This window comes from Oncorhynchus nerka, linkage group LG23, assembly GCF_034236695.1.
Source record: "Oncorhynchus nerka isolate Pitt River linkage group LG23, Oner_Uvic_2.0, whole genome shotgun sequence".
In the NCBI taxonomy this organism is placed as follows: domain Eukaryota; kingdom Metazoa; phylum Chordata; class Actinopteri; order Salmoniformes; family Salmonidae; genus Oncorhynchus; species Oncorhynchus nerka.
The window spans coordinates 28,187,147-28,445,965 of NC_088418.1; the positions used below are offsets into that span (position 1 = coordinate 28,187,147).

At 43.5% G+C, this 258,819-nt stretch overlaps 4 protein-coding genes, 1 long non-coding RNA gene and 1 pseudogene across 9 annotated transcripts; 4 read left to right on the forward strand and 2 right to left on the reverse strand.

Moving 5' to 3' along the window:
* The first annotated feature begins 1,433 nt into the window (after positions 1-1,433).
* LOC115106650 (zinc finger protein 385B-like) lies at positions 1,434-149,370 on the forward strand. Its single transcript, XM_029629587.2, has 11 exons — positions 1,434-1,571; positions 67,236-67,384; positions 72,729-72,852; positions 129,088-129,230; positions 132,843-132,950; positions 135,112-135,298; positions 140,657-141,025; positions 141,186-141,388; positions 141,637-141,735; positions 141,869-141,961; positions 145,280-149,370. Exons 1-11 carry the CDS (start codon positions 1,523-1,525, stop codon positions 145,514-145,516), a joined length of 1,761 nt encoding a protein of 586 aa, XP_029485447.1. The 5' UTR covers positions 1,434-1,522; the 3' UTR covers positions 145,517-149,370.
* A 3,094-nt stretch (positions 149,371-152,464) lies between these two features.
* LOC115106652 (uncharacterized) lies at positions 152,465-156,655 on the forward strand. The gene is made up of 2 exons (XR_003860064.2): positions 152,465-153,342; positions 153,603-156,655. It is a non-coding gene; the product is annotated as an uncharacterized LOC115106652 (long non-coding RNA).
* A 369-nt stretch (positions 156,656-157,024) lies between these two features.
* On the reverse strand, positions 157,025-179,104 carry cavin1b (caveolae associated protein 1b). Its single transcript, XM_029629589.2, has 2 exons — positions 178,082-179,104; positions 157,025-158,656 (listed from the first exon to the last, which is right to left on the reverse strand). The coding sequence occupies exons 1-2, from the start codon at positions 178,604-178,606 to the stop codon at positions 157,658-157,660; spliced, it is 1,524 nt and encodes a 507-aa protein (XP_029485449.1). The 5' UTR covers positions 178,607-179,104; the 3' UTR covers positions 157,025-157,657.
* Positions 179,105-191,684: 12,580 nt separating this feature from the next.
* atp6v0a1b (ATPase H+ transporting V0 subunit a1b) lies at positions 191,685-234,098 on the forward strand. 5 transcript variants are annotated; one of them, XM_029629591.2, is made up of 22 exons: positions 191,685-191,772; positions 193,022-193,161; positions 193,316-193,394; positions 197,669-197,766; positions 198,440-198,568; positions 200,109-200,191; positions 208,203-208,329; positions 208,714-208,796; positions 209,081-209,174; positions 213,320-213,532; positions 214,318-214,468; positions 214,765-214,904; positions 215,467-215,630; positions 217,218-217,308; positions 217,459-217,577; positions 217,736-217,952; positions 218,056-218,163; positions 218,734-218,931; positions 220,156-220,173; positions 221,625-221,742; positions 222,112-222,283; positions 232,596-234,098. In XM_029629591.2, exons 2-22 carry the CDS (start codon positions 193,045-193,047, stop codon positions 232,687-232,689), a joined length of 2,613 nt encoding a protein of 870 aa, XP_029485451.1. In that variant the 5' UTR covers positions 191,685-191,772; positions 193,022-193,044; the 3' UTR covers positions 232,690-234,098. The 5 variants fall into 5 exon arrangements, with proteins under 5 accessions (XP_029485451.1, XP_029485450.1, XP_029485452.1 ...); XM_029629590.2 differs by having other exon boundaries at positions 191,687-191,772; positions 192,996-193,161; XM_029629592.2 differs by having other exon boundaries at positions 191,687-191,772; positions 192,996-193,161; positions 218,824-218,931.
* A 1,328-nt stretch (positions 234,099-235,426) lies between these two features.
* LOC115106205 (serum amyloid P-component-like) lies at positions 235,427-238,506 on the forward strand (annotated as a pseudogene).
* Positions 238,507-242,161: 3,655 nt separating this feature from the next.
* LOC115106206 (C-reactive protein-like) lies at positions 242,162-243,584 on the reverse strand. Its single transcript, XM_029628772.2, has 3 exons — positions 243,476-243,584; positions 243,237-243,307; positions 242,162-242,980 (listed from the first exon to the last, which is right to left on the reverse strand). Exons 1-3 carry the CDS (start codon positions 243,481-243,483, stop codon positions 242,364-242,366), a joined length of 696 nt encoding a protein of 231 aa, XP_029484632.1. The 5' UTR covers positions 243,484-243,584; the 3' UTR covers positions 242,162-242,363.
* Between the last annotated feature and the right edge of the window lie 15,235 nt (positions 243,585-258,819).

The window sequence follows — 258,819 nt, forward strand, 5'->3', positions numbered from 1 at the left end:
CACATAGTGCCCCCTCAGATGTCTCCTATTAAAAAAAATATATATATATATATATATAAAAAAAAAGATATGTTCATTTTTGTTGTTGTTTCTCTGAAATATTACTAACTAGCTAGCAATTTTCTGAAATTGGCTTTAGCTAGGTTCCCAATCTCCCAACCCCATACCTAGCTATCAAGAAGCCATTTCAGTTTATCAGAGTAGCTTGCTTGTGTATGTTAGCTGGTATGCCTGCTGGCAAGGTTGGTACACTTTAGAAAAGCAAGCAATTACTAAATGTACTGAATAAGACTCACATTTAAAAAAAATAAACCACCAGTCAGGAGGAAACAGACAACTCAAGATGTATGCTTATAAATGCAGAAAAATAAACATATTTTTGACATAGATGTAAGCATAATGATTATGGCTCTAGATTGCAGGAAAAAGCTGTTCCAGGTGTTTCAAAAATGCCTAGCCCCCCTCCAGACCACCCCCAGCCATCCTCTTGTACTCTTTGCCCCCTCATATTTTTGGGGTGCATGACACCCCTGTGTGTGTGTGTGTGTGTGTGTGTGTGTGTGTGTGTGTGTGTGTGTGTGTTTGTGAGCTCTACACTCAGCTTTTATTTTTAGGGAGCCTTGTCGTTGGTCAAGCAGGGTGCCAAAGGACTTCCAGGGGAAGGACATAGCTAAGACTCCAAGTATGTTTCCACAGCACATCAATCACTGTCCGGCTGACAGCTGTCTCACACACACATGCCACAGCACACTGGGCAGAGCTCACACAAGCATATATCTGTGGCAAAGTCACCCACAGGCATCCGCTTTTGAACGTGGCCCAACAATTTGAATGAGGCCTACAAGGCAGAGGAGTGTTGGAGTGATACAACATGGTCAACATTTTCCCTTGACCCGCCAGCACATATATCTTCACAAAGTGACTGTTATTGGTGAGGGGTTAATAGTTGAAGTAAATATTGACAGACAGTGTTAGCTATGCCTGTAATTATTTAACTCATTTTTCCTTCAATTGGCCGCCTTACTTTTGTGTCGGATGAAAATGACCACAGATAAACAGAGTTTTTCCTTTGACCGAACTGAGATGGAGACTCAGATGTTTATTTAATGTCATAATGTGTTTTGAAGTTGAGTATTGAAATTGAAACATTGCTATTTCTAGATCTTGTAGATCTTGAAATAATGAGCCTCCAAATAGATATAGAGCACCTGTCCTATATAAGCTGTCCACAAATACATGTTACTAATTTTAAGAGTAGGCTAACAGAGTTGTAATATACATTTTTAAATGATCAACAACATACACATGCCATGTGTGACCTACATGGGCTCTGAGCAAAATTTTGTAGCCCCCCCCTATAGTTGAATAGATGGAATTGTATCGTGCGTGCACCGGTTCAGCCTTGTTATGTCTCGTCTATGAGACCAGGCTAACCCGTGCCGCAGCGCGGGCCCATTAGCGTGGCTTTCTTGGCGCTCTCGTGAGACACAGCGGCGCACTTCAACCCGCAACCGGTAGAGCAATGTTCGGTACAAACGGACACGGAGCTATTTTGAAACAGTCCAGAGCAGGTAGGCGAACAATATATGACATACTTTTGCTAACGTATTGCCTATTGTTTTTGTGCATGAAGATAAAGCGCATCCGTTAGTACATCGACGAGTAGACTAGCCTACCTGTGGTAGATTAGCCGCCTATATGAATCTAAGTCGACTTTTACATTCATGAGGGTTATGATATCGTGTAAAACTAGTTTACCCTTCTCTCTGGGAAAAAAAAAGTTTGTTAAACTGAATAGTCAGAACGGATACAATAGTGAGTCGTGGTTGGTGCGTTATTAATTCTGTCAACTTCAAGTAACGTTATGGTGCAACGTGGTAGGTAGCACTCTGGAAATGCCGTTGTTGACACAATCATTTACTTCATTTCTAAAAGATGATTAATGTTATTTCATTACATAAGGAAACGTTTTTATGAAGTAAAAGACATTATTTTGGTGAAAGCCTATGTGTCTATAATGCCTGTGTTTTAACATGGTAGTTACACAGGCAGGTTCAGTGGTGGACAAAGTACCTGTCATACTTGGGTAAAAGTAACGATTCCTTGTAGAACATGACTCAAGTGAGTCACCCAGTAAAATACTACTTGAGTAAAAGTCTAAAAGTATTTGGTTTTAAATATACTTACATTTAAAAAGTCAATGTAATTGCTTTAGTATCAAAAGTAAATGTACAAGTTTAAATCATTTAAAATTCCTTATATTAAACAAACCAGACTGCACAATTTGCTTGTATTTTTAATTGACTTCACATCATTTACAAAAAAAAAACACATTTGTGCTTAGTGAGTCCGCCAGGTCAGAGGCAGTAGGGATGACCAGGGATGTTTTCTTGATGTGCATGAATTGGAAAATGTTCCTGTCCTGCTAAGCATTCAACATGTAATGAGTACTTTTGGGTGTCAGGGGAAAATGTATGGAGTAAAAAGTACATTATTTTTTTTAGGAATGTAAATTAAGTAAAAGTCAAATTTGCCCAAAATATAAATAGTAAAGTACAGATACCCCAACAAACTACTTAAGTAGTACTTGAAAGTATTTTCACACCACAGAGCAGGTTATAGGTTAGATGAGGAATGCTCCACTCTATTCTCAAGGCAAAGTTGAGTTTTGAGAACTGATATTTTCTAGTAACAACATTACATTTACATTTTAGCCATTTAGCAGATGCTCAAGAGCGACTTACAGCAGTGAGTGGATACATTTTTGTATTGGCTCCCCATGGGAATTGATCCCACAACCTTAGCGATGCAAGCGCCATGCTCTAACAACTGAGCCACAAGTCACCATCAGTTGATTCTTGTAATGTCAATTCTGAAAATGCTTCCCTGTACCTACAGTTGAAGTCGGAGGTTTACATACACCTTAGCCAAATACATTTAAACTCAGTTTTTCACAATTCCTGACATTTAAGTATAGTAAAAATTCCCTGTCTTAAGTTAGTTAGGATCACCACTTAATTTTAAGAATGTGAAATGTCAGAATAATAGTAGAGAGAATGATTTATTTCAGCTTTTATTTCTTTCATCACATTCCCAGTGGGAATGTTTACATACACTCAATTATTATTTGGTAGCATTGCCTTTAAATTGTTTAAGTTGGGTCAAACGTTTTGGGTATCCTTCCACAAGCTTCCCACAATAAGTTGGGAGAATTTTGGCCCATTCCTCCTGACAGAGCTGGTGTAATTGAGTCAGGTTTGTAGGCCTCCTTGCTCGCACACGCTTTTTCAGTTCTGCCCACAAATTGACCCATTTGCGACCAAGCTTTAACTTCCTGACTGATGTCTTGAGATGTTGCTTCAATATATTTTTTTGTACCTGTTTCCTCCAGCATCTTCACAAGGTCCTATTGATTTGCACTTTTCGCCCCAAAGTATGTTCATCTCTAGGAGACAGAACGCGTCTCCATCCTGAGCGGTAATGACGGCTGCGTGGTCCCATGGTGTTTATACTTGCGTACTATTGTTTGTACAGATGAACGTGGTACCTTCAGGCTTTTGGAAATTGCTCCCAAGGATGAACCAGACTTGTGGAGATCTACAATTATTTTTCTGAGTTATTGGCTAATTTCTTTTGATTTTCCCCTGATGTCAAGCAAAGAGGCACTGATTTTGAAGGTAGGCCTTGAAATACATCCACAGGTACACCTCCAATTGACTCAAATTATGTCAATTTACCTATCAGAAGGTTCTAAAGCCATGACATCATTTTCTGGAATTTTCCAAGCTGTTTAAAGGCACAGTCAACTTAGTGTATGCAATTTTCTGATCCACTGGAATTGTGATACAGTGAATTATAAGTCAAATTAACAATTGTTGGAAAAATGACTTGTGTCATGCACAAAGTAGATGTTCTAACCGACTTGACAAAACTATAGTTTGTTAACAAGAAATTGGTGAAGTGGTTGAAAAACAAGTTTTAATGACTCCAACGTAGGTGTATGTAAACATCCGACTTCAACTATATGTTTGTTGTTTACAACTGTGTTCCTTCCTCAGGGTGCTGAAATTCAGACTTTTAATTTAAAAAAAAGATTGAATACAACCACCGACTTTTCCCTCATTTGGTTTGCTCAACTCAGCACGAATATACATGTGCCAATTGAATCTCAGTTTACATAGATTACATAGTAACACACATTAGGTAAAATTCTGTGGTTGTAATTCAATAAAAGTTTTTATTAAAAGTTAGAATTTCCACACCCCGCGGAAGTACCACAGTTGTACAGGAAAAACATAGGTACAGGTTAGCATTTTCAGAATTTACATTTTTACAAGAATCGAATGGTGACTCAATGTCCCACAACCAGTTACCAAAACTCAACTATGTATCGATATAAGAGAATGGAGTTGAGTGTTTCTCCTCTATTTATAGGTGTGTATACAGTAGGATTACACATTGTTTCATAATAGCTGTAATACCTGGTTTTCCCCTGTTCAATTTCAAGGATTTGCATATAAATCCATATGAGGTGCCAACAGACCACCTCACATAACCTTTTGAGCTGTTTTCACAGAGGCTGCTAGTGGAGAAGACACACAGTCTACAGTGCTACAGAAACACTGCTGAATATTTCATTGAGCTTCCATTTGACAAGAAGCTCACATGAGGCCTATCAGGCCATTCCTCTTGCTTTTCCTTCGCAGAGAGGAGAGCTGAGCTAGGGCCACTAGATTCCCCCTCTCCCTGATACCTCAGATAATGGGCAAGAAAAAACATCTCAGGAAAACAATTAAGACTTTTCAGAGAGAAAGGTTTGAGACTGCCCAACGAGCCACTATCACATCGGGAACCCCCCCCCTTCCTTTATTTCCTTGTACTTAGTATTTGTTTCAGTGCAAGTGTGTAGTCTACCTATTAATTTTTTAAGGAAATAAAATATAGGCTAACGGGCGAATGATTAGAAAGATATACAGCAGTGACATAGTGAATAAAGACATTTATTTAAAGATTCTTATAGATAATCCCTGAAACTGAAACAGGGACTAGCTGGTTTCCTCTTTCCATCTGTGGTTTATTTATTAGAACCTTTTATTTCTTATCCACTTCTTAAGAGCAAGGAAAGTAAAGGATAGGGTTGACTGTGGAACTCAAAAGTCAGACGGTAAGATTAGGGCTAGGCATCATCTCAGCTCCCATCCATTCACTTGCCCTCACTTATTTTACACCCTTCTGACTAAGGAGTTGTTGCATGAAAGTCTAATTGCGGGAACTGGCCCTTTAGTGTCATTGAATGCCGTCACTAGCAGTCACATTCCAGTATTTTATCTACATTGATATTTTAGGAGATGCAAACCATTGTTCAGGAGCGGGACACTAGTCCGGACACTTATATGAAATCCTGCTATGCCCTTAAACCAGGACTGCCCAACCCTCTTCCTGGAGATCTACTGTCCTGTAGGTTTTCAGTTTTCAGGAAAACCAGCCGCGAGCTGCTCAGCTCAGCCTACCAGAAGGGCTAAATGCCTTTTATTCTTGCTTCGAGGCAAGCAACACTGAAGCATGCATGAGAGCACCAGATGCGCCAAGTCTAGGTCCAAAAGCCTCCTTAACCTCTCTAGGGTAGGTGAGACGCCAACATCCGGTGAAACTTCAGAGCGCTAACATTCTAAATACACCATTCGTTATATTAAACATTCTTGTAAATACATGTATCTTACATCATTTAAAAGATGAATGTCATATTAATCCAGCCGCCGTGTCAGATTTAAAAAACGCTTTACTGTGAAAGCAAACCATGTGATTTTCTGAGGACAGTGCCCCGCACACAAAAGTATTACTAGCATTTTCCAACCAAGCATTAGCTTGGTCGAAAGTCAGAAAAAGCAATCAAATAAATCGCTTACCTTTGAAGATCTTCCTCTGGTGGCAATGCCAAGTGTCCTAACTACACAGTGAATGTTTGTTTTGTTTGAGAACATCCATTTTTATAGCCTAACACAAAACATTTGTAACCCGCTGCGTCATGATTTCCGTCTCATTCAACTTTGGACGAAGCATTCGTGGTAATTACACACACTAAACAAACGTTTATCCAGTCATGGTTTCATTGCAATCCTCTGGTTGTTACTAACACAACCATACTTGATGGTTCTTTTCCCGGGACGTATTGACCGAAACAAACCGATTTGAAGACACCAATCAATGACCTCATTGCGCACCAATGGTAGGACTGGTCTATCGTTGATTGACTGTATTTTGTCCCAGTGACCACTGATCATCTTGAAATCTAGCTTGGAAGATAGCCAATGAGTTGAGGTAAACAGCAATATATAATGGTTATACGTTCGAAGACCAGCCTTTGTCGTAAACTCTGGTGTGAAAGAGGTTCATTCGCCATTGCAAATCCTACTTGACGGATCCACAAATGTTACGCATTGCAGTACATAGTCGATAGCATTTTCAGCAAGTTTATATATTTAAATTATGGCGAGTAAATCAGGAAAAGCTAAAACAAAGTCTAAGTATACAGATTTAACCCAAATTATAGAGGAAATTGATAGAGAAAGCGAGACTGAGTTGCTTCAGGAAGGTGAATCTTTCAGTTTTGCTACCGGTAATGGTTCTGTTATGGAGTTATTGGATTTTCAACTGCTGGGGAAGGGCTACAAACGGTTTGTGGACAACTTCTACACAAGCCCTAAATAGCATTTATGTATTTTGTATGTTGTTCTTTCCTTCAAAATGTATCACTGTACCAATTTGGCCACTTGGGTACATTTGGGTACATTTGTGTGGGACACTCGGAGGACTTCATGCTCAATGTCATGTAGCTCGCACATTTTTGAAGTTATCTGTCTAAAACTTTGCTCAGCTATTCTTGCCATCTTATGTTCTTCATTCAAATCATCCCCAGCATCCTATCTGTATGTTTGGCTGTTCTTGTTCATTTGAAAGATGATGCAGCAACAATAAAACACAGAAAACGTATGTTTATTTCCTTGTATTTTCTTCTACCAGATCTATTGTGTTATATTATCCTACATTCAATTCACATTTCCACAAAAGTTAGAGTGTTTCCTTTCAAATGATACCAAGAATATGCATATCCTTGCTTCTCGGCCTGAGCTACAGGCAGTTAGATTAGGGTATGTTTTTAGGCGGAAATTGAGAAGAAGGAGAAGAAGAAAGAAGAAGTTCCCAAAGAAGTTAACAGCTTCTACCCCCAAGCCATAAGACTGCTGAACAATTAGTCGAATGGCCAGCCGGACAATGTCATTGAACCTCCCCGTTTTAGTTTTTACACTGCTGCTACTCGCTGTTTATTACCTATGTATTGTCACTTTACCCCTACCTACATTACCTACTCATTCAATGGTTTTTCTTTATTGTTACTATTTTCTACATTGTAGAATAGTAGTGAAGACATCAAAACTATGAAATAACACATGGAATCGTGTAGTAACCAAACCAGTGTTAAACAAATCCAAATGTATTTTATATTTGAGGTTTTTCAATGTAGCCACCCATTGCCTTGATGACAGCTTTGCACACGCTTGTCATTCTCTCATCCAGCTTCATGAGGTAGTAACCTGGAATGCGTTTCAACTTCAGGTGTGCCTTCTTAAAAGTTCATTTGTGGAATTTCTTTCCTTCTTAATGTGTTTGAGCCAATCAGTTGTGTTGTGACAAGGTAGGGGGGTATACAGAAGATAGCCCAATTTGGTAAAAGACCAAGTCCATATTATGGCAAGAACAGCTCAAATAGGCAAAGAGAAACGACAGTCCATCATTTCTTTAAGACACGAAGGTCAGTCAATACAGAACATTTCAAGAACTTTGAAAGTGCTGTCGCAAAAACCATGAAGTGGTATGATGAATCTGGCTCTCATGAAGACCGCCACAGGAAAGGAAGACGGAGTCTTACCTCTGCTGCAGAGGATAAGTTCATTAGAGTTACCAGTCTCAGAAATTGCAGACCAAATAAATGCTTTGCGTTTCCCAGTCAAAGTTCTAGAGGGCATGATGTCGCTGTGGAATGAGGTGACGTGGGGGTGGTGGACTTGGGCACAGATGGGGGCACCACCTGTCCTGTGGCAGGGCCTAAATCCTACATTTGTCAGGGCTACTCACCACGACCGGCGCCCCATGGTGAGTGCCCCTTCAGGCGGATCTCATGTCAGACAGTTACACTGCCCATCTTTAGCTCAGTGGGAACTGGAAATCCAGCGGATAAAAGCCCCAAAAGCCTGTTGTGCACTTGTGCCCTTTTGCATAAAATCATGAAACTTGGTACACTCATGCTATATTTAGGAACATTTTAATGTTTTCTCATGTACCATTAGCTGTCAAGTAGTGGGGAAAATGCTTAAACAGTCACTAGCCTAATACTGGGAAGTATGGTATGGTCCTTCTGGTCAACAGTTCTAAATTGTGTGCCAGTGAATCATATCAATCAGGATGGTATTTGTGTGACTAAACTGATGACATAAGCCTGAAGATTTAGCCTAACAACGGTAGTGTTTTTGTCTTAACTTTCATGACTCTGACTCTGTCCCTCGCCAGCTTGTTTTGGAAGGCTCTCACGAAATAATGCTTTTCTACAACTTTCCCTCATACGCAGTCTCTCTTTTGACCGACACTTTCAGATTCAGGCTTAAATCACCCATCAGAGAGTGCGAGGGGTTGAGTGAAATGAATGTCTTTGGCGGTGATTAAAAGTCAGCAGACAGCCAATCTGTCCCAGTTCCTGTGTAATTCTTCCTTTCAATTGATAACCATGACCTCTCCATGACTGCTCTGGAGTGAAGAGAGAGCCGGGCAAAGCTTCCCCCCCACCCCAACCACACAGTTCTCTGTAAATCTCCAACAAACTGTAATATCTCAAGCTGAAGAAAGAAAGACACGTATTTAAGGCTCTGTTGAGATGTGACAATTGCCAGGGAAAGATCAATAGATGGGTGAAATGACAAATTGGCCAATGCTGGGCTGTGATTTAGCCTACTCCGCAGAGAAACTATAGTTCATTGGTCCTAAGCTGGGTTTACAGTCTACATGTTGGCTAGTTGATTAAAACGGGTTCCTTTATCTCTCTTATTCACCTCTGATATACTGAACATCTCTGTAAATGAGTTTCCTTTAAAAGGTCAGAGTGATTTTCTGGTTAGTGAAACCCGTGGAATAACTAGACTTGCCCTCAAGAAAATACCATCTCCGTGTTAGGCCATATAAAATGTTTTAATATGTGTAGTTTGGCAATATGTTTGATTTTTTAGTTATTGCTTAGTATTGACCAAGTTATTTCAAACAAAAAGAACGCTAACCCCGATAACACTGACTGAAGACGGTTTCATTCGAAGATGATTCGCTATCTTTCCATGTGATGACTGATATTGTGCCTATTAACATGACATTCACAACAATACTGTATAGCCTACACACACACTATATACAAAAGTATGTGGACATCCCTTCAAATGAGTGGGTTCAGCTATATCAGACACGCTCGTTGCTGACAGGTGTATAAAATCGAGTACACATCCATGCAATCTCCATAGACAAACCTTGGCAGTGGAATGGCCTTATTGAAGAGCTCAGTGACTTTCAACGTAGCACCGTCATAGGATGCCACATTTACATTTACATTTAAGTCATTTAGCAGACGCTCTTATCCAGAGCGACTTACAAATTGGTGCATTCACCTTATGACATCCAGTGGAACAGTAGTGCATCTAAATCTTTTAAGGGGGTGAGAGGGATTACTTTATCCTATCCTAGGTATTCCTGAAAGAGGTGGGGTTTCAGGTGTCTCCGGAAGGTGGTGATTGACTCCGCTGTCCTGGCGTCGTGAGGGAGTTTGTTCCACCATTGGGGGGCCAGAGCAGCGAACAGTTTTGACTGGGCTGAGTGGGAACTGTACTTCCTCAGTGGTAGGGAGGCGAGCAGGCCAGAGGTGGATGAACGCAGTGCCCTTGTTTGGGTGTAGGGCCTGATCAGAGCCTGGAGGTACTGAGGTACCGTTCCCCTCACAGCTCCGTAGGCAAGCACCATGGTCTTGTAGCGGATGCGAGCTTCAACTGGAAGCCAGTGGAGAGAGCGGAGGAGCGGGGTGACGTGAGAGAACTTGGGAAGGTTGAACACCAGACGGGCTGCGGCGTTCTGGATGAGTTGTAGGGGTTTAATGGCACAGGCAGGGAGCCCAGCCAACAGCGAGTTGCAGTAATCCAGACGGGAGATGACAAGTGCCTGGATTAGGACCTGCGCCGCTTCCTGTGTGAGGCAGGGTCGTACTCTGCGGATGTTGTAGAGCATGAACCTACAGGAACGGGCCACCGCCTTGATGTTAGTTGAGAACGACAGGGTGTTGTCCAGGATCACGCCAAGGTTCTTAGCGCTCTGGGAGGAGGACACAATGGAGTTGTCAACCGTGATGGCGAGATCATGGAACGGGCAGTCCTTCCCGGGAGGAAGAGCAGCTCCGTCTTGCCGAGGTTCAGCTTGAGGTGGTGATCCGTCATCCACACTGATATGTCTGCCAGACATGCAGAGATGCGATTTGCCACCTGGTCATCAGAAGGGGGAAAGGAGAAGATTAATTGTGTGTCGTCTGCATAGCAATGATAGGAGAGACCATGTGAGGTTATGACAGAGCCAAGTGACTTGGTGTATAGCGAGAATAGGAGAGGGCCTAGAACAGAGCCCTGGGGACACCAGTGGTGAGAGCACGTGGTGTGGAGACGGATTCTCGCCACGCCACCTGGTAGGAGCGACCTGTCAGGTAGGACGCAATCCAAGCGTGGGCCGTGCCGGAGATGCCCAACTCGGAGAGGGTGGAGAGGAGGATCTGATGGTTCACAGTATCGAAGGCAGCCGATAGGTCTAGAAGGATGAGAGCAGAGGAGAGAGAGTTAGCTTTAGCAGTGCGGAGCGCCTCCGTGATACAGAGAAGAGCAGTCTCAGTTGAATGACTAGTCTTGAAACCTGACTGATTTGGATCAAGAAGGTCATTCTGAGAGAGATAGCGGGAGAGCTGGCCAAGGACGGCACGTTCAAGAGTTTTGGAGAGAAAAGAAAGAAGGGATACTGGTCTGTAGTTGTTGACATCGGAGGGATCGAGTGTAGGTTTTTTCAGAAGGGGTGCAACTCTCGCTCTCTTGAAGACGGAAGGGACGTAGCCAGCGGTCAGGGATGAGTTGATGAGCGAGGTGAGGTAAGGGAGAAGGTCTCCGGAAATGGTCTGGAGAAGAGAGGAGGGGATAGGGTCAAGCGGGCAGGTTGTTGGGCGGCCGGCCGTCACAAGACGCGAGATTTCATCTGGAGAGAGAGGGAGAAAGAGGTCAGAGCACAGGGTAGGGCAGTGTGAGCAGAACCAGCGGTGTCATTTGACTTAGCAAACGAGGATCGGATGTCGTCGACCTTTTCAAAATGGTTGACGAAGTCATCTGCAGAGAGGGAGGAGGGGGAGGGGGAGGAGGATTCAGGAGGGAGGAGAAGGTGGCAAAGAGCTTCCTAGGGTTAGAGGCAGATGCTTGGAATTTAGAGTGGTAGAAAGTGGCTTTAGCAGCAGAGAGAGAAGCGGAAAATGTAGAGAGGAGGGAGTGAAAGGATGCCAGGTCCGCAGGGAGGCGAGTTTTCCTCCATTTCCGCTCGGCTGCCCGAGCCCTGTTCTGTGAGCTCGCAATGAGTCGTCGAGCCACGGAGCGGGAGGGGGAGGACCGAGCCGGCCTGGAGGATAGGGGACATAGAGAGTCAAAGGATGCAGAAAAGGAGGAGAGGAGGGTTGAGGAGGCAGAATCAGGAGATAGGTTGGAGAAGGTTTGAGCAGAGGGAAGAGATGATAGGATGGAAGAGGAGAGAGTAGCGGGGAGAGAGAGCGAAGGTTGGGACGGCGCGATACCATCCGAGTAGGGGCAGTGTGGGAAGTGTTGGATGAGAGCGAGAGGGAAAAGGATACAAGGTAGTGGTCGGAGACTTGGAGGGGAGTTGCAATGAGGTTAGTGGAAGAACAGCATCTAGTAAAGATGAGGTCGAGCGTATTTCCTGCCTTGTGAGTAGGGGGGGAAGGTGAGAGGGTGAGGTCAAAAGAGGAGAGGAGTGGAAAGAAGGAGGCAGAGAGGAATGAGTCAAAGGTAGACGTGGGGAGGTTAAAGTCGCCCAGAACTGTGAGAGGTGAGCCGTCCTCAGGAAAGGAGCTTATCAAGGCATCAAGCTCATTGATGAACTCTCCGAGGGAACCTGGAGGGCGATAAATGATAAGGATGTTAAGCTTGAAAGGGCTGGTAACTGACAGCATGGAATTCAAAGGAGGCGATAGACAGATGGGTAAGGCGAGAAAGAGAGAATGACCACTTGGGAGAGATGAGGATCCCGGTGCCACCACCCCACTGACCAGAAGCTCTCGGGGTGTGCGAGAACACGTGGGCAGACGAAGAGAGAGCAGTAGGAGTAGCAGTGTTGTCTGTGGTGATCCATGTTTCCGTCAGTGCCAAGAAGTCGAGGGACTGGAGGGAGGCATAGGCTGAGATGAACTCTGCCTTGTTGGCCGCAGATCGGCAGTTCCAGAGGCTACCGGAGACCTGGAACTCCACGTGGGTCGTGCGCGCTGGGACCACCAGATTAGGTGGCGCGGCCACGCGGTGTGGAGCGTTTGTATGGTCTGTGCAGAGAGGAGAGAACAGGGATAGACAGACACATAGTTGACAGGCTAGAGAAGAGGCTACGCTAATGCAGAGGAGATTGGAATGACAAGTGGACTACACGTCTCGAGTGTTCAGAAAGTTAAGCTTACGTAGCAAGAATCTTATTGACTAAAATGATTAAAATGATACAGTACTGCTGAAGTAGGCTAGCTGGCAGAGGCTGCGTTGTTGACTATGTAGGCTAGCTGTCAGTGGCTGCGTTGTTGACACTACACTAATCAAGTCGTTCCGTTGAGTGTAATAGTTTCTACTGTGCTGCTATTCGGGGCTAGCTGGCTAGCTAGCAGTGTTGATTACGTTACGTTGTGTTAAAAGAACGACAATAGCTGGCTAGCTAACCTAGGAAATCGCTCTAGACTACACAATTATCTTTGATACAAAGACGGCTATGTAGCTAGCTATGTAGCTAGCTACGATCAAACAAATCAAGCCGTTGTACTGTAATGAAATGAAATGAAAAATGTGATACTACCTGTGGAGCGAGCGAAATGCACCCATTGTTGAGTGCGGAAGTTCTGTTCGGTAGACGTTGGCTAGCTGTTGGCTAGCTAGCAGTGTCTCCTACGTTAAGGACGACAAATAGCTGGCTAGCTAACCTCGGTAAATTAAGATAATCACTCTAAAACTACACACTCTAAACTACACAATTATCTTGGATACGAAGACAGCAAAGACAACTATGTAGCTAGCTAACACTACACTAATCAAGTCGTTCAGTTGAGTGTAATAGTTGTGCTGCTAATCGGTAGACGGTGGACGTTAGCTAGCTGGCTAGCTGCAGGGCAGATAGCAGTGTAGACTGCGTTAGGACGACGAAATACGATAATTACGCAATTATCTATGATACAAAGACGGCTATGTAGCTAGCTAAGAAGAAATTGCTAAGATTAGACAAATCAAACCGTTGTACTATAATGAAATGTAATGAAATGTAATACTACCTGCGGACCGAGTGCAGATGCGACCGCTCGCTCCAACTAGGCGATAGCGTCTAATGAGTTAGCTAGCTAACAAGTAAGCATAAAGTGACAAACTAAAGCTAGCTTCTGTGACGAAGGCAACTGGCTAAAGAAGGCCTTACATCAAGCTACTGCTGTAGCGAGCTAATTTAGCTCAATCTCGTCCTCTCCGTGCTAGCGGTTCTATGGGCGGCACCTGCTGTCAAGTTGTATGGGAAAGGCATCAGCTAGCTACCTATAAAAACCTCTACCTGTACGAAGAGGACAATACTTATAATCAAGGTGTGGTAAATACTTCGTGACAGTGAAAACGTGAGTCGCTTCAACCGTGGAAAATGTATCAAATCGTTTCAGACTTGCAAACTAGCTACTAGTATCGCAGCTGAGCTGCTGCTAGCACTGCAGGTCATTTGGGAAGTTTTGCCAACTTTCCAACAAGTCAGTTTGTCAAATTTCTGCACTGCTAGAGCTGCCCTGGTCAACTGTAAGTGCTGTTATTGTGAAGTGGAAACGTCTAGGAGCAATAACGGCTCAGCCGCGAAGTGATAGGCCACACAAGCTCACAGAATGGAACCGTAGAGTGCTGAAGCCCGTAGCGCGTAAATATCGTCTGTCCACCATTGGATTCTGGACCAGTGGATATGCGTTTTCTGGAGTGATGAACCACTCTTCACCATCTGGCAGTCTGAAGAATCTGGGTTTGGCAGATGACAGGAGAATGCTGGGTTTGGCGGTCCTGTCATCCGCCAAACCCAGATTCTTCAGACTGCCAGATGGTGAAGAGTGGTTCATCACTCCAGAAAACGCATATCCACTGGTCCAGAATCCAATGGTGGACAGACGATATTTACGCGCTACGGGCTTCAGCACTCTACGGTTCCATTCTGTGAGCTTGTGTGGCCTATCACTTCGCGGCTGAGCCGTTATTGCTCCTAGACGTTTCCACTTCACAATAGTGCCAACTGTATTCGAGCAGGTGCAACATAGTGCCAAAAGTTTGGTGGAGGAGGAATAATGAGACCCATCAGTACCATAGCTGTTATTGCTAAGCAGAGCCTCCGTATGTAATAGCAGAGCCCAGGCCCCAGAAGTCCACATTATTTTCCCACTGTGTACACATAGTACAGAGACGCATATCCACTGGTCCAGAATCCAATGGTGGACAGACGATATTTACGCGCTACGGGCTTCAGCACTCTACGGTTCCATTCTGTGAGCTTGTGTGGCCTATCACTTCGCGGCTGAGCCGTTATTGCTCCTAGACGTTTCCACTTCACAATAGTGCCAACTGTATTCGAGCAGGTGCAACATAGTGCCAAAAGTTTGGTGGAGGAGGAATAATGAGACCCATCAGTACCATAGCTGTTATTGCTAAGCAGAGCCTCCGTATGTAATAGCAGAGCCCAGGCCCCAGAAGTCCACATTATTTTCCCACTGTGTACACATAGTACAGAGAGCCTCTGTGTTTGAGTCTTCTGGAAACACCTATTTTAACCACACCCTATTTACATTACATTTAAGTCATTTAGCAGACGCTCTTATCCAGAGCGACTTACAAATGAGGTCCCGTCTCAAATAGGCAAAGGGTAATAGGTATAGCTGTAGTTTGACTGGCTTGACTGCTAAGCCCCGACCCCTACAGTAGTAACAGATAAAACTACAGATTGTTTAAATTGCATGTTGGTGGGATACAGAACATATCCCCTCGGGTGGATGGTGGGCGCAGGTTCAGCACAGCAGGCAGATTGATGGGTATTAAAGCGGGGTGGGACTTTACCTACCCTCAGGAGGACTGCTAGCCTGACAACCCATCCAATTCCTTCCAGCTAAACGCCATGCCCACTAGCGTTTCTTCTCCATGATGAGTCTGGATTTGCTTTCCTCCCTGACTCCTGTAGAATGCAAACACATTCTGACCATTCTGATTGGTTCCAGAAGCCGATGGGTTGGGCCAGAGCCGGACTACATGACGACATTATCAATATTTGATACTCTGATTGGTTAGAGACGATCCAATCACTGATGAATTAGTTTTGTACAACGGGATCTGTATCTTTCATAATTATTTGACCAACATTTTCACCAAATTCTCATTACCCTAACATAGTTGGAAATCTCAAAAGTGTATAAACAAATCAATATTTCTATATTTTTTTGACATTGCTCCCCTAATGAAAAGGCCTGAGTTAAACATAACACTTTCAAGTTAAATTATATAATTATTATAAAATGGGGTAAATGGGGTGTTTGAGAATAAAAACCTAATTCTGAAGGCATATAAGCAAATAAATGTACTTAAACTTATGCTCATCTAAGGACTACTCCTCTAGATGATGCATCATGGGTTAATTAATACAAATGTATTTAAAATAGTGATGCATCGATATTACATTTTTGGCCGATACCGATATCTGATATTTTCCTTGCCAAAAAACCTGATACCGATAACCCGATATTTAAAATTTTATTTTAGCATTCTAGTACAGTTAAATATTAACACACACAGACACAGCGGTCTAAGGCACTGCATCTCAGTGCAAGAGGCACTGTCACCAAAGTCCCGGTTTCGAATCCAGGCTGTATCACATCCAGCCATGATTGGGAGTCCCATAGGGCGGCGCACAATTGGCCCAGCGTCGTCCGGATTTGGCCGGGGGTAGGTCGTCATTGTAAATAAGAATTTACTCTTAACTGACTGATAAGCTTATTTCTCGAGTCAGTTGTTCGAATGGAGCTAGCTAGTGTGTTCATGTTTCCAAGTTTCAAACATGGTCTCTAATGCCATTGAAATGGCAGCAGCGGTATGACAACCAGCATATTCATGAGCATGCAATGCGACTTTCCTCACTATGAAATCCTCGACGACCCACTGTGCTTGTTAGACTCAGCATGCTCATGGGGCTGATATCGCTGGTCCAAATGTCAGTCGTGAAGCTAATAACTCCGGTAGGGGAATATCTGAAAAATAGCGCACTTAGTAGTGTGTACCGGTGCTCGACCAGTCGGTGAAAGCCAACATCACCCACGATAGAGAACAGTTGATTGTCAAGGGCAATGAATTCCATTATCTTGGCGTTAATCGATTTCGCCTTTGAGTTGTCTCGCTGAAATGTTCTTACTCTTTCAAATGACTGCTCGACTTGTTGACTGCTCGATACACACAGCAGACACTAGGTTAGGAATGCTGAGTTCCACGTGTAGCGCAAAATTCTACGTGGCGTCATTACGTCATGTACCTACGTTATATAGGTATGCACATCATCTTTGACATCGGTTTTGCACGTCGCCGTTATTAACCTCTTGCTCCTACCTGACACGCAGGCGTCCCATCTAGACATCTGGAAATGCAAATGCGCTACGCTAAATGCTAATAGTACTCGTTAAAACTCAAACGTTCATTAAAATACACATGCAGGGTACTGAATTAAAGCTACACTCGTTGTGAATCCAGGCAACAAGTCAGATTTTTAAAATGCTTTTCGGCGAAAGCATGAGAAGCTATTATCTGATAGCATGTAACACCCCAAAAGACCCGCAGGGGACGTAAACAAAATAATTAGCATAGTCGGCGCTACACAAAACGCACAAATAAAACATTCATTACCTTTGACCATCTTCTTTGTTGGCACTCCTAGATGTCCCATAAACATCACTATTGGGTCTTTTTTTCGATTAAATCGGTCCATATATAGCCTAGATATCGATCTATGAAGACTGTGTGATCAAGGAAAAAAATAGCGTTTTATAACGTAACGTCATTTTTTTAAATTAAAAAAGTCGACGATAAACTTTCACAAAACACTTCGAAATACTTTTGTAATGCAACTTTAGGTATTAGTAAACGTTAATAAGCGATCAAATTGATCACGAGGCGATGTATATTCTATAGCTGTACGTCTGGAAATAATGTCCGGGTAAATCTCAACCAAAATATCCGGTCAGAGACCGGAAGAAAGGCACTGCCTTGCATCCGTTTGACCAAGAAACAAATCGTAGGCAAATGACAAGACTGTTGACATCGTGTGGAAGCTGTAGGTATTGCAACCTCAGCCCCATTAAATGTGGTTCACCTTTATCAATGGGTTCAAGTCGCGCATGGATATATTTTTCCATTTTCAGTGATCAGATTTTCCTGCACTTTTCGATGAAACGCACGTTCTGTTATAGTCACAGCCGTGATTTAACCAGTTTTATAAACGTCTGAGTGTTTTCTATCCACACATACTAATCATATGCATATACTATATTCCTGGCATGAGTAGCAGGGCGCTGAAATGTTGCGCGATTTTTAACAGAATGTTCGAAAAAGTAGAGGGTCGACTAAAGAGGTTAAACTAGACACCGGGCCGATACTGATGTTGGCATTTTTAGCTAATATCGTCCGATTCCGATATGGTCACCGATGTATCGTGCATCCCTAATTTAAAATAAGAAACTTTCCCAAAAACTAGATATCTTAGTCCTCCAAATGATAGTTGAGGGTTCGCAGCACAAGGTGCTTGAGGTGCTCAAAGTACTTGAATTTGGAAACCTTGAAAATCTGAAATTTTCTCTCAAGCTGGTACTTTAAAAGTACTTGAATTAAAATGGGAGGAGAAACGAAAGTCATCAAATATGTTAATATGAAAATATTTGAAAAATGTATTGGTCTTGCGAATTAATTTCTAGGCAGACTACCAAGTTTTATTTCCTCACGTGTTTCTCGTTCTGGTTGCCAGGCGAGCTCGCTCATTCCACCCACACTGCCACTCAGCCAGGCAGGTACAGAACTGACTGAATAGGCGCCACCAAACGTTACATCTATAGCTAAATCACCGGGTTTTGCCAGACCCAGCCAGGGATGTAGTGTAGGGTAAACGCAGCCTTTTATTTGTGAAATAGCGTTTACTCAACCTTTTTATTTTGTTAATGATCATTTACTCACTTATTATTGCGTTGATCAATGCTCAGAAGGCTTTTTGATCTGAGTTCTAATCCCGAATGAGTAGAATCATGAATGATTCATGTATATTCGCTATGTTCGCCTGTTCGCCTGTTCCCCCCCAGATTTGCAGTGTTATTAGCGCATTCAGTCACCACTTTGTCCGATGGGAAACAAACTACCTCAGCCCAGTCCTACAGTGGGAAGTAGCAGAGAGACGCACGCCACTGACAGTTGCAGTGTCAACAGACATCCCCCAAACAAACTCCCTCTGACTCTTGGAGAATGAGTGTACAATTGGTAAATAGTAGCTGATATTTCAGCCGGATGTCCATCTAGCAAGGTAGCTCAATGGCTCTGGCTATTAGCTAGGTAGCTAGTTATAACTAGCTGGCTAGAAGGATGAAGTTAGAAGCTAACGTTGAACGGAGCCTGACTTCAGCAGGAGCAATTGACTGAAATTAAGCAAACTATAATCAAAATATGGGCTACTATAAGTTCTCATAACAAAATACCTTTTCTTTATAGAGAGTAGTGAGACAGACAGTGGTGAGTCAGGCTGCAATGAAGGAGGCAAAAGAGATACACAGAGAGGAAGCATTGAAGCAAGCAGGGAGAGAGGTTAGTAGTAAAGTGGTTCCCAAACTTGGGGTCCTGGACCCATGTGGGGTCCCCTAATATTTAAATAGGGACCCCTGATAGGGGTTTTAATCTTTTCAAACACATTAATCAATTGTTTCTCTTCAAATGGGTATAGAATACACCCTTTAAGAGTCAACGAAGGGCCTTTTACACTGTCAGAATTCACGTTCATGTCATTATGTGTTGGAACAGCCCGTGGGACCCAAAATTGAGTGAAATACAGTATAAAGACAATTTAAATATAAAGACAACTTACTATTATGTACACTGAACAAAAATAGACAGTTGAAGTTGGAAGCTTACGTACACCTTAGCCAAATACATTTAAACTCAGTTTTTATGACATTTAATCCTAGTAAAAATTCCCTTTTAGGTTAGTTAGGATCACCACTTTATTTTAAGAATGTGAAATGTCAGAATAATAGTAGAGAGAATGATTTATTTCAGCTTTTATTTCTTTCATCACATTCCCAGTGGGTCAGAAGTTTACATACACTCAATTAGTATTTGATAGCATTGCCTTTAAATTGTTTAACCTCTTACCTCTACCTGGGACGCTTGCGTCCCAACTAGAGCTCTGGAAATGCAAATGCGCTACGCTAAATGCTAATAGTATTAGTTAAAACTCAAAAGTTCATTAAAATACACATGCAGGGTATCAAATTAAAGCTACACTCGTTGTGAATCCAGGCAACAAGTCAGATTTTTAAAATGCTTTTCGGCGACAGCATGAGAAGCTATTATCTGATAGCATGCACCAATACACTACAACAGAAAAGCACAGCAGGGGACGTAAACAAAATAATTAGCATTTCGGCGTTACACAAACCGCACAATAAAATAGAAAACAGTCATTACCTTTCACCATCTTCTTTGTTGGCACTCCTAGATGTCCCATAAACACTATTGGGTCTTTATTTCGATTAAATCGGGCCATATAAAGCCAAGATATCGTTATATGTAGACTGTGTGATAAACGAAAAAAACAGCGATTTCACAACGTAACGTCATTTTTTTTAATTCAAAAAGTAGACGATAAACTTTCACAAAACACTTCGAAATACGTTTGTAATGCTACTTTAGGTATTAGTAAACGTTAATAAGCGATAAAAATCATCCGTAGGCGATGTACATATCATTAGCTGTCGTCTTGGAAAAAATTTCAGGAGAGAGCTCTTCCGGAATGATCTGGGCGGAGACTGGAGGTACGTCGTGCCCCTCTTTCGGTTCAACCAAGAATCAAAGAGGATCAAATTCACAAGATACTCGACTGCATGGGGATGCTGTGGGAGTTGAATGCTCGGTCTTATCTAATTCGGCTCACTGTTAACAATTGCTGGAAGTGGCGCAAGGATATTTATTTCCATTTTCTGTGATCAGGTTTTCCTGCGCTTTCCGATGTAACGCACGTTATGTAATAGCCACAGTCGTGATTTAACCAGTTTTAAAAACGTCCGAGGGTTTCCTATACACGCATTCTAACCATATGAACGTACTATATTCCTGGCATGAGTAGCAGGGCGCTGAAATGTTGCGCGATTTTTAACAAAATGTTCAAAAAAGTAGAGGGTAGGAGCAACTAGTTAACTTGGGTCAAACATTTTGGGTAGCCTTCCACAAGCTTCCCACAATAAGTTGGGTGAATTTTGGCCCATTCCTCCTTACAGAGCTGGTGTAACTGAGTCACGTTTGTAGGCCTTGCTCTCACACACTTTTTCAGTTCTGCACACAAATTTTCTATAGGACTGAGTTCAGGATTTTGTGATGGCCACTCCAATAGCTTGACTTTGTTGTCCTTAACCTCTCTGGTACAAGTGGGACGCTACCTCGACAACAGCCAGTGAAATTGCAGGGCGCCAAATTCAAAACAACAGAAATCCCATAATTAAAATTCAAACATACAAGTATTATTCAAAAGGCTTTACTGCGAAAGCACACCATGCGATTATGTTAGGTCAGCGCCTAGTCACAGAAAACGATACAGCCATTTTCCAGCCAAGGAGAGGGCTCACAATAGTCAGAAATAGCGATTCAATTAATCACTAACATTTGATGATCTTCATCAGATGGCACTGTAAATGTGTGTTTTGTTCGATAGAGTTCATCTTTATGTCCAAAAACCTCATTTGAAATTGGCGCGTTATGTTCAGAAATGCATTGTCTCAAACAAACATCCGGTGAAAGTGCAGAAATCCACATCAAATTACAGAAATATTCATCATAAACATTGATCTAAGATACAAGTGTTTAACATACGATTAAAGATAAACTTTTTCTTAATGCAACTGCTGTGTCAGATTTCAAAAAGGCTTTCCGGCAAAAGCACACCTTGCGATTATGTTAGGTCAGCGCCTAGCCAAAGAAAACCATACAGCCATTTTCCAACCAAGGAGAGGTGTCACCAATTTCAGAAATAGCGTTAAAATTAATCACTTACCTTTGATGATCTTCATCTGATGGCACTCCCAGGTCTCCATGTTAGACAACAAATGTTCGTTTTGTTTGATAAAGTTCATCTTTATGTCCAAATACCTCCGTTTTGTTGGTACGTTTAGTTCAGAAATCCAAAGTCACAATGCACGCTCTCAACATCAAGACGAAAAGTGAAAAAAGTACAATAAAAGTTAGTAGAAACATGTCAAACGATGTTTAAAATCAATCCTCAGGTTGTTTTTGTCATAAATAATCAATCATATTTCAACATGACAAAAGCTTTGTCAATAGAAAAGGAGAAACAAGAAAGGCGCGCTCCTGATCACATGCTTGGCTCATGTCTGGAAATTTCCACTGTCCACTCATTGAATGTGCTGTATCTCCCTAATTCTTCAGTGTAAAAGCCTGAAACAATGCCTAAAGACTGGTCACACGTAGAGGAAGCCATAGAGATTGTGAACTGGGTCCTAAGTCTTTATATGGTGGATAGGCTTTCAATGTAAAAACAGCCTTTCAAAATAATAATACTTACTGGTTGGATTTTCCTCTGGTTTTCGCCTGCCACATCAGTTCTGTTATACTCACAGACATTATTTTAATAGTTTTGGAAACTTTAGATTGTTTTCTATCCAAATCATTTAATTATATGCATATCCTAGCTTATAGATCTGAGTAGCAGGCAGTTTAATTTGGGCACGCTTTTCATCCGGAGGTGAAAATACTGCCCCCTACCCAAGAGAGGTTAAGCCATTTTGCCTCAACTTTGGAAGTATGCTTGGGGTCATTGTCCATTCGGAAGACCCATTTGCGACCAAGCTTTAACTTCCTGACTGATGTCTTGAGATGTTGCTTCAATATATCCACATTATTTTCCTCCCTCATGATGCCATCTATTTTGTGAAGTACACTAGTACCCTCCTGTAGCAAAGCACCCCCACAACATGATGCTGCCAACCCCATGCTTCAGGGTTGGGATGGTGTTCTTCGGCTTGCAAGCCTCCACCTTTTTCCTACAAACATAATGCTGGCCTAACAGTTCTATTTGTGTTTCATCAGACCAGAGTACATTTCTCCAAAAATGCAATCTTTGTCCCCATGTGCTGTTGCAAACCGTAGTCTGGCTTTTTTATGGCAGTTTTGGAGCCGTGGCTTCTTCCTTGCGGAGCGGCTTTTCAGGTTATGTCGATATAGGACTTGTTTTACTGTGGATGTAGATGATTTTGTACCTCCAGTATCTTCACAAGGTCCTTTGCTGTTGTTGATTTGCACTTCTCGCACCAAAGTACATTCATCTCTAGGAGACAGAACGCGTCTCCTTCCTGAGCGGTATGACGACTGCGTGGTCCCATGGTGTTTATACTTGCATACTATTGTTTGTACAGATGAACGTGGTACCTTCAGGCGTTTGGAAATTGCTCCCAAGGATGAACCAGACTTGTGGAGGTCTACAATATTTTTATGAAGTCTTGGCTGATTGCTTTTGATTTTCCCATGATGTCAAGCAAAGAGGCACAGAGTTTGAAGTTAGGCCTTGAAATATATCCAGAGGTACACCTCCAATTGACTCAAATGATGTCAATTAGCCTATCAGAAGCTTCTAAAGCCCTGACATTGTTTTCTGGAATTTTCCAAGCTGTTTGAAGGCACAGTCAATGTAGTGTATGTACAATTCTGACCCACTGGAATTGTGATGCAGTGAATTATAAGTGAAATAATCTGTCTGTAAACAATTGTTGGAAAAATGACTTGTGTCATGCACAAAGTAGATGTCCTAACCGACTTGCCAAAACTATAGTTTGTTAACAAGAAATTGGTGGAGTGGTTGAAAAACAAGTTTTAATGACTCCAACGTAAGTGTATGTAAACTTCCGACTTCAAATGTAAATGCAACATTCAACAATTTCAAAGATTTTAGTTACTGTTCATATAAGAAAATCAGTCAACATCATCTCAGTCCTGACCACTCATGTATGTAGTAGTAAATGAGTAGTGAAACACGTATTATTGAGTAGGTAATGATGAACAGTAAGTTTGTCATTTTTTTCACGAGGTTGTGGTGATATACTGTCATCTGTTGGCGACTAGAAACAATTGCATAGTAGGAACTATTACAAATTGATGGGCCTTGAAAATACATTTTAGTGCTTGGAAAAGTACTTGAAAGTCCTTGAATTTGACCTGCCAATGTCTGTACAAACCCTGTGGTTTATTTTTGCAGATGCATCATGGTTTTGTAACTAAATTTGCTACAGACCTTTTAAAACTGGTTTCATGAGAATCCCCTGTTGTCCTTCACAGAAATGTGAATGAGGTGGCTTTAGAAGGAACATGTGGTTGGTGCAAGCCACTAACCCACTTGGGCCATTTAAGATTAGGCCTACAGGTATTTTTGACAGCTGATTTTATTGTATTTTTTAAAAGAGAAGGAAACTAATAACATCATTTCAGAAGGTGTTTAGGCCTGGGACACAGGGGTGGCATGACACACATGTATGTCCCCATCCTTTCCACCCCACTGTTTTTTATCAGTCCCTATACGACTTGAACATCCTACGCCAGTGTTTGTGAATGAGTGTGTGTGTGTATGTGTGTGTTTTTGCATGGAAGAATCAGGACAGAAGGGGGTGGTTTAAAAGACTGTGTCCTCCCAGGTCCAGAGAAGATGTTTTTTTCCCTCCCTCTGCAGATCTCTCGCCTACTCGACTGCTGTGTTTGTGTAGTTTTGTCCTGAGGGAAGGATGTGATGTTTTAATCCCTAGTTGAGTCAACCGTCATTTAGATTTAAAAATGAAATGGAGGTATTCCTGCAGTGTCGAGGTGAGCCTGCTAGGGTTAAAGCAGGGATGATCAGTATAGAGACAAAGTAGAGTCGCAATTCAACGGCTCAAACACGAGATGTATGTGGCAGGGTCTACAGTCAATCACAGATTACAAAAAGAAAACCAGCCCTATCACAGACATTGACATCTTGCTCCCATACAAATGAAACAACTTCTTTGCTCGCTTTGAGGACAATACAATGCCACTGACATGGCCCGCTACCAAAGCCTGTGGGCTCTTCTTCTCCGTGGCCAACTTGAGTAAAACATTTAAACGTGTTAACCCTCGCAAGGCTGCCGGCCCAGACGGCATCCCTAGCCACATCCTCAGAGCATGCGCAGACCAGCTGGCTGGTGTGTTTACGGACATATTCAATCTCTCCCTATCCCAGTTTGCTGTCCCCACATGCTTCAAGATGGGCACCAATGTTCCTGTACCCAAGAAGGCAAAGGTAACTGAACTAAATGACTATCGCCCCGTAGCACTCACTTCCGTCATCATGAAGTGCTTTGAGAGGTTAGTCAAGGATCATATCACCTCCATCTTACCTGTCACCCTAGACCCACTTCAATTTGCTTACCGCCTCCATAGGTCTACAGAAGATGCAATCGCCATCACACTGCACACTGCCCTATCCCATCTAGACAAGAGGAATAACTATGTAAGAATGCTGTTCATAGACTACAGCTCAGCATTTAACACCACAGTACCCTCCAAACTCGTCATTAAGCTCGAGAACCTGATTACCAACAACGTTTAGACGGAGGTGAGGGCCCTCGGAGTGTGGTGTCAGGAAAATAACCTCTCACTCAACATCAACAAAACATAGGAGATAATCGTGGACTTCAGGAAACAGCAAAGGGAGCACCCCCCCATCCACATCAAAAGCACAGTAGTGGAGAAGGTGGAACGTTTTAAGTTCCTCGCCGTACACATTACGGACAAACTAAAATGGTCCAACCACACAGACAGCATGGTAAAGAAGGCGCAACAGCACCTCTTCAACCTCAGTAGGCTGAAGAAATGTGGCTTGTTATCTAAAACACTCACAAACTTTTACAGATGCACAATCGAGAGCATCCTGTCGGACTGTATCACCGCCGGTACGGCAATTACACCGCCCTCAACCACAAGGCTCTCCAGAGGGTAGAGAGGTCTGCACAACGCATCACTACCTGCCCTCCAGGACATCTACATCACCCGATGTCACAGGAAGGCCATTAAGATCATCAAGGACAACAACCACCTGAGCCACTGCCTGTTCATCCTGCTATCATCCAGAATGCTAGGTCAGTACAGGTGCATCAAAGCTGGGACAGAGAGACTGAAAAACAGCTTCTATCTTAAGGCCATCAGACTGTTCAACAGCCATCACTAACATTGAGAGGCTGCTGCCAACATACAGACTCAAATATCTGGCCACAATAAATTGACTTATTAAAGGTATCACTAGTCACTTTAAACAGCGTTACTTTAATAATGTTTACATATCCTACATTACTCATCTCATATGAGTGGGGCAAAAAAGTATTTAGTCAGCCACCAATTGTGTCAGTTCTCCCACTTAAAAAGATGAGAGAGGCCTGTAATTTTCATCATAGGTACACTTCAACTATGACAGACAAAATGAGAAAAAAATCCAGAAAATCACATTGTAGGATTTTTAATGAATTTATTTGCAAATTATGATGGAAAATAAGTATTTGGTCACCTACAAACAAGCATGATTTCTGGCTCTCACAGACCTGTAACTTCTTCTTTAAGAGGCTCCTCTGTCCTCCACTCGTTACCTGTATTAATGGCACCTGTTTGAACTTGTTATCAGTATAAAAGACACCGGTCCACAACCTCAAACAGTCACACTCCAAACTCCACTTTGGCCAAGACCAAAGAGCTGTCAAAGGACACCAGAAACAAAATTGTAGACCTGCACCAGGGTGGGAAGACTGAATCTGCAATAGGTAAGCAGCTTGGTTTGAAGAAATCAACTGTGGGAGCAATTATTAGGAAATGGAAGACATACAAGACCACTGATAATCTCCCTCGATCTAGGGCTCAACGCAAGATCTCACCCCGTGGGGTCAAAATGATCACAAGAACGGTGAGCAAAAATCCCAGAACCACACAGGGGGACCTAGTGAATGACCTGCAGAGAGCTGGGACCAAAGTAACAAAGCCTACCATCAGTAACACACTACGCCGCCAGGGACTCCATTTTTTTTGGATGATCCAGAAGAAGATTGGGAGAATGTCATATGGTCAGATGAAACCAAAATATAACTTTTTGGTAAAAACTCAACTCGTCGTGTTTGGAGGACAAAGAATGCTGAGTTGCATCCAAAGAACACCATACCTACTGTGAAGCATAGGGGTGGAAACATCATGCTTTGGGGCTGTTTTTCTGCAAAGGGACCAGGACGACTGATCCGTGTAAAGGAAAGAATGAATGGGGCCATGTATCGTGAGATTTTGAGATGAAAACCTCCCTCCATCAGCAAGGGCATTGAAGATGAAACGTGGCTGGGTCTTTCAGCATGACAAAGATCCCAAACACACCGCCCGGGCAACGAAGGAGGGGCTTCGTAAGAAGCATTTCAAGGTCCTGGAGTGGCCTAGCCAGTCTCCAGATCTCAACCCCATAGAAAATCTTTGGAGGGAGTTGAAAGTCTGTGTTGCCCAGCAACAGCCCCAAAACATCACTGCTCTAGAGGAGATCTGCATGGAGGAATGGGCCAAAATACCAGCAACAGTGTGTGAAAACCTTGTGAAGACTTACAGAAAACGTTTGACCTCTGTCATTGCCAACAAAGGGTATATAACAAAGTATTGAGATAAACTTTTGTTATTGACCAAATACTTATTTTCCACCATAATTTGCAAATAAATTCATTAAAAATCCTACAATGTGATTTTCTGGATTTTTTTTCTAATTTTGTCTGTCATAGTTGAAGTGTACCTATGATGAAAATTACAGGTCTCTCTCATCTTTTTAAGTGGGAGAACTTGCACAATTGGTGGCTGACTAAATATTTTTTTGCCCCACTGTATATACTGTATTCTACACCATCTACTGCGTCTTGCCTATGCCGCACGGCCATCGCGCATCCATTTATATGTATATATTCTTATTAATCCCTTTACATTTGTTTGTATTTGTGTGTATAAGTTAGTTGTTGTGAATTTGTTAGATTACTTTATAGATATTACTGCATGCCCAAAACTAGAAGCACAAGCATTTCGCTACACTCGCATTAACATCTGTAAACAATGTGTATGTGACCAATAAATTGTTATTTGATTTGATTGAAGAGAACTCTATACTACACTGTTTTTTTTTATAGGAAGGTCAGGATGGTCTTGGTCTTGTTTGTATTACGTGTAACTCCAGTGACTCAAAACCATGACTTCTTTACCTCTTTTCTCTTTAATTTAGCATGGGAAAATAACAGTGCACTCATCATTACTAGGTTCATAGCAACCAATAGATACATACTTAATATGTAGTCTAGTAGTATGTTAGAGTCGTTTTCACATTTTCAATGGTAGTAGTAAATTCTGTCCTGTTGAGACATGTCAGAAGCACTTCAGTAACACATTTTAATCAGTGCAGCTGCAGCTTGAGGACCTCAGGTTTTTCAATGTTCAATTTAGCACAGGGACAAAGGGACATGTCTATTTTGAAGTTAATTGGCCTCAGGGTGTTTCTTCTCCTCTGATGACTTTGCTTAGTTAGCACCTGAACTTATGTTTTGTCTTTCTCATTTAGTCTAACAAACATTTTGTTCTGAAAATACTAGGCCTACTTCCATTCCTTTTTATTAGACTTTTGTAGTTGATCCTTTTAGTTCTCTCAGTACCCATATGGGAAAAAAATACATTTCAAAATATTTAAGCTCATGTAAAACGTATTTCAAATACATGTAGATACATTTGCATCTTTGCTCAAATGCATGTAATGCCTGACAATATTCCAAAGTGGTTCCTAATTCGGTTTCTTAAATTACACTTTACGTATTGATCAATATAAATAATTTTTGGGGCCACTAAGCCAACACTTTGGCAGTGATATCATGTTAATTGTGATGGTGCAAGGCAGTTAAAAAGAAAATGATTTGAGTTTGAATGATCAGTTTAAACAAAAACTATACGTCATACAACGCTCCACAATATGCCAAAGTGTAGGTCTAGGAGTGTAGGTCTAAACCTTGCGCTTCAAATGAGTGGTATTATACAGCTCTACAGTGGATGGTTAGCGGTGTTATGGTGCATTTGTAACCAAGTGGGAAGTGGGAATTGACCACATCTGGGAAAAATCCCTGATTGGCCCTCCAACTGGTAATTACTAGTTAGTTAAATCAGCCTTGAATCCCCTTGTGACAGGGGGAATGAAACCTTGTTGTGTGCAACAGAGAGGGGCAATTAAATGCATGTTTCACAAAAATTGTTGAAGGCCCAAAAACTAGATTTCCCTGTTTTATAAGTATATCCACACTGTGAGGCTGCAATAATACTGTGCAATTGTGAAAATGATAAAATTATGATAATGCCCCTTTAGTTTAAAGGTCCCAAACAGATAATGATTCCGATGTAAAATAGTCTGTATAGGGTGACTAAAATATCACCCATAATATTTATGGGTATAGTAATGCTCAAAATTTGATGGCTAACTACCAGGAAGTTTGAAAAAAAACCCAGCCTGAGTGGATCGGGAGGTTATATTCATGAGCTCACCTTGACTGACACCTCTTTGAAAAGCCTATGTCAAGAAACTTGGATACAGTGAGCTGTGTTGCAGTAAAATCATCTCAAGCTAATTTGGTGATACACAAAGCAACTCAAACCACATTGAAATTGCATCAATGATATAAAACAAATTTATACAGCTCCCGTTTGGCATGTCTCTTGTGATGAGGTTCACAGCAGCACTGATGGAGGTGTTGACATGACAACTCCGTCACAATTTTGAATGACTCTTCACCCCTTTTGTTCCATGCTGGCTGAAGCTAGTAACTAGCTAACACCAGACACAAATGAAAGGGGAGACGTAAAAATACATGCATCTTTGCCATAGATGAATAGTGTAAACGTTTCATTATATTTGCTGACGCCTACAGTCAAATTTTGACACCAGTAGAGTAGATATCTAGCTATATAAACCAAGCCCCTGTGCAAACTGGCCTTCTCGGATGTTGGTTACAAGGCGGTACTTATTTAAATTAGGTAAGAGTATATCATGTTACCATTAGTGTATTCAAATGAGAGGTAGGGTGTTAGGTAGGGTGTCACCATATCCCCTTAATAATCTCGCCTCTTGAATCCAAGTCTTTGACATGGGGGAGGGGACCAGTAACTTTATCATCAATCTTGATCAACGTACAAGCAACAGTAATTTTTCATACTTTGGTCCTCATACTTTGATTTGGGTTCATCCAAATATCTTCGACTGTTCATGACCTTTAAGAGCTGTTTGAGAGACTACCTGAGACCCCCGGATTGTAATGCCAGTTAATGTGTTATCTTGTGTTCTTTGATTAAATGTTAAGCTTCTACACGGACTGTTCTGTAGTCTTATTGAGACTGTTCTTGTGATACCAAAGAGCCTACTAAAGTGTCATTGTTAAGAATAGTCATCATTTTGTGAAAATATGATTTGCCCAAATACATTTTAAAATGTATTTACCACATATATTGAAAATACATATGTCCTTAAATACATTCTTTCATGTATTTCAGAATGTATTTTGAAGTACATTAAATACATTTTCTGATGCATTTAACATATATTGTGATATACATTTTACATACATTTATATATGCTGTACATCTGCTATTGCAGACCATTGATTTTCTACATGACAAAATAATAGGACACTGACGATGTGGCGGAGTAGCTTCTGAACATTCTGTATATTGTATAGTGACCCACTCAGGGAGTGTGTGTCGGTGAGAGAGAGAGAGTGAGAGCGTTGTTGTCTTGCTGTGAGGTTTACATTTCACTCCAAACCTTCACACTATGAATTGTGTCCCCCTTGAGCATTCTGTAGCTATATTTGGAAAACACATTCACCTTTGTAATTTTTGTGTTTGGCCCAATGGGGCGGGCAGCAAAGTCAAAGTTGTGCTGAAGAATAGCATCAACAATGCCAAAAATAGATCTTGCTTTCACCTCGCCCCGTTTCTCTGGGTCTTTCCTAAAAATGGCATTTTAGATATGGAACATTGAATGTGTGTGTGGATGAAATTGGATCTTTCAAAGGGGGTCAAATATCCACATTTCCCCCTGTATTAGGCTTACCCTTCGATTAGTCACCCAGTTAAGCTGTCACTGTAAAATAATATGTAATGTGAGAGTTGTGCTGACTCCCTTCGTATCATTTCTGGCTGCCATAGAGGACAAATCAATTCAGCAAGCTCAGGGATTATTATTATCTATATTTTTTTATTAAATACATTTGAAATTACAGATGTGAGAAAACAATGGTGGTTTTGGTTTGCAATATAGTCCTCTCTGTTTAAATGCCAGTGTTATATATAGTACATTCAGAAAGTATTCATACCCCTTGACTTATTCCACATTTTGTTGTGTTACCTGCCTGAAATCAAAATGGATTAAATATACATTTTTTTACCCATCGATATGTTTTTAGAAATGTTTGCACATTTATTGAAAATGAAATACAGGAATATTTTATTTACATATAGTACCAGTCATAAGTGTGGACACACCTACTCATTCCAGGGTTTTTCTTTATTTTTTACTATTTTCTACATTGTAGAATAGTAGTGAAGACATCAGAACTATGAAATAACATATGAAATCATGTAGTAACCAAAAAAGTGTTAAACAAATCAAAATGTATTTTATATTTGAGATTCTTCAAAGTAGCCACCCTTTACCTTGATGACATCTTAATGCTGAAGTCACCTGGAATGCATTTCAATTAACAGGTGTGCCTTCTTAAAAGTGAATTTGTGGAATTTCTTTCCTTAATGTGTTTGAGCCAATCAGTTGTGTTGTGACAAGGTAGGGGTTTGGTATACAGAAGATAGCCTTATTTGGTAAAACGCCAAATCCATATTATGGCTAGAAAAGCTCAAATAAGCAAAGAGAAATGACAGTCCATCATTACTTTAAGACATGCAGGTCAGTCAAATTTCAAGAACTTAAAATAAAAAATTCAAATGCAGTTGCAAAAATCATAAAGCACTATGATGAAACTGGCTTTCATGATGATTTCAACAGGAAAGGAAGACCCAGAGTTACCTCTGCTGCAGAGGATAAGTTCATTAGAGTTACCAGCCTCAGAAATGGGCAATTAACTGAACCTTTGAGTAACAGACACATCTCAACATCAACTGTTCAGAAGAAACTGCATGAATCAAGCCTTCATGGTCAAATTTCTACAAAGAAACCACTACTAAAGGACACCGATAAGAAGAGACTTGCTTGGGCCAAGAAACATGAGCATTGGACATTAGACCGGTGGAAATCTGTCCTTTAGTCTGATGAGTCCAAATTTTAGATTTTGGTTCCAACCGCTGTGTCTGACGCAGAATAGGTAAACAGATGATTTCCGCATGTGTGGTTTCCACCGTGAAGCATGGAGGAGGTGGTGTGATAGTGTGGGTGTGCTTTGCTGGTGACGCTGTCAGTGATTTATTTAGAATTCAAGGCACACTTAAACAGCATGGCTACCACAGCATTCTGCAGTGATATGCCATCCCATCTGGTTTGTGCTTAGTGGGACTATCATTTGTTTTTCGACAGGACAGGGACCCAAAACACACCTCCAGGGTGTGTGAGGGCTATTTGACCAAGAAGGAGAGTGATGCAGTGCTGCATCAGATGACCTGGCCTCCACAATCACCTGACCTCAACCCAATTGAGATGGTTTGGAATGGAGCCAAATACAGGCAAATCCTTGATGAGAACCTGCTTAAGAGTGCAAACAACTTTAGACTGGGGGGCGAAGACTTATGTTCCAAAAGGACAATGACCCCAAGCATTCAACCAAAGCAACACTGGAATGGCTTCAGTTAGATGGGCTTTGGCTGGGCCATTCAAATCATTGAGTGGCCCAGCCAAAGTCCATCTAATTTAGCAGAGCTTGAGAAAATCTGCAAGGAAGAATGGGAGAAATCCCCAAATCCAGATGTGCAAAGCTGGTACAGACATACCAAAAACCGTAATTGCCACCAAAGGTGCTTCTACAAAGTATTGACTTAGATGTGTGAATATTCATGCAAATGAGATACTCCTGTATTTAATTTTCAATACATTCACTAACGTTTCTTAAAACATGTTTTATGGGGTATTGTATGTATACTGTGTGCACAATTATTAGGCAAATTGTATTCCTCATGATTAATTTTATTGTTGAACAAACACAATGCTCCCAGTCAATACAAAATATTATTGAACCTCAAACCTGAATGTTTAACAAAGGAAAAGTAAGTTTTGTCTTTCTCAGGGGAATATATAAGTGTGCAGAATTATTAGGCAACTATTAGTGTGCAGAATTATTAGGCAACTAAATTACAAAAATATTTTTTTCCCAACTCACTTGTTTATTCTAAATTTTTAGAGTAAGTGTAACAAATAACTAACACAAAAAGACAATTAAATAAAAATGTTAGCCTTTCAAAAATATTCAGTGACCAATATAGCCACCCTTCTTTTCAATAACTGACATGAGCCTTCCATCCATGGAGTCTGTCAGTTTCTTGATCTGTTCACAATCAACTTTTGCTGAAGCAGCAACCACAGCCTCCCAGATGCTGTTCAAAGAGGTGTATTATCTTCCTGCACTGTAAATCTCACGTTTGAGAAGGGCCCACAAGTTCTCAATAGGATTTAAGTCAGGTGAGGAAGGGGGCCAGGCCATTATTCGGGCATCTTTGAGGCCCTTGCTGTCTAGTACTTGGATTCATGTAATGGAGCATTGTCCTGCATAAAGATCATGGCCTTCTTGAATGCTGAGGAATTCTACATGTACCACTGCTTGAAGAAAGAATCTTCCAGAAACTGGCAGTAGGTTTGGAAGTTGAGTTTCAGTTCATCTTCAACCCGAAAAGGTCCAACTACCTCATCCTACATTTAATCCATTTTCAATTCAGGCTGTAACACAACAAAATGTAGAATATGTCAAGGGGTATGAATACTTTCTGAAGGCACTGTATATGGACATTCCCATAACTTGTTTCAGTTTGGCACAGTGAAAGACCTCATCCAGGTCATGGTGGTTATGAAAAGCAGCTTGAATGAATACATGATGACCAGATTTGTTATGAATTTGGATATTGACACAATTAGGCTACATTACGCAAATAAAGAAAAATAAATGTACCTTGCGAGGCAACACTTTAGTGCTTTACAGATGAGTTTAGCCATCATCTCCTATCTTACTCAATCAAATGTACTTAGAAATCCCTTTTTACATCAACAGTTGCTTGTTCCGTTCCTCAAAGGCACTCTCAGTCACACACACTCCGATATAGCCTGTCAATGGAAAGCTGTCTCTAGACCCCTGTCGAAAGCCCCCCCCCATTACCTAGAATCCCAGGCTAGCTCTTTCTCCTCGTTAGTGGTTACTGAGAATCCCTGGCAAGAGCCGGGCTCCTGGGCTCAGTCCAGACTGAAAGGCCACTGGGCTGCTGAGCAGGTGTGTCCCCTCCACTGACTGTCACTGGCATGTTAATCAGCTAGGATTAGATCTAGCAGTGTGTACAAATGGGATGGAAAACCATCTAAACGACACCTCGTAGTCATCCTCTTAGTCATCCTGCACTCCCAGGCGCGTTAATGTTAATGTCTGACCCCTAATGCAAGCAGAATACGCTTCCCCTCGAAACGGAGGGAAACAAGTGCATTGTTGGCCTGTGCTGCTTGTTTGATGCCCTATGCTAATGGTAAAATGGGAAGGCATAGGTAAGGGGTGTGTGGAGAATGGGGGGACATATTGTGGTATGGCACTTTGATTGGGATGTCGTCAGGGCATCTGTCGTCTGATGCTCTCTTTGGCTTTAGACCACTTAATCAGTATTATCCAAGGGCAATTACTGTCTGTGCTCTTTAGCAGAATCAAAATACACAATGGCCTCTTATAATCCTGGGTCTGAAGTTAGGTATGATAACTGAAAAAATGCTTTTTGGGTTCACCTTGTAGTGTTTTTTTAATGCTCACTGCTTTGCTATCTCGCATCCTAACAGTGGATTCACATTGCTCACTACATTCAGCTACCTTTTTGCTGAAATATACCCTTGTGGGTGTCTACTTCTCCCATGGAAAATTGTCGTTTTTGTAGCTCGTAGTCGTGAGCTACACCCACTTGTTTTTCATGTCTTAAGTATGATCTATTACCAAAGTGTCCAGACAGAGAGTGTGTCTGGGAAGGCTTTGCCTTGATCAGGGGTATCAAACAAATTTTCCCCAGGGGGCCGCATTCGTTCGTCAATGAGGTCCGGAGGGCCGCATTGAAAATTGGTTTTATTTCCTCGCCATAAAAAAATGGCATCTATTTTTATCTATTCTTTATTTCGGTGATTATTAGCGAGCTGGACACAGTCAAGAAGCTGTATGAATGTAGGTCCATTATCATTACGACAGTTTACGACAGTATATTGAGTTCATTCCCCTGGTCTAGATCCTTCTAAAGCTTTCAGTTAATCGGAGGGCTTTACGCACAAGCACCGTTTAGTTTCCTATACACGCTCTCTCATACTAAATATTACATCTCAAATTCACATCTGAAAATGACATTCATCTGTTTATATAGGGTATCATTTGATAAAGCTTTTGCAATGACAGTGATTAATAAAACATTTACATTTAAGTCATTTAGCAGACGCTCTTATCCAGAGCGACTTACAAATTGGTGCGTTCACCTTATGACATCCAGTGGAACAGTAGTGCATCTAAATCTTTTAAGGGGGGGTGAGAAGGATTACTTTATCCTATCCTAGGTATTCCTTAAAGAGGTGGGGTTTCAGGTGTCTCCGGAAGGTGGTGATTGACTCCGCTGTCCTGGCGTCGTGAGGGGAGTTTGTTCCACCATTGGGGGCCAGAGCAGCGAACAGTTTTGACTGGGCTGAGCGGGAACTGTACTTCCTCAGTGGTAGGGAGGCGAGCAGGCCAGAGGTGGATGAACGCAGTGCCCTTGTTTGGGTGTAGGGCCTGATCAGAGCCTGGAGGTACTGAGGTGCCGTTCCCCTCACAGCTCCGTAGGCAAGCACCATGGTCTTGTAGCGGATGCGAGCTTCAACTGGAAGCCAGTGGAGGGAGCGGAGGAGCGGGGTGACGTGAGAGAACTTGGGAAGGTTGAACACCAGACGGGCTGCGGCGTTCTGGATGAGTTGTAGGGGTTTAATGGCACAGGCAGGGAGCCCAGCCAACAGCGAGTTGCAGTAATCCAGACGGGAGATGACAAGTGCCTGGATTAGGACCTGCGCCGCTTCCTGTGTGAGGCAGGGTCGTACTCTGCGGATGTTGTAGAGCATGAACCTACAGGAACGGGCCACCGCCTTGATGTTAGTTGAGAACGACAGGGTGTTGTCCAGGATCACGCCAAGGTTCTTAGCGCTCTGGGAGGAGGACACAATGGAGTTGTCAACCGTGATGGCGAGATCATGGAACGGGCAGTCCTTCCCGGGAGGAAGAGCAGCTCCGTCTTGCCGAGGTTCAGCTTGAGGTGGTGATCCGTCATCCACACTGATATGTCTGCCAGACATGCAGAGATGCGATTCGCCACCTGGTCATCAGAAGGGGGAAAGGAGAAGATTAATTGTGTGTCGTCTGCATAGCAATGATAGGAGAGACCATGTGAGGTTATGACAGAGCCAAGTGACTTGGTGTATAGCGAGAATAGGAGAGGGCCTAGAACAGAGCCCTGGGGGACGCCAGCGGTGAGAGCGCGTGGTGAGGAGACAGATTCTCGCCACGCCACCTGGTAGGAGCGACCTGTCAGGTAGGACGCAATCCAAGCGTGGGCCGCGCCGGAGATGCCCAACTCGGAGAGGGTGGAGAGGAGGATCTGATGGTTCACAGTATCGAAGGCAGCCGATAGGTCTAGAAGGATGAGAGCAGAGGAGAGAGAGTTAGCTTTAGCAGTGCGGAGCGCCTCCGTGATACAGAGAAGAGCAGTCTCAGTTGAATGACTAGTCTTGAAACCTGACTGATTTGGATCAAGAAGGTCATTCTGAGAGAGATAGAGGGAGAGCTGGCCAAGGACGGCACGTTCAAGAGTTTTGGAGAGAAAAGAAAGAAGGGATACTGGTTTGTAGTTGTTGACATCGGAGGGATCGAGTGTAGGTTTTTTCAGAAGGGGTGCAACTCTCGCTCTCTTGAAGACGGAAGGGACGTAGCCAGCGGTCAGGGATGAGTTGATGAGCGAGGTGAGGTAAGGGAGAAGGTCTCCGGAAATGGTCTGGAGAAGAGAGGAGGGGATTGAGGGTCAAGCGGGCAGGTTGTTCTGGAGCGGCCGGCCGTCACAAGACGCGAGATTTCATCTGGAGAGAGAGAGGGAGAAAGAGGTCAGAGCACAGGGTAGGGCAGTGTGAGCAGAACCAGCGGTGTCGTTTGACTTAGCAAACGAGGATCGGATGTCGTCGACCTTCTTTTCAAAATGGTTGACGAAGTCATCTGCAGAGAGGGAGGAGGGGGGAGGGGGAGGAGGATTCAGGAGGGAGGAGAAGGTGGCAAAGAGCTTCCTAGGGTTAGAGGCAGATGCTTGGAATTTAGAGTGGTAGAAAGTGGCTTTAGCAGCAGAGACAGAAGAGGAAAATGTAGAGAGGAGGGAGTGAAAGGATGCCAGGTCCGCAGGGAGGCGAGTTTTCCTCCATTTCCGCTCGGCTGCCCGGAGCCCTGTTCTGTGAGCTCGCAATGAGTCGTCGAGCCACGGAGCGGGAGGGGAGGACCGAGCCGGCCTGGAGGATAGGGGACATAGAGAGTCAAAGGATGCAGAAAGGGAGGAGAGGAGGGTTGAGGAGGCAGAATCAGGAGATAGGTTGGAGAAGGTTTGAGCAGAGGGAAGAGATGATAGGATGGAAGAGGAGAGAGTAGCGGGGAGAGAGAGCGAAGGTTGGGACGGCGCGATACCATCCGAGTAGGGGCAGTGTGGGAAGTGTTGGATGAGAGCGAGAGGGAAAAGGATACAAGGTAGTGGTCGGAGACTTGGAGGGGAGTTGCAATGAGGTTAGTGGAAGAACAGCATCTAGTAAAGATGAGGTCGAGCGTATTGCCTGCCTTGTGAGTAGGGGGGGAAGGTGAGAGGGTGAGGTCAAAAGAGGAGAGGAGTGGAAAGAAGGAGGCAGAGAGGAATGAGTTAAAGGTAGACGTGGGGAGGTTAAAGTCGCCCAGAACTGTGAGAGGTGAGCCGTCCTCAGGAAAGGAGCTTATCAAGGCATCAAGCTCATTGATGAACTCTCCGAGGGAACCTGGAGGGCGATAAATGATAAGGATGTTAAGCTTGAAAGGGCTGGTAACTGTGACAGCATGGAATTCAAAGGAGGCGATAGACAGATGGGTAAGGGGAGAAAGAGAGAATGACCACTTGGGAGAGATGAGGATCCCGGTGCCACCACCCCGCTGACCAGAAGCTCTCGGGGTGTGCGAGAACACGTGGGCGGACGAAGACGAAAACATATGCCACTTGAGGGTTGCAATACACATGGCAAGTGGATATGCATGGATGCGCGTCACAATCGTGAACATGTGATCACAACTGGGGTGACCTTGTCATTTTTGGAGTTAGCTGGCAAATTAGTGTAAGGGGGGCTTGCTAACTAGGCTAAGCCAAAACAACTTCTGCTAGCTAGCTAACCATCTTGGCTAACTGTGGGTCGAAACGCTTCCCTTATTTACGGTTAGCTTTGCACTGCTCTTTGCTAGCAAATATAAAGCTGTCTCCAAAACTAGTGTATCCAGTTTCGTTCACACATCGCAGTTTGTGATGTCTCCACGTTCCCAGTGTATTGTAACGACTTGTGATGAATTTAGACCTACAGTATTGAGGCTGAAAGGGGATAAAGGTTCTTGTACCCCCCCTGTGGAGGAGGAAGAGGAGGAGAAAGATTAAATTGGTGTGACTCTTCGTCACATCAGTGAGGTGGAATCCCATCCAGAGCTAGCCAACCTCTTACTGGCAGCCAGAGCCCACAGCAATTCTAATCTTCCCATTCAAACGCAGCATCACCTCACTCTCCCACTCCTTTTATATCATTCCCCATATTACCATCACACACATGACCTACATTTTGGTTGAGTTACCGGATTAGGCTGGTGGCGGGTTTTATAGGAATGAGTTTATGCAACTAAGCCATTGAAGGGTGCCAAACATACGTAGCAGTTGTTTTCAATGAACTGTGAAGACTCCAGGCTATTTGGGGATGGTTGAACTAGTCAAAGTGAAACAAGGTTTCAGAGAGTGTTAGTGGGTTATATGTCACCATGCTTAAGATTTCTCAAGGTTGTGAAACCTAAGATTACTTTCGTAACCCCTGTTCTCTGACAGTGGTGAAAAAAGTACCCAACTGTGAAGATACCTTAATAGAAAATGACTCAAGTAAAAGTAAAAGTCACCCAGTAAAATTCTACTTGAGTAAAATATACTGAAATATCAAAAAAGTATCCAAAAATAATTTTAAATTCCTTATATTAAGCAAACTCGATGGCACCATTTTTTTATTTACGGAAAGCCATGGGCACGCTCCAGCGTTCAGACATCATTTACAAACGAAGCATGTGTTTAGTATGTCCGCCAGATCAGAGGCAGTAGGGATTATCAGGGAAGTTCGCTGGATAAGTGCGTCAATTGGACTATTTTCCTGTCCTGCTAAGCATTCAAAATGTAACAAGTACTTTTGGGTGTCAAGGAAAATGTATTGAGTAAAAAGTCCAATATTTTCTTAAGGAATGTAGTGAAGTAAAAGTAGTCAAAACTATAAATAGTAAAGTACAGATACCCCAAAAAACTACTTAAGCAGTACTTTAAAGTATTTTTACTTAAGTACTTTATACCACTGTTCTCTGATAATAGAGTAAGGTGTCTCACATTAGGATATGGCCAACTCCCGTATCGCAAACATGCTCTCCAAAGCATAGTAGTCCCAACAGTATCATCCCTCAGAGGCTTTGAGACAAAACAAAGTTCCTTTATCCCGACCGGAAAATCAAGGAAATCGGCCTTTTCTCTCCCCCAACACAGCAAGGTTCATGGTGAGCCCACATCCTTGAATGACGCCTCTGGAGGCCCAGCGGTTGAGAGCCGCAATGATGCCATTGATCCTCCTCTAACTCTACCAGTACCTGACCTGACCACATCCCCTCCCTGTTCTTCCTCCTCTCTTCCTCTGTTGTCTCCTCTCCAGTCCCTGTATCATTTTGTTTGTCCCTATTTTCACTATTTTCCACTCCCTGTCTTAATCCCACTTAGTCCATTCCTTACTATTTCCTCCTCTCTTTATCCCCCTCCTTGTCCCTCTTTCCTCCTCTCTCCTATAATCACCAAAATATTCCTACAATTGGCACTAGCATGCCTGTCCTTGGCGTGGTCCATGTCCTTTCCTATACGATCGTCATAGTGGCTGGATGCTTACCAAGTACTTTGGCCACAATAGGTTGCTTGCTAGCATCCTTTATTTCCTGTTGCTATTTTTTTTTACACCCACACCAATCACAGGCTCGCCTTTTTTGTCATTAGTACCTTGGACACACCTTTCCAAAAGGGTTATTCAGCTATCCTCCATTCAGCTATCCTCCACCCTTTTTGGTTCCATGTAGAACCCTCTGTGGAAAGGCATGAACACAAAAAGGTTCTACCTGGATCCAACTCACCTGGTGTCGTTACAGGTCTTAATTAGTCTACCAGATTAGATGGAGAAGATGAAAACCAGAAGCATTTTGGCATTCCAGGATCGCAATTGAACAGCCATGAAGTACAGTATAGAGCTGTTTAAAAAAAAAAAAATGTTTGGGGCCACCCAGAGATTTTGTAAAATGTTCAGGGAAACTTCAGAGCTGTCTTCTTCAGGTCCTTTGTGCTCTGTCAGGAAATTAAAACTTGGGAAAAACGGTATATTTTGTCATTCTGTGTGAATGTCAGCAGCAAATGCCACCAGATAACAAACAGCTACCTGTGTGAGTTTACTGCCATCCTTATGAGAGGGAACAGAACCTGTGTGTCTGCATGGCTACGCTGCCAATTGAAATAACGAGGGGATCCGTGTAGGAGAGGAGATTGTGTTTCTTCTTACATCTCACATTTGTTTTATGGAGCAGTAAAAACAACCTTTTGCATGAAAACCCTCTCAAAGCCTTACTCTTAGGAGTTACAGGACAAAGTTTTCAGGGTCCCAGAAAATGTCACCCCAGTTGCTGAAAGACTAAATTGCATCAGATAATTTGGCTATATTCTGGCGAGTGGTTTGGCGAGTGGTGACAATCAATGTATTGTTTTCCTTTGCCTTTACAAGAGCTGTTATAAGGAGCCAAGCTGACATGAGTGGTTTTCTACCATGTCTTACAAGGGTATCCAGCATTGGGTGATGGAAGCGACCATTCATAATGCTCTACACACAGGAGGTTGTGACATAGACTGCATTAGACTCCACTTTCCACCTGATCTGTCTTTACTGTGCAACACTTACACAAATAACAGCAGCTTAACACGGAGGTGCAGCGTCTCCTGACATCAGTAGATACCGATAGCCAAGGTCGTAGGTCAACCGGAGGAGCGCACCTGCTCTGTCTCAAAGTGCCTTTGTAAAGCCTCAAACCCGGGCTGGGTCGCTGATGAATGGAGTGGCTGCATGAGTTACAGGGGGCTGAGGTGTGGAGGAACGCAGTGCAACATAGCAACTGCTGCCCACACATCATTAATCACCATGGAGAACTATGGAGGCCCATAGAGCTGGGGATAGACAATCAAGGGCCTCGGTTTATAATGGGTCTGGCCTTGTCAGAGCAAAGGTCCCTAAGAGGTTGCTTTTACTTGAGTGTGTTTGGGGGGATGCTTGAGTATGTTTTTGTGTTCGTGCATGAGCGTGTGTGTGTGCCTACAGTAGGGCAAAGGTCTGCACTTTGTCTAAGTATAGTCTGATGTACCCAGAGAAGAGGCATGGAACAGATTGCCTGCTTATATCACATCTATCTCAGCCAGCTTGTCATGTCGGCCACTGGAGTGACAAAGGGCTGCGGGTGCGCGGCAGTGAGTGGGTCGCACTCCAGTAGAGTGTATGTGTGTCCAAGGCTAAAGTCTGTGTGTGTGTGTGTTTGTCAAAGGCTAGTGTGTGTATGTTGTTAAAAGCTAGCTAGAGTGTCTACGTGTGTGTGTGTGTGTGTGTGTTATCAGCTCTGAGTGCCACAGACACAAGTGCCATAATTAAAGAGCTGGTATGTTTCTGACCCTGTGCAGCCTCTGCTCTGCTGTTAAATGCTGCTCCATAATCTGTGTGTGTGTGTGTGATTGTGTGTCTGTCAGCACAATCCATAACAGACCACTGCAGATGTTTCAGTACTCGAGTCAAGGTTTGTATTAGATAACTAATCATTTTGTGTATCAGAACAACCAGTAGGTAAAACAACCAATAGCATTCCCCCCCCCAAAATTATTTAAACCCGTTTCGCGCTAACATGTGAGTACAAAATGATTTCCTTGAGAGTACACAAATGCAGACATTCTTTCAGACACCCATCTCTAATTTAAGAGTTTGCACTTATCTGAACTAGGTTTGTCTTCAGGAGTTGAGTGCCCACACTCTCTTATAGGTACTTGGGATATGCACGCTTAATCGATTAATCGAATATCCGAACGAACAATAGTGTTTGATTACTTGAGTGAGCTTTAAATGTATTAGTATTATTATTACATGTTTTTAACAATGAAAAAGCTTTGTCTACATGTCAAGTAAATTATCCTTGTGACATTGTTTCCTACATGGATATACCATGACACTTGAAATTCTTAATTGAACAAACTTTTGAGTGCAACTGTCAGATCTCCCCAAGGAGATGTGAGTGTGGAGTCAGGCGCAGGAGAAACAAGTCCCAAAGAAAAGGGTGTTTTATTTAACTACCTCAAAAACCAACAGAACACCGGACTACAGTAATAGCCACGAAAACCCCCACTCAGACACAGTCCAGGGAAAAACCACCTGTAAAACATGAGCTAATAAAACAAAACCCAAACTCACTGACAGTTCAAACGAAAACAATCTCGCACAAACACCCAAAGGAAATGTCGAATTAAATACCCCTAATATAAATATATATAAATACCCCTAATTACCCCTAATTAACCAAAATGAAACCAGGTGAAACACAAAACAGACATAACCAAAAGAAAAGGTAAAAAGATCGGTGGCAGCTAGTAGACCGGTGACGACGACTGCCGAGCGCCGCCTGAACAAGGAGAAGAGCGGCGCTCATGACAGTACCTCCCCCCCCGACGCACAGGCTCCCACAGCGTGCCGACGCCGGCCTCAAGGACAACCTGGAGGGCGAGGCGCAATCAGGATGGAGGCGCTGGAACGCACCCAGCAGTGAGAGACCTCCCGCACCTCAACGTCCTGTAGTGGACCAGCTACCACCGGCCTGAGGAGAGACGCATGAAACGAGGGGTTAATACGATAGTAAGAGGGGAGCTGTAACCTACAAGACACCTCGTTTATTCTCCTCAGGACTTTAAATGGCCCCACAATCCGCGGACCCAGCTTCTGGCAGGGCAAGCGAAGAGGCAGGTTTCGGGTCGAGAGCCAGACCCTGTCCCCCGGTGCAAACACGGTGGCAGTCAGCGCTCACCTTCTGTCGCCCACCGGCCCGTTTAAGGGATTCCTGGACGGCTCTCCAGGTCTCCTTTGAGCGCTGTCCTACACCACAGGAGCCTCGGTCTGACTCTGATGCCACGGGACCAGGACCGGCTGATAGCCCAACACGCAGCACTGAAACGGCGACAAGTCCGTGGAGGAGTGGCAAAGTGAATTCTGGGCCATCTGGGATGAACCTCGCCCACTCTCCAGGCCGTTCCTGGCAATACGACAGCAGAAACCTGCCCACATCCTGGTTCACTCTCTCCACCTGCCCATTACTCTCTGGGTGAAAACCAGAGGTCAGGCTGATTGAGACCCCCAGACGCTCCATGAACGCTTTCCAAACCCGGGAAGTGAACTGGGGACCCCGATCAGACACTATATCCTCAGGCACTCCATAGTGCCGGAAGATGTGTGTAAACAGGGCCTCCGCAGTCTGTAGGGCCGTAGGGAGCCCGGGCAAAGGGAGGAGGCGGCAGGACTTAGAGAACCGATCCACAACGACCAGGATCGTAGTGTTCCCCTGTGACGGAGGAAGATCGGTAAGAAAGTCTACAGACAGGTGTGGCCAAGACCGCTGTGGAACGGGGAGGGGCTGTAACATCCCTTTAGGCAGGTGTCTAGGAGCCTTACACTGAGCGCACACCGAACAGGAGGAAACATAAACCCTCACATCCTTAGCCAACGTGGGCCACCAGTACTTCCCCCTAAGAGCCCGCACTGTCCTCTCAATCCCCGCCGGATGACCAGAGGAGGGTAGCGTGTGGGCCCACCTGATCAATCTATCACGAACACCAAGCGGGACATACCTCCGACCCGCTGGACACTGAGGAGGAGGAGGTTCTAACCGAGACGCCCGCTCGATGTCCGTGTCCACCTCCCATAACACCGGTGCCACCAGACAAGAGGCCGGAAGTATGGGGGTGGGATCGATGGGCCGCTCCTCGGTATCATAGAGATGGGACAGTGCCTTGGCCTTCGCGTTACGGGAACCTGGTCTGTAAGAGATAGTGAAGAGAAATCTGGTATAAAAAAACATCGCCCACCTTGCCTGACGAGGATTCAGTCTCCTCGCCGCCCTGATGTACTCCAGATTACGGTGGTCAGTCCAGATAAGAAAAGAGTGTTTCGCCCCCTCAAGCCAATGTCTCCACACCTTCAGAGCTTTTACCACAGCCAGCAACTCCCAATCCCCCACATCATAGTTTTGCCCCGCCGGACTGAGCTTCCTCGAAAAGAAAGCACAGAGGTGAAGCTTGGGGGGCATGCCCGAGCGCTGTGATGGCACGGCTCCAACACCAGCCTCGGACGCGTCCACCTCCACTATGAATGGCAAAGAGGGGTCCGGATGCGCAAATACGGGAGCGTCAGTAAACAATGCCTTCAGACGACTAAAAGCTCTGTCCGTATCCGCCAACCACCGCAACCGCACCGGCCCCCCTTCAGCATTGAGGTAATGGGAGCAGCCACCTGCCCAAAACCCCGGATAAACCTCCGGTAGTGATTGGCAAACCCTAAAAACTGCTGCACCTCTTTTACCGTGGTCGGAGTCGGCCAATTACGCACGGCAGCAATGCAGTCATACTCCATCACCACCCCAGATGTGGAAATGCGATACCCCAGGAAAGAGACGGCTTGTTTGGAGAACATGCATTTCTCGGCCTTGACGTACAGGTCATGCTCCAACAGTCGCCCAAGAATCTTGCGCACCAGAGACACATGCACAGCGCGTGTGGCGGAATAGATCAGTATGTCACCGATGTAAACCACTACACCCTGCCCGTGCAGGTCTCTGAGAATCTCGTCAACAAAGGATTGGAAAACGGCTGGAGCATTTTTTAACCCATATGGCATGACGAGGTACTCATAAACGCGGTTTTCCACTCATCTCCATCCCGGATTCGCACCAAGTTATATGCGCTCCTAAGATCCAGTTTTGTGAAGAACCGTGCTCCGTGGAATGACTCCACTGCCGTGGCGATGAGAGGGAGCGGGTAACTGAACCCCACTGTTATGGAATTTAGACCTCTATAGTCAATGCACGGACGCAGACCTCCCTCCTTCTTCTTCACAAAAAAGAAACTTGAGGAGACAGATAATGTGGAGGGCTGAATGTACCCCTGTCCCAGAGATTCGGTAACATATGTTTCCATAGCCACCGTCTCCTCCTGTGACAGGGGATACACGTGAGTCCTGGGAAGTGCTGCGTTTACCTGGAGGTTTATCGCACAATCCCCTCGTCGATGTGGTGGTAATAGGGTCGCTCTCTTTTTACCGAAGGCGATTGCCAGGGTCTGAAACTCCAGTGCGAAATCCTGTGCACTCTTTGTCTCCTGCCTTAGGTGAAACAGCCGTCCACCCGCCGCTCTGCCTTCTGGTGGTGATCACACACTGCACGGAAGCGGCGGGTGAACTCTGGGTAATGGTCCCTTGCCGAGTCCGGGCCCTCCCAGACCACGTTGGCCCACTCCAGGGCTTTAACCTCAAGACGGGGAGACGACGACGTTGACACTCTCCTCTCCCGAGGGAGTCGGGTGAACGGTCGCCAGGTAAAACTCCAGCTGGAGCAGGAACCCCTTACACCCGGCAGCTGTCCCATCGTAGTCCCTCGGGAGAGCGAGCCGAATCCCGCTGGGGCCGGACGCCGCCGGAGAAGGTGGTGGTGCAGGCTGGAGAGTGGCTGAAGACAAGGTAATCTCTCCATTCTCGCCAACACCTGATCCATCGCTGTCCCCAAACGGTGTAATACCGCAGTGTGCTATTGAACACGCTCCTCCATGGACGGGGTGGGCGCGTCCGCTCCTGCTGACTCCATGCTATTTGGTGCGGGATTCTGTCAGATCTCCCCAAGGAATGTGGGTGTGGAGTCAGGCGCAGCAGAAACATGTTCCAAATAAAAGGGCGTTTTATTTAACTAGGACACCGGACTACAGTAATAGCCACGAAAACCCCTACTCAGACACAGTCCAGGGAAAAAACACATGTAAAACATGAGCTAATAAAACAAAACCCAAACTCACTGACAGTTCAAACGAAAACAATCCCGCACAAACACCCAAAGGAAATGTCAAATTAAATACCCCCCCCCTAATTAACCAAAATGAAACCAGGTGAAACACAAAACAGACATAACCAAAAGAAAAGGTAAAAGGATCGGTGGCAGCTAGTAGACCGGCGACGACGACCGCCGAGCTCTGCCCGAACAGGGAGAGGAGCCACCTCCGGTGGAAGTCGTGACAGCAACCTAATTTTTTATAACGGTGCATTGACCTACTGCTGTGCATTTAGCCCTCCAGTCTGCCCTGAATCGGTATGCTATTTCCCCACTTTAAATAGCAATTACAGGCGCACACTTAACAGATTTTACAGATTAGAAAATGACGCCGACAGATAGGGAAGCCATCCTTCTAGCTCCTAAGCAATTTTGCAGTATTTTTTTTAATGTGTTATCTCTTACATTATTAGCCCAGAATTTTTTTGCTGTTATTACATACAACCGGAAATAACTTTTAGATATCAGAACTCACCAGCATTACCAGTATTACGACCAGGAATACGACTTTCCCGAAATGGATCCTTTATTCGTACCCCCCAGGGCAATTGAACTGATTCCAGAGGCTGATCCAAAATACTGCTGGCGGAGAAGAGGTATTCGGAGTGGATTCCTAGTCTGACTCAGGAGGCGCGCACATCAACCACCGCTTCCGAGTATATTACTTGCTAGTGTTCAGTCTCTGGATAATAAAGTTGATGAGCTCAGGGCTAGGATCTCCTTCCAGAGAGACATCAGGAATTGTAACCTACTCTGTTTCACGGAAACATATCTCTCGGGATACACTGTTTTAAGTCCGTACAGCCAGTTGGGTTCTATAGTTCATTGCGCAGACAGGAATAAAGATCTCTCTGGGAAGAAGGGCGGGGGTGTATGTTTCATGATTAACTACTCATGGTGTGATTGTGATAACATATAGAAACTCAAGTCCCTTTGTTCACCCACCCTAGAATACCTCACAATCAAATGCCGACCGTATTACTTCCCAAGAGAATTCTCTTCGGTTATAGTCACAGTCATATTCCCTCTCAAGCTAATAACATGACGGCCCTCAAAATACTACACTGGACTCTATGCAAACTGGAAACATCATATCCTGAGGCCGCATTTATTGTAGCCGGGGATTTTAACAAAGCTAATCTGAGGAAAACGCTACCGAAGTTCTACCAACACATTGGCTGTAGCAATCGCTCTGAGAAAACATTGGACCACTGCTACTCAACTTTTCAAAATGCGTACAAGGCCCTCCCCCTCCCTGATCACGATTCCATTTTGGTCCTCCCTTTCTATAGTAGTAACTCAAATAGGAAGTACCCGACTATTCAACGCTGGTCTGACCAATCGCAATCCATGCTTCAAGATGGTTTTGATCACGCGGACTGGGATATGTAGCCTCTGAAAATAATATCGCCAAATACATGGATACGGTGACTGAGTTTATCAGGAATTGTATTAAAACCTACCCAAACCAGAAACCGTGGATAGATGGCAGCATTCGCACAAAACTGAAAGCGTGACCAACCGCATTTTACCATGGCAATGTGACTGGGAATATTGCAGAATACGAAGAGTGTAGTTATTCCCTCTGTAAGGCAATCAAACAGTCAAATCCACTGTGTCAGTTCAGACACAGTGGATTTGCAATTCAACAGCTCAGACACGAGATGTATGTGACAAGGTCTACAGACAATCACAGACTACAAAGGGAAAACCAGCCACACTGATGTCTTGCTTCCAGATAAGCTGAACACCTTTTTCGCCGGCTTTGAGGATCGCACAGTTTAAAAATATATATATTTCACCTTTATTTAAGCAGGTAGGCCAGTTGAGAGCAAGTTCTCATTTACAACTGCGACCTGGCCAAGATAAAGCAAAGCAGTGCGACCAAAACAACACAGAGTTACACATAAACAAACGTACAGTCAATAACACTATAGACAAATCTATGTACAGTGTGTGCAAATGTAGACGATTAGGGAGTTAAGGCAATAAATAGGCCATAGAGGTGAAATAATTGCAATTTAGCATTAACACAGGAGTGATAGATGTGCAGATGATAATGTGCAAGTAGAGATACTGGGGTGCAAAAGAGCAAAAAGATAAATAAGAATATGGGGATGAGGTAGTTGGGTGTGCTATTTACAGATTGGCTGTGTATAGGTACAGTGATCAGTAAGATGCTCTGACAGCTGATGCTTAAAGTTAGAGAGGGAGATATAAGTCTCCAGCTTTAGTGATTTTTGCAATTAGTTCCAGTCATTGGCAGCAGAGAACTGGAAGGAAATGCGGCCAAAACAGGTGTTGGCTTTGGGGATGACCAGTGAAATATATCTGCTGGAGCGCATGCTACGGGTGGGTGTTGCTATGGTGACCAGGGAGCTGAGATAAGGTGGGGCCTTACCTAGCATAGACTTATAGATGACCTGGATCCAGTGGGTTTGGCGACGAATATGAAGTGAGGGCCAGCCAACGAGAGCATACAGGTTGCAGTGGTGGGTAGTACATGGGGCTTTGGTGACAAAACAGATGGAATTGTGATAGACTACATCCAGTTTGCTGAGTAGAGTGTTGGAGGCTATTTTGTAAATAACATCGCCGAAGTCAAGGATCGGTAGGATAGTCAGTTTTACGAGGGTATGTTTGGCAGCATGAGTGAAGGAGGCTTTGTTGCGAAATAGGAAGCTGAGTCTAGATTTGATTTTGGATTGGAGATGCTACATGTGAGTCTGGAAGGAGATTTTACAGTCTAAACCAGACACCTAGGTATTTGTAGTTGTCCACGTATTCAGAACCGTCCAGAGTAGTGATGCTAGTTGGGCGGGCGGGTGCGGGGAGCAATCTTAAAAGCAGTTGGAGGCCACGGAATGAGTTTTGTATGCATTGAAGCTCATTTGAACATTTGTTAACTTCTCTAGGGTAGGGGCTGCATTTGGAATATTGGATGAAAAGCATGCCCAAATGAAACTACCTTCTACTCAGGCCCAGAAGATTGGATATGCATATAATTAGTAGATTGGGATAGAAAACACTCTAAAGTTTCCTAAACTGTTCAAATAATGTCTGTGAGTATAACAGAACTGATTTGGCATGCGAAACCCTGAGAAAAATCCATTCAGTAAGTAGGATTTTTTGTTGTTGTTGTAGTTTTCTGTTCATTGCCATTACAGTATCCATTGCCTTAGGACTCCAATTTAAATATTGTCGATTACTTAGGCTAAAAACAACCTTGAATATAAACATCGTTTGACATGTTTCTATGAACTTTAAGGATACAATTAGATTTTTTGTCTGCCTGTTGTGACTGCGTTTGAGCCTGTGGATTACTGAAGAAAACGCGCAAACAAAACTGAGGTTTTCGGATATAAAGAGAGACTTTATTGACCAAAAGGAACATTTATGGAATAAATGAATGTCTTCTGAGTGCAAACATATGAAGATCATCAAAGGTAAGTGATGAATTTTATCTCTATTTCTTACTTGTGTAACTCTTCTACTTGGCTGGTTACTGTTTGTCTGCTGGGCTATGTTCTCAAATAATTGTAAGGTATGCTTTCGCCGTAAAGCATTTTTTAAATCTGACACCGTGGTTGAATTCACAAGAAGTTCATCTTTAAACCTATGTAAAATAGTTGTATATTTTCTGATATTTTTCTGTATTTTCTGTATTTGAATTTGGCTGTATTTCAATCTCACTGGATGTTGGCCAGGTGGGACTCTAGCGTCCCACATACCCTAGAGAGGTTAACTCAGTGTCCACAGAAGGGCCAGATGTATACAGAATGGTGTCATCTGCGTGGAGGTGGATCAGAGAATCCCCAGTAGCAAGAGCGACATCATTAACATATACAGAGAAGAGAGTCGGCCCGAGAATTGAGCCCTGTGACATCCCCATAGAGACTGCCAGAGGTCCGGACAACAGGCCCTCCAATTTGACACACTGAACTCTATCTGAGAAGTAGTTGGTGAACCAGGCGAGGCAGTCATTTGAGAAACCAAGGCTGTTGAGTCTGCCGTTAAGAATGCAGTGATTGACAGTCGAAAGCCTTGACCAGGTCGATGAAGACGGCTGCACAGTAGTCTTTTATTGATGGCGGTTATGATATCGTTTAGGACCTTGAGTGTGGCTGAGGTGCATCCATGACCAGTTCGGAAACCAGATTGCATAGCGGAGAAGGTGCGGTGGGATTCGAACTGGTCGGTTATCTGTTTGTTAACTTGGCTTTCGAAGATCTTAGAAAGGCAGGGAAGGATGGATATAGACCTATAACAGTTTGGGTATTGAGTGTCTGTCTCCCCCTTTGAAGAGGCAGCTTTCAAATCTTTGGGGATCTCAGACAATACGAAAGAGAGGTTGAACAGGCTAGTAATATGGGTTGCAACAATTTCAGCTGATAATTTTAGAAAGAGATGGTCCAGATTGTCTAGCCCAGCTGATTTGTAGGGATCCAGATTTTGCAGTTCTCTCAGAACATCAGCTGGATTTGGGTGAAGGAGAAGCATGCGGGGCTTGGGCAAGTTGCTGCAGAGGGTGCAGAGCTGTTGGCCGGGGTAGGGGTAGCCAGGTGGAAAGCATGGCCAGCCATAGAAAAATGCTTTTTGAATTGATCAATTATCGTAGATTTATCGGTGGTGACAGTATTTCCTAGCCTCAGTGCAGTGGGCAGCTGGGAGGAAGTGCTCTTTTTCTCCATGGACTTTACAGTGTCCCAAAATGCGGGGGCTATTCTATGCTAATGCAGAACGCCATAGGATGTTTTTGTGCTGGTCAAGGGCAGTCAAGTCTGGGGTGAACCAAGGGCTATATCTGTTCTTAGTTCTATATTTTTTGAATGGGGCATGCTTATTTAAGAGGGTGAGGAAAGCACTTTTAAAGAGAAACCAGGCATCCTCTACTAACGGGATGAGTTCAATGTCCTTCCAGGATACCCGGGCCAGGTTGATTAGAAAGGCATGCTCGCTGAAGTATTTTAGGGAGCGTTTGACAGTAATGAGGGGTGATCTTTTGACAGCGGACCCATTACGGACACAGGCAATGAGGCAGTGATCGCTGAGATCTTGGTTGAAGACAGCAGAGTTGTATTTAGAGGGCAAGTTGGTCAAGATGATATCTAAGAGGGTGCCCATAGTTACGGATTTAGGGTTGTGCCTGGTAGGTTCCTTCATAATTTGTGTAAGATTGAGGGCATCTAGTTTAGATTGAAGGACGGCCGGGGTGTTAAACATTTCCCAGTTTAGGTCACCTAACAGTACGAACTCTGAATATAGATGGGGCGCAGTCAATTCATATATGGTGTCCAGGGCACAGCTGGGGGCTGAGGGGGGTCTAGAACAAGCGGCAATGGTGAGAGACTTGTTTCTGGAAAGGTGGATTTTTAGAAGTAGAAACTCTGCAGGCTATCTCTGCAGTAGATTGCAACTCCACCCCCTTTGGCAGTTCTATCTTGTTGGAAAATGTTGTAGTTGGGGATGGATATTTCAGGATTCTTTTGTGGCCTTCCTAAGCCAGGATTCAGACACAGCTAGGACATCAGGGTGTGCTAAAGCAGTGAATAAAACAAACTTATGGAGTAGGCTTCGGATGTTAACATGCATGAAACCAAGGCTTTTATGGTTACAGAAGTCAACAAATGAGAGGGCCTGGGGAATAGGAGTGGTGCTGGTGGCTGCAGGGCCTGGATTAACCTCTAAATCACCAGAGGAACAGAGGAGGTGTAGGATAAGGGTACGGCTAAAAGCTATAAGAACTGGTCGCCTAGTACGTTCGGAACAGAGCGTAAAATTAGCAGATTTCTGGGCGTGGGAGAATAGATTCAAGATATAATGTACAGACAAGGGTATGGTAGGATGTGAGTACAGTAGACGTAATCCTAGGCATTGAGTGACGATGAGAGAGGTTTTGTCTCTAGAGGCACCAGTATTCCAGGTGAGGTCACCGCCTGTGTGGGGGGTGGGACAAATCTAAGGCATATTGGGCAGGCTGGGGGCTCTACAGTGAAGTAAGACAATAATAACTAACCAAAACATCAATAGACAAGGCATATTGACATTTGGGAGAGGCATGTGTAGCCGAGTGATCATAGGGCCCAATGAGTAGCGATAGGTGAGTCAGGGAGCCGTTCAGTAGTCACTACTATGCTAGGCTAGCTGTAGACACCGTGATTCAGACAGCTAGCGGGCCGGGGTTAGCAGATGGGCCTTCGGCGACATCGCAACGGAAGAGCCTGTTGAAACAACCTCGGACGATTACGTCGGCACACCAGTCGTGATGGATCGGCGGTGCTCCGTGTCGGCAGTAAAGGGTCCAGGCCAATTGGCAAAATAGGTATTATAGCCCAAGAATTAGCTGGTGGACCTCTTCGCCTCTTGGAGATGTAGAGAAAAAGCAGTCTGATATGCTCTGGATTAATATCGCGCTGTGCAGACTGGCAGGTATTAACCGAGCTGAGGCTGGCTGGTGTAGCGAGTTAATGGTGAAGACCGCTAGCAGTGACTAACTGACTACTAGCATTTCGCTACACCCGCAATAACATCTGCTAAACATGTGCATGTGACCAATATCATTTTATTTTATTTTATTTGAAGACCTGACACAGATCAATGCAAAACACTCACCAGTAAACCTTTTGGTATTAGAATCTGTTCTGTCTTGGCGAAAATCAGACTTCTCCTTCACTGTTGCTGTTAGTGTTAGTCAAAAATACCAGCGAAAAGTAGTCTGTTTGTCTCTCTGTTTACCTCTGCCAAGGCACACTTCATACAGCACCCCCACTGGCATAGAGTAGAAATCAGTGTATTAAGTGTATCAGTGAATGGCGCCTCGGTGGATGACCTTGTTATCTATAACCTTGATTAATAAAGCAGCCATTGTGTGTGCGTGTGCATGTGTGTGTCAAGTACTGTATATAGCCGCCTCTCTGTCCTGACTCATCTGTCTCTTTGGGACTAGCCCTTTGTCTATCAATCTGTTTGGTCTAGCTGTCCGTCTGTCCTTCCACTTATCTGAGCTACTTGTTGTGCTTCTGAGTGGCGCAGTGGTCTAAGGCACTGCAACTCAGTGCTAACGGTGTCACTTAGACACCCTGGTTCAAATCCAGGCTGTATCACAACCGGCTGTGATTGGGAGTCCATTGGGTGGCACGCAATTGACACAGCATCATCCGGGTTTAGCCGGTGTAGGCCATCATTGTAAATCAGAATTTGTTCTTAACTGACTAGCCTAGTTAAATAAAATTAAATAATGAATAATTAAAAACCCCTCCTGGATAAAAACATATTTACGCTGTTTAAGACCTTGTGTCAGCTTCCTGTTAACAGCCATATTCCAAAATATTTCAGAGGAGATGTGGGAAGTCTGAGCCCCTCCACACCCAAGGAGGATTTGATGTTTTAATTACCCCGATGATCACAGATCATTTACCTCTGGCTGTCTTTCTCCCGTTTTCATTTTGTCTCTCTCTTTCGTGCTTTTCTCTATCTGTCCCCTCTTCACATCTCCCTTGTTCTTTTCTCTCTCTTTCACTCTCTCACTTGTTCTCATTTTGTCTCTCTTATTATTTTGTCTCTCTCGTTCTTTCACTAGGTCTCCCTTTTCTCCTCCCAATTTCTCCCTCAATCTCTCTCTCTCTCTTTTCAACACAAATCAATGTTCTGTGATCAGAGAGGGAAGCACCAGCGGCAACACAATATTTATATTTGTAATTACAGGAAGCACATTGGATGGTGCCTTCGCGTGGTTCATCAGTGTCCTGTCCTGTACTGTCTTGTCCTGTCTTGTCTGTATCTAAGTTGGGGCTGCTGCTAACATGCTGCTAACACATGGCCTCCCTATCCGTCTTTGTAGTACTATGGGTTAACTTTTCACTGCAGTGGGCTAAATCAGGGTCACACGTAGTGTTTCTTGGTAGTCTTAAACAAATCTACTTTGAAACAAAAGCATATACCTCACACAGATGGTTATGGGCTTAAAAAAAAGAAGACACCTGTACCATGTCATATATAGAGTTTGCATCTCAGTATTACATGTTATATACATTACTGAAAACTGAAATATATCAAAACCGTTTGAAACACCAGATTTTCAGTTTTTATTATGAAATGTTGAAAAATATTAAGAACATTCCATCTATGAGGCCACTAGGTAATTTGACTGCAGGAAAGGGCTACGGTGTTGACAATGGAGTAGTCAGTTGCTGCTTTCTGTGTAGCAAAGCCCATGTTTAACACCTGCTTCCTTCTTCAATCATACCTGTAGGTCTATTCTTGGGCGCTTGACTTTGTATAAAAGTGGGGGTGAATTTCTAAACCCATTTTAATGCAACTCTGTATTGTTTCTCAATAGGGAATTCATGTTTACATGACAGAATAAACTAGTCTATTGAAATAATAGACTAGATTTTGTTTTTGCCACAATGAATTAAATAGAAAGAGTAGACTAGACTCGTTTTCTGACTAGATTACTAATCTACCACCATCCCTCAAAGTCCCACTAGGGCTACATGATATGGGCCCCAAAAAATGCAATCATTTAAACATTTTTATTTTATTTTATTTTTTACAAATATTGCAGTTGCGATTTTTTTGTGCAATTGATATAAAAACTTGGGTGAACTGTTAGAATCATAGAAATAGAATGATTATTCAAATTCTATGGTTGATGTTGTTTAGCATGAAAACGAATGAAAAAGCCAGGTACTGTAGGAGAAAAGACAGTACTGTATGATGATAGGCAAAAACTGCTTCTCCAATAGAAATCCCCAATCACACTTGCAGGCGATGTCATGGCGATGTTGGCTAGCTAAACTCATGCATAGAAACACGTCATCGGGTTTAACGGTCGTTTCACGCCAAACAGCACATGAGCAGGCCATCAAAGGCACTCATTCGATATAAAGTTGTTTTTGACAAAAATGAAAACGTGTCACTTTGTCACTTTCACAAGGTTAGAGTAATAACATGTTCAACTACTTAAAACCTTGGCTCGAGACTAGATTGTGCTTTTTGATTTTGAGAAAATTAACAACAAAGGAATAATTTTTCACTTCACTCATTGACTTCTCAACCCCCCCCGGCCTTGTCTGTTTCAGAAGCGTTCCCGGAAGTCTCGCGATGTTGCGTTTCTGGATTTATAAACTCTGTGGTAGGAGTTTTTGTGACCAGTTAGGATCCAAATTGTTGGTTAGTGTTATGTGTATTAAAGTTGTCAAAAGTTTAATATATTGTCCCATATTCATAGCAAGAAATTATTACATTAAGCTTGTGACTCTACACACTTGTTGAATACATTTGCTGTTTGTTTTGGTTGTGTTTCTGGTTGTGTTTCTTCCAATTGGAATGAATAGTAAATAATGTATTGTGTGATTTTGAAGTCACTTTTATTGTAAATAAGGAAATTATATTTTTCTAAACACTTCTACATTGATGTGGATGCTACCATGATTACTGAATGAATCGTGAATAATGATGAGTGAGTAAGTTATAGATGCACAAATACTGTATCATACCTAAGACTTACTAACCAACTAATCTGTAACTTTCTAAACTATCGAATCCAGCTACCCAGCAAAGGGCTACCAGTCATCAGCATCTGGCTCCTCAGAGAAGAGGCCATACCCCAAACTATATAATAAAATACGATATTGCATTCCGTCTCAGCTGTTCATTCAGTTTAACATTTACTCGATTGAAATTACAGTACAACAGAACAGATGAACAGGGATTACATTTACTCGCAAGGGTGGCCTAAAAAGAGCCTCATGTATGTGCGTGAGGCTCTCAGGTGTTCCGTGTCTGGCTGCTCTATTCATAGAATGTTCCCCTGGACTCTATGAGTCCCTTGAGAGACATAAATAATAACAATGCCTTTGTAGGGCGTTTCATTTGACCGCTCATGTACAGTAGGTACATGTCTAGGTCAGCCAGTTAAGTCGATCTTTCCCAAGTTGGTTAATCCTATTGGAGCAGTGGTTAGCGAGTTTGCCTACAGGCTTGGAAACCCAGGTTCAAGATTTCGGTTCGAGACCCTCAAGGGGCATTGCTGTCGTTTAAGTTATGCCTAAATGACTGGTAGGTTACAAAACACACAAACATGTGAAAAGGGTTACATAGTGCAAGTTTCAACCCTTTATGGAACTGCTGTCAGTCCCTTGTTCTGTCAGTGGGTTGTTCCAATTACCAATTATATGATGCACAGCCCTCATTTATCAAATCCCATTGATAAACGAGGCACCCTGCCTGGTGTGGAAAGGATACAGTCAGCTCATCAAACAGATGGAGAGAGCAGGTGGAGAGAGAAAGAGAAGGGGAGAGAGAGAGAGAGGGGAAGAGAGGGACGGGGAGGGAGGCAGGGAAACTACGAGAGTGAGAGAGAGAGGGAGGGAGGGGAGGGAGCAAGAGAGAGAGAGAGACAGGCAGAGACAGAGAGAGACACTGCAAGAGAGAGAAAGAGCAAACAGGGAGAGAGAAAGAGAGAGTGAGGGTCTGTAAATGTCCCCTGGCACTGTGTAGAACAAGGAGCCAGTTTAAAAACTTCCCATCAGCTCTCTCTCTCGCTCTCCTGTAATTTGGCCCTGCTGGGGTCGCTCATTCATGGGCCACCACCGCACGCTGCTAATCGCTTTCCCAGAAGGCCTGTGTGAACGGCTGAGGGGCTGCACGAGGTGCTGACTGTTCCATTGCATGCAGCTGTTGATGACTGTAAAAGATGACTGTATTCTGATATAGTCGTCAGGGCAGAGGAAATGGGTAGAGTGTGTGTGTATGTGTGTGTGTGTCTCATCATGGATTATACTAGCAGTTGACAGACAGGCCCTTTAACTGTTTTGGTACATTGTTCCCTCAACAACTGGTGGAGTGTCAGATGTGTTGATCATAATCCTAGATCATTTATTAAGGCCCTCAGTTGTCTCCATGTATGTGCTCATGTATTGCAAAGCCTACTAACTAGCCAATGCAACTTGTGAATCAGCCCCTGGCAGACAGGCCCTTAAAGACCCAGTGTAGTAAACAAAATTGATTTTTTTTAAATAAAACAAATCCAAATATGAGGTTGGAAGAATAATGTGCAATTGTGATAATCCCGTTTTAGTGTAAGAACGGTTTGAGAAGACATTTAAGATATTTCAGCCTGTTTTCGTGGGGTGGAGTTTTGGCCGTCCATGGTGACATCACCATGCTCTAAATTAGTTAATAGACCAATAAGAAATAGAGTTCCAAACCTCTCCGCCAATAACAGCTAATTTTCAGTTTCCCCCTCCCCACTCCCAGACAGTCCAAGCAAAATTCTTGCTTAAGAAAATTATTTGATATTGAGATAAAAACAGCTGCATTGGACCGTTAACAGCTGATCTAGGGACAGATATTGTTTGGCTCATACTGGTACGAATATGGGCTAGGTTAGGGAAATAGCATTATTCCGTTGACCAATGTGTGGTCTATGCACATGTCTAAATTAGAGGGAGGACATTTCAATCCAAAATAAAAGTTTGTCAGATGTTTTCATACTTTAAAAGTAGTGATCTGATAAGACAAATCCACTTTTGTAGAGCCATCCATATGCCAAAGTATATAGTTATCCCTGTCTCTGACCCCACTCTCTGAGGGTTTCTCATGGGTAGTGGGATATGCAAAAAACACATTTCCTAATAGGACAAATGTAAGCACCAACCTAATTATCTTATTTTATATTATAGCTACTGTAGTAGGTAGGGTTGCACATTTTGGAGAATATTCAGAGGTGGAAACTTTACTTGGGAATTAACGGGAATATACGGGAATTAATGGGAATATATGGGAATTTACGGAAATATATGCAAATTAATATTAATACCATTTAAATGTGAATGTTTTTTTGCATTGGATATACAGTTGGTCGGAAGTTTACATACACTGAGGTTGGAGTCATTAAAACTCGTTTTTCAACCACTCCATAAATTTCTTGTTAACAAACTATAGTTTTGGCAAGTCGGTTAGGACATCTACTTTGTGCATGACACAAGTAATTTTTCCAACAATTGTTCACAGACAGATTATTTCACTTATAATTCACTGTATCACAATTCCAGTGGGTCAGAAGTTTACATACACTAAGTTGACTGTGCCTTTAAACAGCTTGGAAAATTCCAGAAAATTATGTCATGGCTTTAGAACCTTCTGATAGGCTAATTGACATTATTTGAGCCAATTGGAGGTGTATCTGTGGATGTATTTCAAGGCCTACCTTCAAACTCAGTGCCTCTTTGCCTGGTATCATGGGAAAATCCAAAGAAATCAGCCAAGACCTCAGAAATACAATGGTAGACCTCCACAAGTCTGATTCATCCTTGGGAGCAATTTCCAAATGCCTGAAAGTACCACGTTCATCTGTACAAACAATAGTACACAAGTTTAAACACCATGGGAACACGCTGCTGTCATACCGCTCAGGAAGGAGATGCGTTCTGTCTCCTAGAGATGTACGTACTTTTTTGCAAAAAGTGAAACTCAATCCCAGAACAACAGCAAAGGACCTTGTGAAGATGCTGGAGGAAACGGGTACAAAATCATCTATATCCACAGTTAAACAAGTCCTATATCGACATAACCTGAAAGGCCGTTCAGCAAGAAAGAAACCACTGCTCCAAACCCACCATAAAGAAGCCAGACTACGGTTTGCAACTGCACATAGGGACAAAGATCATACTTTTTGGAGAAATGTCCTCTGGTCTGATGAAATAAAAATAGAACTGTTTGGCCATAATGACCATCATTATGTTTAGAGGAAAAAGGTAGGTTGCAAGCCGAAGAACACCATCCCAACCGTGAAGCACGGGTGTGGCAGCATCATGTTGTGGGGGTGCTTTGCTGCAGAAGGGACTGGTGCACTTCACAAAATAGATGGCGTCATGAGGACGGAAAATTATGTGGATATATTGAAGCAACATCTGAAGACATCAGTCAGGAAGTTAAAGCTTGGTCGCAAATGGGTCTTCCAAGCGGACAATGACCCCAAGCATACTTCCAAAGTTGTGGCAAAATGGCTTAAGGACAACAAAGTCAAGATATTGGAGTGGCCAACACAAAGCCCTGACCTCAATCCTATTGAAAATTTGTGGGCAGAACTGAAAAAGCGTGTGTGAGCAAGGAGGCCTACAAACCCTACTCAGTTACACCAGCTCTGTCAGGAGGAATGGGCCGAAATTCACCCAACTTATTGTGGAAAACTTGTGGAAGGCTACCTGAAACGTTTGACCCAAGTTAAACAATTTAAAGGCAATGCTACCAAATACTAATTGAGTGTATGTAAACTTCTGACCCACTGGGAATGTGATGAAAGAAATAAAAACTGAAATAAGTAATTCTCTCTACAATTATTCTGACATTTCACATTCTTTAAACAAAGTGGTGATCCTAACTGACCTAAGACATCATTTTTTTACTAGGATTAAATGTCAGGAATTGTGAAAAACTGAGTTTAAATGTATTTGACTAAGGTGTATGTAAACTTCCGACTTCAACTGTACACATAGAGAAGACGCGCTCAGAGTAGACACACACAATACGCACACACACACACTCAACCCTGCTTCTCTAGTTTCCCAGCTGCCAGCTGATCTGGGAACAGCATTCTGTCACCATCTTTATGAGGGGCAGCGAGAGAGAGGGAGGGAGGGAGAGAGAGAGAGAGAGAGAGGGAGGAAGGAAGGAAGGGAGAGAGAAAGAGAGAAAGAACATGTGGGGCATAAACCATCCTTTACGGCCTGCTTTTATGTGCCTGTCTGAGACACATCATGGTTTTATTCTCTTTCCCCACTCGGGACAGACTGATGAGTGCTAGTATTTACAGGGGTAGAGATATGCTGGGCCATCATCTGGGGGTCGTCTACTGTATATAGTGATGGGCACATAGCCTCATACTGTGTGTGTGGTGCTGGGTACATAGCCTGTTTTAAAGCTAATTTCCCATTTTGCCATGGAGCAGAAAAAACATTTTATAGTTTGTATGTGTATAATTGCAGGAAATTAGTTTTTAAACAGACATATTACACTTTTTGCAATTTTAATTTAAATTTAATTTACCTTTATTTAACTTAAAGAATTCTTATTTTCAATGACGGCCTAGCAACAGTGGGTTAACTGCCTGTTCAGGGGCAGAACGACAGATTTGTACCGTGTCAGCTCAGGGGTTTGAACTTTCAACCTTCCGGTTACTAGTCGAATGCTCTAACCACTAGGCTACCCTGCCGCCCGCAATGGGGCTGAAAGAAAATTATACTTTTTAAAACGAATTTCCTGCAATGAAACACATTTTGCCAAGGCATGGGCCAAGTTCTTATGCGATCTGAGTGACTCAAACATGACAAAATCAAAGGGGGACACATGCCAGCAGTGGTGTGCCGTTGCTAAATGCATTTAGGGGAAACACTGCATAGCCTTGTGTGTGGTGCTGGAAACCTAGCCTCATGTGTATGGTGCTGGGTACATAGCTTTGTGTGTGTGTCATACTGGCTGGCTGTACCAGACAAACTGTTAGTGTGTTTCTACTCAGCCACTGTTGGCAGTTTGAGTCACACTCTGTCACCAGGAGATCAGCCAATGATTGGCAACCTCTAATGGACTGGCTCGAGGGAAATCCCAAAATGTTACCTGTAACTTTCAAAATGATCGAAAAGTTTCAAGGACTTTAGGTCATTTTCATAACATGCCAAATATTAAATAATAATATACATTTTTTAATTATGAAAAATAGAATGACAACGGCAGCAAAACATTATTCTAAATATAGCCTAACCCATCAACTTAGTGAATACCGTTGGTGTTTAATTTGAGGGTTTCAGCATGGAACATCCTTTATATTTTTACACGCTTTTATTTATTTTACTATGTCAATATGTCTTTGTTGTAAATGTTTTGATGCCGAACTGGTGGCAGTTGTGAAAAAAGTACATCTTTGGAGTTAATTGCAAATTCTGTCATTGTTGATAAAAAAAAAAATGTTTTTCTTCATTAATTACCCTTACAAAATATCACAGAAAAAAAAATCACATTCAAGCAACATAGCACCCTGCATCCCACTGCTGATTTGCATCTGAAGCTAAGTGAGGACGGTCCTAGTTGGTCCCTGGATGGGAGCCCAGATGTAGCTGTAAGTGGTAAGAAATAAACGTGTGAGAAAAAAAAGTAATGTATGGGAATGGGAAAAATGAACGTCTAATCAAATAAATAATAATAAGCTTACATTTTGTTATTTAAGTCAAAGACACTCTTATCCAGGTGCCACCTTAAGACATCCAGTGGAACAGCCACTTTACAATAGTGCATCTAAATCTTTTAAGGGGGGGGTGAGAAGGATTACTTTATCCTATCCTAGGTATTCCTGAAAGAGGTGGGGTTTCAGGTGTCTCCGGAAGGTGGTGATTGACTCCGCTGTCCTGGCGTGGAGGGGAGTTTGTTCCACCATTGGGGGCCAGAGCAGCGAACAGTTTTGACTGGGCTGCGCGAACTGGCGCTTCCTCAGTGGTAGGGAGGCGAGCAGGCCAGAGGTGGATGAACCAGTGCCCTAAGCTTCAAGTGAAGTTTTTCACTCGTGTCCAAAAACAAATGACATTAATTTTTCCCTTGTGAATTATTATACATTTTTACTCACATGTTTATTTTCCACCACTTCCAGCTACATCTGGAAGTCCAGGGTCCTATCCTGCTTAGCTTCAGAGGCAGACCAGCAGTGGGATGCAGAGTGCTATTTTGCTGGAATGAATGTGCCAAAACTTACAAAAACTATTTTTTTGCATGCATTTAAAATGTATTTGTTCTCGCATTTAAAAATGATTTCCTTGCACTATTTTGTTTTGTTATCAATACTTTTGGGTTAATGTTCTGCTTTCAATATCATTCTTTTTGTTTGAAATGCTAAGAATTCTGTTCTTGACTTCAGAAGTTTTACTTGATAAATTGCACAAAAGTAACTCACTCACTAGAGGATTGCATCATATCATAACACTATGACTCTATTTAAGGTGTTTAAAGCGGCAGTTTCTTATTGAAACATTAACAAAGAGGACTCCCCGCCACAGCTTTTGTAAAAAGCTGAGGGATGGGCTGGAGAAATATAATCACTCTCAAATCCATAGACTACGCAATGGACGCAAAGACTGACCATCCATGATACAAAAAATATAGTTTCAACCATATTTTAACAGTGGTTATTTACATTTACTTTGTTTACAAACATTGGAGTTAAAAAAGCTTGTGAGTTCTGATGGGGTATAACAGTTGAACTAAGCTCATGAGGCATTTATACGTTATGTTCTTCAAGAATCAATGGGTACATATCATGAATTTCAAAATGATGTAGCAACTAAGGATCGCCCCTTTAACAGGCAGTGACCATCAAACAGCAAAACGATGTCGCTATTTGAACGTGATCCATTATCCTGCTCCAGAAAATGTATTCTGTCCACTGTTCCGCAAATGTCCCGCAAAATGTTTTCCTTGTCCCACATTTTGGCTTTTTAGATGTGGTCACCTTAATTCCACCGGTAGAAACATTGTTACTGCAACATGTTAACACCATCTTTTCACATGTGAGGAGAATAGTATTATTTCACCTCACATGCGAGGTGAGTCTCAGCACACTCAGGATCGATGCACAATTCAATTGATTTAGGCTGAGCTTTCGGTCGTCAGACCTCCTCAAATGAAACTGCAAACTTGCAAACTTTACCCTTTTGTAAGAATAGGCTATTTTCTCTTGAACCCTACAGTACTATAGGTCTGTCTATAAATTAGATAGACTCATGGACAACATGGACACAGATATATATATATATACCGCAAAGTTAACATAATTATCTGTAAATTTGGTAATTAACAGATTTTTAAAAATATATATTATATATGTATATATATGTATTTATGTATTTTTTGGTAATTTTTCAATTTTAAAATATATTTAATTAAATATATATATATATGCATTGATGTATTTTTTTTAACATTTTAAAATATATTTTATATTAATACTTAACAAAAAAAAAGTTATTCAAGAATAAATTACCAAGATTTTCATAGATTTACAAAAATCTGTTAATTACCAAATTTACAGAAAATTATGGTAACTTTGCGGTAGTTTTGCAACCCTAATTTCCCTACAGAAACGGGCGGTAGCTGGCTCTTATGTACGCTTCTGTGTGTGCATGTACTTGCTTGTGAATGATTGTGTGTGTGTGGGTGATTGTATGAGTACACATGTGTGTTTTTGGTAGACACCGCAGTCAATAGAACATGCTCTGGGTGGCACAGCTGGCCCTCTCCTGTGCCAATCACTGATCCCTCTTTAGAGCCACCCATTGCTCAACGTTCACTCACTACAGGGCAGGCACTACCCAACTACCCACACAGGTGCCAGGCAAAGAGAGTGGACAACCATTGCCAGGGGAAACTCTGCCAAACCTTAACCAAACTGGCCGAAAACCACTTTGTTAAGTGGTTTGTGGTGTTCAGATGGGTTGGTCCTCATTCTAAAAGCCTCCTGTGTATTATTATATGCAGGTTTTCATTCGAACTGATCCCATAATGATAACTTACTATCTGAGCTGCTGAGTTAATGGTTATGTGGATGGGACTGCCATATTTGTGTCCACATATTCAAGGCTATGTAACGGTCCAGTTATTTCCCCGAAAGCTACAAAGTAGCAAGGAATCATCGAGCTCTCTCTTTGTGGGTGTTGTCACGTTGCCTTTTAAGCTTTTAATGTTGTCAAAGCTAGCTAGTAACACCCTCCCTCCGCCGATTTGCATAAAAGTGGGATTTTCTGATCTCTGGTCGCCGAGCTCATACTCTCCAACTGTTAAGTCGCTTAATGTATCCTTGTGTCTCCTCCCCCCATTGAAAATGAATGGTTTCCAGTTGTGAGTTTGCTAGAGGTAATGCTTTCTGGTTTTAAATGGGACACTTTTTAATACAATATAATATATGGCATTAAGCAGACGCTTCTATCCAAAGTGACTTAGAGTCATGCGTGCATACATGATTATGTATGGGTGGCTGAGTGGGAATTGAACCCACATCCCTTGCAAGCTCCATGCGCTACCAACTGAACCACATGTTCTACCAACTGAACCACACAAGACTACTTCTTAGAATGAATGATTCATGCAGGGCTAAAATACAATGCAGTGTTTACCCTGCCGTTGTATAGGGCTCTGTTCCCTCTGCCTAAAATGGATTGGCTTCAATTGGTTTCGATTGAACATTTTGGTTAAAGTCCTAGATGCTGATTTGGGGGCCTTTGTGCCCCGTCCTGGAAAAGAATCTAACACTTGCATAAGGCTATTCAGCTTACTCATACAGTAAGTGTTTATTCAGTGCCAGCACGGCAACCTAATAAAAACATCTAGGCTACCCTAGTTGTCACACAGCCTTGAAAAGCCTCTCTTTATCATTCATTTTCATTCCATGACTTAGCTTCTTTCATAATATTCCTTCACTCATTTCATGAGTACAGTGAATTTTAGCTGAGCTTCAAGTACAACCTCCACAACTGTAACGAGTGCGCTGAGAGTCGGGAAGCAAGTTCAGGGAGTGAGTGCTTTAATAAATAAAAGAAACAATGAACACGAAACACAAACAATGCACCGACATGAAAAGAGAGTCAATAACACCCGAGGAAAGAACCAAGGGGAGTGACAGATATAGGGAAGATAATCAAGGAGGTGATGGAGTCCAGGTGAGCGTCATGAGGCGCAGGTGCGCGAGACGATGGTGACAGGTGTGCGGGAGAGGGAGTATACGTGACAACAACTAAATCATTATCATGTTAGTTATGGCGCTATTATCGTTTGAAAAGCACAAAGCAAAATATTAGTATTTGTATTTATTATGGAACCCCGTTAGTTCCTGCCAAGGCATCAGCTACTCTTCCTGTGATTTTTAAAACAGAGTTGAATATCATCCATCCCACCTCTTTTTAGTTCCACAATAATTAGTGCTGTAGTACATTAAGTACATTAAGGCTATGTGAATTAACAGAGTTCTTTTTGACCAAATTAAATGTTCAAACTAGCTTACAAGCCCCTTCAAAATCTTTAATCGCACATGTACTATCTCTGATCAACTTATCTTAAACCAACATTGCAGCATTACAGTACCGACTACCGAGTCGAGACACTGCAAGATAATAATCATCTTTCGGCTTATTTCTAATAGATCAGATACTAAAGATTATTCCTCAGACGAACAAACCAGGAATAGCTTTCCGTTGATAGCACGCACGTTAAGTAACACCTGTTATAGCCCCCTGATTACACAAGATTGACAGACAGCAAAGATGTGGAGCGTATGTTATGAAATTAAATCAAGCTTGGTACAAATGTCGCAGAGTCATCTGCGTATACTCTGATCACCATATCTCAAACCAACATCGCACCAACTGTCATGGTCAAAACATATTGATGCAACAGTAGCTAAGATGGGGAGTCTGTCCAGAATAAAGCGCTGCTCTGCCTTCTTAACAACGCTATCATCAAGGCAGGTCCTTCAGGCCCTGGAATTGTCGCACCAGGACTACTGTCCAGTCGTGTGGTCAGGTGCCACAAAGAGGGATTACAATTGGCCCAGAACAGGGCGGCACAGCTGGCCCTTAAATGTACACGGATAGCTAATATTCATAATATGCATGTCAATTTCTCCTGGCTCAATGTAGAGGGAGAGATTGATTTCATCACTACTTGTATTTGTGAGAGGTATTGACAGGTTGAACTACTAGCACACAGGTCAGACATCCATGCATACCCCGCAAGACATGCCACCAGAGGTCTCTTCACAGTCCCCAAGTCCAGAACAGATTATGAGAGGCGCACAGTACTACATAGAGCCATGACTACAAGAAACTCTATTCCACATCAAGTAACTCACGCAAGCAGTAAAATCTGATTTAAAAAACAGCTAAAAATACACCTTATGGACAGCGGGGACTTTGAAGAGACACACACACGGGGGACAGACACATGCATACACACACACACGATAACATACTTACTATACACACACGTACACATGGATTTTGTGTTGTAGATATGTGGTAGGATAGTAGCGGCCTAAGGGCACACACTTTATCTGTTATGAAATCTGTTGTGAAATGAATTGTAATGTTTTTTAAATTGTGCTGGGATGGAACACAAGACTGCACATCCAGGTGCTCTCCAGGGCTGGAGATGGAGATTGTTGAGAAGTAATGGAGAGGTTGTGAGATTTCCTCTTCAACTTCCCGCCATAAAGATGAACTGTGCGCTTCTGCCCCCTTGTGGTTGTTCTGGAAATATTCACAGTAAGGCTTCAGAAGCATTGTGTGGCCCTCCTTTGAGTTCTATTACCATCGTGCACCCTACTCTCCCCCACCACTTCAATCTATATAAAACTCCATCGAATGTAAACGCATTTTAAGAGCCATTTAGTTGTTGCACATATGCGTTATTATTCCTTGCATGGGGCAGTATAGCATTTTGTAAGAATGTTGTGTATATGCATATAAGGCACATATACTTTTCTTTATTTTATCAACAAAATATTAAACAAGTACCTGATATTGTAAGAATGTATACATTTGTGCATTATTAAATTGAGATTTGAAAATAAATCATCCCTGAATTCTCTCCAAAATGCCTGAACTCCATTCATTATGTTGTCCATGCCAGGGCAATGTTTTATGCGCTATAATTCAGTCAATATCTGATGGATTTGAACAAATGTAAACGTTTGAAGTGTCTTTATCCATTGTCCAACTGTAACACTTATCAGTATTGTATTTGAACCTTTTAACAATTTTGCCGACCATTGCTGCAATAAAGGAATCTTAATCTGGTTGATGCTAAAATCGATGTTGTGTTTCAGCCTTAACTGATCATAATTTATTTACCTTTGGTTGGACTCTCCCAGGGATGAAGAGGCCCAGGAGCCCCGGGCTACTGGAGAATGTCCTCCTGTCGAAGGCCGAGGAAGAGGAGGAGGATGAAGAAGAGGAGCGAGCCGCCCCTGGGCGGAGGCTTAAGCGGGAGAGGAGACAGAGCAGTGTGACTCTGTGTGAGGTGTGTGATATCCATAGGAAAAATAAGTACATGTCCGGCTCTGTGTGTGTGTCTGCGTGCGCACCTTTGTGTGTGTGCGCGCCTGTGTGCGGGTGTGTGTGCGCCTGTGTGTGTCTGTATGTGTTAGGGATACATGGGCTCCAATACGATACAGGAATGGTACTTTTAGTTTAAAACGATTCGGTGCGATTTTGTATGATTAGTGGAACGATTCAATACGATTCTATTTGATGTGCTAACATTTTTTGCAGGAACATATTCATTTTCCATTTTAAATTAAAATCTGATACTGATTGAGCTCAGGAGCTGGGCCTTCAGAAAGTATTCATACTCCTTGACTTAATTCACATTTGGCTGTGTTACAGCCTGACTTCAAAATGGATTAAATAAATATAAATTCTCACCCATCTACACACGATACATATATATTTCATTTATCCTAAAAACTCCTTAGTCCATGCCGATGACAAGCATACCCATAACATGATGCAGCCACCACACCACAATTGTTACGGTTTTCTTCCGTCGAAAGAGAGTCGGACCAAAATGCAGCGTGGTTAATACGATACATGTTTAATGATGATGAAAACGAACAATACAAAAACAACAAACGGAACGTGAAAACCTATACAGCCATCTGGTGACAACTAACACAGAGACAGGAACAATCACCCACGAAACACTCAAAGAATATGGCTGCCTAAATATGGTTCCCAATCAGAGACAACGATAATCACCTGCCTCTGATTAAGAACCGCCTCAGGCAACCATAGACTTTCCTAGACAACCCTACTCAGCCACAATCCCAATACCTACTAAAACCCCAATACAAAAACACACCACACAATAAACCCATGTCACACCCTGGCCTGACCAAATAAAGAAAGAAAACACAAAATACTAAGACCAAGGCGTGACAACAATGCTTGAAAATATGAAGAGTGGTACTCAGTGATGTGTTGTGTTGGATTTGCCCCAAACATAACGCTTAGTATTCAAGACTAAGTTAATTTCTTTGCCACATTTTTGCAGTTTTACTTTTGTGACTAGTTGCAAACAGGATGCATGTTGTTGAATATTTTTATTCTGTACAGGCTTCCTTCTTTTCACTCTGTCATTTAGATTAATATTGTAGAGTAACTACAACGTTGTTGATCCATTCTCAATTTTCTCCTATCACAGCCATTAAACTCTGTAACTGTTTTAAAGTCACCATTGGCCTCATGGTGAAATTCCTGAGCGGTTTCCTTCCTCGCTGGCAACTGAGTTAGGAAGGACACCTGTATCTTTGTAGTGACAACTGGGTTTATTGATACATCATCCAAAGTGTAATTAATAACTTCACCATGCTCAAAGGGATATTCAGTGTCTGCTTTTTTTTTTACCCATCTACCAATATGTGCTCTTCTTTGCGAAGCATTGGAGAATCTCCCTGGTAGTTGGGGTTGAATCTGTATTTGATATTCACTGTTCAACTGTGGGACCTTACAGATAATTGTATTTGTGGGGTACAGAGATGATGTAGTCATTCAAAAATAATGTAAAACACCATTATTGCACACAGAATCCATGCAACTTATTATGTGACTTGTTAAGCAAATGTTTACTCCTGAGCTTATTTAGGCTTGCCATAACAAAGTGGTTGAATACTTATTGACTCAAGACATTTGAGCTTTTCATTTTTTATTCATTTGTTAAACTTTCTAAACACATAATTCCACTTTGACATGATGGGTATTGTGTGTAGGCCAGTGACACAACATCTTAATTTTATTTCAGTATAAATTGAGGCTGTAACACAACAAATGTGGAAAAGGGGTGTGAATACTTTCTGAAGGCACTGTATACAGGTGGCTACACACACACACACCTGTATGGTGTGTGTAGCCACCTGAACTAAGCCATAGGGCAGACAGCATCTACCACTATCAGATTAGAGGGGGCAATTTATGCATTTTGTCCCCCCCCACTTTTTATCTGAAATTCCAATCACCCACTGATTAACCTGTCATTTTAGCAGATAAAAAGTGTTTTGAGCTAGTAATGTATCAATATTTATCTTTAGAAATTAGCAATGGCATAACCAGTTAATATAACGGCGTTTGGGATTTCACCACCGTCTCAAAAGTAAATGATTTTGACCGTTTGGAGCTGCTCTTCTCCTGCTCCAACCGTAGGCTTACAGTGCGGCGGGCAAAAATGATTATGAAATGACAACTTCAACCTGTTCATGGGAAACTTTTTCATACCCAGGCAATCCCTGGGTGAAAAACTTGAAATTCACTACTTTAATTGATCTACTCGCTCTGCCCTCATATTTAGCCTCACATTGAAGTAGTTTACCATTTTCTTTTCAGGACAACCAGGGCTACATGTAGAACACAAAACTATTTGACGTAAACAGTTGCATTCATGAGATTTATTGACAACAAAAATAATAAGGACTGCCAAGCAAAAACTTTATTAAAAATTAATTCATAAGAATGCTGTAAACACAGAAATTGTTTTCTCAGTGGGAAATGAATATCCAACTAGTCAGTTATAATTGTGTGGAGTTTGGTGTTTTTGACAGCAACTATGTGAGTTTATTACAGTATTATGTGCAATTATTGTCTCTGATATTCTATGTAGAACCCTTACCTTTTAACAACTCTTGTGTGGTCTGTGAGCTTCATAGAACAAAACAGATGTGCATGTTCATGAGAGTCTCAGCTTTTCATGGTATGGTCATTATAGTTTGACAAACCGTTCAGACTTAACAGACATTTGTGAGAAGAAACTTTTTCAGGATCTGCCCTTGTCTCACAAACACAGTTGTAGTTCAGCCCTCATCAATCACACAGGCTAATGGTTGGTATTGGTAGATGCAGAATAAATATACAAAATTCAATGCAAAAAATATGTCTCTAATAGAGGTCGACCGATTATGATCTTTCAACGCCGATACCGATTATTGAAGGACCAAAAAAAGACGATTCCGATTAATCGGACGATTTTTAAAATGTATTTGTAATAATGACAATTACAACAGTACTGAATGAACACTTATTTTAACTTAATATAATACATCAATAAAATCAATTTAGCCTCAAATAAATAATAATAATAATGTTCAATTTGGTTAAAATAATGCAAAAACAAAGTGTTGGAGAAGAAAGTAAAAGTGCAATATGTGCCATGTAAGAAAGCTAACGTTTACGTTCCTTGCTCAGAACATGAGAACATATGAAAGCTGGTGGTTCCTTTTAACATGAGTCTTCAATATTCCAAGGTAAGAGGTTTTAGGTTGTAGTTATTATAGGAATTATAGGACTATTTCTCTCTATACCATTTGTATTTCATATATATTTGACTATTGGATGTTCTTATAGGCACTTTAGTATTGCCAGTGTAAAAGTATAGCTTCTGTCCCTCTCCTCGCCCCTACCTGGGCTCGACAACAGCCACCCTCGAAGCAGCGTTACCCATCGCTCCACAAAAGCCGCGGCCCTTGCAGAGCAAGGGGAATAACTACTCCAAGTCTCAGAGCAAGTGACGTTTGAAACGCTATTAGCAAGCACCCCGCTAACTAGCTAGCCATTTCACATCGGTTACACCAGCCTAATCACGGGAGTTGATAGGCTTGAAGTCAGAAACAGCAGAGCTTCTGGCAAAACGCACGAAAGTGCTGTTTGAATGAATGCTTACGAGCCTGCGGCTGCCTTCCACCGCTCAGTCAGACTGCTCTATCAAATCATAGACTTAGTTATAACATAATAACACACAGAAATACAGGACTTAGGTCATTAATATGGTCGAATCCGGAAACTATCATCTCGAAAACAAGACGTTTATTCTTTCAGTGAAATACGGAACCGTTCCGTATTTTATCTAACGGGTGACATCTATAAATCTAAATATTCCTGTTTCATTGCACAACCTTCAATGTTATGTCATAATTGCGTAAAATTCTGGCAAATTAGGCGGCCCAAACTGTTGCATATACACTGACTCTGCGTGCAATGAACGCAAGAGAAGTGACACAATTTCACCTGGTTAATATTGCCTGCTAACCTGGATTTCTTTTAGCTAAATATGCAGGTTTAAAAATATATACTTCTGTGTATTGATTTTAAGATAGGCATTTTCTTGTTTTTTCGCGAATACACACCACATCGATTATATGCAACGCAGGACACGCTAGATAAACTAGTAATATCGTCAACCATGTGTAGTTAACTAGTGATTATGATTGATTGTTTTTTATAAGATAAGTTTAATGCTAGCTAGCAACTTACCTTGGCTTACTGCATTCGCGTAACAGGCAGGCTCCTCGTGGAGTGCAATGAGAGGCAGGTGGTTAGAGCGTTGGACTAGTTAACTGTAAGGTTGCAAGATTGAATCACCTGAGCTGACAAGGTAAAAATCTGTCGTTCTGCCCCTGAACAAGGCAGTTAACCCACCGTTCCTAGGCCGTCATTGTGTGTTCTTAACTGTGTTCTTAACTGACTTGCCTAGTTAAATAAGGATTAAATAAAGGTGTAAAAAAATAAAAAATAATCGGCCAAATCGGTGTCCAAAAACACCGATTTCCGATTGTTATGAAAACTTGAAATCGGCCCTAATGATGTTCGAATATTAGGTCAGGGAAAGGCTCTTTTTGGCGCGAGCAGCTGCGTCCTGTAAGCACAGTTGTTATCTGCCTTGGACATCAATGACTGTCATATGCATTTACACATTTGCGTGCTTAGTTCGATAGCTACTGAAGGAGAGGACGCATCAATTCAGTCACAAAAACATAAAATTCTATGAGAAAAAACATTAGCGACCGGCGGTTCGAAGCGCTTGAATCGATTTTCTGATTGATTCATGCTACATTTGGTTCGGTTTGGGCTGGGGACATTTTGTTAGTCCCCACAAGGTCAAATGCTATTTCTAGGGGTTTAGGGTTAAGATTAGAATTTGTGTTAAGGGTTAGAATTACGTTTAGGGTTAGTTTTAGGGTTAGGGTTAAGGTTAGGTTTTTGGGTTAGGGTAAGAGTACAGGTTAGGGTTAGGGTTAGAGGTTAGGGAAAATAGGATTTTGAATGGGACTGAATTGTGTGTGCCCACATGGTTAGCTGAACAAGACTGTGTGTGTGTGTGCGTGTGACAGCGAGGAGCCATGCAGTAGCCCACCTGCTGGGAGCACCATAGTGAACGGACTTGACCTACATTCTTTTGTAATGTTGTTTTTTTGTCCAGTCTCTGTGTCAAGGTGGATAAAAAAATACAGAATTAAATATCACATATCATTCTAATAGTATTAAAAGTACAGTGTACATATAATGTATGTCTATGTGTAAAACCATCTTTCTTTTCCAAGGTGTGTAACATCCAGCTTAATTCATTGGCCCAGGCCCAGATCCACTACAACGGCAAGACTCACCAAAGAAGGCTTCGCCAGTTCAATCTCGCCAAGGCCTCCAATGCCACGCACACACACACAGGTACTGGACACACACACATACATTTCAGTGGTCTGACTTGCATCTATGTTGGTGCTCCTCAAATATGTGTGTGACTGTGTATATGCATAAGTGTGTGTGTGCGTGTGAGTGTGTGTGTGTGTGCATACCATGACCGTGCTTCTTTGGGGAAGAGCACTTGAGTCTCGGTCACTTTAAATTAGACCAAAGACAACTGCACCCTAGAAACACTAGGTAAAAAAAACAATATATAACTTATCTTTGAGATAGATAAATATGCAAATAAACGTGTAGGTTGGCTCACTGCAAGTAAAAATCCTAAAAAGAACAAGTATTTGAAGTAAAATAAAAGGCCATTTATACTTCAAATTGCTGACTCACCGACAGCAAAAAGAGGTGTTTTCGCGGTAGCTTATTTCTTATTTACGTCATATCCCAAATTCTGTTTCTGTGACAAGCCATTAATGAACTGAAATCATCTCCCTGTGTCGCTCAGTCAGCCATACTGGGTACATTCACATGCACACAGTAATGCAATTATTGTGAATAGTCAGATTAATATAATAGTTTACATGCTTTGCAAGAAGAACGATTTCCCTAAATAAACCTGTTTACATGGACACGTGAAATCATGCTACCGATGGGACTTTGATAAATGCAGAAAATCGTCAATCAAAATAAACGTTCTACCACAGCGACCATGTTATTTTTGGGAAGCCTATTGGATTCTGAGTCCGGATGTAATGAATTTCCTCCTCCTCCTCCGAAGAGGAGAGGCGAAACGGATCTGAGGACCAATATGCGTCGTGGTAAGTGTCCATGGTTCTCTTTAATACGTTAAGGTACACATGAACAACTGACTACAAAAAACAAGAAATGTGAAAACTCAAAACAGTCCTATCTGGTGCAAACACAGAGACAGGAACAATCACCCACAAACACACAGTGAAACCCAGGCTACCTAAGTATGATTCTCAATCAGAGACAACTAATGACACCTGCCTCTGATTGAGAACCATACTAGGCCGAAACATAGAAATACTCAAATCATAGAAAAACAAACAGACTGCCCACCCAACTCACGCCCTGACCATACTAACTAATTACAAAACACAGGAAATAAAGGTCAGAACGTGACACCGGACATATAAAGTTTGTATGTGAAAACAATTAGCATACTTTCAGTTTTTACGAACTCACTTCACTTGCGGATAAGATTGAGGCTTGCCCTGCTGGTGTTGGCACATGTGCAGATCAAATACACTGCTGGAACTCACACTAAGGCATTAATGTGTCCTAATAATTTTAAAGATTGCTCAGAAAACCAGGTGTTTTAATCGGCGTATGCTTACTTAGATTATGACCGATTAAGATAAGCACAGTAAGGTGTTTACATGATTAATACCATACTCGGCCTACTGCCATAATCAGTTTAATATGTATCTATTAGTGTGCATGTGAACATACATTACCGGTCAAAACCTTTGAACACCTACTCATTCAAGGGTTTTTATTTATTTTTTACTATTTTCTACATTGTAGAATAATAGTGAAGACCTCAACACTATGAAATAACCCATATGGAGTCATGTAGTATCCAAAAAATGTGTTAAACAAATCTAAATCTATTTTATATTTGATATTCTTCAAATAGCCAGCCTTAGCCTTGATGACAGCTTTGCACACTATTAGTATTCTCTCAACCAGCTTCACCTGGAATGCTTTTCCAACTGTCTTGAAGGAGTTCCCACATATGCTGAACACTTCTTGGCGGCTTTTCCTTCACTCTGCAGTTCGTCTCATCTCAAACCATCTCAATTTGGTTGAGGTCTGGGGATTGTGGAGGCCAGGTCATCTGATGCAGCACTCCATCACTCTCCTTCTTGGTCAAATAGCCCTTACACAGCCTGGAGGTGTGTGTTGGGTCATTGTACTGTTGAACAACAAATGATAGTCCCACTAAGCTCAAACCAGATGGGATGGCGTATCGGTACAGAATGCTGTGGTAGCCATGCTGGTTAAGTGTGCCTTGAGTTCTAAATAAATCACAGACAGTGTCACTACCAAAGCACCCCCACACCATAACAGCACCTCCTCCATGCTTTACAGTGGGAAATATACATGCAGAGATCATCCGTTCATCCACACTGTGTCTCACAAAGACACGGCGGTTGGAACCAAAAATCTCCAATTTGGACTCCAGATCAAAGGTCTAGTAGTGTTTTTGTCTTCCAGCAATTCGACCATGAAGGCCTGATTCACACAGTTCCCTATAAACAGTTGATGTTGAGATGTGGAGAAACTTTCAAAGTTCTTGAAATTTCCCATATTTACTGACCTTCGTGTCTTAAAGTAATGATGGACTGTCGTTTCTCTTCACTTATTTGAGCTGTCCTTGTCATAATATGGACTTGGTCTTTTACCAAATAGGCTATCTTCTGTATACCACCCCTATCTAGTCACAACACAACTGGTTGGCTCATACACATTAAGAAGGAAAGAAATTCCACAAATAAACTTTTAAGAAGGCACACCTGTTAATTAAAATGCATTCTAGGTGAATAACCCATGAAGCTGATTGAGAGAATGCCAAGAGTGTGCAAAGCTGTCATCAAGGCAAAGGCTGGCTATTTGAATATTTTCAAATATAAAATATTGGTTTAACACTTTTTTGGTTACTACATGATTCCATATGTGTTATTTCATAGTTTTGATGTATTCACTATAATTCTACAATGTAGAAAATAGTAAACATAAAGAAAAACTCTTGAGTGTGTAGGTGTTCTAAAACTTTCGGCCGGTAGTGTACTCACTGACCATCTCTGTAACGGTTTTCTAATGGTGATGAAGGAGAGTCGGACCAAAATGCAGCGTGTATATTACGATCCATGTTTTAATAAACAAACGTAACACGAATCTAAATACAATTACTACAAAAAAACAATAAACGTAAAGAAAACCGAAACAGCCTATACTGGTGTAACCTAACCTAACCTAGACAGGACAGGACAGGACAGGACAGGACAGGACAGGACAGGACAGGACAGGACAGGACAGGACAGGACAGGACAGGACAGGACAGGACAGGACAGGACAGGACAGGACAGGACAGGACAGGACAGGACAGGACAGGACAGGACAGGACCAAGGACACTAAGGACAATCACCCACAATACAACCAAAGAATATGGCTGCCTAAATATGGTTCCCAATCAGAGACAACGATAACCACCTGCCTCTGATTGAGAACCACTCCAGACAGCCATAGACTCTCCTAGAACACCCTACTAAGCTACAATACCACTAACATACACACCAAAACCCCCAGACAAAACACACCACAATACAAAAACTCCATGCCACACCCTGGCCTGACCCAATACATAAAGATAAACACAAAATACTTAGACCAGGGCGTGACAATCTCAACCAATCAGCAAGCAGAGAACATGTTCACTGCCTAGTGAGGCAATTGACAAACAATGATGTCTAGTACAGGGGTGTATTCACTAGGACCCAAACGGAAGCAAACGGGGTGAAATGGAGAGGGACCTACCGGAACGAGAAACTCTAGTTTTAGTTGCAAAATGATTTCTGTTGCAAAATGTTTTGTTACGGTTTGCTACGGTGTGCACTAATCAATAGGTTTTGATGTGCCTATTGGACTGTTTATGAAGCTATAAATGATAAACTCTCACAATGCATTGCGTCACATGACCCTTTGCAGTAATGATTACGATAATGATTGTGGTAAGCCACCCCTGCCTTCTTGGATCATCATCAGTAGAGTTTTATGTAACTGTAGCAAATTGCATTGGATATTTTTAGACACCGGTTTAATGTCTTGGCTCCATTGCCAAAGGCATTGCACAGGTAATATCTTTCACAATGTAAATCTGTGTGTGTGTGCGTGCGTATGCGGGTGTGTGTTGGCTAAGTGTGTTATAGTATGGAGATTCTTGTAGCAGTTAAAGACCTCCACATATTTTGAAAACACTGAATCTCTCCTTGTGAAGTCAGACGGTTTGTGATAGTCGTGCATCTCACTTCCAGAATGGCTCTTTACCCTCCAGGTAAAAGTTAACCTTCCACACAGACCTAGGATCAGCTCACCTGCCCAAAACCTTACCTTAACCATTAGGCGTGAAAATGTTGAACTGCTCTTCTTATCATTATCTGTGGCAACTTTGTCCAGGAGTCAATAGGAGACATAGGATGAAGAAGCCTATATAGATGCTAATCTGATCAGCTTTGCATTACCCCCTAATGGTTAGGGTTGATATAAGGATAGAGCTGATCCTAGACGTATTCCTAAGGAATGAGATGGATCCCAGGGAAGGGGCTCCATCCAGTAGGTTCCTCAGTCCTGGGGAAGAGCAGCAGATATACTCATTCATTCCCAGGCTCCTGCCTTCCTCTGGCGCCTGACTCTTGTTCCGCTTCCCACACCTGAGCCTGCCCTTCCGCCGTAAGCTTCTCACTTGACTGGACAGTGGACATCTCTCCCCTCGTTCCCAAGACTCACATGAGCTTATTCTCAGTGGCAGCTGGTTTGTCTGTGTGTCTGTGAGAGTGAATGTGTGTGTGCTCTTTAAGCATTTTACTGCAGTGGGCTAAATCAGGCTTAGACAAGAGTGTTTCTTGGTAGTCTTAAACAAATCTACTTTGAGACAAAAATATACACCTCACACACATGGTTATGGGCTTAAAGAAAGAAGACACCTGTACCATGTCAGGTAGAATTGAAATGTATTCAAGTTTACGTCCAAATATTACACTTAATATACATCACATAAGATTTTGACATAGAAACACCGGATTTTCAGTGTGTTTTTGAAATAATGTTTATTAATTATGAAAAATATTAATAACTTTCCACCCATGAGGCCACTAGAGGGCCATTTGGTCATTTGACTGCAGGGTACTAATCATTTCCTCCAGACTGCTCTGCGAGTTTGCTTAGATTTGTGCAGACACACACCTTCAGGTGACCTGAAAAAGCCCATAATCATCTTTGCTCTGGGGCTACTGTATATGTATCAAGCTTCTCAGAGTAGGAGTGCTAGGATCAGTTCCCCCTATCCATCTAGTTGTATTAATTGTGATCTAAAAGGCTACATTGATCCTAGACCAGCATTCCTACTCTGAAACGCTTGATTAGAACAGCCCCTGGTCTTTGCTCATTGGGTGAGTATTTTTGTTGGTGAGAAATGGATACTTATCACAGGGATCATCAACTAGATTCAGTAGCGAGACAATATTTTCTTGAGCGGATGGTCAAGGGACCGGAACATAATTACAAATAATTTGTAGACTGCAAATTGACTGCAAGAAGCCCAAACAGATATAATGTTTGACTAAAACACAATCATTTCAAACCTTGCTTGCATTTGGATACGATCACATGGCTCTCTATTATGAGTGGGAATACTTGGGAACAGATTTCTTCAATTAAAATCACTTGGATCTGATTTCCTGGTTTCCTGATTTCCTTACAGCCTTTTCTGTCCAACAATGAAAATCCTTTTTTTTTTTTTTGCTCAGAAAACTTGGTGCACCAAATAAAATCACCTAGTTGGGGAACCCTGCCCTATCACGTGAGAGTGAGACTCATGTGTCCGTAAAATTAGGTAACGTTGTTTCCTGGATGGACTACCCCAGTGACAAATCTAAGGACAAAGTGGTCTTGGCAGCCCTGTCAGCAAGCTGGGGCAAAATAGATTCAAAAGACCACACATATACTTGTAATAGCATGCTCTCCCGCTGCAAATCCTCTCTTTAAAACACACACAGGCACACATGCACTCACACTTTCTGATGTCAACAGCCTTTGAAAATGAGGGTGTGCCACGTGTATTAACCCCCTAGAGTCCATTGACATTTACATTTTAGCAGATGCTCTTATCCAGAGCGACTTAGAGGAGCAATTAGGGTTAAGTGCCTTGCTCACGGGCACATCGGCAGATTTTTCACCTAGTCAACTCAGGGATTCAAACCAGCAACCTTTCGGTTACTGGCTCAGCACTGGCCCAACACTCTTAACCGCTAGCCTACCTTATGCCCATGAACTATTGCTTTCTCGAGTGCTTACCCTCAATAGCTCAGGGAACCTGGGCACCTGGAACAGGCAAATACCAACGTCAACACTTGCTACAGTGGTCCCTAACAGTAAGGCCTGAAATGCCACCCCTATATTATTATATTATATTATATTATGACAACATAATAAAAAAACTCCCCTTCCAAATCTGTCTGTTGAAGCTATAGGTATCCGTGTTTTGTTTGCATTGGCTTCGTCTCAATCATCTGCGTTGAAAAGTGGCAGAGTGCATTTGATGCATTTTGCATCAAAAATGATACTGTGGCAAGTGACACTGCTTCTTGAAAGTCCAATATCTTAAAAACATGACTGCTGAACTGTATTAACAGTGGACAAATAAAAAATATAGTTTTTTTGCTCTCTCTCTCTCTCTCTCTCTCTCTCTCAGTGTGATAACTGTCATAGGATTTTTTCCGTTGTACTGAATTATTGCATAACATTCATTACCTCCGGTGCATATTTGAACCGTTTCAAGAACCATAAACTGTATGTGCATTTTCAGATCATTACTGATTTTATATTTTATAAGTTCATTGTAATGCCCAGAGTTGTCAACTGACATGGAAATGTATTGTACCTGTTGTCTTTTTATAGTCTGCATGTAATACTGTATCAAGACTTCGCATGATTCATATCCACTAATTCAAATCAAAGTTTATTGGTCGCGTACAAAGTTTAGCAGATGGTATAGCGTATGCAAATACCACCCCCCACCCCACCCAAACAATATAGAATTATAATCAAATTAAGAAATGTCAGAACTGATCCAATTAGCAACCAAATAGCACTGTAACAGTAATCCATATGCAATCTATATAAAACAGATTAGTTTACAGTGAATATACTAAGAATGATATGCACAGCAGTATATATATTAGGGTGAAGCTATGTCAAGAATCCAGTGTATAAAGAAATATGTGGTGTGTATAAACAGTGTAACTACTATAAAAAGTAGTAGTAGAGTAGTAGTAGAGTAGTAGAAATATTACAAGGAGCTATGTCAAGAATACAGTATTTAAATATACAGTGTGAAACAGGAAGTGTCCAGTGGTTTAATGTCTCTATAACATGAGACAGCAGCATTGGCTCTGTGAGTGTGTGTGTGTGTGTGTGTGTGTGTGTGTGTGTGTGTGTGTGTGTGAGTCCGGCTCTGGCCCACCTTTACTGTCTCTGTCTACCAGACGGTAGCCGAGTTAACAGTCCATAGCACGGGTGACTGAGGTCCTTAAATGATTTTCTTGGCCTTTCTTTGTCCTGGAGGGTAAGCAGTGTGTCACCAGTGATGCGTCGGGCTGACCACACCACCCTTTGGAGGGCCATATGTGACCCACCACCTGGATTCGGTCCTATGTAACAACATTTGAAATGGTGTTTTTACATTGGATAAAAGTAGAGGCTCAGAGCTAGAAAATGGTAAATATACTGCATTTGAGGAACAATCGGAAAGGAAGTCTGCTTTGAAAGTTGATAAACGTGTAACACCACTTTTGAGAAAATGGCCCGTGAATGTTTTGGAACACCTACTGGAGAGCTCTTCTTTGTCTACACCCATTCAGCATCATTCACACCCTCTTAAGCCTCAGCCCCACCCATCTCTTTAAGAATTCACGTTAGGGCATGTGCTAAACAGAGTGAATAAGGTAGAGTAGTAAACGACCAATGAGTTCAAGACTAAAAGTGGTGAAAGTAGTAGGAAAAAGTACTAATAAAAATACACTTTATCTAGTCCTTGGCCTATATCTTAATCTGATTTTAGTGCAGGTCATGTTGTTCTTCATATTACTGTCTCTGGTAAATATAAAATCAATGTTTCTTTGTCACATGCACAGGATACAGAAGGTGTAAACGGTACAGTGAAATGGTTACTTGCGTAATGGAGTCTTTTGTGTAGACATGTAGCTAGCTAAACAATGAACCATAATCCCAACTCTAATGCCGCGTTCAAAACAACTGGGAACTCAGAAAAAAACAAACCCCATCCAACAACTTCCCAGTCAGGAACTCAGGCTTCTTTCTAGAACTCAGACTTTCCAACCTGAAGATCACTGACATCATGATTTGACCTTGTATTTTTCCGAGTTCCCAGTTGTTTTGAAAGCGGCAATACTACCATGCTTGAATCTGCAGGTACAGTAGCTAAAGCTAACCAACTAGGTTAAATTTTAGCTAGCTAGCTAATATTAGGCTAAATTAGCAATGCAAATTGATTTTTGAGATAGTAATAATATTACTACACAGATCATACAAGTAACGTTAGCTAGCGAGCCAGCCAGCTAACATTACTTAGCTAGTTAACAGTAAGATATAACTTGCAATAAAATTAACTTTCTGACAAAATCGTTAACTTATAATATCTGAAAATGTAGCTACTCTTACATGTATGAACGCTTCTCCCTCTCTGTCATGGATGCCATGGTTGCCCTTAGTTTGAAGATGTGGAGACAAGTGTTTTATAAGTGTTTTATAAAACAGCCTTCTGTGTTCTCTTTTTGACTCTCCATCAACTCTCTGCTTCCACCGGGCATTAAACTAATTTCAAAACTCGGTCAACTTCTTCTGTGAAAACAACTCTTTCTTCCCAATCACTGTCATCAGAAGACTCTATACGTGCAAGTGCTTAGGAGGATTATTTAAGAAACTGTTTGAAGAGGTAGGGTTTCATATGTTTTCGTACGATGGGCAAGGACTCTGCTCTCCTAGCTTCAGGGGCAAGCTGGTTCCACCATTGGGGTGGCAGGACAGAGAAGAGCTCTAACCTCCTCCCTGTAGGCTTTCTCGTCATTGTTGATAATCAGGCCTACCACTGTTGTGTCATCAGCAAACTTGATGACTGAGTTAGAGTCTTGCATGGCCACACGGTCATGGGTGAACAGGGAGTATAGGAGAGGGCTGAGAACACATTCTTGAGGGGCCCACATGTTGAGGGTCAGCGAAGGTGGAGGTGTTGTTGCCTACCCTCACCACCTGGGGTCGGCCCGTCTGGAAATCTAGGACTCAAGGCCCTGAGCTTAGTGATGAACTTAGAGGCCACTATGGCGTTGAAAGCTGAGCTGTAGTCGATGAACACAATTCTCACATATGCATTCCTCTTGTCCAGGTTTCTTGTCCACTATACAACTAGAAATATACCATATCACCAACATTTTCCAAACTGAGAAATAGGGTTCTTCGGTTGAAGTGTTCATTTAACATACGCACACACACACACACACACACACACACACACACACACACTGAAGGGTGTGTCTGTGAATGGAGCGGTGCTGGCAGCTGGCGTGGGGGGGCACAGCTGCCCTTGCGGTCTCCCTCGCAGGGCTGCGAATGGTTCACTGACCCTGGCACCGTGATGCCAAATGACAGCAAGGAGCCGAAGCCCGCGAGGATGGAGAGAAGGAGCTGTAAGGCCAGGAAAGAGATAGCAGAAGGGGTGGCAAGAGAGTGGGTGGAGTGGAGAAGGGTTGGGGACAGATGCATGTACAGTTGAAGTTTACATACACCTTAGCCAAATACATTTAAACTCAGTTTTTCACAATTCATGACATTTTATCCTAGTAAAAATGTCCTGTCTTTGGTCAGTTAGGATCACCACTTTGTTTTAAGAATAATAGTAGAGAGAATAATTTATTTCAGCTTTTATTTATTTCATCAATGGGTCAGACATTAACATACATTTACATTTACATTTAAGTCATTTAGCAGACGCTCTTATCCAGACATACACTCAATTAGTATTTGGTAGCATTGCCTTTAAATTGTTTAACTTGGGTCAAATGTTTTGGGTAGCCTTCCACAAGTTTCCCACAATAAGTTGGGTGAATTTTGACCCATTCCTCCTGACAGATCTCGTAACTGAGTCAAGTTTGTAGGCCTCCTTGCTCGCACACGCTTTTTCAGTTCTGCCCACAAATGATCTATAGGTCTGAGGTCAGGGCTTTGTGATGGCCACTCCAATATCTTGACTTTGTTGTCCTTAAGCCATTTTGCCACAACTTTGGAAGTATGCTTGGGGTCATTGTCCATTTAGAAGACCCATTTGCGACTAAGCTTTAACTTACTGACTGATGTCTTGAGATGTTGCTTCAATATATCCACGTAATTTTCCGTCCTCATGATGCCCTCTGTTTTGTGAAGTGCACCAGTCCCTCCTGCAGCAAAGCACCCCCACAATATGTTGCTGCCACCACCGTGCTTCACGGTTGGGATGGTGTTCTTCGGCTTGCAAGCCTCCCCCTTTTTCCTCCAAACATAACGATGGTCATTATGGCCATTTTATTTCATCAGACCAGAGGACATTTCTCCAAAAAGTAATATCTTTGTCCCCATGTGCAGTTGCAAACCGTAGTCTGGCTTTTTTATGGCGGTTTTGGAGCAGTGGCTTCTTCCTTGCAGAGTGGCCTTTCAGGTTATGTTGATATAGGATTAGTTTTACTGTGGATATAGATCCCTTTGTACCTGTTTCCTCCAGCATCTTCACAGGGTCCTTTGCTGTTGTTCTGGGATTAATTTGCACTTTTCGCACCAAAGTATGTTCATCTCTAGGGGACAGAACGCGTCTCCTTCCTGAGCGGTATGATGTCAGCGTGTTCCCATGGTGTTTATACTTGTGTACTATTGTTTGTACAGATGAACGTGGTACCTTCAGGCTTTTGGAAATTGCTCCCAAAGATGAACCAGACTTGTGGAGGTCTACAATTTTTTTTCTGAGGTATTGGCTGATTTATTTTGATTTTCCCCTGATGTCAAGCCAAGAGGCACTGAGTTTGAAGGTAGGCCTTGAAAAACATCCACAGGTACACCTCCAATCGACTCAAATGATGTCAATTAGCCTTTCAGAAGATAACAAAGCCATGACATCATTTTCTGGAATGCTCCAAGCTGTTTAAAGGCACGGTCAACTTAGTGCATGTAAAATTCTGACCCACTGGAATTATGATACAGTGAATTATAGGTGAAATAATCTGTCTGTAAACAGTTGTTGGAAAAATGACTTGTGTCATGCACAAAATACAACTTGCAGAAACTACAGTTTGTTAACAAGAAATTTGTGGAGTGGTTGATAAACGAGTGTTAATGACTCCAACCTAAGTATGTAAACTTCTGACTTCCACTGTATTGTTTTCTCATTCTGAAAGGAAATACTGAAAAGTGGATGAAAGAGAATAATCATCACTTTTTCACTTATTCTTCACTGCTTTAGGGTCAATGCACCACAGGTAAAAACAGGGTGGACAACAAAATGTGTCTAGCGTTTTTTTTTTCTCGAAAAGCCGTCGGAATTCCAGTTGCTAGATAGATCAAATAATCCAATAGAAAGTCAAATGTTTCCAAACGATGGCTTGATTAATGAAACGTAAAACATTTTATTTGTAGAATCCAAAATGATATGACGCAAGGTAAACAAAGGTTCCAGTATTTCAGGTAAACAAAAAAATCAGTGTAAAACCTGTGGTTCAGAAAATGTACCCCTTCCCGGTATCCCAAACATTTGCCATAACTTGTAGCCTTTACTTCCTATCTCTATTTACCCAATAGACAGGTTGGCTGACAATGTCACGAAAATTATGTGCGAGCTTCGATGGGGCCTGAAGCTATCCATTGTTGTTATTCTGAACTGTCAGATAGCTATCAACAATGACAAGAAACTGCCGTGTGGGAAATCGTAGTTGGCTTGTTTCAGCTAGTTTTAGCTTGTCCTTGATACCATGTGTTGTTTTGAGATGTTTTGACTGATTTCATGACAATGCAAGTATGGCAACTCTAACAATCTATTTGAGAGACAAGAAGTGCTCATTGTGCACAAGTATTTGTATTTTCAATAAACATTGGAGAGGAAATATAGTTTACATGTTGTCAACAATCTAAGCCAACCCCATTTGTTTTGCCCCATAATTGCACACTCGTCGGTTTTGTTGCTAAACAACCAACCCGTCTACAGTATATGTGGCTATCTTGGCAGGCCCACCCGTACTTCAAACTAATTGATTCTAGAGGGCGTAATTGACCTATTTCAAATCAAATCATAGGACCATAATAAGAGACTACGTAAGCAAATGAATGATTAAACCACATTTATATGACTGCGGTGTGAGGTGGTGCAGAAGCTCGCCTTGTAGGGAGATTGTGGTGGTCTTACTGGCACTTTTACAATCGCCGAAGCATCACCCAGCTAGGTGGGTGCTACATGTCAGTAGTGGACGATCCAGCCTGACCTACGGAGGAGGAGCGTTGACAACGAGGTGCCCGATGAAGAGCTCCGGGCCCTGTCTGTCAGATGTCCCTACGTCTCTGCCTGGCCGTACCATCAATGCTCCCTCGGCTCAAGATACTACCTTTCTGAATGATCTATCACCTGAATCTGTGGAAGACCATCACCCAATAACTTCCAGATCCTCCTACATTTGTTAAAATAAATTGTTTTTGGTTTGTTTTGTTTTTAAGGTGACTTTGTGATTCAACGTGTAATGAAAAGCGCCAAATTAAATAAATATATTATTATTCTATATAGATATGAAACGATTCTTGATAAGCAATAAGATTTAATAAGCAAATATTTGCATAACCTCTCTGGGAAAGGTGGGACGCTGGCCAACATCTGGTGAAATTGCAGAGCGCCAAATTCAAATGACAGAAATAGTAATAATAAACATTCATGAAAATACAATTGTTATACATCGGTTCAAAGATAAACATCTTGTTAATCCAGCCGCTTTGTCAGATTTCAAAAAGGCTTTACGGCGAAAGCATAACATGCGATTATCTGAGGACAGCATCCCGCACACAAAACCTATACAAACATTTTCCAACCAAGCAGAGGAGTCACGAAAGTCAGAATTAGCGATAAAATGAATCACTTACTTTTGAAGATCTTCATCTGGTTGCAATCACAAGGTCCCAGGAACACAATAAATGGTTGTTTTGTTCGATAAAGTCCCTCTTTATATCCCAAAAACTCTGTTCTGTTGGCGCGTTTTTGTTCAGTAATCCACTGCCTCAAAGGCAGTCAAAACACGCAGACGAATACATCCTAATAGTACCGGTAAAGTTTGTCGAAACATGTCAAACGATGTTTATAATTAATCCTCAGGGTGTCAATTATCTAAATAATCGATAATATTTCAACCGGACAATAGCGTATTCAATAGAAAGGAAAAACAACGAAGAGCGCGCACACAGTCACATGCGCAATCCAGTACTGCATGCTTCTCCAGTCCCCTGACCAAAAGGTTTCATTCTTCTTAATTTTTTAGAATACAAGCCTGAAACCATGTCTCAAGACTGTTGACATCTAGTGGAAGCCATAGGAACTGCAATCTGGGCCCTAACCCATTACATAGTCAATAGGCATTCAATGGAAAACCCACTCACATTAAAAAATTCCCACTCCCTGGATGGATTTTCCTTGGGTTTTTGTCTGCCATATCAGTTCTGTTATACACACAGACATTATTTTAACAGTTTTAGAAACTTCAGAGTGCTTTCTATCCAAATCTACCAATTATATGCATATCCTAGCTTCTGGGCCTGAGTAACAGGCAGTTTACTTTGGGCACGCTTGTCATCCAGACGTCAAAATACTGCCCCCTAGCCCAAAGAGGATAACCAAGAAAATAGGAAAACCGTTTCCAACAATGTTTATCATTCTTCTTTGGTGTATGGTAGATTGTTAGAAAGCTAAATGTCCTTCAAATCCCTGTCAAGAATTATGAGATCCAGTTAAACCAAAAAGAGGAAGGCAAAAAAGTGGTGGGTGTTACTTTGATTCTTTGTGGACATGGGTATTGCTGACAATTCAGCCATAGCTTTTCTTGAGACAAGATGCAAGGTCATGAAATTACATTATTATCCTTGAGAGTTGAACCGATAGTTCAAGACAGTAGGAGAAACCTCACCTATTGACGAACCAATAAGAACAAGCTTTCTTCCCTTTTCTTGGTTGAACTGTTCTTGGCACCCATTCTCTCTCCTGTACACCCCTTCTTTTTAATTTCATCCCCAACTGGGGGGTCTTGAAGTTGGATGCAAAATCAGACAACAAGAATCATTATAGAAATTATGGGGATGATTTTTGCCTTTGCCTCAATTTCCTGGAAGGTATTTACTTTCTAAAGGGGAAAATACAAATAGAAATTGGGGAGAAGCTTAAGAGGGAGAAACAATGTGTAATTCTCCTTTAGAAATAGAAATGGAGATATGGATTTTCTCCTCAACAGTTCCTAAAAAAAAGGGCTGCATGGTTGAGCAACAAAGTAAGGATGTAAAGCTTGCCTTATTTTCTCCAGATTGTGCCACTGCAATACAGACACATACGCTTATGCATACACTTACACACATGCACACACACATACACGCGCACACACACACACTATATGAGTTGTGTGGCATGGAAATTAGGCTGGGCTGTGAAATAGGACATCTATCAGCTGGAGTTGAGGTGGTCTGGCCTCATTTCACGGTGGAGACTGGAGAGTGGTGGAAATTTTGAGGAGCTCCTTTGGGGTGCTGTCATAAGAAGCCATTCTCCACGGTTGAAGGCCTGGGGCGTAGAGAGTGATGGGAAGGTTCACGTTGTGTATGGAGGTTGCAATTTGGGTTCCAGCAGGTCATTTGTAGGTCAGAATATCAGTGTGCGTGTGTGTGACTAACTTTATATTTCTATGTACATATGGCGATGTTAGGCAAGCAGCAGGAGTACTCTTTTCTCTCTCTCTCTCTCTCTCTCTCTCTCTCTCTCTCTCTCTCTCTCTCTCGCTTTCCCATCTCTCCATTCTCATTCCATCTGGCCTTTTATCTTGGTTATTTACATAGGAGATGTCCTTGTCCATATGGCTTCCCCAGTCCACCTCAACCGCTCCTGAAATACATGGATTTCCATACATCAGCAATTTACATTTTGAACACCCATACGACGCATGCATGGATACACGCACACATACACACACGCTGGTTTACATAATCGGTTGGAGATGTGTACCCATCCGCTGTGCGGTCCAGTCCTCAAGTGATGGCACGTGCGGAGTAAGGTTTCGGCTCTGGGGCAATTTTGCAGATTTATTTGAATCCAGTAGCTTCAAATCAAGTGTATAACTGTCAGTGCGTGTCAGTGTCGGCCTCCCCAGCCGCCGTTATTCGGGTCGACAGGGAGCCAGAGCGAAAACACACAGGCTGAATCCACACACATATGCAGGCGCGCACACACACAACCAAAAACACACACTGACTAAGTCCACCCCGGCGCTCACTGACATTTATGTTTGTGTTCCCAGGTCAATGAGGCTCAGGGAGAGCAGGGGAATTATTCAGCTTTATTAAAATTATGATAATGTGTTAAATTATTATGTGACTCAATGAAACACTAGCCTTGTCTGGAATCATTCTAATAGCCTTAAACAACTCTATTGCGAGTACAATACAGTAGCTGACCAACTATGGACTGAATCTGCCTGCGTACATGCCATGATAGTCATGCCATGATAGTCAATGTTTCTTTAAGGTAATTGATTAGCTATAAAGTACACACCTAGTTGTCCAGGTCTGAATCAGACTCACATTTAGGAAAGAACAACAACCGTGCCAGCATGGATTTTTCTGAATTCATCTGTCTTCGATTCCTTGCATCCCACCTCCTCTAGCTTTTTGGAGGCCATGAGATTTAGTTGCTGCCCCCCCTCCACATACACACACACACTTCTCGACCCCTTGCTAAAAGTTTTTTTTAAATTGACCCAAAACATGACTCGAAACCAGGGCCAGACTAACCAAATGTGCCGACCGCCCTGATTCGGTTTTATGTAGCAAAATTTGAAATTGTGTTTTTTACATTAGATAAAAATAGCGACTCAGAGCTAGAAAATGGTATATCATACACTGCAGTTGAGGTACAATGGGAAAGTAATTCTGCTTTGAAAGTTAATGAACTTGTAACCCCACTTTTGAGAAAATGACCCTGGAATGTTTTGGTACACCTACTAGAGAGCCCTTCTCTGTCTACAGCCATTCAGCATCGTTCACACCCTGTTAAGCCATAGTCCCACCCATCTCTCTAAGAATTCACATGTGAGGTCATGTGGTAAACACACACTATATCAAATAAAATCCAAGTTTATTTGTCACATGCACAGGATACAGAAGGTGTAAACGGTACAGTGGTTACTCGCATAGTAGCAATATCAAAAACAGAAAGTGTCCATATTTTATACATATTTTATCATTATTAGATGACCCTTACCCGACACACTTGTCTAAATTGATGGGTCATGTGAAGGAAATGCTAGAACCGCATCTAGCTAAGTGGATGGGTCACGATTGTCTAGACATGTACGCATGTTCAAGAAATACAATAGATCGCTGTAATCCCCCCCAGACACACCTAGCTAATTTGATGGGTCATGTAATAACCCGGCCGAACTGGAGTCTTTTGTTTAGACATGTAGCTAGCTAGATAGCTAGCTAAACAATGAACCGGCATAATCCCAGCTCATACTACAACCAATAAAAACATTGTCATAGCTGTAGTATGAATCTGCAGGTTGCTTAAGCTAACAAACTAGGTTCAATGTTAGCTAACTAACATTAGGCTATAACTAGCAAATCAAATGGATTTCAAATCAAATCAAATGTATTTGTCACATACACATGGTTAGCAGATGTTAATGCGAGTGTAGCGAAATGCTTGTGCTTCTAGTTCCGACAATGCAGTGATAACCAACAAGTAATCTAACTAACAATTCTAAAACTACTGTCTTATACACAGTGTAAGGGGATAAAGAATATGTACATAAGGATATATGAATGAGTGATGGTACAGAGCAGCATACAGTAGATGGTATCGAGTACAGTATATACATATGAGATGAGTATGTAGACAAAGTAAACAAAGTGGCATAGTTAAAGTGGCTAGTGATACATGTATTACATAAGGATGCAGTCGATGATGTAGAGTACAGTATATACGTATGCATATGAGATTAATAATGTAGGGTAAGTAGCATTATATAAGGTAGCATTGTTTAAAGTGGCTAGTGATATATTTACATCATTTCCCATCAATTCCCATTATTAAAGTGGCTGGAGTTGGGTCAGTGTCAATGACAGTGTGTTGGCAGCAGCAGTGGTTCGGGTGGTTGATGTCCTTGATGATCTTTATGGCCTTCCTGTAACATCGGGTGGTGTAGGTGTCCTGGAGGGCAGGTAGTTTGCCCCCGGTGATGCGTTGTGCAGACCTCACTACCCTCTGGAGAGCCTTACGGTGGAGGGCGGAGCAGTTTAAAAAAAAAATTTATTTCACCGTACCAGGCGGTGATACAGCCCGCCAGGATGCTCTCGATTGTGCATCTGTAGAAGTTTGTGAGTGCTTTTGGTGACAAGCCGAATTTCTTCAGCCTCCTGAGTGGACCAATTCAGTTTGTCTGTGATGTGTATGCCGAGGAACTTGCTACCCTCTCCACTACTGTTCCATCGATGTGGATAGGGGGGTGTTCCCTCTGCTGTTTCCTGAAGTCCACAATCATCTCCTTAGTTTTGTTGACGTTGAGTGTGAGGTTATTTTCCTGACACCACACTCCGAGGGCCCTCACCTCCTCCCTGTAGGCCGTCTCGTCGTTGTTGGTAATCAAGCCTACCACTGTTGTGTCGTCCGCAAACTTGATGATTGAGTTGGAGGCGTGCGTGGCCACGCAGTCGTGGGTGAACAGGGAGTACAGGAGAGGGCTCAGAACGCACCCTTGTGGGGCCCCGTGTTGAGGATCAGCGGGGAGGAGATGTTGTTGCCTACCCTCACCACCTGGGGCGGCCCGTCAGGAAGTCCAGTACCCAGTTGCACAGGGCGGGGTCGAGACCCAGGGTCTCGAGCTTGATGACGAGCTTGGAGGGTACTATGGTGTTGAATGCCGAGCTGTAGTCGATGAACAGCATTCTCACATAGGTATTCCTCTTGTCCAGGTGGGTTAGGGCAGTGTGCAGTGTGGTTGAGATTGCATCGTCTGTGGACCTATTTGGGCGGTAAGCAAATTGGAGTGGGTCTAGGGTGTCAGGTAGGGTGGAGGTGATATGGTCCTTGACTAGTCTCTCAAAGCACTTCATGATGACGGAAGTGAGTGCTACGGGGCGGTAGTCGTTTAGCTCAGTTACCTTAGCTTTCTTGGGAACAGGAACAATGGTGGCCCTCTTGAAGCATGTGGGAACAGCAGACTGGTATAGGGATTGATTGAATATGTCCGTAAACACACCAGCCAGCTGGTCTGCGCATGCTCTGAGGGCGCGGCTGGGGATGCCGTCTGGGCCTGCAGCCTTGCGAGGGTTAACACGTTTAAATGTCTTACTCACCTCGGCTGCAGTGAAGGAGAGACCGCATGTTTTCGTTGCAGGCCGTGTCAGTGGCACTGTATTGTCCTCAAAGCGGGCAAAAAAGATTTCTGATTCAAGTAATATTACTACACAGATCATAATGTTAGCTAGCAAGCCAGCAAGCTAATGTTTTTTTAAATGATTTTTAAATTTAATATTTAAAACATACAATATACTTGCAGTGAAAGCCACTCAACAACTACATCATATTAGTCATCCAACAGACTCCCATCCAGAGCGGCACACAGAAGCAACCAGGATCAACACCCTGCTCAAGGGCACGTCGACAGATCTCCCACAAGGAACCACCAAACCAGCGATCCATCAGCCACCGGCCCAAACTCCCAACCACCAGGCCATCAGTCCTCCAAGACCCCCCTACACAGTGCCCCCCTCCCCATTTTTTTATTTTTATAATTCCAATCCCCACCCCCAAGACACCCGTCCTCAATGTACCAAAAATGAACAAAAGAGAGAAAAAAAAGATAGACAAAGGAAAACAGAAAACAAAAATGCCAAAAACAAAAGACATAATTGATAACAAAAATCATAACAGCAAGGCCAACTGAATATGTTTGAGTGCATGTATGGCACTATTTACACGTGTGTGTGTCCGTGTATGGGCACATGTGTGCATTTGAATGAGAGTGTGTGTATATGCATGTGCACAAACACCTGCACGACATCAGCATCAGGCAAACAGGCATTAGCTGTACAACACTGCCCTTCAGTGTCATTCAAACTTACTTTTTGTTATGTTTTATTTTGTCTTTATTTTTTTTACTTTTATCTTTGACCGTCATTCTATCTCCCACCCAGCAACTCCACTCCCACTTGTCTCCAATTACACATCCCGACCCTCAGCTTCCCTCAGCCCATCCCACCTATCTCTGCTGGCCAGCCTATTCAGATTTATATATTTATATATTTATATCTTTCAACTATGCTGTGATGTTTAACATACAATTTCAATCTATCTAATCAAATAGAATCCACAGATTGCGAGTTGAAGATAGATACCATTTAACTCAGTTCTGTTTGTAGCTACATCTTGTTTGACCAGCATTGTGTCAAGTCACTCCGGTTTACACTGACCGTGGCATGTGCAGAAACCCATCACTTTTTCCAATTGATCTGTTGATAGTGCCTGCTAAATTCAAGGCATCGACGTTGTTGAGAAAAGCAGCAAAACTTTTGTAGTTCTCGATCTTTTAAAAAAACGTTGCGATAGAAAGGACAAACCAACACATACTAAACAGCTAACGTTATAGACAGAAGCATGCTACATGGCAGACCAATCCAAACTCATCTCTCGGCGTGTCCAGCCCATCCATTATCTTAGCTAATCATGGCTAGCAGGGAGGTTCCTGTCTTTTTCTGTGGCTAAAGCAACTAGGCTCGTAATTTAACAATTTTATTTGTATTTATGGATGGAATACAAGTTTGTTATTAAGCCACATGAAACTTCACATGTTCCAGAAGGCATTTCTTCCAAAAAACATACTTTGATGAAAAAAATTATATTTACGATCAAATGGCGCTCCTGTGAAGTAATGACGTGCGACATATGCCTAGTTTCCTGAAACAAGTCACAAATGTGGAGTTCTGGGCAAGAACCTTTTAGAGGCCCCCAGTCTTGGCGACCTAGACAAGATTCTCTTAATTTCCTGCAATTCTACATGATGAGGAGATACCTTCTTTTTTTCTTTTTTTTTGCATTTTTACCCATTTTGCCATGGCTTATTAGTAGGGTTGCCAAATTCCCTGAACTTTCAATAAATTCCTCGGTTTTCCCGAAACTCCGGTTGAAGGTTTCCCGGAATCAGGAGGGAATAAGCAGGAAATCTGGAATCCTCCAATCAGGATTTCTGGAAAATCAGGGAATTTATGAAAAGTTCCCCGTATTTTGCAACCCTACTTACTATATGTGTGTTCATAAACTATCTGAGTGACTCAAACATTATAACAAAATCAATGGGGTCCCTTGGAGTTTATGCTTGAAATAATCTCTAGTCATGCTTTATGGATAGGTCTGTCGGTAATTGACATAACAAAAGGAAAACTCCTGGTGCACTACCCAATTTCGAAATTGCACCTTGTGTTTTGTGAAGAGTAAGACCGTTTAAAAAATAAAGTATAGTAATAATAATAAACAGCGTGTGGTCCGGGTATAGTGCGAGCTAGCCCTGGAGGTAGAATGGGATGAATTGTGGAAAGATGAAATAAAGAGTCTATGAGAGACTTAATAGCTCAAAAATATATATGTTTTTTATTAATTATGAAATAAAATACATGTTGAACCTCTTGTAAAAAATATTAAACAGCCTTAGTACAACACGCAGCGACCACACCAATAGATTTGAGCCTTTTGGTATGTACAGTGCATTCGGAAAGTATTCAGACCACTTAACTTTTTTCATATATTGTTACATTACAGTAGCCTAGTGGTTAGAGTGTTGGGCCAGTAACCGAAAGGTTGCTGGATTGAATCCCGGAGCTGACAAGGTAAAATGATCTCATTCTGCCCCTGTCACGCTGTTCCCTGGTAGGCCGTCATTGTAAAATAAGAACTGGTTCTTAATGTTCTTAACTAACTTGCCTAGTTTTTTCTCATCAATACCCCATAATGACAAAGCAAAAACATTTTTCTACAACTTGATTGGAGTCCACCTGTGGTAAATTCAATTGATTGGACATGATTTGGAAAGGCACACACCTGTCTATATAAGGGCCCACAGTTGACAGTGCATGTCAGAGCAAAAACCAAGCCATGAGGTCGAAGGAATTGTCCGTAGAGCTCCGAGACAGGATTGTGTCAAGGCACAGATCCACAAGAATACAGCAGCCTCCATCATTCTTAAATGGAAGAAGATTGGAACCACCGAGACTCCTAGAGCTGGCTGGCCGCCCGGCAAAACTAAGCAATCGGGAGAAGGGCCTTGGTCAGGGAGGTGACCAAGAACCTGTCACTCTGACAGCTCCAGAGTTCCTCTGTGGAGATGGGAGAACCTTCCAGAAGGACAATCATCTCTGTAGCACTCCACCAATCAGTCCTTTATGGTGAAGTGGCCTGACAAAAGCCACTCCTCAGTAAAAGGCACATGACAGCCTGATTTGAGTTTGCCAAAAGGCACCTAAATGACTCTCAGACCATGAGAAACAAGATTATCTGGTCTGATGAAACCAAGATTGAACTGAATGCCAAGCTTCACGTCTGGAGGAACGTGAACCTGGCAGCGGCAGGGACTGCGAGACTAGTCAGGATTGAGGGAAAGATGAACGGAGCAAAGTACAGAGAGATCCTTGATGAAAATCTGCTCCAGAGAGTTCAGGACCTCAGACTGGGAAGAAGGTTCACCTTCCAACAGGACAATGACCCTGAGCACACAGCCAAAACAATGCAGGAGTGGCTTCGGGTCAAGTATCTGAATGACCTTGAGTGGCCCAGCCAGAGCCCGGACTTGAACGTGATTGAACATCTCTGGGAGAGACCTGAAAATAGCTGTGCAGCAACGCTCCCCATTCAACCTGACAGAGCTTGATAGGATCTGCTGAAAATAATTGGAGAAACTCCCCAAATACAGGTGTGCCAAGCTTGTAGCATCATATCCATGAATACTTATTTATTTACATTTAAAATGTAACCTTTATTTAACTAAGTAAGTCAGTTAAAAACAAATTATTATTTACAATGACGGCCTACCCCAGCCATACCCGGACTACGCTGGGCCAATTGTGCGCCGCCCTATGGGACTCACAATCACGGCCAGATGTGATACAGCCTGGATTCAAACCAGGGGCTGCACTGAGATGCAGTGCCTTAAACCGCTGTGCCACTTGGGAGATTTGAGGCCGTAGTCACTGCCAAAGGTGCTTCAACAAAGTATGGAGTAAATTGTCTGAATACTTAATTATATGTATTAATTCCGTTTTTTTAGTTTAGAAAAAAAAATAATCAGAAATGTCTAAAAACCTGTTTTTGCTTTGTCATTATTTTTTTATTTTTTATTTAACCAGGCAAGTCAGTTAAGAACAAATTCTTATTTTCAATGACGGCCTAGGAACAGCGGGTTAACAGCCTGTTCAGGGGCAGAACGACAGATTTGTACCTTGTCAGCTCGGGGGTTTGAACTTGCAACCTTCCGGTTACTAGTCCAACGCTCTAACCACTAGGCTACCCTGCCACCCCATTATGAGCTATTGTGTGTAGATTGATGAGGGAAAAACAACATTTAATACATTTTTGTATAAGGCTGTAACGTTGAAAAATGTGGAAAAATCTAATCAAATGTTATTAGTCACATTCGCCGAATACAACATGTGTAGACCTTACAGTAAAATGCTTTCTTACAAGCCCCTAACCAACAATGCAGTTTAAAAAAATATGAGTAAAAATAAGAAATAAAAGTAACAAGTAATTAAAGAGCAGCAATAAAATAACAATAGCAAGACTATACACAGGGGGGTACCGGTACAGAGTCAATGTGCAGCTGCACCGGTTAGTTGAGGTAATAATAATGCATAGATGTTAACAACAGAGAGTAGCAGCGGTGTAAATGGGGAGGGGGGGGGGGTGGTAATGCAAATAGTCTGGGTAGCCATTTGATTACATGTTCAGTAGGGACCTAGACTTGGCATGGGTCTAGGGAGTGGGATAATGGTGTTGATGTGAGCAATGACTAGCCTTTCAAAGCATCTCATGGCTACAGACATGAGTGCTACAGGTGGCTCTCACAACTGGCTCTCACAACTATTCTGTTTTTATTTCATTATTCACACCTGCATAATCCCTGCCAGATAGCAGAAACATCAGTCTATTTACAATGGCTTTTTAAAAACACACTGCTTTTTAAAAAGCCATTGTAAATAGACTGATGTTTCTGCTATCTGGCAGGGATTATGCAGGTGTGAATAACTAAATAAAAACAGAATAGTTGTAAGAGCCAGTTGGATGGCAAGAGCGAGAGTGAAAGAAGACAAAGAGGGGTGAAGGGGGTTAAGAGGAAACAGTTGGTGCTGGCCAACACCAACTCATCTCCCACTCTTTTTCTCTTTCCCTCCCACTCCCTTCCTCTCCCCCTTGTCTCCACTCCTCTCTCTCTCTCACTTTATTCTCCCGCTTGCTCTCGCTCCCTCTCCCCCTAATCTCTGTTCCTTTCTCTCTGTCTCTGTCTCTCCCCCTGGCACACTGATCAGTGTAGCATGAAGCTTTTAATTGAGGCGCATGTGTATCATTCCTGTGAGCTGCAGCAGATTGGATTAGCAGAGCGATGTGTCATTGAGTTGACTGACAAAAGACTACCACTGCACAGAGGGAAGTAGAGTGAGAGAGGCAGGCGCAGAAGAGTGAGAGAGAAATAGGCTGCTCTTTTAGGTGGGTTTCTTTTGGAGAACGTTAGGGAACATTGTGGCAATATTTACCAGGAATCTAGCTTCAAAGGGATAGGAGTTTACAAAACGAATCACAATACCCGGCACCATGCTTCTAGGTAAGTGATGTTTACATAGTGGATGTCTGAGTGGATGTCTGAGTGTGCTAGCAAACTTGTCATTTAATTTGTCTCGTAGGTTTCTTGATAGTCTGTAAAGACAGTGATTGTCAGTACTGTACACATGTTGTGTTGCATTATTAAATATTGTTAGCCTATTTGAAATAGCATTCATAGCACTCTTACCGTCAGTTGTCATTTGTGACAGACAGGAATTTGTGTAGTTATCCCTGTCAAGTGTCAATTTTCAACAGTAGAAATCAGTGTTTGCAGTAAAAAACACTCAAGAGTAAAGCATCCTTGTTTTTCCCCGATTTGACCCTTTGAGAAGAACAAAACAAAATGAGCAATTGTGTTGTCGTTTCAAAGGGAAGGACAGAATTGGTATCGCTGACCATATTGTTACAGACAATTGTGATCTCTGTGGTCCTGATTAGCTGATCTACTGATCAATTTACTGATCAATTTACTTTTCCCACGTTGTGTTAGTCTGAATTTAAAATGAATTAAATTGAGATTTTGTGTCACTGTTCTAAACACAAGCCCCTGTAATGTCAGTGGAATTTTGTTCGTGGAAATGTTGAAAATTAACAAAAAACAGGTATGTCTGGAGTGAATAAGTATTCAACTCCTTTGTTATTGCAAGCCTTGATAAGTTTAGGAGTAAAAATGTGCTTAACAAATGATAAAATTGTCACGGTCGTCCTCCTCTTCATCTGAAGAGGAGAGGCGAGAAGGATCGGAGGACCAAAATGCGGCGTGATATGTGTTCATGTTGAATGTTTAATTAAAGAAAGAACTGAACACAGAAACACTATACTAAATAAATACAAAACAAAGGAAATAAAGGTCAGAACGTGACAGTACCCCCAAAAGGTGCGGACTCCGGCCGCAAAACCTTAACCTATAGGGGAGGGTCTGGGTGGGCGTCTGTCCGCGGTGGCGGCTCTGGCGCGGGACGTGGACCCCACTTCACCATTGTCTTAGTCCGCCTCATTGTCCGCCTCCGTGGCTTCCTAACCATGGCAACTCTTCTCAATGGACAGAGGGGCAGCTCGGGACAGAGGGCGGAAGCTCGGGACAGAGGGGCGGAAGCTCGGGACAGAGGGGCGGAAGCTCGGGACAGAGGGGCGGAAGCTCGGGACAGAGGGGCGGAAGCTCGGGACACAGGGGCGGGGGCTCTGGCGCCTCTGGGCTGAGGGGCTCCGGCAGCAGCGCCGGACAGGCGAGAGACTCCGGCAGCCGCGCCGGACAGGCGAGAGACTCCGGCAGCCGCGCCGGACAGGCGAGAGACTCCGGCAGCCGCGCCGGACAGGCGAGAGACTCCGGCAGCCGCGCCGGACAGGCGAGAGACTCCGGCAGCCGCGCCGGACAGGCGGGAGACTCCGGCAGCCGCGCCGGACAGGCGGGAGACTCCGGCAGCCGCGCCGGACAGGCGGGAGACTCCGGCAGCCGCGCCGGACAGGCGGGAGACTCCGGCAGCAGCGCCGGACAGGCGGGAGACTCCGGCAGCAGCGCCGGACAGGCGGGAGACTCCGGCAGCAGCGCCGGACAGGCGGGAGACTCCGGCAGCAGCGCCGGACAGGCGGGAGACTCCGGCAGCAGCGCCGGACAGGACCACCTGCAGGGAGGAGACAGAGAGCCTGGTGCGTGGGGCTGCCACAGGAACCACCAGGCTGGGGAGACCTTCAGGAGGCTTGGTGTTAGGAGGAGGCACCTGAAGGACCGGGCTGTGGGGGAGCACTGGAGCTCTGGTGCGCAACCTTGGCACCACTTCCCCAGGCTGGACAACTACTCTAGCCCGGACCCTCCAGAGTGCAGGCACAGGTTGAACCGGGCTATGGGCACGTACTGGCGACACTGTGCGCTTAACCGCATAACACGGTGCCTGACCAGTAATGCGCTGCTTATAATAAGCACGAGGAGTGAGCTCAGGTCTGCTACCTGGCTTAGTACCACACCTCGTCTGTCCTCCCCCCCAAAAAATTTGGGGGCTGCCTCTCGTACCTGTCGCACTGCCGTGCTGCCTCATATCGCTGCCTCCAGCTCTGCTTTGGGGTGGCGATACTCCCCAGCTTGTGCCCAGGGTCCCTCTCCGTTCAGTATCTCCTCCCATGTCCAGGAGTCCTGTGATGCTGGCCGCTGTTGTTGCTGCTGCTGCTGCTGTCGTCGCTGTCTTTTACCACGCTTCTTGGTCCTTGGTTGGTGGGTGATTCTGTCACGGATTTCTTCCGAAGAGGAGAGGCGAAAAGGATCAGAGGACCAATATGCGGCGTGGTAAGTGTCCATCGTTCTTTTTAATACGTCAAGGTACACATGAACAACTGACTACAAAAACAAGAAATGTGAAAAAACCCAAACAGTCCTATCTGGTGCAGGTACAGAGACAGGTGCAATCACCCACCAACACACAGTGAAACCCAGGCTACCTAAGTATGATTCTCAATCAGAGACAACTAATGACACCTGCCTCTGATTGAGAACCATACTAGGCCGAAACATAGAAATCCCAAATCATAGAAAATCAAACATAGACTGCCCACCCAACTCACGCCCTGACCATACTAAATAAATACAAAACAAAGGAAATAAAGGTCAGAACGTGACAAAAATAATTTGCAATGACTCGTTCCGTGTTCAATAATAGCGGGTAAACATGATTTTTGAATAACTACCCCACCTCTGTATCCCACATATACAATTATCTGTAAGGTCCCTCAATCGAGTGGTGAATTTCAAGCACAGATTCAACCACAAAGACCAGGGAGATTTTCCAATGCCTCGCAAAGAAGGGTACCGATTGGTAGATGTGTTTTTTTTATGCAGACGCTGAATATCCCTTTGAGCATGGTGAAGTTATTAATTACACTTTGGATGGTGTGTCAATACACCCAGTCAATACAAAGATACAGGCATCCTTCCTAATTCAGTTGCCGGAGAGGAAGGAAACTACTCTGGGCTTTCACCATGAGGCCAATGGTGATTTTAAAATAATTACAGAGTTTAATGGTTGTGATAGGAGAAAACTGAGGATGGATCAACAACATTGTAGTTGTACTAACCCAAATGAGAGAATGAAAAGAAGGAAACGTCTGTACATAATACAAATATCCAAAAACATGCACCCTGTTTGCAATAAGACACTTAATTAAGTAATACTGCAAAAGATGTGGCAAACAAATGTACTTTTTGTCCTGAATACAAAATGTTATGTTTGGGGAAAATACAAAACAACACATCACTAAGTACCACATATTTTTAAGCATGGTGGTGGTTGCATCATGTTATGGGTATGCTTGTCATCGGCAAGGAGTGGGGAGTTTTTTATGATAAAAATAAACGTAATTCAGCTATAAACACAGGCAATATCCTAGAGGAAAACCTGGTTCAGGTTGCTTTCCAACAGACACTGGGTGACAAATTCAGCTTTCAGCAGGACAAAAACCTAAAACACATCGCCAAATCTATACTGTAGTTGCTTACCAAGATGACATTGATGTTCTTGAGTGGCCTAGTTACAGTTTTGACATAAATTGACTTAAAAATCTATGGCAAGACTTGAAGATGGATGTCTAGCAATGATCAACAATCTACTTGACAGAGCTTGAAGAATTAACAAAAAATTTAATGGGGAAATATTGTACAATCCAGGTGTGCAAAGCTCTGAGAGACTTACCCTAAAAGACTCACACCTGTAATCGCTGCCAAAGGTGCTTCTACAAAGTATTACCTCAGGGGTGTGAATACTTATGTAAATGAGATATTTATGTGTTTTGTTTTGAAAATAATGTCCTAAAAGGATCGAGTTTTGTGTGTAAACACAGAACAAAATGTGGAATAAGTCAAGGGTTTTTGAATACTTTCTGAAGGCACTGTAGATGTTGAATAATATCAGCTAGGAACGAACACAGGCTGCAATGCATGCAGTACTCCATGGCGGCATAGCCCGAGCCCCACGCTAGTTTCTCTAAAAACAAGATTAGGGAGATCAAAGGGAGGCGGTTGTGAGGAGATAGTTCTGTAGTTGCCTTGTGGTGATGCTGCAGCTGTTTTTATTCTCCTGCCAGTATCACTTTGAGCTTGGGCTGCTGACAATCTTTTATGGAGAAATTGTCCCTATTCCGTATTTAGTGCAGTACTTTAGAGAAGAAAATGTTGCCATTTGGGACACTTCCCTTGTCTGTGTCAGAGTGTTGAGCGATGGAACAGTGGTGTGGTGTGAATGCTCTCTGTTGTTGTCTTCAACCAAGTCAGTTATATCATCCATAATTGTGATTATAATATAGTTTCCTCATGTCTTAGATTTGTAGCTCCAAATTGAGGTTTCTCTCTGTTACAAAAAAGCTAACCGCTACCATAGCTGTATTCCAGTGAGAAAAATGCATGTTTTACATATGTTGAAGTCACTTTCATTTTCAGTTCTAAGTGGAAGTTGGAAATATGTATTTTATGACTTTGAAAATACATAATTTTATGGACATTGAAAATACGTATTTTATGGACAATGAGGGCTACTTTCATTTTCAGTTCTTAAGTTTACATATTTTACAGATGTTGAAAACGTGTATTTTACAGCCATTGAAAATGCATACCTTTTAGTCGTTTCTACAGCCAAATATCAATCGTACGTAATTTCACTTACATCTACATGTCACTGACTGTACGTAGATCTGGATAAAAGCATCTGCTAAATGACCGAAATGTCAAAATGAACCACACAAGGTATTATTCGAATGAGCTATGCCCCGAAACAAGACCAAAGTTGGTCGGTCTGGACCGGACCAAATATGATTCAATCATAGATGTTTATGTTTCGGCCAAATCTAGACCAGACCAAATCTGAACCAAGTTTAACCCAAACAAAGACCGATCTGGACCAGACCAAATCTGAACCAATTCTGGGCCAAATCAAAGCTGAGCCGGACCAAATCTGAACCAAGTTTGGACCCAACCAAAGCCGGTCCAGACCAAATCTGTTTGGGATAAGTCAAGGCTGGTCCAGACCAGACCAAATCTGAACCAAGTTTGTTCCCAATCAAGGCCAGTTAGGAACGGAGCAAATCTGAACCAAGTTTGGGCCCAATCAAGGCTGGTCCAGACTTGACGTAATCTGAACCAATCATAGACTTCTATTTTGGGCCAAATCAAGGCCGATCTGGACCGCACCGGACAAATACTTTTTTCATTGGATTCCCTTGATCCTAAATGCGAGTTTGACAAAATATAGACGATGATGTTGTGTTGTTGTTGTTGTTGATGATAAAAATTATTCTGATTACAGTGGCAGTAATGTTTGCATCGATAATGCATAGCATAGCCACCATACCTTTTAACCAGCATCTAGCTCTTTTCTCAATCCTTTTTTTCAGTTCTGGTCACATGTTTGCTACCCACAGTGTGTGGCGCATTAAGTCTCTGGTGTGCCAACGGTGCGTCCCCCCGCTCCCCTCCCCGCTGTGGGCAACATTGCTGAGAGTGATGGCTAGCATTAGTCATTACAGAGTGGTGACAGCATGGGCTTGATTAGCCTGTCTGATAATATCACTGGGAGTTGGCACACTGGCTGGTATGTTTGATGACCCCCCCGGGACAGGCATATGTACCGCCCACACCCCGGGGCTGCCCACAAGGGTTCTGGTGCAGTGGATAGAATAACCAATACTAGACAATACTTCCTTAAAGGCTTAATGACATAATTTGTGGTTGTAAAATGGTTTGCTTGGTTGAGAATAGGTCATATAGCTAACCTACCTACCAGCTACTGGTCTCTGCTACAACTAGGTATTGGTGGCTTTTTAATTTCAAGATCAAGTCGTCATGGCAATGTTGTCATATTGTTAGGTCACTAACACTCATAATGACTTAATTCCAACCAGTTTTGCCCTCTGGGACAATCCATCATTTTTTTCCCTCTATTGGCTAGGTCAGTGTTCTGGGTCAGTGTTCCATTGTCAGATAGATTTGATGTACTTGGCATCCCGCTGAGTATAGACTATGAACCCACGAAGCCCATGGAAATGTGTTTTTTGGGCTAGATGTTAGGGTTTGAGGAAGATACGTGTTAGGAGTGACATCTATCAGGGCTAGGGGCGTAGGAGCGACTCTGGCATTAAATGCTCATTTCTAGTGACGTGAGAAAAGGATACAGACAAATCTTAACTTACAAATGGGCACATTTACAAGTCTAAGGGGTGCCTTGCAGAGAGGCACTTACTCTGTTACAGTCCAATCAGTCTTAGGACCATGGCCATTCATACTGTACTGAATTCCAATGTGACTGTTAATGTGGATACTGTATATTCAATTAAATAAACTGTATGATTAATTTCCTCATATTTAATATCGTAATATTTTCCAAGTTAAATACAATTATTATACTGTATTATAAACGGGGTGGTTCGAGCCCTGAATGCTTATTGGCTGAAAGCCGTGGTATATCAGACCGTATACCATGGGTATGTGTCACGCCTGCTCCCGCTCTCCCTCTCTGGCACTCGAGGGCTCCAGGCTGCCCTCCATTTACGCACACCTTTCACCATCATTACATGCAGTTGTGCAATATTGGACTCACCTGGACTCCATTAGTTTGTTGATTACCCCTCTATTTCTGTCTGCTCCTCAGTTTGTTCCCTGTGTCAGCATTGATGTCGTTATTTTTCCCCTGTCCAGACCCTGTTCCTGTTCTGTTTCATGTCCATGTTTCATTAAATGTTCACTCTCTATACTTCAAATCAAATGAAATTTTATTTGTCACATACACATGGTTAGCAGATGTTAATGCGAGTGTAGTGAAATGCTTGTGCTTCTAGTTCCAACCGTGCAGTAATAACCCATTAGTAATCTAACCTAACAATTTCAAACAACTACCTTATACACACAAGTGTAAAGGGATGAAGAATATTTACATAAAAATATATGAATGAGTGATGGTACAGAACGGCATAGGCCAAATGCAGTAGATGGTATCGAGTACAGTATATACATATGAGATGAGTAATGTAGGGTATGTAAACATTATATTAAGTGGCATTGGATGATAGCAGGGTGAACAGGCAGTGGCTCGGGTGGTTGTTGTCCTTGATGATCTTTATGGCCTTCCTGTGACATTGGGTGGTGTATGTGTTCTGGAGGGCAGGTAGTTTGCCCCCAGTGATGCGTTGTGCAGACCTCACTACCCTCTGGAGAGCCTTACAGTTGTGGGCAGAGCAGTTGCCGTACCAGGCGGTGATGCAGCCCGACAGGATGCTCTTGATTGTGCATCTGTAAAAGTTTGTGAGTGCTTTTGGTGACAAGCCAAATTTCTTCAGCCTCCTGGGGTTGAAGAGGCGCTGCTGCGCCTTCTTCACCACACTGTCTGTGTGGGTGGACCAATTCAGTTTGTCCGTGATGTGTGCGCCGAGGAACTTAAAACTTACTACCCTCTCCACTACTGTCCCGTCGATGTGGATAGGGGCGTGCTCCCTCTGCTGTTTCCTGAAGTCCACAATTATCTCCTTTGTTTTGTTGACGTTGAGTGTAAGGTTATTTTCCTGACACCACACTCCGAGGTCCCTCACCTCCTCCCTGTAGGCCGTCTCGTCGTTGTTGGTAATAAAGCCTACCACTGTAGTGTCGCCTGCAAACTTGATGGTTGAGTTGGAGGCGTGCATGGCCACGCAGTCGTGGGTGAACAGGCTGTACAGGAGAGGGCTCAGAACACACCCTTGTGGTGCCCCAGTGTTGAAGATCAGCGGGGTGGAGATGTTGTTACCTACCCTCACCACCTGGGGGCGGCCCATCAGGAAGTCCAGTACCCAGTTGCACAGGGCAGGGGTCTCGAGCTTGATGACGAGTTTGGAGGGTACTATGGTATTAAATGCTGAGCTGTAGTCGATGAACAGCATTCTCACATAGGTATTCCTCTTGTCCAGATGGGTTAGGGCAGTGTGCAGTGTGGTTGTATGTCTGTGGACCTATTGGGGCGGTAAGCAAATTGGAGTGGGTCTAGGGTGTCAGGTAGGGTGGAGGTGTCATGCCTGCTCCGGCTCTCCCTCTGGCGATTGAGGGCTGTGTCAGCATTGATGTCGTTATTTTTCCCCTGTCCAGATGCTGTTCCTGTTCTGTTTCATGTCCGTGTTTCATTAAATGTTCACTCCCTGTACCTGCTTCTCCTCTCCACCGTCGATCCCTACAGTATGAACCTCTTGAAACTAGGGGGCACTATTTTTTTGTTGTTGAAAAATAACGTTCCCAAAGAATATGCATATACTTGACAGCTTAGGATAGAAAACACTCTAAAGTTTCCAGAACTGTCAAAATATTGTCTGTGAGTATAACAGAACTGATATTGCAGGCGAAATCCTGAGGAAAATCCAATCAGGAAGTGCCTCTTATTTTGAAACCGTTGTGTTCTTATGCACCCCAATTGGCCATTGAAAGGGATATCAACCAGATTCCTTTTTCTACGTATTCCCTAAGGTGTCTACAGCATTTTGACGTAGTTTCACACCTTTATGTTGAAGAATTAGCGTAAATGACTACATTGCGTAAGTGGCCAGCTGAGGGCTCTCAGAGTGATTCTTGTGTAAAAGACAGAGGTAGTCATTTTTCCTCTCGCTCCTACTGAAAAGCCAATTGTCCCGGTTGATATATTATCGAATAGATATTTGAAAAACACCTTGAGGATTGATTATAAAAAACGTTTGCCATGTTTCTGTCGATATTATGGATATAATTTGGATTTTTTTTCCGTTGTTGTCGTGACCGCTATTTCCGGTGGATTTCTGAACATAACGTGACCAACAAACAGAGGTATTTTGGGTATAAAAATCATCTTTATGGAACAAAAGGAACATTTGCTGTCTAACTGGGAGTCTCGTGAGTGAAAACATCCGAAGCTCATCAAAGGTAACCGGTTAATTTGATTGCTTTTCTGATTTTCGTGACCAAGTTTCCTGCTGCTAGCTGGACATAATGCTATGCTAGGCTATCGATAAACTTACACAAACGCTTGTCTTGCTTTGGCTGTAAAGCATAATTTCAAAATCTGAGATGACATTGTGATTAACAAAAGGCTAAGCTGTGTTTCACTATATTTCACTTGTGATTTCATGAATATTAATATTTTCTAGTAATATTTTTTGACCGTTGCGCTATGCTAATTTGTGTAGTTGATGACAATTCTCCCGGATCCGGGATGGGTAGTTCCAAGAGTTAAACATGTATTTTTACTGCTCTAAATACGTTGGTAACCAGTTTATAAAAGCAATTAGGCACATCAGGGTTTGTGATATATGGCCAATATATCACAAAGTGATATATCACAAAGTGCTGTCCTAGCACTTCGCGTTGCGTCGTGCCTAAGAACAGCCCTTAGCCGTGGTATATTGGCCATACACCACACCAACCTCGGGCCTTATTGCTTAAATTATAACCATCGACATACACAGTTAAAAACTATTTTAATTTAAAAAAGGTAGGCATGAAAGCTCAAACTGAAATGAATCAATCTCCACTCTACACAATTATCAAAAATACAATATAATCATGGCTGCCTCTCTCTTTCATGAAGTTAACACATGCAATGCACCCTAGACTTAAAGACATGCTTCAGAAGTTTGGCGCCTACTAAGTATTTTTTAAACCTCCCACTTTGGGCTGGATATGTCAATGTGTACATACATAATCTATTAGCAGAATTACTGACTTACCTCAACTAGCCACGAAATCCCTAGTTTGAAAGTGACTGTTTTCTGGAAGCTGTGGGGTGCCATTTTCCCAAAATGTTTATCCGTGTGGTCCAGCCTCTTAACAATTCAAGTTTCAGACAATATGCCTCAGTCCCTTGCCATTTGAGTGACAGCTAGCACACACAGCAGAGTGAGAGCGAGAGCAATGACGTTGTGCTCATACAGTGGGGCAAAAAAGTATTTAGTCAGCCACCAATTGTGCAAGTACTCCCACCTAAAAAGATGAGAGAGGCCTGTAATTTTCATCATAGGTACACTTAAACTATGACTGAAAAAATTACTCTGTACCGGTACCCCCTGTATATAGCCTCGCTATTGTTATTTTACTGCTGCTCTTAATTATTTGGCACTTTTATTTCTTGTTATTTTAGGTATTTTTCTTAAAACTGCGTTGTTGGTCAAGGGCTTGTAAGTAAGCATTTCACTATAAGGTCTACACCCGTTGTATTCGGCGCATGTGACAATTAAATTTGGATTTGATTTGGTTTATTCTTGGCTTCAAAACATTTGCTATCAGTTTTTCACACAGCCAGAACTACCCAGCCTTAGCTAGTTAGATAAAACCCAGCTAAAAATTATTCTAAAGCTAACTACCCTGCAAACAATAATGAGTTGTTAGGACATCACAAAATGGTCACCAGGACATTGTGTAATGGTCCCCAGGAAGTTTTGTCTAGTTCCCAGTTTGTCCCAAGGATGTTTTTAGGTTGTTCTTGTGACATTGTGTCATGGTCTCCTGCAGATTTTGTGTAGTTCCCAGTTTGTCCTTGGGACATCCCCATACATGCCCATAGGATGTTTTAAGGACATTCTTTGGACATTGTGTCATGGTCCCCTGGAGTTTTTTGTTTAGTTCCCAGTTTGTCCCAGGGACATCACCTGATGGTCTTGAATAAACATTCTCCCTTCCCCACACAGACCCTAGTTTCATTACACATCACCCCTGTTGTCAAGCCCATCAAGGCCCTGATTGGTGAAGCACTAATCCATTCACATCTCTTTGTCTTTTGGCAATTCTCAGCACGCACGTGCGCACGCACACAGCTTTTAACTTAATGTATTTGACACAATTTAACATATATTACATTGTGTATGTTTAATCATAGAGTAATTATTATGTAACATGTCCTCAACTGGGATTTGAACGTACACCTTCTTGGTTCACAGCATTCCTATCTTCCTGCTACCCAACTATGCCTGAAACAATGACTGATTTCACCCGCCTATTCCTACACTTTGCACTTCAAAGGAAATCTCAGCTATACAACTATACTAAAAACCTTAACTCAAATTGCTGAAGAATGTAAACTAAATCAATGAGAGAATAGTCAGATTAACTGATCATTAAAATGGATGTACAAATGGCACTCTTTTGCTAAGTGCAGTGATATATTATAGGTAATGAATATGTAGGGAACAGAAATTATACAGACTTTGTGACTCAGCAGAAAGATCAGCATAGCCCAAATCCAGAGATTGAGAGTTCAAATCCCAGGTGGGGTCATATTCAAAAGTCAATGCTAAGTGATCATAGGGCGGTGCAGTGTCATCCAGTGTAGGACATCATTGTAATTAAGAATTGGTTCTTAACTGACTTGCCTAATTAAATAAATAATATCATATTGTTCATATTTTTCTTTTAGCTGAACAGTATACCACTTACCTTAAAACCCCAATACTTTACATATAATGGTTTGGGACACCAGGGACAATCAGAGGAGCTTCAGGGGACCATGACACAACCTCCCAAGAATGTCCTAAAAAGGTCCTTGGGGATGTCCGTGGGACCAACCGGGTAATAGATAAAACCTCCAAGGGACCATAACACAATTTCCCAATAACATCCTTAAAAGGTCCTGATATGATCCTGACATGGTCCTCAGTGACGTCCTGGTATCTTACAGGGAAGTAGACAAAGGCCCCCCAGAGAACATTCCCTTGTGACTATCATGCAACGTTCTAAGGACTATTAAAATTAACGTCCTGAGAACATCCTAAAAAGGTCCTGACATGGTCCTCAGTGATATCCTGGGAACTTACAGGGAACTAGACAAAGGTCCCCAGAGAACTTTCCCTTGGGACCATCATGCAACGTTCTTAGAACATTCTTTGAACATTAGAGGGAAAACAAATGAGGTGGGAGGGGGTGTCAATGTAAATAGTCCCCGTGGCCAATTGATTGATTGTTCAGCAGTCTTCTGGCTTGGGGGGTAGACGCTGTTAAGGAGCCTTTTGGTCCTAGACTTTGCGCTCCGGTACCGCTTGCCGTGTGGTAGCAGAGAAAACAGTCTATGACCTGGGTGACTGGAGTTTTTGACCATTTTTGGGCTTTCCTTAAAATACCTAATGGGAATGTCCTCAGGACACCCCCTGTTTGCTGGTAGCTACTAGCCAGGAGAAAGCTTAGATTTTCTCATGTTCTTTCCAACACATCAACATTTATCCACATTCATGCACTTTTTACTTAAACTTACTGTGATATTACCAACAACAATTACTTTCCCCGATGCAGTGAGTAATGATGGTGGTGCTGCACCATGCTTTTTCTCTCACACACTGTCCCTCTCCTTGTAACAACCGAGAGTCAGAACAAAGCAGTGAGTGTGGTCAGGGGAAGTGACTCACATTTTGGCAGCGGAGACCTTTTCAAAATAAAAGTCCCTCAATGAATCTAATGACTCATTTTTCAAAATGAAAATATCAATATTTTTGTTACCTGCTCCTACTCCCTTGATCAGGGAAGATGTCAGAAATGACACAACGTCCCAAGAATGTCCTTGGGGACTTCAGCGGGACAAAACCCAGGAAATAGACAATCTCCAGGGGACCATAACAGAATTTCCCAATAACGTCCTAAAAAGGTCCTGACATGGTCCTCAGTGACATCCTGTTTATTATCATTTCATAGTCACCTAACCCTACCTATATGTACAAATTACCTCGACTATCCTGTACCACTGCAGATTGTTCCTCAATATTTACTAAATAAACTAAAGTAAAAAGATATAAAAAGGACAGCTGAAGTCGGAAGTTTACATACACTTACATTGGAGTCATTAAAACTCGCTTTTCAACCACTCCACAAATTTCTTGTTAACAAGCTATAGTTTTGGCAAGTCGGTTAGGACATCTACTTTGTGCATGACACAAATCATTTTTCCATCAATTGTTTACAGACAGATTATTTAACTTATAATTCACTGTATCACAATTCCAGTGGGTCAGAAGTTTACATACACTAAGTTGACTGTGCCTTTAAACAGCTTGGAAAATTCCAGAAAATTATGTCATGGGGTTAGAAGCTTCTGATAGGCTAATTGACATAATTTGAGTTAATTGGAGGTGTACCTGAGGATGTATTTCAAGGCCTATCTTCAAACGCAGTCTGTGGGAGCAAGGATAAATAATTGGTACGTAGCCTGTAAGTCATCATGAGTCAGATAGATTTGCAGCCATGCTGAATGTTTATTTCGGCAATGTCAGACTTGATAACCGTAGCATCTCCCTTGCTGTACGTAGGGAAAATTCTGTAGGATTTGAAGAAGCTATTGCTATTTTTACCTTTCGAATATTTAATTTGACCTGTATGCATGAATCGAATGGCTTGAAACAATTCAAATAACAAGTCAAATATACTGGTACTGGGTAAAAGCCATGATGTCGTTGACTTTAACTAGTTGCTCCTACCCTCTACTTTTTTGAAAATTTTGTTAAAAATCGCGCAACATTTCAGCGCCCTGCTACTCATGCCAGGAATATAGTACGTTCATATGGTTAGAATGTGTGTATAGGAAACCCTCGGACGTTTTTAAAACTGGTTAAATCACGACTGTGGCTATTACATAACGTGCGTTACATCGGAAAGCGCAGGAAAACCTGATCACAGAAAATGGAAATAAATATCCTTGCGCCACTTCCAGCATTTGTTAACAGTGAGCCGAATTAGATAAGACCGAGCATTCAACTCCCACAGCATCCCCATGTAGTCGAGTATCTTGTGAATTTAATCCTCTTTGATTCTTGGTTGAACCGAAAGAGGGGCACGACGTACCTCCGGTCTCCGCCCAGATCATTCCGGAAGAGCTCTCTCCTGAAATTTTTTCCAAGACGACAGCTAATGATATGTACATCGCCTACGGATGATTTTTATCGCTTATTAACGTTTACTAATACCTAAAGTAGCATTACAAACGTATTTCGAAGTGTTTTGTGAAAGTTTATCGTCTACTTTTTGAATTTTAAAAATGACGTTACGTTGTGAAATCGCTGTTTTTTTCGTTTATCACACAGTCTACATATAACGATATCTTGGCTTTATATGGCCCGATTTAATCTAAATAAAGACCCAATAGTGTTTATGGGACATCTAGGAGTGCCAACAAAGAAGATGGTGAAAGGTAATGACTGTTTTCTATTTTATTGTGCGGTTTGTGTAACGCCGAAATGCTAATTATTTTGTTTACGTCCCCTGCTGTGCTTTTCTGTTGTAGTGTATTGGTGCATGCTATCAGATAATAGCTTCTCATGCTGTCGCCGAAAAGCATTTTAAAAATCTGACTTGTTGCCTGGATTCACAATGAGTGTAGCTTTAATTTGATACCCTGCATGTGTATTTTAATGAACTTTTGAGTTTTAACTAATACTATTAGCATTTAGCGTAGCGCATTTGCATTTCCAGAGCTCTAGTTGGGACGCAAGCGTCCCAGGTAGAGGTAAGAGGTTAACAAAATAGCCCTGTAAGATCAAAGATCCACCACCATATTTTACAGTAGGTATGGAGTTATTTTCTGCTCATGCATTCTCATTTCGACGACAAATCCACCACTGGTGTGCGTGGCCAAAGTGCTCTATCATCATGTCATCTGACCAAAGCACCGGTTCCAATCCAAGTGCCAATGCTGTTTAGCAAACTCCAGCCGTTTACATTTGTTGGATGTAAAAATGGAGAAATGGTGTAAGATCCCTCCCAATGTGTTCTCCAACTCAAAACATTTTTTTTTAAATGCTCAGTGTCGTTATACTCGCATGGTGAGAAATTGAAAGGTATTGAAAACCGGGGTGTCAATCATTTTGACCCCTACCTTTTTGAGAAAAAAATTATATTCCTTGTTAAACAAAATCTCTTTCTGTGAGCAGTTGTATTAGTATCAAATAATATAATTTCCACATTTTATTTAGCATATAATCTAGAATATTTCATTTTATACAGTTGTTTTTGCTCATCTTTATCAAGGGTGTCAATCATTTCAGCCCCAACTGTATTATACTTTGCAAATGCATTAAATAACCGATTTGGCATATTTGATGAAGCAGGAATTCATACAGGTCACGTGGTCCTGTACTGTAGCTTGGTTGGTAGAGCATGGCGCTTGCAACGCCAGCATAGTGGGTTCAATTTCCTGGACCACATGTACTGTACGTTAAATATATGCACGTGTGACTGTATGTCACTTTAGATCAAAGTATCTGCTAAATGGTATAATGACAAAATTATAAAGAATGAAGATGGCACAGCGAACATGTTTCATTATGTTAGCTGTGAAAATCAAGGACACTGTTTTCAGTGAAGAAAGATCAGTCAGTCAGTCAGTTTAAATCTGCCGTGGTGCTCATTAGCGAAAAGAGCATTTGTTCTGTCCAGACAGTTCTTTCTCTGTCTCAGTGTCATGGTTGATGGATTCTGGAGGGCTCCACCACTGATATAATTCCCTGCTCGCTGAGTGCTCCGAGTTAGTGAGTTAGCTGAACTCGACATGTCTAGAAAATCCTTTAAGCTGTGACGAAATGTTATGCGTGTAGCAACACTATCTACTTGGAAGGTTTTTATCATGCGGTTTTGCCATCATCTTCAGAAGGCTTCGGTTGCCTTCCAAGATGGCTAGATTTTAGCTTTATAAATTGGTACTGTAGTACTTTTAGATGTTAGCCCAATGCTGGATACCTGAATAAAATGTAATGACTTCACTCTACTCTGAATCTATATCTCACTAGTTAAAACCTGGTAATGGATAAAAACCAAAGGACCAGGGCCTGCATTCACAAAGAGTAGTGCTGAGTAGTACTGAGCATGGTAGTGCTGATATAGGAACAGTTTTGTCTTTTAAGTCATTATGAATCATATTATATGGACAGGTGGGACCTTATCCTAGATCAGCACTCCTACTATGTGATGCTTTTTGAGCACGGCCCCTGGTCCCTCAATGCCCCAAATAGCACATTGTCCACATCACATCTCTATGACACAAAATACTTTGTCAGCAGTAAGGAGTCACATAAGTGCTGCTGACTTGACCGATAATCTTGTGCGCCACAGTATCCAGTGAATTGTCACAACAACCAAGCGGGAATATGCAGGTTTGAGGGGAACCGACCTCACAAAAACGTAACCGGCAAGGCTTAAATCTTTCAATTCTAGGAATGGATATCGTAAAGGGAGAGGGTTTTTCACACGTCCTGATCCAAATATGTATGTCCGCTCACTGGTTGCTATTCCCAGTTTGAAGTGGAAGAGGTTGTTCACAACAGTATTTGGAGTATCCTGCTGAATATGCAAGCTGTCGTCATTAGTTTCATATTCATACAAAAATGACCAAACCTTAGTAACGGCCCTCTGGTAATGACTTGATTATGACCAGAAAAATCTATGTCTCAAACTAATGGCTGATATAGCAGTGTCATATTTTTTTTCATCTCCAGCGCTATTAAGAGGACACTTCAAGCATCTGTGCTTGCCACTCTCCCAGTCTTGCTGAGACTCAGAGGAACGCTAATATTCTGAATGCTTTTAATTGGGAAGTCGATCGGACGGAGAAAGACACCAACGGACATGAAATATGTTAGCTGGCACATCTGCTGAGCACCATTCAATGGAGTGATTGGCCCAGCCTTATCTCAATGGGTGCAGCTGGTGCCAGTTTATTTTTAGGGGGTATTCAGAGGTCCTCACATTCCTACAGCTCAGCTATGCTGAGTTCATCCTTAAGGAAATGGTAACAGAATCTGTGCAAAGGCACCGTAGCGTCCTCTCTGCATTCGTTAATGAAATACTGTAGGTCGATACTAGTAAACCCCAATATCATGGTGTTTGTAACATTCTTATCCAAAGAAGAACATTTCCCCAGTCACTAGTCACAAATTCAATTTGAACAAACAAGTTAGCACTCAGCTTCCTGATTGTACCTTTATAATGCCTGGGTGTAGGACCCACAAGTGTTCCCTTGATAACTGTTGGGTGACCTGAATGGGTGACCACCAGTTATTTGCTTTGTTCCTCTGAAGAGGGTGCCTGGTATAGGTCCAGTTGCTGTAACACAGGCTCGTTCCCCAGTAAATAGCGTAGCCTCTGAGTAATACAGACATGACTCAAATGCTATGCTCAACGTAGCAGACATGGACTTTTGCCACTGGGCTTGCCACCTGTTGATAGTTAGAGCAAACATCTGTATAATGAGGGGGTGCACCATGTATTTGCACCTACTGTAGAGAATGTGTAGTCAACTGTTTATATAGTTATTGATAGATTATTTGTCACTTTTTGTAGAACAGCAACATTTCAGGTGGCAAATTGGAAGGACGCTACTGGCATTCTAGCCAAAAGCAAATGGACAAGTGGCCAGTGTTACCTCGTGTTGATTTTTAGTGTAACATTTCTAGTGTTGATTCAGGTGTTAACATTCATTGGTGTAAACAAAACAAATAACAGTGTTGATGTTTAATAACCAGTGTTAAACCAAAACCACACCCATCATTATCATATTTCCCAGCATGCTGTATATTGCAGGTAGATTTTTGGAATTGTTCAAAATCAATGTTTTTGCATGTACATTACTTGATACATTTATCTTATGCTACTCAAATATAAATAACATACAGTGCCTTCAGAAAGTATTCATACCCCTTGGCTTAGTCCACATTTTGTTGTCTTAAAGCCTGAATTCAAAATGGATGAAAAAATATATATTCTCACCCATCTACATGCAATACCCCATAATGGCAAAGTGAAAACATGTTTTTAATACTTGTAGAAAATGTTTTTGAAAATGAAATACAGAAATATGTCATTTACATAAGTATTCCCTGAGTCAATACTTTGCAGAAGCAACTTTGGCAGCGTTTACAGCTGTGAGTCTTTCTCAGTACGTCTCTAAGAGCTTTCCACACCTGGATTGTGCAACGTTTGCCCATTATTCTTTTCAGAATTTGTCAAGTTCTGTTTCAATTGGTTGCTGTTTATAGCTAGACAATCATTTCCAGGTCTTGCCATAGATTTTCAAGCAGAATTAAGTCAAAACTGTAAATCGGACACTCAGGAACATTCACTGTCTTCTTGGTAAGCAACTCCATTGTAGATTTGGCCTTGTGTTTTAGGTTATTGTCCTGCTGAAAGGTGAATTTGTACCCAGTGTCAGGTGCAAAGGATTTTGCCCAGTCCTTAACGATTACGAGCATACACATAACATGATGCAGCCACCACTATGCTTGAAAATATGGAGAGTGCTACTCACTAATATGTTGTACTGGACTTGCCCCAAACATAACACTTTGTATTCAGGACAAAAAGTTAATTGCTTTTCCACATTTTTTACAGTATTACCTTAGTGCCTTGTTGCAAACAGGATTCATGCTTTGTAATATGTGTATTCTGTACAGGCTGTACAGGCTTCTTTCTTTTCACTCTGTCAATTAGGTTACTATTGTGGAGTAACTACAATGTTGTTGATCCATCCTCAGTTTTCTCCTATCACAGCCATTAAACAATGTAACTGTTTTAAAGTCACCATTGGCTTCATGAGTGGCTTCCTTCCTCTCTGACGACTGAGTTAGGAAGGACTCCTGTATCAAATCAAATACAACAGGTGTAGACCTTACAAAATGCTTACTTACAAGCTCTAACCAACAATGCGTTTTAAAAATAAATAAATATGAGTAAGAAGTAAAAGTAACAAATAATTAAAGAGCAGCAGTAAAATAACAATAGCGAAGCTATATACAGGGGGTACCGGTTGTCACGCTCGCTATCCTCAAACTCCCTGTCATAAATCAACCAAGGCGCAGCGTGCATGTAGTTCCACATCTTTTAATGAAAGTGAAACCGAAATAACCAAAAAACAAACAGGTAAACAGCAAAGAACATGACGCAACCGAGGTGCACACAAACACACACGGAATAATAATTACCCACAAAACACAGGTGGGAAAAGGCTACATAAGTATGGTTCTCAATCAGAGACAACGATTGACGGCTACCTCTGATTGGGAACCATACCAGGCCAAACACATAGAAATAGAAAACATAGAAAAAACACATAGAATGTGTTTGAGGGTAAAAGCTGTTTAGAAGCCTCTTGGACCTAGACTTGGCGCTCCTGTACCGCTTGCCATGCGGTAGCAGAGAGAACAGTCTATGACTAGCCCCAGTGATGTACTGGGCCGTACGCACTACATTCTGTAGTGCCTTGCAGTCGGAGGCCGAGCAGTTGCCATACCAGGCAGTTATGCAACCAGTCAGGATGCTCTCGATGGTGCAGCTGTAGAACCTTTTGAGGATCTGGGGACCCATACCAAATCTTTTCAGTCTCCTGAGAGGGAATAGGTTTTGTCATGCCCTCTTCACGACTGTCTTGGTGTGCTTGGACCATGTTAGTTTGTTGGTGATGTGGACACCAAGGAACTTGAAGCTCTCAACCTGCTCCACTACAGCGCCGTCGATGAGAATGGAGGTGTGCTCGGTCCTCTTTTTCCTGTAGTCCACAATCATCTCCTTTGTCTTGATCATTTTGTGGGAGAGGTTGTTGTCCTGGCACCACACGGCCAGGTCTCTGACCTCCTCCCTATAGGCTGTCTCATCGTTGTTGGTGATCAGGCCTACGACTGTTGTGTCATCTGCAAACTTAATGATAGTGTTGGAGTCGTGAATGGCTGTGCAGGTTGAACAAGGAATACAGGAGGGGACTGAGGATGCACCCCTGATGGGCCCCCGTGTTGAGGATCAGCGCGGCGGATGTGTTGTTACCTACCCTTATCACCTGGGGGCGGCTCGTCAGGAAGTCCAGGATCCAGTTGCAGAGGGAGGTGTTTAGTCACCAGGGTACTTAGCTTAGTGATGAGCTTTGAGGGCCCCATGGTGTTGAACGCTGAGCTGTAGTCAATGAATAGCATTCTCACATAGGTGTTCCTTTTGTCCAGGTGGGAAAGGGCAGTGTGGAGTGCAATAGAGATCATCATCTGTGGATCTGTTAGAGCGGTATGCAAATTGGAGTGGGTCTATAAGGGCACAAGACGAGACTCATATTCAGACACAGGAGGCAGATGGTTAAGCTCTGATATTTATTATAACACAAGGGGTAGGCAAAAGGCAGGTTGGGTACAGGCGAGAGTTCAGAAATCAGGTCCGAGTCCAAACAGTACAAGGCGTTAGGCAGGCTCGAGGTCAGGGCAGGAAGAATGGTCAGGCAGGTGGGTTCAGTGTCAGGACAGGCAAGGGTCCAAACCAGGAGGACTAGTAAAAACAGAGACTGGGAAAAAATAGGAGCTAGGAGATAAACGCTGGTTGACTTGGCAAACAAGACGAACTGGCACAGACAAACAGAAAACACAGGGATAAATACACCGGGGATGATGAGCGACACCTGGATGGGGTGGAGACAAGCACAAGGACAGGTAAAACAGATCATGGCGTGACAGGGTCTAGGGTTTCTGGGATAATGGTGTTGATGTAAGCCATTATCTTTGTAGTGCCTGGGTGTATTGATATACCATCCAAAGTGTAATTAATAACTTCACCATGCTCAAACGGATATTCAGTGTCTGCTTTAAAAAATACAATAATTACCCATCTGCCAATAGGTGCCCTTAGTTGCGAGGCATTGGAAAACCTCCATGGGCATTGTGGTTGAATCTGTGTTAGAAATGTACTGCTCGACTGCAACTTATGTGACTTGTTACGCACATTTTTACTCCTGAACTTAATTTGGTTCACCATAACAAAGGGGAATACTTATTGACTCAAGGTATTTCAGCTTTTCATTTTTAATTCATTTGTAAAAAAATATATAAAAAATTTAAAAAACAATTGAAAGACATTATTCCACTTTGATATTAAGGGGTATTGTGTGGAGGCCAGTGACAAAAAAATCTCAAATTAATATATTTCTTATTCTGGCTGAAACCCAACAAAATGTGGAAAAAGTCTAGGGGTGTGAATACTTTCTGAATGCACTGTACATTATTCTTAACTAATCAAATGTGTTAGTTGGACTTATTGCACTCATTACCAAAGTGGTTGTTTCAGTTTAGATGGTTTAGGTAGTATCACATCTTAATCTTCCCAATCCGGCAGTCATTATGAATGCTGGTTGCGGTTTAAATGTTTTGGGCTGTATGCCAACATGAATTACACATCACTTTGCAAGCCAGCATGATGTGACTTTCCCTCAACATTAGGCTTTATGAAATATGTGTTGTATTGTGTTAAATTACTACATTTTTATGATAACATATTCACTTAAGATATCACTTGGTGACCGAAAATTGATAAATGCAATAACCCTGTCTCTGTAACTATCAAATACAGTTTTGGTTTGGAAACTCTACAATTCACTCAAAAGACAAGGCACTCTGGGAAATATGCAAATAAGCCTTTAAACTAAGCAGTGTGTTAATTTAACACTGAAAAGTGTGAGCCCGTATAGACACTGGACTGTATTTACCTGGCTGTAAAAGACTAGTTGGTTGTAATCTAGTTATTTGAGGACTTATTAACCAGAAGAATAGTTTACAACCAGAAAATGATGCCATTAAGATGTCCACTACATCAAAAGGAATGGTATTTATTTGGCACTTGGAAATTTGGAAGTGCTTTGCCCTCTTTACATATACAGTAGATAACCAAAGTAAATAGGCTTTCAGAATGCCCTGCTGGTTCAATGACTCAAGGACATCAGCAGTGGATTTAACCTTGAACAATTCATTGTATGTTTTAAAATGCCAGTGTGAAAGTGGGCTCAGAGTGTAATAAGCGAAAATAGGGCAGATTACGATGGGAGGCCTGAACTTGGCTAGATGTTACCCTGCAGGAAGACTCTCTCACTAAGCCGTTGGGCTGCTGTGTGTGTGTTTGTGTGTGCGTGCATGAACAGTGACAGAGTACAAAAAAGAGTTTGCCTGGACAAAAACGTATTTATTGACGAGTACAGAGGTGTTGTTTTGCTGTCAAGAAAAGGAAGATCTCCCTCTCTCTCTCTCTCTCTCTCTCTCTCTCTCTCTCTCTCTCTCTCTCTCTCTCCCTCTCACTCTCTTGTTTAGCTCTGCTGTATCTGTCGATGGTAGCCTGCTTATCTAATGGAAACTAAAAACTCTCCCCCACCCTGTCAGCCTATTGTCCTAGTCTATAAGCAGCAAATAGCATCATCGTTATTGCATAAGCACAGTATAGTACAGTAATTGCTTTTATTCCTTGACTAAAATAAATACTTTGTAATATATCCCTAAAAGGAATGTGACAGACTGGAGGGAAAAAAGCATGTTTTTAAAATGCTCATTATGTGAGAAACGGTATGTTTTGCACGATTAGAAGTAGCCAGTGTTGATGAGTGTCGTGACTTAGTTACAATGGTGTGTTAAATCTTTAGTGTACGTAATCGTCTCTCTAAAGTCGTTCTAATTTAATTGTGTTGTTTTTTCAGCCATGATTCTGCATCATTTGTGCAAACGGAGAGATAACTGTGTCGAGATAACAAGTTTTCTACCCTTGATGGTTTTAGAGTCAAATATGTTTTTATGAGAATACTTAAGCACACTCACAACATTCAGACACAATGGCCCAATCATAAACCGTGTGTGTGTGTGTGTGTGTGTGTGTGTGTGTGTGTGTGTGTGTGTGTGTAAGCCCTGGGTCTGCTCAGGTGGTGAGGGTCAGCTGTCTCCCGCCTCTTCAGCTCCAAAACAAAGCCAAAGAGAGAACCCTGAACGTCAACAGGGCCCAAAATAAAATAAGATAAAAAAATATTTGATTGCTCTGTGATTCTATAAAAGAGAGCAACATGAGAACAAGTGGATAGACATAGGCCCCCGTGCACACTCAGGTGGTAGTTCAATTGAGGGCAGCCTTAACTGAATGAACAAGAGAGACTAAACGTACTTGTATATATGAACATTTATTCAAATAGATGTGGGGGATGGCCCCGTCTCCGGGGGATGAACCCCAGAGCCAGACGCAGGGATGGCAGATAGCCCTTTGATGGGCGTCTGGCATCAGTACCTCACTGGCTGGGTGTAAGATACTGTATTCAGCTGGTGGCGGTGGGGAGGTAGAGGGGAGAGGACGTAAACTTTTGCTGCAAGTGCGAGACAAGGGGTAAGCAATCATTTAAATACATGATTTACCCCCATTGGTGAGAAAGAGAGCAAGGTGATTATTGAACTGCTATGCCCATAGGTATATTAGGAAGCCTGGTGGAATCACGTTATTCTGATGTGGCTCAATTGTCCAACGGCAACAAGTGACTGACATTCCGCATGTGGTTAATTGATAGTGAAGGAAGAGTGACCTGACGTTTTCCTGTTGATGAGACTATTTATGAACATAACAAATATAAAGTTCCCGTGTCAGGAGAATATTCCATCAACGTTCCGCCAAGCATTCACAGCACATGGTTGCCATGTTCTCAGAATATAAGATACTAATGTTCTAGACACGTTTCATGAGAGGGGTATTTTATTAGGATCTGCCATTAGCTGTTGCAAAAGCACCAACTACTCTTCCTGGGGACCGCACCAAAACATGAAACATGACATATTACAGAACATTAATAGACAAGAAGAGCTCTATGACAGAACTACGTACATTTATTGGGACAGCGGTTAGGGCGTTTGTCATTGGTGCCGGTGGCCTGGGTCCGAGACCTGCCTAGAGTAGTCATCCTACTATCACATTCTTTGCTAAATATATTAATGTCATTATTTGGCAAGAGTTACAACTATCTGATCTAATTCAAATGTGTTTCTTATTAAAGGTTGTGAATCTGTAGGGTTTCCCCTTGAGCACAAAGTAGTACTACATTTCCACTACTTCATAAATTGTCAGTATATATTCATTCAATATAGCTGAGCATCTCAAAGAGACACTTGTCGTCTTTCTAAAATCAACAACACATTTACCATGTAGAACAAACGTGTCATTGAGAAACTCATTTTCATTAGACCAGATAGGTGTGTTGTAACTGTTGCCAAATAATGGCATTAACATATACACTACCATTCAAAGGTTTGTCCTTCTTTTTGAAAGAAAAGCAACAAAAAAATTGTCCATTAAAATTACATCCAATTGATCAGAAAACAGCGTAGACATTCTTAATGTCGTAGATGACAATTGGAAACGGCTGATTTTTAATGGAATATCTGCAGAGGCCCATTATCAGCAACCATCACTCCTGGGTTCCAATGGCACGTTGTGTTAGCTAATCCAAGTTTCTCATTTTAAAAGGCTAATTGATTGTTAGAAAACCATTTTTCAATTATGTTAGCACAGCTGAAAACTGGCCTTCTAGGCAGAGTTGCAAAGAAAGAGCCATATCTCAGACTGGCCAATAAAAAGAAAAGATTAAGATGGGCAAAAGAACACAGACACTGGACAGAGGAACTCTGCCTAGAAGGCCAGCATCCCGGAGTCGCCTCTTCACTGTTGACGTTGAGACTGGTGTTTTGGGTACTATTTAATGAAGCTGCCAGTTGAGGAATTCTGTTTCTCAAACTAGACACTCTAATGTATTTGTCCTCTTGCTCAGTTGTGCAAGGGGGCCTCCTACAACTCTTTGAATTCTGGTTAGAGACAGTTTGCGCTGTTGTGTGAAGGGAGTAGTACACAGCGCTGTACCAGATCCTCAGTTTCTTGGCAATTTCTCGCATGGAATAGCTTTCATTTCTCAGAACAAGAATAGACTGACGAGTTTCAGGAGAAAGTACTTTGTTTCTGGCCATTTTGGGCCTGTAATCGTACCCACAAATGCTGATGCTTCAGATGCTCAACTAGTCTAAAGAAGGCCAGTTTTATTGCTTCTTTATTCAGAACAACAGTTTTCAGCTGTGCTGATATTGCAAAAGGGTTTTCTAACGATCAATTAGCCTTTTAAAATGAGAAACTTGGATTAGCTAACACAACGTGCCATTGGAACACAGGAGTGATGGTTGCTGATAATGGGCCTATGTAGATATTCCATTAAAAATCAGTCGTTTCCAGCTATAATAGTCATTTACAACATTAACAATGTCTACACTGAATTTCTGATCAATGTGATGTTATTTTAATGGACAACATTTTTTTGCTTTTCTTTCAAAAACAATGACATTTCTAAGTATTTGGGGTATTGACCCCAAACTTTTGAACAGTAGTGTATATTGCTAAGAATGTAAGAGTAGGGTGACTTCCCTAGCGGGTCTCGAACCCAGGCATGTGCTTATTGGGCCAGTATACAGTAGTTAGGCCCTGTCCAGAAGAAACCCTAACCCCTCCTCCCTAGGCACGTATGTAGATGAAGCAACTTGAAGGATGTAAGCAATAATGGTGATTGCACTTGTCTTCATGGATCCACCAGTACCCGAATATCCGATCTGAGATCCGAGCGGGTCGGATACAGAATTCTAAATAATGTCACGGGTCTGGGTATGATTGTCACAGGTCTCGGGTTTGTGTCATTTTAACTGACTTGTCCGGAAGGGCCCGTACAGATCGGAACTTTACTCCTGCAGTAGAGAGAGAGAGATTTGATCATTAATGCTGCTGCTTTTGCTTTTCGTGAGAGTGGAGCATGGCGAGTGTAGCTTGTTGTTGTTGTTGGCCAATCATAAGTCATTAAAGTGGCAATAGTTAGGAGATATCTAATCAATGGAAGATGCAATTAAAGTGACAGAATTAAAAGTTAAAGGAGAAGGATAGGCTATAACAACCTAGAGCCAACAGGTAGGCTGCTACTTAATATTCAGAATGGAGTTGTTGTTATTTGCAAATGTAGAATGAGAAAGTGCATGCACTGCAACCTCAATTAGCCTAACAGTTAGCTGGCTTAACTAGCTTCTCCGGGTTTGATGCAGTCAAGACAGGTACTATGTGATCATATTTCATGATAAATAACTTAGCTATGGCAGCTATTAGTCTACTATAGCGCCAGTAGGCATGGTTGGTTGCTGTCTCTCTCTCTATCTCTCCTCCCTGCTCCCCGTGTCACTCACTCACAGTATGGCCCCTCCCTCATGAGCTTTATCAGCTCCGGTTAATAAAGTAACTTAACAAATGTCTAATATTTCAAATATATACGTTGAAAACACTCTGTTTAAAGCACTGGGTATGAGAGTATCCCAAACCTTGCCAACAGACAAAGCGCTATGATTGGATCAAGGGTTCACCAATCAGAGACTTGATTGGCTTGGCAACAATAACAAGACATGATTTGTAATTACATATTTTTTGGGGGGGAATGAAACGTGTCTAGAACATACATATTTTAAGTTATGAGAACATGGTAACCACGGTCTGAGTAACTTCTATTTTAAATTAAGGGAATGTTCTCTTGGAAACATTCCTTGCACATCACGGGAACGTTACTATGAAAACGTTAGTTAATGACCTAGTGAGACTCTTAAGGGAACGTTCGACAATATGGTGTGTCCTAAGGGATGCTCTGAAACACTCTTCTGAGGTGCTGTCAGTGCGATCCTCTGCGTTGAAAGGCTTGTTACCCTTTTCCTCATCAAAAGAATGATAAACACTGGGACGGTGAGTCACCCAAAGACTAATCCTCAAAATAATAGCGATTAAGCCTCCAGTTTGCAGTGTGCCATCATTTCTCTGCCTCATAAGCTTTTATCCCCACTCTATGAAAAGGATCATTGCATCTACACTCCTATCATCCATGAATATGGTATCTTTCTCTGGGGAAGTCGAAGCCGGGTTGAAAGAGGAAAACTGTTTTACCATCAATTCAATGGATTGTGAAGGGCAACTCTTGTGTAGTGTAAAAAATGCATATATATATATATATATATATACATACTTTCAGACATACACACAACAAATATAAGGGTAAGATTAAAAAGCATGATTCAATGCACAGTTGACCAGTTGAAAACAAAGACTGCAAAAGACTGAGTGCGTGGTTAAAAGTGTCAAATGAATGCCAAAATATGTTATAAAACAAAAAAAATGAAACCTCTAACTATTCTTGTAGCCAAAATATTTTTCTGAGCCAAATATAAATTCGCTCACAGTTGATGTTTGTACCCGCTTCTATGGAGCAAAACATTACATTTCTTGCCTGGTACTTTTTGTGACTTAATGCTTGAAAGATTATTGAGATCAATTGCAGATTTGTGTGAGAGAGAGGGGGAGGGGAGAGGGGGGGAGACAGCGAGGGAGAGAGAGAGAGAATGGGGTGACAGAGAGAGAGAGCGGGGGAGAGAAAGGGGAAACAGAGAATGAGAGAGAGTGAAGGGAGAGAGATAGAGGAGAGAGAGTTAGAAGGAGAGAGAGTTAGAAAGAGAGGGAGATAGAAAGAACGAGAGAGTCAAGGTCCCCAAAAGTCACAATTCAGCACAGCACCCAGTTGGAGGTGAAAATGTTCCCCTAGTTTCTGCTTTATCACACACACACACGCACTCACAAAAGCACAAATACACATTCTATTTAATGGATCCTGATCGCTATTAATGTGTGCTGATGGTAATATCTCCAGGGGAAGTGTTCACCTCCATCAAGATCAAAATTAATATAATTGGCTATTTAAGCCCCATTTGCTCTCGCTCGCTCGCTCGTTCGCTCTCTCTCTCTCTCTCTCTCTCTCTCTCTCTCTCTCTCTCTCTCTCGCTCTCTCTTCTTCCATCTCTCTCTCTCTGCTGACCAATCTCTTATAGCTGTACCACAATAGAAATGTGTGTGCCAAGCTGCAGTACTCCAAACTTGATTTGGATTAAGTGCTGTCCTTAATCCTTAAAATATTGTGGTTATTTTTGGACAATTTAGCACATTGAGAGTTCTAGTGGACAGAAGGACAGAAATGTGTAGATTGAAGTACTCAGTACGGCAGTAGGGATGGGCACGGGTATTCGATTATTCTAATATCCGAACAGTTAGTATTCAATTACCTGGGAGAGTATTATTTTTTGAGAGAATGGCTTTTAAAGGCTTTGGCTAAAATGCAATCAAATGATCTGTGACATTGCTACATAGCCAACAAGGATAGACCATTACATTCAAAATTATAATAAAACTAGTGATGCACCAATATGACATTTTTGGCCGATACCGATATCCGATATTTTCCTGGCCAAAAACACCCGATACCGATAACTGATATTTAAAATGTCCCATAGGGCGGCACACAATTGGGCCAGCGTCGTCCGGGTTTGGCTGGGGTAGGCGGTCATTGTATATAAGAATTTGTTCTTAACTGACTTGCCTAGTTAAATAAAGGTTACACACACCACACTGACCAAAAAGTTATTTTGTTGGCATTTACTTATGTCCCCTGTCGTGGAAGATTCAGAATTTGTTGGTAACATATGTAAGATGTTTTATATTTATCAAATGTGTGTAAGTTACTTCTCATCAGAATGGTATTTTTGTATAATACTGTGGCGAGGTTGCAGTTATCTGTTCTATGTCAAAACTAAGTTGCATGGGCCACAGAGAGGGGAGAGGTCAAAGTGTCATCATGTGTAAACATATCTTTTACTCCCTACCTTTTTCTAGTGGGGAAAGGAGGGTGGCAGTGTCTGGAATCATTCTCATGCTCCCTTTTATCTTAACCTATAGCCTCACTCTCCTCTCCGTGAGCTTGTCCAGGTTTGGTTGTATTTAGAGTTGGTTGTATCTAAATGACAATTTGATATATGCCTGTTGATTTGGGGGATTGGTTTATGGTTCTGGGTTTGAGTAAGGAGACAAAGCTGAACGATTTATTATGTCTATGCTGTCTGACTATGTGTGTTCTTTGCTATTAAAGGATCTCAGTTGCATTGTAAGGGGGCTCTCAGAGAATTCATTGAGAGACACTGAATTTATCTGAGAGTCACAGGATTGTGATAGAGCTCATATAATTAAAGATGGACTTTTATAACTAACTCTGACTTGTGTGTGTGGTTTGCTCCCATGATTTGGTAAATAGAGGAAATTTCCACGACACCCCATTACCAGTAAAACATAATCAAAACCTATTTCTTTCACATACTTACTGTGCTGTTTCATTGTTCATTTGTTCAGTCATTTCATTCTCAACCAGGATTTCTATGGAACGCCGTTTGGGTCTTTGCCAAATAAGCTTGTTGATCAATCAGGACCTGAATATGACTGCACATCACATAATAATTTAACGCGTTCATACATTTTTTTATGTAGTTATTACACATTGATTACAATATCACTCGTATTTCATATGTCACAACGATTCATCGATATACGTATACTATGATGCTGGTAAAGTTGTCTCGCACACCTGCTGGGCATTAAAAAAAGCTAGCTAGCTGATGGATGCAAATAATGTTCTTCCCCAAAACAACATCATCTGTTTCAGCTAGCTAACTATATAGCTAGGTGTCATCATCTAAAATATCCCTAATTTATAAGATATTTATTTGATTAATGGTGGTTGGACCCATCTATGTGAAGCTAGCCACAATAAGGATTAGCCACAAGAGAGGACTTTGCGGTGAGCTTTCAAAATAAAAGTATGTCATTGACAGTGATGCAAATAAATACAAATAGTAGAATTATGCCATAATTGAATAGATCATGCTAAACAAGGATGGAATGTTGTTATATAAAATCAACAAAAGACAAGAATTTGTCAATTTGACAACAATCTGTTGAAATCACACTGGATGTATTATACTTTAGAATTGCATTGGGGGCATACTTATTTCACTGTACAGCCTTACCTATGGATTTTATTTTTTATTTTTTATATTTTATTTTCACCTTTATTTAACCAGGTAGGCTAGTTGAGAACAAGTTCTCATTTGCAACTGCGACCTGGCCAAGATAAAGCATAGCAGTGTGAACAGACAACACAGAGTTACACATGGAGTAAACAATTAACAAGTCAATAACACAGTAGGAAAAAAAGGGGAGTCTATATACAATGTGTGCAACATTATGGATCAATGACATGGGGTATCAGTCTACTCAGTGACACCCAGAGAAAATTAGCTTCGTAGCTCTTATAGCGGGACTCAACTGTGAATTGAGCCACATTTATTGTCAACCTTTGTGTATTGAACACTATTCCAGAGGAAAAACATTGCGTGGATGTTTTGGAGTCTGATAACTCTGAGGAGGACATTGGGTATTGCTTGGGTATTGTGTAGACTGATACCCCATTTCATTGATCCCCAATCCTTAGGTAATGCTGTACAGTGCAATATGAATGTAAATACACACAATCGGCTGACTGGGGAGGTGATTTCACACAGTCACAGTCCCGCGATAAAAGCTAATATTTGCGTAAACTCTTCACAGTTGTGTTCTGTGGGTGTCACAGAGTAGACTGATAACCCATTTCATTGCTTCACATTTCAAACTTGTTTAACATTATCTAGTCTAAATATGGAATGATCCCACCAATTGTAACCTTCTGCATCACTTTTAAAGAGGTCTTTTTATTTTGAAGGCAAACTGCAAATTCCACTATTGTGCCTAATCCTGAATGTGTTGTGAAGTTAGCCACAAAACCTGGTCCGGTCGAGCCTCACTTGCTGGCTGCTTATAGCGTTAGCTTTGGGCAACAGGGTTAAGTATCTGGCTAGTTTTTTATTTTCATGAACTGAAGTTCAACTTCAATAGGCTACCTACCTAATACTTACTCACAAGGATTCCTAAATCATTGCTAAGAATAAGGAAAATGACTGCAGTTTCTACTGGTCATTGTTTTCAGGCTGGTTGTATTGGTGCTAGTTAGGTACCAAGCTAAAGCTAACTACCCCAGAAGTTGCAGTTGAACAAATAATGCTTTATTACCAACATGGTATTGTAAACACATCATTCGTGGCCTGTATTTACAGACTTTTTTGTACAGCTTTGACAGTGCTACTGATAGTAGTGGTGGCGCTTGGCTTGCATGTGAAAATTAAGAACACACAACATTCTATAATAGAACTGTGTTATTTGACGTGTAAAATTAAAAGCTTATTTAACGTGTCAAATAGTGTTATTGTCAAATAGTGTTATTTGATGTGTATCCTTTTTGACACGCAAAGACCCAAACGGCGTTCCATAGTATGTCGCAAAGCTAATAGCAGTGACGATATTACTGTGTAACTCCGGTAGGGCAACATCTATAGCGCATTTGGTTGTGTGTACCGGTGCTCGACCAGTCGTGAAGTCCAACATCACCCACGACAGAGAACGGTTGATTGTCAAGGGCAATGAATTCCATTATCTTGACGTTAATGGATTTCACCTTTGAGTTATCTCGCTGAAATGTTCTTACTCTTTCAAATGACTGCTCGACTTGTTGACTGCTCGATACACACAGCAGACACTAGGTTAGGAATGCTGAGTTCCACGTGTAGCGCAAAATTTTACATAGCGTCATTACGTCATGTACCCACGTTATATAGGTACGCACGTCATCTTTGACATTGGTTTTGCACATCGGCGTTAAACTAGACATCGGCCGATACCAATGTTGCCAATTTTAGCTAATATCATCCGATTCCGATATGTTCACCGATATATTGTGCATCCCTGAATGAAATGACTGTTTTATGACAGTTTTTATGACTGCGCCCCATAAAAAAGACATCGGTCAATCGAAGTGGCGCTACAGTCAGAGGCTCCATGTGTAGCAAATGACGATGAAAGATTTAAAATTCCGGAATTAAGTTGGCTAAATGAGAAGGAGTAGGCTACAATGATCACCCAAAAGGTAGGCTGTTGTTTCATATGAATGGAGTTGTTGTAGACAAGGACAGCAAGCGCAAAATAGCCTCAATTAGCTAGCTGGCTAAATTAGCTGACTACTGTAGCTAGGTAGCTTCTTTACAACAATTTGATGCGGTCAAGACAAGCACTTCCAGATGGTTTGATATATAACCTATTGCAGCAGCAAGTTTGTCTAACTATCTTGAGTTGGTTTGGCTTCTTTCTCTTCTCTCTCTCTCTCTCTCTCTCTCTCTCTCTCTCTCTCTCTCTCTCTCTGACTGTCACACACACACTGGTCCCTGAAATAAACGTGTATTTCAACTATCTGGATAAATGTCATGATATTATTCGAATAGTAAAATAATTTTGAATTCTCATCCCTATACGGCAGTCAGAATTTATTTCAAGTAGAGGTGTGGCTTTGTATTAATTTCCATTGAAAATGTCCATAAGATGTCAGTCTTTGAGTGCACAAGGATGATAGGAAGTCAGAGTCTACCAAGTAGCTTGGGAGGTGTGTTGATCACCTCCCGTTGACACCGCCAATACAGCAAAGAGTTATCGGTGACAGGTGAATTCTAGCCTTAGCCCAGTGTCTTATGCCAGATAGTATGTCAGGTAGAATTGACAACACCTGTTGGAAGACAATGGATTTTCAGCATCTGTATGTCCTCCACCCACCCTCTACAGGTACACTGTCCCAGGCCAACCCCCTCCTGGCCTCCCTATCCCTCCCGGGACGGCCACTCCAGACCCAGCTGGACATCAAGCACTTCCTGCCGCTCCACGTCAACGCCTCCTCCCCCCTCAACCTCTTCCCCAACTTCAACATGGTGAGCTGCTCTCACACACACACATGCATGTAGACAGGCATGCACACACTAGGGTTGGGCGGTATCCAGATTTTCATACCGTTTCTGTACCATACCTGGGTATACGGTATTACCGAAGGAGCGCTATTTTTTATTTTAAAACATTTTTGCCACACAAAATTATTTAGGCAACAGGGGTCTTGATCCAGGAGGGGGTTTGCATGTATCTGTTCTAACCAAGAAGCTTGATCTTGACATCTAGCCACTTAGCTAGCAAGTTAGCAAACCAAATGCATAGCTGGAACCCAAAGGCTTGATAATTTGATAATCTTTGATTTCTTATAGTTCTATATTTGTAGTTATAAGCAGTGGCGTAGCACGCACCCCTGTGCCCCCAACCCACATTTTTTAAATATATATTTTTGGGAAGGTATTGAAAATCATATTGTTTGTATTTCAAAATACCCCGGTATACGGTATAAATGGAATATTGCCAAAGCACGCACACACACACACACACACACACACACACACACACACACACACACACACACACACACACGCACACAAAAGTATGTCCAGTTCCTGTCTTATTACCTGTTCCTCTATGTACTTGATGACATGTATACACATACTGTACATCTATGAACTCCAAAACATACCTTGTCACATCTTTTGGATTAGGTGTGTTGTGGCAAGTGCAGGCGTAAGTGACATCACACCACTCAAATATGGAGAAGCTGCACATGGAGAGATCCATGATTGACTATTACAGTTTTTTTCGATTGCTAAACGACAGTGGACACAACTGGAGTCACATGTGCAAAACTCTAACCACAGTCTGCACAGCAGCAGTTCATGTGGACCAAACTCTAGTTCGTTTTTCATTGCTTGAACACAGTTTTCAAAACTCTACACACTTATCCCATGACTTTAACCACAACCTGCACAACACTGTGGATTTACAGCACTTTGTTCAAATGCTAACACACTGCTGTCAAAACTGTGAACCACACATTCAAAACGGAATAGATTTCAGCCTTGTGCCTTTCAAACACTGCTGATTGCAATTTCAGATGAAAGGCTAAGCAGGTGTCTTGTTTTAGACTTGTTAGTGAACACACACACATATTACAGTATATATAGGTAGAGCTCAGAAAGACTCATTTTGGAAATGCAACAAGGAAGATGGGTACGTGGAGGGAGAAGGATGTCAGGGAGAGGGCGGATGCGTGGAGGAAGACAAAGAAGACAAAGAGCTGTTATTTCAGATGAAATAAGGGCTACACTTATAGACCATGTCGTGAACCATGGTCTCTCATTGAGAGAGGCAGGATTGAGGGTGCAACCCAATCTGCAAAGATCCACAGTGGCATCTGTAATGCGAATTTTCCATCATGCAAACAGGTGAGTTACATCCTTACAGTAAATGAAAACATTACAGGAATCTATTTTGTATCGCAATTATATAATATTTACACAGATATATATTACAGTAAGTTTGACTGTAAAATATATTTTTACAACAGGACCCAAAGGCTGCCCCCAACAGGGGGAAGAGGAAAAATATTGTCAGATGCGCAGGGAAATGCTATTGTTGACATGGTTGTTGTCAACAATGCAATAAAACTGCGGGAGATTCAAGATAGAGTGCTGGCTGATAATGATATATTTGAAAATGTTAATTCTGTCAGCACAACAACTATTGCTCGAGTCCTAAAGAAACACCAAGTTACAATGAAACAGTTATACACTGTACCGTTTGAGAGAAACAGTGAATGGGTAAAAGAGCAAAGATACCAATATGTCCAGGTAAGACGTCTGAGGTTACGTACACAGCTATACAAAATATTTACAGTAAAAAAAAACACTAGCATTTCTACAGTAAAACTGTGCACTTACTGTTTTTCAGAGAGTAATGGAGGTGGAAGCACTGGAAAGACCACATTCATTTGTATTTATCGATGAAGCTGGATTTAACCTTGCCAAAACACGGCGCAGAGGAAGGAATGGTATAGGTCAAAGGGCCACTGTGGAGGTTCCAGGCCAAAGGGGGGGAAATATCACCATGTGTGCTGCAATGGCCAATGATGGTTTGCTTCTCAACACACCACTCATTGGCCCATACAACACAGAAAGGCTTATAGCTTTCCTAGAAAAGCTCTATGCTCAGCTAGTGCCAGCAGAACAGGGGGAGCCAGTATGAAACCCCCAAGTTTTTGTCATAGTTTGCGATAACGTTGCTTTTCACCACTCTGCAGCTGTCACAGATTGGTTTGCAGCACATCACAGATTTATGGTTTTGTACCTGCCTGCATATTCACCCTTCCTCAACCCAATAGAGGAGTTTTTCTCTGCCTGGAGGTGGAAAGTGTTTGGTCACCACCCACATGACCAAATGTCTCTTTTGGAAGCCATGCGTGCCGGATGTGAGGACACGAGTCCAGAGGACTGCCAGGGATGGATAAGGCACTCCAGAAGGTTCTTCCCCAGGTGCATGGCAAGAGAAAACATTAGATGTGATGTTGAAGAAAACCTGTGGCCTGATGCTAGAGAGAGGCAGGATTAGCCCCTCAATTATTTGTTCGAATTACAGTATGTACTTTTAGTTTCTACCTTTTTTTTCTCATTACTGTAATTCCGTAAATTACTAAAGACTATTGAAGCAAACTGCTCATTTTCATTTACCTTAAAGAATTGTTATGTTCTAAAAAATGTAATAAATCATGTGAAAGAATGTCACTCTTTTCTTTGAAGAAAATATTACTTTGTATGAAGTCACTGAAATTGTTCAAACTGTAAAGATGAAAAGTTTGTATTTTCTGTATTGGTGTTTGATGCTAGTGTTTTTACTCTCAGTGTGTTCTGAGTGACAGTGTGTGTTATCTCAGTGAGGGTTGTGCATAGTGTTTGGCTGCACTGAGCGTGTTTTGAGCCATGTGTTAAGAGTTGTGTTGCTTGGAATGAGTTTTGCAGGTGATGTGAACTGTTTAGCTCAGGTGACTGTTGGTAGTGCAGACTGTAGTTAGAGTTTTGCACATGTGACTCCAGTTGTGCCCACTGTCGTTTAGCAATCAAAAAAAACTGTAGTTTTTCTACTTGATGGCCTCATACAGGGATGCTCAACTACAGTCCTGGAGGGCAGCAGTGTTGGCTGGCTGTCTTCTTATGTCCTTGCCTCATAATATCAGACCAAATTATTTTGTTCATAAATCTCTTGCCAATCAAGAAATCAGCAGGGCCCTCGAGGACTGGCATTGTGCAATCCTTCCTGACCTTAGTTGTAGGGGTGGTTGTAGGGGTGCAGGATTTTCCTCCAGCCCTTCTCAAACATACCTAATTCTACTAATCAGGTGCTCCTCAAGACCTTGATTAGGGTCGTGTTCATTAGGCCACAAACGGAATCAAACAGACTGAAACAGGGAATACCTGGACTCATTTTCCCTTTCCGTTGCAAAGCTTTCTAAAAGTTTTCCGTTGTGTGCCCTGATGAACATGAGCCAGGTATTTTAGAGCAAAGGCCTACAGGAGAGTAGCTCCCCAGGAGGGTTGGTTGACCGCCCATGTAATAGTTAGACACCACTTAATCTGAGTAATGATTGTGTTTAGTCTGGCTTGTTTTGTGTGCGACAGATGGACCCGGTTCAGAAGGCGGTTATCAACCACACGTTCGGTGTTGCACCGCCTAAGAGGAAACAGATAATCTCCTGCAACATCTGTCACCTCCGCTTCAACTCCACCGTAAGTCAGTCAACTCCGTTGCCACAATACTACAGGCTGAAGCTATCCTCCTCTCTTGTCAGATCGTTCATCACTCTGACGGTGTATGTGTGCATGTGTGCTCCTGTTCCTCTATCTCTGTGAAAGTTGTGTGTGTTGTGTTGTGTTGTTGTTGTTGTCGCTGAGCCTCTCCACCTATCAGCCAGAAAAAGCATTAAACGCAGACACCCTCTCTCTGCTGGCATCCAAATCCCCACATAGAAGAACCATCACAGTCCACACACACAAAAACGGACACTCACACTCACACTCACTGAGCACACAGAGACACATGAACACAGAGGGAATGCTCAATACATCTGTAGACTGCTCCGTTCACGAGAACTAATTACATTTTTGGGGCTCAAGCTATGCTTGTCAATTAATTGAAGAACTGCTTGACGGGGCTGTGATGTACTGTATACAGTATATATATATATACAGTGCATTTGGAAAGTATTCAGACGCCTTGACTTTTTCCACATTTTGTTACGTTACAGCCTTATTCTAAAATTGATTAAATATTTGTTCCCCTCATCAATCCACACACAATAACCCATAATGACAAAGGGAAAACAGGTTTTTAGAATTTTTTGCAAATTCATAAACATGTGAAAAATGGGAATACCTTGAATACATAAGTATTCAGACCCTTTGCTATGAGACTCGAAATTGAGCTCAGGTGCATCTTGTTTCCATTGATCATGCTTGAGATTTTTCTACAACTTGATTGGAGTCCAGGTGTGATACATTCAATTGATTGGACATTATTTGGAAAGGCACACATTTGTCTATATAAGGTCCCACAGTTGACAGTGCATGTCAGAGCAAAAACCAACCCACGAGATCAAAGGATTTGTCTGTAGAGCTCCGAGACAGGATTGTGTCGAGGCACAGATCTGGGGAAGTTTACCAAAACATTTCTGCAGCATTGAAGGTCCCCAAGAACACAGTGGCCTCCATCATTGAATGGAAGAAGTTTGGATCCACCAAAACTCTTCCTAGAGCTGGCCACCTGGCCAAACTCAGCAATCAGGGATAAGTGCCTTAGTCACTCAGACAGAGCTCCAGAGTTCATCTGTAGAGATGGGAGAAACTTCCAGAAGGACAACCATCTCTGCAGCACTCCACCAATCAGGCTTTTATGGTAGAGTGACAAGATGGAAGCCACTCCTCAATAAAAGGCACATGACAGCCTGCTTGGGGTTTGCCAAAGGCACCTAAGGACTCTCAGACCATAAGAAACAAGATTCTCTGGTCTGATAAAACCAAGATTGAACTCTTTGGCCTGAATACTAAGCGTCACTTCTGGAGGAAACCAGGCACCATCCCTACGGTGAAGCATGGTGGTGGCAGCAGCATCATGCTGTGGGGATATTTTTCAGCGGCAGGGACGTGGAGACTGGTCAGGAACGAGGGAAAGATAAACGGAGCAAAGTACAGAGATCCTTAATGAAAACCTGCTCCAGAGCACTCAGGACCTCAGACTGGGGTGATGGTTCACCTTCCAACAGGACAACGACCTTAAGCACACAGCCAAGACAACGCAGGAATGGCTTCGGGACAAGTCTCTGAATGTCCTTGAGTGGCCCAGCCAGCCTGATTTGAACCTGATTGAACATCTCTGGAGAGCAGCGATGCTCCGGATCCAACCTGACAGAGCTTGAGAGGATCTACAGAGAAGAATCAGAGAAACTCCCCAAATACAGGTGTGCCAAGCTTGTAGCGTAATACCCAATAAGACTCGAGGCTGTTATCACAGCCAAAGGTGCTTCAACAAAGTACTGAGTAAAGGGTCTGAATACTTATGTAAATATATTATTTCAGTTTTTAATTTCTTTATACATTTTCAATCATTTAAAAAAATGTCAACGTTTTTTGCCTTATCATTATTGGGTATTGTGTGTAGATTTTTTAAAAACTCATTAATAAGGCTGTAATGTATCAAAATGTGGAAAAGGTCAAGGGGTCTGAATACTTTCCGAATGCACTGTATGAACTGTGTAACTAGTTACCAAGTTTTTTGCCAAAATCCTTCCCCTTTCCTAATTTCTTGTCATTTTTGGTTTCTGTTCTGTTCTGATGCTGAGATCCAGGGATCTCTTCTCCTCTCATACTGTTTATTTGTCTCCTCCATGACCAGAACCAGGCTGAGGCTCACTACAAGGGCCACAAACACGCACGCAAGCTGAAATCCATGGACGCCCAGAGGAACCGTCAGAGGGGCCAGGGCTCCATGGCAGGGAGGGAGAGAGACAGAGACAGGGGGAAGACTGGAGTGGCAAAGTCCCTACCAGCACTGATGGACCCCAGCCTCACAGAAGGAACAGGTAAAATACCAGGTCTGGAAAAAAAGCTCCCCCTCTCGCCTTCCTTTGAAGTAAGGATTGAGATCTGATTGCGATCAGCAATTAGGATTCATGTTAGATCAGTGATCATAGCAAGGAACGTGCATGCGGAGGATGTCGTTTTGACGTGTAGGAGCGGAGCTGTTGTTGTAAGCTATCCTGGAATTCACAGTGATTATGGTTCTGTTTCACGATTGTTTCAATTCACTGAATAAGAGTAGATTCCAGGCTTATTGTAACCTTGTTTTCTGTCCGCAAAACACAGCACAGAAACAGCACAGAAACTTGCCCATAATAACCATTTTAGGTTGACAAGACAGCTACTCTTAATCCAAGTTTGGAATGCTACTGCTAGGGATTGCGTTGCATGCAATGCATTTTCAAGACAGTTGTGTCGAAACCATTTTAGTGCTATTTTGTGGACAGAAATTTTGCCCAATACCGTTTACCGATCAAAACAGTATCTTTGTCTTCCTGTTATTTTGTCTCTTTGTCTTGTCGTTTGTCAATCCATTTTTCTCATCTGAAAATAGCCCCATCTCCTGTCGCTCCTTCCTTCGCCGTATTTACTAGACTCATCTTCGTTTTCTATTGATTCTCTCCATACTTCGTTCACCATAATTCAATTCCATTTAATGACATAATGATAGAGCCTTTATATCCAGGGTAACCATGGCAATTGATTAATGGAGAGAAAGGGAGAGAGAAAAAACAGAGAGAGAGAAAGGGACATTGAGGGAGAAAGGGAGAAAGAGTGAGAGAAAGGTAAGAGATTATTGATTTATAACTAACAGTCTCGTATATTCCTGTCTTTGACCATCGTTGTTATATGTTTACTTTGACAATGTACAGTGCATTCAGAAAGTATTCACAACCCTTGACTTTTCCAAATGGTATTGTTTTACAGCCTGAATTTAAAATGGATTCGATTGAGATTGTTTTTGTCACTGACCTACAGACAATACCCAATAATATCAAAGAATTATGTTTTTCTAAATTTTGACAAACGAATTCAAAATGAAAAGTTGAAATGTCTTGAGTCAATAAGTATTCAACCCCTTTATTATGGCAAGACTGAATAAGCTCAGGAATAAAATTGGTCATATAATAAGTTGCATGGACTCACTCTGTGTGCAATAATAGTGTTTAACATGATCTTTGAATGACTACCTCATCTCTGTACCCCACACATACAATTATCTGTAAGGTCCCTCAGTGAATTTCAAACACGGTTTCAACCACAAAGGCCAGGGAGGTTTTCCAATGCCTCGCAAAGAAGGGCACCTATTGGTAGATAGGTTTTTAAAAAAGCAGACATTGAATATCCCTTTGAGCATGGTGAAGTTATTAATTACACTTTGGATGGTGTATCAATACACCCAAACACTACAAAGATACAGGTGTCCTTCCTAACTCAGTTGCCGGAGAGGAAGGAAACTACTCAGGGATTTCACTGTGAGGCCAATGGTGACCGTAAAACAGTTACAAAGTTTAAAGGTTGTGATATGAGAAAACTGAGAATGGGTCAACAATATTGTAGTCACTCCACAATGCTAACCTATTTGACAGAGTGAAAAGAAGGGAGCCTGTACAGAATACAAATATTCCAATACATGCATCTTGTTTGCAGTAAGACACTAAAGTAATACTGTAACAAAGCAATTCATTTTTTTACCTGAATACAAAGTGTTATGTTTGGGGCAAATCCAATACAACAGATTACTGGGTAGCACTCTCCATATTTTCAAGCATAGTGGTGGCTGCATAATGTTATGGGTATGCTTGTAATTGTTAAGGACTGGGGTGTTTTTCATAATAAAAAATAAACGGAATGGAGCTAAGCACAGGCAAAATCCTAGAGGAAGACCTGGTTCAGTCTGCTTTCCACCAGACACTGGGAGATTAATTCAACGTTCAGCAGGACAATAACCTACATATGTGGCAGCTCCCTTATGATTGATGAGGATTTTCATAGGGCAAATGAATGGTCCCTTACTAGACGTCCGCGGGTGCTATTAAAATAGGCTGACGGCCTCAGGTCGCCCCCCAAGGCCTTGTCTTCCGGGAAGTAAAAAAAAACTTTCCAGGACACTCTGTCACGCCCTGACCATAGAGCCCTTGGTTCTCTATGGTGTAGTAGGTCAGGACGTGACTAGGGGGTGATCTAGTATATCTATTTCTGTGTTGGTGCTAATGTGGTTCCCAATTAGAGGCAGCTGTTTATCTTTGCATCTGATTGGGGTTCATATTTAGGTAGCTATTTCCCCACCTGTGTTTTGTGGGATATTGATTGTGTTTATTTGTTTATTTATTTCACCTTTATTTAACCAGGTAGGCAAGTTGAGAACAAGTTCTCATTTACAATTGTGACCTGGCCAAGATAAAGCAAAGCAGTTTGACACATACAACAACACAGAATTACACATGGAGTAAAACAAACATACAGTAGAAAAATAAGTCTATATACAATGTGAGCAAATGAGGTGACATAAGGGAGGTAAAGGCAACAAAAAAAGGCCATGGTGGCAAAGTAAATACAATATAGCAAGTAAAACACTGGAATGGTAGATTTGCAGTGAATGAATGTGCAAGGTAGAGATAGAAATAATGGGGTGCAAAGGAGCAAAATAAATAAATACAGTAGGGGGAGAGGTAGTTGTTTGGGCTAAATTATATATGGGCTATGCTGCTCTGACAGCTGGTGCTTAAAGCTAGTGAGGGAGATGTGTTTCCAGTTTCAGAGATTTTTGTAGTTCGTTCCAGTCATTGGCAGCAGAGAACTGGAAGGAGAGGCGGCCAAAGGAAGAATTGGTTTTGGGGGTGACCAGAGAGATATACCTGCGGAGCGCGTGCTACAGGTAGGTGCTGCTATGTTGACCAGCGAGCTGAGATAAGGGGGGACTTTACCTAGCAGGGTCTTGTAGATGACCTGGAGCCAGTGGGTTTGGCGACGAGTATGAAGCGAGGGCCAGCCAACGAGAGCGTACAGGTCGCAGTGGTGGGTAGTACTGTATATGGGGCTTTGGTGACCAAACGGATGGCACTGTGATAGACTGCATCCAATTTATTGAGTAGGGTATTGGAGGCTATTTTGTAAATAACATCGCCGAAGTTGAGGATCGGTAGGATGGTCAGTTTTACAAGGGTATGTTTGGCAGCATGAGTGAAGGATGCTTTGTTGCGAAATAGGAAGCCAATTCTAGATTTAACTTTGGATTGGAGATGTTTGATGTGAGCCTGGAAGGAGAGTTTACAGTCTAACCAGACACCTAGGTATTTGTAGTTGTCCACATATTCTAAGTCAGAACCGTCCAGAGTAGTGATGTTGGACAGGTGGGCAGGTGCAGACAGCGATCGGTTGAAGAGCATGCATTTAGTTTTACTTGTATTTAAGAGGAATTGGAATTGGAGGCCACGGAAGGAGAGTTGTATGGCATTGAAGCTCGGCTGGAGGGTTGTTAACACAGTGTCCAAAGAAGGGCCAGAAGTATACAGAACGGTGTCGTTTGCGTAGAGGTGGATCAGAGACTCACCAGCAGCAAGAGCGACATCATTGATGTATACAGAGAAGAGAGTCGGTCCAAGAATTGAACCCTGTGGCACCCCCATAGAGGCTGCCAGAGGCCCGGACAACAGGCCCTCCGATTTGACACACTGAACTCTATCAGAGAAGTAGTTGGTGAACCAGGCGAGGCAATCATTTGAGAAACCAAGGCTATCGAGTCTGCCAATGAGGATGTGGTGATTGACAGAGTCGAAAGCCTTGGCCAGGTCAATGAATACGGCTGCACGGTATTGTTTCTTATCGATGGCGATAAAGATATAATTTAGGACCTTGAGCGTGCCTTGTCCATTGCTGTTCTGGTTAGTGTTAATTGGCTTATTTCACTGTAGAGCCTCTAGCCCTGCTCACTATACCTTATCCAACCTTTCTGTTCCACCACCCACACATGCAATGACATCATCTGGTTTCAATGATGTTTCTAGAGAAAATATCTCTCTCATCACTCAATACCTAGGTTTACCTCCACTGTATTCACATCCTACCATACCTTTGTCTGTACATTATACCTTGAAGCTATTTTATCGCCCCCAGAAACCTCCTTTTACTCTCTGTTCCAGACGTTCTAGACGACCAATTCTCATAGCTTTTAGCCGTACCCTTATCCTACTCCTCCTCTGTTCCTCTGGTGATGTAGAGGTTAATCCAGGCCCTGCAGTGCCTAGCTCCACTCCTACTCCCCAGGTGCTCTCATTTGTTGACTTCTGTAACCGTAGAAGCCTTGGTTTTATGCATGTTAACATTAGAAGCCTCCTCCCTAAGTTTGTTTTATTTACTGCTTTAGCACACTGCCAATCTGGATGTCCTAGCCGTGTCTGAATCCTGGCTTAGGAAGTCCGCCAAAACAGACAGACCATCCTACCGATCCTCGGGGTAATGCCCCGCCTTATCTCAGCTCACTGGTCACCATAGCAGCACCTGCCAGTAGCACACGCTCCAGCAGGTATATTTCACTGGTCATCCCCAAAGCCAATTCTTCCTTTGGCCGCCTCTCCTTCTAGTTCTCTGCTGCCAATGACTGGAACGAACTGCAAAAATCACTAAAGCTGGAGACTCTTACCTCCCTCACTAGCTTTGAGCACCAGCTGTCAGAGCAGCTCACAGATCACCCTGCACCTGTACATAGCTCATCTGTAAATAGCCCATCCAATCTACCTCATTCCCCTACTGTATTTATTTCTTTATCTTGCTCCTTTGCACCCCAGTATCTTGCACATTCATCTACTGCACATTCTACCATTCCAGTGTTTAATTGCTATATTGTAATTACTTCGCCACCATGGCATATTTATTGCTGTAAATAGATTTTTAAACTGTATTATTGATTGTATGTTTGTTTATTCGATGTGTAACTCTGTGTTGTTGTATGTGTCGAACTGCTTTGCTTTGTCTTGGCCAGGTCGCAGTTGCAAATGAGAACTTGTTCTCAACTAGCCTACCTGGTTAAATAAAGGTTAAATAAAAAATACCAGTGTTGAGCAATGCTCTCAGTAAACAGAATCTACATCTGCCAGTGTTTTTAATTGAATCCAGCTCTCACCTGAATCCACTGTCTTACGCTGTCTGATATAGTTGCCAAGTGAATGCTGGCCTTTCTCCCCCCATGTAGCCCTAACCCCATTGTCTTACGTCAGATAGAGACTAGAGTCAGGTGAGGGACTAATGCTGTGTAAGACTGAAGCCACCTGTCGGAAGACAATTTAACCCCAATCCCTGTTTGTATGTGAATACCACGTGTACGATAACTCTCACACAGCAACTTCTCTCTCTCTCCCCAGGCCTGCTCTCGTCTCACCAGCCCCCCACCAGACCGATGCTGGATGACCCCCTCCAGGGGGTCTCCCCCACCCCTATGCCTGTCTCGGAGACCTCTTCCCTGGACGCCTTGGCCCTCCTCTCCCCCCACGTCTCCCCTGCTGTCTACCAGCTTTCGGAGCTCACGTCAGATGGTAGCCCTATGGAGGGCACCAGCCCGACCCCAGACTCCAACCCGTCACTGGAGGGCCAGGGGGAGTCCCCAGGGGCACCAGGAGGGGAAGAGGAGACCAGGCAGGGCAAAAAGAGCCCCCCTGCCAAGCAGCACCTCCACTGTCCCATGTGCAAAATTACAGTCAACTCCTCATCCCAGCTAGAAGCCCACTATAGTGGTATGCACTGCAATATGTCTATATGGCTACTTGCACTGCATTTGCTATTGAGTGATAAGTAGATACTATTTAAATGCTGACCTATGATTTTTTACTGATCAATAGCTATGTGAATCAATAGCTATGTGGTCGTGTCTGTGATGTGTCTGTGCCTTTCTAGGCTCCAAACACAAGCAGATGCTCGAGGGCCAGGTGGGTGCTCAGGCGCGACGCCGAGGCAAGGTAATGTCATTGCCTAGGCCAACATGCAGGAGCAAGCAGGCAATAAGCAGCAAGGCCAGGGTGGGCGTGGCCCTGGCTAGCCAACCGTTCCACTGCGAGATGTGCGAGGTGTCCGTCAACTCGGAGACGCAGCTCAAACAGGTGTGTGTGTGTTTGTGAGTGTTTCTGAGTGTGTGTAGTACAGCCTCAAAATATATATGCCATGCACTCAGTCCTTGCATTTGGAGCTGCCTATGAATTTGAGAGGGGTTACATTTCCCTAGCCCCATCCCTCAGCTGTAGACCAATACAAGTGGGATTTTCGATTGTATTTCGAATGCATCCCAGAATATAGCTTTTAAGGGATGTTTCACTCAGAATAAAACCTAACATTTGCTTTTGTCCCTCAGCACATGAGCAGCAGAAGACACAAAGACCGGTTGTCAGGAAAGCCCCAGAAACCGAAGTTCAGCCCTTATACTAAGAGCCAGCCAAACCCTGTTTTAGCGGTGAGTGTCCGTCCAACACACACACACACACACATCACACCAACTACCCCTCCTGTCCTGCCCATTCATTCCCACACAGCCAGCGTTCTTATTTTGTCACCCCCTTTCCCCCGTTCTTGTGTCCTCTCTGCAGAGCGTGAGATGGAGTGGTTTCCCGTTTGGGGGGGTGACCTCGGCCATAGGGAAACTGGCCAGCCACTGCCACCTCAGCACTTACAGCCCTCAGGTGAAGACCTATATGAGGACGTTTTGTGAATGTATTTTTAGCAACCAGAGACAGATGTCTTTATCTGGTTGACTGGATGTTTTACCAGATAACCAAACTATGACATCAGATGTCTTTACCTGCATGTAACAGAGACCAGTTGGTTGTATTTGAGTTATATCCGGTCTTCTAACCCAGAAAACCAGTTTAAAGGGCAGGAAATAACGTCAGGGGCCACATTTTACCCGCTTAGGAAGAGTAAGAACCTGAATTTGATTTGGGCAATTGTCTTAGGTGGCTCTGGTCACATAAACGGCAAACACACATTTACTCACATTCCCAAACGGTCTCTGTCCCATTGTCTATCTATGGGGTTAATGAACTGAGCACTATAGCGTGCTGCTGCTATGTCGGATAGCTGACAAAGGGCCATGTTTGGGAATAGGCATGGTCACGTTCTTTCACAGTTCACTCACTACAAAAATAACTGCTTGAAAGTTGGTGAGGCCAAATATACTGGCAGGCACAAGAAGGTCTCTCACACATGTAAACATAGCCTCACACACACACAAACATTGTCACATTACCACAACACACACAAGTACATGCTCGCACACCAACACATACACACACCACACACACACACACACACACACACACACACACACACACACACACACAGAGACAGACAGACAAAGACAGAGGGCCGCACAGGATTTGTGTTTGGCCAGCTGCTGGGTAGAGGCAGTGTCTCAGGCCATGGTCACAATCTTGTCTGGGATATTTAAGGCCAGTTCGTGAGGTTGCCAACAATCCACACTGGCTTCACACAAATTGATGGTGATGGATATTCACTCTCATGTTTCATTCACCCTCACTCTGACGTTAATGTTGTGGTTAGCTGAATGCATACAGGCCTGATCTAGAGTATAACTTTTTGGATACAATTTTATGGACTTGAAGAGAGAGAGCATTGTTAGACTGATTCTGACATGGGACACCATGTGAACATACTTTCTGGCCGAACAATAGCTAGATTTCCATCCATTTGGCGACAGATTATTATGGGAATATTCAAAAATATGGATAAAGAAAATATTCACACCAGTGGTGTGTTTCCACCAAACTGGCTTCCACCAACAATCAGTGCGTGATGAGGTAATGCACACAACAGTTGACTTTTCACTTAAGTTTTTATGTTCCAAATACAAAATGTAAGTTTAATGTGTTTCCGTTGCATTTTCAACTATATGGTCACAAAAACGGTTGCGTTAAATAGCAACTATGCCTATTCTGGTCTTGACACGTCCGCTCTAGGCAACAGCTGGCAGATACAGTGCGGTTGGCCAGTGCCGAGCAAGAATATTTGTATTTGTCAAACGTCAGGCAAGCATCGATCATCATGTCACCAGAATAAGACCCTCGATATTTATTGGAAAGGAGCATCAAGATCACCATGCACTTTCACCACCCTGTGAAGTTCATCGGAACTTTTTTCATCAGTAGCCTAATAAACTGCATCGTTTCCTGAGTCATAGCAGGAAGACCACACACCATATCATCGCAAGACTCCCAAGTTTACTTCGATATGAAGGTTATTATATAAATATTTGGCGATGAAGGCATTTCCACTGCTGTTTCTCGCATAAATAATTTGACCGACAAAAAAAGATCCCACCATGTCGAACAAACAAATTATCTGTCGACATTTATAAAATTGTACCGAAACTTCCTGTTTCCATCACAGCTGGTACCACAGAGCTTGAGGTGGCCGGTACTCAATCAATTGCAGATAGTTGGTTTTCCAAATATTGCTTTGAGAAGTTGAATTTGCACAACTGTATGTCCTGGATGGAGGGAGTTATGGAAAATCCATAACTATCAGGAAATGATTGAATACCAGACCAGGGTCAGCCACGCAATCTCCATAGACAAACAATGGCAGTAGAATGACCTTACTGAAGAGCTCAGTGACTTTCAACGTGGCACCGTCATAGGATGCCACCTTTCCGACAAGTCAGATCATCACATTTGTCTGTCCTGCTAGAGCTGCTCCTGTCAACAGTAAGTGCTGCTATTGTGAAGTGGAAACGTTAGGCCACACAAGCTCACAGAACAGGACCGCCGAGTGCTGAAGTGCATGACGCGTAAGAACGGTCTGTCCTCTGTTGCAACACTCACTACAGAGTTCCAAACTGCCTCTGGAAGCAACGTCAGCACAAGAACTGTTCGTCAGGGAGCTTCATGAAATGGGTTTCTATGTCCGAGCAGCAGCACACAAGCCTAAGATCACCATGCGCAATGCCAAGCATCGGCTGAAGTGATGTAAAGCTCGCCGCCATTAGACTCTAGAGCAGTGGAAATGCGTTCTCTGGAGCGATGAATCACGCTTCACCATCTGGCAGTCCGACGGACGAATCTGGGTTTGTTGAATGCCAGGAGAACGCTACCTGCCCCAATGCATAGAGCCAACTGTGATGTTTGGTGGAGAAGCTATAAGGGTCTGGGGCTGTTTTTCATGTTTCGGGCTAGGCCCCTTAGTTCCAGTGAAGGGAAATGGTAACGCTACAGCATATGAGATTCTAGACGATTCTGTGCTTCCAACTTTGTGGCAACAGGTTGGAAGGTCCTTTCCTATTTCAGCATGACAATACCCCTATGCACAAAGTGAAGTCCATACTGAAATGGTTTGTCGAGATCGTTTTGGAATAACTTGACTGGCCTGCACAGAACCCTGACCTCAACCCCATTGAACACCTTTGAAATTAATTGGGTGCCGACTGCGAGCTAGGCCTAATCGCCCAACATCAGTGCCCGACCTCACTAATGCTCTTGTGACTGAATGGAAGTAAGTCCCAACATTTAGTAGAAAGCATTGCCAGAAGAGTGGAGGCTGTTATAGCAGCAAAGGGGGGACTAACTCCATATTAATGCCCATGATTTTGGAATGAGATGTTCGACGAGCAGATACTTTTGGTAAGGTAGTGTATGTCTAATACCTTCAAATACCTGTGCTGAGGTTGATGTACACATGTTTGCCGGTACAATTGAACCAATATAATAGTACCAAAAGTGCAAACTCCATGCTAAATCAAGCACACCTCAAAGAGGTATTTGACCCTGGGTTGTGTTCATTAAGCACCAAATGGAGGAACACAGACGGAAACTGGCTGGGACTACTATGACTTGCCCAATAAAAAATTCACATTTTTGTTTTCCATTGCAAATAGTTTCAAAACTTTTTTTCGTTGCGTGCGCTAATGAACCTGACCTGCATGTAAGTTTGTTGAATAGCTGCTGCAGACTCATACTAAAAACCCTATGGTTCCTCTCTTCCAGACCAAACTGGCCCTGCAGAAGCAGCTGTCCAAGGCCCTGTCGGCAGGTTTCCTGGCCAGCCACATGAACCAGGCCACCCTTTGCACCATGGCCTCCAATCCTCTGACCCTGCGGTGCCCCCCGGGGCCAGGCCATACACCCCTCATCCAGACCCCCCTGCTCAGCCCCGCGCTCTTCAGGCCCGCCCCGGGGCCCCTGAGGGCCACTCACACGCCCATCATCTTCTCGCCGTACTAGCCGAGTTTGGACTAGCTTGGATCAAATTGGCATACATTTACATTTTAGTAGAGCAGACGATCTAGCCCGGCCTTTCTAGATGAAAAATAAGGACCTAAGTGGAGCTACTCTGAGGCCCTGTCCAGAAACAACCCTTTACCCTCACACCTTGGCAGTTGTGTACAGTACAGTATATCATTTTATGCTGTATAAAATGATTAGATAGGTACTGTACGTAAGCAATATGGTTGGAGCTCCACTTGGACTTCTAATAGGCTAATTTGAATGTTCACCCTATCGCTGAAACCCATCAAATCCTTTCAGATCTTCACAAGTGCACAGAGGTTAAGGGTTGATTTTGTACAGGGCCTAAAATGTTTCTATGCAGCCAATGAGAGCAGAGCAGCGTGCCACCAAGTCCAACATGCAAAACCGCTTACTGGCTACGGTGCTACACACTGGAGAACCAGAGATGGCCGTGGCGTTTCAGCCACAAAATTGTTGCCCCTCTCTCCCGTTGGCTCTCTGACGACTGTCGACTGCATGCTCCAACGTGGTCTGGAGGACCCTCTTTGAAGCCATAGCGATGAACGATCAAGTTGTATTTGTTTTGTGCTATTTATTAGATGACGATAGAGAAGTAGGCCTATATTTATGTCACGTATAGTGTCTGTTGCCGATGTCCCCTCGCTTTAGGATTTTCCAAACAGTTTCACTCTGGGAGTAGGCCTACACTGTCAGATTTCCCTTGTCCAGTATTACTCCAGCAACTTTTTGTCAAGGATACTGTTTTATTTGTGTTGTGCTTTCAGCTAAGGTACTTTTCAACTAACACTTTCATTGAAACCCGGTATTAAATCCCAAAAGAGCAAACCTAGCTAGGTAGAGCTTCCACTGGCCGGCAATGTATCAGTCTCTCCCTCCCTCTCTCTCTCTCTCTCTCTCTCTCTCTCTCTCTCTCTCTCTCTCTCTCTCTCTCTCTCGCTCTCTCTCGCTCTCTCTCTGTCTCTCTTGTCTCTGTCTGTCTGTACTTCTGTTTTCTAAAGCCTTGTTGATGTTGGCCAACCTAAATAAACAGGTTTGGTTTGCTAGGTTGCAGCCGGTATCCACCGCATTCACGGTAAATGCTGCATACTGTATGTCGGCTCAAACGGAAAGGACTTTCAAATGTCAATTCGCTATAACGCGGATCTACCAAAACGGTTTGAATCCTGGCTTTGGTCTGGGAACATGATGCACGATGCCAATGTGAGACCCCGAGTCCCAGCAACCACAGACCCATCAGACACATTATTAGTAATTCTGTGTGGCTCAGGCAACGGCATGGTCATGTGTTCAATTCTTGCAGGGAACACATACACGTACTAAAGAATGTATGCACTCACTATACTTCAATTCGCTCTGGATAAATGATGTATACCCTGCTCTCAGCATTTGACAGAGAAAGATACATAAAATGTAGCTGGTCCCAGATCTCTATATGCTTTCAAGATATTCAGAGGAGCTGGCTCAAGCAGATCTGAAGTCAGGTTAACATTGATGGGTATAAGAAGGTATCGATGAGGTAAGGGTCACTCTCGTGCTCTTTATTTTTCCTCTTTCTCCCTTTCTTCCCTGTGTAAAAAGCAGTATTAGTAGAGCCGCAATCAGCCCCCCACTCAAACCTGATGGAGAATATTTTACTTCAGGGAAACAGGACTAAAGAGACAGAGAGAAGGGGGAGGGAGAGAGAGAGTGGGAGAGGCCTGCGTTCAAAACACCCATAATCTGGGGCTTATTCAGGAGGGTGCAACGTCACAGAACATTTAGCATAGAAGTACAGTACCAGTCAAAAGTTTGGACACACCTACTCATTCAATGGTTTTTCTTTATTTTTTACTATTTTCTACATTGTAGAATAATAGTGAAGACATCAAAACTATGAAATAACATATGGATTCATGTAGCAACCAAAAACGTGTTAAACAAATTGGCTACCTCAAAGTAGCCAGCCTTTGCCTTGATGACAGCTTTGCACACTCTTGACATTCTCTCAGCCAGCTTCACCTGGTTGAGAGTTCCCACAAATGCAGAGCACTTGTTGGCTGCTTTTCCTTCACTCTGCGTTCCAACTCATCCCAAACCTTCTCAATTGGGTTGAGGTCGGGTGATTGTGGAGGCCAGGTCATCTGATGCAGCACTCCATCACTTTCCATCTTGGTCAAATAGCTCACACACAGCTTGTAGGTGTGTTGGGTTATGGTTCTGTTGGCAAACAAATGATAGTCCCACTAAGCGCAAACCAGATGGGATGGCGTATCGCTGCAGAAGGCTGTGGTAGCCATGCTGGTTAAGTGTGCCTTGAATTCTAAATAAATCACAGACAGTGTCACCAGCAAAGCACCATCACACCTCCTCCTCAATGCTTCACGGTGGGAACCACACATGCAGAGATCATCTGTTCATCTACTCTGCGTCTTACAAAGACACGGCGGTTGGAACCACAAATCTCAAATTTGGATTCATCAGACCAAAGGACAGATTTCCACTGGTCTAATGTCCATTGCTCATGTTTCTTGGCCCAAGCAAGTCTCTTCTTATTATTGGTGTCCTTTAGTAGTGGTTCTTTGCAGCAATTCTACCGTGAAGGGCTGATTCACGCAGTCTCCTCTGAACAGTTGATGTTGAGATGTGTCTGTTACTTGAACTCTGTGAAGCATTTATTTGGGCTGCAATTTCTGAGGCTGGTAACTCTAATGAACTTTTCCTCTGTAGCAGAGGTTACTCTGGGTCTTCCTTTCCTGTGTCGGACCTCTTGAGAGGACCGCTTGATGGTTTTTACAACTGCACTTCAATAAACTTTTAAAGTTCTTGAAATGTTCCGTATTGACTGACCATCATGTCTTAAAGTAATGATGGATTGTCGTTTCTCTTTGCTTATTTGAGCTGTTCTTGCCATAATATGGACTTGGTCTTTTACCAAATATGTCTATCTTCTGTATACCACCACTACCATGTCATACAATTGATTGGCTCAAATGCATTAAGAAGGAAAGAAATTCCACAAATGAACTTTTAACAAAGTACACCTGTTAATTGAAATGCATTCCAGGTGACTACCTCATGAAGGTGTTTGAGATAATTCCAAGAGTGTGTCAGGCTGTCATCAAGGCAAAAGGTACTGTAGCTACTTTGAAAAATCTGAAATATATTTTGATTTAACACATATTTGGCTACTACATGATTCCATTTGTGTTATTTCATAGTTTGATGTCTTCACTATTATTCTACAATGTAGAAAATAGTAAAAATAAAGAAAAACCCTTGAATGAGTAGGTGAGTCCAAACTTTTGGCAGGTACTGTATATCACATAGATAGGCAGTCCTCTTTGTCATAGAGAATAAGAAATCATGCCCACTCTATACGGTGCATTTCGATCTGCAAAGTTCTGAAACGTTTCACTCTTTTGAACAATCTCCAGATGCCACCAAGCACACTGTTTATGGGAGTCTGAAGTACAGGAGCTCCTCTTTAACAAGGCGGAATCATGTCCTGATGCTTTAGCCTGATAATGTGTAGTATGAGGACTTAATTCATTCCTGAGGAAGCTAGTAAGTGTTTTCACAGAAGGGGACTATCGAAGATGTATCACCGCTGTAGTTTTAAGCCCCTGCTAACTCTCAGTTTTGTGTCCTTTGTTCTAACTGCTTGTGCTGAAATATTGTAGCCTAAGCAATATTACGTCATTTTAAAGTTGTATTTAAGTGTCATCCAGTGGACTACATGGGTAGCTTAATTTTCCATCCATTGCAATAATGGAAATTGGTATTCATAAAGAACATGTCGATATGATGTCTGTATCGTTGTATATGACCTTATAAAGAATACAGCTTTTTCATAGAAATGTGTCTCCTGTGTTACCTTACTCTACAGTGCCTCTTGTTGTTACACTGACGCACAATTGTAAGGATACAATTATTCTCTGGCTGTGACAGACCAATCATGCCCTCTGCTGGCCTTGCCCTCTGCTGACATCTTGAGTTCACACAGAACCAGGAAGCCACCGACAACAGAATACAAGCCACTCCCTCCTACTCCTCAGAAAACGAAACCTATCTCTGGTTCTCTTGCTATGTTTGTTAGTGTGTGCATCAAAATGGCAGAGGCCATGGACTCAATCAGTTGTCTGAGCTGTCTGGGTCTACTGAAGGATACAGTGACTACTCCCTGTGGACACAGCTACTGTATTGGCTGTGTTAAGGGCTGCCCCCAGTGCAGACCTTTATCCCAAGGCCTGTTATAAAGAGAAACACTATGTTTTCTGAGGTCACCAGAAACAGAAGAAGACAGGAGTCCAACCTGCTCCCCCTTCTCTGTCCTTTGCTGGACCTGGAGATGTGGAGAGCTGGGAGAAAACTAAAAGCTGTGATGTCCTGCCTGGTCTCTTAATGTGAGACTCACCTCCAGCCTTACAATGAAGTAGCTCCATTAAAGAAGCACAAGCTAGTCAAAGCCTCCACATAACTACTGGAGGTTTTTAATGCATGAACATAAAAGCCATGAGACAGATACAGCTACAGCAGAAAGGACTGAGAAACAGGTAAGGATGGGAACTCCACAGTTATATTTGCAGTCGGATGTTTAAATACACCTTAGCCAAATACATTTAAACTCAGTTATTTCACAATTCCTAACATTTAATCCTAGTAAAAATTCCCTGTCTTAGGTCAGTTAGGATCACTTTATTTTAAGAATGTAAAATGTCAGAATAATAGTAGAGAGTGATTCATTGCCGCTTTTATTTCTTTCATCACATTCCCAGTGGGTCAGAAGTTTACATACACTCAACTATTATTTGGTAGCATTGCCTTTAAATTGTTTACCTTGGGCAAATGTTTTGGGTAGCCTTCCACAAGCTTCCCACAATAAGTTGGGTGAATTTTGGCCAATTCCTCCTGACAGAGCTGGTGTAACTGAGTCAGGTTTGTTGGTCTCCTTGCTTGCACACGCTTTTTCAGTTCTGCGCACAAATGTTCTATAGGATTGGGGTCAGGGCTTTGTGATGGCTTCTCCAATACCTTGACTTTGTTGTCCTTAAGCCATTTTGCCACAACTTTGGAAGTATGCTTGGGGTCATTGTCCATTTGGAAAACCCATTTGCAACCAAGCTTTAACTTCCTGACTGATGTCTTGAGATGTTGCTTCAATATAACCACATCATTTTCCTTTCCTCATGATGCCATCTATTTTGTGAAGTTCACCAGTCCCTCCTGCAGCAAAGCACCCCCACAACATGATGCTGTCACCCCCGTGCTTCAGGGTTGGAATTGTGTTCTTCGGCTTGCAAGCCTCCCCCTTTTTCCTCCAAATATAACAATGGTCATTATGGCCAAACAGTTCTATTTTTGTTTCATTAGACCAGAGGACATTTCTCCAAAAAGTACAATATTTATCCCCATGTGCAGTTGCAAACCGTAGTCTGGCTTTTTTATGGTGGTTTTGGAGCCCTCAATACAGCCTCTCTCAGCCTATTGCGGACAGTCTGAGCACTGATGGAGGGATTGTGCGTTCCTGGTGTAACTCGTGCAGTTGTTGTTGCCATCCTGTACCTGTCCAGCAGGTGTGATGTTTGGATGTACCGATCCTATACAGGTGTTGTTACACATGGTATGCCACTGTGAGGACGATCAGCCGTCCGTCCTGTCTCCCTGTAGCGCTGTCTTAGGCATCTCACAGTACGGACATTGCAATGTATTGCCCTAGACTTGGAGCTCCGATACCACTTGCCATGCGGTAGCAGAGAGTAAAGTATATGACTTGGGTGACTGGAGTCTGGCCAATTTTTGGGCCTTCCTCTGCTTAGTATATAGGTCCTGGATGGCAGGAAGCTTGGCCCCAATGATGTGCTAGGCCATACGCACTACCCTCTGTAGCGCCTTGTGGTCGGATGCCGAGCATTTGCCATACTAGGCAGTGATGCAACCAGTTAGGATGCTCTCGATGGTGCAGCTGTAGAATCTTTAGAGGAGCTGAGGACCCATGGAAAATCCTTTCAGTGTCCTGTAGGGGAATAGGTTTTGTCATGCCCTCTTTACTACTGTCTTGGTGGGCTTGGTCCATGTTAGTTTGTTGGTGATGTGGACACCAAGGAACTCGGTCCTCTTTTTCCAGTAGTCCACAATCCTCACCTTTGTCTTGCTCACATTGAGATAGAGGTTGTTGTCCTGGCAGCATACTGCCAGGTCTCTGACCACCTCCCTATAGGCTGTCTCACTGTTGTCGGTGATCAGGCCTACCACTGTTGTGTCATCAGCAAACTTAATTATGGTGTTGGAATCGTGCTTGGCAACACAGTCGTGGGTGAACAGGGAGTACAGGAGAGGTCTAAGCACGCACCCCTGAGGGGCCCTCATGTTGAGGATCAGGAGCAGAGTACGACCCTGCCTCACACAGGAAGCGGCGCAGGTCCTAATCCAGGCACTTGTCATCTCCCGTCTGGATTACTGCAACTCGCTGTTGGCTGGGCTCCCTGCCTGTGCCATTAAACCCCTACAACTCATCAAGAACGCCGCAGCCCGTCTGGTGTTCAACCTTCCCAAGTTCTCTCACGTCACCCCGCTCCTCCGCTCTCTCCACTGGCTTCCAGTTGAAGCTCGCATCCGCTACAAGACCATGGTGCTTGCCTACGGAGCTGTGAGGGGAACGGCACCTCAGTACCTCCAGGCTCTGATCAGGCCCTACACCCAAACAAGGGCACTGCGTTCATCCACCTCTGGCCTGCTCGCCTCCCTACCACTGAGGAAGTACAGTTCCCGCTCAGCCCAGTCAAAACTGTTCGCTGCTCTGGCCCCCCAATGGTGGAACAAACTCCCTCACGACGCCAGGACAGCGGAGTCAATCACCACCTTCCGGAGACACCTGAAACCCCACCTCTTTAAGGAATACCTAGGATAGGATAAAGTAATCCTTCTCACCCCCCTTAAAAGACTTAGATGCACTATTGTAAAGTGGCTGTTCCACTGGATGTCATAAGGTGAAAGCACCAATTTGTAAGTCGCTCTGGATAAGAGCGTCTGCTAAATGACTTAAATGTAATGTAAATGTACTCCCAGGGTCCTTAGCTTAGTAATGAGCTTTGAAGACACTATCGTGTTGAACGCTAAGCTGTAGTCCGTGAACAGCATTCTCACATAGGTGTTCCTTTTGTCTAGGTGGGAAATGGCAGTGTGAAGTGCGATTGAGATTGCAGCATCTGTGGATCTGTAGGGGTGGTATGGGAGTGAGTCTAGGGTTTCCGTGATGATCGTGTTGATGTGAGCCATGACCAGCCTTTCAAAGCACTTCATGGCTACCGTCATGAGTGCTACAGAGCGGTAGACATTTAGGCAGGTTAACTTCCCTTTCCTGGTCACATGGACTATGGTGCGCTGCTTGAAACATGTAGGTATTACAGACTCAGTCAGGGAGAAGTTGGAAATGTCAGTGAAGACACTTGCCAGTTGGTCCACACATGCTCTGAGTACACATCCTGGTTATCCGTCTGGCCCCGCAGCCTTGAGTGTTGACCTGTTTAGAGGTCTTGCTCACATCTGCTACGGGGAGAGTGATCACACAGTCGTCCTGAACAGCTGGTACTTTCATGGATACTTCAGTGTTGCTTACCTTGAAGCGAGCATAAAACTCATTTAGTCCGTCTGGTAGGCTCGCGTCACTTTTAAAGAGATGTTCAAAAAGTGTTGGGAAAATGAGTCTGTTTATGAAATAGAGTAGGTTGCCTTGTGAACTGAGTCTGTCCTTCTCCATAGTGACTACATTTTAGATTGAACACCTTGCTGAGCCCAAGACCAGAGAGGAGTTAAAACAAAATGTGAGTAAACAGGCAAACACAAACAGATCGGTTTGGAGTATTTGGAATAAATATAACAAACATTATCAAACAAACAAACAGAAGTGCATGACACACACACACACACACACACACACACACATAAAAGCATACATACAAGCGGAGACATGCATGCACACACACAAAAACATAAACAGGCGTGCATACATGTGCGTACACACGCGTATGAATGACTACACGTACGCAAACATTGTCACTCACTTTATTTTTCATCTTCTTAGACTCTTGCCAGCTGACATTGGATCCCAATACAGCACACACTAGCCTGTGTCTGTTCGATGGAGAACGGTAATGTTGCCAGGAGAGATTAGGCCCAGTCCTGTCCGAACCATCCAGACGGATATCCCTCCTACCAACAGGTGCTGTGTAGAGACTGTCTCTCTGGAACTTGCTACTGGAAGGTAGAGTGGAGCGGGGAAGGGGTTCATGTAGCTGTCTCGTATATAAACGGATCAGCACAAAAGAAGATAGTCATGAGTGTGTGCTTTGGGAGGTAATGATCGATCCTGGAGGTTATACAGCTCTTCATTCAGCCGCTGTTTCATCCACAGTAATAACAGGACTGATATCCCTGTCCCCTGCTCCTCCAGAATAGGGGTGTACCTGGACCACGTGGCAGGAACACTGTCCTTCTACAGCATCTCTGACACAATGACCCTCCTCCACAGAGTCCAGACCACATTCACTAAGTCCTTCTATCCTGGATTCTTTGTTTGTGTTGGAACCTCTGTGGAGATACTGACACCTACTCAGTGATAAAGCTGTCGTCTGCTGGTACCATTGTTGTGAGCTTTAGAGATTGATTTGTGATTGCAGATATCATAGAGTACAGTACTCATAGAAAAAGAGGTGCTATATAGAACCTAAAAGGTTTCTTCGGCTGTCCCCATAGGAGAACCCTTTGAAGAACCTTTCCACAGAGGTTTCCACAACTCAAAAGGCTCCTACCTGGAACCAAAAAGGGTTCTCCTATGGGGACACCCGAATAACCCTTTTGGAACCCTTTTTTTTCCTAAGAGTGCATAATAAATGTACTTCATTTGCATATACAGAGGTGTAATTAAAACCGAGTGTAACAGACTGAGCCTTTGGTTCTCGAATGAACGTGAACGCGTAATGATGAGACACGTGTACACGTCAATGGTGGAAGTTTGATTGACAGATGAAAGGGACCAATCATCATCGAGCTTAGTTGAGTCAGTCCGGGAGCGGAACACCGCTGAACAGTTCAAGGGGAGAAGTCATTTGTAGTTGCTCATTAAACTATTTTGACTTAGTTGTTGCGCTATATTTTGCACTATAACTGAAAAGTGTGTATTTGGAAAACTTGGTATGGAAGATAGTGAGGCTCGTGCACCACATACACCTATAGACAATTTTGGTCTCTGTGGTTTATGTTTGCTGAATAATATTCACAATGTTACTTGTACCACATGCAACAACTTAATCAAAAGTAAAATAAATTGTACTTGCAAGGATACACTACCGCTTGTTTTTCATTTAGGATCATCATCCCAGTGTTTTCAATGAGGACATACAGCAGTTGTGAATCAAATGAGCTTTTATTAAAGTATTAGTGGTTAGGGAATGAGTCATTATATGGTACAGATTTCATATGCATTATTTAACCAACATGAAAAAGAGATGGGGGGGGGGGATTAAACATAGACTTTGATTTAAAATGTCTCTTATTAAAAGCCGGAAAGGCACTGTTTAAAAATAATCATAGTTGCTGAATGTTATTTAAGCTTTGTGTACAAAGTAAGTATAAAATGTCATTCATGGCTGTTTGTTGCTTAATGTAAGTATTTTCACAGAGGGTTTGGAGACAGCGGAAGCAAATGAAGGTTCACTGGTTTTGCAATAAAGGCAGTTGCACTGCTATGGCAGTGATTGACATTATATACACTTACATACACGGAAATGAATGGTAGGAGAAAAACAGGATTATTCAGATCTGGGTTTGGAAACTGGGCCGTGTTCATTAAGCACCAAGCGAAAGAAAATGGACTTTTCAGGTAGGGACTACCTTGTCCAATAAGAAACGTTCATTTCCCTGTTCCGTTTTAAAATGTTTTCTGTTCTATGCCACAATGAACAAGACCCAGGACATCAATGATACTGGAGTACTGTCTCCCCTTTGTTACAGTTTGGAGGAAACGTATGTTTCACCTCGCCTTCGATCAATTAATCCAACAATTTATCTGTTTAGTTTGAAATGTACGTTTTTAAAGTAAAATAGAGAACTCGTCTGTATGAGATCATTAACAACGGTGATGGTGCATTTATGTGCTGTTGGAGTAACCAGTGACTGTGAGTCTGTGAGCATGCACACATTAGGTCAGGATTAGATTGAACCCCAGCCTTATATTATCTCTTCACAAAACAATTGAATGTGTCAATAAAACTAAAAAAGGGTTGAATTGGACATTAAAAACACTGATTCTAAACGCAACAAGAGAATCAAAGCACAGTTGACTTGCATCAGCCAGGTGAAAAATGTTAGGGAAAACAAGTGCCTGGTATCAGCCCATTGGGATTTAAGGGTTGCTCCTACATCAGTGAAAAAGTACTAGTTGATGGGCGGCTTTCGTAAGGAGATGCTGGTGTCAGCACTGCTGCTCTGTAAATGTCCCTAGGTTTAATACCATACATTGCCACTAGGTGGTGGACTTCATCAAAACACTTTTAAAGAGAGTAGACGTTCAAAAAGTGTTGGGAAAATGAGTCTGTAAGTGGCTGGTTAGTCTACCGTCAACTCAACACATAAGACACTTTGATAAAACATTGATAAAACAAATGATTGCTATTGTACAGGGTTTATATAGCACACCAGTGGCAGGATTTACATTTTTCCACCAGGATTGTGAAGAAATCGTATAAAATTGCTCCTTATCTTTGTTGTCACGTAAAAAAAAAAACAGAGCTTTTAATGACTTGAGATTTCACCAGAATGTCCTTTCTTATCTAAAACTCAGGCAGTGAATGAATACATGTGTGCGTAGTCTACCTACAGCACGAGTGACTTTCCATAAACGTCTCACACCCTTTTTGTGTTTCTTGCAGATGTCAGGGTCCTTCATTTGAGCCAGACCCCTTTGTTAGACTCTTTCTTCACAAACAACAAAAAGGTGACGGTATAAGATGCCATCTTTATCAAGGGGGGTAATAATATTAAGAATGAAGTGATACTTTCATCGTATAGGGGGCCTAAATCAAGTCTTCAAAATACATATTAATAAAATATCCAAAAGCACTACATAATCATTCATTATTCTGTCAAAAATGGTATGTCACTGTAAACTTTGCGTCAAACTTTGGTTGTTTGTAGATTGGTAAACTGATGTAAGCATTTATGAATATATTAATGCAGTGCTTTGACATTTTATAATCACTCATACAATGGGAAAGTGACTACCTATTTGGCTTTACTTCCTGGATTCCTGGATCCTACTTCCTGGATCCAGTCCCATACTGTTTTTTACTGGGCTTCAAGATTGTATAATCAAATTCAGGGAAACGTGGTCATTTAAGATATTTAAAATAATTATATTCGTATTTGTGGATTTATTTACTTTAACCCTATGCCGTTTATGAAGATTTTTCATTTTTGTGCTTTTTACGCTTGATGACCTTTCAAGGAACAAATCATTTCAAAACCAAAGTGGCTACACTTTCCCATCATTTAAGGCTTCTCCTTTTTTTTTGTTGACTGTTACTAAAGAGTTACTGAAATATCTAACATACAGGTGGCAACTAAATTAGCACTTTACTAACTTCCATTCACAGCTTTTGTGAGTGACGTTAGCATTTCAACTTAAACATGATTCTGGAAGTTGATGGAATATTATACTGTTCGCTCCCAAGGGATATGGCCACACCCCTTCTGAGTAATAATTTGTTCACGGCATAGAAACTTTATGCTGTGTTCCTTACCACCCCATTCTCTCCCTTTCTTTCTCTTCCAACCCCATGTTGTTGTTTGTTGTCTCATTCTTCTTCCTTTTCTTCTTCTCTTCATGGCCTCTCTAGCACCCAATCCCAAAATCAATCCCTAGCCCCTCCCCCTTAAACACTTTTGTAAAGTGGATTGGACAGGTGCAAGAAATACAGCAGAAGACAACAGGTAGCTATTACCGCATTGCTTCTACCTATCCAGTCCTTTTTAGATCTACACAAGGCACTCAGGGGGTTTGGTTCTAGTGGGCAGTTTTGGTATTAGGCAAGTTGTCTCGTTCACCTTCCACCTCTTCCTCCTCTTCCTCCACTTCCTCACCTAGTCGCTGTCCCTATCCCGCTCCACCAGCACATGCTCCGAGTCCTCGTGCATCTCCTGCAGGGAATGGCTGTCCTCCTCGTCCTCTTCCTCTTCCTCTTCATCCTCCATCCCTTCCTCCTCTCCTCCTCCATTCATCATATCCATGTCCACGTCCAGATCCACACGCCCCTCGTGGCAGTCATCCTCCAGTCCCTGAAAAGGGTTCAGGTCCTGGGATACCTCCACCATCTCCGTCCCCTGGACTTCCACGGGCTCCATGGCCCCCTCGCGGAACTTCTTGACGTGGAAGGTGAAGGGAGGCACCTTGTAGATGGCGGTCTTGTCGCGGGCGTAGACGGTGTGGTCGGGGGTAAAGGATTTCATCACCTTCTGCCGCGACACCTTCATCTTCTCCTTCTGCTCCGGGTTGACACTCATGCGCGTGCCCAGCTTGCCCATCTTCTTCTCGATGTTGTGGCGCGTCTTCTCCAGGTTCTCCTTGGTCTTCTGCTTGGTCTTGTCGAAGTTCTCTTTGGCGTTTTTTTTGGTCTTGTCGAAATTCTCTTTGGCGTGTTGTTTGGTCTTGTCGAAATTCTCTTTGGCGTTTGGCTTCGGGATTTTCTCCACGTTCTCCTTATTGGTTTTCTGCCTGTTGAAGCCCATCTTCTCCTTGGTCAAGGTCATCTTCTCCTTAGTCAAGCCCATCTTTTCCCTGGTCTTGGTCATCTTCTCCTTGGTCAAGCCCATCTTCTCCTTTGAGAAGGCACTTTTGATGTTTTGTACGCGCTGGAGGCTGCTACGCTTGATGCGCTCGGCGCGCGACTCCTCGATGACGTCCTCGATCTCCAGCTCCTCCTCGTCAGAGGAGAGGTCCAAGTGGGGCTTCTCTTCTCCCTCCTCTCCGTTCTCCTCGGCTCCTTCTTTCAGGTCCAGCACGCTGCCTCGTCCTCCCTCCACAAGCTCTGAGAGCTTCATGGACTTTGACACGGTCAGTTTAGAGGGAATCTTCACCTCGTCCTGCAGATAAGAGGAGACATGACGCTGTTAAAGCAGATGATAGACATGCTCTGTATGTCAGAGAATATGTTTTTGGACCAATAAATATGTTTTCTTAGACCAATAAATAAGCCCCCCCCACCCCCACACACACACACACACACACACATATATTATTGACAATAATAGTCAAATTATTCAGGGCATGGGTATCTGAAGTTACACATGTGTATTGCAAACACTAGCCTTTCTTTGACTACATTCATGAGGAACTTTAACTTTGAACTTCAAAGCAACAGTAATACTTGTTTGGACTTGGGTCTTGCATTCGTTTCTGATAAGGTACGTCTTAAAATAGTCTGACATGAGAATCCCACATGGGAACCCTTGCCCTGGGTTTGTACCGATAAAACAACACTTGTGTGTGCGCATGTGTGTGTTTGTGAGCGTGTGTGTGTGTGAAACAGACAAAGTGTGTGCCCACGTGTGTGTGTGTGTGTGTGTGTGTGTGTGTGTGTGTGTGTGTGTGTGTGTGTGTGTGTGTGTGCGGAAACCCTGGTGCAGTGGGTGTGATAAAGCCTGAGATCCCGAACACCTCTCCTCTCCCAACAATACCCCCCCCCTTCCCCCGTTTCCATATTTCCACTCCACTACAAAACCATTACATTTTCCACTGTCGTGTCTCCCTTTGGCATGAAAAAAAAGTAACCTTCAGCATCCAAGCTTTGTATTGGATCCCAGCCTTGCCAGAAGCAATCAGTCTACCTTAATTACTCTATTGTTTAACGCCTGTACTCCTGATGCTGGTGAGTCATGTTCCTCGCCTCCTTTGCACTGCACACACACACGCACTTTCTTAATGTACACACACGCATTTGTATTAATTATTACACACACACACACACTTGTAAATGTTTGTGCACACACACGTGCACACTTGAAGGGGTGGAGAGGCCTCCAGGCTTTTCCTGTCAGGAACATGGTGATTTCAAGGCCTCTGAGCTACCTGCAGGCTGCCACACGTTCAGAGTCGGACGCCGTCTCCTCACCAAGGCTCACTGCATCTGTCTGGAACTGGGGAACCTAGACACTGAAGACAGCTTTCAACCGAAACGTCTGTGTGTAACTCCCATGTGCAGACCAAATGTTTTCAGGGGGGTTCCAATGAGGAATGAAGTACACTCTTTAAAACGTGGAAGTATGCTCTTTTAAAACGTGGAAGTATGCTCTTTTAAAACGTGGAAGTATGCTCTTTAACAAATGTTTAATTCGTTCACGTGTACAAAGGACAGGCTCCACTGCTGTTAATGCCTTATTGACACGAGGATGGATAGAAAGTCATCAATTAATCTAACCTAGGGGTGGCAGGTAGCCTAGTGGTCAGAGCATTGGGCCAGTAACCGAAAGGTTGCTAGATTGAATCCCAGAGCTGACCAGGTAAAAATCTATTGTTCTGAACAAATAAGAATTTGTTCTTAACTCATTTGCCTAGTTAAATAAAGGTAAAATAGTGGAGGAGGCCATTGTTTTCATGATCTAAACCACCAGATAGCTGCTTCTCAAAAACACCTGATATCTTGACCTGCCTCAACGAGTGTTTCTGAACAGCACAGGCACGTTTCAAGTCTTTGTTGTCGGTTCTTCCATTCCACCCATTCCCCTTTCCCACCCGTCCCTTCTCATCGTCCTGGCCTGCCTCTCCCTCTTCCTGTTCCTCGCATTCCAGGCTCGCAAACCCCTCGCTCTTTTCCCGTGTGCGTGTGTTCCTGCGTTCTGCCAAACCCCGTGTACAATGCTCCGGCTTGTTAATGGAAAAGACATTTTTTTTTTTTTCCATCACGGCAATCTCACTGAGTCACTCGCTTACACTGCCATATGGGTCTCCAGCTAATATTGTGCATTGTCCCCCCCAACCCCCACCGTTAGGAAAACAGGAACAGTAAAAGGCATTAACAAAAGGGCTCGGAGGGGGTGGGGGAGTGGGGGGGCGAGAAATACCTTTTGGCTGAGTTAAACGAGGGAGACACCGCCGGCTATTTTGATAAGCACAAAGGTGATGATGCTTTTACGGCTGTCTGGAAAACCATGTGCTTGCATTGATATTGGGGGAAAAACAACTGGAGCGTCAAAGCAGGTGGGAGAGGAGAACTCCCTATTGTGTTTCATTGTTCTGTGACTGGGATCATACTTTTGGTCATGCATTGTGTTCTATTGGTGTCGAGGGTAAACGCAACCTTGACTGATGAACCCTTATTTCCTTAGTAGTACACAGGGGTTGCATTCCAAATGGCACCCTATTCCCCATGTAGTGCATTACTTATGACCAGGGCTCATAGGGCTTTGGTCAAAAGTAGTGCACTGTAAAAGGGAATATGGTGCCATTTGGGATTCTGCCAGAAAGAGAGTCTTACATTGTTTTATATCACAAGCATAACATGGGTTTTCTTGAAACAATTTCCTAGCCTTGTATGTTATCAAAGTTGTTCTGTCGGGCAGAACGATTCCAATTGGTTCTGGTGAAAAGGTCAAGGGGCGTGGTTTAACGAGCAGCAAATAGGGTTGGGCGGTATCTCGATTTACATACCGTCATACCGTTTCTGTACCAGACCGTATGAGTTATTACCGAATGTGCACACTAGGGGCAAACATTTTATGACCACTTTTTTTTACACACAAAACAATTTAGGCAACAGGGATCTTGATGCAGGAGGGGATTGAATGCCTCTGCTGTAATGCCTCTGCTGTAATGCCTCTGCTGTAATGCCTCTGCTGTAATGTCTCTGCTGTAATGCCTCTGCTGCAATGTCTCTGCTGCAATGTCTCTGCTGTAATGCATCTGCTGTAATGTCTCTGCTGTAATGCCTCTGCTGTAATGTCTCTGCTGCAATGTCTCTGCTGCAATGTCTCTGCTGCAATGTCTCTGCTGTAATGTCTCTGCTGCAATGTCTCTGCTGCAATGTCTCTGTTGTTGGTTTCTGTTGTCAGTATAGAAAATCATACCGTTGGTATTTCGAAATACCCTGGTATACGGTATAAAAGGTATATTGCACAAGCCTAGCAGCCAAGTCACTAACCAAACCAATCAGATTTGTTCGTATTTGTTCCACCCCGGGGACAACTTTCATAAAATATAAGGCTAATGAGCTCTTAGCGCAGGCTTTTACAGTCTGTTACAACAGCCTTTTTCATTGCAGGTCTATGTAAGGACTCGACTTCCTTAACCTTTTCTTATTTCAAATCCCATTTACTCCTACCCTACTGATCAAATCAGCTTGAGACCACCAGGCACGTACGTGCACAGCACAGGAGGTTGGTGGCACCTTAATTGGGGAGGACGGGCTCGTGGCAATGACTGGAGCGGAAGAAGTGGAGGGGTAACAAATGCATCAAACACAGGGTTTCCTGGGGTTTGATGCCATTCCATTTGCTCCTTTCCGGCCATTATTATGAGCCGTCCTCCCCTCAGCAGCCTCCTGTGATGCACAGGCCTACAAGTTCCACAGCATACCTGCCTAAATCCCTCTCCCCCCACCCACCTTGTGTGAAAATAACCCTCAGAATACAAAATATGATTAAGCTATTGAGTTTTAGATATTGGATGGTAAAAACTAGACATATGTGCCCTTTCTTGACTTTAATCTGCCTCCCTACAGTGAATACCTCTGCCCGGCCCAGCTCGGGAGACCTCCAATCTGTCAGTATGCAACTTCAAAGAACGGAAGTTCAGAGGTCAAGGCACTTATATAAGGCTTCTTGAGGAGCCAAAACGGGGGGTGTAACGGAGGAAAGTGTGTACATGGAAAAAAGAGTGACCTGCATCCCAAATAGCACCCTATTCCCTATGAAGTGCACTACTTTTGACTGGTCGAAGGTAGTGCACTTTAAAGGGAATAGGGTGCCATTAGGGCTACAACCGGAGTGTGACAGGAAGCCAGGCATTCACCTTGGCGTGACTGATATCCTGACCCCTCCTGATTTTAAAAGGACATTGTTCTCTCAGGCCGACGAGGGGGAGACCGAGAGACAGAAGCCGACGAGGGAGAGACCAATAGACAGAAAGGCAGGAAGGTGGTGGGGGGGGGGGGGGGGGGTGTGTATGCCTGTGTGTGTGTGCGCATGTGAGCTCGTGCACAAAAACTTGCCCAATACATACAGTAACATTGCCATATTAGATTTGAACTTTGCCCATCAATTACAAATGGCAGGCATTGCAAAACACTCTGTGCCAGGGTTAAATGTGTCCTGTAGTGTTGGGAGTAGTCTATGATTTGTGTTTCATCATCACATGGGCTGCAATCTTTATCTTGTGCTGCTTGGTGTCAGTCAAGGCAGGGTGTGGTGTGTCTGTGCATGTAGGATGGTGGGGGTAATGTGTGTGTGTGTGTGTGTGTCTGCATATGGTTTTTCACTGATTTCAGACCTCCCCTTTCAGACCGTTCCATTCTACCACCACTGATACACAGCTACAGTGTACTGTATACACACACTCCTCTGTTGTCCTTAGCAACCACCACAGAGAAACTCCCTCCAACCCGCTGCTTCGTGTGCTGGGACCGCAGTGGTGAATACAGTCTATTTTTCTCTCTTTCCTTCTCCTCTCTCTCCTTTTTTCTCTCCTCTTTTCTCTTTTCTCTCTCTCAGTCTCCCTCTAATTCCTTTCTCTCTCTCTCTCTCTCTCTCTCTCTCTCTCTCTCTCTCTCTCTCTCTGTCCCTCTCTCTGTCCCTCTCTCCATCTCTCCATCTCTCATCTCTCATTCCTCTTTCTCTTTTCTCTGTCTCTATCTCTCTCTATTACCATCTCTTTCCTCCCTCCCCCTCCCCTCTCCCTTTCTCCCTCCCCCCTCCTTCATTCACTTAGTCTTAGTCATGGAGAGAGTGGTGCACGAGCTCTGAGACATGGCCTGTGGAAAAGTTATCTGTCTCAAAGGTGTTTACAGTGCGGTTACACTCACACTCGCTGAGTGCCTCTGCCACCCACTTAGAGTGTGTGTGTGTGTGTGTGTGTGTATAGGCACGAGCACACGTGTGTGTGTGTGCGTGTGTGTGTGTGTGTGTGTGTGAGGGCGGTCTATCCACAATAATTCAACACCACACAATGCACTCCAGTGTACATACTGTACTGAATGTTAAACTCATGTGGGACAACAACGAGCGTCACGTTCAGTCTGGTTTAACCAGGCTATGTCATCGCCCTTTGAGCACAAACATTCTAAACAGTGGTATGTAGAAAGACTATTTACAGGATGTAGAAATACATTTGACTATCCACCTATGACCACCAACACTAACACATGCAAAGGTCTATTTTGTTTAACATGTATCTGCTTTGGGGCAAGTAGCACAAACGGGCAGTGGGGGGCTGGCGAGGCTAGCTAGGTCAAAAACAGGCGACCCATGTTGAACTGCTGCCTGCATGTCTAGTCATTGTGTTGTGGTGGGGGGGGGGTACTCATATGCTGAGATCAGCTGGCTGCAGCCCCGTGCCGTCAGCACAAATAAGTCCCACTCTTTCACTAACAAGCCTATGTGCCCCCCTCTCTCTGGCTGTCCAAGTTTCCGCAACCCTATTCTGCTTTTGGTCTGTTTTTCTGCCTTGTGGAGTGATTTGGTGGTGGGATGTGCAAATGTAATCCGTGTGCAAAAATGATATAGGTGGGTACAATACAAATTCCTAGACAATTATCCTTCATGTTGTAATATGAATGTCCTCATCCTTACCATCACCACTATACTTTACTCCATGTATATTCCGAGTCAATATTCATATCATAATAAGGAATTCCCCCGGACCACGCCCACAAATTGGGAAACAAACATTCTTTAACATTGACCCCCGTTGTAAAAGAGCCAACCTCTTCGTCAATTTTTTGTTAATCCGGACCTACGGTTCATGTAGTAAATAGAGCCTGCGAGAAGAGCCCTGTGGCTTCAGGCTTATTCGACGTGGGAAATGTGGGGATCCGGTACCCAAGTCGACTTCTCATAGCTACGTGTGTGCAAAACATTTAATCACAGGTTAGACATTTAACTTGTTTCGTATAGTCTTTTTGTAACTTTAGTCACTACTAGTAGCTGTATAGTCTGTTTTGTATTGTTGGTCTTGGCTAGCTTAAGGTTTTAGTTGGTAGCTAGCTAGCAACGGTGCATGAGGGAAGCCCTACAATATTACGTTTTTCTAAGCAGTGAGAACGCTCGGGAGCAGAAAGAGATGAAAAGTCATATTTAGACATGTTGTGCTTTTCTGAAATGTAGTTTTGTAATTGACTAAAACAAGCAAACAACAAGAAAATCACGTTTGAAAAATTAGGTAACCAACCGAGGTAACCATGGGTTGTTTTCCCCCAAGGCGGGCGGGCCCCAAGGCGGGCGGGCCCCCTACGTTCTATCTAATACCGACAGGGAGTATCTGCCTGTCCTTGAGTCTATGCTTTGTCAATATTTCCACGTTCCGACCTCAGCAGGAAAAATAAATTGCACTTTACAAACCGGCATGTGTCAGAGGACCTCGTTTGACCGCGGCAAGGCTCGAGGACCCGGGTGAGGCTCACCATGGAAGCTTTCCTCCAGCCCAGCCCAGCCCAGCCCCAAAACTCAATCGCTGTAGAACCACTCATCACTGCCATGTGTACAGCTTCTTTACTGTGTGTGTCTGCCGGGCTACAGAGGAATTCCTCTCTCACCGACACTCCCTCTCTGTCCTCCTCCCTTTTCAGTTTTCATGGAGCAAAAACAGTTTTACATTCTTCTTTGCATACATCTGAACCTTTTACGCATCATGAAAATGTCGATCTTTAGCACAGAAGCAGAAAGAAACCAAATATCCCTTTTTAGGAATAATTTCATGCCCTTCAATTTAAGTCCCTTTGAGCCCGGGTCAAAAGTAGTGCACTGTGTAGGGATTAGGGTGCCATTTGGGACGCATCCTGAAATGAAAGAAACGTCCTGCCTTGAAATAGAAATCCTTCACTGGACTAACTTTTGAATTAATGGCACTACTTTCCAAAGCAAACCACTGACTGAAGATCGTATTAGGCCTAGTCTGGGACACTGATCTAAGATCAGTTGTGTGTTCCCCCTCTAATGGTTAAGATTACAATTGGGGGAGGGGAGGCTGATCCTGGATCTGTGCCTAAGGGGTGTGTGTGTGTGGGAAAGCATGCGATGGGCAAACAGTGACAGAGAGCCACTGGGGGAGAATGGCTGCTCCTTTTTTCCATTCTGATTTCCCCCTGGCCCTTAGAGAGAGAGAAAATAGACACAGTGAGAAAAAGAGAAATATAGAGAGAGAAAGAAAATAGAGAGAGAAAATAGACACAGTGAGAAAAAGAGAGAAATATATAGAGAGAAATAAAATAGAGAGAGAAAATGGACACAGTGAGAAAAAGAGAGAAATTTATAGAGAGAAAACAAACTAGAGAAAGAAAGAGAGAAAATAGAGAAAGAAAGAAAGATTGAAAGAGCGAGAGAGAAAATAAAGAAAGAGAAAAAATGTGGAAAGAGAGAAAGAGTAATACAGTGTGTAGGGGAGGAAGAGCGAGCGAGGAGGAGAGAGAGACGAACGTCGGAGTCACAGAGGGAGAGGAGAGATTGCTATATAAAGTTATGGCATGCCGGAGGTCCCTCGGGGGGAACGGAGCGCGATGAATCACAAGCTCTGTTGTTGAGACATCTCTCCTACTCGGCCCTGTGTTCACGAACTGGCCACAGCAACACCTTCACTGCCTCCCCTATGCTGTTCCTATTGGGGATGAGTGCACTTTGACTCCACCTTGTTGTTCCTATTGGGGATGAGCGCACTTTGACTCCACCTTGTTGTTCCTATTGGGGATGAGCGCAATTTGACTTTCGTATGTTGTTGCTATTGGGACTCCCTGAGCTGTTTTCAGAACACTTTTCCACCCTTCTCTTGAAAGGTTTCTGAGGGTGGAGCAGGGGAGAGGAAGATGGTTAATTCAGCTTATCAATCAGTAGACACACTATGTCATATCACAAGGAGAGCCGAGTAACTCAGTGAGCATACGGTACAAAGGACATGACGCAATGCTCTTCAATGAGGAACATTGGGATTTTGTTTTACTTCATCAATTGACTGTGAGGTCATCAGTGAGGTCTCGCTGAACACAAAGAGAAGTTCCCTTACAGTTCCTTTATGAGCTACAGCAAGCCCATGCCTGGCCAACACTAGCTGACCCCTGACTCCTGAAAGATAAGCAGCACACCCTTACAGACTCCCCTATTTTTTCCCCTCGGAAAAGGGCTGCCCTGACTAACTAGTTTCAGCTGTTCTCCTATGGCATTGTAAGGTGGTTTAGTTATAGTTAGTGCATTAGGCCTATACTGGGGTAGTATAATGCTAAACCATTACATTTCTAATAATAGCTTGCTATTTTCCAGTAACAGTCTTGAAGATTTCTCAGTGAGTCAAACCGATGATTCCCCCTCACAAACGCCCTAAATAACAAAATGCACTAATCTGATCACATGATTTCGTATTGATGTTCCGCTTACAGGAATGAGCTTATTAGATATGATATCGCAAATAGGCTCGTCTTTGTGCTTGTTCGAGATGTAAAGCTGTAAATATGCATTTTCAAAACACTTCAGGGCTAGTCAATGTTACAGTTTAATAATTTCGCAGATGCAGACCAACAGTAAGTCCATTCAACCAACCAAAGTGAAACAAATGAACCATACACCTGGAGTGTCACAAGTACAACTTTTGTCATAGAGAACTGACATCACTGTGCTAGAATATAAAACAACAACATGCTAGGTTAAGTTTGTGAGATGGCTAGTAGTGCCAAAGTATTCTTGATACAGTAGAGTGAACGCAGGGGTCGTCCTTGGTTCCGGACAAGCTAAACACCTTCTTCGCCTGCTTTGAGGATAACCTAGTGCCACCGACTCGGCCTGCTACCAAGGACTGTGGGCTCTCCTTCTCTGGGGCCGACGTGAGCAAGACATTTAAGCGTGTTAAACCTCGCAAGGCTGCCAGCCCAGACGGCATCCCTAGCCGTGTCCTCAGAGCATGCACAGACCAGCTGGCTGGAGTGTTTATGGACATACTTTGTTGTCCCCACAAGCTTCAAGATGTCCACCATTGTTCCTCTACCCAAGAATTCAAAGGTAACGGAACTAAATGACTATCGCCCCTTACCACTCATTTCTGTCATCATGATGTGCTTTGAGAGACTAGTCATGGATCATATCACCTCTGCCTTACCTGACACCCTAGACCCACTTCGATTTGCTTACCGACACAATAGATCCACAGGCGACGCAATCGCCATCGCACTGCACACTGCCCTATCCCATCTGGATAAGAGGAATACCTATGTAAGTGTAGTAGAGTTTAAATGGTTATTCCATCAAACTTCAAATGATTAGAATAGTACACAACGCAGAACAGAACAACCAGGTTGAGGGTCAGTGGCCAAAGCCCGCTAACAGGAATATTCCAAGTTCAGACAGAAGGGGGGGAGTCAGATCGTTATGATTGCCAGGAACTTGCGCTACTGGTGCTTCCTGTTGATGTTAGGTAGGCAGCTAAAGTAGCTGAATGATGTTAACATCTTCGGGTTTTGTTTCATTAAATGTATTTTATTTCATCTGGGTGCTTGTGTCACCTACTAACACCTGGTACTACCCGTAGCTCCCGTTCTCCTCAGTCCGAGAAAACGCTGAGAGAGAAAGGTATGTGTTGCAGATTACTCCTTTGTAGAAGTCCATAACGTGAAATAAATAAAACATCCCAAGGTTAATTCTGTAGATATTGTTATAAGGGAGTGTGAGACTATTGAAACATATAGTTTACAGAGTGCTAAAAGTGCTACTGTTGCTTGCTAGCATGCCTTTCTGTGATGCAGACGGTTAGCTGAGCTGCCGACTGGTGCTGGCGTTGCATTATGGGAGATGTCGTTTGGTCCTCTACGGTCAGAATGGAATAGAGGCGATTTCACGTTGTGACTTGTTTATGAAAGCACCTAGAAATGTATTGGGGATGTGAGACAGGATATGTGTTTTACCTTTCTTCATGCTCCTGTGTAGAAGAACTTGTCAGATGGTGCATTGGAGACAGATGTGTTCCTGTCCTGTCTTTTCACAATTATATTGCAGGTATGGTTCTATTGTCTAGGAATTAAGATGATACATTATCTGTATTAAGGACTGGTTATTATTTTATAGTATACATTATGGCTTTATGTATGAGTGTGATTGTGTGAGTCCGAGAAAACACTGAGAGAGAAAGAACAACTTGTCAGATGATGCATTGGAGATTGATGTGTTCCTGTCCTGTCTTTTCACAATACTATTGCAGATCAACATAAAAGCCGAAAAGACAGCCGTGGTGTCGCTCTTCATTTCTTGGTTCTCCTGTGGTACATAAGAAACCCGCTACATAAGTATGCTGTTCATTGACTATAGCTCAGCATTCAACACCATAGTACCCTCCAAGCTCATCATTAAGGTTGAGGCCTTGGTTCTGAACCCCGCCCTGTGCCACTGGGTCCTGGACTTCCTAATGGGCTGCCCCCAAGTGGTGAAGGTAGGAAACAACACTTCAACTTCGCTGATCCTCAACACTGGGGCCCCACAAGAATGCGTGCTCAGCCCCATCCTGTACTCCCTGTTCACCCATGACTGCGTGGCCATGCACACCTCCAACTCAATCACCAAGTTTGCAGACGACACAACAGTAGTAGGCCTGAACACCAACAATGATGAGACAGGGAGGAGGTGAGGGCCTTGGGAGTGTGGTGCCAGGAAAATAACCTCTCACCCAACATCAACAAAACTAAGGAGCTGATCGTAGACCTCAGGAAACAGCAGATAGAGCATGCACCTATCCACATTGATGGGACTGCAGTGGATAAGGTGGAAAGCTTCAAGTTCCTCGGCGTACACATCACTGACAAACTGAAATGGTCCACCCACACAGACAGTGTGGTGAAAAAGGCACAACAGCGCCTCTTCAACCTCAGGAGGCTGAAGAAATTTGGCTTGGCACCTCAAACCCTCACACACTTTCACAGATGCGCAATTGAGAGCATCCTGTCTGGCTTTTTCACCGCCTGGTACAGCAACTGCACCGCCCACAACCGCAGGGCTCTCCAGAGGGTGGTGCGGTCTGCCGAACGCATCACCCTAGGGAAAGCTATTTGCCCTCCAGGACACCTACAGCACCCAATGTCACAGGAAGGCCAAAAAGATCACCAAGGACAACAACCATCCGAGCCACTGCCTGTTCACCCCGCTATCATCCAGAGGGTGTCAGTACAGGCGCATCAAAGCTGGGACCGAGAGACTGAAAAACAGCTTCTATATCAAGGCCATCAGACTGTTAAATAGCCATCACTATCAAATTAGAGGCTGCTGCCTATGTAGATAGACTTGAAATCACAGGTCACTTTAATAGTGGAACACTTAGTCACTATAATAATGTTTACATATTTTGCATTTCTCATCTCACATGTGTATTTTGTATTCTATCCTATAATACTGTATCTTAGTCTATGCCGCTCTGACATTGCACTTCCAAATATTTATATATTCTTAATTTCATTCCTTTACTTTAGATTGTGTGTATTGTTAGATATTACTTGATAGATATTACTGCACTGTTGGGAAAAAAAATAGTATTTTTTTTCACCCTTTAACCTAAATCCAATGACATGGTGACGTTTTTTGTTGTTGTTCGATTTCACGTTGAATTCACGTCTGTGCCCAGTGGGAAGTTGTGTGGAGAGGAACAATGTTAAAAGATCTTCTTTGGACACACACACACACACACACACACACACAGTCCTCACTCACGTGTTTGACAGTGGTGTCAAACAGCCCTCTCGTTTGACCTTTTTTAGTGTTGCACACTACCCAAATGGCTCACATACAGCCGAATGTAATGTTATTACCATTACAAGCCCCTAATGTTTCCCCTTTGAATTCAAGATTGAAACCAGTGATTCACAACACAATGATGAAAATGTACATGTTAGAAGCTGCCTTGACAATAACTCTCAGACTCAAACCTTTGTCTTTGACAGGGCAAATCCATTTGTTCACCTCTCTCCGGTCTACAGTGCCATATAAGGCAAGGTATCAGGAATGCTTTGGTTCTCTTAACTCACTTACTAGCCAAAATGTAGAACATTCAACATTCATTTTTGCGAGTTTCTTTTCGGGGGACTTTGGCGGGTAGGGTAGCGGCCTTATCCTCTCCGGTATGACATCATACGTTCGGACAGAGAGCTTGTCAACAGGACAGAATTGCAAGAAAACAGAAGACACATCTAGACAGCTGGCATAGCGGCGACTCCTGCTCGACTAGCCGCTCGCAGGGCCCACGGGAACTGGAGGTGGAGGGGTCGGTGGGGAGGGGGCTGCAATCTATAAATAGCGACTATCACATACTTGTTTGATTGTGAGAAGGAAGAGGCCTTTATGGGATCGGGTTCCTGTTTACGTTGGCTTGGATTTGAACCAACGGTCTAAGTCTTTGTCCTGCGAAACTCTATTTCTTGTGGCTTTCGGCCCGCCGTGATGTCATGGGGGGGTTGAGGTTTAAAGGGATAGTTCACCCCCCAAAAGAAGTGGCCGGGTAAACAAAACCAACGCATGGATCACTGTCTTACATTGTCCATAGACTGGGTTATGAATTGTCAATGTCGCTTTGTGATCTGGGTGAACTATCCCTTGTGTCCGTTGACAGTCGTGGCAAATTATTGCTTGTTAATTCACTGTACCAATTAAGTGACAGCTGACTGAAGGGCGGCTTCATTTCTGGACAAGAGGGTTTGTTGAGGGCCTTCTGTGTCCCAATTTGCATCTCCCTCTCCACCCCCCCCCCCCCCCTCTTGGAAGGCCCATAACAGATCAACGGTAATGCCGGTCATTTGACACATATCAATACATTTATTGTTAAGTCGATGACAGCTCGATGTCCCGCTCACGGGAATTTGCTTATTAGATATCGCTAAATAGGCTCGTCTTTGTGAATGTTCAAGGCTGTAAATATGCCCCGCATATCGAGCCATGGCAGTCTCGGGGCTATACATGGCTATGGTAGCAACCGTGCCTCTTTATAGGGTTACCCGAGATACCGACAGGTCTGTGTCAAGTACTCTGAGCACTTTTCACCATACGCCCTTCAATGCCACTGCAAGATACAGCTTGCCATTGTGAGAAGCCAGGTTTTTTCTTCTTCTACATACTTTGTCTGGGGCTCCGATCAAACACATGTACATTCATGCACGCACACACACACACACACACACACATACGGAGTCGTGAATCTCTTCATGAACAGAAATCCATTGTTATTGGAAAGAGTAACAAGGGGGGTGCCATGGCAACAGCGGTGACTGTCATCCCATTGGGCGTCCCCATAAGTCAAGCGTACAGAACAGTACATAAACCGGCCTGGACAGAAAGAATGGAGTCGGTGGCAAAGGCTGGTTACAGTTCGCAATGGATTGTGTCTACAAAAGTCCATGCAAGTTCTTGAGTGCAGACGTAGGCTACCGTATTGGATAACGTATTGTATTTATACTACTTTCCTCTATCTTTGGAAATAGTCTTGCTTGGCCAAACTCATGGGCCTATGCCACCCTTGTGTTGTGTCGTTAGACGCAGTGGGTGTGGGAGGAGACTACGCTACGGAAAGTAAAATGCCTGGGAGGGGAATGGAATGGAACACCTCATAGTATTTTTTATGAATGTAACAGCAATGACTGGGAATAAGTAATTACAGGTATCTGTGTTTAGTCATTACAGTGGATGGTCTGTGTGTGTGTGTGTTTTTGGTTTTACTCATTTTGTAGGGACCAGAAGTCCTCACAAGGATAGTAAAACAAGGACAATTCAGACAAGTGGGGACATTTTGGCGGTCCCCGAAAAGAAAAAGGCTGTTTTAGGCTAAGAGGTTTAGGGTTACAATTGGGGTTGGCGTTAGGGGTTAGGGTTAGAGTAAATAGGATTTTGAATGGGAATCAAGGATATTGTGTGTGTGTGTGTGTGTAAGCCTACATTCTGGGCTCTGTAGTGTAGAAGAAAGTCCCTGAGATGCCTAACTCAAAACATTTGCTGATCGCCAAATGTGACATATCATATTCATCTTCATTAAAAACACCAACCACAACGTATTCTGTTTTCTGTATGACTTCTCTTAGAGCCCCCAACACACACACACACACACACACACACACATCCATGTATGCTATCAATGTTTCTGCTACTTTGCGTGCATGAATACTGGATACAGTAAAATTGCTTTTTTGAGCATTCCATTTGTAGACAATTTGGAGGTGTGTATGTGAAAACAGAAAAGAGAACAGCATACTTTATCGTCCCTTAGGGAAATGTGGTTTGTAACATACACGGAATGCTAGGTGGGGTTGGTAGTGGTGTGGAGGGGTGGGAGTTAGGGTGGAGGGGGAGTAGGAGAGATGGAGTTGGGTTTGGAGTTAAGGTGAAGGGAGGACTGGAGGGGGGTAGCAGGGAGGGGTGATAGTTAGTGGTGTAGGGGGAGTAGGAGAGAGGAAGGTGGGATGGGAGTTAGGGTGGAGTGATGGTAGTGGAGGTGAGAGAGCAGAGCAGAGCTGGGGAGCTGGAGATGCCAATGGTATGAATCAGCTGTCTAAATATGTGCTGCTCTGGATCAAAACACACACCCGTATCACGCACTCCTTACACAAAGAAGATGGACCCTCTCTCTCTCTCACCAGAGGAAGCTGGTGGGAGGTGCTATAGGAGGACAGGCTCATTGTAATGGCTGGATCGGAATTTAAGGAAAGGAGTAAAACACGTTGTTTCCGTGTGTTTGATGTGTTTGGTACCATTCCATTGATTCCATTCCAGCCAATACAATGAGCCTATCCTCCTATAGCTCCTCCCACCAGCCTTCTCTGACACACACACACGTACACATATTCATTTTAGAAGGCTCATCGCAAGACTAGCTTTACGCTTACCATTTGATCAGTTTCAAATTAAACAAATGATTTATGGTACTGATTGAGAAATAATCCAATCATCAAATTAAAAACCAAAAAGTAATCCTATGAGTCAACCTATAAGAATGTAGTATTCTTCTCTGCAGCGCAACAGTCTCATCTGTGGTGGATTAAATGTTCCAGTGTTGCTCTTATTTACCTCTATTTATCCCCCAATCATACTACTCTCTCTCTCTTCCCTACTTATCTCCTTATCGCACTCCCCTCTCTCTTTCTCTCTCTCTTTCTGTCTCCCTCTCTAGCTCCCTCCCTCCCTCCCTCCATCCCTCCCTCCCTCCCTTTCATGGAGTTGTCACATTCCAGTGACATTTCACTGAAGTGTAGCCCCATTCCGAGCGCCTCTCTGAGGGGAACACAGCAACACATACATTCAGTCAGTTGTCCAAGCCCAGTCTGATGCATCAGACAGATTAAACAAGGATTTACAGTAAATGTACATAAATGACATGCGCGCACACACATACACACAGCACAGCTGTTCCTGCTGATAGAGAGGTGGGAGCCGTCAATATCGCTGATGCGCTGACCGAGCTTACACAGATTAGTGGAGCAGGTTGAGAGCTTCAAGTTCCTTGCTGTCCACATCACCAACAAACTATCATGGTCCAAGCACGCCAAGACAGTCGTGAAGAGGGCGCGACAAAACCTATTCCCCCTCAGGAGACTGAAAAGTTTTGGCATGGGTCCTCAGATCCTCAAAAGGTTCTACAGCTGCGCCATTGGTTGCATCACTGCCTGATATGGCAACAGCTCGGCCTCCAACCGCAAGGCACTACATCACTGGGGCCAAGCTTCCTGCCATCCAGGACCTCTATACCAGGCGGTGTCAGAGGAAGGCCCTAAAAATTGTCAAAGACTCCAGCCAACCTAGTCATAGACTGTTCTCTCTGCTATCGCATGGCAAGTAGTACCAGAGCACCAAGTCTAGGTCCAAGAGGCTTCTAAACAGCTTCTACCACCAAACCATAAGACTCCTGAACTTCTAATCAAACGGTCACCCAGACTATTTGCACCCCCCCCCCCCCCCCCCTCTTTACACCACTGCTACTCTCTGTTGTCATCTATGCATAGTGACCTTAATAACTCTACCTACATGTACATATTACTAACCGGTGCCCCTGCACATTGACTCTGCACCGGTACCCCCCTGTATATAGTCTATTGCTATTGTTATTTTACTACTGCTCTTTAATTACTTTTTACTTTTATTTCTTATTCTTATTTGTTTTTTTGTTTTAAAATTGCATTGTTGGTTAGGGGCTCATAAGTAAGCATTTCACTGTTGTATTCGGGGCATGTGACTAATAACATTTGATTTGATTAGGGTCCACTCACTCCCCCTACTTACTTTATATTAACCTAGTTTAGTCTAATTTAGCATACCAATGGCTTCTCATGTTAGCTTAGCCTAGCATTAGCCTAGCGTTAGCTTCTCCGGTTCAACCACAGAAGATAGAGGGCTTCAGCTGAGCCGGGAGTCGTGACTACACTTGTGGTAGCCTGGGGGCCCCCGGAGTGAGTGGGCTGGTGGGGGTGCTGACTACAGGGTAAACAGGCACTTGCAAAGGGAAGATAAATACCAGTGCTCCTGCCGACTACAAAGCCACCCCAGCTGTGCCCTCAACTTTCTACCTTCCCTTCAGGATGAGTTACTGCGTGTTTTTACTAGTATCAGAGGAGGGCTGCGGCTCGGTAGGGTTTCCTAAGGGCTTGGATGAGAGTTGAAAAAAAAAGATTATATCAGGAACGACTGATATATGATTTTGGCGTGACATCATAATTGGAGTTAGTTCTTAGGAGGCTCGAAAAGAACATTGGAAAGATGCACAGAAACCCCAAAGTGTATTTACATTCATCCATTAACAGGAAACATGTTTCTGATAGGTACCAGTATCTTGTTGACTCCTGGGATGCGTTCCAAATGGCACCCTATTCGCTATGGGCCCTGGTTTAGAGTACTGAACTATATAGGGAACAGGTTGCCATTTGGGACGCACCCTTGGTGTTGTGTAAGAATAGGCATCCCCACACTATATTCTATGTCCCTAGCTTGACCTCTACATCACTGATACACACAGTACCACTCACTGGCTGGAACGAATAAACAAAGCCCAAAGAACCACACCCAGAGTATCAATCACCGGGAAGGGTTGAAAACTTCACCTTGTGGACTCTCCCTCATAGTGAAAGTGTACACATCTTGCCATCGGAACCACCTAACACTATTTGGCAGGGTGAGATAGGAAGGCATCACCAACCGTATCCTTCCTTCCAAATTGCCTACAAATGGAATGCTCCAAAATTGCTAACAGTGAACTCCCCTCCAAATAGCCTTAAAAATGGAATGCTCCAAAAAGCTATTATCTGTGTACTGTATCCAGTATTCATGGCCCCAAAGTAGCAAAAACATTGATAGCATTCATGGCTGTGTGTTTGTTTGTGTGTGTGTGTAGGGGGGGTTGACCTTGATGGCTCTAAGTGAAGTAGCACGAAACAGAATACGTTGTGGTTGCTGTTTTTAATGAAGATTAATATGATGACATGTCACACTTGGCTGTGATGTTTTGAGTTGGATAGGGATCTCAGGGAGTCTCTTCTACACCACAGAGCCCAGAATGTATTCTTACACACAAATACAAACACAAATACACAAACAAACCGGGGCGGCAGGTAGGCTAGTGGTTAGAGCGTTGGGCCAGTAACTGAAAGGTTGCTGGATCAAGCTGACAAGGTAAAAATCGTTCTGCCCCTGAACAAGGCAGTTAACCCACTGTTCCCCAGTATGCCGTCATTGTTAATAAGAATTAGTTCTTAACTGACTTGCCTAGGGTAATAATTGTTACATTGAAAAATATATATATTTCATTTTAGAAGGCTCATAGCAAGACTAGCTTTACACCTGCCATTTGATACGTTTCTAATTAGACAAATGATTTATGGTACTGATTGAGAAATAATCCACTCATCAAATTAGAACCAAAAAAGCCATCCTATGAGTCAACCTATAAGAATGTAGTATTCTTCTCTGCAGTACAGCAGTCTCATCTGTGGTGGATTAAATGTTCCTGTGTTGCCAGTGTATCTCTCAACATAATAGAGGAGAAAGAGTTTTGTGTGCTCTTGTGTATCATATGTATGGTATGCCTGCCTCGTTTGGGTATGATTTGATTTGAATCATTTTTGTAGTTAAAATAAGACTTGTACAAATGGGAGAGTGGACAGCTCTTTGTTGCGTGTGTGTGTGTGTCTGTGGGCAAGCTCACACACAGACAAAAACATTTTCTCAAAGACGGGCAAAGGGGGAAGGGAACAGAGCAAGAAAGAGAAGAGGGTGAGAGAGAGAGAGAAGAGAGAAAGAGAGAGAGGGAGGGGGGGGGTTCTGCCCAAGCTGTGCTCGAGACAGTCAGGAGGATGGAAACTCTGAATGTTCTCACACTGCTGTGCAAAGCTGCAAGCCATTACACATTATGCCGTGGCCCTGGCTAAAAAAAGACTGCGCGGCGCTCCCGAGCTCGCTGCGAAACTACAAAGTGTCTTTTCAAATGAAACATCTGGAAGTCGAGAGTGTGCTGGTGGTATTTTCCATCTTTGTTTAAATAAAACAGAAAAGGGATGGCTTATAGATTCCTTATGACCAAAGAAGTGAGCTGTATCCACATGTGAAGCCATGTATGTTTTAACTCAGTAGGATGTCAAGTAGGATCAAAGGCAAGAGATTTGTCGGTAGTGGACATTTGTAAGGGTGACCCTACTTCTACCATAGGGTGTGGCACATGGTATGATATAATCCTAGATCACCCAAGGTATACCAAAACAATGAAACATATATTGCATAGAAATATGACATAGTAGAACATATTCATAAATGTATGTGGCACTGGTTAAACTGCTTTTTGAAGTTCAAGTTCAAATCTAGATTTTTTTCCCCTACTTGATGGATTGCTTTCATGGGGCAATTGTGTCCTACAAACATAGTGATGTGTGATGTGAAATATACTTATCTTTGAGTGGCATGTTTGCCTTTGGAGTACATCCATATTAAAGAACAAGCTGTCATTTGGTAACTTGCCAATGATGCCTTGAGGTGAGCCACACCCCAAACTCCTCTCCCTCACCAGTACACACTCAGCCGGGTAATATGCAAACTATCATCTGCAAAAAATACCTGTCAATTGAGTATTAACCTTTTCACGAAGTTCCACTTGTTTGTGTGTTTGCCAACCACCCCCAGTCCAGTACCCTCATGATAGTCCCCAATCCTCACCCATCACGGTGTCAAGCGGTGCCAAATTCCCCCCTCAACCAACTCACACACCACCCCACATGCCTCCCCTCCATCGACACACATATCCACACACACACACCCTCACCCCACCACCCACACACCTCCATCCCATCCCCACTCCACACCCAAACACATTCACCCAACGCTCACCTGGTAGATCATGACTTTGAAGTTGCGCCTCTTCAGCAGCTCGTTCTCGTTGCTCTCCAGCCTCTTGATCTGACCCCCTTGCTTCTCCAGGTTGGCACGCACTGTCTTCACATTGACGCTCACCTTGCGCACCTTCTCCAGCATCTTGTTGACTGAGTTGGACGTGGTGCTGTGGCTCTTGGACAGTTTGGTGAGCTCGCCCTGGATCCCCGTCACTGACCGCTCCATGTCCTGCTGCCGAGCCTCCAGGCCACTCTGCGTCTGTTGGATCTGGTCCACCGCCCCGATGATCTTGTCCAACAGAGCCAGGACCATAACGCCGTTCACCTGGGCGCCCACTTTATCCTCTTCCTTTTCCTCCTGGTCGCCCTCGGACACGGCGAGCGCCACCGACGAACGTTCCTTGGCGGCTCCAAAGTCTTCGTCATCCGACGGTGGCAGGTTGACTTCGTCGTCGGAGATCTCGGTGAGGGTCTGCTGCTGCTCCTGCAGCTCCAAGTGCAGGCTGGATGTTTCCACTTCCATGACTTTCTGGATTGTTTTCTGGATGAAGACCTGAAAATAAGCCAAAGGACTGTGTATTCAAAGGAATTAGACGCCGGAAAGAGATGCTTTCTCAATTGTTTTTTTCTACTTCACTCGAACCCCTTGGGTGTCAGTTCAGTATTTGTTGCTTTCTGTCCCCTGACTCACACACTTCTCTGTCTGCCCTGTCCTTCTGTGGTCCCGTACACTTCTCTGTCTGCCCTGTCCTTCTGTGGTCCCGTACACTTCTCTCCTGTCTTTCTCTCAAACTCTCAAACTCTTTCTCTCAAACTCTCAAACTCTTTCTCTCAAACACACAAGCAGGCTAACTCTCTCTCTCTCTCTTCCCTATGTTCCAAATCTTTGGACAAAGTCCAGTCTACAGGGAAGAAGTCTGCTTTGGAAGTAACCGTAGGAGCGCTGGGATGTGAATGACACTCTTCCCGGAGAAACCCTTCCAGTCAAAGCAGAGCCAGCAGCTTTTTTCCTCTCCGGACCCCTTTTTCCTGGGACTCTCCCCTTTCCCCTCCTCTTCTCTCCCCTCCCTGGCCCCTCCTCTCTGTCCGTGAGACTCCACCTCAGCATTGTGGGGAAACCCAGCCCCCACCTCCCCCAGACCCAGACGGCCCATCCCTCTGGGCCCCATCCCTCTCTCTCCAGCATGGTTGGAATAGTTAGAGTGGCGCTGTGCACTGGCCGTCACATGCAAGCTCAGGCACAGCAACAGGAGGAACGTGAGGTAGGAGTTTTCATAATAGACTACCATTCAAAAGTTTGGGGTCACATTGAAATGTCCTTGTTTTTCAAAGAAAAGCACTTTTTTTTTGTCCATTAAAATAACATCAAATTGATCACAAATACAGTGTAGATATTGTTAATGTTGTAAATGACTACAGTATCTGGAAACGGCTGATTTATAATAATATCTACATAGGCGTACAGAGGCCCATTATCAGCAACCATCACTCCTGTGTTCCAATGGCACGTTGTGTTAGCTAATCCAACATTATCATTTTAAAAGGCTAATTGATCATTAGAAGACCCTTTTGCAATTATGTTAGCACAGCTGAAAACTGTTGTTCCGATTAAAGAAGCAATATAACTGGCCTTCTTTAGACTAGTTGAGTATCTGGAGCATCAGCATTTGTGGGTTCGACTACAGGCTCAAAATGGTCAGAAACAAAGAACTTTATATATATAATATAAAATATCATAAAAATGTCAAACAAGATTCTCTGGTCTGATGAAACCAAGATTGAACTCTTTGGCCTGAATGCCAAGCGCCACATCTGGAGGAAACCGGGCACCATCCCTATGGTGAAGCGTGGTGGTGGCAGTATCATGCTGTGGGGATGTTTTTCAGCAGCAGGAACTGGGAGACTAGTCAGGATTGAGGGAAAGATGAACGGAACAAAATATAGAAATATCCTTGATGAAAACCTGCTCCAGAGCGCTCAGGACCTCAGACTGGGGGCGGAGGTTCACCTTCCAACAGGACAATGACCCTAAGCACATAGCCAAGACAATGTAGGAGTGGCTTCGGGACAAGTCTCTGAAAGACCTTGAGTGGCCCAGCCAGAGGCCGGACTTGAACCCAATCTAACATCTCTGGAGAGACCTGAAAATATCTTTGCAGCAACGACTCCATCCAACCCGACAGAGCTTGAGAGGTTCTGCAGAGAAGAATGGGAGAAGCTCCCCAAATACAGGTGTGCCAAGCTTGTAGCATCATACCCAAGAAGACACGAGGCTGTACTTGCCGCCAAATGTGCTTCAACAAAGTACTGAGTAAATGGTCTGAATACTTATGTAATTGTAATATTTAAGTTTTTTTTTTTTTTAATAAATTTTCTAACATTTCTAAAAACCTGTTTTTTCTTTGTCACGATGGGGAATTGTGCGTAGATGAATTAGGAAATAATACAATTTAATAAGTGTCACATTCTGACCTTAGTTCTTTTGTTATGTCTTTGTTTTTGTATGGCCAGGGCGTGAGTTGGGTGGTTTGTCTATGTTCGTTTTTCTATGATTTGCTATTTCTATGTTTGGCCTGGTATGGTTCTCAATCAGAGGCAGCTGTCTATCGTTGTTCCTGATTGAGAACCATAGCTGGTTTTCTATTGTGTTTCGTGGGTGATTGTTTTCTGTTGTGTGTCTGCATCAGCCAGAACTGTTTTTGGTTGTTTCTCTTTGTTATTTTTGTTATTTCCGTGTTCATTTTAATAAATATGGACACATACCACGCTGCACCTTGGTCCTCACCTTCTTCCACCATCGACAACCGTTACAGAATCACCCACCACCAAAGGACCAAGCAGCGTGGTAACGGGCAGCAGCAGGAGCAGCAGCGATCTCAGGACTCCAGGACATGGGAGGAGATCCTGGACGGCAAAGGACCCTGGGCACAGGCTGGGGAATATCGCCCCCCCAAGGCAGAGCTAGAGGCAGCCAAAGCTGAGAGGCAGCGGTATGAGGAGGCAGCACGGCAGCGCGGCTGGAAGCCCAAAAATGTATTGGGGGTAGGAGGTAGGAGGTAGGAGACCTGCGCCAACTCCCCGTGCTTACCGTGGAGAGAGAGGGACCGGGCAGGCACCGTGTTATGCCGTGAGGCGTACTGTGTCCCCGGTGCGCAGGTATAGCCCGGTGCGGTACATAGTAGCGCCTCGTATCGGCCGGGCTAGGTTGGGCATCGAGCCAGGTGCCATGAAGCCTTCTCAGCACATCTGGTCTCCAGTGCGTTTCCTCGGGCCGGGGTACATGGCACCAGCCCTACGCATGGTGTCCCCGGTTCGCCAGCCCAGCCCAGTGCGGACTATTCCACCTCGCCGCACTGGCCTGGCTACGGGGAGCATTCAGCCAGGTAGGGTTGGGCAGGCTCGGAGCACGAGACCTCCAGTGCTCCTTCACGGTCCGGTCTATCCGGTGCCACCTCCACGCACCAGCCCTCCGGTGGCAGCCCCCCGCACCAGGCTGTCTCTCCGTCTCCTCCCTACAGGTGCACCCGCCTGTCCAGCGCTGCCAGAGCCTTCCTCCTGCCCAGCGCTACCAGAGTCTCCCGTCTGTCCTGAGCTGCCAGATTCTCCCGTCTGTCCTGAGCTGCCAGAGTCTCCCGTCTGTCCTGAGCTGCCAGAGTCTCCCGTCTGTCCTGAGCTGCCAGAGTCTCCCGTCTGTCCTGAGCTGCCAGAGTCTCCCGTCTGTCCTGAGCTGCCAGAGTCTCCCGTCTGTCCTGAGCTGCCATAGTCGCCCGTCTGTCCTGAGCTGCCAGAGTCGCCCGTCTGTCCTGAGCTGCCAGAGTCGCCCGTCTGTCCGGAGCTGCCAGAGTCGCCCGTCTGTCCGGAGCTGCCAGAGTCGCCCGTCTGTCCGGGAGCTGCCAGAGTCGCCCGTCTGTCCGGAGCTGCCAGAGTCGCCCGTCTGTCCGGAGCTGCCAGAGTCGCCCGTCTGTCCGGAGCTGCCAGAGTCGCCCGTCTGTCCGGAGCTGCCAGAGTCGCCCGTCTGTCCGGAGCTGCCAGAGTCGCCCGTCTGTCCGGAGCTGCCAGAGTCGCCCGTCTGTCCGGAGCTGCCAGAGTCTTTTGTTATGTCTTTGTTTTAGTATGGTCAGGGCGTGAGTTGGGTGGGTTGTCTATGTTCGTTTTTCTATGATTTGCTATGTCTATGTTTGGCCTGGTATGGTTCTCAATCAGAGGCAGCTGTCTATCGTTGTCCCTGATTGAGAACCATATTTAGGTAGCCTGTTTTCTAGTGTGTTTTGTGGGTGATTGTTTTCTGTTGTGTGTCTGCACCAGCCAGAACTGTTTTCGGGTTGTTTCTCTTTGTTATTTTTGTCATTTCCGTGTTCATTTGAGTAAATATGGATATGTACCACGCTGCACCTTGGTCCTCCTCTTCTCCTTCATACGACGACCGTTACAATAAGGCTGTAACGTAACAAAATGTGGAAAAAGTCAAGGGGTCTGAATACATTCCGAATGCGCTGTATATACTGTATATATATATTATTGTATTATATATATATATATTTTGGGGTCTGTCGAATATGTGAAAAGTAGAGGTGTCTGTGTGTGTTTGTGTATTGCTGATGTTGAAAGAAAAACATGCTGCATAACTAGCCTCATCATTATTTTATATTGGGGACTTATATTTGATTACTTATTACTGCCATTGTCTTTTACAATATTTATAACTTTACTAATACCATTGTTTTTCAGGTTAAGGGGAAAGAAACCATCACTATTCCTAAGGTTTTGCCAATAATGGCTGCAGCCTTCAAGTACTTAATAGCAAATACACACTGCCAGATGAAAACAAACTAAATGTATTAAGTATGTTAAAATTATTATTATTATTATTATTATTAAACTAAAAAGAGGATACATTTGAAGAAAGATTACGAAGTGAATAAGACAATTGTGGTCGATTTCTATCATCCAGATAAGGTCCTATTTACATGAATAAATCCTGCAGGGGAGATCTGGGTTGGTTGTCTCACGGCACAAAATGCGGAATTGTGTTAGGAATATTGTTTGATCAAGGCCTGGCCATTTCTACAACTGCATGCTATATTGCTTCATTTCCTGTTACAAAGGGAATAAGTTACTAGCAAACATTGTGACAACCAACCCCGCGGTAGAGCTGGTTGTCACAAGTGGACGGAGTGTGTTTAATGGCTTATAACTCCATTTTGGATATGAGGATAAAAATGGTCCCCATTTCAACATTTGTCTTTCTCCTAATATTGAAAAGAGTGTTGTAAGATATACAAGTGCTGAGGAATACACACAAGAGTAAAAAGTATGACAACCAACCCTAGTCTCCCCTATGAAAGTCATCTGGATTATCCATAATTTTCACTAGAGGGTATATTTTCAAATGATGTTGTATGACAATTACAGTAATAACCTCTAGAGAAGTCTCCCTGTTTGGCAAACAATCAATCAAAATGTGTGTTTAGAGAGAGCTGGTTTTGAGTGACTGTATTTGATTTTTATAGATCATAAAACTCAAAGTCGTATGCACTCTGGTGAATGGGTACACAATAGCATCTGAATGAGAGGCAAAAATTAGAGTTGCTTTAAGAGGAAATATCATATAGATTGAGAAGTAACAAGAATTGTTATATACCATTTTACATCATTTGAGAAACAGAGTTATTTTATATATCTGTAGTGTATTATAATTAAACCAAGCTTTAAAAAAAAAAGATCATATCAACCCACCTATGATCCATTACATCAGTCAGCAACAACCTAAACATTCGGACGTTAGTGGAGCCATTGTGACATAGGATCTCTATGGTTGTGTTGTGTCTATTAAATTACCAATAGATGCAGTGTAACGGTTTTCTTGAGTTGATGGAGAGCCGCCGCCCCTCTGAGGTTGAGGGGCTCTGGCGCCTCCGGGCTGAGGGCCTCTGGGCTCTGGCGCCTCCGGGCTGACTGGCGGCACTGGCGGCCCCTGGCTGACTGGCGGCACTGGCGGCCCCTGGCTGACTGGCGGCACTGGCGGCTCCTTGCAGACTGGCGGCACTGGCGGCGCTGGGCAGACGGGCGGCACTGGCGGCGCTGGGCAGACTGGCAGCTCAGATGGGGCTGGGCAGACGGGTAGCTCAGATGGCGCTGGGCAGACTGGCGGCACTGGCAGCGCTGGGCAGACTGGCGGCGCTGGGCAAACGGGCGGCACTGGCGGCACTGGGCAGACTGGCAGCTCAGATGGCGCTGGGCAGACGGGTAGCTCAGATGGCGCTGGGCAGACTGGCGACTCTGATGGCGCTGGGCAGACAGGAAGCTCCGGCAACGCTGGAGAGGAAGGCTCTGGCAGCGCTGGATTGAGTAGCTCTGGCGCCTCTGGAATGAGGGGATCTGGCGCCTCTGGAATGAGGGGATCTAGCGCCTCTGGACTGAGGGGCGGGAGATCTGGCAGCGCCGAACAGGCGGGAGACTCCGGCAGCGCTGGAGAGGAGGAAGGCTCCGGCAGCGCTGGACAGGCGAGGCGCACTGTAGGCCTGATGCGTGGTGCTGGCACTGGTGGTACTGGGCCGAGGACACGCACAGGAAGCCTGGTGCGGGGAGCTGCCACTGGTGTGTGGAGGTGGTACTGGATAGACCGGACCGTGCAGGCGCACTGGAGCTCTTGAGCACCGAGCCTGCCCAACCTTACCCGGTTGAATGCTCCCGGTCGCCCTGCCAGTGCGGCGAGGTGGAATAGCCCGCACTGGGCTATGCAGGAGAACCGGGGACACCGTGCGCAAGGCTGGTGCCATGTAAGCCGGCCCAAGGAGACGCACTGGAGACCAGATGCGTAGAGCCGGCTTCATGGCACTTGGCTCGATGCCCACTCGCGGAGCTGGAATGTACCGCACCGGGCTATGCACCCGCACTGGGGACACTGTGCACTTCACAGCATAACGCGGTGCCTATCCGGTCTCTCTCGCCCCCCGGTAAGCACAGGAAGTTGGCTCAGGTCTCCTACCTGGCTTCGCCATTGTTCCTATGTGCCCCCCCAATACATTTTTGAGGCTGCCTCTCGGGCTTCCTTGCCAGCCGTGTTCCCTCATATCGCCGGCTCCACTCTCCGGCTGCCTCTGCTCTCCTAGCTGCCTCCACCTGTTCCCATGGAAGGCGATCCTTTCCCACCAGGATCTCCTCCCATGTGTAGCAACCCTTGCTGTCCAATACATCGTCCCATGTCCATTCCTCTTTGCGCCGCTGTTGCTGTTGCCCGTTACCACGCCGCTTGGTCCCGTTGTGGTGGGTGATTCTGTAACGTTTTTCTTGAGTTGATGGAGAGGCAGACCAATACGCAGCGTGGTTACTATCCATGGTTCTTTAATAAAGCAACTACACATGAACGAACAAACTAACAAAACAAGAAACGTGAAAAACCAAAACAGCCCTATCTGGTGCAAACACAGAGACAGGAACAATCACCCACAAAACCCAACACCAAACAGGCTACCTAAATATGGTTCCCAATCAGAGACAATGACTAACACCTGCCTCTGATTGAGAACCATATCAGGCCAAACACAGAAACAGACAAACTAGACACACAACATAGAATGCCCACTCAGATCACACCCTGACCAAACAAAACATAGAAACATACAAAGCAAACTATGGTCAGGGTGTGACATGCAATAAAGAGGTCAATGGAACTCAGACCGTGGGCGATGGAAGAAGGACGTCGGATTGTTGCACATTCAACAAATCTGTTCTAACCAAGTGGATATTCTTCAAATCCGTCACGATTTATGTATTGTAACAGGTCTGATTTCGATATATTTGGCTGTTTTTTGCTGCATAACATTTAGAAGTTGTCCCACACGTTTCGGTTGAATGCATTCAGTTGTGCGACTGACTAGGTATCCCTGTTCATTTCCTTTTCAGGTTTAGAAGAAGTAACTGACAGATGATAACTCCCATCGAATAAGCTGGTAGCATAGCTAGCATACAAAATCAATGGTCAGTTGTTTTTAACTGTTTTATTGTATTTATTTATTTTTATTTCACCTTTATGTAACCAGGAAGGCCAGTTGAGAACAAGTTCTCATTTACAACTGCGACCTGGCCAAGATAAAGCAAAGCAGTGCGACACAAACAACACAGAGTTACACATGGGATAAACAAACGTACAGTCAATAACACAATAGAATAATCTATATACAGTGTGTGAAAATGTAGTAAGATTAGGGAGGTATGGCAATAAATTGGCCATAGTGGTGAAATAATTACAGTTTAGCATTAACACTGGAGTGATAGATGTGCAGAAGATGAATGTGCAAGTAGAGATGCTGGGGTGGAAAGGAGCAAAAAATAAATATGGGGATGAGGTAGTTGGTTGGTGTCACGCCCTGACCGTAGAGATCCTTAAATTCTCTATTTGGTAGGTCAGGGTGTGACTAGGGTGGGAAATCTATGTTTATATGGTTGGCCGAGTATGGTTCACAATCAGAGGCAGCTGTCTAACGTTGTCTCTGATTGGGGATCATACTTAGGCAGTCCTTTTTCCCACCTTCTGTTGTGGGATCTTGTCTTTGTGTGTTGCATGTGTTGCACTTCTAGCTTTACGTTCGTTGAGTTGTTTATTGTTTTTTGGTGGAACATTTAAATTAAAGAAAATGTATGCCTACCACGCTGCACCTTGGTCTTCATTTAACGACGGACGTTACAAGTGGGCTATTTACAGATGGGCTGTGTACAAGCGCAGTGATCAGTAAGCTGCTCTGACAGCTGATGCTTAAAGTTAGTTAGGGAGATATAAGACTCCAGCTTCAGTGATTTTTGCAATTCGTTTCAGTCATTGGCAGCAAAGAACTGGAAGGGAAGGCAGCCAAAGGAGGAGTTGGCTTTGGGAATGACCAGTGAAATATACCTGCTGGAGCGCGTGCTATGGGTGGGTGCTGCTATGGTAACCAGGGAGCTGAGAAAAGGCAGGGCTTTACCTAGCAAAGACTTATAGATGACCTGGAGCCAGTGGGTTTGGTGATGAATATGAAGCGAGGGCCAGCCAACGAGAGCGTACAGGTTGCAGTGGTGGGTAGTATATGGGGCCTTGGTGACAAAACGGATGGCACTGTGATAGACTACAGCCAATTTGCTGAGTAGAGTGTTGGAGGCTATTTTGTAAATGACATCTCCGAAGTCAAGGATCGGTAGGATAGTCAGTTTTACGAGGGTGTGTTTGGGTGAGTGAAGGATGAGTGAAGGGTGAAGGATGCTTGAGTGAAGGATGCTTTGTTGCGAAATAGGAAAACGATTCTAGATTTAATATTGGATAGAAGATGCTTAATGTGAGTATTTGTAGTTGTCCACATATTCTAAGTCAGAACCTTCCAGAGTAGTGATGCTAGACGGGCGGGCGGGTGCGGGCAGTGATCTGTTGAAGAGCTTGCATTTCGTTTTACTTGCATTTAAGAGATGTTGGAGGCCACGGATTGAGTGTTGTATGGCATTGAGGCTCATCTAGAGGTTTGTTAACACAGTGTCTAAAGAAGGGCCAGAAGTATACAGAATGGTGTCATCTGCGTAGAGGTGGATCAAAGAATCACCAGCAGTAGACATCATTGATGTATACAGACTAAAGAGCCGGACCGAGAATTGAACTCTGTGGCACCGCCATAGAGACTGCCAGAGGTCTGGACAACAGGCCCTCCGATTCGACACACTGAACTCTATCTGAAAAGTAGTTTGTGAACCAGGCGAGACAATAATTTGAGAAACCAAGGCTGTTGAATCTGCCGATAAGAATGTGGTGATTGACAGAGTCGAAAGCCTTGGCCAGGTCGATGAAGACGGTTGCACAGTATTGTCTTTTATCGATGCCAGTTATGATATCGTTTAGGACCTTGAGCATGGCTGAGGTGCACCCATGACCAGCTCAGAAACCAGATTGCATAGCGGAGAAGGTACGGTGGGATTCGAAATGGTTGGTGATCTGTTTGTTAACTTGGCTTTCAAATACTTTAAAAAGGCAGGGTAGGATAGATATAGGTCCGTAACAACTTGGGTCTAGAGTGTCTACCCTTTGAAGAGGGGGATGACTCCGGCAGCTTTCCAATCTTTAGGGATCTCAGACGATACGAAAGAGAGGTTGAACAGGCTAGTAATCGGGGTTGCAAAAGTTGCGGCGGATCATTTTAGAAAGAGAGGGTCCAGATTGTCTAGCCCAGCTGATTTGTAGGGTTCCAGATTTTGCAGCTCTTTCAGAACATCAGCTATTTGGATTTGGGTGAAGGAGAAGTGGGGGAGGCTTGGGCAAGTTGCTGTGGGGGGTGCAGAGCTGTTGACCGGGGTAGGGGTAGGTGGAAAGCATGGCCAGCCGTAGAAAAATGCTTATTAAAATTCTGTAATACAGATGATTGGTGACGATGACATCCAGACAAGCATTTATACTCCCATTTTTACTTCAACATAGTGTGAAAGAAACATATAAACAATCGCCTAAATGTAGGCACATTTTGCTGGGGGGCTAAATGGAGATTTGGGATCTTTCCCCCACAGCATCTTTCCCCCACGCGTTTCCATGGCATTTCCATTGTTTAAGTCGGGTTCCATTGACCTCTTTACTGCATCTAGAATTAGGAATTAGAATACTTAAGTTTTCTAATAATGACTAATTCTATGAGCCCAACAATGTGAGCCATGATTTCATATTTGATCAGTACACCTTGAACATTCCGTTTGAACTATTTGATGGCTGACCACTGAAAATATAACAGCACCTTCGAAACAATGTAGAAAGTGGTATCAAAGCAACTGGCTTGCAATGGAACCTCCGGAAAGTTACGAGGAATTACTGCAGGAATACCTGAAACTGAGGGAGGAGAAGGGGCAGATGAACCAAGTGATCATCTGGATGACGAAGAGAAATAGTCAACTAGAGGATTTATGCTCACAACATGGCCTCAGTACAGATACTTCAGTTCAGCCGAAGGCTAGGTTTACCCCGCATCTGCCCCCCAGACTCCCTGTACCCCCCACAGCAGTCCTCGGGGTGCGCAAGGTGTGGCTAGAGAATTCAACTAAGACCAAGATGGCCGCCATGATAGAAAAGGTAGATAAGGTGACTTTGAATCAGGTTATTTTGTATTGCAATATATTTTTATTGGAGAATAGTATGCAAAATTACAGATATCACATGACATGTAACAGTGTTCACCTGTTTCCTCCAGGTGACTTTGAATCCATTTCAGGAGAAGAAGAGGTGCGAAGTAGTGGAGGCGAAACAGCATGGAGGGTTACAGCAGTCGATGAGCAACGCCGACTGCAAACGGAAAGAGTGTGATATCTGTGGCCGGCGCTTTCATCCTGACCGTCTGGAGAAACACAGCCTGATATGTGCCAAGGTCGCCTCCGAGAGCAAAAGACGTGGGGTCTACGACTCCTTCAAGCACCGGTACAAGGGCACCAACCTGGACAGCTTCATCAAGCGATCTATTGATCCACGATTCATGTGATATGGTGTGTTACCTATCCTCCAAGGCTATAGGCCATTCTGACTATGACAAAGTTTAAAACTCTTCCCCTACGAGAGAAACCTTTTTATTTTCACTTCAATAAAAAGTATACGTGAATTGTTTGGATCTATCAGTGCATTTCAAGAGAAAGATGTGTTCCCATCACAGTCTATTGGTGCATTTACACTGTAAATATGTCCAATGGTGGACAATTTACCATTATTTGGGGATATGGGTTGAGCAGGCAGAGGCAAACACAAATTACCATTTTCAAAGATTTATTCTTAAGGTATGGTTTTGTCCTTAAATCATTGCAATTAAGTTCCAAACATCAATCCATATCTATATCCAATCCATATTCAGTTCTGCATACTTTGCTTTCCATTTATGTTTTACTTTAAAAACCGAGTTAATTAAAATCACAAACATACAAACCAAATAGAAAACACAGGAAGTGGCAAAGGAAGTGGCGCAGCCCAGCAGGCAGGTGTCCATTTTCTTCAAAAGAAGGTGTGGATACTGTGTTTTGACCCTTACCCTACTGCAGAGAAAACTCTCAAAGGTACATAATTATTTTTAAGCATAGCAGCACATTTTTACAGATACGATCTATAGGTTTTTCTTATGTGTGTAGAGATGATAAACAATGACTAACGAGGCCTTACTACTTTAATTGCCTTTTTAAATGCCCGTACACCAGTAGAAAGCAACTTTTTTTCTCGAGCTGACAGACGATGGCCAGAGCATATGATGGATTTAAGTCAATAATTAATTGTTTTAGTCAAAGTATGATACAGTTGAAGTCGGAAGTTTACATACATCTTAGCCAATTTATACTCAGTTTTTCACAATTCCTGACATTTTAATCCTAGTAAAAATTCCGTTTTAGGTCAGTTAGGATCACCACTATATTTTAAAGAATGTGAAATGTCAGAATGTTAGTAGAGAGAATGATTTTTTCAGCCTTTAGTTTTTTCATCACATTCCCAGTGGGTCAGAAGTTTACATACACTCAATTAGTATTTGGTAGCATTGCCTTTAAATTGTTTAACTGGGTCAAACGTTTCGGATAGCTTTCCACAAGCTTCCCACAATAAATTGGGTACATTTTGGTCCATTCCTCCTGACAGAGCTGGTGTAACTGAATCAGGTTTGTAGGCCTCCTGGCTCGCACACGGTTTTTCAGTTCTGCCCACAAATTATCTATAGGATTGAGGTCAGGGCTTTGTGGCGGGCCGGGCGCAGTGCGCGCTAACCAAGGTTACCAGGTGCACGGTGTTTCCTCAGACACATTGGTGCAGCTGGCTTCCGGGTTGGATGCGCGCTGTGTTAAGAAGCAGTGGCTTGGTTGGGTTGTCTCCCGAGCCTGTACAGGAGTTGTAGCGAGGAGACAAGATAGTAGCTACTAAAACAATTGGATACCACGAAATTGTGGAGAAAAAGGGGTAAAAATAAATGTATCACTAGTCACTTTAAACAATGCCAATTTATATCATGTTTACATTACTCATCTCATATGTATATACTGTACTCTATGCCACATGGCCATCTGGCATCCATATGTACAGAATATGTATTCTTATTCATTCCTTTACACGTGTGTATAAGAATCTGTATTCTTATTCATTCCTTTACAAATGTGTGTGTGTATAAGGTAGTTGTTGTGAAATTGTTAGATTACTTGTTAGATATTACTACAAGGTCAGAACTAGAAGCACAAGCATTTCGTGATTAACATCTGCTAACCATAAAATAAAATTGATTTGGTAGGAAGGATGGTCTCAGGGTCCGAGGGTGTAGCCGCGGGGCTATAGCGGCGTGAAAGCGCATCCGGCTTGACATTCATCAGTCATTCAAATGAATTTCAAAATCAGTCATCTAAATTAATTTCTAAATAAATGGTATTGGCTACCATTTGAATTACATATTTCAATGAATGACATCAAATGAATGACATTAAATGGATATCAAAGAGTGTATTAAGTCCATCTATAGATATTTGTAGCCTACCGTCATTATATAATATAAAACCCCATTGTAATAGCTCAACTAAAGTGTGGCTGACGTCGAAAGCCACACTAATCGCACAGCCCTGCAGCATCCCCAACGCGTCACATGACCATCCCCCAGCAGATGGTTTGCGTGATGTCACATTGATTCGTGAGGAGGGCGCCTTTCGTTCGACCTGGAGAAATTCTGAAGGATTTTATCACAAGTAAGCTAATTCATAACTGATTAAATCTATATATGTAAATGTGAATTTTACAAACAGAACGGTATCAAACAGAAATGCATTTTCTTAAATGGTGAATTTGAACGTGCTGTCATCTTGCGCGAGTCCTCACCTTGAGAACGTTTCCTCTCTGGTCCATGCACTTCAGCTGATGATGCGATGCGGCTTGGTGTTGTTTAAAATAATAGTGATAGACCTACTGTACTCTATGTCATCCCAAATCAAAAGGAAGAAATTGCAAATAAGGTCAGTCGACCATTAGTCGACGATGTTAGAATAATTCTGTATTTGCATTAGGCCGTACCGGCCTAATAACCATAGACCTTCGGTCAAAATATAACCGTTTGAGATATAAACGAAATTCATTATTATCTATTCATAATACTCAAATGTTTATTTCAGTGACCATCAAACAGAGGTGCTATCTATTTATTTCGGCGTCATTTTGGTTGAAATATGGCTATAGCCGGTCATTTCAAGCAATATTTCAGACGTGTCCTCATAATTTTCAATTAGCCTACATAATTGTTAGAAAGACGTATATAAATTCATCAATAATATTCCTATCATTGTTCCCCGTGTTCACCGTTGCCTTCATCATATTATGAAAGATGCTCAATAGTCTACTGGTAGCCTACAGCAGCAGCATCATCATAATGGCGTCCTTGAGATGAAGGACAGTGCGGCAGAGAAAACGACATCGCTTTCTGAAATTGAGAGAATATTTGATATTTTAACGATTGAACGTAATATGCTTTATGTTATTTAGAACATTTTAGAAATGTATTAGAATATACCTAACCTATATGAATTATGTTCGGGTTGACTACCTGGGCAGCGGATATATGTTTAGCATCTTTAAGCACGAGTAGGATTTCCATTGGACACGGACAGTTAATCCTCATATCCGTCTTGACTGATCCTGATGACAGTCCTTTCACACCTGGAAAGAAAAAGGAAGCCATATAATTAGAAGAATGACATACAGTACCAGTCAAAAGTTTGGACACTATTTCTGATCAATTTGATTATATTTTAATGGACAAAAAAATGTATTTTCTTTCAAAAACAAGGACATTTCTAAGTGTCCCCAAACTTTTGAATGGTAGTCCTACTGCTCTTGAACTGTTCAAGCTAGAGACACACCAAACCAACTTTGTTCAGGCTAACTATCTATCCGTCCATCCTTGTCATTTTGCCAACAGGAGTATTATTTTTTTTTACCTTAAAGGGTGAGTGTGTCAGGTGGTCACCATGGGGGAACTGTTCAGGAGCGAGGAGATGACGCTTGCCCAGCTCTTCCTCCAGTCTGAGGCAGCCTACTGCTGTGTCAGCGAGCTGGGAGAACTGGGAATGGTTCAGTTCCGCGATGTAAGTAACATACCAGTCATCTATCTATTTAAAAAAAAAGATTTAACCTTTATTTAATTAAACAGGAAGTCCGATTGAGGTCAGAATACCTCTTTCCCAAGGTAGACCTGGCCAATAAGGGCAACTTTAACACCTGTTTCTGTTTGAATTTTAGCTCAACCCAGACGTGAATGTGTTCCAGAGGAAGTTTGTGAATGAAGTGAGGAGGTGTGAGGAGATGGACAGGAAACTAAGTGAGTGATTTCACAATATGTTGAATGAATAAATGAATGCATTTTATTTGACATATTTAATATATGTATAGAGATATGTCAGCCAAGTGAGCCAACAATACATCCAATGTTTTTGAGAATTAAAAACACAGTAAGTGTTACACAATAAAGACATTTCCATTGTGGTCCTCCCTATTTCTAGGTGGGTGGAATGGACAGCTTGGGCAAAACATAGCAGGGACAGTTCATATAATACCACATTAAGTGCATTCGGACCCCTTGACTTTTTCCAAATTTTGTTACATTACAGCCTTGGATTGAATAGTTTTTTCTCTCATCAATCTACAGTCGTGGCCAAAAGTTTTGAGAATGACACAAATGTTAATTTCCACAACGTTTGCTGCTTCAGTGTCTTTAGATATTTTTGTCAGATGTTACCATGGAATACTGAAGTATAATTACAATCATTTCATAAGTGTCAAAGGCTTTTATTGACAATTGCATGAAGTTGATGCAAAGAGTCAATATTTGCAGTGTTGACCCTTCTTTTTCAAGACCTCTGCAATCCGCCCTGGCATGCTGTCAATGAACTTCTGGGCCACATCCTGACTGACGGCAGCCCATTCTTGCATAATCAATGCTTGGAGTTTGTCAGAATTTGTGGGGTTTTGTTTGTCTACCCGCCTCTTGAGGAATGACCACAAGTTTTCAATGGGATTAAGATCTGGGGAGTTTCCTGGCCATGGACCCAAAATATCAATGTTTTGTTCCCCCGAGCCACCTAGTTATCACTTTTGCCTTATAGCAAGGTGCGCCATCATGCTGGAAAAGGCATTGTTCGTCACCAAACTGTTCATGGATGGTTGGAAAAAGTTGTTCTCTTAGGATGTGTTGGTACCATTCTTTATTCATGGCTGTGTTCTTAGGCAAAATTGTGAGTGAGCCCACACCCTTGGCTGAGAAGCAACCCCACACATGAATGGTCTCAGGATGATTTACTGTTGGCATGACACAGGACTGATGGTAGCGCTCACCTTGTCTTCTCTGGACAAGCTTTTTTCCGGATGCCCCAAACAATCGGAAAGGGGATTCATCAGAGAAAATTACTTTACCCCAGTCCTCAGCAGTCCAATCCCTGTACCTTTTGCAGAATATCAGTCTGTCCCTAATGTTTTTCCTGGAGAGAAGTGGCTTCTTTGCTGTCCTTCTTGACACCAGGCCATCCTCCAAAAGTCTTCGCCACACTATGCATGCAAATGCACTCACACCTGCCTGCTGCCATTCCTGAGAAAGCTCTGTACTGGTGGTGCTCCGATCAACTGAATCAACTTTAGGAGATGGTCCTGGCGCTTGCTGGACTTTCTTGGGCACCCTGAAGCCTTCTTCACAACAGTTGAACTGTTCTCCTTGAAGTTCTTGATGATCTGATAAATTAGGTGCAATCTTACTGGCAGCAATATCCTTGCCTGTGAAGCCCTTTTTGTGCAAAGCAATGATGACGGCACGTGTTTCCTTGCAGGTAACCATGGTTGACAGAGGAAGAACAAGGATTCCAAGCACCACCCTCCTTTTGAAGCTTCCAGTCTGTTATTCAAACTCAATTAGCATGACAGAGTGATCTCCAGCCATGTCCTCGTCAACAATCACACCTGTGTTAACGAGAGAATCACTGACATGATGTCAGCTGGTCCTTTTGTGGCAGGGCTGAAATGCAGTGGAAATGTTTTTGGGGGATTCAGTTAATTTGCATGGCAAAGAGGGACTTTGCAATTAATTGCAATTCATCTGATCACTCTTCATAACATTCTGGAGTATATGCAAATTGCCATCATACAATCTGAGGCAGCAGACTTTGTGAAAATTTATATTTGTGTCATTCTCAAAACTTTTGGCCACGACTGTACACACAATACCCCATAATGATAAAGAAAAAAACGTTTTTTAGTGGAAAAATGAACATTTATAAAAATAAAATAAAAACTGAAATATTAATTTGACTTAAGTATTCTGACCCTTTACTCAGTACTTTGTTGAAACACCTTTGGCAGTGATTACAGCCTCAAGTCTTCTTGGGTATGACTCTACTAGTTGGCTGTAATGAAAACTCAGGGAGAAAAAGGTGTAGATTCACACGCAGAGATGTTTATTTCACCCTCGCAGAAGGCAGGAATCATGGTCACAGGCAGGCAATGGTCATACACAGGTAGACAAACAGGCAGGTGAATCAAAACTAGGACTGAAGGCTATAACTGGTTCTCACAAACGAGCTAGGAATAGGCTTAGTAGAGTCAAAACGAACAATACCTCTCAAAGGCACAAACATAATGAACTGAACTAAATAAGGAGCTGATGAGACCAGGTGAGTAACTAACACAGGTGAAATCAATGAACAAAAAATTAAAGACAGGGCTACGTTCAAAAACACAAAGAAACAGGGCTACGTTCAAGAACACAAAAAAACAGAAAACAAGGTTGACTTAAGAAAATAAATACAGAACCTTCCATGGGCACATCTGTATCTGGGAAGTTTCTCCCATTTTTCTCTGCAGATCCTCTCAAGCTCTGTTGGGTTGGATGGGGAGCGTCGCTGCACAGCTATTTTCATGTCTCTCCAGAGATGTTTGATCTGGTTTAAGTCCGGCCTCCGGCTGGGCCACTCAAGGACATTCAGAGACTTCCACTCCTGCCTTATCTTGGCTGTGTGTTTAGGGTCGTTATCCTGTTGGAAGGTACTTTGCTTTCTTTCATCTGTCCCATGGTCCTGACAAGTCTCCCAGTCCCTCCGCTGGAAAACATCCCCACAGCATGATGCTGCCACCATCATGCTTCACCGTAGGGATGGTGCCAGGTTTCCTCCAGATATGATGCTTGGTATTCAGGTCAAAGAGTTCAATCTTGGTTTCATCAGACCAGAGAATCTTGTTTATCATGGTCTGAGAGTCCTTTAGGTGCCGTTTGGCAAACTACAAGTGGGCTGTCATATGCCTTTTACTGAGGAGTGGCTTCCGTCTGGTCACTCTACCATAAAGGCCTGATTGGTGGAGTGCTGCAGAGATGGTTGTCCTTCTGGAAGCTTCTCCCATCTCCACAGAGGAACTCTGTAGCTCTGTCAGAGTGACCTTCAGACATTTTTTGGTACCCTTCCCCAGATCTGTGCCTCGACACAATCCTGTCTCAGTGCTCTACGGACAATTCATTCGACCTCAAGGCTTGGTTTTGCTCTGACATGCACAGTCAGCTGTGGGACCTTATATAAACAGGCGTGTGCCTTTCCAAATCAATTGAATTTACCATGTGGACTCCAATTAGTTTGTAGAAACATCTCAAGGATTATCAATAGAAATAGGATGCACCTGAGCTCAATTTCAAGTCTTATAGCAAAGGGTCTGAATACTTATGTAAATAAGGTATTGCAGTTTTTTTGTTTCTTATAAATGTGCAAACATTTCTTAATCAATCAAATTGATTTATAAAGCCCTTCTTACATCAGCTGATGTCACAAAGTGCTGTACAGAAACCTAGCCTAAACCCCCAAACAGCAAGCAATGCAGGTGTAGAAGCACGTTGGCTAGGAAAAACTCCCTACAAAGGCCAGAATCTAGGAAGAAACCTAGAGCGGAACCAGGCTATGAGGGGTGGCCAGTCCTCTTCTGGCTGTGCCGAATGGAGATTATAACAGAACATGGCCAAGATGTTCAAATGTTCATAGATGACCAGCAGGGTCAAATAATAATAATCACAGTGGTTGTCGAGGGTGCAACAGGTCAGCACCTCAGGAATAAATGTCAGTTGGCTTTCCATAGCTGATCATTTAGAGTATCTCTACCGCTCTTGCTGTCTCTAGAGAGTTGAAAACAGCAGGTCTGGGACAGGTAGCACGTCCCGTGAACAGAGACTTAAAACCTGTTTTCGCTTTGTCGTGATGGGTTATTGTGTGTAGATTGATGAGGGGGGAAAAATGCTTTTAGCAATTTTAGAATAAGTCTGTAACGTAACAAAATGTGGAAAAAGTCAAGGGGTCTGAATACTTTCCGAATTCACTGTACATTGAGATATAGTATTGTTAAGAATACCACACACAGAATGGCACACAGATGTCTATTTCTCCGACAATTCAGAAACTCAATGGCTTAGTCCCAGGTCTGTTTGTGCTTCTGCCTACTACGTATGTTGCCATTGTCAAGCAATTTGGCATGACAATTCCATAAGGAGTTGGCAAGACATCAGAAACAGACTGGCAACCAGGGTAGAAACTCGCACATGTATTGAATATTACCTGGTGTTTTGCTTTCCAGGGTTTGTCGAGAAGGAGATTAAAAAAGCCAACATCCCAACTGTGGATACAGGAGAGAATCCCGAAGTCCCCTTCCCTAGGGATATGATTGACCTGGAGGTATCTATCCCTGTTGAATACTGCATGTCAGTAATATATGATGAATGTCATTAAACATCAACCCAAATTTAGCACAACACAATTTCATAGATCATTTAATCATCGTTTTTGCCTTATACTACTACTCCATTTACGGAAAAACCACATGACTTTCACGTGATCACATGTGACGTGTTTCAAAACTTCTTAATGTGAAGTTAATGTAATAACATGTGACAACATTTAAAGCAACGTGAAAACGTGATTTTCCACATGTGAAATCATGTGTTTTTTCTGTAAGGGCCTACCTGACAGTGAAGTGGAACTGTGCAGCAGTTCACCTGCTCTAGCCAATACCTCTAAGACCCATGATGACACTTTACCGGACATTGGCCATAATTATAGGATATAGGTAGGACTCATGTTAGGGCCCATGACTGCTTGTTACGGAGCTGAATAGACTATCCCTTCCATAGAAATAAAAACACTAGAACGGGTATCCTCATTCAAATCAATGGGTCTGTAATGGGTGTACCGGCAGCCATTTGAAAGGTTTACCAATGGGAGTAAAGCAGGAAGTAAAGGCTATGTCCGTTCTAGTGATTTTATTTCTATGACCCCTTCTACCGTTTTTGAATCGCGCCCCATCCCATCTAAAGCCTAATCTCATTGGTTGTCTCTGTTTGATTGACAGGCCACGTTTGAGAAGCTGGAGAACGAGCTGAAGGAGATCAACACCAACCAGGAAGCCCTGAAGAAGAACTTCCTGGAGCTGACCGAGCTCAAGCACATCCTGCGACGTACCCAGCAGTTCTTTGACGAGGTCAGCGAGTACCTCCACTCCAATACTTTGGTTACGTTCCAGGCGGACTACATTGCAGATGCATGCCAGATCTCACAACGCCTGGATAGGTTTTTAACATATCAGCTACCCACATCATTTGATATAGCAATTTGATGACCGACTGCTCATGGCACACAACCATTGACTGATGCAATGCAACATCTGTAATGTAGTTCACCTGGAACACAACCTCTGTTTTCCTCAATCCCTATGACCAAAAGTATGTGGACACCTGCTCATCGAACATCTCATTCCAAAATCATGGAAATGAATATGGAGTTGTTCCCCCCTTTGCTGCTATAACAGCCTCCACTCTTCTGGGAAGGCTTTCCACTAGATGTTGGAACATTGCTTCAAGGACTTGCTTCCATTTAGCTACAAGAGCATTAGTGAGGTCGGGCAATGATGTTGGCAGATTAGGCCGGGCTCGCAGACGGCGTTCCAATTCATCCCAAAGGTGTTCGAAGGGGTTGAGGTCAGGGCTTGGTGCAGGCCAGTCAAGTTCTTCCACACCGATATCAATAAACCATTTCTGTATGGACCTCGCTTTGTGCACGGGGGAATTGTCATGCTGAAACAGGAAAGGGCCTTCCCCAAACTGTTGCCACAAAGTTGGAAGCGCAGAATAGTCTAGAATGTAATTGTATGCTGTAGCGTTAAGATTTCTGTTTACAGGAACTAAGGGGCCTAGTCCGAACCATGAAAAACAGCCCCAGACCATTATTTATCCTCCACCAAACTTTACAGTTGGCACTATGCATTCGGCAGGTAGCGTTCTCCTGGCTTCTGCCAAACCCAGATTAATCCGTCAGAATGCCAGATGGTGAAGCGTGATTCATCCCTCCAGAGAACTCGTTTCCACTGCTCCAGAGTCCAATGGCGGCGAGCTTTACACCACTCCAGCCGACGCTTGGCAATGTGCATGGTGATCTTAGGCTTGTGTGCGGCTGCTCGGCCATGGAAACCTATTTCATAAAGCTTGCGATGAACAGTTAAGTGCTGACGTTGCTTCAAGAGGCAGTTTGGAAGTCGGTAGTGAGGGTTGCAACCGAGGACAGACTTGTTTTACGCACTTCAGCACTCGGCTGTCCCATTCTGTTCTGTGAGCATGTGTTGCCTACCAATTCGTGGCTGAACTGTTGTTGCTCCTAGATGTTTCCACTTCACAATAACAGCACTTACAGTTGACTGAGGCAGCTCTAGCAGGGCAGAAATTTGTCAAATTGACTTGTTGTTACCATCCTATGACGGTACCACATTGAAAGTCACTGAGCTCTTCAATAAGGCCATTCTACTGCCAATGTTTGTCTATGGAGATGTCATGACTGTGTGCTTGATTTTATACACCTGGTGCATACACGGGTGTGGCTGAAATAGCCGAATCCACTCATTTGAAGGGATGTCCACATACTTTTGTATATATAGTGTATCTTAACAAAGTGGTTGCTGGTTTGTAACGCCAGACTAAATTGCATCTTCCTCCTATCTCCATCATCATCATATTCCTTATGTTCCACAGATGGAGGACCCCGCCCTGATGGAAGAGTCGTCAGCCCTAATGGAGGGTAACGAGGGTGGCCGGGGAGCACCGCTCCGACTGGGGTGAGACACATACACAATCACACAATCACACACACGCACCGTACAGCAGTTTTCCCAAAGAAACTTCCAAGCCCTCGGGCACTGAAATTGTCAATTGAAATCCATAGAAACCAAAGTTTGTTAGGCTTGGGTCTAACAGAGTTAGGTGGCTCGCCCTGCTTGAACAATGGTAGGGGAAACACTGGTGTTCTAGGAGATTTACTTTTAACAAACAATACATTAGAGTACGCCCTATAGGGCACTTGAGCTGTACATTGAATGCAATCAGCTGTACAATACATACACCATTGCATGCTGTAATATTATTTTGTAGCCCAAGGAAAAATATATTCTAGCTGTCGTGGGGATCATTTAACTCATAGATGTCCAAGTCACCTCTTTTTGGCCTATAGGCATATACAGGCAATTTAAATGAAAGATGGTAGTGGATGGTGTATAAAAAAACTGGCCTCTTAATAGGGACTGATTTCAATTAACTTTGAGCCAGGCATTGATCCATGCTTACATTTACATTTACATTTAAGTCATTTAGCAGACGCTCTTATCCAGAGCGACTTACAAATTGGTGCTTTCACCTTATGACATCCAGTGGAACAGCCACTTTACAATAGTGCATCTAAATCTTTTAAGGGGGGGGTGAGAAGGATTACTTTATCCTATCCTAGGTATTCCTTAAAGAGGTGGGGTTTCAGGTGTCTCCGGAAGGTGGTGATTGACTCCGCTGTCCTGGCGTCGTGAGGGAGTTTGTTCCACCATTGGGGGGCCAGAGCAGCGAACAGTTTTGACTGGGCTGAGCGGGAACTGTACTTCCTCAGTGGTAGGGAGGCGAGCAGGCCAGAGGTGGATGAACGCAGTGCCCTTGTTTGGGTGTAGGGCCTGATCAGAGCCTGGAGGTACTGAGGTGCCGTTCCCCTCACAGCTCCGTAGGCAAGCACCATGGTCTTGTAGCCGATGCGAGCTTCAACTGGAAGCCAGTGGAGAGAGCGGAGGAGCGGGGTGACGTGAGAGAACTTGGGAAGGTTGAACACCAGACGGGCTGCGGCGTTCTGGATGAGTTGTAGGGGTTTAATGGCACAGGCAGGAGCCCAGCCAACAGCGAGTTGCAGTAATCCAGACGGGGAGATGACAAGTGCCTGGATTAGGACCTGCGCCGCTTCCTGTGTGAGGCAGGGTCGTACTCTGCGGATGTTGTAGAGCATGAACCTACAGGAACGGGCCACCGCCTTGATGTTAGTTGAGAACGACAGGGTGTTGTCCAGGATCACGCCAAGGTTCTTAGCGCTCTGGGAGGAGGACACGATGGAGTTGTCAACCGTGATGGCGAGATCATGGAACGGGCAGTCCTTCCCCGGGAGGAAGAGCAGCTCCGTCTTGCCGAGGTTCAGCTTGAGGTGGTGATCCGTCATCCACACTGATATGTCTGCCAGACATGCAGAGATGCGATTCACCACCTGGTCATCAGAGGGGGGAAAGGAGAAGATTAATTGTGTGTCGTCTGCATAGCAATGATAGGAGAGACCATGTGAGGTTATGACAGAGCCAAGTGACTTGGTGTATAGCGAGAATAGGAGAGGGCCTAGAACAGAGCCCTGGGGACACCAGTGGTGAGAGCGCGTGGTGAGGAGACAGATTCTCGCCACGCCACCTGGTAGGAGCGACCTGTCAGGTAGGACGCAATCAAGCATGGGCCGCGCCGGAGATGCCCAACTCGGAGAGGGTGGAGAGGAGGATCTGTTGGTTCACAGTATCGAAGGCAGCCGATAGGTCTAGAAGGATGAGAGCAGAGGAGAGAGAGTTAGCTTTAGCAGTGCGGAGTGCCTCCGTGATACAGAGAAGAGCAGTCTCAGTTGAATGACTAGTCTTGAAACCTGACTGATTTGGATCAAGAAGGTCATTCTGAGAGAGATAGCGGGAGAGCTGGCCAAGGACGGCACGTTCAAGAGTTTTGGAGAGAAAAGAAAGAAGGGATACTGATCTGTAGTTGTTGACATCGGAGGGATCGAGTGTAGGTTTTTTCAGAAGGGGTGCAACTCTCGCTCTCTTGAAGACGGGAGGGACGTAGCCAGCGGTCAGGGATGAGTTGATGAGCGAGGTGAGGTAAGGGAGAAGGTCACCGGAAATGGTCTGGAGAAGAGAGGAGGGGATAGGGTCAAGCGGGCAGGTTGTTGGGCGGCCGGCCGTCACAAGACGCGAGATGTCATCTGGAGAGAGGGGAGAAAGAGGTCAGAGCACAGGGTAGGGCAGTGTGAGCAGAACCAGCGGTGTCGTTTGACTTAGCAAACGAGGATCGGATGTCGTCGACCTTCTTTTCAAAATGGTTGACGAAGTCATCTGCAGAGAGGAGGAGGGGGAGGGGGAGGAGGATTCAGGAGGGAGGAGAAGGTGGCAAAGAGCTTCCTAGGGTTAGAGGCAGATGCTTGGAATTTAGAGTGGTAGAAAGTGGCTTTAGCAGCAGAGACAGAAGAGGAAAATGTAGAGAGGAGGGAGTGAAAGGATGCCAGGTCCGCAGGGAGGCGAGTTTTCCTCCATTTCCGCTCGGCTGCCCGGAGCCCTGTTCTGTGAGCTCGCAATGAGTCGTCGAGCCACGGAGCGGGAGGGGAGGACCGAGCCGGCCTGGAGGATAGGGGACATAGAGAGTCAAAGGATGCAGAAAGGGAGGAGAGGAGGGTTGAGGAGGCAGAATCAGGAGATAGGTTGGAGAAGATTTGAGCAGAGGGAAGAGATGATAGGATGGAAGAGGAGAGAGTAGCGGGGAGAGAGAGCGAAGGTTGGGACGGCGCGATACCATCCGAGTAGGGGCAGTGTGGGAAGTGTTGGATGAGAGCGAGAGGGAAAAGGATACAAGGTAGTGGTCGGAGACTTGGAGGGGAGTTGCAATGAGGTTAGTGGAAGAACAGCATCTAGTAAAGATGAGGTCGAGCGTATTGCCTGCCTTGTGAGTAGGGGGAAGGTGAGAGGGTGAGGTCAAAAGAGGAGAGGAGTGGAAAGAAGGAGGCAGAGAGGAATGAGTCAAAGGTAGACGTGGGGAGGTTAAAGTCGCCCAGAACTGTGAGAGGTGAGCCGTCCTCAGGAAAGGAGCTTATCAAGGCATCAAGCTCATTGATGAACTCTCCGAGGGAACCTGGAGGGCGATAAATGATAAGGATGTTAAGCTTGAAAGGGCTGGTAACTGTGACAGCATGGAATTCAAAGGAGGCGATAGACAGATGGGTAAGGGGAGAAAGAGAGAGCAGTTGTGTGTGTGTGTGTGTGTGTGTGTGTGTGTGTGTGTGTGTGTGTGTGTGTGTGTGTGTGTGTGTGTGTGTGTGTGTGTGTGTGTGTGTGTGTGTGTGTGTGTGTGTGTGGATAGGCTTCCGCACCTATCGGGAGTTCCACTCAGCGGTCGAAAAATGCTAAAGAAAATAATTCCCCTGAAACTGGCGACATGGAACATCAGAACTCTTTTGGACACTGACGATAATAGCAATAGACCCCGTCAGAGAACAGCTTTGATTGCTGCAGAACTAAGGCACTATAACATTGACATTGCTGCCCTGAGTTAGACCAGGTTCCTGGATGAAAGTTCCCTGAAAGAGGAGGGAGAAGGTTACACCTTCTTCTGGTCAGGTTACCCTCCGGGTGGACAACATCAGCACGGTGTGGGACTGGCAATTAAGAACAGCCTTCCACCCAGCCTCACCGAAACACCTGTCGGCATAAGTGGAATACTCATGTCTCTCCATATCCCCTTAGCCAAGATGCGTTATGCTACTCTTCTCAGTGCATACGCACCAATGTTACCATCTGAAAATGAGGCAAAGGACTGCTTCTACCAATCACTAGATAAGGCCTGGGTGACTTCAACGCTAGGGTGGGACAGAAAAACAGGATATAGAGTGGAGTGCTGGGTAGGCATTGTGTTGGCCAGGTCAATGAGAACGGCATGATACTGCTAACTCTATGTGCCGAGCATGATCTCATTGTCACTAACACCTTGTTCCAGCAGAAGAACAAATATAAAACATCATGGATGCACTCACGCTCCAAACACTGGCACCTGGTCGACTACGTCATAGTGAGACGTTGTGACACTAATAACATCCTGCTGACACGTGTCATGAGGGGTGCAGAATGCTGGACAGATCACCGTATGATACTGGCTAAACTCCAGGTGAGAATACTCCCCCAACGTCTGCAGAAGTCCAGTAAGAGGCGGCTGCACTATATCCGGCTTGAGAAAGCAACAGTAAGGGTCGAGTCCCGCCGCTCTCTCGCTGAAAGGCTGAGGGAGACTGAGCCTCTTCTGAACACAGAGGACCCCATGGACCAGAAGTGGGCTTCTATTAGCTCAGTGTTCTATCAGGCAGCAGCCCACTCCATTGGCTACAAAGGTAGGAAACATCAGGACTGGTTTGATGAGAATTCTGACACCATCACAACCTTACTGGACAATATGCACAAAGCGCACAGGGCTACTCTCAACAGCCGCACATCTGCTACCGTTCGCAAGTAATGGCATGCATCGCGCAAGGAAGTGCAAACAACCTTGCGTACTCTGCAGAACAAATGGTGGTCGAAGGAAATCCAAATTTATGCAGATAAAAACACAATTTCTACAACTCAACTAAAGCTATCTATGGCCCGGGAAGTCGCTACATCACCCCCATGAAAACAGCTGATGGTCTGACTCATGAAGGACCAAAACCAGATACTGATGAGGTGGGCTGACCACTTTGAAGCACGACTCAATCAGCACTCTCCTACAGACCACTCCATCCTGGAAGAACTGCCTGTCCATCCACCTATTCAAGACCTCAATCATTTGCCAACCTTCCAAGAGGTGTTATCAGCTATCCATCCCTCAAGAACAACAAGACTCCTGGTGCTGACAGCATCCAGGCAGAGCTACTTAAGAAGGGAGGTTACTTCTGCACTAGAACACTCCACCAGTACATCAGTGATGTTTGGGACCGGGAGATCGTCCGCCAGCAGCGGGATGCAAATATTGTCACCATCTATAAGAACAAGGTACATCTGCAGCAACAGCCAGGGGATATCCCTTCTGGCTGTTGCCATCAAGGTTACGTCCTTCAAATACCTGGGCAGCATCCTCTCTGAGGACTGCAGCAACGACCTTAAAATTCAAATTAGGATCAAGCAAGCATCAGCTGCCTTTGGAAAACTCAGACGCAGGGTCTTCCAAAACAGGGATTTCCACCTCCACACCAAAGACACTGTTTATCAAGCCGTCTGCATCACCACACTTCTTTACAGCTGTGAAGCCTGGGTCACTCAATCGCCACAACAAGCAGCTCGAGCGATTCCGCGGAAGATCGTGTATGGCCAGCTACATCTTGGCCTGCGGTCTATAGGGGAAGCGCTACAAGGACCAGCTAAAAACGTTGCTGAAGAAGTGCAACATCAAACCCACAGACGTGGAGGATGCTGCTGCCGACCGTTCCGCTCTGCCAGAGCAGTGTACAGAGGTGGGAGGAGAAGAGCACAAAGAGACAGCAAAAACAGCTCAGGAGACATACAACCATGCCTGCCTCCACCAACACAGACTGCATATGCCCCACCTGCAATAAAGTTTGTGGATCTCGGATTGGACTCTACTGTCACCAAAGAATTCACTGTTAACTCAGAAGTGGAAGTCATACTTTGATACGATGGACAACCGTAAGCAAGTAAGTGTGAGTGCGTGTCAGTAGGTCAATGGCAGCATATGAAGCTGCCACACCAACAAAAGCAGGGAAATTGACACTCATTATGATCTATAGTCACAGTGTCACGTTCGTCATATGAAGGAGACCAAGGTGCAGCATGGTATGCATACATTCTCTATTTATTAAATGAACGCCGAACAAAAACAATAAATTACAAAGGAAACGTGAAGCTGCTGGAGTGCACAAAGACAACTTACTGTAGACATACAAAAAACCCTAGAGAATACAAAAACTAGCGTACCCACCCTAGTCACACCCTGACCTAACCAAAATATAAAGAAAACAGAGACGTCTCAGGCCCCCCCCTCCCCCAAAGGTGCGGACTCCCAGCCGCAAACCTGAACCTATAGGGGAGGGTCCGGGTGGGCATCTACCCTCGGTGGCGGCTCCGGTTCTGGACGCCGCCCCCCTCCGCCTTTGTAGAACCGGACCGTGGATCATCGCCAGAGGCTCTGGATTGCGGATCATCACCGGAGGCCCCGGACTGGGGACCATCGCTGGAGACCACGGACTGTGGCCCGTCGTTGGAGGTTCCCGACTGTGGCCCATCGTTGGAGGTTCCGGACTGTGGCCCGTCATTGGAGGTTCCGGACTGTGGCCCGTCGTTGGAGGTTCCGGACTGTGGTCCGTCATTGGAGGTTCCGGACTGTGGCCTGTCGTTGGAGGTTTCCGGGCTGTGGCACGTCGTTGGATGTTCCGGACTGTGAAACGTTGACGGAAGCTCTGGACTGGGAACTGTCGCCGGAAGCTCTGGACTGGGAACTGTCGCCGGAAGCTCTGGACTGTGGAGGCGCACTGGAGACCTGATGTGTCACCGGAAGCTCTGGACTGTGGTGCCGGCACTGGTGGTACCGGGCTGAAGACACGCATCTCAAGGCGAGTGCGGAGAGCAGGCACAGGACGTACTGGACTGTGGGGGTGCAGTGGAGGCCTGGTGCGTGGGACCGGTACAGGTGGCACCGGGCTGAAGACATGCACCTCAGGGAGAGTGCGAGGAGCAGGCACAGGATGTACTGGACTCTGGAGGCGCACTGGAGGCCTGGTGCGTGGGACCGGTACAGGTTGCACCGGGCTGAAGACACGCACCTCAGGGCGAGTGCGGGGAGGATGCACAGGATGTACTGGACTGTGGAGGCGCACTTGAGATCTGGAGCATAGAGCTGGCACAATGCTTCCTGGCTGGATGCTCACTTGAGCCCGGCAAGTGCGGGGCACTAGCATAGGACGCACTGGGCTGTGCAGACGTACCGGAGACACAGTACGCAGTGCCGGCGCAGGATATTCTGGTACAAGGGGGTGTACTGGAGACCAGGAGCGCTGAGCCGGCACCATCCGTCCTGGCTGAATGCCCATTCTAGCCCGGCAAATGCGAGGAGCTGGAATAGAGCTCACCGGACTATGAATGCGAGCTGGAGACACCGTGCGCATCACTGCGTAACACGGTGTCTGACCAGTCACACAATCCCCACGGTAAGCACGGGGAGTTGGCTCAGGTCTAACCCCTGACTCTGCCAATCTCCCCGTGTGCCCCGCCCAATCTTTCTTTGGAGCTGCCTCTCGGGCTTCCGTGCTAGCCGTCTCCCCTCGTATCGTCGCTGTTCCTCCTGTGCTATCTCCACCTGCTTCCATGGCAGGGTCTTGTCCCCTGCCATTACCTCCTCCCAGGTCCAGGATGTCCTCCACTCATCTGTCTCCCGGGCCCAGGATGTCCACTCCTCTTGAACACGCTGCTTGGTCTTTTTATGGTGGGATCTTCTGTCACGTTCGTCATATGAAGGAGACCAAGGTGCAGCGTTGTATGCGTACATTCTCTATTTATTAAATGAACGCCGAACAAAAACAATACAGAACAAACTAAATGTGAAGCTACTGGAGTGCACAAAGACAACTTTACTGTAGACATACAAAAAAACATAGACAATAGAAAAACTAGCGTACCCACCCTAGTCACACCCTGACCTAACCAAAATGTAAAGAAAACAGAGATATCTCAGGTCAGGGCGTGACACACAGTGACAGAACAGCAAACAACTTGGGCTCATCCATCTTTCAACACATTTGTTTTGCACTGTTCCCGTTGTGCCTATTGCGTCTATTAGCCATTGACGTATTGGGGTTAATGCTATTAGGCTGGTCCTAGATCAGTTTGTTCTGTAACAACTCATATGGTTGTTGTTATGCCAAAAGGACAAACAGATCTGGGACCAGGCACCTATGTCAGGAAAAATGTCACGACAACCCAGAGGGATCATGTACAGTGCATTTGATTGGCCAGAACCTAAAATATTTTCATTTGGCCCGAGCAGGTTTGTTGCTGGGGTGATCAGCCGGGAGAGGATCCCTACCTTTGAGAGGATGCTGTGGAGAGTGTGCCGCGGCAACGTCTTTTTACGTCAGGCAGAAATCGAGGACCCCCTGGAGGACCCCGCCACGGTCTGTCAATAACGTTTTTAAAATCTTACTTCGTATTAAATAAATAAAAAATGTGTTTTCTGTTGTATGTTTGTTCTTATTCTCTACCGTCTTTCGATTCTTTGTGTATGTATTTTTTTAAATGTTATTATGTATACACACCTGTCTGTGAACTAAGCACCTAAAAGGATAAAAATTATTAAGTATAAAAAGTTTGTCAAAAAATGTTTTCTTTGACACACCAATAAAGATGAAAAGTACAAAAACGTATTCACACCCAAGTTTGTGCAACCTAACACCCAATGAGCCAGGGCACAAAAAAAATGGAATTCTGCGTTGTTCAATAAGTTGTTCCAACGAGTCACTGCTTGATTGGTGAGATGATTGACTCTTTCTCTGTTACAGGGCGACCAAGTCCACAAGTCAGTCTTCATCATCTTTTTCCAAGGCGATCAGCTGAAGAACAGAGTCAAGAAGATATGTGAGGGGTACGTTACTACCACTAGTCAGTACCCAGTTCGTCCATTAATTTAGCGTTTGAGTGCTGTCAGAAATGTAGATATACGAGTTCCCGACACGGAAATAACCACTACAACGACCCTTTAAGTCGGGAAACTTGGGCCAGAATGATGATACCCGAGTTTATCAGTTGTGACGTTTCGTTATCTGATCACGGAACATTGGGAATGTCTGTTTTCTAGTAAATATAATTCTATGGTTACCTACAGTATAATTGTAAGTCAGTATGTAAACTGTTGGTTGTGTGTTCCAGGTTCCGGGCCTCCCTCTACCCCTGCCCCGAGACTCCCCAGGAAAGGAAGGAGATGGCTGCTGGGGTCAACACCCGTATTGACGACCTCCAGATGGTATGCAAGACAATGAACACATTGTCACTTAACCATTTACTGCAGTGTGTAAAATCAGGGACACAGTGTTTTTTGGTTGTCAAACAAATCTACTTTGAAACCAAGGTATACACCTCACACACATGGTTATGGGCTTTAAAAAACAAAGACACCATGTCAGATATAGAGTTGAAAATGTATTCACTTTTGAGTTTGCATCCCAATATTACACTTTATGTACATCACATATGACTGAAATATAACAAAATTGTTTGACATAGAAATAATGATGAGGCATATTAATAACATTCTACCCTTGAGGCCACTAGAGGGAGATTTGGTCATTTGATGCTACATGTATCCTAATATGGACACCGTACTCAGTGGTAGGCAACTAGATTCAGCAGGGGGACGATTTTTGGCTGAGCTGATGGTTGAGGGCCGCAACATAACAATCATTTCATACCTTAATTACATTGAGACACAATTACATATCTATTATTTTATTTGTGGGATTATTTGGGAACAGATTTCCTAAATTCAACTCATTTTTAGCTGGTGATTTTAACCGTTTTCTTTGACCCAAAACTAAAATCAAAATATTACTTTTATTACCCGCGATACTTTTTTTTTTTACCTCTACGGGATCGGTGTCCCTCCACCGGGACAGTTGAACATTTAGCCCAAGAACATTTCCCAGCACGTAGACATGTCTTATGTGGGCAGAAAGCTTAAAGTATTGTTAATCTAACTGCGCTGTCCAATTTACAGTAGCTATTACAGTGAAAAAATACCATGCTATTGTTTGAGGAGAGTGCACAACAACAAAACACTTTTATCACAGCAACTGGTTTGATACATTCACTTCTGAAGGTAAATAATGTACTTACATTCAATAATATTGCTCTGATTTGTCATCCTGTGGGTCCCAGAGGTAAAATGGCCATTTGAAACCCTTGTTTGTGGGGGGGCCAATGTAGATAGTCCAGGAGGTCCAGGTGGCCATTTGATTCATTATTCAGCAGTCTTATGGCTTGGGGGTAGAAGCTGTTAAGGAGCCTTTTGGACCTAGACTTGGCGCTCCGGTACTTGCCGTGCTGTGGCAGAGAGAGCAGTCTACGACTTTGGTGACTGGAGTCTTTGACCATTTTTTGGGCCTTTCTCTGACACCGCCTAGTATATAGATCCTGGATGGCAGGAAGCTTGGCCCCAGTGATGTACCAGGCCGTTCCCACTACCCTCTGTAGCGCCTTACTGTCAAATGCAGAGCAGTTGACATACCAGATGGTGATGCAACTGGTCAGGATGCTCTCGATGGTGCAGCTGTAGAACTTTTTGATGTTCTGGGTACCCATGCCAAATCCTGAGGGGGAAAAGGTGTTGTCGTGCCCTCTTCACAACTGTCTTGCTGTGTTTGGACCATGATAGTTTGTTGGTGATGTGGACACCAAGGAACTTGAAACTCTCAACCTGCTCAACTACAGCCCCGCCATGTTAATGGGGGCCTGTTCGGCCCACCTTTTCCTGTAGTCTATGATCAGCTCCTTTGTCTTGCTCACATTGAAGGAGAGGTTGTTGTCCAGGCACCACACTGCATGCTCTGAATACATGTCCTGGTAATCCGTCTGTGCAGTCTTCAGTGTTGCTTCAGTGTTGCTTGCCTCAAAGCGAGCATAAAAGGCATTTAGCTCATCTGGTAGGCTCGCATCACTGGACAGCTCGCGGGTTTTCTGGTAGTCCGTAATAGTTTGCAAGCCCTGAGTGTTAGAGCCGGTGTAGTAGGATTCAATCTTTGTCTTGTATCGACACTTTGCCTGTTTGATGGTTCGTCTGAGGCCAGATTAGTGTCCCGCTCCTTGAAAGCGGCAGCTCTAGCCTTTAGCTCGTGCGGATGTTGCCTGTAATCCAAAGCTTCTGGTTGGGATATGTACATACGGTCACTGTAGGTGCGACCTCGTCGATGCACTTATTGACGAAGCCGAAGAGGTGGTATACTCCTCAATGACATTGGATGAATCCCGGAACATATTCCAGTCTGTGGTAGCAAAACAGTCCAGTAGCGTAGCATCCATGTCATCTGACCACTTCCTTATTGAGTGAGTCACTGGTACTTTGCTGCTTTAGTTTTTGCTTGTAAGCAGGAAAACTTGGAGAATAGAATTATGGTCAGATTTGCCAAAAGGAGGGCGAGGGAGATCTTTGTACGCGTCTCTGTGTGTGGAGTAAAGGTGGCCTAGAGTTTTTTTTCTCTGTTTGCTCATGTGACATGCTGATAGAAACTAGGCAAAACGGATTTAAGTTTGCCTGCGTTAGAGTCCCCGACCACTAGGAGTGCCGCGTCTGCATGAGCATTTTCTTGTTTTCTTATGGCCTTATACAGCTAGTTGAGTGCGGTCTTAGTGCCAGCATCGGTTTGTGGTGGTAAATAGACGGCAAGAATAATATAGATGAAAACTCACTTGGTAGATAGTGTAGTAGAGGAAAACCTGGTTCAATTTGCTTTCCAACATCGACCTTTCAGCAGGACATTAACCTAAAACACAAGGCCAAATATACACTGGAGTTGCTTACCAAGACGACATTGAATGTTTCTGAGTGGCCTAGTTACAGTTTTGACTCAAATCTCCTTGAAAATCTATAGCAAGACTGTAAAATGGCTGTCTAGCAACAATCAACAACCAACTTGACAGCGCTTGAAGAATTATAAAAGTATAATGTGCAGAAAATTTGCTAACATTCTAAAAACATGTTTTCACTTTGTCGTCGTGGGGTATTGTGTCTAGGTGGGTGAGAAAAATTATCTATCTAATCCATTTTGAATTCCGGATGTAACACAACAAAATGTGGAATAAGTCAAGGAGTGTGAATACTTTCTGAAGGCACTGTATGATTGTTTGATTGGAGTTCCATCCAATCAGGGCCCATGAACTGTCCCAAATGGTTTGTTCCTGCCTGACTATGTTGCAGACGCCTGCATATCAAATAACCACATCATATGATACAGCAATATGATGCCCGACTATGCAGTCGATGGTGTGGCGCGTAACGATTGGTTGATGCGATGCAACGTCTTTCAGGTAGGAACGCCACCCTTCACTGTTGCAAGTGAGGAAGTTACCCAGTTACCCCTTGTTCCGTTCTCAGGCTTGCGTTTGCCAATACGTCATTCTTGTTACACAGGGCTTTTGTGTTTGTGTGACAGTGTTGCATGCTAATCAACAGCATATGCAATGGCAATCATAAATTGTCCCGGAAAGCACATTTCTATGTGTGTGCTTGTGTTACACAGTCCCTTGATACTGTTGGTTTAAGTCGCACAATGTTCTCGATGTTGGGATGTGCACGCAGTATCTCAGTACTAGTCGGTAGAGGTCTTTCGCCTCGTATAACAATAATTGTGTTGAACTCTATCCTTATAAAAAAAATAATGTGGTTCTACTTGAAAGGGAAGACTCCCTCTGTCCTCCTCTAACCCTGCCCTCCAGGAGATTAACTGTGCGCAAGCTTTTAAAAATAAATTAAATCTTAGTGGCCGTGTCCGAAATTTGTTTTTCCTACTACTTACTAAAACTACATACTGTTTAGTCAAAGTTAATACAGTAAGAAAAAAATATCAACATACTCGGCTCACCCTTCCTAAGAATGCGTCGTCTAATGTGCAATTTCATTGATACCCGCTATTTGCTCACTTGGTTACAGTGTGTCCCCTTATCTCATTATCAGCTGACTATCAGCTGTTGTCAAACACATGTGCCTGGAAAGACGATTATTTTCCTCAAAAGTGTGCAGCGAATTCTACTAGATGAAAAGCCGAAGTGAGTATAACATCCTGGCATTTAAAGCATACTCAATTTTGGAAATGTCATATACTATAAAACGTCATATTTTCGCATACCTAAAATGGCTACTATTTAGAACGCAAGTATGGGTATTTGGACACGGTCTATGTCTGAACCATCTGAGGCCTGAAGACTTGCTTTAGCTCCCCTGAGATAATACCTACTACCTAGGCTTAGCTAACACCATCTTGTTGTCTGTGCAGGTCCAAAACCAGATATTTAATCATTAAACTGCACCAACGACCTGAAGACCTGCGTTAGCTCCCCCGAAATAATACCTAGGCTTTAGCTCAACGGGCTAACAAAACCCTCTTTTCTCCCGTGCAGGTGCTGAACCAGACAGAGGACCACAGACAGAGGGTGCTCCAAGCTGCAGCCAAGACCATGAGGGTGTGGTTCATCAAGGTGAGGAAGATGAAGGCCATTTACCACACGCTGAACCTGTGCAACATCGACGTCACCCAGAAGTGCCTGATCGCCGAGGTGTGGTGCCCTGTATCCGACCTGGACTCCATCCAGTTCGCCCTGCGCCGAGGAACGGTGAGTCGGGTCTGCAAATCAGAAGGATTAGAGCTCTGAGGCAGGAACCTCCCTTTAGTTCATTACCTCACTTCCTGTTGTTATTTTGATGAGGAGAATTCGGAATTTAATACAAGACGACGATAAAGTATGAAGTACTTTGCATTCTTTATAAACACCATAGAATTTGAGTCGAATAGAAATACTTGGAATTGGACAGTAATCATAATAAAGGGAGAAATTATATTGCTAGATATCAAATACATACAGATTTTCATTGTGCAATCTGTTTTGCCAGGCAAACTAAACTAACAACACACACAATTTTCACCAGTTCACCCAGAGGTCTATGGAACATACTCTTTCTGTGCCCTGTTCTTATCTAAAGCTAAATGAAATTACAGGAATAGGCAAACGTTGATGTAATGTTATCATGTAGCCAAATACAACAGTGCTTCTGCCCAGTCTTTGGTCTGCAGAACTGACCTGGGGTCTGTTCCTTCTCCCATTACTCATTGGTCTAAGTGATGTGGCAACCTCCTCACTGAGTCATCTGAAAATATGAAAATGGTGTTTGTGTATTGGCTGTATCAGGTTTGTAATGGGCTTGCGAAGGTGAATTGGCATTTGTCAGGTAATTCTGGTACAGGGTGAAGTTTCCCCTAGATGCTGATCTTGGGTCAGATTTGCATTTTCCTCACTAATGATTAAGGTTAGGATTGGGGGAGGGGAAGCTGATCCTAGAGTTGTACCTAGGGCAAACTTCACCCCATAGCAGTGACTCATTGTGGATTGGTGTTTTACAGGAGAGGAGTGGCTCCACAGTGCCCTCCATTCTCAACAGGATGACCACCAAGCAGACTCCGCCCACCTTCAACAAGACCAATAAGTTCACCTCTGGATTCCAGAACATCGTGGACGCTTATGGGATCGGAAATTACCGGGAGATTAACCCAGGTGACATACAAGTCTACACTGTGTGCCTCTGTGTTGTTGTTGTTGTGTCTTTCTGTCGTTGTTGTTGTGTCTATGTATGCTGTTGTGTCTTTGTGTGTTGTTTTGTCTGTCTGTTTTGTTGTGTCTACATAACTGTTATGTCTCTGTGTGTTTTGTGTCTTGTGTTGCTTTGTCTCTTGTCTTGTTTTGTCTCTTGTGTTGTTGTGTCTCTATCTGTATCTTGTTGTTGTTTTCCCCCATGCCATTGTGTTGTAAGGTCCACTGCGATGTGTCTTACTGTGTGTTCCTTCCTACAGCACCGTACACCATCATCACTTTCCCTTTCCTGTTTGCCGTCATGTTCGGGGACATGGGTCACGGTGTGCTGATGACCTGCGCCGCCCTCTACCTGGTCATCCGAGAGAGCCGCATCCTCTCCCAGAAGACTGACAACGAGGTACGTCCCACCAAGAGCGCCGATGACATTGTGTGCTTCCGATTCATATCTCCTTTCTCCTGAAGTGTGCACACTACTTCTCACAAACCTAAAAGCATTAGATTGGGGAATGAATGGGCCAGGGGGAGTTTCCACCATGTTTCTTAGAACACTTAGTTCCTTTAAAGTCAGTGAAGGGATGTGAGCAAGTGCACACTTTGGGAGGAAGGAGATAATTAGGCCAATGTATTGTAGATTTAATTTGGCAAACTATCCTCTCTTGTACAGTAGGCTACATAACTTGGGGCAATTTAAGTAATGTTTTAGTGTTTGGTGTAGTTGAGTGTTGAATGATGGCTGGTACAGGATGCAGACATTCTTTACCCGGTGAGGCCTGGGTCGTGTTCATTAGGGTACGCAACAGAAAACATTTTCCAACGTTTTACAAAGGGAAATTAAAATTAGTGTTTCTTATTGGACTGGTCTACGTTTTCCCTCTCTGTCCGTTTTTTCCTTTCTGTGCCAATGAACATGACCCAGGCCAGTGCTCCAATGTGTGTTCATACTCTCCCTGCCCTGGCAGATGTTCAACATGGTATTCGCTGGACGCTACATCATCCTGCTGATGGGAATCTTCTCTGTCTACACCGGTATCATCTACAACGATTGCTTTTCCAAATCCCTCAACATGTTTGGCTCCGGTTGGAGTGTCCGGCCCATGTTCAGCCCCAAGGGAGCCAACTGGACGTAAGTTATCAATCAGTTAACTGTCCAACCTATAAATCCACCAATAACCAACCAATCACTCACGCGACTGCGCGACAGCCAATTGGGAGAAGGCAGTTCTTGGTAACAAGCTTTGACATTAGCTAACAACAAAAGGATACACCCACCACGGGAGATTTCAACAGCATGATTGCTGTTTAACATATTGTAAAAAACTTTCATTCCAGTTAATGTAGTAGCAGGGTTTTTCCACGAAAGGTGTCCTTTTTGTGTAGTATAACTTGGTGAAAACATTTTAATTCACCTAATTTTAACACTGTCATGACGAGCGGATGTTAAACTCGTCTGAAGTTGGTAACACTGATGTGCCAACTTCTGTCTGTAGCATCGGAACTGTTTGAGATACAAACTAATATGACCCCACTATGGAAAAGGGAGACATTGCTCCGTTTTTCTCAATGACCCCCACAAGTGTCATGGGACTCATCTGAAGGTAACCCATACAAACAAATTGAAGTATGGAGGTGGTTTTGTGGCAACAAAAATAAGGGGTTAAATATGTGTCCAAAAAAACTAAAATATTCCCTGAGCTTTCTTATATCGCCTAGATATAGGATAGACACTTCAAAACCTTATTCCTTATGATTTATTTTTTAACTGTCTTTTTTGCCATTTATGTATGTTTAATTCAATGCATTTCTAGGCGCTGTAGTATTAAAGGCCATTTTCAAAATTGTATCATATTTTTTTGTTGTTCTTGTATTTTACCCAATTATCTCCCCGATTTCGATCTTGTCTCATCGCTGCAACTCCTCAACGGGCTCAGGAGGCGAAGGTTAAGTCATGCGTCCTCCGAAACATGACCCGCCAAACCGCGCTTCTTTACATCCTTCTTTACTTCCGTTAATCCGGAAGCCAGCCGCACCAATGTGTCGGAGGAAACACTGTTCAACTGACGACGAGGTCAGCCTGCAGGCGCCCGGCCCGCCACAAGGAGTCGCTAGAGCGCAATGAGCCAAGAAAAGCCCTCCCGGCCAAACCCTCTCCTAACCTGGACGATGCTGGGCCAATTGTGCTCCTCCCTGTGGACTCCCGGTCACAGCCGGTTGTGATACGTCTTGGGATCAAACCCAGGTCTGTAGTGACTCCTCTAGCACTGCGAAGCAGTGCTTTAGACCGCTACACCACTTGGAAGACCATCAAATTGTTTTTTAATATATATTTTTAATACCTAAAGGGGTCTTAAAATTCCAAATCAAATTGCTAAATGATCCATAGTATGACCATCTTAAAATAATTCCATATGTTAGCTTAGTACCCCCAACGGCTTCGACTTTTAGAGTTTAAAATCTTCAGAGAAGTCACAGTGAGTGTACAGAGGGACATTTAGCAAGTCTTTATTTATTTATACACAAAATCTGATTTATTGAATGTTCCATCTGGGGTATATATATTACAGGGCACTTCATTTATTATACCAGGCTTTTTAAAATCTAATATTGGTGCACTTTCCAGCAATGCATACTAGAAACCCCCTTATGTATACTGTCTGTCAATGATAGCAACGCTCTGCAAATTGTTCACTTCAATTGTCTATAATATATCTAGGTTTGAAACTCTCAATGAAAATAAAGTGCTGCAGCTGGACCCAGCCGTGCCAGGTGTCTTCAATGGCCCCTATCCACTGGGTATAGACCCGGTAAGTCTGTCTGCCCAGTCAGTCTGTCTGTCTGAACAGTTATATTGTCCATCCCTCTGTCTCTCTGTGTCTGCCTATCTGTCTGCACTTACCGGGAGTCATCTCGACAATGAGAGCTCTGAATCTACGCCTCTTCTTTGTGATCTTCAGATCTGGAACATTGCCACCAACAAGTTGACCTTCCTTAACTCCTTCAAGATGAAGATGTCTGTGATCCTGGGAGTGATCCACATGATGTTTGGCGTCTCTCTCAGCCTGTTCAACCACCTGTACGTACCCCTCTGTGTTTAATGCTGTATGTGGTCTGGATGTCCGTTTTGACCTTTTACCTGTAAACCGGAGCGCCAAAGACAAATGGTAATGGTCAATAATGTTATTCTCTTCTCCTCTTCCTTCTCATATCTTCTGTTCTCTTACTGTGGGCCAGGTACTTCAAGAAGCCCCTGAACATCTTCCTGGGCTTCATCCCTGAGATTGTCTTCATGGCCAGCCTGTTCGGCTACCTCATCATCCTGGTCTTCTACAAGTGGACGGCCTACGACGCTTTCACCTCCAAGGACGCGCCCAGCCTCCTCATTGCCTTCATCAACATGTGTCTCTTCAACTACGGCGACGTCACCAATAAGCCTCTCTACCGGGGACAGGTGTGACCGGGGACCCTTCCCTCCCTCCATGCCTCTGTCGCTGATAAGGCTCCATGTCCCCAAAATGTTGTCTGTTAACATTCTCTCTGTTTTGAATCTATAGATGGGGATCCAGATTGTTTTGGTGCTGATTGCCCTTGCATGTGTTCCCTGTATGCTGATAGTGAAAACTATGGTGCTTCGGCGCCAGCACCTGTGGAAAAAGCACCTGGTATGTTCATCAGATCTAACCTTTATCCTTTACGACTCTAGTTGATTACCTGTTTTTGAGAACCTGTTGTCGTTTTCTTTCGCTTTTTTCGTGGCCTTTCGTTTCTATGGACTGTATGTTGTATTTCTTTAATGTTGTGCTTGGTTGTGTTTTGCCATACAATGATGCTTAAAGCATGCCTTGGAAAATCTGTGAAGTAAAACAAGTATATTTACTTTGCTATATTTTGATAAAAGATTACAAAGAGATTAGAAATAATTTAGCTGCATGTAAAAAATATTTATTTTGTTATTTGATTAACACAGGGCTAGCTTTGCTTGTTTGGCATATTAGTGGCACCTAACAAGTCTCCGATTTGTACAATATTCCCCATAATTTTAAATATTTTCCATATATTTTACATGTATTTTGCATACATGATTAACATTTTTACATGTATTTTACATATATTTTACATATATTTTTTTATATCAATCTGCTTGTTGGGTGCCCCCCTAAGTGCCAAATGCAAACATAACACCCCAAGGCGTGCTTTAAGCCAGACACAGATCTTGTGGCTTTTGTATCTAGTCACAGAAGAGGGAAGAATGCCCTGCAGAGAATCTAGAGCAATCTTTAGAGCAAACAGGCGTGTCCTCATCAACCGGACTCACCCAACAGGGCACACAGAAATTCGGAGGGGTGCGGGTGGGCAACGGGCCCACGGAGGACGAAGCTGGTATCATGGACCACGACGCGCTCTCACAGCACTCTGAGGACGGAGACGAGGTGAGCCAAGGGGTTTAACTGACCACGTACCTTTCTGACATTTTGGCTATGAAGTACCATCATTTCAGACTGAAAGTTCATTCCAAAAAAATCTGAGCTGGATATCTATCATCTGGTTTTCTCTCAGCTTAGAATAGAATCGAATATCTTCCCACTTCGGACCTTTCTTCCTTCTGCCATTCTAAAACATGTATTATGGCTTTTCTCCCTTTCAAACGTTGTATCTCTTTCTCATTGGAAAGCACTTCGTTCCCCTCTCTCATTTGAAATCATCCCGTTCTTTATCACACCGTTTAAGACCTCTCGTTCATAGCTACAGTATAGCTCTTCCTCTGGATCTTTCTCTCAAATCATTTGAAACCCTTTAAAGGATTGAGTCTGTGGACCTTTGTACGGAATTTGTGGTATCTTTCTAGACTACAGCACGTACTGCCTCACTCTATTCCTTATGCAACAGCAATGACTTGCTATAACCTGTCGCAGCTACATAAAACCCATTAATGTACCCTCACTACGTAGCTTCGTTACATCGTCTTCCTCTTAGACGTGTGTTTCAAATAGCAGCGCTTCTTTCTGTGTGTTATTGAGTGAAGGTGGGGGGGGGTACAAGTGAGGGCAGGGGGGATGGAATGGAAGAGATAAGAAATGGATTTTCTGTTTCACAGTGGGTTCAGAAAAGTAAACAGTGAGGTGATTTTTCATGAGAACCAGCCTCAGTGAGTCATTGCATCAGGGAATGGAATTTGGAAAATATTGTTTCTGAGTCAGAGGTTCTAGGGTTTTTCATGTAGGCCTAATGTTACATTATATATCCTGGTAAGAGGTTTGTTTTTTTACAGAGAAAGTGTACTTGATAGTCCAATAAGAGTATACTTTGATGATTTCTGATGAAAAGGTTTGTATGTTTACAAAAAAATTGCTGGCTTGTTCTGTAATACAAACTACGACTACTATGAAATGTGATCATGTACTGTGTCCAAGATGATATAATTTCATTGTGGGTTGTTGGGAGCATCTTTTAAAGTAATCATTCACTGGAAGGCCAACCAGACATTCTCTGGCACCTCTTCTGAAAGTTTAAACATTTAGCAAAATGCTGGATTAACTAAAACTGTTATTATGTTGTCGCAAAGAGCCATAGAACGTTATGTAATGCATGCTATTCATATAACAAATTGCTTCCTGAACCCTGCCACTAACCTTTGACCTCTGCTTACTTTCAAGCATGCAGAGGAGGAACCGGTAAGAGCCAGGCCGTGCATCCCGGCATGCTGTGCGTCTGCCTGTCCCCAATGACAGTATTCTGCGCCCTGTCTGTTTACCCAACCTGCCTACCTACCCACTCTCTGTCAACCACCCAAGAATGACATGTGTGTGCATCAAATCAAATCAAAGTTTATTTGTCACGTGCGTCGAATACAACAGGTGTAGCACTTACAGTGAAGTGCTTACTTACAGGCTCTAACCAATAGTGCAAAAAAGGTATTAGGTGAACAGTAGGTAAGTAAAGAAATAAAAACAACAGTAAAAAGACAGTGAAAAACAGTAGCGAGGCTACATACAGTGGCGAGGCTATATACAGTAGTGAGGCTATAAAAGTAGCAAGGCTACATACAGACACCGGTTAGTCAGGCGGATTGAGGTAGTATGTACATGAAGATATGGTTAAAGTGACTATGCATATATTATGAACAGAGAGTAGCAGTAGCGTAAAGAGGGGTTGGCGGGTGGTGGGTGGCGGGACAGCGTGTGTGTGTGTGTGTGTGTGTGTGTGTGTGTAGCAAGTCTATCAAAAACCAGTTTTGATTGGATTCCCTTCCATTAACTAACATTTAGCCATACCATCTGATTGGTCACTTTTTCTTTTTCTCTGCATCTCCTTTCTCACCAATCCTCAGTCCATCCATCCCCACCAATGTGCATTGAGATATCAAAAAGGCATGATTCTATTGTTGCTGTAATGTTTTGCTATTGATATCTGGATGTTGGATGAAAACCAATATCTGAGCTATTCAGCTTCTTACATTTGCCATTGCAACATGTACTGTGCAGTAGTGTTGTTTTTCTTAGCGAATCACGTTGGAAGCCCTTTTCAAGTAGAACAATGAGAGCCAGCGCTGGCTTTTCCGTGAACTGTGAGCGGATCGAAGGACAAAAGAGAGGGATGGAAAAAGGAAGCCTTGCCCTTGCCAAGCTAAACTGAATGATTTTGATTCTCATGTTTTTCACATCTCATACGCAAGGGAAGAAAGCCACATTACCGGTAGTTGTGGATAGATTAGATAAAGCAACCTCTTGAGGTACAATTCACTCAGTATGGAATTACAGCATACTTACAGTCAACTGTAAAGTGAATTTGAACAGCACCAGCCAGAGTCATGTTCAGCAGGGCACACTGTAACAAAACCTTTTTGCAATGGAAAACAAAAATATGTGTTTTTATTAGACAAGCTCAGGTGGTACCTCCCTGTTTCTTTCCTTTTTACTCTCTTTCAAATCCTTTTTTTTCTGTTTTGTTCCTACTGACCATGACCATAGCCTAGATCTGTGTAGCTTCCAGTGGAATGACCATTGTTAATAGTAGACATCTAGTTTCCATCGGAATGGCAGTAGGTCTTAGTGTACATGCTGTTCCAATGGAAGGAGCATTGATCTTAGAACACATCCCTGATGAGCACCTCCTCTCTCTGCAGTTTGACTTTGGAGATGTGGCGGTCCACCAGGCCATCCACACCATAGAATACTGCCTGGGCTGCATCTCCAACACTGCCTCCTACCTGCGACTCTGGGCCCTCAGTCTGGCCCATGCACGTGAGTGTTACCCACACACTGCACACACACACTACACACAGGTGAATATACTGTGCACGTGCATGTAACTACGTACTCTGTGCACCTAGAAATACATGCACGCGCACACACAACGAGTAGGCACGCACTCATAACACAAGCATAGTGCACATGCAATATGGTTCTTTTCTATCTCTCACTTACTCAATCATGCACATACTACATGGCAAGAGGGTTGACACTAATTGGTGGATAACGACCTACTGGTGGAATGAACGCCTTACAACGCTCACTTCTCACCTCCCTATCTCCCGTCTGTCTCTTTCTACCTCTCTTTCCCCTTTCTATCTTTCTTTTTTTCTTTCCTTCTTTCTCTCTCTCTATCCACAGAGCTGTCGGAGGTGCTTTGGACGATGGTGATGCACCTGGGCCTATCCTCCAGGAGCGGAGGCGGCTTCTTCGGCCTGTCAATCATCTTCGCGGCCTTCGCCATGCTCACCGTGTGCATCCTGCTCATCATGGAAGGCCTGTCCGCCTTCCTGCACGCGCTCCGTCTCCACTGGTGAGTCTCAAACACGCACGTACGTACACACTACACATACAGTGCCTTCAGAAAGTATTCTTACCCTTTCACTTATTACACATTTTTGATTGTGTTACAGCCTGAATTCAAAATGGATTAAATAGTTTGTTTCCCCCCTCTCACCCATCTACACACAATACCCCATAATGGCAAAGTGAAAACTTGTTTTTCGAAATTTTAGCAAATTGATTGAAAATGAAATACAGAAATATTCACACCCCTGAGTCAATACTTTGTAGAAGCAATACTTTGTAGCGTCTTTCTGGGTGCGTCTCTAAGAACTTTCCACACCTGCCCATTATTCTTTTCATAATTCTTCAAGCTCTGTCATATTGGTTGTTGATCATTGCTAGACAACACTTTTTTCAGGTTTTGACACAGATTTTCAAGTAGATTTAAATCAAAACTGTAACTCAGCCACTCAGGAACATTCACTGTCTTCTTCGTAAGCAACTCCAGTGTAGATGATGCCTTGTGTTTTAGGTTATTGTCCTTCTGAAAGGTTCATTCATTTCCCAGTGTCTGGTGGAAAGCAGACTGAACCAAGTTTTCCTCTAGGATTTTGCCTGTGCTTCACTCCATTCCATTTATTTTTTATCCTGAAACACTCACCAGTCCTAAACGATTACAAGCATACTGATAACATGATGCAGCCACCACTATGCTTGAAAATATGGAGATTGGTACTCAGTAATGTATCCTATTGGATTTTCCCCAAACATAACACTTTGTATTCAGGACAAAAAGTTAATTGCTTTGCCACATTTTTTTGCATTATTACTTTAGTGCCTTGTTGCAAACAGGATGCATATTTAGGAATATTTTATTCTGTAAAAGCTTCCTTCTTTTGACTCAGTCATTTTGGTTAGAATTGTGGAGTAACTACAATGTTGTTGATCCATCCTCAGTTTCCTCCTATCACAGCCATTCAACTCTGTAACTGTTTTAAAGTCAACTTTGACCTCATGGAGAAATCCCTGAGCGGTTTCCTTCCTCTCCAGCAACTGAGTTAGGAAGGACGCCTGTGTCTTTGTAGTGACTAGGTTTATTGATACACCATCCAAAGTGTAATTAATAACTTCACCATGCTCAAAAGGAATATTCAATGTCTGTCTTTTTTTTACCCATCTACTAATAGGTGCCCTTCTTTTGCAAAAACCTCCCTGGTCTTTGTGGTCGAATCTGTGTTTGAAATTCACTGCTCGACTGAGGGACTTTACAGATACTTATATGTGTGGTGTGCAGAGATGAGGTAGCCATTCAAAAATCATGTTAAACACTATTATTGCCCACAGAGTGAAACCATGCAACTTATTTTGCGACGTGTTAAGTAAATGTGTTAATACTTTCTGAAGACACTCTACGTCTGCATACACACACATTACACACGCTCACAGACACCCCCACACATTACACACTCACACACACATTACATACACACACACACATTACACACACACACATTACACACACACACACACATTACACACGCTCACAGACAACCAGACACACACACACATTACACACGCTCACAGACACCCAAACACACACACACATTACACACGCTCACAGATACCCACATACACACACACACACATTACACACGCTCACAGACACCCACACACACACATTACACACGCTCACAGACACCCACACAGACACACATTACACACGCTCACAGACACCCACACACACACATTACACACGCTCACAGACACCCACACACACACACATTACACACACACACGTGTACACACATACTTACAGTCCACACATACACACACACACACACAATGACAGACTCTGTATTCCGTATCCATGGCCCTGCGCAACCTCCAAATTGATGCTGTTCAGATCCCTTGGGATCTGCTCATCTGTTTTCGTGTAAACTCACAGGAGAGCACACATGGTCGGGAGGTGGAGTGTGGAATGTGATGGGTAAAGACTCACGGAGTGAATCCAGTGCCTTAGCAGAGGGGAGTGTGCCACTGACTGATGATCCAGTTCACAGCCCCCACAGTCTATCTTGGCTGCATCCCAAATGGTACCCTATTCCCTACATAATCCACTACTTTTGACCAAGGCCCATGTGTCGGGAATAGGGTACCATTTGGGATGCAGATTAACTGTCCAGTCTTCATGCGATACTCCATTTTTCACTTTCTCCAAAGTGTCCTTTTCCCCCTGAGTTTTCCAGTGCTAGAGGTCATGTGGAAAAATAGCTCTGCGCAGTGTAACCAAATAGACATATACTGTAGGTAGACAGGCGAGAGGCGATAATTTTAAGAATTGGAAAACGAAATAAACAAAAATCTCACTATCATTCTTTTTTACTTTGTTAGTGGTCTATCTTTCTTAGGTAAAGGTTTTTGGCATGTTACGTATAGAGTTGGGTTTATTTTCTTAAAACCTTCCTCGTCTGGCACTGGCTATTAAGCACTAATGACCATCTTACCTCATGGTTGTGAAATGAGGTATAGGAGAGTGTGTTTTTGTTGGATGCCAGTATAAGCCTAATGTCTTACGCCTGCTTGCCTGCCTTTGTACTGTCGTCTGTCAGTGTTGGAATGGTGCAGTGCCATACCGCTCTCTCTCCCAAACATCAGTCAGTCTATCAGCTCCTCAAAATGGCCTCCAGGGAAATGCTATGTAGACCACCTCACATAAGTAATGGGTGCATTCAAAATGGCAACCTATTTCCTATAGTGCACTACCTTTGACCAGGGCCCAGCTAAATATATTAAAGGCCCAGTGCAGAAAAAGTTTTGTTTTTCTGTGTTTTGTATCATATTGTACAACAGCTGATGAATATATATATATATATATATATTGTAAATGAAACTGAAAACGATCTGTTATTGGCAGAGAGGTTTGGAACTCTCTTTTTATTGGTCTATTAACTAATTTACCTGGGGATGTCACCGGGCAGACCAAAACTCTATCCCACTAAAACAGGTTGAAATTTCAGGCGGTCTTTTCAAACAGCTCTTACACTAAAATGGCATTATCATAATTTTCACAATTTCACAGTATTATTCAAAATCAAATCAAATCAAATCAAATTTTATTTGTCACATACACATGGTTAGCAGATGTTAATGCGAGTGTAGCGAAATGCTTGTGCTTCTAGTTCCGACAATGCAGTGATAACCAACAAGTAATCTAACTAACAATTCCAAAACTACTGTCTTATACACAGTGTAAGGGGATAAGGAATATGTACATAAGGATATATGAATGAGTGATGGTACAGAGCAGCATACAGTAGATGGTATCGAGTACAGTATATACATATGAGATGAGTATGTAGACAAAGTAAACAAAGTGGCATAGTTAAAGTGGCTAGTGACATAAGAATGCAGTCGATGATCTAGAGTACAGTATATACATATGCATATGAGATGAATAATGTAGGGTAAGTAGCATTATATAAGGTAGCATTGTTTAAAGTGGCTAGTGATATATTTACATCATTTCCCATTATTAAAGTGGCTGGAGTTGGGTCAGTGTCAATGACAGTGTGTTGGCAGCAGCCACTCAATGTTAGTGGTGGCTGTTTAACAGTCTGATGGCCTTGAGATAGAAGCTGTTTTTCAGTCTCTCGGTCCCAGCTTTGATGCACCTGTACTGACCTCGCCTTCTGGATGATAGCGGGGTGAACAGGCAGTGGTTCGGGTGGTTGATGTCCTTGATGATCTTTATGGCCTTCCTGTAACATCGGGTGGTGTAGGTGTCCTGGAGGGCAGGTAGTTTGCCCCCGGTGATGCGTTGTGCAGACCTCACTACCCTCTGGAGAGCCTTACGGTTGAGGGCGGAGCAGTTGCCGTACCAGGCGGTGATACAGCCCGCCAGGATGCTCTCGATTGTGCATCTGTAGAAGTTTGTGAGTGCTTTTGGTGACAAGCCGAATTTCTTCAGCCTCCTGAGGTTGAAGAGGCGCTGCTGCGCCTTCTTCACGACGCTGTCAGTGTGAGTGGACCAATTCAGTTTGTCTGTGATGTGTATGCCGAGGAACTTAAAACTTGCTACCCTCTCCACTACTGATCCATCGATGTGGATAGCGTGTGTAAAATTCCAACATCATAGTGTGGAAATATACTGTAAATAAAACACAGGAAAATCAAGTCATTGACTGCATTGGGCCTTTAAATGCTGCCCTCTCAACTCTGACAGCTAAATATTTGCTGTGGCGGTGGGACATTCCTTGGCACTTCCCGTGCTTCCCTCGTATGGCTGTCAGCTGAGGCCGGAGAGAAGAAGCGGGAATTGGGAATCCACCCTTTGTTTTTTCAATGCATCAAGACATCAGGTTGCGTTCCAAATGGCACCCTATTCCCTACATAGTGCTCTGCAGTACTTATGACCAGGGCCCATAGGTCTTTGTTCAAAAATTGTGCACTATATAAGGAATATGATGCCATTTGGGACACAGCCCAGAAAGAGTGACTATACCAGAGCCTGACTTTGTTCGTTTAACTCTGAAGTTTCTCACCTTGGCTTTCGGTAACTTGACTGAACATAAAAATAAATAAAAAAATGTTGACTGAACATGTAAACATTGAAGTTAACTTCTAAATTGTTCAGCAGAGGAGGATAGAAAAATTGAGTTGTTGGGTGCACAGAGACCAGAGTGACTATGTAAAGGTGGTCAGTGTACGTCACATTGGTCTTTACCGATGATTCTGACAATAACGTCCATAGCCTATATCATTCGAAGCATGCACCATTGATGTTTCTGGTCCTGGTGCCATATGAAAAATACCACAAACCTCCAAGATGATCTTATTTGAGAATAAATGTAATCTCTCATAATGAATTTCATTTTAATATCTGGTTGGGTTCCAGTTCCAGTGTAGATGAGGACGGGAATGTTAAGACGTGAAGGTCATCTGCCTCTGGATGCTGTGCTTATTTCGGCCATATTTGGTCACCCACCGCTCTGATACGACGTTCCATTCCAGGACGTTGCCCCCTAGGCGGCAGGTGACCTAGCGGTTCGAGAGGCGAGACAGCCACCGGGGCACCCAGTGTGTCAGCCCCCCGCACCCCCCCCCAAAACCTGTCTATGTACAGTGCTTTCAGAAAGTATTCACACCCCTTGACTTTTTCCACATTTTGTTGTGTTACAATGTGGGATGAAAATGAATTTAATTGTAACATCTTTGTCAACGATCGCCACAAAATACTCTGCAATGTCAAAGAGGAAGAAAAATTCTCTATATATATTTGTTAATTCGTGGAATATAAAACACTATCTTGATAAGATAAGTATTCAAACCCCTGAGTCAAAATATGTTAGAATTACCTTTGGCAGAGATTACAGCTGTGAGAGTTTCTGGGTCTCTAAGAGCTTTGCACACCTGGATTGTGCAATATTTATCCATTATTCTTTAAAACATTTTTCAAGCTCTGTCAAGTTGGTTGTTGATCATTGCCATTTGCCATAGATTTTCAAGACAATTTAAGTCAAAACTGTAACTAGGCTACTCAGGAACATTCAATGTCGTCTTGGTAAGCAACTCCAGTGTATATTTGGCCTTGAGTTTTAGGGATAATCAATGTCTGCTCTTGTAGAAAAATCTCCCTGGTCTTTGTGGTGGTATCTGTGCTTAAAATTCACTGCTCGACTTAAGGACCTTACAGATAATTGTATGTGTGGGCTACAGAGGGGGTGTAGTCATTTAAAAATCATGTTACCACTATTATTGTAAACAGAGTTAAGTCCATGCAACTTATTATGTGACTTTTTAAGTACATTTTTACTCCTCAACTTATTTAGGCTTGCCATAACAAAATAATTGAATACATATTGACTCAATACATTTCAGCTTTTCATTTTTAATTTGTAAACATTTCTAAAAACATAATTCCACTTTGACATTATGGGGTATTGTGTGTAAGTGACACAGAATCTCCATTTAATACGTTTTAAATTCAGTCTGTAACACAACAAATGTGGAAAAAGTCAAGGGGTATGAATACTTTCTGAAGGCACTGAATGTGTACTGCATGTACAGTATGTGTATGTACAGTGCATTCAAAGAGTGTATTCAGACCCCTTCACTTTTTCCAGATTTTGTTACATTACAGCCTTATTCTAAAATTTATTAAATCGTTTTTTCCCCCTCATTAATCTACACACAATACCCAACAATGACAAAGCAATAACCGTTTTTCACATTTACATAAGTATTCAGACACTTTACTCAGTACTTTGTTGACTCACCTTTGGCTGCGACTACAGCGAAGATACAGAGAAGATACGTCTGGTAAGACGAGGGGCAAGGGTGTGTGTCTATTTGTCAATAACAGCTGATGCGCGTTGTCTAATATTAACGAAGTCTAGAGGTATTGCTCGCCTGAGGTAGAGTACCTTATGATAAGCTGTAGACCACACTATCTATCAAGAGAGTTCTCATCTATATTATTCGTAGCCGTCTTTTTACCACCACAAACCGATGCTGGCACTAAGACCGCACTCAACGAGCTGTATAAGGCCATAAGCAAACAAGAAAACGCTCACCCAGAAGTGGCGGTCCTAGTGACCGGGCACTTCAATGCAGGAATACTTAAAACCGTTTTACCTGATTACTACCAGCATGTCACATGTGCAACCAGAGGAAAACAACTCTACACCACCTTACCTCCACACACAGAGACGCTTACAAAGCTCTCCCTTGCCCTCCATATGGCAAATCTGACCATAATTCTATCCTACAAGTTTTCCTGCTTACAAGCAAAAACTAAAGCAGGAAGTACCAGTGACTCGCTCAATACGGAAGTGGTCAGATGACATGGATGCTACGCTACAGGACTGTTTTGCTAGCACAGACTGGAATATGTTCCGGGATTCATCCAATGTCATTGAGGAGTATACCACCTCATCGGCTTCGTCAATAAGTGCATCGACGACGTCGTCCCCACAGTGACCGAAACAAACATATCCCAACCAAAAGCTATGGATTACAGGCAACATCCGCATCGAGCTAAAGGCTAGAGCTGCCGCTTTCAAGGAGCGGGACACTAATCCGGACGTTTATAAGACCTCAGACGAACCATCAAACAGGCAAAGCGTCAATACAGGATTAAGATGTAATCCTACTACACCGGCCCTGACACTCCTCGGATGTGGCAGGGCTTGAAAACTATTTCGGACTACAAAGAGAAACCGGGATGTGAGCTGCCCAGTGACACAAGCCTACCAGGTGAGCTAAATGCCTTTTATGCTCGCTTCGAGGCAAGCAACACTGAAGCATGTATGAGAGCACCAGCTGTTGCGGACGACTGTGTGATGGTAGCCGATGTGAGCAAGACCTTTAAACAGGTCAACATTCACAAAGCCGCGGGGCCAGACGGATTACCAGGACATGTACTCAGAGCATGCGTGGACCAACTGGCAAGTGTCTTCACTGATATTTTTAACCTCTCCCTGACCGAGTCTGTAATACCTACATGTTTCAAGCAGAACACCATAGTCCCTGTCCCCAAGGAAGCGAAGGTAACCTGCCTAAATTATTATCGCCCCGTAGCACTCACGTCGGTAGCCATGAAGTGCTTTGAAAGGCTGGTCATGGCTCACATCAACAGCATCATCTTGGATACCCTAGACCCACTCCCATTCACATACCGCCCCAACAGATCCACAGATGACGCAATTTCAATCGCACTCCACATTGCCCTTTCCCACCTGGACAGAAGGAACACCTATGTGAGAATGCTGTTCATTGACTACAGCTCAGCGTTCAACACCATAGTGCCCACAAAGCTCATCACTAAGCTAAGGACCCCGGGACTAAACACCTCCCTCTGCAACTGGATCCTGGACTTCCTGACGTGCTTATCCCCAACACTTGGGCCCCTAAGAGGTGTGTGCTCAGTCCTCTCCTGTACTCCCTGTTCACCCACGACTGCTTGGCCAAACACTACTCCAACACCATCATTAAGTTTGCTGACGACACAACAGTGGTCGGCCTGATCACCGATAACGATGAGACAGCCTATAGGGATGAGGTCAGAGACCTAGCAGTGTTGTGCCAGGACAACAACCTCTCCCTCAATGTGAGCAAGACAAAGGAGCTGATTGTGGACTACAGGAAAAGGCGGGACGAACAGGCCCCCATTCACATCGACGGAGCTGTAGTGGAGCAGGTCGAGAGTTCTTTGGTGTCCACATCACTAACGAACTATCATTGTCCAAACACAGCAACACAGTCCTGAAGAGGGCACAACAACACATTTGCCCCCTCAGGAGACAGAAAATATTTGGGATGGGTCCCCAGATCCTCAAGAAGTTCTACAGCTGCACCATTGAGAGCATCTTGAATGGCAACTGCTCGGCATCTGACCGCAAGGCGCTACAGGGGATAGGGCGTACGGCCCAGTACATTACTGGGGCCAAGCTTCCTGCCATCCAGGACCTATATACTAGGCGGAGTCAGAGGAAAGCCCCAAAAATGGTCAAAGACTCCAGTCACCCAAGTCATAGACTGTTCTCTCTGCTACCGCACGGCAAACGGTACTGTAGCACCAAGTCTAGGACCAAAAGGCTCCTTAATAGCTTCTACCCCCAAGCCATAAGACTCATGAACAATTAATAAAATGGCCACCCGGACTATTTATATTGCCCCCCCATTTGTGTTTACACTGCTGCTACTCACTGTTTTATTATCTATGCATAGTCACTTCACCCCTACCTACATGTACAAATGACCTCAACTAACCTGTACCCCCGCACACTGACTCGATAATGGTATCCCCTGTGTATAGCCCAGTTATTGTTATTTTATTGTGCTACTATTTTATTATTTTTTACTTTAGTTTATTTGGTAAATATTTTCTTAACTCTTCCTTGAACTGCACTGTTCTTAAAGGGTTTGTAAGTAAGCATTTCACAGTAACCTGTTGTATTCAGCGCATGTTACAAATAAAGTTTGATTTAATTCGATTTTTCTTTGTCACCAACCTGACCCTTCTGCTCCGATTGCTCAATTTGCTCAATTTGGCCAGAAGGCCAACTCTAGGAAAAGTCTTGGTTGTCTCCAAGAACACAGGAGGCCACTGTGTTCTTGGAGACCTTCAATGCTGCAGAAATGTTTTGGTACCCTTCCCCAGATCTGTACCTCTACACAATCCTGTCTCGGAGCTCTACGGACAATTCCGTAGAACTGAACTCAATTTCGAGTCTCATAGCAAAGGGCCTGAATACTTATGTAAATAAGGTATTTCTGTTTTTTATTTTTAGTAAATTTGAAAACATTTATAAAAACCTGTTTTCACTTTGTCATTATGGGGTATTGTGTGTAGATTGATGAGGAAAAACATTTTTGTAATCCATTTTAGAAAAAGGCTGTAACATAACAAAATGTGGAAAAAAGGTTAAAAGCGGAAGTACAATTTCAGTTGAACCTTGTGTGCCATTGATTATCATTATCTTAATCCATCTGCCCTTGCTTACTTCCCTTGGCAGATTTGATAGAACTGTGGGAAATCAGTTGTAACTAGTTGTAGCTATTGCTTCCTTCCACCCATCCATGTATCTCAGATCTGCCAGAGGAGTGAACGAGGACAGAGGAGAGAGGGAATGAAGTGCAGCCTCAGTCACTGGCAAGATACTGGCACCCCCCCCCCTCTCTGGGGAAAGGGATGATCGACAAGTGGCTAGCTACATGTAGCTTAGCAGTATAACATCAGGTTATTTAAATCAAATGCAAATGGAAGTGTTCCACTTTTTAAAAAGCCATTTTATCCTTTACTTAATGTAAATAATGTTGGGTAAGCACAAAAAAAGAAGTTGACTTCACTTGGCTTCTCACCAGTTGTCAGCAAGTGGATGATGCTGTGTATGTTGCTTTCAGCCAGTTGAATAGATATTCAGCAACTGTCGGTAGGACAATCCAGCTTGAAAGCGAAGTAGGGACAGCAGTTGTTCCACAATTTAAAATGTTTCTTCTTTAAGGTTTGTTCTCATTCAGAGAGGAGTTGGTGTTACTGCCAAGCATCTGGCCTCGTAACTGAGGAAGGAACATGCTGCTCGTTAAAGCCCGAAATGTGGTATAATGGTGCCGTCCAAAGACCGTCCAAGTTTATTTGAGGCTTTTTGACTCATGTCCAGGAAATGTTGGACGAAGTATCATAATTGACTATGATAATTTGAAATTGGTCTTGACATTCGAGAGGCAACCATTTCTTTGTTTTGTGTTGTGGCGGCTGGCTCGAGGCCTGGTCCCAAAACTCCATTGACCTGTTCAATAAACCACTGATCTTTTGCGGTCCTTTTTGTCTCCTTTTTTAGGGTGGAGTTCCAGAATAAGTTCTACACGGGGCAGGGCTTCAAGTTCGTCCCCTTCTCCTTCGAGAGCATCCTGGAGGGGCGATTTGACGAGTAAACCAGCTCGGCCACATCCCTGACAAATCCCAGACGAACACCCCCTCCCACCCCCCACCCCCAGACTTTTCCCTCTATAAACGTTTCTGCATGGACCCCCAAACTGCAGCTCTCTTACCCCCTCTAGGAGCCATGTTGTGACGTGTCGGTTTCGTGAGTTGTGTGTCTTACGCTCCTCTTTGCCCCACTCCAGCCTCGCAATGTTGTGAAGTGGTGTTGTTGTTTTTCCCATTTTCACGAAACTCCCTCCTTCCTTCCGTGATGCCATAAGAAGTTGCTACATATTGTGTGTGTCGCGTTTCACCCATGAGCTTATCAGTCGCTCTTCATTCATATGAAAGATGGTCATGGAGTGTTTATTCCAAAACGCATGGCTATGTAATGACAGCTGTTGACAACATGTGTATGGAATGATGCTATCCCGTAGCACTGCTGGTACTTACATCATACAATTTTGTGAAAGTGGTGAAGAGAACAAACGATGGATCGGTGACAAAGTAGCAACACTGTCAAGTTTTATTCTCTGGCATCCTATGGCATCCTATGGCATTCATTCCCTCAATGTGACTGGTGTAAAATGTTCTGGTATATCTATTCAAAGAGAATGTCCCCTGAGTGTTGTGGCTCTCCCTGTATATATTGTTTTGTGCAGCATGATCTAGCTATTAGCGTGACCGTGTCAAGAGGAAATCATAACAGATGCTTCCTGCTAAGGATATGACCAAATTGAGATGGGGAGATTATGGGGACATGTTCAGGAGCAGTTTGATTTGACTGTATTTTCTGAACCCGCTCCGTTGAGGAGCAGGCAGAGCGATATTTAAATCAAAACATAAAATGCCTTTCCATTGGTTACTGTACTGTACTCATTTACTTGCCCCTAACTCGCAGCAACTGTATTGTTGTTTATGATACTGTAGTACTTACACATATATTATTTTAAATGCTAGATTTGTAGCCTATTCTACTCTCATGTTGTTTTCATGTGATGAAAACAACACTCTCTTTGGTTCATATCGGTGGTTGTGTGTGATGTGTGCTGTCAAGTAATGAAACATATCTATCAAAATACACACATTAAGTCCTCTAGTACAATCCTATGGTATGTAGTCATCGACAAATATTTATTTTGTATTATTTTCGTTCTGCGAATACATATTTTAACTGGTTGTCAATGTGGTCATCTGAATTGTTGTGTTGTGTTCATAGTCGGTGTGTACATGTACGCGTGTGCATGCCCTGCAGAAGGATTGGCCTATTTAAAACAAAGTCCTGTTGTTAACGGTCAAATTTACTCTGCAGTGTAACATGTGCTCTGTCAGTTGATGTTTGTACATGATATCAGTCAGATGTGTTTGTGAAGGTAACTATTAAAACAAAGTGTTTGGGGGAATGGCCCTAGTGTCCTCACTTTCATATTGTGATTGTTATTCATTGTTGACAGTAACTATAGTTTTTCAGAGGTATACCCATCAGCTTTAAAAGGTACTTCACACAAATGACAATATTACATATTGGTTTCCTTACCCTGTAAGCAGTCTATGGAAGGTAAGACAGGAATCCATGCTTTGGTTTTGTGTACCTGTCTACTGTCTCCAAATGCTAACTTTTTAGCATAGACTGCTTACAGGGTAAGGAAACTGATATGTATTTGTGTAATTTGGGTGAACTATCCATTTAACAGTCATCGATACCTCAAATTCCCATGGTCAAGCACATACTTCCATCCACCCTCATCATCCCTGGATTTCTGAAGTCACTTCTTAGCGTTCCTGGTTTTTTGATTCCCTGGTCTATTGTTGAATACTTCAGTAATTGATTTCCATGTATGAAGGTAAAGCCCTCAGAGATTTACAAGCCTCCTTTGTTTGAAACAAGAGGAACAACATCAACATGGCCCTGAATACACAAAATGGGAGCTCCTCTGCCAAGCCATCCCACCCACTTCCCAATCCCCCCCTTCCATATGGCCTCAGAAGCCTGTGGAAACAAACAACCTGTTAGGACAATGCATCGTTATAATGGGAACTCCAGGCTAACCTCTCATGCCTCTTCCTGATCAAATCCAGGCATACAACAGCTATACTCAATAGGCGGTCCGCATTCCGCATCCGGACACAGAACGGGGTCAATACGGACCGGACCACGGGTCTTGACAAAAAGGAACTAAATCACAACTGAAGTGGACTGTTTTTGGAATGACGTTGGCCTAATTGTCCCTCTTTTCATAGGCTAATTAGTCTAGAGGCCTTGGAGGATGTTCTATGTACAACCTGGTTGCCGGGGGACATGAGTGTATTACCAGCTGAGCACAGACGATAGTGGAGATCCATAGCGCCCACTAGCGGCTGCCCAGGCTAGCAAGAGGCACGTGGCAACAATCCACTGCAAAAGAAAATGTGCCAGGGTGCACTCCCGCATTTCCCCGCCCGCAATATTGGGCGTTCCTGCATGTGGGCATTCCTGCATCTGCAGGAACCCCTTTTTATACTTTCATTGGTCCATTTTTAAGCTATGACTCCGGCACAGGAGGGAGGCTGGAGCGATCCAGTACAGTAGGTGGCAGTAATGCAAATAATATTGGATCCCAACTGCCGATAAACCCCACAGAAGAAGAAGAATCGGCAGAGGGCGACAACAATAGCTAGCTATAGCTAGTACACGGGGCAGGGACGACCGGTAGACAATGTCTTTCACGCCCGCCTGTCGGTCACTCTTTTACCGCAGTTCTGTTAACGATGGTGAGGGCAGGTAAGAGCGAAGGACACACTGTCTACTAGTATCAACCCCGCCTTCCGCTAGCTAGGAAGGAGGACTCTGGTAGAAATGAGGTTGGGGGCGAAAAACACATAATACTTTTATTCCCCTTTTGACCCACATTCAAACGTGTCATACAAGCATGAAGATGTTGTGCTCAAGGGGGGGCATTCATGCAGGACCAATGGGGTGCTTGAGGGAGGGGTGTTCATGCAGGAACAAAAACACCACCCGCGCGGGAACGCCCAAATTGTGGGTTGCAGTTGCACACTATTAGCTGGTTTCCGCCAAATGGATAGCAAGCACGCTCGTGGCCATCAGCTCTTTGAGTTTTCTGACGTGATGGCCAGAGAAGCATGAAGGAGATTAAAATATATATATATATATATTAAACTTTATTTAACTAAGTCATAAAGAATCGTGAGTAATAAAACAGGCGAACACCCGAGAAAGTTATTTAGCAAAGAAACGCTGCCAGAGGTAACACGAGGGAGCTCAACCCTTCAGGCGATGAGTGGGAGATATGAGAGTAGCTGACCAACAACCACCATAGATAGATATGACTGCACTTTTGGACTGGGGATACCCCAAGCCCACTCCCTCCCTCCATAAACTTGGCAGACTTCATTTCCCTTTCAAAGCATACAAATTCCTGTGAAGATTGGTACAAGTCCCGAGCTCTCTGGAACATGGAAGCACTATTTGTATTTGAAAGAAAATCAGATAGGCATAAGCATGTCCAAGAGAACGTCTTAATTATCCATTTTAAATGAAAGAGGAGAAACGTCTGGTCTCCGCTAAAGCACTATTTTTTATCATTCTTTATTTTATAACTGCGATAACAGGTATTTTGTCCTGTCAATAGCCTTAGGAATTGTAATATTTATACGGTAGTAATGTATCTAGCCTAAATGTGTAAAGACCCCTTTACCTTTTCCATATTTTCTTATGTTACAGCCAAATGTTTACTAATTTATTAAACATTTTAAACAGAAGGACCTTATTTACATAACTATTCAAACCCTTTGCTATGAGACTCACAATTGAGCTCAGGTATATCCTGTTTCCATTGACCATCCTTGAGATGTTTCTACTTGATTGGAGTCCACCTTTTGGTCAATTCAATTGTTTGGACATGATTTTGGAAAGGCACACACATGTCTATATAAGGTCCCGCAGTTGACAGTGCATGTCAGCAAAAGCCATGCGTTTGAAGGAATTGTCCATAGAGCTTTGAGACCGGATTGTGTCGAGGCACAGATCTGGGGAAGGACACCAACACATTTCTACAGCATTGAAGGTCCCCAAGAACACAGTGGCCGCAAACTGAGCAATCAGGGGAGAATGGCCTTGGTCAGGGAGGTGGTCACTCTGAAGGAGTTCTAAAGTTCCTCTGTGGAGATGGAAGAACCTTTCAGAAGGACAACCATCTCTGCAGCACTCCACCAATCAGGCATTTATGGTAGAGTGGCCAGACAGAAGTCATTCCTTAGTAAAAGTCACATGACAGCCCGCTTGGAGTTTGCTAAAAGCCACCGAAAGATTCGCAAACCATGAGAAACAAGATTCTCTGGTCTGATGAAATCAAGATTTGTAAGTCGCTCTGGATAAGAGCGTCTGCTAAATGACTTAAATGTAAATGTAAATGTAAAGATTGAACTCTTTGGCCTGAATGCCAAGCATCAGTTCTGGAGGAAACCTGGTACCATCCCTTTGGTGAAGCATGGTGGTGGCAGCATCATACCGTGGGGATGTTTTTCAGTGCCAGGGACTGGGAGACTCGTCAGAATCAAGGGAAAGATGAACAGTGCAGAATAATGAGAGATCCTTGATGAAAACCTGCTCCAGAGCACTCACCTTCTAACCTTGAGTGACTTGAACCAGATTGAACATCTGGAGAAACCGGAAAATAGCTGTGCAGTGACGCTCCCCATCCAACCTGACAGAGCTTGAGAGGATCTCAGAGAAGAATGGGAGAAACTCCCCAAAATACAGGTATGCCAAGATTGTAGTGTCATACCCAAGAAGACTCGAGGCTCTAATCGCTGCCAAAGGTGCTTCAACCAAGTACTGAGTAAAGGTTCTGAATACATTTGCTAACACTTCTTAAATCCTGTTTTTGGTTTGTCATTATGAGGTATTGTGTGTAGATTGATGAGGGGGGATAAAACATTTTAATCAATTTTAGAATAAAGCTGTAACATAACAAAATGTGGAAAAATTCAAGGAGTCTGAATACTTTCCAAATGCACTGTATGTTTGGGCTTCCTGCAGTCAATTTTCAGTCTACAAATGATTTGTAATTAAGTTTCGGCTCTCTGACAATACACTCAATAGAAAATCGTCCCGAGGCTGAATCTAGTTGATGATCTCTAATTCAGGCTATGTTGACACATGATATCATGTTGTAATCAATTCCACACCCTTTACAATTTCTCAGGGACAGTGTTCTCGTTCCTGTTGGAGAGCGACACTTTCCATGTGAAACTCTCAGCTAAAATCCAGACGCCCATTTCCGCTATGACCGTGTGCTTGCGGTTCTTCTCTGAGGTTGGCAGAGGCCAGTCCATTGTCTCACTGGCAGGCCCGTCATGATAAGGATTTGCTGTTGTTCAAACCATATGTGGGGGGAGCATACTGAGTGCACATCAAAGAAGCTGGACTGGATTTCTTGAGGTTGCCAGATAATAAGAATGAATGGAACTCCATCTGCTGGACCTGGGACTCTTACACTGGTCTGACCCAACTCTGGATAAATGGGAAGTGAAGTACATGGAAGTTTGTCACTTCAGACATTTCTATAACTGGAAAGCCAAGTATTATTTTAGGTTAAGAGCAATACACATATGGGGTGGTGCTTTCATAGATTACAGTCCTTTGTGGGGGACCTGGCCAATGTCCACTTATGGGATAGTGTCCTCCCTCCCTCCTTGACAAATCCGATTTTTATGTGAAGGGGAATTCCTTCACTCCTGGAAATATTCTAAACTGGAAAGCATTAGAGTACATAACTGAGGAGAACGTGTTCAAGGAGAAGAGTGACTTTAATAATGTTGCCTGAACACTAGCATGATTTTTTATCTGTCTTTCAATGCGTGTGATAACTGTTTCAGCTGTTTCAACATTATTATATGCTATAATACGATTTTCTTGGTTCCTGAGTATTTACTGAATACACTCTTCTAAGTAGGAAATGTAATATTCCCCTGATGCAAATCAAATCAAAGTTTATTGGTCGCATGCACAGATATGCAGATGTTATCGCAGGTGCGGCGAAACGCTTGTGTTTCTAGCTCCAACAGTGCAGTAATACCTTGTAACACAAAACAATACACACATAATCCAAAAAGTAAAAATAAAGAAATTAATAAATATCAGAACGAGCAAACTCAAGAGTCAAGGATATATATATATATTCCAAAGCATTATGGAGTGCCATGGAGAAGTTTAGTTACCATACAGCAGATGGCAGTGGTGAGCCATCCCACCACCCAAGTAGTATTTGGACAAGGTTATGTGACTTGGGTTTGTATGATGAAGGCAGTCGAGTGGATTGTGCCATGTTGTCATCAGTGGAGGCTCCTCAGAGGAGGACGGGGAGGACAAACCTCCTCACTGAAATCATAAAAGTATAATTTAAAACATTTCAAAGTTATCCTTTTTAGATAAAACTATACTAAATATAATCATGCCACCAAATAATCGATTAAAACACACAATTTGCAAAGGTCTACAGTAGCCTCAACAACACTCTGTAGGGTAGCTGAAGGACAGCTAGCTTCCATCCTCCTCTGGGTACATTGACTTCAATGCAAAACCTAGGAGGCTCATGGTTCTCACTCACTTCCATAGACTTACACAGTAATTATGATAACTTCCGAGGACGTCCTCCAACCTATCAGTGCTCTTGCAGCATGAACTGACATGTTGTCCACCCAATCAAAGGATCAGAAAATGAATATAGTAATGAAAGCAGCTTGCTAGCACTGCAGGGCATAAAATGTAGTGAGTAGTTGACTCAGAGAGAAAAAAATAATAATTTAACAATTTTGAACTAATTAATTTACTCCAAAATGAAGGAGAAGCAAGAGAGAAATATATATAGAGATTGTCATTTTTTTTTTCACTTTCAGTTTCAATTACTTAGCTAGTAATGCAGCTAGCTAGTTTGGCCTACTGAAACACCCTGCTCAAGCAGAGGGATGCTATGTTAGCTAGCTGGCTATGACTATCCATCACAACCCTGAAACTCTTCCAAGTCAAGGTAAGCTTTTGTTTTTACTAATTTATTGCCACCTGGCCCGCCGATGTAACTGCTTACAGACTGTACACTAATGTTAATGCATGATTGTAGCGGGTTTACTAGCGCATTAGTTATATTAGCTATGTTGACTAGGACGTTACTTTAGCTAATATGGTGACAACGATGTAGGCTGTGGCTTGGAAAGTTTTTTTAGCCTGGTCACATACAGCTGATGTGTTGTGCATTGAGGGGTGTATTCATTCCGCCTATTCTGTTGAAAAACATTTCTTAAACGGAAGCAAACTGAACAAAACAGGGATAAACATGAATTTGTCCAATAGAAACTCTCGTCTGTAACTGTTGGACTAATGATTACGTCCTATATCAGCTAGATGCAGGCAAGAGTGTGCAAGGCGGTATTGAATGTGTGCATGTGTCACTGTCTGTGTCCTCAAATTTGTCTCTGACCTGTGTGTACCGACATTGTAAACTTTCATTCATATGCTTCCATTGAACCTCATGATGGGTAAAGGGAAAATTTGTGTATCATGTAGTACCCTAAATCTATTGCTGTTACATTGAACTGGGTGAATGGAATATGAATGACAGTCATCCAATTCGCTGTAATAGAAATAAGGCTATGCTCATTTAAAAAAAAATTGTCCTCCCTCATCTTGAATGGCACTGACCGGCACTGGTTGTCATATGCGTGTCAATGAACGTAACACATAGTGACAAAGAGGGTCATTATAATAACACATATTCCTTGTACATTTTTGTAATATTTGTACATTTCAAAGTAAAAATACTGGAAAGTCAATTAGTGCAAGCAAGCAGTGCAAATGTTGGGATGCCTAGCACACTTCACAGTGAAGGTTACCACCTGGCCAGTCCTTTTTCAAGTACTCTTATTAAAAAGTACTCTTATTTAAAAGTACTCTTATTAGTCCTTTGTCAAATATCATTCTGCATTTTTGACAATTGACTATGTACAGTAATAAAGGAATAACATGTAGGCTATGTAATAACTTTGTAATATTTGAGGAAAACGTATTTGCGCAAAGCACATGCATGTGCGCAAAAGATGAGCAGACCCATGCAGTAGTTTGACTTTTGTCAAGGACACTTGAAAACATGTTCGGTCACAACAGGCGAAACATTGGCCATCATTTCAGGTTTTATGTTACACTACTTATTGCACAGATATACACTGAGTGTACAAAACATTAGGAACACCTTCCTAATATTGAGTTGCGCCCCCTTTAGCACTCAGAACGGCCTCATTTCGGGGGGTTATGGATCTGCAAGCTGACTAAAGCGTTCGACAGGGATGCTGGCCCATGTTGACTTCAATGCTTCCTACAGTTTTGTCAAGCTGGCTGGATGTCCTTTGGGTGGTGGACCTTTCTTGATACACATGGGAAACAGTTGAGCATGAAGAACTCACACACTCAAACCTGTGTGCCGGGCACCTACTACCATGACATGGCACACATACACAATCCATGTCTAAATTGTCTCAAGGCTATAATATCCTTCTTTAACCTGTCTCCTCCCCTTCAGCTACACTGATTGAAATGGATTTAACAGATAGCATCAATAAGGGACCATAGCTTTCACCTGGTCAGTCTATCCATGTCATGGAAAGAGCAGGTGTTCCTAATGTTTTGTACACTCAGTGTACAGTTGCAGGGGTGCAACTTTCACTGGGGATGGTGGGGCTCCACCCACATTCTGAAATTGTCCTGCTCAGTTTAATCAATGGAATGTGATACAAAACCAGGAAACGGTGTGCTTTATGACCATGCAGACGCCACCGAGCGGTCGGGTAGGCTGTTTGGAGTGTTTATCCGACTGGATTAAAAAATGTAAACACTTCTAAAACCAAAGTTGCGCCCCTGTATAGGGGACATGAGGAGTAGGTTACCAATATGGCGGACGGTGGCTTTCGAACAAATTGTCTCATCAAGTTATTTAAAATAAATGACACAAATTATATTATAATTATCTTGATATTTAAGATGACATGTTTGTATGAAATATAATCCTATATTCTTACAATAAGTATTTTTTTTAGATCAATTACCAGACTAGGAGTTATAGGCCTATAAGGAGCGGGAGTAGAGAACCTAGACGCAGCTGTTTGGAATCAAAGCTTGACACGGTAACATGAGATCAACTGATCTGCTGGTTTATTCTTGTGGGTTTTTAGTTGCAGGAAAGTTGTTTCAACACGGTGGTGCATGAACTCCAGTGTTAATACAGAGCTGCATGTGGTTCTGCCTAGTAGTTGCAATTGGCCAGCAAAGTCATTCATCTTCTGTTTACACAACGACCTTGTGCACACAGACACACTGGAAAATTTTCAATAAAGACATCTTTCTTTTTCGGTTTCATTCTCCTCTGAAAATAACACTTTACACTATTTCAAAAGTCATCTGTATACAAACGCTAAATGAAAGACAGACAAACATTTATCAGAAATTATTGAAACTTTATTGCACTATTCTTTTCTATTAATTGAATACTCAGGAACATAAAACATATGGGATATTGATTCGTAACAGAGCTTTTAAAGTGAAAGCTGCTATGAACATACACATGATGATGACAGTAATCATAATACATTTTAACACATTAGCAATACCTGGTACAAATGTATTGCTCTTGGTTCACTAACAGTTATAGTCACTTATCTCCTTGAACACCCCTCCCCCAGTAGTGAACTCCAATGCTTTCCAGTTGAGAATATTTCCTGGAGTAAAGTTTTTCCCTTGCATATACAATTTGATTTGGCAAGGAGAGATGACACTGTCCCAGAAGTGTACATCAGTAACATCCCCCACAAAGGATTGTGATGCTACAAAACTTCCACCATAACTGCCTTGGTTTTGACCTAAAATTATACTTGGTTTTCCATTTATAGGGCCATTTGGCTTAAGAATCTTCGATGCACTTCGTCTCCCATTCGCCCACATCTGGGTGAGACCAGTTTTAGAGTCCCAGGTGCCACAAAAAGAGATCCATGCATTTCTATTTTCTGGCAAACCGCTGATAGTAACAGAATTTCCTCTGATATTCAGTTTATACCCACCCTTTGATTGCATACACAGATTGATATCTTTGGGATCAGAGGGGGTTGCTAGAGAAAAAAGGGACTGGTCTCGGTGTTCCTCAGTGAAGAACCTCTGACACATGGTCATAGCAGTAACAGGCTTTGAGACGTTGCCAGAGAGTTTTACAAACGAGTTGCTTGTCTCGACTGGGATGATGAACTTTTTCCCTGAGAGATCTGTATGGGTTAAAAATGAGAGAAGGAGAAAAGCTCACCAACAGAAATGTAACAGAAATCAACTTGACCCAGTATGATGAAAAAGCTTTTTAAGTTATTTCCCCACAGATTAGTTTAACAATATTTGCAATGCAACATGATCGGAAGAGAAGTTGCGGACACTCAGTGAGAGCAAATATTTGCACAGTTAAGTCCATGTAGGGCCAGATCTACTACATGGTTAAAATTACAAGTGAAAAATTGAGAGACCATTCACCTTGATGTTCAGCATAACAACCATAGATCAGAAACAGCAGAACCAGCAGCTTCTCCATCCACTTTAGTACACTGTTAAAAGAGAACAAAAGGTACTGAAAGTATGACATCTGCTGCCTGTTAAACCTGCCTTCAAGAACCATTCTGAGTGCTTTGTACACAAAAAAACAATGCTAAATGTTTCCAATCTGCATAATCAATTGAAAAACTATTATATTTTAGTAAAGTCATTAAAATTACCTTTCCATGTCTTCCTGTTTAAAAGACTTGATTAAGCAAATGTCCAGGATAGCAGTTTTACTCTAGCTCTCTTCCGCGTCTTTCTCTTCTACTGTAAAAGTCATAGACTTTTAAAGGGGAAGGGGTGGATCTATTATGAACCAATGGTGAAGAGCGTCAGATAAATACACTCTCCTCCTCTGGTTGCCATGTTTTACCAGTGAGTGTAAGTGGGTCATTCAAATCAAAGCTGCAGGTCATTCATCTTTGCACACAGTATATTCCGAGACACAAACTCCGTACCCTCTCTACAGAGAAACAACTAGAACCTATTAGAAGCTTTGTCAATCCCACTGACACATAAAATGGTGACAGTAGCCTTCTTCAGGGCTATGTCCGAATTACTCTTATTTTACTCTTACTTTTGGTCATGTAGTGTAATTGTATGTGGACACCTGCTCGTCAAACATATCATTCCAAAATCATGGGCATTACTATGGAGTTGGTCCCCCCTTGGCTGCTGTAACAGCCTCCACTCTTCTGGGAAGTCTTTCCAGTAGATGTTGGAACATTGGAAGCAAGTCTGCAGCATTCCACCACAAAAGCATTAGTGAGGTTGAGGTGATGTTGGGTGATTAGGCCTGGCTCGCAGTCTGCGTTCCAATTAATCTCAAAGGTGTTCAATGGGTTGAGGTCAGGGCTCTATGCAGGCCAGTCAAGTTCTTCCACACCAATCTCGATAAACCATTTCTGTATGGACCTCGCTTCGTGCACGGGGGAATTGTCATGTTGAAACAGGAAAGGGCCTTCCCCAAACTGTGGCCACAAAGTTGGAATCATAGAATTGTCTATAATGTAATTGTATGCTGTAGCGTTAAGATTTCCCTCCACTGGAACCATGAAAAACAGCCCCAGACCATTATTCCTCCTACACTAAACTTTACAGTTGGCACTATGCAATCGGGCAGGTAGCGTTCTCCTGGCATCCGCTAAATCCTGATTCGTCCGTCAGACTGCCAGATGTTGAAGCATGATTCCTCACTCCAGAGAACGCATTTCCACTGCTCCAGAGTCCAATGGCAGCGATCTTTACACCACTCCAGCCGACGCTTGGCATTGCGCATGGTGATCTTAAGCTTGTGTACCTCTGCTCGGCCATGGAAACCCATTTCATGAAGCTCCTGACAAACAGTTATCGTGCTGACTTTGCTTCCTGAGCCATTTGGAACTTGGTAATGAGTGTTGCACGCGCTACGCACTTCAGCATTTGGCGGTCCCATTCTTTGAGCTTGTGTGGCCTACCACTTTGTGGCTGAGCCGTTGTTGCTCCTAGACATTTCCACTACACAATAACAGCACTTAGAGTTGACCGGGGCAGCTCTAGCAGGGCAGAAATGTGACAAACTGACTAGTTGGAAATGACAGTGCCATGTTGAAAGTCACTGAGCTCTTCAGTAAGGCCATTTTACTGGCAGTGTTTGTCTATGGAGATTGCATGGCTGTGTGCTCTATTTTATACACCACAGATGTGGCTGAAATAGTAGAATCCACTAATTTGAAGGGGTGTCCACATACACTATATATACAAAATTATCTCTCCTTCCTCCCAAAGTGTGAACTTGTCTAATTCCCTGATTTGAAAGGAAATGACTGGTATAAGAAATATGGTGGAAACTCCCACTAGGCTATGCCTCCACCAATCCAATGGTTGGTGCACAGTGAGCAGTGGAAGACACAACCAGTTGTGCTCACTGGGTGGTCAGTAGTGGGTGGTCAGCCCCGTGCCCAGTTTTTAAAAACATTTCTTTGATTGATTTTAGCAATCAGATAAATCTTATACTTGGAATTAGATGAGGAACATTCGGATTCGGATTTGCTAACACAATCTGAACTTTAATCAAGATTAAATGTTGTAGTTGCGTTTTTCAAAATTCAAAAAAGTAGTGATTAGGATAGTTTTGATGCTGAAAAAATCTGGATGATCTTGATTCTAATGGAAGGGTGGATTTAGACAGGTGAAAGGCACTACAACTAAACAATGTCAATGTAACTAAGGTGGGAGGTTTAAAAAACACACTGAAAATTCAGATCTGTGATCTTTATATTGTAGGATCCGGATCAAAATGATCGTATCCACTTATTTTCTGAAGAACTTGCTAAAAAAAAGACCTGATTCTGGACAGCAAAAAATCAATCTGATCCAGATTAAGAATTAAAAAAACTGGGCCCAGGATATTGGTCAAAAGAAGCCATGCATTTATCCACATTTGAGTATAATAACCTAAGGTTACAGTACTTGTGTAACCCCGGTTCTCTGATAATATGAGTGAGGTCACTCACTACGGGATATGTGAATAGTGGGGAACTCACTCCTTATCAGGTGCCACGGTCCCGTCTTCTAACTTCATTATCAAGTATATTTCTTCTTCCTTACGCACAATGTGAAGTGAAATGCGGTGAGGGACCTCACTCATTATCAGAGCACCGAGGTTACGTAAGTAACCTTAATAAGTTCTCTTTCAAATATTTGTTTTGGTCTCTCACTATGAGGATATAGCCAACTCCCATAGCACTCGTATACTCTCCAAAGCTAGGTAGGCTAGACGGAATCACCCCTCAGTGAACCTGACATTTAGATCTGAATGCATCAACGAGGGCGCAGTGACAACCAGTCGGTAGAACCTCATGAAGGTAGATGAACAGAGATGTCCTTGAACATTGCCCATGACGCCACCATACCTCTAGTGGAGTGAGCTCTCAAGCCCTCCGAGGGTGATAAACTTTGCTTTTATACGCCAGTATAATAGCCTCCACTATCCAGTGGGATAGACGCTGGCAGGAAATGGGCCTTCCTGTGCAGGGAGTTCCCCAAGAGATTATGGACGGACTTTGATTTATTAGGATCCCCATTAGCCGAAGCCAATGGTGACAGCTAGTCTTACTGGCTATATGTAAAGTGGTCGTTTATTAGACATCTCATTTATATGCTTTCCAGCGGTCTGAACGGCGGCTGTGAAATGGCCTCAAGCACAATAGATAACACCCTTCCTTGCCTTGCTCTGCCAAGGGTCTCTCGTTCTTTGAGTGTTCCCTGGGTTATCAGCCCTCGCTCTTCCCTGAGCAAGAGGAAGAGGTCGGCATACCTTCGGCCCAGATGTTTGTCCGTCGCTGTCGTCGTTCCTGGAAGAGAGCCCGGTAGGCTCTTCTCAAGACCACCTCCAGGAATCGACAACAAGCGGACCGCCACTGGAGCCCGGAACCCCGGGTATGGCTGTCCACCCAGGATATGCCCCTCCAGGTGGTGTCCCGCAAACTTGGAGAACCTGTCAGACGTGGCGCACGTGTTCTTGGGCGGAGCGGGAGAAGACGCAGATGTCGTCGAGGTAGACGAAGATGAACCGGTTCAACATTTGGCAGAGAACATCATTAACCAGAGCCTGGAAAACAGCTGGGGTTTTGGTAAGGCCAAATGGCATGACCAGATACTCGTAGTGGCCGCTGGCCATGTTGAAGGCAGTCTTCCACTCGTCCCTTTCCCATATCCGGTGGTAGGCGTTCCGTAGGTCCAGCTTGGAGAACACGGTGGCCCCCTGGAGTGGCTCAAAGGCCCAGGAGATGAGTGGTAGCAGGTAGTGGTACTTCACAGTGATGTTGTTGAGGCCCCGGTAGTCGATGCATGGCCGCAGGGTTTTGTCCTTCTTCTCCACAAAGAAGAACCCTGTTCCGGCGGGGGAGGCAGAAGGATGGATGAACCCTGCAGCTATGGAGTCCTCAATGTAGGCCTCCATAGCCTTGGTCTCCGGAGTACAGTTGTCCCCGGGGCGGAGTGGTGCCTGGGAGAAGGTCAGTCCCGCAGTCATATGGTCGGTTTTGGGCGGAAGCGAAGGGTACTCCGCGGAAAGAGTGGAGAGGTCCGGGGCGACTTCCGAGCCCCCAGGAAGACGTCCCAGGGCAGGCTGCACTGACTTCAGGCAATGAGCATGGCAGAATGGGTTCCAGCCCATGATGGCACCAGCAGACCAGTCAATAAGGGGATTGTGTCGCTGGAGCCAAGAGAATCCCAATACCATGGGAACCCGAGAAGACCTGTTGCGACTCAAGGGGGGGCATTTTCATTTTTGGAGAAAAAAAAAGTTCCCGTTTTAAATGGGATATTTTGTCAGGACAAGATGCTAGAATATGCATATAATTGACAGCTTAGGATAGAAAACACTAACGTTTCCAAAACTGCAAAGATATTGTCTGTGAGTATAACAGAACTGATGCTGCAGGCGAAAGCCTGAGAAAATCCAATCCGGAAGTGCCCCATATTTTGAAAGCGCTGCGTTCCAATGAGTCCCTATTTTGTCTACAGCATTGTGACATAGTTTTACGCATTTATGTTGAAGAATAGCCGTAGGCGGCTACATTGCGTAAGTGGTCACCTGATGCCCCCAAAGGATTCTCGCGTAAAATACAGAGGTAGCCATTACTCCAATCGGTCCTACTGAAAAACTAATTGTCTAGATGGATATATTATCGAATAGATATTTGAAAAACACCTTGAGGATTGATTATAAACAACGTTTGCCATGTTTCTGTCAATATTATGGAGCTAATTTGGAATATTTTTCGCCGTTTTCGTGACTGCAATTTCCGGGCGATTTCTCAGCCAAACGTGAAGAACAAACGGAGCTATTTCGCCTACAAAAATAATATTTTTGGAAAAAAGGAACATTTGCTATCTAACTGGGAGTCTCTTGAGTGAAAACATCCGAAGCTCAAAGGTAAACTATTTAATTTGATTGCTTTTCTGATTTCCGTGACTAAGTTACCTGCTGCTAGCTGGACAAAATGCTATGCTAGGCTATCGATAAACTTACACAAATGCTTGTCTAGCTTTGGCTGTAAAGCATATTTTGAAAATCTGACATGACAGAGTGATTAACAAAAGGCTGAGCTGTGTCTCAATATATTTCATTTGTGATTTTCATGAATAGGAATATTTTCTAGGGATATTTATGTCCGTTGCGTTATGCTAATTAGTGTCAGGCGATGATTACGCTCCCGCATGCGGGATGGGGAGTCAGTAGAGGTTTTAATGAGCAGGAATTGGATCATCTCGCTGTGGTTTCCTGATCCACGTAGGTTAATGGGGGTGGTATTGTGGGTGACACAGCCTATAGCGCGCCCGTCCAGTGCTCTAACATTCATGGGAATTGAGAGGGGCTTAGTGGGGATGCACAGCTCGGACACCAGGGAAGCATCCATAAAGCTCTCATCTGCCCCAGAGTCGATGAGTACGTGGAGAGATGGACTTTTTACCCCAAAGCAAAATAGCATGAAAAGGGGTGCGAGTAAGGAAAGTTCTCCGTATGGCCCCCCAGAGTACTCACTCCTATCGGTGAGCCTGGTCTTTTAGTGGACAGGTGGCGACGAAATGACCAGTAGTCCCGCAATACAGGCAACTCTTAGTGTGATGCCTGTATAGCCGACCGACAGGTGCCCCACTCTCCATCGATGAGGTCGAGCAAACAATGTTATGTCCCATATTCTTCAATAGAAGTAGATGGCAAGACCGCTCAGACCCCGCTTGTGAAGTTGACAAAGCAAAATGCAGATAAATTCCCATTTTGAACATTGAGATATTAGATAAATGATTGGAAAGAAGAGTAGAATCAAAAGAGACAGGATTTTATGTCAGAAGTTAAGTGTTCTCTGTAGAAAGCCAGAAGGCTTTGGAATGTGTTTTATGGAGGAGAGGAGAGCAACGTGTTGATATAGGGAAGACAGTTGGATATCTGTGGATTAAGTGAAGAAGGGGTTGAGATCAGGAGGTGAGGGTTGAGGTCAGGAGGTGTGGACAGATTCCATTAACCTGTTACGACGAGCAATCCCGTATCCGGGAGCGTAATTATAGCCTCAAGCTCATTACCATAACGCAACGTTAACTATTCATGAAAATAGTTTCGACGGAGGACACCGAGCGGACACCTGGTAAATGTAGTCTCTTATGGTCAATTTTCCAATGATATGCCTACAAATACGTCACAATGCTGCAGACACCTTGGGGAAACGACAGAAAGTGTAGGCTCATTCCTTGCGCATTCACAGCCATATAAGGAGACATTGGAACACAGCGCATTCAAAATCTGGCTCACTTCCTGTATGAAATTTCATCTTGGTTTCGCCTGTAGCATTAGTTCTGTGGCACTCACAGACAATATCTGCAGTTTTGGAAACATCAGAATGTTTTCTTTCCAAAGCTGTCAATTATATGCATAGCATCTTTTCGTGACAAAATATATTGTTTAAAACGTGAACGTTTTTCATCCAAAAATGAAATACTGCCCCCAGAGGTTCAAGAGGTTAAGGGAGTAATAAGGGTTTGGTATCCTGTTACCCTCTTTCTGTTGAACCATAAGATGTAAGGAGAGAAGGCGTGTCTTAAGTAGAATGTATATAACTGTGATTGATAGAAATGTTTTAGGTGTCTGAATTACAGCTGTACAGAACCTTTGGGAAGAATTAAACTTGGTTAAAGCTTCTCTAGTGTCCGTGGGTCATTTACTCTGAAAAATAAGAACCTTCACCTTGAACCCATGGACCCATGCCTGCTGTTGCAGATTTCCACTTCCACTTACTGACCTTATATACAGGGAGTTCTACAAGACAACATCCAATGGAGAAAGGGGAACTGTCTACCAATGAACAATGAACAATGACAAAAGAGATGTCCACCGCCAACCTAGTGGAGCAAAGCCAAACCACAGGACAAACAACCACAGACCGGGACCTGTTAATATCCTGGCTGTAGCCATCTGGCCTTCCGAAGTCAGAAACAACTGAGTCCCCATGAGCAATAATCAAGCAAAGATTGAAGCCAGATCGAAAATTAACAGTAGTTGATATATTTTTCAGTTATCATAGTGGCCTGCTGAAAGTGTCACTCCTGGAAAGGAGCTTTCTAGATTTTATACATGAGGGTGATGGAGAGAGTACCTGCAGACTGTGGAATTTGAAAATGCTGGATTTTAGACAAGTCGGGAGAACAAAATACAGCCTAAAGGGTCTGAAACTACAGTTTGATCAAGTCCCACAAAGTCCCAGTGTGTCTCATACAGGTGGTAGAACAGGAAACAACAATACATTAGACTTCAACTGAAAACACCATGTGCGCCTCACAAAAGAACTCATCCAACATCAAAGGGCCAATGTCCAGTTTGACATCGCAAAGAAAGTCAGGACCATTGGAGAGCAGACAGACATTGGAGAGCAGACAGACCTCATATTTGACAAAGACAGACTTCATCAGAACGGTTTGCATTTATACTTGGGAGGTTCTACCCAAGCTTCCAGAACTTCAGAATAAACCTGTTGCACAAATTGGACTATGAGGAACTAGTGTTGTTGTTCAACAACCATAAACTGAACTTACACCGTGAGAAGAACAAACTATTTGTTCGTTTGGCACACAGAGAGGGTCACAAACATTGACAGTTGATTTCAGCTGTAGTGCTGAGACCCTAGAATCGGAATTGTTATCTGAAATGCCACAGTTAGAGAAGTAATGTAAGAATGAGGAAAGGAGACGTAGTACTGAAATGACAATGTAGACTCATAAAACATGTATTTACTTTTATATAATTACACTTGGATAAAAGTGTTTTCTAAATGGCATATATTATAATTATAGGAAATGTAATAAAAACAAGAAAATACCACCTCCAGCAACCCCCGGATGTAATTGTCCATGACTGCTGCTTCATGGGTCAAGAGGGAGTACAGAGGACCCCGGGGAGGTGTGGTGCCAGGTAGGTGTTCTATGTCACAGTCATAAGGACGATGAGGGGGAAGGGTGGCAGCCTGCCTCTTACTGTAGGCCTATCGGAAGGGAGAGCGGAAGTCTTGGTCTTCAAGGGATGCAGGAGGACACGGAGAGGCTCTTGGAGGTCTTAGACATTTAGTCTGGCAGTCCTTACCTCAGTCTAGTAGGTTTTCCATGGACCAGGAAACTAGTGGGTTATGTAGCGCTAGCCAGGGGTACGAGTCTCAGAGTGGTTCACCCCAACCTGCAGTAGAATGGGCTTGGTCTGATATTCCACCTGACCGGAGCCAATGGGGCATCCATCGAGGGCTTGAATCTGCAGAGGGATGGAACATTTCACGCAGGGGATCTGTAACTCTCTAGCGAAGTCTTGATCAATGAAATTATCCGCGGCCACCGGAGTCCACAAAGACTTGAATCTGGTTCTGACGGTTGTCTCAGTGGAGGGTTGCAGATAGAAACAGACGGTGACTGGGTAGCCGGGAAGTACCTGCACAGCTCGTCAGGGTCTCCCCCTGTCCTGGCGAGCCCTGGCGTTTCCCGTCAGCTCTGGGCAGGTAGTACGGAGATGTCCGAGACCTACGCCGTAGAGGCAGCAACCTTTGCGAATGTGCCTGTCGCTCTCCTGTGGGCTCAGACGTGTGCGCCGCAGCTGCATGGGATCCTCCATTCTGGGTTCGGAGGGACTGGGGTGCTCATGAAACCGGGAATGCTGGAGTGGTGTCAAAAGGGCGCTGTCTCACGCGTTCCCGGTGCGGTTGTCAACCCTGATTGCCAGCGTTATCAGGGACTCGAGGTCCTCTCCCAGTTGCTGAGCGGCCAGTTCATCTTTGATGGAGTTAGACCCTGGTGGAAAGTGGTAACCAGTGCCTCTGAATTCCACCCACATTCGGCGGCGAGGGTGCAGAACTCAATGGTGACGTCAGCCACTGGTCTGGCCCCTTGGCGGAGGTTGAACAGTCGGCTGGCCGCTTCTCGTTGTAGGGAGGTCACACAGGCACGTGGAGGCCACACACACTACTGAGCCTCATTTTGACTTGTTTTAAGGACATTACATCAACGTTGGATCAGCCTGTAGTGTGGTTTTCCACTTTAATTTTGAGTGTGACTCCAAATCCAGACCTCCATTGATCATTTTTGTGTGATTTTGTTGTCAGCACATTCAACTATGTAAAGAAAAAAGTATTTAATAAGAATATTTCATTCATTCAGATCTAGGATGTATTATTTTAGTGTTCCCTTTATTTTTTTGAGCAGTGTATCCACCTGAGACAGAAGGTCCGTGCATAACAGAAGTGTCCAAAGCGCTCCGGACACCATTGAACTCAGTTCTGCAAACTTTGTCTGTGAGGGCCAAAACGGGACCACCAGTATCAGCCTGTGCTCCCTCACTCTGTCCAAGACCTGTTGAAGCAGGGCAGTTGGAGGAAATACATATAGACAAGCTTCGGCCACTGCTGGGCCAGGGCATTGTGACTCAACGGTGGATTGTCATTCAGAATGGAATACCAAAGAGGGAAATATGTGGCGCTTCGAGATGCGAATAGCTCGTCTGAACTAGCGCAAAATCTCCTCTATCACCTGTCGGTGGATACGCCACTCTGCAGACTGAGGACAATAGGTCTGCACCTAGATTTAACTGGCACCTAGATTTAACTGGCGACTTGTGACCGTAGCGTACGTGTAGGTATGTACGGCAGGACCAAATCAGAGAGATAGGTAGGAGCAAGCCCATGTAATGCTTTGTAGGTTAGCAGTAAAACCTTGAAATCAGCCCTTGCCTTGACAGGAAGCCAGTGTAGGGAGGCTAGCACTGGAGTAATATGTTCAAATTTTTTGATTCTAGTCAGGATTCTAGCAGCCGTATTTAGCACTAACTGAAGTTTATTTAGTGCTTTATCCGGGTAGCCGGAAAGTAGAGCATTGCAGTAGTCTAATCTAGAAGTAACAAAAGCATGGATGAATTTTTCTGCATCATTTTTGGACAGAAAGTTTCAGATTTTTGCAATGTTATGTAGATGGAAAAAAGCTGTCCTTGAAACAGTCTTGATATGTTCGTCAAAGGAGAGATCAGTGTCCAGAGTAACGCCGAGGTCCTTCACAGTTTTATTGGAGACGACTGTACAACCATTAAGATTAATTGTCAGATTCAACAGAAGATCTCTTTGTTTCTCGGGACCTAGAACAAGCATCTCTGTTTTGTCTGAGTTTAAAAGTAGAAAGTTTGCAGCCATCCACTTCCTTATGTCTGAAACACAGGCTTCTAGCGAGGGCAATTTTGGGGACTTGTACAGCTGTGTGTCATCCGCATAGCAGTGAAAGTTAACATTGTGTTTTCCAATGACATCCACAAGAGGTAAAATATATAGTGAGAACAATAGTGGTCCTAAAACGGAACCTTGAGGAACACCGAAATTTACAGTTGATTTGTCAGAGGACAAACCATTCACAGAGACAAACTGATATCTTTCCGACAGATAAGATCTAAACCAGGCCAGAACTTGTCCGTGTAGACCAATTTGGGTTTCCAATCTCTCCAAAAGAATGTGGTGATCGATGGTATCAAAAGCAGCACTAAGGTATAGGAGCACGAGGACAGATGCAAAGCCTCAGTCTGATGTCATTAAAAGGTCATTTACCACCTTCACAAGTGCAGTCAGTGCTATGATGGGGTCTAAAACCAGACTGAAGCATTTCGTATACATTGTTTGTCTTCAGGAAGGCAGTGAGTTGCTGCGCAACAGCCTTTTCAAAAAAAATTGAGAGGAATGGAAGATTCGATATAGGCCGATAGTTTTTTATATTTTCTGGGTCAAGGTTTGGCTTTTTCAAGAGAGGCTTTATTACTGCCACTTTTAGTGAGTTTGGTACACATCCGGTGGATAGAGAGCCGTTTATTATGTTCAACATAGGAGGGCCAAGCACAGGAAGCAGCTCTTTCAGTAGTTTAGTTGGAATAGGGTCCAGTATGCAGCTTGAAGGTTTAGAGGCCATGATTATTTTCATCATTGTATCAAGAGATATAGTACTAAAACACTTGAGTGTCTCTCTTGATCCTAGGTCCTGGCAGAGTTGTGCAGACTCAGGACAACTGAGCTTTGAAGGAATACGCAGATTTAAAGAGGAGTCCGTAATTTGCTCTCTAATAATCAGGATCTTTTCCTCAAAGAAGTTCATGAATTTATTACTGCTGAAGTGAAAGCCATCCTCTCTTGGGGAATGCTGCTTTTTAGTTCGCTTTGCGACAGTATCAAAAATACATTTTGGATTGTTCTTATTTTCCTCAATTAAGTTGGAAAAATAGGATGATCGAGCAGCAGTAAGGGCTCTTCGATACTGCACGGTACTGTCTTTCCAAGCAAGTCTTCCAGTTTCCAGACTTCCAGTTTTCTGGAAGCTTGCTTCAGAGCTCGGGTATTTTCTGTATACCAGGGAGCTAGTTTCTTATGAGAAATGTTTTTAGTTTTTAGGCGTGCAACTGCGTCTAGTGTATTGCGTAAGGTTAAATTGAGTTCCTCAGTTAGGTGGTTAACTGATTTTTGTCCTCTGACGTCCTTGGGTAGACAGAGGGAGTCTGGAAGGGCATCAAGGAATCTTTGTGTTGTCTGTGAATTTATAGCACGACATTTGATGCTCCTTGGTTGGGGTCTGAGCAGATGATTTGTTGCAATTGCAAACGTAATAAAATGGTGGTCCGATAGTCCAGGATTATGAGGAAAAACATTCAGATCCACAACATTTATTCCATGGGACAAAACTAGGTCCAGAGTATGACTGTGACAGTGAGTAGGTCCAGAGACATGTTGGACAAAACCCAGTCGATGATGGCTCCGAAAGCCTTTTGGAGTGGGTCTGTGGAGTTTTCCATGTGAATATTAAAGTCACCAAAAATGTGAATATTATCTGCTATGACTAGAAGGTCCGATAGGAATTCAGGGAACTCAATGAGAAACGCTGTATATGGCCCAGGAGGCCTGTAAACAGTAGCTATAAAAAGTGATTGAGTAGGCTGCATAGATTTCATGACTAGAAGCTCAAAAGACGAAAACATATATTTTTTTGTAAATTGAAATTTGCTATCGTAAATGTTAGCAACACCTCCGCCTTTGCGGGATGCACAGGGGGATATGGTCACTAGTGTAACCAGGAGGTGAGGCCTCATTTAACACAGTAAATTCACCAGGCTTAAGCCATGTTTCAGTGAGGCCAATCACATCAGGATTATGATCAGTGATTAGTTCATTGGCTATAATTGCCTTTGAAGTAAGGGATCTAACATTAAGTAGCCCTATTTTGAGATGTGAGGTATCACGATCTCTTTCAATAATGACAGGAATGGAGGAGGTCTTTATCCTAGTGAGATTGCTAAGGCGAACACCGCCATGTTTAGTTTTGCCCAACCCAGGTCGAGGCACAGACACGGTCTCAATGGGGATAGCTGAGCTACTGACTACACCTGCTGCCTGGCCTGCACCCTATTTCATTGTGGAGCTAGAGGAGTTAGAGCCCTGTCTATGTTGGTAGATAAGATGAGAGCACTCCTCCAGCTAGGATGGAGTCCGTCACTCCTCAGCGGGTCAGGCTTGGTCCTGTTTGTGGGTGAGTCCCAGAAAGAGGGACAATTATCTACAAATTCTATCTTTTGGGAGGGGCAGAAAACAAGTTTTCAACCAGTGATTGAGTTATGAGACTCTGCTGTAGAGCTCATCACTCCCCCTAACTGGGAGGGGGCCAGAGACAATCACTCGATTCCGACACATCTTTCTAGCTGATTTACACGCTGCAGCTATGTTGCGCTTGGTGACCTCTGACTGTTTCATCCTAACATCGTTGGTGCCGACGTGGATAACAATATCTCTATACTCTCTACACTCGCCAGTTTTAGCTTTAGCCAGCACCATCTTCAGATTAGCCTTAACGTCGGTAACCCTGCCCCCTGGTAAACAGTGTATGATCGCTGGATGATTCGTTTTAAGTCTAATACTGCGGGTAATGGAGTCGCAAATGACTAGGGTTTTCAATTTGTCAGAGCTAATGGTGGGAAGCTTCAGTGTCTCAGACCCCGTAACGGGAGGAGTAGAGACAAGAGAAGGCTCGGCCTCAGACTCCAACTCGCTGCTTAATGGGGAAAACTGGTTGAAAGTTTCTGTCAGCTGAATGAGCGACACCGGTTGAGCATCCCTACAGCATTTCCCTCCAGAAACCATGAGAAAGTTGTCCGGCTGCTAATGGGGAAAACCAGTTGAAAGTTTCTGTCAGCTGAATGAGCAACACCGGTTGAGCATTCCTACAGCATTTCCCTCCAGAAACCATGAGAAAGTTGTCCGGCTGCGGGGACTGTGCGAGGGGATTTATACTAACGTTACTATCTGTACTTACTGGTGGCACAGCCCCTGTTTCATCCTTTCCTACACTGAAATTACCATTGCCTAGCGGTTGCGTCTGAAGCTGGGCTTGTAGCACAGCTATCCTCGCCGTAAGGCGATCGTTCTCCTGTATATTATGAGTACAGCGACTGCAATTAGAAGGCATCATGTTAATGTTACTACTTAGCTTCGGCTGTTGGAGGTCCTGACGAACCACGTCCAGATAAAGCGTCCGGAGTGAAAAAGTTGAATGAAAAAAAGTTGAGTGAGGGAAAAAACAAAAATATAAACGGTATTTAAAAAGTAAAAACCGTAAAGTTGTCAGGTAGCAAAGTAAGGTTGACAACAAAACGCACAGCAACACGTAAACAAGTCTGAAAGTTGTTTACGTGCAAGAGTCCGGCTCCGGTGGAGTGCGCATCCTGCAGTCAGAATGCACCTCTGTCTGTTGACTGTTAGACCCGTGCACATGGACAGAGAGTTCAGTTTCAAGCCTAAAAAGCTTGTCTGTTGACTTATCAGGAAACCCAGATTGCAGATATGATTTATCACTATCCTAGTGTGTTTCTTGGCCAATTCTCTCGATTTCGCTATTATAAGCCAGTCATCTAGATAGCACATTATCTGTATCCACTGTGATCGTAGGGGGGGCAATAGCTACATTCACGGAAACGGTGAAGCAGTGATGGCTTAAGCTCAGGCTGAACGGGAGGACACAAAACTTGTATTCTTTGTTCTGAAATGAGAACCTGAGAAATGTCCTGTGCCTTTCCACAATAGGTACGTAAAATAACTTGTGCTTGAGGTCCACTGTTGTGAAATATTCTGCATGTCTGACTACTTTGAATAAACGGAGGTGTGTTAACATGCGAAAAGGTCGTTTTCGTAATAATTTGTTCAACACCCTCAAATCTAAGATTGGTCTCATGCCACCGTCTTTCTTTGGCACTTGAAAATATTTCTGATAATGACCAATATTTTGTCTGCTTCCCTCACGGTTTGAGTGTGATTTTGTCTACTTCCTTCACTGTTTGAGTGTGATTGGGAAGGTGATTATGAAAGAATTACCTGAGAATCCTTATCTCTTGCAAGAACGACACATTAGCTAGCTAGCTGACTCAGGCTATTAAACGGACCAACGTCAACGGAATCAAAAAAAAATCTAAAATATCTTCTTAGCCACTCTGTCGAAGGTGTAGGCCATCCGAAATGTAGCAGTTTAGACCAAAATAAGAATAGATTAATTTACAGAAGATAAGAATGATAGCTCCGATGAACAGCGGTGCCTGAATAAAGCAAGAGTGACACTCTCAGGCAGGATAGTGCGTATTATACCCTCAGGGGTGGGGCATTATGCATCATGGCGTGGAGGGGCCAATCACTGCCTGCCATGGCCATGACGGGACTATTATCCAGTGGTCCTATCTGGAGACAGTTTATAGCACAGTAAGAACTCGAGTTCGAAATTAAGTAAAACATATACACACATACTCTACCCACATAGCAGCAACCATACCCCTCCCTTACTGTTGAGAGTTAGAATAGTAGAATACACAAGTTGCAAGTTCGAAATTTGGTTGTGCATCAGCAATTTTTCTCTTATTATGACAGTCACTCAATTAGATAAGTTAGTCTAGCCAGCTATCTCTTGTAGTAATCATGGCCGAATACCGACCAGGCAGGCAGGGCACGTGCCCAGGGGACCTGACCTCCAGGGGGCCCCATTGATTTTGTTAGTCACTCTCACTCAAATATCATTAACATGGCATAAGTCATGGCAGAGTGTGTAGAATTGCTTTAAAACTGGAAAAAAATGCATCTCCACCCCATGGCAAAAGCTGTAGAACTGCACATTTCTCTCTCTTTGCCCCATGGCAAAATTTGTAGAATTGCAGGAAATTCACTTAAAAACGTAAACTTTTCTCTCTGTCGTCAAGAAGGGGGCAGCCACTAAAATGTCTTGCCCGCGAGGTGGAGCGGGGGCAACCAAATCTTGCTCAGGGCCCACAAAAGGTTAGAGGTTTTAGTCAACTTAGCCAAAAATGCTCAAAACACATTTTAGTTACACACAGATAATTCACAGCCATTCCAATGAGACACTGGCGGAAAAATTACGTTTAAAGTAGGCATCGCCATTTCTCTGAGCCAACAAAAGTACTCATCCTCCATCTCACTTTGTATGCGTTCCTTGA

Bases quoted from the DNA above. Each gene is read 5' to 3' on its own strand.
- atp6v0a1b (XM_029629591.2), top strand. From the start codon at position 193,045: ATGGGGGAACTGTTCAGGAGCGAGGAGATGACGCTTGCCCAGCTCTTC. The intron at 208,330-208,713 runs GTCTGTCAATAA...TCTCTGTTACAG, and splicing joins CCCTGGAGGACCCCGCCACG to GGCGACCAAGTCCACAAGTC. The intron at 214,469-214,764 runs GTGACATACAAG...TCCTTCCTACAG, and splicing joins TTACCGGGAGATTAACCCAG to CACCGTACACCATCATCACT.
- LOC115106650 (XM_029629587.2), top strand. From the start codon at position 1,523: ATGTTCGGTACAAACGGACACGGAGCTATTTTGAAACAGTCCAGAGCA. The intron at 141,736-141,868 runs GTGAGTGTCCGT...TCCTCTCTGCAG, and splicing joins AGCCAAACCCTGTTTTAGCG to AGCGTGAGATGGAGTGGTTT. The intron at 141,962-145,279 runs GTGAAGACCTAT...CCTCTCTTCCAG, and splicing joins TCAGCACTTACAGCCCTCAG to ACCAAACTGGCCCTGCAGAA.
- cavin1b (XM_029629589.2), bottom strand. From the start codon at position 178,606: ATGGAAGTGGAAACATCCAGCCTGCACTTGGAGCTGCAGGAGCAGCAG. The intron at 158,657-178,081 runs GTGAGCGTTGGG...TCTTATCTGCAG, and splicing joins TCAAAGTCATGATCTACCAG to GACGAGGTGAAGATTCCCTC.
- LOC115106206 (XM_029628772.2), bottom strand. The intron at 242,981-243,236 runs GTGAATGGTCTC...TAACCCATACAG, and splicing joins TTGTTATGCTGAACATCAAG to ATCTCTCAGGGAAAAAGTTC.